The sequence below is a fragment of the Tenrec ecaudatus genome, chromosome 4 (assembly GCF_050624435.1).
Source record: "Tenrec ecaudatus isolate mTenEca1 chromosome 4, mTenEca1.hap1, whole genome shotgun sequence".
Lineage (NCBI taxonomy): Eukaryota > Metazoa > Chordata > Mammalia > Afrosoricida > Tenrecidae > Tenrec > Tenrec ecaudatus.
In genome coordinates this window covers 173,533,765-173,822,122 of record NC_134533.1, presented here as the reverse complement: position 1 = coordinate 173,822,122, position 288,358 = coordinate 173,533,765, and the positions used below count along the sequence as shown (strand labels likewise).

Sequence of the window (288,358 nt, the reverse complement as noted above, 5' to 3'; positions counted from 1 at the left end):
CTTCTTTCAAATATATTTTGCTTCTTAAACACTGTAGACATACCTAGTAAAAATGCATGAAGGCATCCCAGAAATTAGTTCCAGCTTATCCTGATGACTGAATTCAGAGTAAAGTGTGAAATTTTCAATCTTAATCAGAGCTAAGTTTAGAAATTCAGGAAAGATAGGTTTTACTCGTATAGGTATATATGGCTTCATAAGAAAAGTTAAAATACAGTGCATATTGAAATTGATTTATACATATTCCCAACCTTTAGGATCACAAGCTACTCATCCCTATCAGAGGCCCAACCCATCAAAGTACAAGTGTTTCAAGAAAGATTCAACTCATTACTCTTATTATGTACAGAAGGAGGTTTTGTTTGGCAGCTTGATTGTGGTGAAATCACTGAAGATTTTGCAAGAACTAACGATAGAAAGAAATACTTTTAAATGTAGCCTGTTAGAGATGAAAGCTCGCTCTAACAATGAAACACAATGATTTGTTGTAGTCTGTTTTCTGATTATTAAGTTTTCTTTTATGCCATGATTTTTTATTTGTTAATTTATAATTACAGCATTGATCACACAAAAAATCACCAAAATTGAAGTAAGAGTCATCAAAACCAAGGAAAATCAAATGTTCATTGTGCGAGGCTAACAATATTTTATCATAATGAAACAACTAAGCTCACAAACTCATTTCCTCTTTCCTGAACTGTGTGGAATACTGTTGTAAGAAATGTGATATAGGATAAAAATATTAGTATCACACATCCACTAAAGACTTTCTAATCAGTCCATTTTATTCTGTTCAAATGGCATACACCATTTGTACATTCAGTCCCTAATGTAGTTGTGTTTTTTAAAATTACTTCATAGTTATCTGAAACACTCATATATTTCTAACACTACATATATAGCGCTATATATATAAGTGAACCCTGATGGCATAGTGAAGCAATTCCACTTTTCCCCACCTAGTTGCTATGAATCAAAATCTACTTGGTTGCAGTAGGTTTGTGTGTGTGTGTGTGTGTATATATATATATATATATATATATATATATATATATATATATATATATATATATATATATATATATATATATATTCACATATCCTGTCTGCATGTATGTCTAACAGAGGAAGGAACAGAACAGACTATCAGCGTTTAGGGTCTTCTGTTCGAGTTATATATTTTATATCAGGATTACCCTAGGTGGATAGCTTTAACATAGAAATTCACTCTCTCACAGTGAAGGAGGATGGAAGTTCAAATTCAGAACACTAGTTCTAAGGGAAGACTTTCTGTCTCTGTCAGCAATAGGGGAAGCCCTTAAAATCTTTTCAACACTTTTGAGCCAGGTGTTGGTTGAAGAGGTTTAAGTTGTCCTGGAATCAATATTCCCCTGGCTCTAGGAGTTTCTCAGCACAGTGACCCATGTCCAAAGGATTTGCCCTGTTCCCAGCTCTCCTTTCTTAGTGGCATTCATATCCCTTCTTCTTTCTCCTTTGTTAATCTTTTTATATCTCAGAAAAGATCGACTTGGATGAAGCCTACTCCTGGAGACGGTATCCTGCCTCATTAATACAGCTGCTTTTAATCCGGCCCCATTAACATCATCGAAGTTAGACTTTACAATGCATAGGATAATTACCTCCGGCAAAACCCACAAGGAGGCTAATTATATAATACTGAGAATCCCAGCCTAGCCTATTGACACATTTGTTGGGCAGGTGGTGGTTCACAATTCAGTTCTGGACAGTGGTCATCTGTCTCAATCCTTAATCTTATCTCTGTCTCAGGCTGACCTCATATGTGTCAGTGTAGATCAGTGCTCCATATGGTTGTCAAACCTCCATGCTGATCTTTTGGTCCGTAGATCACCAGACCTTTCTTTTGAGGCTCCTCTGAGTTGCCCTCCACCTTTTGGTTTAGCAGGTAAGTGTGTTAGTCATTGGGAGGACAGAATGCACTGAGAAGACTAAGGAAGAGAAGCATGTGGAAGCTGTTGCTATAAAGGTACGCTCTCCACCTCTGCATTCTTTGTCTTGTTCCTTCTTAGGTCTGAGGAAGGGCCTCCTGCGTGGGGTATTTCATCTGCAAAAGTTCTTTGCTCAAAATTCTCACAAACCCCGAGGTAGCAAAGAGGATGACTTAGGAAAGGAAGAAGGAGGAATCGACTGGGTTTCATTTTCACAAACACACTCAACTCAAGGTTAAGTAAAGATGTGTGAAGGCTGGTGTAAAAAAGGCTGTGGTCACCCAGGAGGAAACTCCACGGGTAAATGTTTACAGACATCTCTATTGCCAGTCCTATTACTCTCCTGCTTAACAGTCTTCCAATGTTTCCCTATTCCTTCAGGATAAGGACCCAGATTCTTAGTATTACCAAAAAATCCTATAGAATCTGGCCTCAGCATTGTGCGCCAAGTGCCTTTAAAATCACCATTTAATCAGTTATGTTGAGTTCCCTTTAGTTTGTTAAATGCTCTTTAGACATCTTTAACTCATATTTCAGGTTCAACTCAAACGCCACTCCATCAGGCCTACCCTGACCTTCCTAAATTAAGCAGTTCCTGTATTTGTTAGATGACTGTTGGAACAAATAGACTTCAAAACATCACACACACACACGATCCAATTGAAAGAGACATCACACACACGCGATCCAATTGAAAGAGAAAGGTGTCTCATTACTGTACCAATTTACAGCAGGATAATTCAAAGCTGATGTGGTCTCAAATTTCAATAAGTGACTTTCAAGATCACCATGATTATCTCCATCAATGGACAAGAAGGAGCTCAGGTAGGAGATTCTATGGACCAAACCTTGAACTGGCACACATCACATTTTTTCCACCCCATTGGTTCACACATCGTCATATAGCCATGCCTATATGTAAGAGAGGCTGGGCAATGTACTCTAGCGTATTCCAAGAAGAAAGAAAAATTAATTTTAATGGACAGTAGATTCTACCACAAGACTTCCTTCTTGTCCTTCTACTGTACATTCCCCTAGTATGTGGCATTTCTCTGTAAAAAGCTCAATACACATGTTGTATAGGAGATGTGTGAACTCTGTGAAGACAGGGATGGTCTTACTCCTGATCATATCCCTTGACATATGCGAGGCTCTCACCAACATTACGTTGAACTGTCGCTAACTGCTATTCAGTGGGCCATAAAACGCCTGATATCAGCAATTTCTATAAACAATCTTTAAGATACACTTCTGGTTAATGGTGTGTTCAGTAGAGCATCTCCCTTAGGTAGTGAAAAGCTATTATACAGAACTCAGACATGTTCTAACTTGTTTCTTTCCAGTGATTTAAACCTTGTTAGATCATTTAACTCTGTTCCAGAGAAACATTTGTAAAGGAAAATTGTTCACGGTCTAACTGCAAGGTCAGGTAGCCAGTGCAAATGAGAGGTGAGGAGGGTGGGGAGCAACACACATGCAAACTAAGACTCAGAGAAAGCTCTCTCCGGCCTGTTAATGAAGGACAGGCCTTCCATTCTATTCCAATGAAAGAAACTTTGGTTCAGCATCTACGGTGGGCCAAGTACTGGGTCCAGAGCCAAGGACACGGAGATGACTGCTTCCTTTGAAAAGTTTCTGGACTTGTAGGGGATCCATGGTCTGTTTGTTTTGGAAGAACCTCTTCAGCAGTTTTCGGAAGAATGGGCAGGACAGCAGAAGAGAGATTATCGGGCAGCTGACTTTAATTCCAAACAAGAGATGAAGTCTTCGTGCAGCACTTTATTTCTTCTTTTCGTTTTCTCACTCTCAGGAGTGAGAGTGGTGACAGGAAGGGTGAGAGAGCTGGAGAAGCATAACCATTCAAAGAAGAAAGTAATTGGCTTCATCAGCGAGGGAAAAGGGGTTAATCGTCTTGAAAGGGGGCAGTGGCTGTGCAGATAAAGCTGGGTGGTGCTCAGCATGGGCTTCAACACTCCTTAAATTACTGACACCTGCCACTGAAATTAGGATCACCAGCATGCTAGACTGAAGCTGTACAACCTTTCCTTATGTCAACCTTAATCCTTACCAGCGTGGTACTGGAGAAAGAACAGGGAAGCCCACTCCAGGGTCTGTGCCTTCCATCACCTGTCAAACCCGAGCAGCCTTTCTGCTGGTCTTTGTTGCCCTGGGGCTCCAAGCTAAAATTAGATTTGCCAAAGAAGGCTCACTTTAGGTGGTCCTACGGAGGCAATTCCCATGATCAGCTCTAGCTTCAAGACAAATTTGGAACATTCCTACATTTGATGGACTCCATCTTTTCTCTCTCTCTTTCTTTCTTTCTTTCTTTCTTTTCAGAGATCACTGCTATTTAATCATAGACCCCATGGAAGTGCTCACAACAAAAAAATTCAGATCCTGTGCCAGGAATTAGGGCAGACAGTGGGGGTGAGGCCATCAGAGTTCAGATGCTTTATCAACTTCCATTAGATTTTCTGCACAAAGCTATCAAAACCTTCTGCCCATCCCCACCATCATGTTACCATTAAAAATATCTCCCTGCATAACACCGATGAAGAATAGAGCTTTCCTCCAGTTCCTAAATGCTTCCTTCCCCCCACTACCACGATATGAATTCTACCTTGCAAGTCTGGATAGAGCAGAGGTTGTACACTGGTGCAGATAGGAGCTGGAGGCACAGGGAATCCAGGGTGTATGATACCTTCAGGACCAGGGGTGTGAGGGGTGATACTGGGAGGGTAGAGGGTGAGTGGCTTGGAAAGGGGGAACCGATTACAAGGATCTACATGAGACCTCCTCCCTGGGGCATGGACAACAGAAAAGGGGGTGAAGGGAGACGCCGGATAGGGCAAGATATGACAAAATAATAATTTATAAATTATCAAGGGCTCAAGATGGAGGGGGAGCGGGGAGGGAGGGTAAAAAAGAGGACCTGATGCAAAGGGCTTAAGTGGAGAGCAAATGCTTTGAAAATAATTAGGGCAAAGAACTACAGATGTGCTTTATACAATTGATGCATGTATATGCATGGATTGTGATAAGATTGGTATGAGTCCCTAATAAAATGTTAAAAAATAAAATAAAAAAATATATATCTCCCTGGATAACTATAGTGCTCTAATAATTTTCTAAAGAGTCCTAGGGCTGCAGGGTCTAAGTGCTTATCTGCAAACCAAAGGGTCAAGTGCTCAACCCAGGAACTGTTCCATGGAGATAAAGCCCTAGTGGACTTTCCCCTTCAAGGTCAAAACTAGAAAGCCCCAGAGGATATTGCTACTCCATCAGGTAGGATCGCTGCATCCAAATTGATTTGTTGGCGTACAGAAAGAGCGCCAGTAACCATGTAGTGTGCAGGGGAGGTGCACGCAGTTGAGAGCTCCACTAACTAAAAGGTTGGAGGTTCAAAATCTATGGAGTGGAAGTCTCCACTGCCCCTCAATCATCACAACAGCAGTTAGTTTGTGTTTTAGGTGATATTCATTTAATATCATTGCGGTTCCAATTCCCTTTTATTGTGCACTGGATGACAAGTCATCTTCAACAATGATCTGTCACTGTCACTGTTGGGGCTGAAAAACACTATCATAGCACAAAGAGCAGATCTCAAATTGGGTGACATGTCACATCCAGGACCCACTGGTCAGCATTGCAGTTTGAGCTGATAACCTGGCTTCTCAATTGGTTACTTAGTTAGAGAGACTCAGACCAGGTACGTAAATGCCTGGGGCCCTCTGATTTAAAAAATAATAATAGGTTGTCGGGGTTAGCCTTTGCACGAGGGTCTCCTTCAGGAGCACTGGGGGCATAACAAGCTATGCATTGGACTGCTAACCACAGGTTGGCAGTTAGAAGCCATCAGCTGTTTGCTGTGAGAAAGGTGACGCTTTCTACTCCCATGGAAAACCCACAGGGGTGTTCTACCCTACCCTCTAGGGTCACTGTGAGGCAGTCTTGACTCGACAGCAGTGAGTTGGTTGGGTTGGCGTATCCTCCATCAGGACCAACAACCTGCAGACCAACCTCACGTTCATTATCAAAGGACATAACCTGTCACATTTTACAAATAGCTTTCATAGACAATATAATTATTCAAGCTGTCACAAAACCTCATGGGATGAATTAAATTTTGAAGATGAAATGGAAGCTTAGGGAAAGTAATTGACTTATCTGAATGAGTTCAGACTTGCCCAAATTTCCAACAGAAGAGTACTAGAAATAAAATTAATAATTATGTCAGTGGTGTTCAACAGTTAAGCTGCCATTCAGAAACAAGACACCTGTGTTGGTTAGGTGATTGTCTGTCAACCTGAAGATATATGAAAGGGTAGAATCCAACCTGTCAGCCAGGTTGCATGGTGCTTCCTTAGGGGTGTGGTGTTCTCGTAAAGAAGAGGTGGAAACCTCTTTCTTTCTCTCCTCCTTTCACCTTCCTGCTTGTTGCAGCTCTCTTCCACTGAGCCTGAAAGCTGTGGAACCCTGCCAAGTTTCCTCCGACCTTGATCTACAGGACTGTGCATCCACCGGCCTGAGCTCTTTCTGCATTGCTCATGGCTGTGTGACTCTGACGAGGGACTTATGGACTGGTATTGGACTTGTGGACTTGATTTGGGCTAGGCTGGGATATTTACTTAATATATAATTACTTCTTGATATATAGCTCTTATACATATATGTGTCACTGAATTTATTTCTCTAGTTGTCTGGCGCCAACACAAAAATCCTCAACATTTATTAAAACCTATAACATTTGCAGAGTAGGCACCTAGTGTGCATCAGGCATTCATAAATGTGTTTCCAAAAGTTCATGGAAATCTTCCATTACCTTTCCAAAAATTCGTTTTATTGAGATATCATTAACATATCATACAACTCAATAGTTTAATCCAATTAAAGAGGTTAGAGCATTCAGCATCACAATCAACTTTGGAGCATTTTCTTCTTCCTTGTACCTATTGCTGTTGACTCCCCATTCCTACCCCTACTTCCCCTTCTGTGCCCCCAGGGAATTATAGATCCTGTTGTAGTTTTCATAGATCTGCGCAACTTGACTTCCCTACACAGGAAAACATATGAAACAAAGACAAAAAAAAGCAACTATGGCCAGAGAAAACAGAGAAAAAACCTCAATTTAAAAGAAAGCAAAAGAAAAAATAAATAAAACAGCAGAATAAATTCAGGATGGGTCCAAAGGGAGACTGTAAAACAAATCCATGGACACCCATGTGTGTATAAGAGAGAGCTTTATGTCCAAGAGCAGCTGAACACTGAGAAAACATCCCAGCCCAGATAAAGTCCATAAGTCCAATATTAACCCATATGTCCAATACCAATCTATAAAGTCCTCTTCAGACTCAAGACATGCATGCAATGATGCCAAATGCGGGAAGATCACAGGCCAGAGGGTGGGAAGTCTTGTGGATCCAGTGGCATTGTAACCATCTTAACCCTGGCAAGGATCTCCACATGGCTCCAAGAGGACGGGCTCCATCAGCCTCTCTGCAGATTCTTCTCCACAGGATGTCTTGCAGAAAGTGAGCAGAGAGTCTCTCCGGGAGTAAGCCTAGAGACAAAGTGTCTCCTGCCTCCAAGGAGGAAATGGAGGAGTTCCCAGAATCCTCAGGAGAAGGCCATGCCCACACAGAGGCCATATTGGCTCTATCCTGATTGACAGGCTAGACTCCGCGCCTGTACCCTTATTCCTAAAATTGACACGAGATTATGTAACTGCGACAAATGACAAGGTGTTACATTCTAGTGCAGCTCGGCTGCTAACATCCACTTTACAATGCTTGTTGTCTGATATTAAAGCTACTCACATCCCAGTCGATGGTCAACGGGGATTCACTGGAGACTCAACCCTGAAGTGACCCGGCAGGTGGCTCTGGGCCTTCCACTGTCATCGGTAACATTGAAAATTCAGTATTTAGAATTTAGTTCCACTCCTCCTGGTTTGGGTTTTATTCTTTACACTCTTTGGATCACACTGGCTGGTGTGCTCCTTCTATGTGGACTTAACTGACTCCTCACTCACATGGCTGCTTGTTTGTGACAAGATTTCACTGTTTTCTTCATGAAATCCCCAATAATCAATAGCTGTCAATGAAGAGAAAAACAGTGATAAGGTTTTCTTTTAAATTAGATATTATAAATATAAGTATTTGTTATTTATATTTTATTATAATTTACATATATATTACAAGACCAAAAAAAAAAGAAAGACAGTGAGATAAAGAAGGCTGGAAGGAAAAAAGAGAGGGAAAGAAGGAGAGAAGAAAAACCATTTAAAAACACAACAATCCAATGAAAATATGACCAGGTAACTAAGCAAATTGTAATTTTCTGAACACTCATAAGTACTGGATAACTGAATTACTCTTTGGTAACAATTCAGAGAACAACACTGCTGTCACTGAGCTCAATTTCCTAAACAGTAAAATGGGATTGATAGCACCTGGATTACATAGTCGTTTGTGACTTAGAGGCGAAGACTGTAAAGACATGAACGTGTTGAAGCACAAAATAATTTCATATTGACAACATTGAGAGGGTTCTTTCCTAACCAAGTGTTGTATCACATTCCATTACTTGAACATATTTATGTCACATTTATCTTTTATATAGTTAATAAGCTTAGTCTGATGAATTTAATAGTGCAGTTTAATAATTTTTGATTCCATAATTCTGGCAAATCAAAGACATATACTCTAATATCACCTGTCTCCAAGGACCATAAAGTAGGAATGACAAGATCAAATACTTTTCAGCAGTTAGGCTTCAGTTTTAGAAGTTATGCCTACTTTTAAAACTTATGCTATTTTACATATTCTCTTCTGGGCATTAGTCATTGTGTCTATAATTATAGCAATGCTAATACTTAATTTATGTGTTCAATGAATGAATAATATAGTTCAGGCACCCACACAGAAAAAGTTTCAAGAACTGCATTAGCACTTTAATGTAGTTATATTAATAAGAAAATGGGCACAAGGGATGCTCACCTAGGGATTTCTTTGTGATGATACTGATGGGATTTTTGAAAACTTAAACTGAATAATTAACCACGTAGGTAGCTACGGGTAGATGACTACATCAGGACCAGGAATAGCATCTTCTGTGGAGGGGACGCAGGGAGGATAGTAAAGGTCATCTCTTTGAACTCCTTGTCTTGAGGAACTAGAGAGCTAAGACCATGAACAAAGCTCCATGCTGTGTTTGCCTTGTCCTAGAAGTTATCTCCGGTTTCACATTCGTAGCTCTCACAATTCTAAGACCCGGTCGAGAACCTCTTCAAAGAGAGTAACAACGGCTCTGATTGGTGGAGTTCTAACAATGCCAGAAGAAACAACTGCCTATGACAGAGGAGTGCTGGGCCCGGTGAGACTTGGACTGTGTTCATTCTCGAGGATAAAAGAAAATATGCGTGTGAAAAAAGAGGGATCATCTGTAAAGGGAAGGGAAAGAGTCATCTTTGATTTCCTGCCTGTTTTTCCTACTCTCGGTTTAACCACTAGAGTCAAGCTTGTATGGAAGGCTGAGGACAATAAACGCTTACAGTTGGTTTCACCTGCTGAGATAAGATGCTTTATCCAAGATCAGCCAAAGCAAGCTTTTAAAAGATCCAAGCGATGGGAACTGAAATGGAAAGTTACGTGATAGTGCAAGCGAGGCCATCCCAACAGAAAGACAGACCACAAAGGAACTGGAGCCCTAAAACTGTGGTTTTCTAGAGTGGCATGAAGAAGTGGAGAGAAAATTGGGCCATGCTATAGTTTATTGTGCCAGCCTGGCCGATATACACAAGTAGGATTAACTGAAGGGCAGAGGGATAAATGGCTCGGTGAGCCTCACCTTGGTTGTTCTGTGCCTCAGTTTAAAGGGGTACACTACCTGTGGGATGCCTAGCCTGTGGACTATGTCGCTGTAAGGAGAGGTCCCTTTAAGCCCACACGATTGGAATGTTCATCTCTGGAGCTGGGGACTGACAGTTGATGACAGTTGGGGACCTGCCTTGCTGTTTGCTGCCTGGGTATATATAGCCCAGCTCTCTCTACAGAAGGGGACTGGCAACTGGCAGCTCTCAAAACTTGAAGGACTGCTAGTGTCTCACTGCTTTATAATTTAACTGTTAATTTCTTGTATTATCTATCTGTATATTATTTAACGGTTTATTTCTTGAATTATATATCTATCTTTATAAATATATTTATATATAATTACTAGCAATCTGGTTTGTCATTCTAGAGAACCCTGTCCAATACATTTTGGTGCCAGGAAAATCTGGATTTTTGACTATTTAAATTCTTCACTGGATTTGTGATTTGGGGTAAATTTCTTGGTCTTTCTGCATGTCTAATATGAATAATAATGGTTAACATTGGCTTGGTACAGAGTACATATTTAAAAGTGTTATTTAATGTGATTAATATGTTCTTGTAAGGTAGTTGAGAGGTTCCAGAGACCAAATCAGTCGAATTAGAGCAAACAGGCTTTATTGGGGAGAAAAGCCAAGCCTGGGCGAAGTCCCATGGTCCACAGTGTCCGGCCAAGGGAGTCACACCCCAGGCTACAGGGGTGGTGCTTATATGGCAGGGAAGATGTGACGGCTTCCTTGAGTTCATATAAGGTAAAGTGGTCAGGGATTGGGAGACACAGGTATGTCTGGCTTTCTGGAATGTAAGGTATCTTCCTGGTTCCAGGTGTATTCATGCTGGGTGCAGAGCGGCTGCTGAGAACAAAGCGGGCACTGAGCCAAACGGGCCATGAGCAAAACAGGCTGTGAGTAAAAGAAAGAAAAAAAAAACTTGCAAAGCTGTTTTACATTAGCCAGCTCTGGTCAGATCCACAGGTGTGTGTGGGGGGGGGAGGGGGGGATTCAAGGTCACTCTCTGCCAGTTGTTTCAGTGAGCTCTGGTCAGCTCTGCATATGGGTGAGGGGAGATTCAAGGTCACGTGCTGCTAGGAGCCAGTCTGATATTGATCCGGCCAGATATTGATCTGGCCAGACATTTATTATTGACATCCCAAGATTACTGAGTTAAATAAAACTGCACATAGAAGAGTTCTTTATAAGCTGGAACCCACCAAAACCAAGCCTGCCATCGAATTGATTCTGACCCATAGCAACCTTATATGACAGAGATCTCTGAGTTTCTGAGACTGTAAATCGCTAGTGAAACAGACTACCTCATCTTTCCAGACTGGAAGTGCTCCTCGTTAGTGTAGTAGTAAGCATACCCACCTGTCGAGAATGGGTGGAATGTTTGACCCCTCCCTATTTAACCTACTCTACTCTACCACCAGGTCTCCCGCACAAGCTACAGCGTATGGTGCAAACATAAAGAATGAATAACTTATTGTGGGTGACAGGACAGGTGCCTTACCTAATTTTACTTGAGCTACCCAAATCTTTAGGTGACTCAAATATGTTTTAGGTTTTTAAGTGAAATAGCAAATACAAAAAAAAAAAAATAAGAAAAACTCACATGAAAAATTTTACCTTCATAATGATTTTAACCAGGAAAAAAGGGCCAATCTGAATAGGTAAGTATGCAATGAGATACATGAAATGTAGATTTTCTTAGCAGAAGAGTTTAGGGATATTTTTCTTGATCTCGATGTATTTAAATTGATCATTTAAGTACATTAAAATATCTTTAATTCAAAAGTCATTAAATACAGAAGGTCAAGCTAAGAGTTGAAGGAATCCCTAAGTAGGCACAAAGAGTTAAGGGCTCAACTGCTAACCAAAAGGTTGATGGTAGACATGTACTGAGAGCCCTGAGGAGACAAGCCTGGCAATCTGCTTTCAAAAGGCCACAGCCTTGAGACTCCTATGGCTCAGTCCTCGGCTCACACTCAGTTCGCATGAATTGGAATCGACTCCATGGCAACTAATATCAACAAGCTAGAACTTGAGTTTCCTCGCAGGCAATAATGCTGTTGCTTGATGCTCAGGTGCTTGTTGGACAATACTAATAATAACAATAATAATAGTTTTCTTTTTATTGAGTGTGCCCCATGAGCCAGGAGCAGCAGTGTTGAGTGCTTTACATATATTGATGGATCCTCTAATCCACACAACAATAAAAGAAGACAGTTTAAGTAACTTGCCCAGAGTTTCCCTGCTGGCAAGTATAGAGTGTGGTGTATGGTTATCCATTGGGCTGTTCCTGGCAAGATCAGCAGCCTGAAACCACCATCCACTCTGTGGGAGAAAGATGAGGCTTTCTAATTCGGAAAGAGTAACAATCTCGGCAGCCCGTAGGGGCAGTTCTGCCCTGCCAGGGAGGCTTTCCGTAAGTCAGAAATGATTCAGTGGCAATGAGTTTGGTTTGGTTTCTATTCCTCAGGTTGAAACAACAGATGTGTATCCATAACCTATTATACACAAAGCACCTATCCACTCATGCTGTTAAATAGGTGCTATTAAGATACCAACAAAATATTAATTATTTTTTTAATTAAAGAAAAGTTTGTCATTGATCTGTACGTATTCTTCATTTGTATCTCACTGGCTCCTTTACCAAATGTGAGTTGCACTAACTTCTCATTTCTTCGTGAGTGACAATATCCTCTTCCTACTCCTTGCGTACCCTGAATGCACTGCGACCCACACACGAGGAGTCAGGTCCAGAGAGGCAGAGGAGAGTTCACCGTGATTGGGGCAGCAAAGAACCAGAAGGCGTCTGGGAGCCTGCATCATTTGCTGAGAAGGAAGCCGCAATGGTTCTAAATTTACCCACGGCGTCCACAGACGATAATTCAGCACGGCTAGCTTTCCAAGAAAGAGGAGAGGCTCCTGCATCTGAGAATCTGTGCTTCTTGGGGTGAAGAAAGTGCCCTTCTGAGAAAGCGCAGACGGGCTGGCTTGGAGACCCTTAGCTCTGCCCATTCCCAACGCTACTAGGCCGGCCTGAAATCTGTACTTCTTTGTGCATCTAAATGTCTTCCTTTCTTTATTTCTATTTGTGGGATATTCAGCCAAAGATGAGAGTAGTTTGCACTGCTAACGCTTCGATTATCTTACTGATTAAAAGATTGAACCAGCTGATTTCAAGATAAATTATCAGACTGTTACTCAAAAGACAATTTTAGACATATCCATGGGACAGGCACTAGAACAATCATTAAGGTTACAGATGACAATTATGCATAATCGGCTTCCTAGTCTAGAGAATGAGCGTTGCAGTCTGATGACTGTTTCTTTACAATGTGACAAATGCTTCAATGGATGAGTGCACAGGAAAGAGAGCATAAAGGGACCCGGCGTTTTTGCAGGTTTGGAAAAGACTTTACCAATGTGAACAAGTCATAGGGATTACTGTAACACAAAGAGAAAGCAAGGGGCCCTCTGAGGGATGGAATGGCCACCTTGAAATTTATAGCCTCTCCCAGTGGCTCGGAAGTGGTCTCTGACTCACGCTGACGCCGTGTGTGTCGGTGTAGAATTGTGCTTCGAGACTGGTTTTTATCAAGTCAACCTCCAGCCCCTTTTCTTTGTCTGAGGAGTCTCAGGATGGACCAGAACTACTAACCTTTTGGTCCTCCAAGACAGATTTCCTGGTTGTTCAGAAGAGCAGTTTCTTCACTGCCCAGAGGCACGGGCTCTCAGATATTTTTACCCATTTTGGCAACTCTGAACGTTTAAAAGGAATTTGTTTTCAAGAGGCCCTGCAAGTTCAATATTAGGAATATGGACTTTGTCATCAGTTTTCAGAGCTTACAGCTATCATTTACTGAGTATAGCACATGGCAATAGCAGCCACAATCTCTCCCCTATGCCTCACAGTTCTGATGAAAAAAAAAAAGTAGTCTTTCTTCACTCTCCTCAGCTGATATTTTCTATGTCCCTGGCTTTGTCTCGTCACTCCGAGAACACCATGTGAACAAGTCTAAGCAACTCTGCTGGAAGATGAGCTATTATGAGAGACTGCGAGGCCACACAGACTACCTCAAAGGTGTTCACAGAGCAATCAGGAGTAGACGTGTCCAGCTACGTCCAACACAAATTTCTAACCCAAAGATGAACTCACAGGAGCAGTTCTGCCCTGTCCTATAGAGTCACCATGGGTCAAAATGGACTTGATGACAGTGAGTTGGATTTGGGTTTGGGTTTGGATTGTTTGTTTGTTTTTTAATCTAAGTACTAAATGGGGAGATGGTTTGTTGTAAAATAAAAACTGATTGGCACCCTCAGTGACTGGATAATTTGCTTGACTTAACTAACTATTGGTTGCATATCTATAAAGTGGAAATAATAGTAGCACCTGACTCCTATATCACTGAGAGTAGTAAGCAAGTAGTAATAGGAAGCAATCACTGAATAAAAAGAAAGCTAGAAGCACCAACACATTTCAATTGCGGTGTTGACCAAGAATATGAACTATATTGTAGATTGCCAGAAGAACTAATCGATTGATCTTAGAAAAAATATAGTCCGAATGATCTGAGGAGTAAAGATGATGAGACTTTGACTTGCTCACTTGAAATACTGTGTCAAGACCAGTCCCTGGAAGAGGACATCCTGTGGAAGCGAAGTGAAAAGGAGGCAAATCCTCAATGAGATGGACTGGCAGAATAATCACACAAGCAACACAACAAGTACACCAGCCTTCCTGAAGATGGTGCGGAATTAAACCATGTTTCATTCAGTTATGAAAGACTCCACAGCACCCAACACCAGTATAACTGGAGTCCGTGCGAGGTACAAATAGTTAATGTGCTCACGTACTCATTGGAAGGTTGGAAGTTTGCATCCACCAGGAGGCATGTCAGGAGAAATGGTGATCTACTGCTTTAAAAAAAAAAAGCCATTGAAAATCCTATGGATCACAATTCTATTCTAATTCACATGGCGATACCATGAGTCTGAATCATTATGATTATGGAATGATTATGGAAAAGTGGTAATTCTGTGGTAGAATTCTCACGTTCCATGCAGGAGACCTGGATTCAATGCCTAGCCAAGTGATTTCTGCATAGCCAAATCCACTGTGTCAGTCTGGGTAGACTAGAAAACAAAATTCATAGACACTCATGTGTGTATAAGAAAGAGCTTTATAGACAAGAGCAATTGAATATTGAGAAAACATCCCAACCCAGTCCAGATCAAGTCCATAAGCCTGATATTAGCTCATATGTCTGATATCAATCTATAAATTCCTCTTCAGACTCACACAGCCATGCAATGACACCAAATGCAGGAAGATCACAGGCCAGTTGGTGGAAAGTCTTCTGGATCCGGTGGCAGTGGAAGCATCTTAGCACTGGCAGGGGTCTCCATGTGGCTCCATCAGCTCCAAGGCTCTAGTGTAGCCCCATGTATCTTGTCAGCTGCAATGTCTACCAGGAAGTGAGCCTGTGCCCCACCTCCAGCAAGCTTTTTAATCTCCTTAGTACCTCCAAATGAGGTGATCCAGCTGCGACCTGATTGACAGGCTAAACCCCACGCCTTCAATCCTAAATCTCAAATTGATAACAGATTATATAACTACCACATCCACTTACTTCTCTGTGGCATTTTGTGGATTTGGTATTAATGCTGAACAGATTTCAGTAAATTTTCCAGACTCACATGGACTAGAAAAAAAAAAAGCCCGATGATCTTCTGAAACTCAGCCAATAAAAAAGCTATAGAACACAGTGGTCTTGCACCTGGTCATGGAGGTGCCCCAAGAGTGAGCCGGCAGCAATGTTTTCTTCTGGTACATTCTGCACCGTAGGGTCATCATGAGCTAATCACTGGCTCCCTTAACAGCAATAGTACCAGTATGTGCTCGTTTCAGGGTTTAATTCAGCAAGAAATCAGCAGTTGGCTTTATGGAATGTTGTATGATTTGAGTCTAATGGATTTCAGAGATAGATTTTAAATGTGACATTGGGAATATTCTGTTTGTTTGATTTGTTATGCTTATATGAGTGCTTCATACATCAGTTGATAGGTTTTGTTAAAAGGAAAAAAAAGTGCTATTTGGTAAAGTGTTCTGTTTTGGTTGGTTTCTTTTTCCTAAATTTCATTTTTTAATCCCTGTTTTTAACCATTGCCTCTGAACAAAAAAAGTATAAGTAGCTGCATTCTTCTGTTTTCTGTGACATGGTGGCAGATACATCTTCCTGATTTATCTCCCATGAGGAAAACATGGGGAAAATAACATTTAACTAGATCACAGGAAGGAGATGTGGGTTTTCTAATGGCCTCCAGAAAAAATTAAGTGCTAAGTGGTTCGATTCTTTCACTTCTCTCTTTCGAACATCAAGTCTAACAGAATTAATTATCAAAGAAATTAAAATTGTGTACTAATGGAACATAAGAAGAAAAACCATATGGATGTAGCTTTTTCAATAGCCTAGATTTGGTTCCTTTTAAGAAACTAGACACAGTGTTGTATTGCAGCTGAAATCGGAAGCTGATAGAATAAATTATATGACCAGCAATCACTGGGAAATACTTAAATCCTGTGTTTTTCCTTTTTAAGATTAGTGCTGTGGTAATAGGGAGCCCCAGTAGTGCAGTGGTTGAACCTTCAGCTGCTCATGCAAAGGCGGGGGCTTTGATCCACTGGCCATTTTGTGGGAGACAGATCTGGAAGTTTGCTTCTGTAAAGATGTACAGCCTTGGAAGCCCGAAGGGGGCCATTCTCCCTGCCCTACAGGCTCCTTGTGAGTCAGAATCCACCCAGTAGCAATAGGTTTGGGTTTTGGAATGTGCTAATATTTCGCCAGTACCTTTGGACTAAGTGGCAGTGTTCCCTATTGTTCTTAGTGCCATCAGCCGATTCTGATTCATAAGGACCCTTTTTACAACCGAATAAAGCACAGTCTGGTCCTACACCATCCTCACAACTGTTGGTATTTCTGAGTCCATTGTTATAGCTACTGGTAATCTACGTTGTCCAGGGTCTTCCTCTCTGAAAGTGACCTTCTACTTTCCCACACATGGTGTCTTTTTCTCAGGACAGGCCCCACTGGAGGGTAGTACTCCTGAGATGTAAAGTCCTGCTCAGTTACCCTGCCTGCCCTGCCCTTTGTTATTGCTAGCCGCAGTGGGGTCCTCTCAGCATCATGGCAACCCCACGTATAACTGACCTCAGTACTCTCCCATCTTGAACTATTCCCATGATTGGTTGTGAATGCGACTATTGTAATCCATAAAGGCCTAAATTAACTAAATTTTGAGAGTGGCTGACCAAATTTCCACCCTATTTTATCAAGAAAGCTTTGCTGAAGCCTCCTTAGCATCACAGACACAAGTAAACCGCCATTGATCGATAGGTGTTGGCTATGCCTGAGATACTTTTACTGAGTCCTGGAGCCCAGCTCTCCTTTGTAACTGCACTGAGTCAAGTCTGACTGATGGTGCCCCTCTCTAGGGTTTCTGGGCTGTAAATCTTTATGGAGGCAGGTAGTTTCATCTTTCTCCTGATCGGTCATGGGTGCTTTTGATTCACTGGTGTGTGTGTGTGTGTGTGTGTGTGTGTGTGTGTGTGTGTGTTAGCAGTCCAACACTTAGCTGACAGTCCTACAACAGCTTCTTTGGCCTCCTTTATAGAAGACGAATGATACCACTGAATCATTATTGCCCTACTTCTTTCTGTACATTAGATAAAAATAATATTCAGGAATGCATTTACAAATGGTCATTTCTTGGTCGGTGACAATATTATTACCCTTTTAGTCTGAGTTCCATTTGAACCAAAAATATAGATATTTGTTAAGTACATGCATTAAAACTACAAAAATCTAATTGCTGGTCATAAAGACAATACAAGAGAAAACGCTCCCCTGGGAATCGTGTTTATGTTCATAACATTAGTTCCTCTGATTTGTTTTTTTAAAATGTATGTCACCAGCTTTATAATGAGTTCCTGTAAGTGAAAGATAAGGTGCGTAACTCCCAAGAATATGTAGGAATTTTCCAGTTGTATTTTGAACACCAGCATGTCACTCAATTGAAGGCCATATCGAATTCAAGAGCAAAATAGTTATAAGAAGTCTGTCATATAACAAATCTCAGGCAAGAGGTGTTCCTTTGCAATGCAAATGTCACAATATTGTTTCTTACACTTAAATGAGATATGCACAAAAAGGTTCTTCACACAGTAGCAGGCACTTAAAATACACTTACTGGGTGCTTGCCATTGTTGAAACGTATGGCTCAGATCACTGTTTATGGAAATGTCACAAGAATCACTATAGAAGGATTCTCATCTGAGACACAGGTTGGTAGTACTCCCATTACCTATGGATCGCATGTCAGGTCATCTGGTACCAAACGGTATTACATGATGCAAAAGTCTAAGGAAGGAGTGGGTGAGATGCACCCTGAGCTCTATTACCAGGGTCACGCGGTTAAGTTAGGTGGCTAAATAGACCCACAAAAGGCAGACAGCAAATGGAAGAAATGATGCAGCAAAAGAACTGAAAAGAAAACTGCAAGGGATGCTCACGAGGCTAAAGTAGAGTATTGTAATGAGATATGCAGAGAGCTGAAGTTAGAAAGGCAAAGAGGAAGACACACTCCGGATGCATCAAGCTGAAATAACTGGAGAAACAGTCAAACCTCTAGTTTCAATGTTGTAGGACTTGACGGCAAACACTGAACAATGCAGAGGGCATCCAAAGAAGACAGAGGGGATCCACAGCATGACTGTACCAAACGAAAGTGGTTGATGTTCAACCACGGTAAGACCGAATCTTAAGGAAGACGTCCAAGCTCCCTTGAAGGCATTGGTGATGAACAGCTGAACCCGTAGAAAGCATCACAATAAATGAAGAAACATTTGAAGTTGTCAAGGATTTGATTTTGCTTGACTCCACAATCAGGGCTCATGGAAGCAGCTGTCGACAAATTAAAGGACATAGAGCACCGGCAGATCTGCTGCACCAACTTTTTTGGGGGGCGGGGGGGCGCTGTTTTTTTTCTTTTTTTAATCATTTTTATTGGGGGCTTGTACAATTCATATCACAATCCATCCATCCATCCATTGTGTCAAGCACAGTTGTACATTTGTTGCCATCCTCATTCTCAAAACATTTATGAAAGAGTATCATTTTAAGAACTCATATGCACGTGAAAGCAGAAGGAATGTTGCATTTGAATTACGATGTTAGTAAAGGATATTGAAAGTGCCGTAGACTGCCAGAAGAACAAATAAATCTGTGTTAGATGAAGAAGTCCATACTGTTCCTCAGGAACAAGAATTGCGAGCTTTTGTGTTCATTTACTTGGGGCAGATTTTCAGGAGAAACCAGTCCCTGGAAAAGGATGTCATGCTTGGGAACGTAGTTGATCGACATAAAAGAGGAAGATAGATCCTCAAGGAATGGATGGACCCACTGGTTGTAAGAATAGGCTCAAATATAAGAGCAATTGTGAGGATGGTGTGGCACCGGGCAATGTTTCTTTCTATGGTACTCAAGGCTGTTCGGGGTCAGACTGACTCAATTGCTCCTAATAAAAGCAACAAGAGACAATCATCCACAGAATGACCACAAGCTTGGGCTCCTTGAGGTTTTGCATTGTTTTAGCTAGAAACCCTTTTCTACAGTGGTTAAGACTCCTCTTCCAAACAAAGTGTCTACAGTCAGAACCCCCCATCTGTTTTACAGGACAAAGCTGGGGCAATCTGCTTCCCTAAACATTACATCTGTGGAACCCCTATGGGTCACTTCCACGCTGGGTATCTAGGAGTCCAAAACAATTTGGCAGCAACTGGTTTGGTACAGGATCACTATGAGTCGGCATTGATTTGATGACACTGAGTGTGAGTTGATCTTTTTGTGTCTCCTGTTGTTAGAGGGTGAATGACCTTGGGGACAAGTTCGTCCCTCCATCAGCTTCCTCACAGAGAACTAAAGAGAATGCTCTAGTGCACGTTCCCAAGGCTGAGAAAATGCTGTGGAAACAAAGGGGAAGCAAGTGATAGGAGGCAAGAATAAATAAAGAGAAGACCGAGGAAGGATGGGAAGCAAAGAAATGGCGTTCCTGAACTAAGGATTGTTAGGGTAGATGTGTCTGAGGGAATTTTTCAGCGTTACAGGAAAACAAGCATAGTAGATATTGTGATTTAACTTGAGGATAGACTACTTAATCAGATTATCTGAAAAAGTAGATTTCTTAATTTTAGCCAGAGTGAAGTCATCTAGAGTAGGAAGACTAATTAGCATAGAAGTTCTTATAGAAAAACTGATAATTCAATGTGTAGATATAGAGATATTAAAAGTAAATAGAAATACATCTAAATAAAGAGAAGTAGTTACAACATTTATCATCTAAGGGCAGTGACTATAAATCTCGTATGGCTTGTATTGTCATCTCCCAAGTCTAATACTCTACATTTGTACTACTACCCCCCGCGGCTGTGACACAATAAATGTCTCTTCTTATAGGCAGCAGGTTGTAGAATTTTATTGTAGCGGCCTTTGATGTTAGGTACTGTGTTAGTCTGGGTACAATTGAGAAACAAATTCACAGAAACTCATATGTATAAGAGAGAGTTTTATATAAAGGTTAAGTGCACATCAAGAAAACATTCCCAACCCAGTGCTGCCCAAGCCCACAAGTCCAACATTAGCCCATATGTCTGACACCAATCCACAAAGTCCTTCTCCATCTCACAAAACACACGCAATGATGCTGACTGTAGGAGGAAAGCCAAGTCAGTGAATGTGTTAACATCTCAGCCCTGACAGGGGTCTCCACACGGCTGCTTCAGCACCCAGGGCTGCATCGGATTAGGTCCATGTGGCTTCTCCTCAGGGATGTCTCACAGGAAGTGAGCCTAGCAGGCAGCTGAAGCAGAGAACTGGCTAAGGCAGACGCACCCTGATCCGACCATCAGAAAGCAAGAGACCTGAGAACTAGAAAGGATAGGCTCACTGAGCCATTTGTCTCTCTGCCCTTCAGTTAACCCCATATGCGTTTATCGGCCAGGTTGGCACAATAAATTTGAACTATCTTAGGTACCATCCAGTCAGTTCTGACTCATTACAACCCAACATATGAAAGAGTTCCCAGTCCTACAGTTGTCATGTTTGAGCCCACTGTTACAGCCACCGTGTCGATCAAATTCTTTGAGGTCCTTCCTCCCTTTATCTGACCCTACATTTTACCAAGAATGATGTCCTTCAGAAACCCATCCTTCCTGATAATGTGTCCGAAATATGAGACAAAATCTCGCCAGACTTGCTTCCGGGAGCTTTCTGGCTGTACTTCTTCTAAAATAGGCTTGTTTGTTCCTCTATGACAGGGTCAGTACTTTTTGTCAACGTTGTAATTAAAGTGCATCAATTCTTCTCCAGTCTTCTCTATTCATTGGCGGGCCTTCCCATGCGTATGAGGTGATTGAAAATCCCTTGACTTAAGTCAGGTGCACTTCAGTCCCCAAAGTGATATTTTTGTTCTTTATCATTTTAAAGGTCTTTTTATAGCACATTTGCTCAATGCAATAGATCACATGATTTCTTGACTGCTGCTTCCAAGAGCACTAATTATGGATCCAAATAAAATGAAAGCATTGACGACTTCAACCTTTTCTCCTTAGGAAAACAGATTTCATGATACTTTTCACTTATTTGGGAGCCCTGATAGCATAGTGGGTTATGCATTGAGGCGCTAAACCACAGGGTCAGCAGTTCAAAACCAACACCCAGTCCTTGGGAGAAAGATGAGGCTATCTACTCCCATAAGGAATTACAGTCTCAGAAATCTACAGGAATAGCTCTACTATGTCCCACAGGACATGGTTTTGAGTGGGGATGGACTTGATGGCTTTGAGTTTTGAATTCATGTATCCATGGTCTCTAACTAACATTAATATTAGATGTTTGTAGAAAAAAAGAGAGATAAAGTGAAGTCACTGTCCAGCTTTTTGAATAAATGACCATTAGGAGTATCACAACCACTCCATGGGCTTCATACATGTGTTCTCTGTGTCTGTGTGTCTTTGTACTACTTCACAAACATCCATAACCTCCATCCTTACTCTCAGCCTACCTACAGCACCCGTAGGGATGCATTGAGATATTACTCCCCCATTTCCTGACCACCTACTAAGTTCCTGCTATACGGAATCATGTGTTATATATTTTCCCTAACACATCCTTTTTACATGTTATAGTGATTTTTCTCCCATGAGAACATTGACTTGCTTTCTTGCACAGGGGATTGTGACAGCTATGTACTAAAATCAAAATAAACAGTTCCCGAGTCTCCAAATCAGTGAGTAGAAAAATCTCCATTAGCTTACATCAAACTGTACATGAATATAAGAAATGTGATGCTTTTGTGTTAGGCCACCGTGATTTATGGTTCCATTTATTATTGTTTGGGGGCCTGGCCTGACACAGATAGAAAATTGTCTGACAAGGTGTAGGTGGTAGATACAATGGTATACATCATTGCTGAGAGAAGTAATTGACATGATGGTCATATAGATGGATCTAAAAATTGTAGGGTAACTTTCTTTGCTATCTCAATCCTAAAAGATGGATTCCCAAGCTGAAAGAACTGATAAGGACCCCTAAGCGAGACTTGGGGACAGGGTTTATGGGAAAGACTATGAAAACCGTTGAGTTTACATGTTCCACACAGTGGAATCTATGTTTTTGGCTGCATAACGAGTTATTGTACACTATATTATTCACACTGAACTACTGCTAGGACTTTCTGAGGCTGTAAATTTTCACAGAAGCAGAAAGCCACATCTGTCGCCCTCAGATGAGCTGACAGTAAACTGCTGATCTTGCAATTAGCAGCCCAATGTATAATCCACTAAGCCATCAGGGCCCTTTACCTGAGAATGGCAAAAGAGAGCTTATTAATAATTATCTCAGACAAGTATATAGTTTTTACTTTCCTATACACACACACACACACACACACACACACACACACACACGAATCATCTCAGTTCCGACCCTTCAATTCTGTTTTGTGACCTTGTGTGCCATGGAGTCAATTTAGCACATGGAACGAGGCACTGATTGGAGATCAGTATAAATCAACATCTTGGACAACTTCAGGATTTTCTGTTTTGATCATGATGTTACTTGTTTGTGCAAATTTGAGGATTTTTGTCTGTTTATGTTGAGATGAGCGGCTAAAGTCTTTGATCATCAAGAAAAGCCTAAAGCACTCTTCAAGATTGAATCATCTGCATATCAAACATTGGAAATTAGTCTCCCCCAATCACGATGCTGCATTCTTCTTCATTTCGTGAAGTTTCTTGGGTTTGCTCAGCATACAGATTGAATAACGATTATGAAAGGATACAACACTGACACACACCACAATTCAACACCACGGTATCCCATGGTTATGTTCCAGTGATTGCCTCTTGGTCTGTATACTAATCAACCCAAAAAACCCCAAACTCACTGCCCAAACCAAACTCAGTGTGGATGTTGAGACTGTAACTGTTTACAGGAATAGAAAGCCCAGGCCTCCCCCCTCACCCCAGCTGTTGTTGGTTTCAAACAGAAGACCATGCAAACTGCAGCTCAACATGTAACCACTACATCAGCAGAGCTCCATCTCTTTCCACAAATGTCGCCAATGTGATTGCTGTGCCCCCATCTGTTGAGGTCCACATGTATAGCTGTCATTTATTTTGCCGGGGGGCAGGGTGGGGTAAAGGGGGACATTTGCAATGAATAAGTGATTAACCTTGCAGAATTCTACCATATGATCGCCAGCATTATTTCTATTACCGAGGCCATAGTTTCAAGCTCCAACCTCTTTTATGTCAAACTTTTGGATTCCCATCTCCAGTAATTACAATGCATTTTGATTGCCTGTTTAACCAATTTCATACTCGAGAAGTTGGAAAATATCTTCAGTTTTGTCACCTTTGGCATTAATGATTAGTACAGACTTTTGAATAATAGTCTCATTAACTTGTTTTCTTTGTAAATATATGAATAGTGGTGTATCACAGATAGCCTTGAACTTTAGGATAATTCTGTAAATGAAATGATCGCAGGGGTGGTACATTTCATTAAGTTCCACATGGTGCCATGAGCCAGGGTGAACTGTTAGGTAGTGCATAGTAACAGCAATGGGTGTAAATTGGTATCTCATAATTTACAGCACCATGAGATAGAATATCTTCTCAAGTGCCATTTGTACATCTTTTAAGTATCTATATAAGTGCTTGCTAATTTTAATAAGCTTAATTAATTTACTATTGTTGATTTACATGCATAAATATTCTAATTCATATTTGGATGCAGGTATTCTATCAAAGGGCTGTTTTACGAAAAATATTTCCTGTGTGTGGATTGTGCATTATTCTACTAACAGCACACATCTCAGAACACAAGTGGTTAATTTTCATTAAAAGCAACCATTATTTTTATATCAATGAATGCTCTGTCAAAAAACTCATCGCCAAGCTCAAGCTCACCTATATTTTGTCCTTTACTATCATCTGGAAATTTTGTACTCTTGAGTTTTATAGCTCACTTAAAAATCAGCTTTGAGTTATTTTTTATGAGAATGTAAGGGTTCTGATTAGACTGGAGTTCAACATACGGATGCCCAATTGTTTCAGCACCATCTATCTTCATTGAAATGCCTTTGATCCTTTGTCAGAGATCGGGTGTGTGGAATATTAAAATTATGGATAATGTTGCAAAGGATGGGAATTCAAAAACCCATTATTGTGCTCATAAGGAATATCAACATAGATGAAGAGGCAGACATTTAAATAGAAAAGGGACATGTTTTGTATGGCGTAATATAAGGAAAAGTGTGTGTCAGTGTTGTATCCTTTAATTATATTTATTAAAATTGTATGCTGAACAAGTAATCCAAGAGGTTAGAATATATGGAGAATTTTGCTTCAGAAATGAAGGGAAACTCATTAACATTTTGTGACATGCAGAAGACACAAGGACTTGAAAATTCTTGTTGAAAATTGAAGATGTTAGCTTTTAGTAAGGATTACAACTCAAAAAAATCCTCAAAACTGGATCAATACGCAATATCATGATAAACAGAAAAGATACCAAAGTTGTCAAATGTGTGGTTTACAGCCTAAAATGTGTTTTATCTGTGCAACTACTGCATATGAACTTTCCAAGAATGTGTGATGTCCTGCGGGAGGATAAAGTATAAATGCAACTACATTACATTTATTGACAGAACTGCTCAGTTCAAGAATAGCTTAACTGATTTTCTGCCTGCTGCATTTATTGATTTCTCACAAAAAAAGAGACTGTTGGCATCTCTAATTATAGAGTAGTCTTGTTGATTTCTTCTTGCCACTCTATCAATGCGACATTGGGCATGTTGATGCTCTGTGATGTGATGATACCATTAGAATACTTGCTCCTAATGATTTTCATATTCTGAATTTGTCCCTGTGCCATAGTTTCTCCAGCTGTCTTTTGGTCACTGTTCACACAGCATAGCTCTTGTTATTCCTTTAGTTTTAATCCATCCACATCTTCACATAAGGATCCCTGGTGATGTAGTGATGTAGATGTTGGGCTGCAAACTGAAAGGTCAGCAGTTCCAATCTACCAAACCTAGTACCTCATTGGGCTATCATTCCCTATTGCATGCAAGCTTATTTATTTCTGATCATGGTTATTCTGGAATGGGGAGAATGTTCTATAATATGTCATTAAATACCAGTCTTTTAGGGGCTTTGTATCCCTGTGATGTGGCTTTCCCATGTTTTTCTCAACTACCCCTCCCTGGCCACCCAGCTGAGACAGGGTGATATCTCTTGCAGATATCATAATATTCCATAGTTCAATAACATCAAGTAGTATTGGACAATTGCTACCACAGTCAGTTTCAAAACGTTTTTCTTCTTGAACTCCTTGATAACAGCTCCCCTTGATCCCCTCCCCCTCCTACCCCAGGAGTCATTATTTATTCATTTATTTTTGCCATATCTTACACCATCCACTATCAGCGGTTCTCAAACTGTGGGTTGCGACCTCTTTGGGAGTGTCAAACGACCCTTTCACAGGGGTCGCCCGATTCATAACAGTAGCAACATGACAGACTTAGCTCAGTACTCACAGTCAAGAGCAGAGGCGCTCTGCTCTGGATCTCCAGCTAGCGGCCACAGTCTTGATCTTCTGACTTTAGTTCCACAGTCTGCCATCTTGCTTCTGTCAGCGCAAGTGCATCGATGCTCACCTTCATAATTTCATATTTTGATAGATACTGACAGTGCTTGCTACAGAGCGCCAGAGGAGAGATCGCCTAGGCAGAGAGGCCCCAGGAGCCATGGCAGGCAGCTACAGGAGGTTCTGTGGCTGCAGCGCCGCCAGGCTGCCCCTCCACCTGTTAGAGAGCATCACGTCCATTGTCATGAAATCAAGGCCGGGTCACAGTCACCCTACAGGACAGGGTAGAACTGTTTCGGGCATTATAAATCTTTACACGAATAAAAACCTCATCTTTCTCTCAAGGAGCTGGCTGATGGTTTTGAACTGCTGATCTGCAGTGAGCCATCCAATTCATAAGTACTACACATTGATAGTGTCATTATTTCGACAATGGTATCGAATTTAAAACACGCATGGGTCAGCGATGAACCCAATTGCATGAATTGTTGATGTGTGCAGATTAAACTCTTTAATGACCAGACACTAATTACTCGTTCAACCTCTTAAATTTTGTATTTACATAACCTACAGTAGTATAGTTATCCAGATGTTAGCGCTCAAGCCTATCATTTATTTATTTATTTTTGTCCCATCTGTTTTTCTTTCTTCTCTTTTCCTTTTCTTGCCTTCTTGAGGTTACTTTAATTTTTTTTAATTCCATTTGGATTTTTCATTTCTTTTGTGTGTCTCTCTACATTGTTTTTTATTTGTTGCTCTAGGCATTGCGTTATATGTATAATATATTATATTAACACAACTTCGTAATCTATTAATGGTATCAACATATCATCAACGTGAAGTATGGAAACCTTAACTCTTAATATGCCTTACTCTCCCTCACTCAAGTATTTAGAACCTCTACATGCACTTAGAATAACATCAGACGCCATTATTTTTGCCTTACTCCTGAAAACCTCACTGCTATTGAGTTGAAGCTGACTCACAGTGACCCTCTGGGGCAGAGTGGAACTACCCCTATGAGTTTCCAAGACTGCAGCTCTTTGTAGCAGTAGAAAACCCTGTCTTTCTCCCGAGGAATCGCTGGTGGCTTTGAACTGCTGATCTTGCAATTAACAGCCAGCGTGTAACCAGGGCTGTCAAACATAATTTATAAAATCCAAAATGAGAATTAAACTTTATTGTGATTACTCATAATTTTCCTTGCTATAATTTTCTTCCTCATCCACCAGGTTCTATCTTTTTTTTTATCACATTTCTATTTATCAAACTTTCCTTAATCGTTTTTATAGAATGGTCTGCTTATGACAATTTCTCTTAAGTTTTCCTTTAACTTTGAATGTCTTCATTCCTAAAGGATAATTTCACCGAGTACAGGATTCAAGGTTAATTATTTTTCCAGCATTTAAATGATGCAATAATTCCTTCTGCCTTCCATGGTTTTATACCCTGCCATTTGATTTGATTTTCCTTTGTATGTGTCATTTTTCCCTGGCTGCTTCCAATTTTCTTCAGTGCCTTTAGTTTTCAGAAGTTTAATTATGCCTTAAAGTAGATTCCCTTGCATTTATAATTTTGGAAATTAGCTTAGTTTCTTGAATCCGTAGTTTTATACTCTTGGAGTACTTTATTTTAATCTATGATTTTCTTTCATATATTTCAGTCACACCCTAAGGAGATCTGGCAGAGTGGTGCTTACAGTTGGATTGCTAGTTGCAAGGTCAGCAGTTCGAAACCTCCATCCACCCCACAGGCGAAACCTGAGGCTTTCCACTCCCATAAAGAGTTACAGTCCCTGAAACACAGAAAGGCAGCTCTACCCTGTGCTTTAGGGTCTCTCTGAATCAGAATGGACTTGATTGCAGTGAGTGTTTGTTTATTTGTTTGTTTGTTTTTAATATACTCCCCCCCCCCGTAACTCTGTTTATTTACTTGCATATTTACTCATTCCAATTAATTTTCTGTGTTTATCAGACTGGGCAATTTATTTTATTTTATTTTTTTGAAAAAATCTAACTTTTATTTAATACTTATAAATACTGTATTTTAAAGTGTTTTAAATCATTTTATTGGGGGCTCTTACAGTTCTTATCACAACCCATACAAACATCCATTATGTCAAGCATGTTTGTACATATGTTGCCATCATCATTTTCAAAACATTTTCTTTCTGCTTGAGCCCTTGCTCCTCATTTTTTCCTTCCTCCCCCACCCTCCTTCCCTCAGGAATCCTTGACAATTTATAAATTATTATTTTTTCATGTCTTACACCAACTGCTGTCTCCCTTGACCCACTTTTCTGTTGTTCATCACCCTGGGGTGGTTTATATGCCGATCATTGTGATTCATTCCTCCTATATTCCCCCCCCCCCCACCTTCCCCCTACCCTCCAGGTATTGATACTTTCATTATTAGTCCTGAGGGGTTTATCTGTCCTGGATTGCCTATGCTATTATCTGTACCAGTATACATGCTCTGGTCTAACAGGATTTGTAAGGTAGAATTGGAGTCATGGTAGTGGGGGGAAGGAAGCATTAAAGAACTAGAGAATAGTTGTATGTTTCCTCAGTGCTATACTGCACCCTGAATGGCTCATATCTTCCTTGTGACCCTTCTATGAGGGGATGTCCGACTGTCTACAAATGGGCTTTGGATCTCCACTCCAGCCTACCCCTCATTCACATCGATAGGATTTTTTTGTTCTTGGTTTTTGATGCCTGATATATGATCCCATCAACACCTCATGATCACACAGGCTGGTGTGCTTCTTCCATGTGGGGCTTGTTGCTTCTCAGCTAGATGGCCACTTGTTTACCTTCAAGCCTTTAAGACCCCAGATACTATATCTTTTGATAGCCAGCCACCATCACCTTTCTTTGCCACATTTGCTTATGCACCCATTGGTCTTCAGCGATCGAATCAGGGAGGTGAGCACACAATTATATGTTTTTTTGTTCTTTGATGTCTGATAAGTGATCTCTTGGGTACCTCGTTATCACACAGGCTGGTGTGCTTCTTCCATGTGGACTTTGTTGTTTCTTAGCTAGATGGCCCTTTGTTTACCGTTAATCCTTTAAGATCCCAGATGCTATATCTTTTGATAGCTGGACACCATCAGCTTTCTTCACTACGTTTGTTTATACACGCATTGTGTCTTCAGTGATCATGTTGGGAAGGTGAGCATCACACAATGCCAGGTTATTAGAACAAAGTGTTCTTGCATTGAGGGAGGACTTGAGTAAAGGCAGATTGAGCAATTTCTATGAACTCTCTTCCATTTCTTTCCTCTATGCCCTCTATTCTGATTCTGAATCCATCCATGGAACTTCTATATTTTGTGTTCTGTTTTTCAAAACTCTCAACCACTGTGAGAGGGCTCACAATAAAGGGTTCTGGGAAGAGTAGAAGAAAAATATAAAATAAACTTTAAAATTATAAAAAAAAAGACCAATCTTCCTGTTCTCATATAAACTGTAGAGATCCCGTCTACACTTTTCTGATGTGGAACCAACTCATCCCAATGACTCATCTTTCAGCCAAACACTAGACAGAGCTATGAAGTAAGCAATCACACCAGGAAGATACACAGTCCTCAGAACAATCAACCATACAAATCAGAAGGCAGCATCTGCCCTGGATAAAGCTCATGGCAGGAAGTGACAGGAAAGGACAAAGGGAGAAAGTGGAAAGAACACTGTCATATAATCAATGCATGAATCAAAATATGTATGAATTGTTGAATGGAGAACAAGTCTGATCAGTAAACTCTCACCTTATCACAATAAAAACCTTAAATACACCCCACACACACACACACACAAAGAGGGTAAGTCAAAATATATTTTACTACAATTCTAGCCCATGAGGCCCACATGGGCCCTTCTACTGTGTCCTATGAGATTGTTGTAAGTCAGAATTGATTCTATGCCACCCAGTTTATTTGTTTGTGTGTTTATTTTAGTTCCAAAAAGAATGCTTTCCAACGTCTCTGTGACCCGTGGATGGCTGTATCAAAAGCTATCCACGCAGTAAGACAATTTTCTTAGTCATTTCTTAGAATGTCTTGCAGAAAAAATAAAGTGGGGAAAAATGACTCTCAGCACAGGAATCCTAAATCCAAAGGATATATTTCCCTTAAGAATCTTCCTGATGGAGGTGAACTCCCCTTGAACCTCCATGCATTTGGCTTGTATCTAAACTTAGTCCAACAAATTGGACCATCAAGTCAATTCTGACGCACACCAACACAATGCGATAGAGTACAACTGCCCCTGTGGGTTTTCAAGGCTGTAAATCTTTCTGTGAGTAGAAAGCCTCATCTTCCTGATGGTTCTGAACCGCTGACCTTGTAGATAGCAGCCCAGTGTGTAACCCACTACACAATCAGGGCACCTCATGGTACCTAAATAACTGTACCAAATGGTAAGGATCCAGTTTTTCGTCTGCAAGGTGTCTTCTCAGCCATGCTGACAGATATATCTGCCTGTGGTTTTCATTCTTCCAGCCATGTGGTCCTCTGGACTCTGTCCGGTTCTGTAAGAAAGGACGCCCTCACTCTGCCTCACAATCTGAGCCCTGTGACTTCAGGTGCCTCTGACATTGGAGACAGGGATCTCACACACTCCACTGGCAGCTCTTCTCTCATGCCAGGACTCTCCCTCTGTTTAGCTCTTCTGAGACTGCTCTCTTACACCCTGAGGAATGGCGAAGCTGACCGATCCTTGAGCTACAATCTTCCACATATTCCCACAGAGCCATTAGGAGGGAGTTACAAGGACTGTGGACAGAAAAGCCGTACCAGGAAATTTTACTTCACCATTAGATCATCGATTGAATAAATCATGGCAGATCCATACAAATAATTCTACACAATCGAGAATGAGAATATTTATAAGATGAGTCATCATAAGTGATGATGGCATATTTAATTTTTAATTGCTATGAAACTGTGCTTCCTGAGGGAAAAAATAATGCAATTTAAAACACTTAAACACAAATTAACTACTTCATATTTTCCCATATGCACACATATTCTTGTATGCTTTTAAAATATTATAGAAGTTTCCCTGAGGGGAGAGAATTCAAGTGAAAAAAGGAAATACAAGTGGGTGTATTGGCCTCATTAGAGGAGAAATGGGGTCACAAGGACTTATGATAACGGTGTACCATGAATGCCTCAAGTCTGGGTCCCTACCCATCCCACGGATCAACTGGTGGGTTTGAATTGCAGACCAGGTGGATCACAGCCTGACACGTAACCTCCATACGACCAGGACTGAATCCATTCATGATTATTATTAGTCTAAATTCTGCCTTCTCGCTAATTTTTATTTGTTTGTTTTTTATTCAAGGAAGCTCATATACCTCTCTATATCTCTGGATCTAATAGAGTGTCTGGTATGTAGTGGTAAATAAGTAATTTTTAGTAAATAAATGTATTATTAAGGGCATCATTTAGTTAGATACCCCTACCTTATTTTTTTTAATCATTTCTTCTCATGTATCTTAAACTGAATATTAAATTCCTCACCACCACAGCCACACAATAGGCAGGAGTAGCAGGAGCTGGTGAATAAGGATTTTGATGAAGAGCATCTGGTAAAATAAGACAGACTCAAAACAAAACAAAAACCAGAGTGTTTATCGAATTTATACATAAGTAGTTCTAATGATATTCTAGAGAAGGCACTTTACTCATTTGGCCACTAAAATCCCTTGGGGCGATGTCCTACTGCATAGACATCTGTGAACCCAACTCACCTAAATCTTATTATATTAAAAAGTCAAGATACATGCAATGGTTTGTAATAACAAAAGGAACATCTAGTTTGCAATGCACATAAAATATTATATCTGATTCATTATATTAATGATGGTATAATATATCCACCTTATTAATGTTGCTATAATATATCCAGAAGTGTGTCTTTGACATTTTTTAAGAATAGAGTAATACACTATTTACTCTCTGCAAAAACAAACATTGGACTAGCTGCAATTAGATACAAACTGTATGTAAGTGTTCCAATTTATGTAAAAGTCTGATTTCAAGGCAAATTTAGGATTGGAAGTTGGTTGTAATCTGAGGATAATATATCACCTGTATGTAATAGAGTGTTCACACAATGCCTAGAACATATCATGGACAGTAAGTGACAAATGACTTGTATCCCAGCGTTGCTACTCAGGCAGTCTTCCTCAAAGAAGTTGGCTGGGGCATTGTGGCATCTGGTCAGGAGCCTCTCGGGGAGGATGGGCAGTCAGCAAGAACCTTGGGAGAAGTGTCTGAATTACAAAGTCAATTTATACTGTCTCTCATGGCATCCTGTACGTGCTAATAATGAACAGGCAAGGAAAAGACCCCCATTTTTTCCAGATAATTCTACAAGAATAAAAGCAGCTTGCCTTTAGGTGTATTTCTTAAATCTAGGTCTTCGGGGTGAGTTTGCATCAGCTGAGGAGAGAAGAAAACGGCGTTTGAGGCTTACGGACTGAGTCATCTTTTCCAGGCCAGTGGTCAAGTGCCTGATGGATGGCTTGTGGCTGCCAAGTGAGTAACCGAAGGCACACAGAAAGGAACAGGGGCAGAAGAACAACGCAGTCAGATAACTCCCTTTCTAGAAAACAGTCAAGATGTTTTGAGCTTCTTTGCCCACAGCATGACTCTATAAGCTTTGGGAATGTATTTCAAAGTAAGTGCAAAAGCTTTATGGACAATAAGCAGGACTATTATCCCGTTTATGCTAGAGTTTCTATTCTTATTTTGACAGTTAATCCTACTGCCCACATCTAGGGATACCACTTATGGTCAAGGGTGACTGATAGAGAATCAGATGACTATTAATAAACATGTGGGTATCTTTTGTTAGCCTGTGCCATCAAGCCAAAGCTGATGCACAGTGACCCTACAGGACAGAGTAGAACTGTGCTACAGGGTTTACAGTGCTGTAGTCTTCAGTGAAGAGCCCTGGAGGAATAGCAATCTATGAATTGGGATGCTGGCCACCAGGACTCCTTAAGAAACCTTTAAATCACTCACACTCACTCATTGCCATCAAGTCAATTCTTATTCCTGGTGACCCTGTTGGACAGAGTAGAACTGCCCTTATGGATTTCCAAGACTGTAAATCTTTACAAGAATAGAAAGTCCCATCTTTCTCCTGAGAGTCACGGGTGACTCTGGACTGACTTTGTGATTAGCCCAAAGTGTAACCCATTCTCCTATCAGTGCTCCTTTGTGGCTGATTGGGTCCAAGTTTCCATTTGAGCCACGTGTTAAAGTACTTAAAATTGCTTTTCGACAAGTTTCTCCAGCTCTGACTTCTCTGTGATTTTCAGCATGATTTATTCTAAAGTGATCAATAGATGTTACTCCCAAAAAAAAGAGACTGTGGTTTTCTAAGAAGCAAGCTGGAAATATTCTGACATAGATATTCTCCTTTATTTGTATTGATAGTGGGCACTCTGTTCAAGACTCCTTGCTTCCCCTTCTCTCTCAAGAAAAATGGGCCATTACCCTCCAAACTCCCCTGGGACTTTCCCTGGCATTTCTACCTGTGGGTGCACATTGTAGTTCCTTCGTATACAGCAGTAATCACCCTCAATATTTCCTTAGATGCTGTGGAGAACCTGAGGCTGGCAATACAAAAATGAGGGGAGGAATTCTCTCTCTGCACTTCTTGCAGTCCAATAGGAAAACCATAAAGTTGCTCAAACTTCTAAGCACACTGTCTACAAAATGGGTCTAATAGTAATTGCCTTGCCAGGTTGATATTTAGAAGTAAAAGAGATAATGAGTCTTTCATTTCCCTTCCACAGTTCCTGGTACAAAACATAAATAATCCTCCATAAATAATGTTGTACCCACATTATGAAGTATGCATACTTACATTTGTTGATAAGAAATGATCTACTTTGCATATTATTAAAGGCAAAGGAAATATTCTGACAATAGCTTAATGTCTTAAAATAATTTTTATTTTAGTTTACACAGTTAAAATACCCATATACACCTGTGCTTCTACAAGGTTTATTAATATACTAATAGTTATTACTTATTAGTAGTAAAAGTTTAAAAATTTTTCAAACTCTTTCAATCTCTTTCACTCTCTCTTGATTCATGACAAAACTGTTAGTCTATAACAGTGGTCCTCAACCTGTGGGTCGCAACCCCTTTGGCAATCAAATAACCCTTTCACACGGGTCACCTAAGACCATTGGGGAACATAACTGTAACAAAATTATAGTTATGATGTTGCAACAAAAATAATTTTATGGTTGGGGGTCACCACAACATGAGGAACTGTATTAAGGGGTCACGGCATTAGGAAAGTGGAGAACCACTGTTCTGTAACTATAAAAGAGTACTTTGAAATATGCTGCATAACATCATAATACATTGCACAACTTATACAGCTGGTATTTTGCCAAGTCTGAAATGAATAAAGTAATGACCCCTGGGAAGAGCGGACAAGTAAATAGACATTAGTTCATTATGTCACTGGTGAATTGAATGAACTTGAGTAAATGTTTAATCTCTTGGAATTTCAATGTTCCTCTCCTTGGTGAAGAAATTATCATACAATATCATTAATATCACACATAACTAATGTTTTCCTGAAAATTATCTAAAAAACAGTTGCAGTAAGACATCGACAGAAATTCAAGCTGATTCAAATGAGGGTGTGGAGTGGAACTAGAGCTGTCATTGCTCGTTATCAGCAGGGTCTTGACTAAAGCAGAAACATCTACCTGGGTTTTATTGACTATGGAAAGGCATTCAACTACCGTGTTTCCCCGAAAGTAAGATATCCCCCCAAAATAAGATCTACTTACAGTTTTGCCTCTCGCTGAAATATAAGGCATCCCCCCGAAAATAAGACCTCCCTAAAATAGGCCCCCCCCCCAAAGCTATCTGGACTCTGGACCTTAGCAGCAGGCACCATCCCACAGCTCACTGTTGGCGCAGCATAGCCAGAGCAGACAGGAAGTGTGAGTTCTCTTTTAATCAAACAATAAACAACAAATGTGTACTGTATTCTTCTTCATCGAAAAATAATCCCCTGAAAATAAGACCTAGTGCATCTTTGGGAGAAAAATTTAATATGACACTGTCTTATTGTAGGGGAAATGGAGTATGTAGATTGTCAACCTCTCTATCTGGCTACTGCTGCTGGACTCCCCCACAGAATACTAGAATTCATGTCATTGCCCACCCACCTACCACTGAGTTCATGGATGGACAGTGTTCCTTCGACCTACACATGGGCCCTGGGAGCATCTAATAAGCGGCACTCCTTCTGCAGTCCACCTTTCCACACTGGCAGTGCACAGACTGCTGGATCCAGTTTCTAAACCCAGACACCCACCCTCACCACAGGCTCATACATTAGGAACAGCTGCTGCTTCATCCCTACACCGACACTGGGGTCACAAGATTGGAAGCACCGATCCAATCCCAATACTCAGTCAGGTCCTGCAAGTTAGGAGTGCTTCTTGTTATCTCAAGGCACCGGTCCTGGGATCCCAAGGACTAGCAGTACAACCTCCCCTGCACTACACTCTGCTAGAAGGAACATGTCCTCCAAGAAGTCACCATTGACTAGTGATAGCGCACCTGCCTCCGTCGACCCACTTGCAACTAGAGGCTTTTACCCTGCCTGCCTGCCTGCCTATGGCTTCCAATGAGAGTTTTCACCTAGTGACTGATGACCTTGGAAATCTCACCCTAACCACCCTGCAACCAACAGTGTGCACACCAAGTGAACTGTGAGAGTGGTTCTTATACCCGCCTCTAAGTAATCAGGGGACAGACCCAGAACCTCGGCAGCGATGTCAGTTCCACACCCGTCCTCCCTGTGATACAACAGAGACCTCTGCCCTGCTCTCTCTGATAGAGGTGGTGAGAGACCCATTGTGGGTAGACCAGTGACCAGATTATCTCTACCCACATAGATGGGTTAAAACAAAACAAAAATAACAATGTTGCCTAATGATAGCATTTAAGGCCTTGGATACAGCAGACAATATCAAATTACATAATGAAACAAAATAGAACAAAACAAGAAGATAATTCCAGTCTGTAATCAAAGTAAATAACCAGAAAACTTACCAGAGGAAGAAATGGCAATGGAAATACCTGATAAGGAGTCAAAATGGGCTATAAAGGGATCAAGGATAACCCATAAACACAACACAATTGAAATCACAAAGTCATAGAATTGGGAATACAAATGCAAAAACAAAACAACAAAATACACCAACAATTAAAAATCACATGAAAACCATAATTAGAAATCCAAATGATGAAAAGTAAAATATCAGAAATAGATAACAAAAGGACAGAGAAGCAGAATAGGAATTGAGGAAAGATCAGGTTATCAAAACAGACATTGAGGTAGTTAGCTTATTATGCCAAACACATGTGGGGTCAATAGAAGGGCAGAGAGATAAATAGCACGGTGAGCCTCACCTTTCTAGTTCTCAGATCTCTTGCTTTCTGATGGTCGGACCAGGGTGCAGCTGCTTTAGCCAGTTCCCTGCTCTAGGTGACAAGGCTCACTTCCTGCAAGACATCCCTGAGGAGAAGGCACATGGACCTACCCAGATGCAGGCCTGGGTGCTGGAGCAGCCGTGTGGAGACCCCTGCCAGTGCTGAGATGCTTACACATTCACTGACTGGGCTTTCCTCCTGCAGTCGGCATCATTGTGTGTGTTTTGTGAGATGGAGGAGGACTTTGTGGATTGGTGTTGGACATACAGGTTAATGGGTTAATGTTGGTCTTGTGGGTTTGGGCAGCACTGGATTGGGATGTTTTCTTGAGGCGTGCTTAACCTTTATATAAAACTCTCTCTGACTTATGCATGAGTTTCTGTAGATTTGTCTCTCTAATGTACCCAGACAAACACAGACATCAAATAACTTGGCACCAATTTACATTGGGAATATTTTTTAAATTAAAAAAAGAAGAAAACCTAAGAATTATTTGGTACACTACCAAGAGGAAATTTTGCATGGTTGGAATTCCAGGACAGAAGACAAAGGAAAAAGAAAGAAAACCAACAAAACAAACAAGAAACAGAATTGTCATGTACTGGCAGAAAACTGCAATATCATGAAAGACGAGGAGGTATCTATCCAAGAAGCTAAATGAAACCGATATAGGACATTGGGATTAGCTGCTACTGAGTCAGTCCAACTGCCAGAGACCCTGTGTACAACAGAACAAAACATTCCTCGCTTCTCACCATGATTGCGAGGTTTGAGCCCATTGTTGCAGCCACTGTCAGTCCATCTCCTCTACTAAGCATGATGTCTTTTTCCCGGAACTGGTCTCTCCTGAAAATATGTCCTCCGTACATTAGCTGACGTCTCATTATCCTAATTTCTGAGGAGCATTCTGGTCGTATTCCTACAGGCTAAATTGCTCTGTTCTTTTGGCAGTGCATGGTATTTTTGATACTTCTTGCCAGCACCATAATTTGAATGTATTGATTCTTCTTCGATCGTCTTTATTCAATGCCCAAGTTCATGAGGTGGTTAAAAATACCATGACTTGGTTTGTGTGCATCTTAGTTCTCAAAACAACATCTTTGTTTCTCAATACTTTAAAGAGGTCTTGGGTACCAGATATGCTCAATGCAGTGCGTTATTTGATCTCGTTACTGGTGCTTCCACGAACACTGATTGTGGATCCAAGAAAGAAGAAATCCTTGAGCACTTCAATTTTTTTCTCCATGTATCATGGTCCAGTTGTGAGGATATTGTCCAATAATTTCCACATTCTCTTGTGCTGCCTTCCTTTAGAATGGGCAAAAACATGCATCTATTTTAGTTGGTTGGCCAGGCAGCTGTCTTTCAAATTTCTTGACATAGATGAGTAAGTGCTTCCAGTGCTTTCTTAACTTGTTGGGACATTTCCACTGGTATTCCACCAACTTCTGGGGCCTTGATTTTGCTAGTTCCATTCTTGCAGCTTGGGCATCTTCCTTCAATACCATTGGTTCTTGATCATATGAAACTTCTAGAAAGGATGGCATGTCAACCAATTATCTTTGGTACAGTTTGCTATGCCCCTCATCACTAAATAAAAGCGCTACACTATCTGTGCCAGTAAGGTCTACTCGACTTTTGGAAGACAGTTCTCCGACAGTCATATTTTGAGTTTCTTCCCATGTGAGGGGCTCATCTTCTGGCACTTTATTTTATGATGTTTCACTACTATTCATAAGGTTTTCTTAGGCTAATCCCTCAGAACTTGATAGTCTATTTCTTCTTGCAAAATCTCTTCTCTTACTCTGGAAGCTCTACTGAAAGCTAACAACCAAGGATGACCTTGCTAGTGGCTTAGCTTCCAGCACACAGAAAAACTGAAGCCACAATAGCAGGATGAGCTGACAGAAAACTGGTAGAAAAAGGCAGTAAGATGACAGATATAAAACCTTTTAAAAAGTAATTGCCAACCAAGAATTATAAATCCAGCAAGACTGTCCTTCACTTACATTGGGGGAATTGGAATATTTCAAGATAAATAAGCATTAGGAAAAGTTGTAAACATCAGGCCAACTTTGCAATAAATATTAAATGGAGCAATTTAGACAGACACATAACAACTTCAGACAAGAAACTGAGACTAGGACACAGAGACGCATCACCTAGGCACTAACTAGCTCAGATAAGGAATTCCCAAAATCCAAACAAAGACAAAAATCTGAAGAAAAAAAAAGGAAACCACATATAGTAGTCTGTAAATGAAAACAGTATTAAAAGGAAAAGAAGTAGTAAATGGTGTAGTTGTAGAGCTTTACCAAATAGATGGATAGAGAGGAAAAGAAGTAATATTGAGAAATAAGGTTGCTTTGAATTTAATAAGATAAAGGCAAAGTTCAAGTAACCACAAAGAACGTTAATAAACCCATTCATCAAAATAAAAAAGAAAAGTAAATGCTGTCAGCGAACCCAAAATCAACAACAGCAAAATAATGGAAATGAGAATCAACCAATAAAAAGAACTCCGCACAGAAAACTAAGTGGAAGAAAAAAATCAATACCCCCCCCAAACACATGCACAAATACTACAAAATAATAGAAGTAAACGCAAATCTATCAATAATCTCACTGAAAGCAAGCAGTTTAAATGCTCCAGTTAAGAGCCTGAAAGTGACAGAGTGGGGTGAAAAAAAATATGAGTTATCAATATGCAGTCGACAAGAGACACAAAGAGCTCCTTTGCAAAATAAATGGCAATGGGAGGTGCCCCCTGCCCACCTTCCTGTGGACTTTTTGGAGGTCATTTTCATTATTTATTGCTAAAATAACACAACAACACGGTTATGCTGTTTTCCATTCCTTGGGACTTTCCCTGGGTTTTCCATTACACATAGCTCTCAATTTGCAGCACGTCATTAGCACCTTTGACTTCTTTAGCAAAGCTTGGTTCTACCAATGGTTCTACCATTACCATTGCCAAGGTGGCAGCAAAAAATAGCAGTCAAAATTTGACCCTGAAGCCATTTATATGCGGGTTCAAGTCCCATTTCCATGCACACTGTGTGACCTGGATGTTTTTATTTATCTCTGATAGCGTTTAGGGCTTCAATGGAATGACACATATAAAATGTCTAGCATACAATACATGACCAGCACATGTTAGCTACTATTATTACCAACAATCTAATTTCCAAACTCACTGACCTTCCTGCATCTCAGCCATGATGAATCTGGTGCATCTGATATTGAGAACACTCCTTTTACAAAAAAAAAAAAAACTTCCTCTTTTAGCTCGGTCAGTGCTGAATTCTCTGTGCACTCTGATTAACATCTTACCTCTCTATTTTTTTGTTGTTGTACTTTTTTCACATTTATGGCTGTTTTATCAAATGGTTGTAGGACTGACCAACTTCTATAGAATGAAAACCAGGTCTATTCAAACTCAAGAGTAGAGCAGTGGGGGAAGGTGGAAAGCATTTTATACTTTCCCGTTCAGCAGTGTTTACCGCAAAAGATATGTGACCAGTTAGAAGGCTTTGTCCTTTTACAGTTTAATAAATGCGTAAGGGCAACTATGGGTGGGAGGGGGGAAGCCCTGCCCAAGCTTGTGGGAATTCATTTCTTCACATCTCACACTTCTGAGGACTCGATATTCACCCAGAAAACCAGAGTGAAATGGACCATGAAGGGAATCCTCAAAAATCGTGAGGTCCTGCTGAGGACGTGAAACTTCAAATAATTATTTTCAATCCACATTTCCTGAGGATTGTGCAGCCTGCCCCTTCATCCCCCACAGAAAAAGTTCATCTTGATAGCGACAGCTAAAATAAAATAGCAACGCAGCATTATCAATCATCTGTCACTTCTCACCACAATACTCCTGGGACCCCCAAGCAAGTATCTCACACAAAGCCGTAGCAATGTCATCCCTGTTTATGGATGTCTGTGCATTGCCACTCATCCTCTGGGAATCACTTTGCTTGTCCAGCGACACTCTCCTCAGCCCGCACCGATATACACAGACCATCTGTCCCCTCCACTGTCCTCTGGCGATCAATTCCATGTCAGGGCGGATCTTCATTCTAAGGGAGGACTTTCACCACTCCGTGATTTAAATCTGAATCCAATATGCTTCATAAATCCCCAAGCAGAAGCACCGAAAGCCCAAAGCTTCAGGAATCCTTTATAAATTCCCCCACTTCTCTAGCACCTTCCATTTCTGCCCACTACTCTCCACAGAGCTCAAAGAGCACAATTATCTGTCCCTGTATCTCTCGCCCCAGAGATGAACTATAACCATTATTCCTGTTCATAGACCCCTTTACCAAACCAACCAACCCACTGCCATTGAGTCTAGTGTGATTCATAGCAACTCTATATAGGGTTTCCTAGGCTAGTAATCTTTATGGAACTTGATAGCCCCATTTTTCTCCCTGGAAGAGGCTGGTGTGTTTGAACTCCATGGAGCTCCATGGAGGTCAATATCACAGCACTTCCTTTATAGTGCCATCCGGATTCCTACAGACTCCTTACCTGCATGCAAACTGATGAGCTCTACATTTATAGACAATCCTGATGTCATGACTCCCAGCGTACGATCCTCTTCTATTCCAATAAAGGCCAAATCCGCAATATCATGCAGTTTATTTGATTCTAAATCTCACTGTTATCTGCAAACATCTCAGTGCCTTTATCAAGTCAGTGCATGGAGGAAGCTTGCATGACTAATGCCTGTGCCTCTCAGATCCGAGGGGCTTACATGGGCAGAATCTTTCTGTCCTCATCTTATTAACCCTTTCAAAATGAAATTATTTTCTGCTTTGAAATCTTTTTGATAAATCTATGTGTTTTCAGTAACAGAAGGCATTTTGCATGACATTTTAACTTGAGATAAAATGGAATTTTTTATACCATTAGTGGGATACTTATGCTCTAAGGATGTGGTTTGTTTGTTTTTTTCAGATTCCCAGAATTATATAGGCACACACCAGATGACGAAAACTCAAAATCACATCCAGTACCATCAGATCAATTCTGAGCAACTAGATGGGAGAGAGTAGAACTTCCCGATAGTATTTCCAAGGCTGTAAAACTTTCTGGAAGCAGACTGCCATATCATTAGTTCAAACTGTTCACCTTTGGTTTACTATCTGGACACTTTAACCATTGTGTCGCTAAGGTTCCATCATGAGACACCAGCATGCTCTAAAAGCAAGATAGCAGCTTTCCAGTAAATCCCAGGGGTGAAAAGTGTAAGTGGACACGATAAGTCCCACCGATCACAAAATGCTCTACAAATATTGTGCCAGGAGTTGGAGAGAGCAAAATGAACATGGCATTCTCCCTAAGTTGACAGAGCTCAAGTGTATTAGAAGAGTTGATTTCCTCACGGATTCCTTAGGGAACATGGCATGGGATATAGGAATAGAAATCAGATCCTAAAGGCCAAAGAAGGCAATTCCAAGAGCAATCAACATCGAAAGACCTTTCTTGGAGAATAAGAAAAGATAGCTTAATGACAAAAGATAAATTGGAATTCAGTTTTATATAAAAGAAACATGTAAGCAAGGATTTGAAGTTTGGGAAACTTCTAGTGAGTTCACAATATCCTATGCAGAATGACTCAGTATCAACTAACAATAATCAGCTTAGCATTTATTATAATAAAATTGTTGAACCGGGGTTTGTAAAAAATGAATATATATATAATAAAATTGTTGTTGTTATTTTGTTAGATATTCTCAAGTCAGTTCCAACTCATAGTAGCCCTACACACAGCAGAATGAAACATTACCCAATACTGCAGCACCCTTACCATTGCTTTGTTTAAGCCCATTGTTGAAGCCACTCTATTCAGCTAGCTCATCAAAGGTCTTCGTGTTTTGTGCTGCCCCTGTACTTTACCAAGAGTGATGTCCTTTTCCAAGGACTGATTTCCCCTGATAACATGTCCAAAGTACATGAGATAAACTCTCACTATCTTTACTTCTAGGAAAGTGTCACTATCTTCTTACAAGAAGTACAGTCAAGATGTTCCCTAGAAAGATAGATTTGTTGACTTGGAAGACAGGTTTGTTCTTCTGGCATTCCATGGTAGTTCCAACATCCTTCCCCAGCACCATAATTCAAGTGTGTGTACTTTGGTTTTCCTTATGCATTGTCCAGCTTTCGTATGCTTTAGAAGGCAAATACCAGGGCTTGGGCCAAGTGCACCTTCATCCTGAAAGTGATGGCATCCTTGCCCTTCAACACTTTAAAGAGATTTTCTGCACAGATTTGCCCAATGATTGCTGTTTCCACATGCTCATCTCAACCCTAAAGGACAGTGTTGATCAGCCCCTTGTGGCTTTCCAAGGCTGTAAACAGGAACAGGAAACCTCATCTTTATCCATCAGTGGTTTCCAAATGCCAACCTTGAAGGAAACCACCCACCAAGATGCCCACTGTGCCACGGGGGCTCCTGTTAGTCTGAATTGACTGGATAATGTTTAGTTTCAGTTGTGGCTCCCATGAGTGTTGATCCTGGAACCAAGCAAGATGAAATCCTTGACAACATCAATCTTTTGTCTGTTTATCATGATCCAATTGCAAAGATTTCAGTTTTCGTTCCATTGAGTCGCAAGCCACACATCTTCAGTGAAGTCTGATTTTCATCAGCAAGTGTTTCAAGCCCTCCTTATTTTCGGCAAATAAGCTTGTGTTCTCTGCATATCACAAGTTTTTAATTAACCTTCCTCAAATCCTGATGCCACGTTCTTCTTCATATAGTCAGCCTTCTCAGATTATTTGCTCAGAACTCAGATTGAATAAGCATGGTGAAAGGATACAACTTGGACAACTTTGTGGATATTAAACCATACAATATTCCCTCAATCCTTACAAATGACTGCCTCCTAGCCCACCCACAGGTTCCACATGAGCAAAAGAATATGTTCTGGAGTTCCCACTCTTCTCAATTTTACCCATAATTTGTTATGATCCACAGACTATAATGCGGAGTGACATCTTATAATTGCTCTTCAATGTGTAAAAATATATGAAATAATATCCAAGGTAGAAAATTCCTTATTGGGTGCTCAAGATGCTTGCTTCCTAAGACTGCAAGTGGCCAGTAGACATGAGTATATCACATCCTTAGAAAATATTTTTCAACATAAAAATATTTATGCCCTTTTCTACTAGTTCAGACTTTATATTTGTACACATTCATTAGGGCCCTGCAACATTTCCTTAGCACGGTTTATTAAAAATGTGTGTGTGTGTGTGTGTGTGTGTGTGTGTGAGAGAGAGAGATAGAGAGAGAGAGAGAGAGAGAGAGAGAGAGAGAGAGAGAGAGAGAGAGAGAGAGAGAGAGAGAGAGAGAGAGACTGAGGATGAATTGCTATCACCCTCATTGTGCTCTAAGGTCTGAAACAGATTTTATCTGTTTTCTCTCAGCTATATCATTGGTTTCTAGCACAAGGTCCAGCACATAAGAGATGCCTGACATGATATGTTGATGCTGCCACTCCTGTCATTGTGTGCTTCTGTTGTGATTGTGATTGTGCCTATTAGAATTTTCCTCTAACCAGCATGTAGGAATTACCTTTTGGTTTTGGTGTTTTGGTGGCATGGGAGTGGTGGTGGTTTGGGGCTGGGGGGAGGTTGAAAGTTGTGACAGTTTGAGGTAGTCAATCTAGCCTGGTCAATTAAGTGGCCAGGCGTCACCGATGCATTTAGAATGCTGGGAGATGCTCTAAGAACCAAATGCCGAGTAATAGGCTGACACTCAGAATAGGTGCTTTCAACTGATGCTCAGGATGGAAAGAGAACTATGTTTTCTTGTCTGTGTCCCTGACTCTCCCCAGCCACCCAGCCCCAAAGACACTTGCTGGTGAAACACGGAGTTTCATAATTCATGGGATCCAATGCAAAATGAAAATTCAGATTCCCTTGTTCAAAAGTTATTAAGCATATCAATATGATGACAGCAGGTCATTACATTTAAGTGCAGGACCCCGTGTGCCCGTGAAGCTGACCTTGCAAATATATACAGTGAATCAAAATAATCTAAGCATAAGCTTACCATTTTCTGATAGAAAAAATAAGCGGTTTGTATTAATGGGGGAAGGGGAACCCAAACTTTAAATCATCTAGATGTATTCCTGTAATATCCTTACAGTTGCTGTTTAAACCCGTCGCTGTAGCCACTCTGTTCATCTATCTCATCCAAGGTCTTCCTCTTTTGGGCTGCCCCTCTGCTTTACCAAGCATGATTTCCTGGGAGGGAGGTCTAGTGGCATAGTGGGTTATGCTTCTGGACTGCTCACCACAAGGTCAGCAGTTTGAACCCACCAAGGGTTCCACAGGAGCACAGTGAGGCTTTTTACTCCTAGAACGATTGACCATCTCAGAAACCCCCAGGGACAAGTCTTCCGTTTATAGCATCAGGTGGCAGTGAGTTTTGAGCACGGAGGTAGCTTTTTCAAGAGAAACCGGGTCATCTGTTCCTTTACCCAAAAGGGCCTCAAAGCAAATGACTCAGTTCCGCTCCCCCAAAGCCCCAATTTCTTCATTTATAAAATGGTAGCTAGAACAACTGGCCCACCTTGGGGGATCCCTGAGCATTAAATGAAGGAGGGCAAAGGGCTGGGCAAAAATGCCCAACAAAAATGCGTTAGGTGTCCGCATATGCAGGGCATTGAACTCCACTTCAGGCCACAGCTGGAAAGGGGTGAGCCCTCCTGCCCTGCTGGCGCCCCCTGCTCTAGCTTTGCTCTGCTTCCCTGAACTCTTGCCTTGGCCTGGCGAAGTCCCGGGCCCTCTCAGAGGCAGGGTTTGCAGGGTTGGGGAACGAGGGAGTTGGAGCAGGTGGCCCCTCCTAGCCTGACCGATCACTGTTTTCCATGGTCATGCGTTTGGGGGCTGAAATGCCCTTCTTCTTCAGAAAGAACCAGCCTGGTCTGGCGCTGGAGCCGCCCAGCAGCCCGCCGGCTCGGCCCCTGCTGCCCTCTCTACTCCGGCGTGGGCCGCGCAGCCCCGCCCCGAGCCGCCTCGCCCCTCCCTCCCCCCTCCCGGCCTCAGGTGGGCGAGCCCAGCCCGCTCGCCCGCTGCCGGGTGGCAGTCACGACGGTGCCGTCGCCGGCGAGCTAGCCGCGGGCGGGGCGGGCGTGCCGGTGGGGTGGGCAGGGCCTGGCGGGGACTCGGCAGGAGTGGGCACGGGGGCGCCCAGGCGAGGATGGGAGTCCCTGGAACGCGGAGCTGAGCCGTTCCTCCGCGAGCCCAACGCCGTGCCGCGCGGCCACGATGATCCCGCCGAGCGGCGCCCGCGAGGACGGCGTGCACGGGCTGCCCGGGGACACCGCGAGCGCCCCGCAGCCGCCCTCTCCTGCATCCACCGGCAGCCAGGAATCCAAGGTACCGCGCACACTTCCCCAAGTGGACCCAAACTCACCCGTCCTGCTTCCCCCCACCCCTTCGCGCTGTCCACGGGGCCGCTGGCACCAGGGGCTGCAAAGGGTCCCCAGTCTGACCAGGGTTCGAGGACTGGCACTCCTTGGAGACCTGCTTGTCCCTCAGGATTCACTCCTAAGGGCGCTGGACCCGGTCCCTGGGCACCCAAGCCTGGGCGCTCACACAGATCGGAGCCCATGCCCTAGGAGGCTGCTAGCCCAGGATCACAGACCTTTCCAGTTGGTTGATCAGATGGCTGACTTGGGGGGTGTAGGCTTGGTCGTTCAGCGCTTTGCATCTGCTGGTGTCCCAGCCGCCTGTAGGTGTTAGACTGAGGGATGAGAACAGCCCTGGGAAGACCCTTCAGAAAGCTTAGCACAGCACCAGCCAAGGGTGTGTGCACCTCAAAGATCCCAGGGACCTTTTGCCGAAACAGGGAATCCCTAACTTCACAGACCACTCCTTGCGGAAAGACTAGTGCACCGGGGAAGCACCGCCGTCATGGGAAAGTTGATGTATCTCTGGTGGAAGTTAAGACTCTACTAGGGGACACTGGCTGTGTGAGGAGGTAGACAAACACACCCGCACTGCACTGTCACTCACTGTTGCTCTCCCGCGGGAACTCGCCTGGGCGCCAGGCACATGTTTGGAAATCTTGGAAGATGATCAAAGAAAACTCAGCTGCCAGTAGTGTGAAACTGAAAGGCAGCTCATCCAACAGTAGGAATCGTAGCACAGTATCCTAAGACGGGGTGTGTAGTTGTGTGGATGGTCTCACACGAAGGGTTGCTTGCTCTTTATACAGATGTCTTTGCGGGTACCCCAGGTCTCCTTGGAATGTGGGGGTCCCCTGTGAGTGAAGGGAAGAGGGGGACCAGAGGGAAGGTAGTTAAGATGAGACCCGAAGTCCAACCCCTGTCACCCTTCACATGTCCCTGGCAGGCAGCTGTTGACAAAGTCACCTGAATATAAAACCTCAGCCTACAGCCTCTCAGGATTTGGTGTCATCCTGGGGACTGTACGTACTTCCTAGGCACCGATAGGTGACCGTCACAGATGGCCATGGACAACAGAGTTCTGCATGGTTCTTATTCGATTTAAGCTTTTTTTTTTTTACAATAATACATTCTGGCAGTCTGGCCTGGGGCAAGTGAGTTTCTCCAACTCACTTTTCTCATCTGGAAATGGTGGCAAAAGCCCTGCCTTCCAGAGTCCTGGTGAGGAACACTTGAGATGGTATCATATGCACCGTGATACAATGTAAGACTTAGTCAATGCTTGCTCTTCCCCTTCCTGAAATAGGAAGATGACTCCACCTCATTACAGATGTTACGCTCCAGAGCAGACTCATAAGCCACTCAGGTGTGCCACCACTAGTCCAGCCGGAACTTTCTGGGTGGCTCTTTATAGTCCATTCTGGACCATCAGTCACTTAAGGGATCAGGATTAGTGGCCTTTTAAGAGGTGACTGACCTAGAACTCTGCAAATGAGTGTCACTAAACTGCAGGCACTGGCATTGGCTTTCAGATTAGGCACAAAGCGCTGAGGTAGGGTGTATCCTGGAAAGGACTTAGTCTTTGGGTAAACTGAGGCCTGTTTCAAGTAAATTATACTGGTTCGCTAATTATAAGTGTCTTAAATTCTTTGGCAAAGCAAAAACTGGCTTACAGCTTTGATTTTTAGTACATCAGTTTTTCGTCAAGTAGTCTACACACCTAATATGTGTTTATCCATTGCTAAATTTGTGCCTTTGGCTTAAGTATTATTCATCAGTGGAGATGGGCCATGGGAGTGGGCCCATGAATCTCAGGGGATTGAATGCAAACAGTAAGCCTGGATGTGCATCTTGGGAGAGAAGCATGCCATCCGTGATTATTTTTAAAAGGTCCACACACCTCCAAAAGGTGAATCCTCCAGTGAGAGGTACAAGCTGTGCAGGGACAAAATGGCATGCCACAGGAGCAGAGGGAGGCCCTACTCGGTCCACACCAGGAACGCCACACTGCCAAGCTCATTGGCATTTACAAGGATTCTTCACCCTGAAAATGAGAAGCTCAGCAGGAAAATGTGAACCAGACATGAGAGCTCATTCCATCTTCCAGTTCTCTGATGTGGTCTGTCTGTCACATACCACATGGGAGCCGACATGGTCAGGCCCCTCTGGGTATGAAGCTTGCTCAAGTACGAGTTTTAAATGATTTTTAAGTCTTAAGCCATTTTCCTTCAGATTATAAGAACGGCGTGTAGTCTTTTTAGAAATTGGGCAAGAAAGAAAAAAAAATCTTCCGTTGGCTCCCAATCTACAACTACTGTTACCATGTCAATCTAGTTTGTCTTTTCTCACCCATTTTCATCTTTCTATACCTGAGAGAACAATAATAAGCAGCTACTGAATACATAGTCCGTATCAGACACAACTTTAATCTTGACATTACACTCTAGATGAGATTTTGTAATGATTTCCATTTTATGGATAGGGAAGGTTGGAGGATTTACCCAAGATCACAGAGTTGGTTGAAGTAACACAACCATAATGAGGCCCCTCAGATTCCCCAACCCTCACACACACACACACACACACACACACACACACACACACACACACACACACACACTGCTCCCCACAACCACGTGTAAGTGCTTCTTTTCTCCTGCATGGATCTTTTTACTTCTTTCTGTCATCCTACTTGCCCCCCTAAGAGTCTAACGCAAGCATTTTAGAGACCACTAAAAGCTGTTTGCATGACTGTTTCGATCTTCTCATCTTAAGAAACATTTGAAAATAAATTAATTGATTGAGTTACATTACCATGGGACATGGCTCAAGAATAAACCTTGTCCGATTTCTTTGCTTATGGCTTTGTCACTTTGTCTGAAAGTGTGTTTATGGAACAAACGAAGTTACTTAGCACAGAATTGCCTGTAAAATGGGCTACAATAGACCTCCCAGTCCAGAAAGTCCAGAAGGAAAGAATGGGCAGCCAATGTCCACAGTGTCCAGGGCGAGCACATACATATTTCTGGAAGTCCATTTCTCTTAACAGGTCTTATCATCTCTTCCCTTTTGACTCGCAGCTGAATGTGTTACTCATCCATCACTCGGGGACTCCATCTCACAGATAGGTACTGACAAAAATCGGTCTGGGACCTCAGATACCACAGTGTGATTTCCTTAGAATAAACTTCTCTAAGTGCATGTTGGTATAATTGTCATGTGGCTTTTCTTTTTTTCCAAATTGGTGGAGTTGACCAAATTTGAAAACCACTGAGGTATCCTACCAATCTTCCTTTCCACTCACAATCCCAGATAGACAACCGCTTCCTTTCTTTCTAACTTTCTGACAGATGAATATAAAGGAAATATGCCTAAGCATTTCTTATTTAAGTGAATATCTTCACTCCTACTTACTGTGGACCACATAGAAAGCTTAGTAGGTGTAATGTGAAGGTTTGCCATAATGCCCTGTGCACCCCGTTTATGACCCAAGATCAGATGTGATGGTGTAGCGGGGTGATAGCTTATAAGATCAAAGAAAGCAGTGTTCAAACCCATTCATATTGAGTATCTGTGTTCTGTGTCGCATCTCTGTAACAGCAGCGAGCAAATTGCCTCAGCCGCATCATCTGTGAGGGGGATGCTTGCACACACTGGCATGTTTTTTATTTGTACTTCAAAAATATAAAGCACCTAATATATTGTAAGCATTCATTAAGCATAAGGTACTACTGAATTTCTCTCCACACTTCAAATGGAATGACTGCCACTAGCCAACCCCAATGTCAGTATCGGAATAATTTGAATAATCAAACTTCATATTCCAGTAATACTCACTGCCACAGAGTCTATTCCAACTCGTAGTGACGCTATAGGACAGGATAGAACTGCCTCTGTGTATTTTACATATTTTAACTCATTGGCAGGAGTAGAAAGCCCCTTCTTTCTCCCTTGTAGTGGTTGCTGGTTTCAAACTGCTGACCTTGTGGTTAGCAGTACAGCACAATGCTTATATAACTGGGTTTCCTCTCTTTGGGCTTTTAGCTATTCTGTTGACTACAGTGAAATTTCACCTGCACTGTATTTCACATCCCCCAGAAGAAAAGGTGGAGAGCCACCAGCACGAGAGTTGGATTTTGAAAGATTGTATAAACTACCCAATGACCTAAGGGAGCTATGAGCCAAGGCATCCCCTCTTTCCAGGATACTCTATTCCTGGACCACTATGTGAACTAGGAAGAAGAAATCCCTAGCCATGACTACTCATGTGCCTGCATGTCCTTTAAAAGGACATGTCCATCAACCGGTAACTACATATTGTGGACCTACTTTATGTCAAAGTACATCCTAAGCTTGATACAAGATATATACTGAGAGACAGAGACAGAAGCAGAGACAGAGGGAGAACAGCAGTAGCAACTATTAACAATGAATTTAATTCTACTTGGGTGAGATAGTTAAGGTTTATTGTGGCAACCTAGCCAATAAACACATGTGGGATTAATTGAGGGGTGGAGAGATAAATGACTTGGTGAGCCTCACCTTTTGAGTTCTCAGGTCTCTTGCTCTCTGATGGTCAGACCAGGGTGCAGCCACCTTAGCCTGTTCCCTGTTTCAGCTGGCAAGGCTCACTTCCTGTGAGACATCCCTAAGGAGAAGCCACATGGACTTACCCTGATGCAACCCTGGGTGCTGGAGAAGCCTCATGGAGACCCCTGCCAGTGCTGGGATGATTACACCGCCCCTAGATTCCAAGCCTTTCTACCCACTGGCCTGTGATCCTCCTGCATTCGGCATCATTGTGTGTGTTATGTGAGTTTTAGGAGGACTTTGTAGATCTGTGTCGGACATATGGGCTAAGTCAGACTTATGAGGTTGGGCAGCACTGGGTTGGGATGCTCTCTGGATGTACACTTACCCTATGTATAAAACTCCCTCTGAGACATAGATGAGTTTCTGTAGATTTGTTTCTCTAGTCTACCCAGACTAACACATTAGGGGAGAAGAAGGAGCCCTGGTGTAACAGTAGGTAAGTATTGCGCTGCTAACCACAAGGTCAGTGCTACAAACCCACCAACAGGAGGAAGCTGGGGATGGCTCCTACCATGAAGATACGTAGTCTTGGAAACCCTAGATAGAGTCACTGCAAGTCAAACCCAGTGGCCAGGGGTCTGATACAGGGGGAGAAAATGAAAGAAAATGGATCATTGATTTGCAATCAAATCACCTGGCAAGTCCACATTATAGGATAGACCAATAAAATTGAAATCTCAGTGACAGAATCTAAGACATCGGTATTTTAAAGCCTTCCTTGGTGATTTCATTGTACAGCCAAGTTTGGAAGCACTGGTCTGGACTACACAGTATTATAGAATGTCAAAGTAAGCAAGATTTATTGCCTTCCAGCCAAGCCACTTGAAGAAATCATTTGCATTTACTCTCTCTTCTTCTTCACTTACCATTCATCCATCAAGTCAAATAAATGGCTCTGACAAAGGTCACTCTTGATGACTAGGCAGCCAAATCATTTTAGGCATTACTCAGATGCAGCTAGATTTTCAAAGTTGGCCATGTCCTCATCTAAGTTATTCTCATGATTATGAAAGTAATAAACTACTCAATGTCAATTCTGATTCACAATGACGCTATAAGACAGAGTGGGACTGCCCCAGAGGGCTTTCCAGGCTCTAAATCTTTCTGAAAGCAGGCGTCCATATCTTTGTCCTGCAGAATGGCTGCTGGGTTCAAACTGCTGATCTGTCACCACCAGGACCTCTTGTGCCCAGTGTTAACCAGAAAATAAGCAACAAACACAAACCCACTGCCTTTGAGTCAATTCTGACTCATAGTGACCCTGCGTAGTTTCCAAGACTGCATATCTTTATTGGAACAGGTAACTCCCGCTTTCTCCTGTAGAGTGGGTGGTGGGTTTGAAATGCCAACCTGGTGGTTTAGCAGTCGTTGGTAAGTGAGAACTACTAAGCCTCCTAAACATTTAATCCTTTGCATTTTCTCAGTGGAGAAGAATTGTGAAAAAGTTTGCTGTACTTTTTCATTTTACCTTTTGTACATACCTCTGTCATTTAATGCTAGACACAGACTTTTCATACTCAAAGGTAAACAATAACATGAACATTAAAGATGGCATAATTCTCCATTTCATTTTTACACCATATTCTACATCCTTTCTAATTACATATTTAGATTCTTTCCCAACTTTCACCTATTGGGAACTACTGAATTGAATGTCTTGAATCAGAAATATTAGTATATTTTAATTAGTTTCATAGGAAGCACAATTACTCGGTCAGTGAGAATAAGGTCTTTCATTCTATGTGACAGGTTTCCCTAGAGAAGGGGTGTAGTGTACTCTTTTAAATGAGAAAACTTGAAGAACAAAGGAGTATTGACCTTTGAAAAAGTTTTCACTAACATTCATCCACTATCTTCATTGTTGTTGGGGGTGTCTAGCTGATCCTAACCAATGGTAACCCCGTGTGATAGAGAGTAAAACTGCCCCCATCAGATTGTCTAAGCCAGGGGCTACCCGTTTTTGAGGCAAAAGAACCAATCCTGTCCCTTATAGCAATTGAAAACTTATTTTAGAGTCATAAATATATGTTTCCAAACCAATGAAATCACCAGTAATTATCCCAAAGAGTCAAATATGGCTTGAGAGCCCCAATTTGCCGACCCCTGTTCTAAGCTATAATCTATACAGGATCAGAAAGGTAGTAGGTCTTTCTACCTCTGGAGAATTATTCGCATGGACAAATTGCCCTGTCAGTAAAATAAGGTTGTACTCACAACATCAACAAAACAGAGGCACCAGGGCCCAAAGGGAAGACCCACAGATGCCAAGACTGCAGGACCTAAGAAAAGACAATGCCACAGTGGAAGGAAACTGACAGGGCATTAGTGAAAATGGTACCAGATCCTGTGTGCTCATACAATGTCATAAGGGTGCCCACATTCAAGGTTAGTTAAGCGATAAGACCCCTACCATTTCAACACCTTCATTGATATCTGTCTCCTGTGGTCTCTTCTTAAACATACTTGAAACTCCGTATCTAATTGGATTTCTTGGGAGAATACAATTTATTTCTCATAACAAAGGTGGGGATGGGCTGTGGAATATGACTCTTGCTACATTCCCTCAAATGCAACATGAGTAGTTACCGGGCAAGGACAGAGTAAGAATTTGAATCATTGGACCACAGTAATTAATTCAACCAAGTTACCTTCTAACTGTATAGCATTGATGTACAGGGTTATGTCCTAGGTTTTGAAAGCAGTAACTTGTACAAAAAGTTATACATGTTTGACATTCACATGAGGCAATCTTTCACTCACTTAAAATAATACTAACATGGTTAATAATTTAATATAATACCAGAATAGCAAATGTATGAAGAATACTGCAAGTACTAATATTTATCTAACAAAAAAGTTTTAAGTAAGGTGTCAAAGAATTTTTCTTTGTGTCTGTTGGATGGGATTCAGTGCTTGATATTACTCTGATAGACACGGATAACTGAAGCATGAGGCACAGTAAGAGGACATAAAATTCAATATTTATTCATCATGCAGAATGTTTTTTATTTAGCCACAATAAGAGTGTTTCTAAATTCGTCTTCAAAGAAAGCAACAAAGGGTGTTTATCAAGAACATTCCATTTATATTTTATCAGCGTATTTACAAATCCCTGTGTAAAGAGATGAAACAATAACTCAAAGAAATAAACTAAATGAATATTTGGATAATAAAACATATAGGAATATATTTTAGTTTCCATTTCCCTTCAGGTTTAAGAAATTGATTGCTATTGTTTAAAAAGAAATTACGTCATGGGATAGCAAACACATGCACCCACACATACCCCAGATGAATGTGCAAGTTAACAGAGGAAGGTATACCACAGATTATCTAGTTTTCACTGATTGGAAGGGTTAGATTTCTTGTGTAATAGCTATCTAAGCCAGGTGTCTTTCAGCATGATCTGTTATATTCTAATCTATAACTTTATTTTTTAATGTATTGCTGTACTATTCATTAATATTATAATATTTCCATTATAGCCTTATAATGAACTTGAAGGAGCCTTACTGGGGTTGGAGGTTGAGGATCAGCCTACCTACCTCAGATATCATGTGGTTGGAATCTACCAGGAACTCCACAAGAGACAGAGGAGACTGTCAGCCATTGTAAAAAGTTACTGTCTCAGAAACCCAATGTTGATTCCCTACGAATTGGAATCCATTCAATGGCTATGAGAATAGACCTTGGAAATGGATCATTCCAATAAGACTTTGGAAGTTGATCATTCAAATCACCCGTTGGGAATTTCACTTACTTATTTAACTTCCCCCATGGTCTCCCCTGAAAGTATTTTAAAAATTCTATTTTGAAAGTGATTACCTAAATTTTTAAGATCATTTTTGTGAAATCTTTACAATACTGTGGTTTCTCATCTAAGAAGGTAGCATACATCTTTAGTTGAAATTTATTTTATGCCTCTCCTAAATGCGCAGGGATTTGGTAAAATATTTTCTGTTTAATTAATTGTTACCTCTTTTCCTTAGTGTTTTATACTATGAATTACTAGCAGGACCCAACTTTTCCATGCTTTCTATGGTGTTAATTGGCAATAGGACATTTTTATGTTAATTGTACAATCTAGGCCCTTTGGGGCTCCATTTCTTATTTGTGGAGCTAAAGGAACACTGTGATTTTCTTCTCGGTGATTTGGTGTGCAGGTTTGGCCATCAGGCAGTGATGTTCACACTCCACCTTGCCTCTTTGCCATTTTGATTCCATTCAACAAACTTCCTGTCCTTCACAGTCCTTTCTGCAAAGTGAGGACAATCAGGACTCCCTGCAGTATTGTCCTGAGGGTTAAATTAATTAGTATGTATTGAGTTCCTGGTGGGTCAATGGTGGAATTATTTCCTTCCATGCTGGAGACCTTGTTCGATGTTCCTGTATCCAACATGCATTCTAGAAACTACTGCCAGTAAACATAGCGACTGAGAAAAATGCCCTGCAAATTTTCACTAAAGACAAATCCGTTTCCAGCCAGTTCATTTCCTACATACTGCTTCTGCACCAGAGTGTTTTCAACTAAATCGTCCCTAAAAAACTCTCAACATAAGCCCAAGCTTTTCAGCTGGTTTGCAGTTGGTTTGAGACAGTCTTGTTATTAGCTTACTAAGGTTTTTCCATCAGCAATTTATGTGAATATTGTTTCAAATAACTTTTTGGCAAGTTTTAAGGTAATCATATGATTTGTGTGTGTGTGGTAGGGGGGTGGTTTCTTTGGCCTCTTTATGTGATGAATTATATTAAAAGCTAGCCCTTTATTAAACTCTTTGTACACTCCTGGAAAAAAGTCCTACTTGACCAAAGGGAGTTTCTTGGAATAAACTCTTTGGTTTCTATTCCCAGCACTTCTCTTTACTATTTATGAATTTGTATGCAGTCAGATTGTTCTATCGTTGTCACTTTTGTGTTTAGTCAGATTTTATGTTTAAGGATATGCCAGCTTTTTAAAAAAATTGTTTGGGAAGTTCAAGGATATTTATATATTTTTTATTTTTCTTCCGATTGTTGTGTATAAAACCCAGAACTAATTTCTTCTTGTAAAGTCTGAAAGACACTAATGATAATATCTAAGCCTAGCACCTACTTAAAAAATAAATTTTGAAAACATTTTCCATCTTTTCTCCTATTCTTTTTCATGGATGTAAATTGGCTTGAGTCAGGTTTGTGAACTTGTGTTCTACCAGGCAATTAGCCAATTCACGCGGATTTTCATGGCATCGCAGCGAGAGTTCTGGTAGGACAATCCTGGAACCTCCCATCTATCTCATCACATCTGCACTGTTTCTAGCAGGACTTTTATAAGCGAACCGTCTGTGAACACATCCTATTTGTAGTCTCTTTCTTGTACTCCATGGACCACTTCGATCTGCATTTGGACATGAAAGCATTACAACTCTGGTGCTCACTCTCTTTTCCACCTCACTCAAAAGTTTCCTCCATAAACCTTTCACTCCCTTTTCAATTTGTTTGTTTTCTCCTACTTTTGCAGTCCGTTGTCGTTGTTGTTCCTGCTTCCTCTTCCCCCTCCACACACCCTTCACATTTTGATCTTCCTCCGCATCCTGCTCTCAGCCCTCCCTCCTCCCCACAGTCCCCGTGAGTCTTCAGCGGGTCTTTATCTACTACTGCCGTCCAGTGCTTTCTGACCCAGAGATACCCCTGCAGAAGAGAAGTTTGAGTTTTCAAGACATTTCATCCGCCAGATTCCTCCCAGACAGCTCTCTGTTGCCCTCCATGACAGAATACCCACAGTTCTTTAAAGAATTTGTTTTGATTCCCTGGATGCATTTTAACCTCAATGCATTCTCAACTAACCTTCCCTCTCAACGCGAATGCCAGCCTCATGCAGTTCCCCTTGCATGTTCATCCGCAGCTGTCCATCCTTCATGGAGTCAAACAAGCCAGAAAACCAGGAGCCATACTACATGTCTCCGAGGGGTCTTGAAAACCAGGGAGGGGGAGAAACATGTAGTGGCACTTATACAGGAGATAAGATAGGTCTTAGGCCTTCAGAGGGTTTTTCTTGCAGTCCCTGGGTATTGCAAACATCATACTTTGCTGCTGACTGCAAGGTTTTAGGTTAGAATCCACCTATGCAGACAGTTAACTTCCAAAATGTCAGCCATTGAAAGCCCTAGGCAGTGTGGCTTCATTAGGACACACATGGGTTTCCAGCAGCTGTTTTTAATCTGTTGCTTGTTTCTGATGGTCTCCATAGCTGATAGTTCCTGGCTTGTTTGTTTGTTTGTTTGCTTTTTCATGTCTCAGAATTGCTCTGACTCTGTGATGCAAGACTGAGGTCAGACACCAGAGGAAGTATAGGGGAGGGACCCAGAACACCGTAGGTTCATAGGAATGCCTCTGTGCCCTTACCCTCTAAATTTTAGAGTCTAAAAGGACATCAGCAAGAGAGAAAAGAGGAGCTAGGGGCCTGTGTCCCTCTAACACAGTGGTTCTCAACCTTCCTAATGCTGCGACCCTTTAATGCAGTTCCTCATGTTGTGGTGACCCCCAAACATTATTTTCGTTGCTACTTCATAACTATAATTTTGCTATTGTTATGAATGGGCAGACCCCTGTGAAAGGGTCATTCGATCCCCAAAGGGGTTACAACCCACAGGTTGAGAATCACTGCCCTAACAAGGTTTTGTTATGTTCATTTTCAACTGCAACGTTTTATCAGAAGTAGGTAACATGGAGACTCTGGCAAAAGCATCTCATCACACACACATACATACATAGACATACACTGTGTATATATATGTTATCAGAAGAATCACAAAGCAGGGCCCCCTTTCTTTCTCCACACACATACCCTGTCGCCCACGCCCCTCAGTAGTCACTACCACCCCACTGCCCTGTGGAATTCCTTCCTCTGCTGCAGAGCCCTCTCTAGCCCCAATGTCTTTTACAGCGCGTCCTTCGCTTCTTCCTGTGACACACGGCGCTTCCCCTGTGGCTTGTCCTGTGATCTTGCCCTCTACGTTCGTCCCGCTCAAGCACGGGACTGATTTTGCATGTTCAAGGATCAAGCTAAATGCACAAGAGGCAAATATATATATATATCAAGGACTACAGAGCTAGACAAGGGCTAGGCCTGCATTGATCAAGGAGATGACCATCTGATACAGATGACTATTTTAAAATAATATTTAAATCAATTAGAATTTTAAAATTAAGTTCTAGTCATACTCGACATATTTTAAGCACGCAATAAACACATGTATCTAGTAGCACTTTTATTGAACACCACAGATAATGGAGAATTTCCATCACTGTGGAACAATCGAATGGACAGTATTGACTAGAGCCTGTGGTTCTTACTAATCATACTAATGAATATGATTTTCATTTGAAGTGTAAAAGCCAGGGAGTGGGAGGCTCTGGATCATATCCTTCATGATGTGATTTATACGTTACTGAGATTATTCTGGCTGCTGTTTACATTGGGCCGATGGCAGACCTAGCATGTCTGGAATGTAAGGAGGCCAATTAGAATTCCAAATGAAGTTTAAGTTAAGGAAATGATGGCTTGGACCAAACTTTTACTAGTGAAAACTATAGGAAATGGTAAGTTTTAGGATACCTTTTATTATTTTTCATTAATCATTTTGTTGGGAGCTTTTACAGATATAATTCAGAAGCCTCGATTCTTCTTTGGTCTTTCTTATTCAGTGTCCAACTTTCACATGCATTTGAGGCAGTTGAAAATGCATGGCTTGGATTAGGTACACTTATGTCCTCAAAGTAACCTCCTTGCTATCCAGCACTTTACGCAGGTCTTGTGCAGCAGATTTAGCCAATGCAATGCCTTGTTTGATCTCTGGACCGCTGCTTCATACGTATTGGTTGTGTATCCAAACAAACAAGACCCTTGACAACTTCATTTTCTCTGTATTTAGTATGCTGTTACCTATTGGTCTAGAAGGGAGGCTTTGGGATTGAGTAGGTTTAATGAGACTCTCTGACTATGTGACTTAGATATACAGACACAAATTTAACTTAAATTGGATATCTGTTCATTGTACTGTATTTTTCTATTGATTTTTCTTAAGAAATATGATAGGCAGTTACTTGGGAAAATAACATTGGAAAACAACAATAGAGCGCAGGTGATACGAATGCAGCTTATCCGGAATGGAAGTAAGGTTTCTGATTTTAAGATGCCAGAAACAATTTCCTGCTAAGACACGAGGATTACTAGGGAAAGGTCTACATTTTTCCATTAATGTTTTCTTGGAGTTCAACTTGAGCTGGAGGTTAAAGAAATGAGCTCTTTCCATTCGAGTACATGGAGATAGAATCGGGCCGGAACTCTCAGGGAAGGGAGTCATCCTGAAAAGCCAAGTCTTTATGGTCACGGGGGACTTGTTCTCTTGTTTTTCATGCATTTCTCTGTTGAGAATTTACTTCCCTATCTTTCTATGATCTTGTGCACACACCCCTGCTTTGATGAACAGGGTACAGTAAGTGGAATTTCATTCAAATCTAATAACAAGAGTGGCACAGCGTTCCTTTTGTAAAGTTTTCCTAATCATTCAAGAGCTATCATCATTTTCAACAACAAAAAAAGTCCACTTGTAAAACAGCCTTTCGCTTGCACTGAGTGACCTCATACTGCTGTGCTTCTCTGCTTCTTGTCTGCTTCTTACCTTTTCTGTTTCCTCCCACAAGACTCTCAATGTTGAGTCAATGTTGACGCTTTTGACTTGCTTCTCTAATTTGCTTTTGTATTGGAACATAAATCACCAAATTAGTTGCCATTCCATTTCCCAGAAAAGAAAATAGACTCTGGATCTAATGGACTGCCAGAGGATGCTGTAGCGAGTTTTAGGACGGTTGTTGTTTTGTTTTCTGTTTATTTCTTACTTAGTGCCTCCTACTCTGCTTGTTCATCTGCCTTTTCCTTACACTCTTGTTTTTTACTGTTTCATATAAATCCATTTTTCAGAAGTTGAGTTCCTAGTTGCTTTGATAATTTTTAATTCCACAAAACAAAGAACCCAGGAAATAAGTGAAAATAATGATGCTATATTTAGGGAATTGAAACTAATGACAAAATCTGTATGTTCTGTTGAATGGGAAACTAATTTGCTCCGTAAACTTTCTGTGATGGTTAAGTTTGTGTGTCAATGAGAATGAAGGCTATGATACTGTCTTTTTTAATTAAGACATTTTTAATAGCTACTTGGGATGTTAATCAGTTTGCTCAGGATCACCCCTAGTGGACCTAACCTTCCAATTAACCTTTTAAAATGTAAGTTCCCAAGTATAATGCCTTATTTAGTCAAGTTCTACTGGGTGGGTTATTTATTCACTGCTATAGAGGAGCTTGCTCTCTTCTACTCAAGGTGATACTTTATAAATGAAAAGTGGTTAAAATCAATAAACTGCACGAGAAAACAAAAAACAGAGAAAATGGGGAAGAATCAAGCTTGCAAAATTAAAACATGAAGATGATGGTACTCCTCTGCACTACAAGAGAGACCGCAATGACAAATTGGGCGATTTCTTATGAGATCACAGCTCAACCGATAGAAGCTTCTCAAATGTGAAGCTGTGTAATCATTCTGAATCACCTTCCTGCCAGAGAGAATAACACCCATCCAACTCTATCACACCAGTGCTCTAGAATGTCATGAACTTGTTTGAGAAAACAATATACCTGATTTCATATGCAATGTGTTCATGTATTCTCACATTTAAAATCGTTTCAGCAAGATTCCTTTGATGGCCTGCCTATAGGGTGACTTTTGCAGCTCATAGTCCAATTGGTAATAAACTATTGTCTTGATAATGGGACATGTTTGGCACTTGTCGATCTGGATCCTACAGCAAAATTCCAAGTCATCTAAGCCCCTGAGAGAAACCTTCTTGACTCATAGGTGGAGCGTCCCTTAAGCTCACAATTGGTGGGTCAGCTGTGCTAAGAGACCAGGTTCCCAGGAAGCTGGACTGTGAGGAAGAAGACCCACGTTAGAAGCCATGGGGCAGATATGTCGAGAACAGCATCTTTGATCTCCTCGCCCAGGGACCAGACTAAAATGTCAGCTGACAGTCTGTGACCTTTATTATTAAGACTATTCAAGTGTCATCTATGAGGGCATGAAGGATAAAAAGGCAGAAACAGAGTTACAGCCATCAAATTTTAGAGATGGGATTTTAAGGGAGTCCTAATTTCTTCATATACACTGATTTAGCTTCACTGGGTATTGAATATCAGTGTTTTGTGACTCCTCTAGTTCTCATCTTATGAGGTCTCTAGAAATACAGCCTGGGGCAAGGCCTGAGACAATGTATGGTTTGCCTGCCCCATGGTATTTTCATTTTACTAGGGGCTCATACAACTCTTATCACAATCCATACATACACACACATCAATTGTTTAAAGCACATCTGTACATTCTTTGCCCTAATCATTTTCTTTTTTTCTTTTTTTACATTTTATTAGGGGCTCATACAACTCTTATCACAATCCATACATATACATACATCAATTGTATAAAGCAGATCCGTACATTCTTTGCTGTAATCATTGCCATGGTATTTTCAATGGACTTGATGTTCATATGAAAGCTGGATCATGAATATGGAAACCTACAGAAAAGTTGATGCATTTGCATTATGGTGTTGGCGAAGAACATTGGAAGTACCATGAGCTGCCAGAAAAACAAACATGTTCCTGCCTTGAGGCAATAAGACAATGATTTTTTTCCCCCAGACAATGTCAATTCAGTGTCCTGAACAGACTCATGTAAGATGAAGCTTACCTGTACTCAAGTGCTTTAGAAATGGGGAAACCTCTTACCTTGGAGGGGATGAGACGATCTATGTAAAATGTTTAGTGATGGTTCTAGAACCTGAAGGTCTTCTAAAGGCAGTAACTATTACTTTGTTGTTTTACCTTCTTAGTCCTGCAAATTATCCCTCACGCCCCTCTGTTAAGTTCACTGATATTTTCCTTCCCATTATCCATGCTCCCTAACATATAATGTCCCTCCTCATCTTTTATGGTTTGCACTTTGAAGTCAATTTTATCTGAGATTAGGATTGCAACCCCTGCTTTTTTTGAATTGCTATTTGTTTCGTATATTTTTCTCAAGCCTTGATTCTCAGCCTATTTTTGTCTGTGATCTTGAGATGGATCTCCTGTAGGCAGCAGGTTAATGGGTGTGTTTTCTAAGCCAGTCTGCTAGCTTGAGCCTTTTAATGCCTGAGTTCAGTCGATTGATATTCAGGGTTATTACATCCATCTGTGGACTCTGTGATGTCATCTTATACCTTTTGTCTTGGGTATTTTCCTACCTCCATTTCTTATCAGTGTGTTTTGTGTGTGTATGTGTGTGTATGTGTTTCATTCTTGACTTCTTTCCACTCTTAAGCCAATGCTATCGTGGGGGCTGTTTTCTCTTTGTTGCCCTCTGGGTGGGGTTGTTCTATGTGGCGGTGTCTTATTTGTGCTCAGTGAGTGCTGTTCTTCTTCCCATACTGGGTTTTCAAGGATATTTTGAAGGGATGCGTTTGTTTTGTTTTGTTTCTTTTAACATATTCTTTGAGTTTTTCCTTGTCTGGGATGAATCTACCTTCTCCATCTATCTTGATAGATCATTTGGTTGGGTAGAATATTCTTGGGTTTGTGTTACTTTCCTTCAATTTTTGAAATATGTTACTCTACTCTCTACTCTTCTTCATAGTTTCTGCTGATAAGTCTGAACATATTCTTATGTGGGAAGCTTTATATGTGACTGCTTGTTTTTCCCTAGCTGCTCTCATGATTTCCTCCTTTTCCTCAAAGTTGGATAGTTTAACTATTATGTGCCTTGGTGACTTCCTGCAATTATGTCTAGATAGTGTTCTTTCAGCCTCCTGAATGGTTGCCTGGTTTTCATTCATTAAGCTGGGGAAGTTTTCCTCCAAGAATTCTCTCACTAGTTTTTCAGATGACTTCTTTGTTGTGTTTTCCTCTGGTAATCCAATTGTTCTGATGTTGTTCCTCATAGCATCATACATAGCTTTTAGGTTTTCTTCAGCTTCTCTGATGATCTATCTTATTAGACTTTTGTTCATATTTGTTAGAGGACTATGTGGCTGTCCTCTAGGTCACTGGTCCAGTTCTTTGCCTCCTTCTCTCTTATATACAAGAGCAATTGAACATTGAGAAAATATTGCAGCCCTGTTCAGATCAAGTCCATAAGTCTGATATTAGCCCATATTTCCGATATCAATCTATAAAGTCCTCTTCAGACTCAGGAAACACAGGCAATGATGCCAAATGCAGAAGATCACAGGCCCGTGGGTAGATCCGATATCAATCTATAAAGTCCTCTTCAGACTCAGGAAACACAGGCAATGATGCCAAATGCAGAAGATCACAGGCCCGTGGGTAGAAAGTCTTTGGATCCAGTTTCATTGGAAACAACTTAGCGCTGGCAGCGGCCTCTCTGTGAGTTCTCCGGCTTCCAAGGTCTGGTTGTGTCCATGTGGCTTGTCTTCTGCAATGTCTCCCAGGGAGTATGACTTGTGTTATCTTATAGTCGAAGAGGGACGCCATTCCTCACCTATTCTCAACCAAGCAGATTACATACGAACAGTTCCTTGGAGAGATTTGCCTTTGGCTTATTTGGTGTAACCAGTGCTAATACAAAAATGCTCTTACCTTGGAATCATGGACGCTGAAGTTTTTATTCCCCAAGCTGCCCTTTCTCTAAAATACCCTCTACTGATTCAATAGAGAAATAACTATTTTGTTTTCCATTTGGTAACTGTGGTGTCATCATGGGTTAGTGTAGAAGGAATGTTGGTCTTTTAAAAAACACATAGATGTTCAAAGATATGTGTCATTCCATCTGTCAAGTCTTAAATTGTCTAAGCACCTGTCTAGATTAAAATGCTAAGAATTACTTAAATACTAAAACCTTTCACTCATTTTGAGTTATTAAATAAAGCTTGTGTTAATCTGTACAGTTATGACAGTGTGGGGTGGGCAGGAGGCAGTTGTTGTGTGTGTGTGTGTGTGTGCCTTTGTGTATACACATATCAAAGAGCTTATTTCCTAGTTAAAACTTTTTTTCTCTCTCCATATTAATAGTTCCTCAATTCCCAAAGTTATTATCTTTACTATGAGCTGGATGTAGGTAGGTAGAATACCTCCCTCACCTCACCCTAAAACGAAGATAGTACAGGGTCTGACTGTTTCATTCTGCTGTACATAGGGTCTCTATGAGTCGGAACTGACTTGATGGTACCTAGTAAAAACATGGGTACCATGTTGATAGTAGTGGGTTTGGTTTGGTTGCATAATTTTTAAGCAATTCACTATTAACCAGTAGGTCAGAAGTTCTAATACACCAGAAATTTCCTGTGGTAATCTATTGCTGTAAAAATGTACAGTCTTGGAAAACCTAAGGGGTCACTGTAAGTCAGGATCTACTCAACAACCACGCATATATGTTTTGGGGGGGATTTTTTAGGCTTTTCTTGGGGGGGTCACTGTCAAATTTACATAATCTGGCTCCAAAACCTGTGCCACAGAGTCTAGCTTCAGACAGATTTGTAGATAAAGATAAAATAACAATAATTATAATAAAATATAGTAATCATTGCCCATATACTATTAAATGATTATTTGTTGATGTGTTAGGTAGCTATTTAGGGTGTCACAGGTCATGTTGAGTCTTAGTTCACAGAAAAGACAATGGAGGGAACCCAGGAAATTATCAGACAGACCCAAGATATTAGAGTTAAGGAAATAGGACCAGTGAAGTTTGAGTTATTCTATCAGCTGCACAGCATCTGTACCATCAAATGACTGAATGGACCAAGTAGGCATATACATTGAGTTTGGAGGTGACATTTTTCAGACTGCCATGCAGCGGTTGGTTGCAAATTTGAGCAACACTGGAACCACTCAGGTGGCCTGTTGAGCCACTCAGTGCTGGACCTCACAGCTAGTGCTGGACCTCACAACTCGTGTTTGATCTCATAGGTCTGGGGTGGAGCCTAAGATTTTTCAGTTCTCACAAGTGTCTGATGATGCTGACCTCATGGCGCAGACATCACACAGATGTAACACTTCCATTCAGGTATCTACCTCGTTTGTATGCATGTTTCACCTGTTTTATTAATTTATTGCTTTTGCCATAATTACATGCAGGTGTTCTCTTGATCCCGGAGGGTCGGGAGTCTTACACTTGATGCATAAGCACTCTGGATGTACCTTCTGTCACCACCCAGATGGCCAGATTTATAGCAACTGGGAAGGAGGAAGGTACTGAGACCACAATGGGTTGGTCCAGCTTCTCCCTCCCTCCCCCAGCCATGTCTAGTTCCCCAACTTGTGAACTTAAAGAAAGCTAAGGAGGTTAGCTTCAGATGGTTGAAACTCGTTTGCTCAAACATCCAAACAACTTTTTTTGTGTCCATTTTAAAAGAACCAGAGAGTTCTTTTCAATTGTTCGAAATAATGTTTCTTTCCCTAAATTTTGGAGTAAAATTGGCTTTTACCAACTAGTCTCCATCCCTTCTAAAGTAAAGGAACATATGAGAAAACAAAGCATTGTGAAGAAGGCAAGCAGAACCTGGAACAATACTTTTGCTTGGCAGGGATTTCACATAATCCATCCACACTATACGCCAGCATTTTCAGGCATGTTCCTAGAGCTAGGCTTATGCACAGAAAAAAAGTTCATTCCTTTAGAAATCATGAACAAAAAGGCAGTAAGCTGCATTACTTCCAACACCTTGCAAAACGCTGCCCTAAGGACCTGGATAGAACCTACAAGTGTGTCAGATTGGAGCTATAGTTAGAAATGCTGCAGGGAGCCCAACCAGCCCTGAACTGGTGGGTCTAGGAACCTGAGTCAAAATGACGCTGGGAGAGCAGCGCTCTGGAGAGTCGGGACTCCATCGATGCTGCCCTCAGACTCCTGCCAATTGTCTCCTCCCTTAACTTGGAAACCAGAACTGTGGATTGTGTCCCAGCAAGACAGAACGAGCTCTGTAATTTGTGGGATCCAGTGCAAAATTAAAAGGCGGGGACCCTTGTTCAAACAAGAATGTTAAGATGACAGCAGCGGCCATGCAAACGGAAGGCTATTCTAAGTGATTGCTCTGATACGGGAGACGGCATGAGTATTTCCTGATGTCGAGCTGTGTGCAAGTGATCTGTCGTTTTACTCATGAGTCAACTGGAGGCTGAGGCACAGGAGAATGGAACAGCTTGTCCATGGCCACAAGAGGAGAAGGTATCTGCACTGTATCCATTTCTGGCATGCTCAGCCTTGTTTTAAAGGGTTTTTTGGGCGGTTGGCTGGTTTTGCCTTTAACTTTACCCCAGTCTACACTTCCACACCTAACACTCCTGATGAGTAGTGACTTGTGGGAAAAGCACGTCCAACTGTTTTCGAATTGCTTTCCCTGCAAGACCAAGCAAATAGTAACAGTTCAATAGAAAGCTTTTAAAGAAATATGGAAGAATTCATCAATAATCTAGAGCTTGATTTAATAAAAATTCTCTTGTTGTTAGCTGCTTTCAAGTCAGCTCCTACATCCTGGTGCCTCCCAGCGCAAGGAAATGAAATACAGTGGGTCTGTCTCACTCCCATGATCTGCTGGGGATCAGACTGGTATAATCCATAGGATTGTCTTGGGCTGACATTTGGTAGTAGATCTCCATTTCTTTCTTCCCCGTCTGTTTCAGTCTGGATGTTCCACTGAAACCTATTCAGGTTCACAGCTAAACCCATGCCATCACTGACAGCTGTACATGAGGAGTATTGAACCCGAGGGTCTCACATGGAAAGGCAGGAATTCCACCACTGAAACACCATGGCACCTTCATAGAACACTGTGATGACTTAAAAAGGTGAAAACATAAGAGGAGGAGGGAGAAAGGGGAGAAGAAAGGAGAGAAAGAGAGCAAGAGGAAAGATAACATGTCTCGATCCATTACTATACTCTATATTTCACACCCTGGTGGCATAGTGGTTTTGCATTAGGCTGTTATCCTCAAGGTCAGCAGCTCAAAACCACCAGCTCTGTGGGAGATAGAAGGGGCTTTCTAATCTCAGAAAGAGTTACAGTTTCAGAAACTCACAGGGGGAAATTCGAACCTGTCCTATAGTGTGGCCAATAGTCAGCATCTGCTCGCTGGCAGTGAGTTTAGTTTTCAGTATCTCATTTAAGGACCCTGGTGGTGCCAACGGTAAACATTGGGTTGCTAACTACAAGGTGACTGGTTCAACCCTATCAGGTGGTCCTTGAGAGAAATTTGAGGCTATGTGCTCTCATGAAGGTTTGCAGCCTCAGAAACCTTGTAGTTAGTCACACTGAGTGGGAATCAAATTGATGGCAAAGGGTTACAATATTTAATCCTCACAATAACTTTCAAATAGATCTCATTTTATGCCCACTTTACAGGTAAGGAATTAAACATATATTGTAGTCCATTTATTTGCCCAATTTGCATATAGCCTAGTCTGGGTGCAGGTATATGTCCTCTGTCAGGGATGAGATTCAGTCCATCTTGCTGTGTGTACTGTCTCCCCCCAAGGAGACATTGTGAAACAAATTTAATGAAAATGATAATAGAAGGTACCATTTACTGAGTCCTTATCTATCAATTCAATCCAAAATAAACAAGTGAGTAAATGAGGCTTAGAGAAGGTATCTCTCCCAGACAAGATTCCAGCCCTGCTTTAAAGGTCATTAAAGATTCCACATCTAAAACTTGACCAAATGTAAGTATATCTTTGCCTTTTCTCACAAAATCCTATTCATGTGATTCCTATTCATAGTATATGAGATTAAATCAATAACAGAGTGGGGAAATATGAAAAGATGTCATCAGGAGGCCAGAGTTTGGGAGGAAACTGTGGAAGGCGTGAAGCAGAGGGCAGTGAGTTTATGGAGAAATCCGATAACAGAACACTGCAGTCCAAAGCACCTTCTGGAGTTGGCAGATGGGAAAGCAGGTGTTTCCCATGGAGCTCTCTGGCCCCTCCCTCTGAGTCAGTAACTGAAAACCACAAGGGTAGTCTTAGGGAAGTTACCTAGGTGAGGAATTAAGGGCTAACTAGAGTACAGTGCTTATAGTACAGGAGCCCTCATGGGACAGTGGGCTACACGTTGGGCTGCTAGCCGCAAGATCAGTAGTTCAAAACCACCAGCCACTCCATGGGAGAAAGAGAAGGCTCTTCTCAGAAACACCCAGTGGCAGTTCTACTGGGCCTATATGAGTCAGAATTAGTTTGATGGCATTCCAAAGGTTAATCAGTCCAGAGAAGGAGCCCCGGTATCACTGTGGGTTAGGTGTTTGACTGCCAGTCATAAGGTCAGGGGTCCAAACTCACCAGTCCTCAACGGGAAAAGATGCAGCTAGGTATAAAGAGTTACAGCTTCTGAAACCCCATAGAATCACTATGTGTCAGAGTCAATGGGTTTGGGCACCATGCAGTGGTTCTCCCTGTTCCCCAAGGCTTAGAAGCAGAGGCCCATGCCCTCATTTAAAGTCTTAGGGTTTCTGGACAAAAACCGAGAGTGTTAACCAGGAGGTCATCTATAATGGATTCAGAAGACAATGACAGGGCCAGTTTCCAAGATAATTAAAAAATTATAGGCACAAAAAATACGAATGAGAGACTATGAGCAAATGCAGCTCTACTCGTATGTGAAAGCATTAAACTTTCAGAATAAAGACTGCCATAGGGGGACCCCTGCCTGTCGACACGGTCCTTATGCACGCATCCTAACGCAGGGGCTGACTTGCCAGCCTGCCCAGTCCACACCAACTTAGGGGAGCAGCCTATTGGACAGATTTGGAGACATAGGAAACCTAACCCAGCTACCTATACTCATCAAAGTACTTCTCTAGCCACACAGATGAAAAGACAATCATGACATGACATGAAATAATGGATGACCCCCACCACCACCCCCAAAATGAGAGGACACACAAAGAATATGACCAACCTTTAAAACTTTCCAATTGATACCTTCAAAAAGATTTGAGATGCATTCTAAGTTAAAACTATAAGTTTTCGTATAGTTTTTAAAAGGCCACCAAGGCATAAAAGGTGCCAAAATGAAAAAGAGGATGATGACAAGGCCTGAACAATGGAATGGTCAAATCTTCAGAGGGACTCAGTGACATGGAAGAGCCAGTAAGGAAATCTCCCAACATATATGGCCAAAGGTATCGGCCATTGCAAAGAGAATGGCCAGGAGATTCTGAAAAGATAAGAGAGCAGCTATATAGGACACAATAAGATACTTCAGTTTTTTTTAAAGGAAGAAAACTAATGTTTCAAAATATAGATAACAGAAAATAGCATAAACTTGGACTGAAGGAGCTTAGTAAATGCCAACCAAGAAGAGTGAGGATGTAAAAATGCTACATGAAACATGAAATGGAAAGCACCATACATATAGATCAGCAGAATTGTGGTCATATTTCTAAACTACAAGGACAGAGAGGGGAAACAGCCTAAAGTTGCCAGAAATTGTTAAAATGTGGCCTTCTCATAATAAGATTTCAGAGGGGGCATTTGGCTGAAAGTGAAAGTCAGGGTGCTGTGGTTTCTAATGTGGAGGAAGAAGTCCGTAGATGGAACCTAGACTCCAAAGTTGAAGTGACTCCGACATGACAATGACTCTGAAGAAGAGTTTCCCTAAAAGCACAAATGGAATTAAGTTCTGGATAAAGCACCACCAAAGGAGAACCAGCAGTATTCAAAAAATATGTTGAATGTGGAATGAATTATTCACAAACAAAAATATGTACCCCACGAAAGCGAGTACAATACAAGGTAAATTAATGAGTATCATCCCCTACGGGGATACACAACAGTGGGAAACCCTATGATCTATCAATACAGTTTCCATGGGAATTCTTGATTTTCAAAAAGAATTCCTGTTACGTATTTGCTTGTTGAAGGGTATCCACCAGGCAAGTTCAGCAACCATCCCATACGTCAGAGAATCATGGGTTCCCTTAACGTACGGAACCAGGCAAAGAAGCACATTCTTGTCTTTCATACTCAGCACTGTTCTGAGAGCCCTGAGCCAGGAAAAGCCACACAAGTAAAGATATTGGAAATGAAGAGACAAAATTGCCAATATTAGCAGTTGATATCAATGTCTATTCACTTAAAATATCAAAATGTTTATGACTACTGGGGCAGTTGTGTTACAAGTTCAAACTACAGCACACGAAACCTATTCATTTTCTTTACCCTGGCAACAACAATTATAGAGTACCTAGTGGCACAGTGATTACACAAGCAGCTGTGATCTGAAAGGCCAGCAGCTGGAAGCCACCAGCCTCTCTGGGGAGAACAATGGGCCTTTCTAATTCCTTAAGGAGTTACAGGCTCTGAAACAGTTCTAGCCTGGCCTAGAGGGTCTGCATCTACTTCATGACAGTGAATTTGGTTTTAGTTTTTTTGGAAGATGCATGCATTACAAAAAATCAAATAAGGAGATATTAATACATTGAAAGGTATGACACATTCTTTAGATGAAAAGACTCAGTTTTGTAAAGATGTTAATGCACCTTAAATAAATATGTAAATTCAAAGGAAATCCAATTGTAGCACAGCAGGACTTTTTAAATGAAGATTAGCAAATCCATTCTTACAGGAGAATTCGTATTACATAAACTCTCTAAGCCATTGTAGTTTGGGCACCAGGTTACATTACAATAAAGCCTACATCCAAAGGTAATTGTGAAAATAAAATGGCATAACATAAATAAGGCATTTAGCATAATGGCCAACCATAGTAGCACCCATACATATTATTTTTTACTACATCACTCTTATTAAATGTACCTGTGCACACAATATCTGAATTATAATGTTCATTGAAGTCTTGCTTCTAATAGCAAAAATTAGAATGGCATCAAATTTCCATCTATTTTATTAAAAACAGTACATGCAGCAGGGAAAAATATTACTAAAAACGTATGCAAGTACCTATAATCTCACACCAGAAATGCAAGTCACAGAAAAAAATTGCATAGAATAATTCCACTTGTCATAAATGCATATAAATGATTAGATCGATTAAAACGTGTAACTATAACAGAAAAAGTAAGAAGTGGTTTCGGAATTATACTCAGCATATTGTTACCAATTTTTGTTTCTATGGATACCACTAAGATTGGTGGTGCTATCAAGTGATTTCCTTTATTACAAACACGTGTAGTGTTTGAAATTGTAAAAGCTATTGAATGAGAAGGCACAGAAAGTGGGTTAAGAGTCTGTGCGCTCGAGGTGACTGCTCCTCCTGCCGGCAGAGCAGCGGCACCGTGCCCTTCCCCCATGTAGCTTCTCCACTGCTCCAGCTCCCCACTGTCCCCCTCTGAGCAAGGAGCTCCACTAGCCCTATAGAAGCCTCTGTCCCACACCCCAGCCCACCTACTACAAAACTTGAAAGACCCTCCGTTCTGACTGAGGCTCCATCTGGGTTCTCACTGAAGAAACAGCCTCACACCAAGCTCATCATTCAGCCAGGGGTAAGCCTTTCAGCAGCCCCCTCCCCCTTTAGCTTTGTCTCCATTCTTATCTGACTTTGTCACCCCTGAATTCCTGCCTCCAAGTCCTCAACTTCCCCAATCTTCATTGTGTCCTTTAGAGCTATGAGGCATGACAACCATACTCCCTTAGATTCTGCGAATCTTCAGTTACTCTTTCTGGCTGGTCCCTGAAACCAAAGCTTCCCCAAGACACCCAGCCCCCTGCAGCCCTCTCCAGAGGTGGCTGCTCTAGACCCTGCCTTATACCTCAAAGTTCCCCACCCAGGGCCTGTCCGCTCTCATCCTCCAGCCTTGTCTCCAGGGAAGAAGGCTGACCTTGGGTGAGGGAGTGTCTACAGCATCAATCCTTCAGCTGTGGGCACAGAGGAGGCCTGGAGTAGGCAGGTTTTCCACACCACTGCTTGCAGGACCCTTGCTCTGCTCCTGTATGCCTTGTCTGCCTGCACTTCGAGCATGGAGTTTGTCAATCTTCTGTCTACACCAGAAGTTATCAAATGATGGCCTGTGAGCCAGATCCAGCCCACCACCTGTTTTTGTCAGAAAGAGGTTTATTGGCGGGAAAGCCACACAGATTCACTTCTAGATTGTCTATGACTTGCTCTCACATTGTAATGGCAAAGTTGACTAGATGGAATAAAGAGCATCGAATCCTCCAAGCCCAATATAGGTACTGCTTTGCTCTGTATTGGAAATGTTCCTTTGACCCTTGCTGTACAAGCATCCATCTTTGAATCTGAGAGCCCCTACCTTATAGTTCATTCTATAACTTGTGCCTGAAAATTGAATTTTGGATGAATAACAAATCATTTCGTATCTGGATGCATGAGTCACATGGATCTGAGTTTGATTTCTGACTGCCCTTCAGAAGCTGTGATCTCAAGCACCTGGTTTAACGCCCCCGAGTCTTGGATTCCTCGTTAAGGGGAAAAGATCGCTCTTACTTCCTTTTCAAGGTTGGGGCAAACCGGTCAAGAGAAAGCACATCTGGATTGCTAGCACAGTGTCCTGCCTGTTCTACGCGTTCCCTTACGTGAGGCTCATCGGGGCTAATGAAAAGCCTGGTCTGTGTTCTACTTCCCTGTGTGGGTAAGCTAAAGGTTAGCGGCGCCGATTTTATGAAAGGTTCTTAGGAAAGACAGCACTTTTCCTGCTGCATAAATGTGGCAGGCAGTCCTGATGGTTCTCAGAGGGATCACGCTAGATGTTATCTGGCCCAGATTCTAATTAATTGGAGCGAGTCAGATGCCGTAAATGAGAAGTGCTATAATTTAGAGGTGGGGGCGGCTGGGATGGGGAGTAGAGGACTGCTAATCAGTCATAGCTGTTCAGAATTGCTTTCATTAGCAGGTACAATCATGCTTGAAATTTGCCAGTGCGGAATTTGCAGGCCAGCCCCAGGAGACCTTCGTCCAGGAAGATTTCAAGAGGGGGAGCGTCCCGCACATTTGATGGGGCCTCTCCTCATACGCCGGGGTGATGCAGACAGCGGACTGCTCTACTAACTGAAACCTGGAGATACACATCCGCCCAAAGATGCCATCGATGGCAGATCTACTTTGCAAAGATTATAGCCATTGAAAACCCTCTAGAACAATGTTCTGTTCTGAAACACAAAGCGTTGCCCGTGAGATAGGATCCGCTTGAAGGCAACAGATCATTGGGTGGTTACTGCCTTTACATGAGCAACTGTACGGATGCAGTAGTAAGTGAGAGCGATGCCAGCTTCGGGGCTTAACGAAGCTCGTTTAGTGACTCAACACAAAGAAGTTTATTGCCCACTCACCTTCAGTCCAAGGTCGGTGAGTTTGTGTTCTAGTAGAATTAGTTCGCTGCATAACAAATGACTAAAAACTCAGCATTTGGAAGCAACGCAGGGTTATTATTTCACATTTCTGTGTGTCCGGAGTCTGGATACCTATTAACTGGATCCTCAGCTTATAATCTCACCAGGATAAAATGAAGGTGTTGACCAGGGATACCACCTCATCTATGGTGCAGCGTCTCTTCTAAGATAACTGGTTGGTGGTAGACAGCTCCCGTTCATAGAGACCCCCTGTACAACCAAACAAAACACTGCCAGGTCCTGTGCGATCCTCACAATTGTTACCTTTCAACCCTTGGCTGCAGCCACTGTATCAGTCTGTCTGACCAAAAAGCGTTCTCTTTTCCACTGACCTTCTACTTAACCAAGCATGGTGTCTCTTCCAGGGGTTGGTCTCTCCTGATAATTTGTCCAAAGTCCTTGAAATGAATGAAGTCTTATCTTCATTTTTTTTTTCAAGAGCATAGGGATTTTATTTTTTTATAATCGCTTTATTAAGACATAATCCATATACAGTAGTTTGATCCAATCAAGAAGAGTTGTACAATGATTATCACAATAAGTTTTAGGAAATCTTCTTCTTTGTATGCCATATTATCAGCTGCCCATTTTCTGCCAACCTCCCTGTCATATCCCTAAAACACCATTTATCCAGTTACCATCACCCATCCTGGGTTTCATATATGTAAACCTTCCAAAAGCAAATAGTCCAAGAAGCTCACAACAATAACAAAATAGAGGAAAAAAGTTGAAAGGAAAACAAAATATTAAAAACTAGATCAACTTTAAAATGGGTCAAAAGAGAGGTCACATGATACGGTGTTACAGTATATTTTAACCTAACTGCAGCTGCCACTTTGCAATGTACTTTGTAGGATAGTGTATTAGTCAGGGTACTTTAGAGAATCAAATCCCCAGAAACTCATGTATAAGAGAGTTTTATATCAGGGTTAAGTGAACATCAAGAATACATCCCAACCCAGTGCTGCCCAAACCCACAAGACCAACATTAACCCATTAACCAATATGACCCACAATAATCCACAAAGTCCTCCTCCATCTCACAAAACAGACGCAATGATTCTGACTACAGGAGGAAAGCCAAGTAAGTGAATGTGTAAGCATCTCAGCACTGGCAGGGGTCTCCACAGAGGTGCTCCAGCACCCAGGACTGCATCGCAGTAGGTGCATGTGGCTTCTCCTCAGGGATGTCTTGCAGGAAGTGAGCCTTGCCAACTAAAGCCGGGAACTGGCTAAGACAGCTGCACCCTGGTCCAACCATCAGAAAGCAAGAGACCCAGGAACTCTAAAGGCAAGACCCACCCTTCAATTAACCACCACATGTGATTATCGGCCAGGTTGGCACAATAAACTAACTCAGATAGCAAGCCTATTCACACCCCTGGTCGGTATTCAGTGGGCATTCACTGGAGGCTTGATCTATTGTTGTTTCCCATTCACTTAAAAAATACATATACATTTTAATCGGGTCAAAGGGGGTTCAAAATCAGATGTTACCTTTTAATCTGGCTATATATACTAAAATCAACTCTACAATACTGTCTGATAGCAAGGTTGTTCACATCCCTTGACTATGGTTAGGGGGAATTCACTGTTGACTTAAGCCATGTGTAACTCCTATAAATATATAGTGGAAGCAGTGTTTGGCTTCCACTGTCATCCAAGCCTTCTGCACACTAGGTTTTCACAATTTAAGCTCTGATGCCATTCCCTCCATCAGAGTTGGATTATATTATTTACAATCCTTGGATCACACAGGTTGGTGCTTCTTCCTGTGGACTTAGTTGACACTTCACCAAGATGGCTGCTGTTTGAAGACAAGCTAATAAGACCCAGGTGCTATTCTTTCTGATAGCCAGACACCACCTAGTTTCTCCTCCACCTTTTGCTGTAGCACCCATATCTTCAGTGATCTTTTCATGAGCATTTACTCACCATAATGTAATCATCTGAGTGACAGCCCATCAGTTTTTTCATATAGTGTAACCTAACCAAGAGAGTGACTCTAATGTGCACTTTGTATACTCTCGTGGTGGGGGTTCTGCAGGTTATTATGAGGGGGATTCAAAAGCTTCAGGGGAAAAAAATCCTATTATTTTTTAATTCCATTTTCCCACACACTCTTGAAACTCTGGCGGATTCCTAGTCCCCTATATATTTCTCATTTTCCTCTATCCTTCTCCTTTTCTTCCTCCCTCTCCTCTTCCCCATCATGATCCCAGGTACTCTCAACAGGGGCCTGTGCATCCAGACACTGTTGGTTGGTTGCCTATTCCATAGGTGTGTACTCGTCATTCTTTCCAAGACATGGTTATGATTATGTGGTCTGTATCCTTCTCTCAATAATTTTCTTTTTCAGAAAACACTGATCTGAATCCAAATACTAAAAGAAAAATGATAGGATTATGTACAAAATTCAATTTACCTGTTGCCTTAACTGTAAAACCAGCTCTTTAGTATCTTTTCCTGTCTCCATCACCTTTGGGGCCAACTTACCTTAACACACATGGCCTTCCCTTCTCTCCAAATTGACCTACAAATTCTTAAAGGCACTCAGAAATGAATCTCATTTATAATCTAAGTACTGCCGGGATAAACAGGCCGTTTTTGTGCTTGTTTTGTTTTGTTTTTTACCGTGAGAGAAAGAACTTGAATCCTCGATGATATCATTCCATTGCTGAATTACCCACGTCTGCATTCTCCTTACGGTCAGTCCTCTTGTTACAGTAGATCATATCCTTATTGTTTATGTCAGATTGAAGTTTAATTTCCTGAGATTTACAGATGTATCGTAAGTCCTTAAATTATTATATGTGTGTGTGAGTGTGTGAATCTTAAATCATGGCACAATCCCAGAACATAGTTAAATAGGATAAAATTGTGACTCCCTTACTTCACCTCTATAATTATAAATACTGATGATGATGATGACAATTGACAGGCTATAAAAGAAGCTGCCTTCAGCAGGAAAATGATGTCCAGATCACCAGATGAAATTCACAAAATACATTGCCTTTGATTTTACTGAAAAGCATCTAGAAGTACCTGAGAAGACTTCAAAAAGTTTGTGGAAAAATGAACATCTATTTTGACGTCCCAAATGATATTAATTTAGGTATAAATATTTTCCTGGTATATTCAAGATTCCATGCTCCCCAATTTGGAACTCCAGACTTATTATGCTGTTGATGGGGTGCTGGAGGGATGCCAACAGGTAAATGCTCTGCTACTGGCAGAAAAGTTAGGGGTTCGAATCCTCCCATTGACACCTCAGAAGACAGACTTGGTGATCGCCTCCTGGGTGGTGACGTCTCGAAAGCCTCCTGCAGCACTGGTGCTCTGCACAATCGGGTCACTATCTGTTGGTATCAACTTGATGGCAACTAATGACAGCATCCCAGTGAAAGACTTTGGAGAGAGCATTAATGAGTTTATCATGAAGATCTTCACTGAATGGTGCCCTTTTCCAATCCAAGTCAGATCAGGAGAGCTGATGAAATGAGAATTTGGTTGGCTATCCCTCTCAAGGTTCTTAGTAGGAGTAGGTAAATAGAATTCAAGCAGAGGCTCCATTAGCACCAAGTCAACAGTGTTCATGTTCCCAGCATAGAATGCATTCTAAGTGATTTTTGTTGTTTGGAGTATAAACATGCATTCTTGCATGTAAACTGAGTGAACTTTGGCCCAGAAATTCAAATGGACTCTTAGGGAATCTGGTCCATCAACAGTTTTGGCTGACTTATGCAGCTAAGAGCATTTCATCTGATTCTGCATAGTAACTCTGACTTCAGACATGCCATACATCCCGCTCAATACATTGGCATGCATGTGAAGCAAAATAAAATATGCTGGGTAAATGGTTCCATAGAGTAAAAGAGGTGAACATTCAACTGACAAGATGTGGGAAAATCTGTCAGTCTTACTATTCTTTGTTCTAGGATTAAAAATAACAATAAAAATAAAACAGATGAGGCAAAATTAGTGCATTTTGAAACACTTGAAATAAAATTTATTCATTTATGGTAAATCATATTACTTGTTGTAGATTATCAGTAAATCTCAAAAAAATGGCATTTTTCTTTTCTTTTTAAGATGTAAGGAAATGAGAACTGAAGCTGAAGGTCATCTGGGGTGGTCGATTTTTAGGGGATGTGTTTTGCTGGGGGCATTTGTCACTCATTCAAGAAGACAGCAGCTAGCCATGGAAGGCCATAGGCAATAACAGTAAGCATTTGGAAGCAAAAGAAAATGCATCCTCCCATAATTGATAGGCATTAGGAAGGAGTATTATCACATGCTGGGGTAGGCAAGGTAGACAGCGAGGGGATGTCAAAATCAATTTTGTCTGTCTGTCTGTACTGTCTACAAAGATTTGCTTATGGTTGTGTTTATACATACAGATAAGCTTAGCAGTCATGTTTGTGAAGATGCATGTTCAAAGAATTATATGTGTCTGTAATGTGTGCTTCTGTGACTATACATAACAATGGTGAAGATTTATTGGGTTAATTCAATGTCCTTTGACATAGTGTTAAGAGCTTTGTGGGAATTATCTCAGCTGCCTATGTATTCTGTTCAGAGAGATTATCAGAGGTAGTAGCAATCAAAGCAGGATTTAGAGCCAGGCAACTTGACCAGGTCCCCAGAGCCTCTGGCCACTAATCTCACTGCTTTACTGTATGAGGAAAACATTTATAGGTATTTTTGTGTACTTTCTGTTTGTCTCGGAGAAAATCTTAAAAGACAGCAGGTCTCCTTTTGGTCTGCATGAAAATAGACTCGGTATTTTTCTCAGATTAGGACAATTAACCAAACAAATAAGCATACCCATCTTCTTAGTAACATATCGATGGGGATATTTGTTGATAATTACTAACTGAGTTTTGTTGTCCTCTCTAAACATATTTCACAATCCATATAGGTCACCCTAGTGCCTTGCCATTTGGCCTCAGGCTCATAAAGTATATTTGGGAAGATGTATGGGAATATAAATAGGGGGCTTTAACTCTATTTACATAATATATAATAGTTTAATAGTCATCACAAAATTAACCTGTCAAAAACAATTACCCAATAGATAAGCAACTGCCTCATCCCCATCACTGTCTATCATCCTAGTCGATGGAGACTTCCCCTTAGGCAACGGCTACAGCCAAAACTCCTCCCCTCATCTTTCCCATTTCTTTTCCTCACAGCCCACATCCTGTCCAAGAAAATGCCCTGTTGTCTCTATTTCACAATATGTACAGAACACAACCATTCCGACGATTGCCACTGCAGGGCTCTCCCTCAGGCCAGTGACCGTCTACACAACTGCTTGTCTTTTCTCCACAAAAGTCCGAGTGATCCTTACAATATACACATCGCTCAAATCAAGTCTGCACTTTCCATCACACAAAGAATGAACCCCGAGTCGTTACCAAGGCCAACGCAGAGCTATAGGGTCCAGACTCTGCATATGTGACCTTGGCTTTTGCCTCGTCTTCGCCTTCTCTGAACTCCTGCAGCTCCTCAAGTTCACAGAACATATTTCCTCTTAGGTTGTGATAAGGATACCCAGAGAAATCTTTAAACCAGGAACTCAGACTACCCCTTGGAGTCATGCTCTTTTTCAAAGATATGTAGATGTGGTCAAATTGACCACAGGAACTTGAATTGAAGGTAGTGGTTTTGTATCAAAGAAATCATTTAGAAAAGGTTGTCAAGAAAATTGGCACAGCTTGAAGCATGTAACCAATGTCATTTAACTGTAGACATTGTTTAATTGGTATACGTTTTGTTGTATATGTTTAACAAAAAATGAAAACATAAGAGAGAAAGAGAAGAGAAAACGAGGAAAGACATGCTGGGAAGGACAGGCAATATTTTGCCAACAGAGTTGATGTCCATCATGAGAGATGATATCATGGTAGCAAAATACAGAGGAGAATATTCCCCCAAACCAAAATCTCTGAAGGGCAGTGAAGAAAATAGTAATTGAAGAATTAATATTTCAATTAAGCCAAAGGATGTGGGTTCTGGAGACAGCACCCACACCAGTGATAAGGCAGGAGGGGTGGCCATGAGCATAGATGTTGAACTGAGAGAGCTGAACTTGATTCATTACCCCTCTGTTTATTACCAGTAAGTTTGGGTTTGTCAAAAATCTGCACACACATCCATGGGATTAGAGTATGTGCTGTACCCATTAAAGACATCAGCTGTAAAGGGAAATACTATTTTGTTTGAAAGTAAGAGAAAACCTGGCTTACAATAGTTTAAGCAAATATAGGGTTGTTTGGCTCAGATGCAAGAAGTTGGGAAGTAGAAGTTTGCTGGCCTTGGTTCGGCTGCTCGGTAATTCCAACAGGATCCTTCCTTTACCTGGCTCTTTCGTCCTTGGTCTACTGACTTGTGTCCTTGCGCTTATCACTGGGAGCTACTGTCACTTCAGACATCATATCCACCTTCCAGACAAAACAGAACAAGAAATTCGCAGGATCAGCAATTTCCATTCTTTAATCAGGAAAGCAACACTTCCTAGATGTGCATTCGGTGTTCATTTCATGGCTGGAATTGTGTCATAGCAGGCATTTCCAGTTCTGAGGAAGGCTGAACACATGATTGCTCCCAGAAAAATTGAGTTTATATAAAAAGAATATAATAAAACAGTGAGAAAGAGACAGGGGTGAAAGCTGGAAGTTAGAAAAGCAATTAAGAGAATCCTCCGGGCCATGAAGCATATAACATATGTTTTTTCTCTTTTATAAATTTCTTTTTATTTTTTAAAAATCATTTTAATGGGGGCTCATACAACTCTTATCACAATCCATACATCCATCCATTGTCTCAAGCACATTAGTACATCTGTTGCCATCATTGTTTGTCCATTTGTCCTTTCCTCTCCATTACTGCCTTCTGAGATTTAATCCAGGGCACAGTTGCCCGTTTGCTCTTGTGCTAAGGAGGGTATATGCCTGTGGTATTATTGTTCAACTTATAAACTTGTTCCAAGCATGAAGAATAGCAAAGGGCCACAGTCTCAGGTGTTCTATTCCACCAATCCCTATCAGACCAGTGATTCTTACAATGTAGTCTTATACTTTTCTTCTATGCTAACTAAATGCAAAAAAATATTAAAAACCAAAAAATAATTTAAAAAACTAACAGCCTTCGAATCATTCTGACTCAATGAGCTCTTACAGGACAGGGTTGAACTGTTTCTGTGTGTTTCTGAGATTGCAACTCTTTGCAGGAGCAGAAAGTCTTATCTTTCCCTGAGAAGGGACTGTTAGTTTTGAACACTACACAACCAATGAGTGGGGGCAGACAAGAGAAAGGTGGGTAAAGGAAGACATTGGACAGTGTAAGACATGGAAAAATAATAATTATAAATTATCAAGGGTTCATGAGGGAGGGAAGGGGAAAATGAGGAGCTGATACCAAGGGCTCACATAGAATAAAAATGTTTTGAGAATGGTGAGGGCAACAAATGTACAAATGTGCTTGACACAACAGATGTATGTAAGGATTGTGATAAGAGTTGCATGTACCCCCAATAAAATGATTAAAAAATATGTTCCTGCTTGAATAAAGAATAAACAAACAATGCTGACTGCCCCGAATGTATCCCTGGATATACCACAGAAGCAGGAAGGCGTTTGAAGGCTCTCAGAAAAATAGAGAAAGCCAGTAGGTTTGTGCTCACCTCCACAATACAATCGCTGAAGACAAATGGGTGCATAAGCAAATGTGGTGAAGAAAGCTGATGGTGCCCGGCTATCAAAAGAGATAGCATCTGGGGTCTTAAAGGCTTGAAGGTGAACAAGCGGCCATCTAGCTCAGAAGCAACAAATCCCACATGGAAGAAGCACATCAGCTTGTGCGATCACAAGGTGTCGAAGGGATCAGGTATAAAAGGCATCATCAGAACAAAAAAATCTTACCATAGTGAATGGATGAGGGGTGGGGTGAAGAGTGGAGACCCAAAGCCCATTTGTAGGCTACTGGAGATCCCCTTGCAGAAGGGTCTCAGGGAGGAGACGAGCCAGACAAGGTGCAATGTAGCAACAATGAAAAATACAACTTTCCTCTAGTTCCTAAATGCTACCCACCACCCCTAACCCCATCATGATCCCAAATCTACCTTACAAGTCTGGTTAGAGCAGAGGATGTACACTGTCTGGTACATGTACTTGCAAGTCTGGTTAGAGCAGAGGATGTACAAACAGGAACCAGAAACACAGGGAATCCAGGGTGGATCCCTTCAGGACCAGTGGTGAGAGTGGCGATGCTGGGAGGGTGGAAGGAGGGTGAGGTGGAAAGGGGGAACCCATCTCACTGATCTACATATAACCTCCTCCCTGGAGAACAAACAACATAAGTGTGGGTGAAGGGAGATTCAGACAGTGTAAGATATGACAAAATAATAATTTATAAATTATGAAGGGTTCATGAGGGAGGCGGGAGAGGGGAGGGGAGGAGAAAAATGAGGAACTGATACCAGGGGTTTGGGTGGAGAGCAAATGTTTTGAGAATTATGAGGGCAATGAATGTACAAATGTGCCTTACACAATTGATGTATATGTATGGATTGTGATAAGATTTGTATGAGCCCCTAATAAAATGATTTAAAATGTATATATTTGATTAAGTAGAAAGTTATACCATGTCTTGGATAGTAAAACTTAGTAATCAAAAACCATATCTTAAAATTGTTGGATTTTAACAATATTAAATAAAATAAGAATTGTTGGCAAATGGTTGCCACTGATCTGGAAAATGAGTGAGAAATAAACATCTCTGATTAGAAACTATTTAAATCTGGAGGCGGGTGTGAGTTATAATTATTTAACAACAATATTATATAATCAGAAATACAACTAGTAAAGGAAATTAGGGTGACGGCAAGGGGTTGAAGAAGCACGAGTGCTGAATAGAGACCTAAGAACGTCTGGTGGTACCAGAGTTAAGGGCGTGGCTGCTAACTGAAAGATTCCTGACGTAAACACACCCAGCAGCGGGTCAGGGACAGGAAAGACCCGGGGATCTGCTTCTGAGAAGAGTATAGCCCAGACAGAGCAAGACACGACGAGGTGTATGAGTTACAGATGACAGTGATACATGCTGTAATATGCACAACCCTGCACCATCAGTAAGAGCAAACAACAGACTCTGAGTAGATCCACAGATAGACAGGCAAGATGTACAGGAATGGGTAGGCAAAGGGGGCTATCCCCACAATTGTACACAAGTTTAGCAGGGGATATTTCTATAAACATATTTCTATGCATATAATAGAGACATTAGGGGGAAAAGTTATGAAAACTTCTTATCCATAACCAAACGCCTTGAGAAAAGTGAGTCACTAGACCTGAGGGCTCAGGACCATAGCCTTGGGGAGCAGTAAGGTTATTAGGCATAACAATGCACAAAGACAATGAACTTCATCCTACTGTGTTGGGTTTTAAAGTTAGCAACCAAGGTATAACTATTGATCTCTCCTCATCTGAAGCAAAGAGTGAAGAACATAAAAGAAGCATGGAAACAATTAGTGGGAAAGACTAGCGAATCTCAAGAACTTGAGTCTTCTCATTCCTGAGATTAGACAGCCTAGTAGGTGCCCAGCTACCACTACCAACAGCTCTCAAAGCGATCCAAACAGGAAGTCCTAGAAGCTTGGAATGCTTAGTGAGGGTTACATGGAGATCATTGTGATCCGTTCCCCCTTTCTGCCCCACCTTCCCCTTCCCTCCTGCTATCTCTACTCTCATTATTGGTCCTGAAAGGACCATCTGTCCTGGATTCCCTGTGTTTCTGATTCCTATCTGTACCAGTGTGCATCCTCTGGTCTAGCCAGATTTGTAAGGTAGAATTGGAATCATGATAGTGGCGGGGAAGAGAAAGTATTAAAGAACTAGAGGAAAGTTGTGTGTTTCATCAGTGCTATACTGCACCGTGACTGGCTCATCTCTTCCTTGTGACCCTTCTGTAAGGGGATGTCCAATTATCTACACATAGGCTTTAGGTCTCTACTCTGCACTTCCCCTCATTCACGTTGATATGATTTTTTGTTCTTTGATGCCTGATCCTATCAACACCTTGTGATTGCACAGGCTGGTGTGATTTTTCCATGTGGGCTTTGTTGCTTCTCAGCTAGATGGCCGCTTGTTTACCTTCAAGCCTTTAAGACCCCAGATGCTATATCTTTTGATAGCCAGGCACCATCAACTTTCTTTACCACATTTGCTTATGCTTCCGCTTTGTCTTCAGCAATCATGTCAGGAAGGTGAGCTCATGGAATGCCGTTTAATACAACAAAGTGTTCTTGCATTGAGGAAATACTTGAGTAAAGGTGCAATGTCCATCTGCTACCTTAATACGAAACCTATAAATATATACACATGGATCTATTTCCCCATCATCATATATAAATATATTTACATATGTACATGCCTGTATTTAGACCTCTTTAAATGCCGTTTGCCTCCTGGTTCTTTCCTTTATTTCCTTTTATTTTCCTCTTGTCCCACACTCATGTTCAGCCTTCATTTGAGTTTCAGTAATTCCTCTCGGTTACATTGCCCTTGATCAAATCCTACCAGGACTCCTACACCCTCCTTGCCATCAGTTTTGGATCTCTTATTGTTCTACTGTCTTTGGGATTGTTAACACCCAGTTCCTTTTCCCTGCATTCCCCTCTCCCATGTCCTCCCAGAACCATCAGTCCCATTGTTTTCTCCTCCAGATTGTTTATCCCACCTATCTTATCTATATAGACCTGCTGAAATAATAATATGCACACACACAAAAACAAGACAGAGCAAAACAAAGCAACAAAAGAAAGCAAAACAACCATAACAACAAAACCCAATGACAAAAACAAGAAAAGCCTGTAAATAGTTCAAGGTCTGTTTTTTGACCTTTAGGAATGTTTTCTGATTGAGTCTGATGGGGTGCCAAGCCCTGGCCCCAAAGTCTATTTTTGGTATTCCCAGGGGATTTCATTGCTCTGCTCCTCGCTATTCTGTTGCATACACTTAGTGTTTAGCCTCAGTGTGGTGTGGTCAGATCGGGCACAATTCCCACCCTGTCTCTCCAGTGTTGTCCCCTGTAGGGTTATGGGTCAGTGAGAGACATGTCTCATAGTGTGGCCAGCCATATGGTTCTCCCTGTGCCTTCACTGTTCTGAGCAGCTTGGTGGGCCAGGATGTGCTCCACACTCTCTTCCTCCCCCTTCATTTGCTCCTGTGTGCTCTGATCAGACGTGTCCCTCTCCCTCAGGTGTCACTTCAGTGCTGTCCTCTTGAGTAAATTCTGTGAGGAGGGGGCCTGTCCATGTAGTTGGGACTGGGGCAGGCCCCTCAGATCTCTCTATTAGGGGAACTTATATGTTTAATTAGTTATACACATGCACAAACAGATGTACTGATGCATATATATTTAATCCATTTTTCTTCTTGTTTTTACTATTTGTAATCAGAATTTTCATGGACACAATAGTCTTTGGTCCTACAACAACCTCTATTTGATCACCAAATATAATTTTCTCAAGATATTGATTTATTGTATTTTATAGCATTTAAAAATTTTTCCTCTATATTCAAAAGTAAAAATGCTGTGTAGAATGTGGATGATTATACGTGTGAAGACATATGCTTTTTACCAGGCCCTGGCCTTGGCATTTACCACAGCTGGAAAAGTGATGAGCTGGAACAACCTAGATTGTATATAATTTACACAGTCTTCAAATCTCCAGAGGAGCTTCCCCCTAAAACAATTAAGCCTAACCACTTCTTTGTAGATAATTACTTAAAAATTGTTCTCCTTAGTTTCGATGGTAATTGAGCTAATTGGCTAATTTACCATCTTAAATTCATCTCAGCAATTTGTATTTTCTTAAAACTTACCTTTCTGAACCAAATGGTCAAATATATTATCTCAAATCACTTGCATTTGTGGCCATACCCCCTTTTTCATTCTACATTTAAAGAAGTTATATATAGAAGCTATTTTTCTTTTTCTCTTAATTTGACTCGGTAAGTTTTTCTCATTTCAGTATTTTTTCAATAAACTAACACTGGTACTTATCTATTTCATGACCTTTCTGACTTATAATCCATTTATCTCTCCTATAATCTATTAAATAGTATCTCCTCATGTCCCTGGATTCACTATACTGCCACTTTTCAGGATTATTGTGAGTTGTACTCTTAGTTTCCCAATTTTCATTCTCTCATTTATAACAACAAAATCTTTTGTGACTTTGAAATCACCTCTAAATACAACTGATTCGAGTCTTTGAATTTTTATAATTGTTATTCACATCATTATTTTTGGCATATTCTAAATTAGAAACAGATATGTGTGTATACATACGCACAACCTACTGAGGTTATGGTGTGAAATTCCAGTTGGTTAGATGTTTTAGTGCTATTGTTTACATTTGGGTTATTAAATTTTCCATCGTGGCTCTGAGCTTAAAGAATGTGACTTGCGTAATCATCTATTGGAAAGAAATCATGAAGAATTCCTTTGTGGTTGTTTATAAGGTAATTCAGTGGGTGTTCCATAGGCATTTAAAATGAAAATGCATGTATTAATATGTAAACAGATTAATAATATCTGTTAATCAACATTATCAATGTGACTTTTCATATTTTTACAGTATTTAACTTATCATGGAGTGAAATGGATCAGTTAAACTATTTCACGGCTGATTCTTTTCAGTTTCTTTTTACAATTTTAAGAGAATTTCGTCTTACAAATCATAATGTCTTACTATTTGGAACTTCACACTTTATAACTGTTTCAGCTTCATGCTTTATCATAATACTCACTACTGAATAGCTTCCCACTCTACCAGTTTTTTTTTATTTATATTCTGCTCTATCAACTAACAATCTCTTTGTAAGCAATTTTTATTTGTACCTTTGCTCATGTAAGCATTAGGAGTTACTTTGATTGTAGTGTCACTCTTTAAAACTACATATTTTTAAAATAAGTAATTTTATTGAGGGTTCTTACAGCTCTTACCACAATCCATACATCAATTGTATCAAGCACATTTGTACATAGGTTGCCATCATCATTTTCAAAGCATTTTCCTTATACTTAAGCTCTTTGTATCAGTTCCTTTTTCCCCCTCCCTTCCCCTCCCTCCCTCCCACCCTCGTAATGCCTTGATAAATTATAAATTATTATTATTTTCATATCTTACACTGTCCTCTGTCTCCCTTCACCCACATTTCTGCTATTTGTCCCCCTCAGGAGGGGTGAAAGATTATACTTCGATTATTGTGATCAGTTGGATCAGTTCCCTTTTTCTCCCTTTTCTCCCGTACCTACCCCCACCCTCATGACATCACTACTCCCATTGTTCCTGAGTGCTTCATCTGCTTGGATTCTGTGTGTCGAGGGCTTTTATCTGGACCAGTGTACATGCTCCGGTTTAGCCAGATTTGTCAAGTAGAACTGGAGTCATGATAGTGGGGCTGGGGGGATGGGCAGAACATTGAAGAACTAGAAGAATGTTGTGTGTTCCATTTGTTCTGTGCTGTACCCTGGCTCAATTATTCTTTCCTGTGATTCTTCTGTGAGAAAATGCCCAATTGTCTGCCAGTGGGCATCGGGTCTTCACTCCAATGCCCATCATTTGCATTGATATATTTGTTTGTTTGGGTCTTTTGATGCCAGACACCTGATCCTATGGAAACCTCATGATCACACAGGCTGGTGTGCTTCTTCCATGTGGGCTTGTTGCTTCTCTGCTAGATAGCCACTTGTTTATCTTCAAGCCTTTGAGACCCCAGACACTATATCTTTTAATAACTGGGCACCATCAGCTTTCGTCACCACATTTGCTTATGCACCCATTTTAACTTCAGCAATCATGTCGGGAAGGTGAGCATTAGAGAATGCCAGGTATTAGAACAAAGACACAAAGTTCCTCACTGACCCACAGCGCTGCAGAGGTGAAACATGAACAGAATGACAAGGGGAGCAAAGCAACAAAGTCCTCAACGAATCCCGAAAATAGACTTCAGACTCAGAGGGCAGGGCTTGGCACCTCATCACACTCGATCAGAAAACATTCATAAGGGTCAGCAAACAGACCTGAAACTATTTATAGCTGCTGCTGCTTCTGCTGCTGCTGCTGCTGCTGCTGCTTCTTCTTCTTCTTCTTCTTCTTCTTCTTCTTCTTCTTCTTCTTCTTCTTCTTCTCTTTTTGCATATCTCTCTTTATAAGATAGGCAAGATAGGGGAGAAGGGGAGCTGGAGGAAAGGGAGTGGGGAGCAAACACACCCAGGGACAAGGGAACAACAAGAGATCTAAAATTGATTGCGAAGAGGGTGTAGAATGCCTGCTGGGGTTTGATCAAGTGCAACATAGTTGAGAGATATTACTGAGACCCAAATGAAGGTCGAACATGATAGGGGACAGGCAGAATGTAAAAGGAAAAGAGGAAAGAACTAGGAGGCAAAAGACATTTATTTATAGAGGTATAAATATAAGCATGTATATATGTAAATATATTAATATGTAATGATAGGGATATAGGTCATGTACATATAGTTACATGTTAAGTATCAAGATAGCACACAAACATTGGGCCTCTACTTAAGTCCTCCCTCAACACAAGAACCCTTTGTTAAACAACATCTTAAATTACTTGTTGTTTTGTTATTGTAATTTCCCTCAACATAAAATAAGGAGATTAAACCAATTTGAGTTCCCCCTTTATCCCTTTAGTCTTGTGTTTTATAAGTATAATTAATGTATTCATATTAAAACATTCTAAAGTTATATGCGTTACCTGTTTCATTTAGGAGCAGATGAGGCTGTGTGCTACCATAAACATGTCAGAAATGACTTGATGGTGGTGGATTTGGGTTTGTTTCATTGCACCTTTATGCCAGCTATTTTAACCTCAAAAACTCCAAACTTATTGCCATCTAGTCAGTTCCAACTCATAGTGAACCTAATCATGTTTAAATAATACATGTTTTCTATAGAGTCTTTTTTTTTTTTGGCCCCGAACAGTAGTTGGTATGACTGCGTTGATAATTACCAACCAATCCTAATTTTGTCTAATATTGTTTCATGTTGTGGAAAAGGGATTTGAAGTGAGTCTTGGGTTTGTTCCCTGCTGATGACTGTTTACCTGCCTGTGTGCTTGGACGTCCTTTACTTTTGAGCCTGTCGTCTCCTGGCACGGGAAAGAAATGTCTCTTTTTACTCCTCTGATCTGACTCACCATTGACAGATATGGGTCTTCTTTCTTCACTGAGCCAGGGACCCCCTTTAATGTCTTTGAATAATAGGTCTGTTCTCCTTAGTTATTTCGCAGTCTGCTTTATGGTCCATTATTTCTTTACATTTATTATCTTCTCTGATCTTTTTTTAATCAATCAATTTCTCTTTATTGACTTCATGGGGCATCACAATTGTGATGAAATGTATTTGGAAAGTTTATTCTTGACTTTCTAGGCCTCTGTACCCGGGTAAATAACACCCATGTGTTTGTTTGTTTTTTTTTTTTGCTTTGAGATGAAGCACGGAAGAAGCTATAGAAGAATCACAGTCCCACAGATAAATTAAAAATCACTTAGGATGTGCCCCGAAATCCTTTCCAGTGACTATAAAACCTAGAATTTAATTTCTGCTAGTGTAAGTGCCTGGGTAGAAAATAACTAAATGCTAAGTTTTATTTATCTTTCAATGAGCAACCATGGAGACCTCTAATGCCCAGCTAATTTCTCTTTTTGGAAGCAAGATCAGTGGACACGAGAAAATACCAAAACCCATAGAAATGACCCATATTGGAGACATACTGGCTATATTTTCTCTGATCAATTTTCATTTATTGTGTCCTTATTTACCTTCTGTGGCAGCGCCCCAGACGCGCTTCAAGTTCCCTCCATTTCCCTTTCTGCAGTCAGTCTTTCTCTCTTCTACTCTTCCTTCTATTAAAAAATAAAACATCATTGTGTTGCTGGCTGCTCTCAACACTTCTTTTAACTCTTCTAGATCCCCTCCTTTTCTGACCCAATTTTATCACATCGCTTTCATATCTTATTTTGCAGAGGTTGGATTTCGTCACGTTTTATTGAGAGCACCAAGGACAGAGTACATAAAATTTATTTTTATTCCAGTAGTAAGCATCTTCATGATGTTCTTCCTTTACTGCCTGTGTTAAAATCTTTACCCACCGTGTGCCTTAGAATTTCTCGTGAGCTCCTTATGATTGTTTTCCTGTTTTATGTGCATTCATTTCCAAGTGAATAGAGTTTTTCATTATCTAGAATTGGTGCCCAAATGCAGTGAGACACATTTCCTGAGACCCTCTCTGGAATTCTTTAAACATTCTTGGATTATATCTGAAGGCATAAAAGAAGTCAGTGTAATCATATATTAACAACTGAGTAATACAATCATTTGGAGGATGCATCAAAGAAGCAAAAAGTGAGTCCTTAATAAATGCCAATTATAATAGGGACGCTGTGAGTTAGAATCAACTTGAAGGCAGAGATGTTGATGTTGTTGTTGTTGTTGTTTTAATTATCATCATCAGGGAGCCCTGGTGGCACTGTGTGTTAGACATTTGGCCACTAATCACAAGTTTGGTGGTTCAGACCCAGCAGCCACTCTGCTGAAGAAAGAGGAGACCAGAGGCTACAATAAGGATTTACAGTATCTGTGACTCTAGAGAGGGTTGCTATGAATCAGAATTGACTCCCAGGCAACAGGTTCTGGTTTGGTTTATTATCATCATCATTATTATTCATAATCATTTGATGCCATAAATATTTTGAATCCTTACTCCATAAATAGCTTCAGCAAATAAAGTTTAGTACAAATGACATATTGAGAAAATATTACTTGCACAGTGGGTACCCAGAGTGTTTTAAAATCTACATGTATGTGTAGATTTTATGTACATGTCAGCATAGAAATCAATAACCTACTAGGAAAGGGGGCAAGTTATAGGGAGTTAGTTTCTATTCATATAAACCATAATATTTAGCATCACCAATAATTAAGAAATGGAAAGTTTTACATGTCCATTTTAATCTCTGAAATTGGCACATAGTTTAGACATTAATTTTTAAATTATGAGGGTGTAGAGGTACCAGGTTAATTCATTGTTCCTCTTATACCAATGGTGGGCTGGTAATTTTTTTAATTAAAAGATCATTTTATTGGGGGATCTTACAACACATGTTAAGATTCATACATCAATTATATCAGACATACCTGTACATATATTGTCATCATTCTTTTCTAGACATTTACTTTCTATTGAGTCCTTTGGGTCAGCTCCTCTTTTCTTCCCTCCTCCCCCCCACCATGGCCCCTTGATAGATTGAAAATTGTTATTATTTTCATATCTGACATTGACCATTGTCGCCTTTCCCCACTGATTTCTGTTGTCCTTCCCCTTGGAGGGACATGTGTGTGGTTATGTGCCACTCACTGCAATCAATTCCCCCTTTCTCTCCTCAAACTACATTTTTGGCCTAGCAAATTTATTTCCATGGCTGTTAGACATCTTTGAATTTCTAAACAAATAGGTATCTACAAAATGCTCATTCCAGCATCATTTATTACAGAAAATATAGTGGTGAAAGTAAGGAAACGTTATTGTAACACACATCCAAAAAATATTCAATGCCTCAAGTCCCACTGTGCAGGTTTGCAGGACAGTGCAGCTTCTTGCCGTCATTAGAGGCCCCCTTTCGTCCCATGAGGAGCTGAGGTGATGTAGTGGTTATGCCTTGGACTGTGCAAGGTGAGCAGTTTGAACCTGCCAGCGACTCCTTAGGAAAAAGACGGGGCTTTCTACTCCCATAGAGTTACTGTCCCACAGGAGAGATTCTTCCCTTCCTTTAGAGTCGCTATGAGTTGGCATTGACTCGATGGCAGTGAGTTTCCATCCATGGGGACTCCGGTAGCAGTGTAGACACAATCTCAAGGCTTAATGTCAGAAGTGATGTGTATCATCTCTAGAGTCAATTAGCAATCTCAGAGAAATGCAGGCTAACTATATATTCAGAGGGAAATATAAGGCATTTTGGTGCACAGTTAGTCTGTCTCAGAAAAATGCTAGAAACAACTAAAAGGTTCATCACAAGAGGCACATTAACCTGCATTCTCTAGCCAAGAGGCTACTGATGTCATAAAAGGAAACATTGGAGCTCCCGTTTCGTTAGATACTTATATAGAGATACCGTTGGCATATGCCCCTATTCCCATTGACTCAATTCCAACTCATAGCAGCCCTGCACAGGGTCACTGGACTGCCTATCTTCATGTGAGAAGATCGCTTCATCGTTCTCCTGTGGAGACGTTTGTGAATTTGAACTAGCCACCCTGTGGTTAACAGCCCAACACCTAACCCATAGCACCGTGTGTGTGGGGGGGGGGGGGGGGGTTGCCCGTGTGTGTGTGAAAGCAAGAAAAGTAAGACACAGGAAGATGTGTATAATGCATTCACATCTGTGTGGAATTTGGGGTCAATGATATTATGTACACTTAAAGCAGATGAAAAAGGGATATTATAGAAACTGTACTTATAATCAAGACTTATAATGTACATTGAATATGTCTGAAGTAAGAAGTCCTAAGTTAAAGGTTAACTCTAAATTGAACTCGGAGTCTGATGTAAGAAGAGCACTTAATCTGTAAGTTCCATTTTTGAATATTGTGTTTGCCTTTAAATTGCAAATGTCAACTTCTTCCCTTGCATAATTATCTCTAACCCACCGCCAAGTCCATTCCAACTCAGAGTGACTCCATAGGACTGGAAGATCTGCCCTGGGAATTTCCAAGACTGCAAATCTTCACAGGAGTAATTAGCCTCATCTCTCTTCCGAGAAGCATCTGGGAGTTTCAAACCGCTAATCTTACAGTTATCAGCTTCCAGGAGCCCAAAGAACCCACTACAGCACAGGACGCCAGTGTTCGGTTTGACACGTTATCCACCTCCTTTACTTTGTGGACTCGGCCTACAATTTTGGGCATTGAAATTGATGTTGCTGCTGTTTTTAATTTTTCCTCCACCCCCTGTACTAAACCATCTTTGACTTTATTTATCCATTTGCATACATGCACAACACATGAGGATAAATCAAAAAAATATTACTACCAGTTCATACACACATGGATTTATTCCAAACAGAATGTGTTTAAACGTGTCTCTGATATCAATACATGGCTGCAGACAAGTCCAGTCTGTGATACGCTTGTCTTATTTTTGTTAGAATGCCTTAAAGCAACACGTCCAATCGAAAGAGTGGCTCCCGAGGGATCTGGGATCCTGGTGGCCACGTGGTTGCTGATTGGGCTGCAGTCTGGGAGGTCTGCAGTGCTAACCCAGGAACTACTTAGTGGGAGAAAGGCAAGGGACTATCAACAGTGACAGTCTCAGGACTTCATGGGACAGCTCTTCCCTCTCCTGGAGAGTCGCTGTGAGTTGGTATTAACTTGATGGCAGTGAGTTTTTTTTTTATTGCTCTTATTTTTGGTTCTGGTTCTGAGAGATCTGCTAGGGCCATTAAATTCAAGACAGAGAGGTCAATCCAGAAGGTTATGGTCACTGTTTTGTGGAATTAAAAAACAAAAAACAGATTTTCTCTAAGGATATAGGATGGTCAAAAGGGTTTATTGGAAGAATGTTTCTAAAAATTGAAAAGTGTGTTGTGATAAAACAGTCTAGAGAGTCGTGCCAAGGAATTCTTTTCTTTCCCATCATGAAGATGCCTCCGCTCTTTCTTCAAGCATTAGCCAGAGTAGTCCTGCAGAGAGACAAAAGCACCGCCTTCATAGGTGTATAGCAGTAGATGGAGGATATGTTGAGAGATAATAATTTTACATTTTGATATATTCACTAAATAAAGGTTTAGGTGATTTTGTAGCAGTACATTTTGCCGTGTGTCTATGTATATTGTATGACTCATGACACTATATACTCATGAGCGCAGTAGCTGTGACTTTCAATCCTCCAGTCTAAGCAGAATCCTTGACATATAGTACTCTTCAGTCTAGAAGCTGAGCTAGTGCATAGGCCACCTCTTTGGGTTTGTTTGTTTGTTTGTTTGTTTGTTTGTTTAAGTCCTTAAGGAGCCTTGATAGCACTGTGGGTTCAAAGGCACCAGGCACTCTGCTGGAGAAAGATGAGGCTGCCAGATCTGGTAAGGATTGATGGTCTCAGATACCCTGTGTAGGATCACTAGGAGTCGGAGTCAACGCAATGGCTGAGGTTGGTGCCATCAGTGAATGCAGTGACTCTATCGTGAGGACAGGAAGTATGCTGCTGCTTCCTCTGTCCCTGAGAGCCCAGGTCAAGACACCCCAGTAACACTGCCTCTAGTTCCCAGATCTTGGCTTTAACTCTTAGTTTCCACTGAGAAATGTCTGGTTCTAAGACTAGAATAAGAAAACTGCAAGGTAAATCTGGGAAATCTTATAGTGTCATGATATACGGAAGTTCTCAAAAAATGGACTCGTCTCTGCAGGACTATCCTGCTATGCTTGAAGAAAGAGCCAAGGCATCTTCATGATGGGAAATAAAATAATTCCTTGGAACAGCTTTCTGGACCATTTTATCACAATGCAATTCTCAATTTTAATAAGCATTCTTACCAATAAGCCCTTATGACCATCCTATGTCCTTAGAGAAAATCTGTTTTTTAATTCCAAAAATCATGGTAATGGTTGTACATGATGGATATAGCATTACTGAATTGTACATGTAAAAAACATTGCAATGACAAGTAAACAACATCCAACCAACCAATGCCATTGAGTCAATTCAGACTCATAATAACCTGATGTAGGGTTGTTGAAGCTGTAAACCTTTATGGGAGCACATAGCCTCCTTTTCCTTCTGCAGAATTGCTGGAAGGTTTGAACCAGTTACCTTGCAGTTGGCAGATACACACACACACACACACACACACACCACATAGAGAGTGTGTTAAAGAAGGGAAATGCTTCCAGTCTGTATGTCTAAAAAGAACACAGAAGCAAACTTGAAGGAGCTCCCAATGACCAAACCTAAGACAATTTGAACAGCAAAATAAATAATGATAGTAATCTATTATAACACATAGAATAAAATTAACATTTATCAGCTCATGCTTATAGAAATGAATAATAGAGTTACTGTTAATGACAACTCTTTATTTCAGTAGCATAATTCATAAGTTTGAAGTAAACCACCAATAGGCAAACACAAGGCAATCATTTTCACAGACAAGAATTATCAATGGATGTTAAACTTAAAGGATAAGTGAATGGTGAGAAATGGGATGTTTGTGCATTTGCATAGGCTCAAAGTATTTTCCCTATTCATTCATTACAAAGGAAAAAATAATAACTTTTGAGTGAAGCAACCTACCAAATACCATCTTAACCCATGACCCAGGTTATTAGTGAAAGGCTGTATGTCACATTATTAGTGATAGTGTGTATATCACATTATTAGTGATAGGGTGCATAGGCCTCATGGACTTCCTGGAATGTGATATTCAGAGGACAATATCTGTTGTAGTCTTCCCAAAGACATAGCACCTCAATTTAATCATGGAGTTCTACATGGTATAAATGATTAACACACTTGGCTGCTATCCAAAAATTTATTGGATTGTTGTAAGAAAATTCTGATGATATGCTTATGAAAAACTAGCAGGTCTACTATGTTACACATGGGTCACCGTAAACGGGAACTGAAAACAGAGCAATCAGTTTAATCTCATCATGAGAAAGTATCAGACAAAGCCAAATTAAAGATCATTCCACAAAATAAGTGGCCAGTAATATACCCAAAGGGTCAAGGTTAAGGGTGGCAAAGAAAGACTGAGGGCCTGATACAGAGAGGAGGAGACTAAGGAAACATGACCCCTCAGTGCGATGTGGACCCTGGAAACGGCATTAGAGGGACCGCTGGGAATAATTCTAATAAGGTCTATATATTAGCTAATCGTTTTTGAATCAGTGTTGATTTCCTGATTTTAAGTCATGTACTCTGGTTTTGGAAAGATGCTGGCACTGGAGGAAGTTCAATAAAAGCCATCTGAAGACTGTACTATTTTGCAACTTTGTATTGTGGCTAAAATTATTTTAAAATAAAAAGTTAGAAGGGGAATAAGGGAATGCAATGCATCACGGGACGGGTTTGCTTCTAGAGAATGGGACCCAGGCCCTGCTGACTGGAGGAGTTTGGACTAATTCTCCAGCACTTACTAGCTATTTCATATCAATAGTTCTTTCCCTTCACCTTCCTCATTTGTTGTATTCTAGCTCCAGAGTTTGTCTTAATAATCTAAGAAGAAGCAGGCTTTGTGGATCATGGAAAGGAAATTGCTTTAAACTTTAACTATATAAAGTCTCAAGGCCAGGGAGAGCACCAGATTAATCTCTATATAGAGTTTGGTTTCTACTTGCTGCTTTGAGTCTCCAAGCAGCCTCCAAGGTCACAAGCTGTCTAATAAAAAAAACTATGTGCTAAGTCCCTATAAATCTAACGTGTAGCTTTAGAGGTGTTCTGCAGTGGTTTGGAATGAAAACTCAAGGATAATACATCATGCATGAGATAAACAAAGTACTCAGCCTATAAATTCACTTAATGTACTAGTCACCCTTTTCATATTGTTTTTACTTGAGGTTGTACAATGCAGAAGAGCAGGAGCTGGCCACATAAAAGATCATTTTTAAGGCCTAATTATATAATGTGTACAGAATTGGGTTCTTCAAGGAGAGATCATTGTTATTGTTGTTGTAGTTAAATGCTATCAAGTTATCTTAAACTCATGATGACCCAAAGTATAAAAGAACTCAACATCACCTGTCGCCTGTACCCCTCACTGTCTCCATAAGTGTTTGGCATGAGTTCATTGCTGTGTATTGTTAAGAGCCTTCTACCATTCTGTCTGTTTGTATACTGTGGTGGCTTGTGTGTTGCTTGTTTCATGCTGGAAGCTATGCCACGGTATTTCCAATATCAGTAGGGCTATGCACAGTGGACAGAGTTCAGCAGAGCTTCTAGACTAAGATAGACTATAAAGAAGGACCTGGAGAGATGAAAATATGGGCCTGTGAAAATCTATGGTATAGTTGGGCTATTAACCACAAGGTCCACATTGGAAACTAGCAGTTGTGTTATGACAGAAGGACTGGGCTTTCTGCTCCCATAAACAGTTAGAGCCCAGGAAACACAGGGACAGCTCTACCCTGTCTGATAGGGCCACTATGAGTTGACATCAATTCGGTGGCAGAGTTTGGTTTAAGAGTTACCTCTTCAAAGTAAGGTTGATCTAAATAATGTGGCTGGAGTAAATCTTTTGGGACTTTCATGTGCCATGAATAAGAAGACACAGGTGGAAACATCCATCAGCAATCTGACCATGTAATACATGAAGCATGATTCAAGGAAAATTTGAATTTGCCCAAAGGGAACTAGAGGTAGCGTTACAACTTCTCCATCAGGTAACCTGAAAGGGACACTGGTATTTCTAATACTAGTACCATTGGTCTAGCCAATGGTATAGAATTTAAAACATTAGTGAGAAAAGGAATATATACAAAATATTATTAGATGAAAATACATGGAACATTCATTTACATCAATTAAAAATTAAGTGACTGAACATAGCGTGAGGAAACATACAAGGTTAGAAACCAGGCCAGAAGCCAGTCTCACCTGAAACATGGTATAAATTTTACATGACTCTTATCCTAAACCCCACCATCCACCTCTTCCTTGCCCCCATTCACAAGCACCCGGAATAACCTAACCCTTGGTTTGAGAGCATGCATTGTGAAAACGAACTGTGCTCTGTTATTTCCATTTGCCTCCACCTTCCTCCATTTTCCTCTACACCCTTCACAATTGTTTGCTCTCTCCTGAATTTGTAGGGAATTTTACAAGTGAATACTATAGGAGGTCTCAGTCATGCCTGCTCTGAAAAGTGCCATGAACCAAACAGGGTATGCCGTGTGTTTCTAGTGTGAGTGTGGGGGTACAGAGAAGTCCTAAAGCCTGTAAAATACCCCGGCTTTCTTTGGTGACGTGTCTGTTCATGATTTCTGCCCAATTTTTAATTGGACTATTTGCCTTTTTTCCCTACCGAGGTGTTGAAGTTTTGTATAGTGTTCAATATGTCATTGCCGAATGTTTTTCCTATCTGTGGGTTCTCTTTTTACTCTTCTTCAGCTTCATAACAAACTATGGATAATATTGCTAAGAATGGAACTTCTAGAACATTTCACTGTAGACCCAATGGTAGTCATTGGAGAACAGGGCATATTTTATCATTGAAAATCAAGAAAAGTGTTTGTCAGGATGTATTTTTTTCCACCATACCTATTCAATCTGTAACTGAGCAAATAATCCAAGTGAGCATACTTTGACAAACCATATATCCTCGTGTATAAGCCGAGTTTTTTCAGCGCATTTTTAATACAGTGTTTGTGGTAGCATTAGGTGTCTTGGCTGATATTCGGGTCGGCTTATACTCTAGTATATATGGGAATTTTCTGCACAGCCTTTTCAGGCTCTACTGAACCACAGGACCCGGTTCTGTACAGTCCTCAGCCATCTACTACTGTATGTTCCCTGGGGAAACCTTAGATGCCTGCTCTTAGAGCAATAAGGCGGCTTCTCCATACTTTGTCCTGTTTGCTCCAAGTGTCTCCAGGCTGCCTAGCCTTCTGTGACTACGCAAGTAGATATAGAATAACCACTAATTCTCTGAAAGTCTCTGGAGGATAAAAGATGCTATAATGAGCAATATGTTTGGTGGCCTTACACAAAGCTAGACTTTAGGATCAGCCAAACCTGAATTTATTCATTCGATCAACATTTATTGAGCACTTCCTGCATGCCATTCTTTGCTTGAGTGGTTGAGTTATAGAACTGAGTAAAACAGTGAAAAACTCTCTCCCTTGTGGTGCCTACCATCTAGTTGGTGAGGCAAGTAATCAACAAATAAATGAGTGTCCAATTAATAGAACGCTGGAAACCAAGACCATGTACTTCCTGATATGATGCACTGAGAAAGGTGAAGCGCCTCTCTTATATTTCTGTCAAGGATGTGTAACCTCCGGGAAAATTATGAGAAAATTTTCTGAACTATTCAAACTATTGAGTATGTTAGGAAATATAAAGAAAACTGAGGAACTATTCGGAATGGAAGAAATCTGAAAATATATGGAAACCCAGGTAGTGGAGTAGGTTGTTAACTGGGCTACTAATCTCAAGGTCAGCAGTTTGAAACTACCAACTGCTCTGCTCCATAAAAGAAATAAGGGGCTTAAACCTCTTATAAAGAGTTACAGTTTCAGAAACCCACAGGGGGAGTTCTACTTTATAGGGTAGTTATACATCAGAATCAACTTAATGGCAGTTAGTTTGATATTTTAAAAATCAATGTATCATTTTAGATTATACCCTGAAGCAATTTTTTAAATGCTGTGAATAATATTTTGATACAATTTGAGTATGAGTTCTACATGAGATAATCGTTTTAAGGCAATCTCATTTAATTGTTTGGTGTTCACATAAAAATATCTTTGTTCTTAGGGGATACACGATAAAAAACTGCAATACTACAACTTATCCCTAGTATTATCAGTAGTGATAGTGAAAATAACATCAACAATAATAATCAAAATCATATCAAAAGGTTAAATGTAGCAGTAAAAAGCAAATGCTGTAATTGGTAGATCTAGGTCAAGGTTCTTTGGGAATTCGTGAACTTATTATTGAAACTTCGCTATGCATTTAAAGTTTTCAAAATTAAAAAATAAGATCAGATAGTAATGAACCCTCTTAAGAAGCTCTGAGGATACAGCAGAGAGGTCAGGTAGAATCTCTTTGCCATTTCATTCAAATAGAGATCAGAAGAAAGGGGGTGGGGTGGAGGGAGTACAAAGAGAAGAGCATTCCAAGGAGCCAGAGCAGCAGGAACAAAAGACCTAACGTGCTGTGTTCCTGCTTGTTTGTGGAGCAGCAGGAGGACTGGAGCAGAGCGAGTGACAGGGGAGCTTAGTAAGAATGGTCAGAGGTCAAATCATACAAGGCCTCAAAAACCATTGAAAAGACATTAGATTTTATTATTATACGTGGGCACAGAAATCGCTGTAGGCTTCTGAACTGAGTGGAAAGATGATCTGACTTCCATCTTAAGTAATAACTCTCCACCTTTTGCTGAGATTAGAGGACAGTGAAGCAGGAAAATATAGCACGGTTGATAGAGTGGGGTAGGGAGACATGAGGAGGCAGTGGACCAAATAAGACAGGTTATCAGTTAGAACAGGATGATGAAAATACTGGATATGAAGTATGAGCAAGAACTGCAATCAAAACTCCTGGAAGGTACGCTTTCAAGAATAGTTTATAAAGGGAAGTTCCTAAAGGCCATAACAATGGTACAAAGGACCAGAGTGTGTATGATTTGGAGAACTGAAGAAATTACAGACCTTTTTAAGGGAATGGAGCTAGGTCTTGGTTACTAACAGGAAAGGGAGATTCAAGATTAAGAAGAAGCCTCAGAGTCAGAATATTAAAAAGATGGGTCTGTTTTCATTCTTCCCTACCAAATAGGAAGAATGCAATATGTAATGCACTCAATCCATGTAATGGGTCATTCAATCAACATGGAATGCTTGTCCCATGACAAACCACACATGTGTGCTGAAGATTCATCCTTAGCCTTAGTAGAGAAAACTAAAATAAACAGAATGTCGTCCTTAGATATTACTTCTACATTTCTATGGTAGAAAGGTGTCAAGAAGTCCAGGGAAGGTTGAGACGGGCCATGGGAGTGGGCAGCAATGTTGGAGCTGACACAGGTAGTGAGCGCCAGGGCTACCGGCACATCAGTGAAAAAGATGCTCTAGGTCGAAACAAGAGCAGAAACAAAGCAATTTACCCAGGTCTCCATTCTCATGACCTATGGGAACACTTTGGGTAGGCTCATCTGTCATGTACACATAACCCAGAGAAATGTCTTCAGTGCTGGCCTTGATGATTGGAGTCAATAGCAGTGTGGTGAGCACAATACGCCATTGCACTGAGTTGCATTGGGCTGCTCACGTCAAGGACAGTGGGTCAAACATCCCAGTCACTCTGAAGGAGAACAATGAAGCAACCACCTCCTGTAAAGATTTACAATCTCAAAAACCCCACCCAGGGTCACTGTGACTTGGAACGGACTCAATGGCAGTGGTTTGGGGGTTTCTGATAGAGCAAGAGTAGGGGACATAATAAAGTGTGGCATGTTATTTTAATTCTAGTTTTGTAAATACTTTTGTTTCTTCATCATCTACTTAAATGGTAGAACTATTGACTAGATGAAGCAGAATCCATAAGTGTCTACCCTTTAAACTCTTCATAAAATTCTTTCATCCGACAGTCATTATTTTTTTATCTTTCATTTGTCTTCCTAGGGCCCAGCCCTTGCTGTGCTCTTAGGAAGAAAAAAAACATAATAAAACGTGGATCCCCAGAGCTTTCTGCCTCTTCTCCTGCTGTCACACATCAACAGCCGCAGCAGCAAGCAGAGAAGGGACTGACCACTGCGGGACCCCGTGTAATTGAACCTCACAAAAAGGCATCGTGCCCGATGGTTGAAAACCAGTCATCTTAACCTCTGTACTTCCTGGTCAGAACTCTCTGAATGGATTCCAGGGCTTAAGAGCCTGCTCGAAACTTCCTACATAAGACAGCACAATTCAGAGGAAGACTGTCCCCAAGTCCACTTCTTCGTCCTTGAGAAAGAAGCTCTCACATGAAGCCCATTAGGAAGCAACCTAAAGACCCCCCAAAACCAGAAACTCACTGTCGCCAAGTCCATTATGGCCATATCGGCCCTAAAGAACAGGGTAGAAGTGCCCCTGTGAGCTTCTAAAACTAGAACTCTCTATGGGACTAGAAAGCCTTGTCTTTCACCTTCAGAGTAGCTAGCTAGTAGTTTTGAACGGCTGACCTTGCAGTTAGCAGCCCAATATTTAACCACTATGCCACTAGAGATCCCAGAAAGCAACACGGACTTTACTAATGACTTTGAGGAGAGAAAAGAGAGGTTTAAAGTGTGCACATCCCATAGATAAGAATATTTTTTAAATCCATGTTTATTAGGTCTCTTACTTCCTCCAGACTGCTCCTGAATTAGTTTTCTCCCTACCTGTTCCCACACAGCTACCAATCTCCTGACAGCCTGCCACCCCCCACCCACCAACCTTTGTTTTGCCTTGTAGTTTATTCTGCTCCGCCCCCAACACGTACTTTTATCGGTATTCAGCAGTACAAAATACTGTTTTGATGTTGCTGTTAGTTATTATTAGTATTATTGAGCTATTGAATTTGGTCCTTGAGGTACTATCATCTCTGGACAGGTGGCTTCTCAAAGAATTTATATTTTAAATTATTTATCTGAAAATAATATAGTTCTCTTTCTGGAGAGAAATCTTTGAGCCAACTCTGAATGGGAGGAAAATGCCTCTATGTTGTTACATTAACATCCACATGCAGGGGAATGATTAAAAGCAATGCGCCTCAATCGCATGCTAATCAGAAACTGCAGGGGTGTTGCGGAAAGGTCAGTAGTTATGGAGTGACTGCTGTGTGCCGAGCACAATGCCAGTCATTTAATCTTCACAGAAAACCTGCGAAGAATATGCTGTTATCCCCATCTAATAGATGGGGAAGTTGGCGTTCAGAGAAGCAAAAGGAGCTTTCCTATGCTACACCACTGGAGACCACGTCCTGGGATGGGTAGTGAAGGCCCCCAGGCTCCTTGAGAGCTGAAGTCTTAAGCTCTCTATGTGCCTCATCCTTGAATTCATTGATCCTCAGATTTGCAGAAATCTTCTCTCCTGGTGCATGACATGATCCTTTACTTTACTTTACACCCAGCTTTCCTTTCCCGATTCGGGATCCTCTGCCCGAGAACCTTGGGCAGACTACTGAACATCTTGTCCCTGTTCTTCTGATGCTATAAAGTGTGTGCACTCATAGAATTGTGGCATAGAAGGCATTTTGAATAAAAATTATGTGTGAGTTTGTGTATATTATTCTACCAAAACAGAGAGAGAGAGAGCGAGTCATTGTCCTCTTCACATTTGCCATTAAACAGGGTAAATGAGATTATAACCAATGTCATCAGCATGCCACACTTAAACAATGTAGGTAAGGATGGGTTTACAGAAACCCCACCACCACCACCAAAAAAAAAAAAAAACCCTCGCAAAATATGGGGCTTTCAGAACGAACCATGGTAGCTGAAGTCGTTGCTGGTCTTGCATTTTGATGAGGAATGGATGTGAAGTAATGTCTTATTGCTACAGCATTCCTGGTCCAGCCACTTTGAATTTTAGCAACATGGCTTCTTCTTCAGAGAAACTTATCAGAATGAAGCTCCGGTCATGAGAGGGAGCAGTGTGTCGATTTGTCCTTACCAGATGTCACACTCTGTTACTCTCATCCACCTGGAACGCACCCCACTTGCCCCCCCCCCCTTGGACTCTGCTTTCCTCGCTCAGCAAGTCTCACTTCTGCCTTAGAGAAAACCTGTGAGGGTCACTATGTTATTGAACTTGCTGTTTATGTTCTGTATGCCTGGATGACATACTTATCTTAGAAACCCACCTACCCAAACACACAGACTTCACCACTGCTATTTCCCATGCTTCCCAAACACACGGGGCACTGACCCGGTAAGGGTTTGCAAATAGTTCTTGTGCTAGGCTGCTAACCAACAAGTGAAGGTTCAAATGCATCTGGAGGAAAGGCCAACAGTCTAATTCCTAAAGACTGACTGTTGAAAATCCTATGGCCCACAGGTCTACTCTACACACTTGAAGTCACCATGAGTCAGGATCGCCTTGATGGCCACTGGTGGCTATTTTCGTAGTCCCTGTAAGCACGACATAAAGAGCATGCTGGCCCATGCTCTCCTTATTCCTGCTTCCAAAACCCAAATCAGAGATCTGACTTCTCTCTGCCTGATCATTCAGTTACACCATCAGTCTGGCACCAATCATTTTAAATGGGTGCATAGAAGTTCAGAGTTTTGACTATTCACGCATATTTTTTGATAACGTTAAGCCCAACTCTGCCATACTTATTGGTATATTTCAGCACATTGTTTATCATTTCTCTGTCTATCTGCTGATTCATAAACTAGAGATCATGGTGGTACCCACCTCACTGGGTTAGCAGAAGTATCAAACAGCAATCTTTTAAAACTCTTGGGCTGGAGTCTTTTGCATGTTGATGCTCACTAATCATCTACTGGCATGGTTAAAGGAGCCCCGGCGGTGCCATGGTTTAAGTACAGGGCTGTTAATCTGGAGGTCAACAATTCAAACCCACCAGCCATTCTGTAGGAGAATGGTGAGGCTGTCTGCGTTCATAAGGATTTGCAGCCTCAGAAACCTGATAGAGCAGTTCTCCTCGATGCCACAGGGTCCCTGTGAGTCAGATCAGATGTAAGTTAGTTAGCAGTAAGTTAGAACGATTAAGCTACATTTCCAGATACTGTGCTCCATGCAGGAGGTTTCTTCAGGGTCTTCAGGGAGCCCCAAAACATAATGTGGGAAGGATAATGACATACCTGTATGCTGTACACTGAGGGCTTTACTGGAGAGAAGAGCCAGATCTACCTACAGGGAGGGCCAGGTAAGACTGCAGAGAAAAGGTGAAGGACTCAAGGAAATTTGGGCATTTTCCATGCAACAGGTGGAATGAGAGCATAGGCCATCTAGGCAGAACAAATTAAGTGAGTAAAGGCTTATGCTTCTTGGCAAATCTGAAGGCTGTTCTTAGAGTGTCTTTTATGCCAAAGGTGGAGGAAGTGACCAGAGATAATGCTGGACAGGCAGATGGAACCCATCATGAAGAGTCTTGCATTCCACATTAAGGAGCTTGTATGTAATCTAGAAGTGGGAGGTGGCGGGGTCAAAGCACTTGAATAGTTGAAGTGTATGTTTTAAAGGCAATTCATCCTTCAGGGCTTGCAAGGATGGCTCTGACTAGTCCAGCCCCATTGATAGCTCCCCTTTCTTGGCATATTAAGAGTAGGCAGTGATCAAAACACTCCATTTATCACTTGATGATATAAATATAGAGTCTTGTGTCACCCTCAAGTAGTTTTAAGTGTTGCTCTCTTCTCTCCACAATTAGATCTTAGACTTCCTAAAATAGCACCCCCTCCCTGTGCTGAGTTGTCAGAGCTGGAAGGGATGTTAATAGCCACTGTGTCCATCCTCTCCATTTATAGCTGGTAGACCCCAAGCCAAAGAGCCTGAGGGACATCCCCAAGACTACAGTTCATTGGTGACGCAGCTTACTCCATACCTGTTGTTTGCCAACATGTTAAGTAACAACTACTTTTTGCTGTTGTGATGCAGCTGGGTAGATGTATGGGGGGTGGGGTGGACAGTATTTCAAACTTTGGATTCCCTACCCAAACTAAAGCACTATATCGTGCTTCCCTTAAAAGAATTAAGACCACAGGTGGGTGGATGTATTGATAAGGAAAGCATCCTTTTCACTTACTCATTGTCGTTATGATAACTGCAATCCATGGAGACCTCATTCATGGGAATCACCAGAGTTGTGTGCTCCAAAATATTTCAGTGGCTGCCTTTTCAGAAGCAGACTGCCAGGCCTTTCTTTAGAGGCATTTCAGGCTGAACACAAACCTCCAAACTTTGGGTTTGCAGTCAAATACATTAGCAATTTGTGCCATCCTAGACTCATCAAAGACGCTGCATTTCTCAAATCCCTAGTGCCTATTCCTGGCCCTAAATGCCACAGGTACAAGGTCAGGGAGGAGGGTGGGGAGAGGCCCAGGGGACCACAGCATCAGTGTAGCTTAGCATAGATGAGATGAGCCTGCATGGCTGTTGGGGTGTAAAAGGAGTTGGGTCTCAGAGGCAGTGCATGGGAGCTGTGACATCATAGCGTGACAAAGAACTTCTTTCCTCAATTCCTAGACATCATCAATTGGTTGAGTAATATCTTTTCAAGAGGAAAAAAGAATGAAATTATCAGGCGTGTCAGATGAAAAGTTAAAATTGTTCCTCATAAAATCAGAGACGTGACTCACCTGTGGGTGTCCATGATGAGCCACTTGCTTGTCTAGGGGTCTCTGATGACCTCATTTCAATTCTGACATTTACAAGAAAGCCAGTGCCTTATTGGAGGAGTCTACATAGCCCAAGAATGATCTACAGAGGCGACTGTATGGTTAAACGTCAGCAGGCAGCAAACAGCTGAGCAAGGACTCTGCCCCTGATTTACTGCCAGTGTGGGCAGAGACTCATTTGCATCAGAACCACCCTTTTCCCCCTGTGTGTGGGCTTTTAGATCCTGGATGGGGTGATCAAGCACATGCTGGTTAATTAACTTTATGTGCCACTGAAGAATCGACTGGCAAATCAATAGCACATGCCATCACAGTCACCTCCAGGCTCTGATTCTGTGTGTTCCTGCTCTAAAGACAGCTGATTTCTGCATTCCCCAATTAATTACCATAGGAGCGTTGTGCAACCTGTCAACCAAATGGATTATTGCTAAAATTCCAGCTGGCACCAGAGAAGGAAAGCACACGTGGCCGAGGCATTTCACTGGAGAGGTTTGAGGGTGGGCAGCCTTCTCATGAAATCCACCGGGCCTAAGAGGCTTTGCAATTGGATCTTCATTTTGTAACTTACTAGCCATGTAAGTTTGGGTACGTTTTGGTTCTCAGTTTTTCTCGCTTATAAAATGAGAGTCCACAAAGGAGTAGAATATTTACTTTCCACTCAGCAAACCTGGGCTCAATTTCCAGTGCATGCATCTACGTGCAGCAACCGCCCACCTATCATGTTGTTATCATGTTTCAGTAGTTTCAGACTAAGACAGTCTAGGAAGAAAAGACTGGCTAGCTACTTCCAAAAATCCACCTATTAAAATCTTGTGATTCGCCACAGCCTGATCCTGTTGGGCACGAGTCGCAATGAGTCCAGGCAGGCTTGGCAGCAGTTAAACACAGCACAGTCCTGAAGATGTGGATTGGTCTGGTCCGTTCACTCTCACATTCTCCCAACTATCTATTTCAGCCCTCTCTTCCAGCTTCCAGTATCTCCCTCCACTTCCCTTCTAACTCAGGATATACCTTGTTTTTTGAGAAAACAGGAGCAAGCAAAAGAGAATAGCTATATCCAGTCAGCACCAACACTGCCAACCTGCCTGCATCCCTTAGAAGCATTGTCTTGTTCTAACTAAAAGTCAACCCACCTGCTCATGCCTTATCTCCTACCTCCTCTCACCTACTCCATCACGTCATCCTAGCATTTCTTCTGTCTCTTCTGCGCCATCATAGTTTAAATGTGCTAAAAGAATCTTCCATCTCAAAACAAATTTAAAATTTCCTCCCTTAATGCTGCTTGCCCTCTTGTACTGACCCTTAGACAGCATAACCCCTGAAGCAGACAGTGCAGGTCTTCTGCTTGCACTCACTTCTGTTGTAGCCAGTCTCTCTTGAAACTTTATCAGTTTCCATGCCACAGCCACCATTTAACCGAATCTGCTTCTGTCAAGCGTCCCAATAGCATTTCCACTGTCATGGCCAACCCATCAATGTCACATTATTCAGTTAGCAAGCTTCATTCATTGCTATTGGTTATTCTTTCTTCCTTGCCGTATTGTCTTCCTTTAGCTTTCAAACACCTCCCTCTCCTTGGTTCATCTTCTTCCTCACCAGCCTCTTCCTTTTAGGTTCTGTTGTTTCTCTCTCCTAATCTTCTTGACCTAGGAGTATTAGAGAGCTCCAAGGCTCCATCCTCAGATCTCTTCAGTGTCTGTACGGGCTATCTCAAGAGCAATATCATCTAGACTTTTGGCTTTACATGTCATCTCTACTGTAGGTTTACTACTCTATTTTAGCTCTCTCCCTGGAGCTCTATAGAGAGATATATACGTGTGCCTAATGGCAATTCCAGCTCCCTGGTTGCATAGTGCTTACTCATTGGGCTGCTAACTACAAGGTTAGCTGTTGGAAACCATCAGCTGCTTCTCAGGAGGAAGATGAGACTTTCCACTCCCATAAAGATTTACAGCCTCGGAAACACTGAGAAGCAGTGATACCCCATGCGCTAGCATTGACTCCATGGTAGTGAGCTAGATTTTGAAAATGGAAATTCAACTTAAATTCAAATTAGTTTTAAAACATATCCCAACCACAACTATGATCCTCACCCTGTTACCCCACACCAGCTTGCTTCTTCTGTGCTCTTCTGTCTCAGTAAATCGCACTTCCACTCACCCCACTGCTAAGGCCGAAACATTTGAAATCATTCTTGACTCGTTTATACTTTTTACCCGTGACAAGTGCCGTTACGTCTACATTTACAAATGCAACCCACATTAAGCCATGTCTTCCCATAACTCTTCTAGAGCAAGCCAACATTGCTTCTCCACCAGGTTATCACAGGCCTCTGCCAACCAGACTCTCCACTTCCTTCTGGCCTTCCTTGTCTGTTTCCTCATGCCATCCAAAATGATCCTTTTAAAGTAAAAGCCAGACCTTGGCCCTCCCTTACATGAAACTATCACCCTAGGAAAGTTTAAAAGCTCTTACCACGGCCTGCGAGTGCGAGGGTGAAGCTGGCCCCGGGCCTTCCTCTGCTTCAAACGCAGGGACATCTGGCTGTTCCTCAAACACGCCAGCTACGTTCTCCTTGTACCTTGGTTTTCCCATTATCCACAGTGCTTTTCTCCAATTAGCATCCACTCTCACTTCCCTCATACTGCCTCTCAGATGTCATCTATGAGAGAGGGCTTCCGTGACACGTTCCACAGCTTGACTGGTTTTATTTTCCTCCATAGCCCTTATTCCAAATCAAATGTATATTTTATACATCTTGGGTTATTTTCTCTCTCTCTCCACACCTTAGACCTTAACACCTAAAGAGACATGAAGTTTCCCCCCATCATTTTTTACACTGCTGTATCCTTAAAGCTAACAACTATGCTTAGCTCATTTACAGTAGGATTCCTATAAATATTCAGTGAATTAATATTTTAATGAGTGAATAAATAAATAACTCCCTATTCATGGATTTGCTATAACGTTATGAAGTATAGTTTCTGGCACATGGTTTGAGTCTTCAGAATAGAATACCTGTCCTTTTTGGAATGACTCTAACTAAAATGGAGCTGAGCTCTGGCAGCAGTGTAGAGAAGTTAACCATTTCATGAGATCTCCTATTAACAGGGCCGACTCTGATACCTGTGTTTTATATATTCTCACATGGCCTCTGCTCTTTTAAGGATTATAGAAACCATGTTTCATGGAACGTACGGGATAAGTCGAATGTATTGCTACCAAGGTTGCAGTTCCTACCTGAACAGGTTTATTCTAATCAAAATGTATGCAAATGTGGTTAGTTGCATAGCTCGGTGATGCTTGTTTTGATCTCATTAGTATGCCTTCAAAAAAAAATAAAGGATATTTTTGTGCCATTGATCAAAAGAATTTCGAGGTCAGAGATAGTATTTGATTTTTAACAAAGCCCAAGTGTCTATCATCCCAAATCACAGAGGCTTTGAACAAGTTTGTAGGAATCCTGTTCTATATAAAATAGTAGTTTTTAGGAAGACCCAAAAATGAGCCAAGAGAGAGAAGTCTATCAGCCTGGAAGAGTGAAGAAACTATGGCTGATATTCAGAAGTTAGTAGAAGAAAATCCTAGAATTTCCATTGTTGAGTTAGCTACTAAAGCTGGAGTCTCACATGGTTGGACATTTTCAATTTTAAGAGGCCTCAGCAAGCTTTCGGCTTGATGCGTGACACCAGTGTGATGTGCAGATGGTCTTGCTCAAAGAGTTAATCTTCCCATCAATCTTTCAAACACAATCAAGGCTAATGAACACAATTTTATGGAATGAGTTCTGAATGAGGGATGAGTCTTAGCATTGGCAATACAATCCAGAGAGTAAGTCCCAAATAAAGGAGTATATGCTAAGGCAGTGGTTCTCAACCTTCTTAATTCTGCAACCCTGTAATATAGTTCCTCATGCTGTGGTGACACCCCCAACCATAAAATTATTTTGTTACTACTTAATCACTGTAATTTTGCTACTGTTATGAATTGGGCAACCCCTGTGGAAGGGTCGTTCAACCCCCAAGTGGGTCACGACCAACAGGTTGAGAATCACTGAAATCTAAGGAGATTGGCTAGACCCTTAAATTCCAGGCATAGAAGTCCGCTCAGGATGTTATGATGACCTTTTTGGGGGTCCCAAAGGGGCAATCTTGATAACTTTGCTCAAACGACCCAGGACAATCATGGGGGTAGAGGCGGTACTAGGGAGAAGTTTTAAGAAAATTACAAACTGTCTGTGTCAGAAAAGGCCAGGAAACTTCTGTCAAGGACTTTCTCCAACGAAGAGAAGCTAGCTGCTCATCTGGGGAAGGTAGCAAGGGCTTCCCTGGGAGAATCGCCCCACCAACCCCCACCCAGATCTAGCCTGTCACATATGAGCTCCTGGAGTCCGGTCACGTTGCTATTGTTATGTGATGTCAATGGAAGAGCACAAACTTCTTTGGGGAAGGGTCAGAGAGACGGAATCACTTCCGTACAAAGCTTATAGACCTAGATGGGCGCTCTCTCCAGAAACCATAGCTTCACATCTGGATATTGTTCTTTAACAAAGGCGTCTGCAATCTTGTAGCAAGGCCTTTTACTTACCTTCATATTTCTAATATTTTGTTTAACCTGTGGGCATTTTTTACATGCTGTTTACTTAGATAAAACAAATGTCATCATGTTCATTTTTATGGGAAGCAAGCAGTCGATCTGAAGGTCTCCTACAATTCTTCCCACCTCCCACAGGGCATGGAAAATGCTGCCTGTGTCCTAGCCGTGTACTAAACGTCTAGGGAGCATGGGACACTGAGTACGACGGAATAATTGGAAGAGAATTGTAAAACGTGTGGGTTCAGGAAGGAGAAAGGATTTGGCATGTGAAGGCATTGTCCCATCCTAATGTCATATAGTGACATCTGATGCTCTCTTTTGATCTACAGGGCATGCTCTTTTGTTACTTTTAAGAAACTTGAAATGTGAAAAATAAAGAAAACAATCCAAAACAAATCACCACCAACAAGTCCATTCTGGCTCATGGTGATCCCATAGGACATAGAAGAACTGCTCCTTAGAAGCGTTCCAAGACCAGTGGTCTGTGGGGGAAAGATGAGACTTTCTACTCCTAAAGAGTGACAGTCCCAGAAACCCCCAGGAGCAGTTCTACCCTGACCCATAGCATCGCTGTCAGCGGGCATCGACTCCACCCTAGTGAGTGTGGATTGGGGTTTGGTAAATCTATAGGGGAGAGAACAGCTGCATCTTTCTCTTGAGGAGTGGCGGTTTGGTTTGAACCCCAAACCTTGCGATTAGCAGACCAACACTTATCTTGTACTACTAGGGTTCCTTGGACAGGTTGTCCCCACTCACCTACCCACCCACCACCACACACCAAAAAATTTGCTTTCACCCCAGAAGTTCCATCTCCCTGGGGCGTAACCGCCTTTATACCTTCATCCAAGCCCTGAAGATTTACTGGCAATAAAAGGAGTTTTGACCTCTTAACTGACGTGAGCTGTGCGACCTTGGGCCAGTTCCTTGTACTATCTGAGCTTATATTTACCCAGGGATTAAAATAACAGCGCTTTCATTGGACTGCTGCCATGATTAGGAGGGATTACCTAGTGAATCTCTTAGTTCAGCACCAATCTCCAGCTCCCTTCTCCTCCAGTGCTCCTGCCACCCTCTCCCATTTTCCTTCTTCCATTTACATCATTGTAGAGATCTCTTAGAGAGCTCTCCCATCCGCCAGCATCCGTGTCCGCCTTTATACTGCTCAGGTATAGTCGTGGCAGAGATTAGTCTGGTTTTGAGACAAAGGTAGCCAACTTGTGGAACCATCGCAACTCAGTGGAGATTAAACAGATAATGATTTTTGTTGGGGTTATGATAATATTTCCTTTGATAAGACCCTCTCCTTCTGAACTGCACATTCTATGGCAAAAGCTTGGTAGATTCTTTAACTTCCTGGTTACTTAAATTTATTAAAAGTCTGTGTGAAATAAAACTCCAAAACTACCTCCTGGTGAAGTCCCCCTCCCTCCCACGCTAGTCCAGTTCAGCATGGAGGACTGGAGGTGAAGAGGGAGCTCTTCTGCTCTCACAGTGCATCCCAGTCCGCAGCTCCATGAGCCTCACTCTTACTAAGTCATTGGCTCATAGCTTCCTCTCCCTTAGCTTTGCTGGAGATAGAGTCCTTGACAAAAATCCATGCTGAGCTCAAAGGATTCATGACCCTCCCTGGATGCCTTGTCAGTTAGGACATGGTAAGTTATGGTCCAGTGACAAACAACTCCAAAGCCAACCTTGTCTCTTCCTCACTGGTGGCTCTGCCTCCTCTGGTGCCTTTGGGCTACAGGGAAGAGGGAAAGAGAGGAGTCTTAATTGGCCCACTGTTTCTGGCCTTCCCAAGTAGTGTGTTGCTGCTTCTCTGGCTAGCCCTTTCTGGTTAATGATACTCCATCTCTGGTAGTTGTGGGTCTTCTCCAGAAGGTCCTATAAGGTTTCCTCATTACAGCTCATTAAAGTAAAGAGCTGGCTTCACACCACTATAAAGCAAAGCCACGCTCACTGTCATCAAGTGATGCCAACTCACAGGGAAGCTATTGGATAGAACTGCCCCTGTGCGTTTCCAAGACTATAATTCTCTATAGGGGTAAAATGTCCCATCTTTCTCCTGTGGAGCAGCCAGTGATTTCGAACTACTGGCCTTGTTGTCACATCCCAACCACTGTAACCAGTGTAACCCCCACCAGGGATGCTTCATAGGACTATATAGCCAACTTCAACTAGACAAAAGTATAATCCTACCTTGTGCCAGGAAGAGTCCCTGAGTGGTGCAAACAATTAAGTGCTAATTGAGAAGTTGGAGGTTGGAGTCCACACAGAGGTGCCTAGAAAGGTCTGGCTATATACATATACTGTCAAAAAAAAAAAGCCATTGAAAACCAATCATCTTTTTAGTTGATGGTTCTAGGGTTGGAAATCTGAACTAAACTCAGCTGGATAGTTCAGGTGGAAGCTAGACTCCCTTATATGTACAGTCAGCAGGCAGGCCTGCTTCAGGGTCTGGATGGAGTGTTGGAGAAATGGCCGGGCCATGTGTCTCTCGTCATCCTCCAGGTTAACTTAGGTTTGTTCACATGGAAACTTGGCAGGTTTCTAAGAAAGAGGGCAGAAGCATGTGAGATCTCTTGACTCCCGGGCTGGAAATTAACTGGAGGTTGATTCTGACATCTTCTATTAGCAAAATTCTCAGAGCCAGCTCCGATCTAAGGAGTGGACCAATAGACTCTGCCTTAAATGGGAGGTTTAACAAATCACATCCAACTGGGAGGGTCGAGAGGATGATACGTGGCATACCTCTCCGGGTACTAACGACCACCAGACATGCCTGGTCTGCTGAGACAGGGAGCAGAGGTTGAAGCAGAGATGATGGAACGATAGCGACCAGGTCTGCTAGTCTAATCTGTCCTGTCACAGTTGCTGACCAATGGTGATGGAGGGCTTTATTTTAAAAAAGTCTTTCACATCTTTTCGTCTATAGCTTTGAGCCACAAACAAATGTCAGAGCAACAGGGAAAGTCCCCATGGATCTTATTACAAACAGGAACCACCTTCAAGGGCAGGTGACCTGCTGCAGGTCATGCATCTAGTTTTATTTTATTTACCTGGACCATGGTCAACTATACAAAACGATGACGGCGAAGGAGAGGCTTTGGAGAGGCATCTAGGGCTGGAAACGACAGGGGCACAGTGGGCTGGGGATGTCATCAGACACCAATTTCTACAGCTTACATCAAGGAACTTTATATTTAAGCCTACTTTTTTTAATGAAGGAAATTTCTTAAAGGATTTTAAATAAGTAGTTCACATGATTGGTTTTTGTTTTGTTTTGTTTTTTTCCTGAAAGATCTCTGGAGCTCCAATAGTAAGACTGGATCGCAGGGGGAACCCAGACTCACATTCAGACGTTTAGTGACCACGCTAAAAGTTAGCTCTTTCCCAAATGCAATTTACTTCCTTCTATAAGTCCCAGCTTTCCATGGCTGTAAACTAGGATAAGGGAAGGGCAGGAGACTATATATTTTCTAAATGTGTGTGCAAGCATTTAGAAACACACGCAGGTTATTCATTTGCATCCAATCCAAACAGGCTGGGGAGTTTCTGGTTTGTGGTCTCTGTAGAGAGACGTAGTTTAACCAGAGGGATGGAGTCCAGTGGTGGCCTTTCTGGTTGCTTAATGACCCTAGCGAGCCACGCCGGCTGAAGCCCTGGCATTCTAGACCCAGACTTTGAACCCATGAGTACATTGACTATTTCTGAAGATTCAAATTCAAAAGTCAATGAGTGCCGAAATATGCGAGATATTTTCTTAACACATCAGGGGGACCGTTGGAGGTGAGAGGAGAGGAGCTGAGACAAAGGCAAGAGGTGACCTCTTTCTGTGAGCCTAGCTTCCCACAGAAACCCCAAACACACTGCCATCGAGTTGATTCCACTCACACCGACCCTATAGGACCCACAAGGAAACGCTGTCGTTTCTCAGACTCTAATTCCAGGAGTTAAAAGCCTCCTCTTTCTCCCACCGAGTGGCCACGGGTTTTGAACTACTGGCCTTGCATTCAGCTGCCCAACCAAAAACTACTGGCAGGGCCCCTCTTAGAAGGTCCGTTCCCTCTGCTCTCGGCCCCCACAGGAACGTTGGGGGCATCGGTGGGAACTGTGCGGTGCATGCGAGCCTCACCCCAACAGCACCCGTCTGCACGACCCGTAGTAAAAGCGACTGTTCTGTCATTGCGTTGCAGCTCCAGAAACTAAAACGATCACTTTCTTTCAAGACCAAGAGTTTACGGAGCAAAAGTGCCGACAACTTCTTCCACACCAACAGCGACGCAAAGCTGCCAGCAGACGTGTTGGCCCCTGTCAGCCCCAGCTCCAGCCCGCTGCCCACGGCCGGAAGCCTGACGTCCACGCCCACCAGAGCGGGTCTGCACCCAGCCAGTGGCAAGGCCCATGCCTTTCAAGAGCACATCTTCAAGAAGCCCACGTTCTGTGATGTCTGCAACCACATGATTGTGGGTAAGGCCCGGCCCCTGTATCCAGGCTCCCATGCCCCTGGGAAACTGAGGGAGAGGGGAATATCCCAAACCTAGTGCCTCAGGACTCGGGCCTCAGAGATTTGCAAGAAGGAAGCCTAATGGAGCGTGCTTTGAAGACCAGTCTTTGTGAAAGCACGAGGGAAACAGGATTGGGCAGAAGGAGACATTAGGCGGTAATAATAGTTGTAAGAAAGATGTCAATCTCACTGAGCACTCTAAAGCCCCCCCGAGACTGGGTTTTTGTCAACTGCAAGCTGCCATTGCTTATGAGCAGCTCCAGGGAAGAAGGGGTAACAAGGAAGGTCCTCTTGTCCAAGGGCAACCTTCAAGGACAGACTCCAAAAGTGTCTGTCTGTCTGTCTGTCTGTCTGGAGCAGGCTTGAAAGGGATCCTCATTTGATACTTTACAGGTGATCAACCCAGCCAAGCAGGTATGGGAATGGATTATTCTGGAGCTAAGAGTCTTCACAGGAGAGATGACACTTTCTACTCCTTTAAAGACTGATAGTCTCAGAAACCCACTGGCGGTTCCTGCCTGTCTAATAGGGTCACCATGAGTCAGAATTGGCTCTCTAGCCGTGCGAGGAGTCTTCAGAGAGGCACTGAACTGGGGAGGAAATGAGATTCCGTCTCCCTGACAGCTTCGCTCAAGAAAATGACTCCGTCACAATAAGTCAGGGGAAAGGGGCTGGCTGGGGAGTCTGAGAGAGTCCCCAGTGGAGACAAGGATCTATAAAATATCCCCACTAGAAGGGAAATATGGGCCATTCAAAGCCATAGCCATGGAATTCTACAGTTCATTGTCATCTGCCTCTCCCGTGTCAAAAATCCAGTGACCAAACAGATGGCCGAAACCATAAAGGGGATTTAGTAAGACTCAGGATGATGCCTTTATGCCAGTTGGTGTGAATAATAATACATTTTGGTAAATTCACAAGACAACTATTACAGAACAAGCGAAAGAGGGGAAGGAGACAGACTGAGTTTGCTCTCTAAGGGGATGATGGGGCTGAACCCTGCTGTGAGCAATCAAAGGGCAGAAGCCCAGAATAAGGAAACACGATGAGGCTGAAAATCAAAAGTCCAGGCTTACTCCACCATGGGCTCTTCTTCCCTAAGGTGGCACTGATACGCCACATAAATAGTCTCTCAAACGCTGAGAAAAAGCAACACAGATACAGACCAGGGCCTGGGACAGAGGCCATCCCGACCTGGAGACTGGTGCGGGCCCAAGCTGTGGTTCCTGCTCCGGTTCCCCTTGGCAGCTCCAGTATTAGGCCGTTGCAGTGAACACTTCCGGGGGAAGAACACTGTTCGTGTCATTAGTCCTGGCATCGCAGCCTGGAAACCAGCACCTAGGGTGGCCCTACCTGGACCGAAAAAGAGATGATCTTTTAACCTCAGCTTTTTGCACCTCTCAGCGCATTTGTGATCTGATAGTTTCTGAGGTCAATGCCCAAAATGGGTTTCCCTGGGCTAAAGCAAGATGTCAGCAGCGCTGCTCCCCTGGAAGAGGAGGTCCTTCTTCCTCGCCCTCTCCCTGTCTCTATCCCTTCTTCCTTCCCTCCAGACCTCTTTTTCTTTCTTTCTTTCTTTTTTCTTTCTTTCTTTCTCTTTTTGGTGCCTGCTGGAGTTTTCCTGCATTTTTTGCTTATATCTTTTGTTCTAGAACAGTGGTTCTCAACCTTCCTAAAGCCACGACTCTTTAATAGAGTTCCTCATGTTGTGGTGACCCCCCGACCTTAAAATTTTTTTCATTGGTACTTCATAACTGTCATTTTGCTACTGCAATGAATCGGGCGGCCTGCTGTGAATCGAGCACAGGTTGAGAACCGCTGCTCTAGAGCCTCAAAACCAGCAGTGGCTGGTTGGTTCCTTCTTATTCTTCCATGTCTTCAGTTCTGGCTCTTCTACCTCTCTCTCTCACTTACAAAGACACTGGTGGTGCCTTGGTTAAAGCACCCAGGTTGGTGATTTGAGCTCCCCCCACCCCCCAGTGGCTTAGAGGAAGAGAGATGTATAATTCTGCTTCTGAGTAACTTACAACCTTGGAAAACCCTATGGGGTAGTTCTACTCTGTCCTAAAGAGTCCATATGAGTCAAACTTGACTCAATGGATCTGGGTTTGGTTAGTTATACTTGTTTTGGACCCACCCAGATCTTCCAGGATAACTTCTTCAGCTTAAGCAACCTTACTTCCATTGCAACCTTAATTCCCTTCTGCCATGTAACATGACAGGGTTCCAGGATGGGAATGTAGACTTGTTTGGGGCATCACTTTACTGCCCCTCATTCCCAATATATGGATCAAAGCAACTCATCAATGAAGTAGTGGGGGGGGGATCTTTGTCTGAAGATTACAGACTGGCCCTTGTTGACTCTGGTTCCCATCCTTGCTCTGGTATCAGTTATAATGACTTTGTAATGCCATGGGTCAAGAGCCATTTGATTTCATGGCTGACAAAGAATTGCCACCCTTTGCTGTGTACCCAATGGGGAGAAAACAGACCCGATTTGCTCCACTGTCCTAGTGACATAATTAGCCTTGTACCCTACAAGGCAAACTTTGATGAGAAGGAAAATTGCAGAAGAACCAGGAGCTGGGTGGGTCCAAAACAAGTATAACTAACCAAACCCAGATCCATTGAGTCAAGTTTGACTCATATGGACTCTTTAGGACAGAGTAGAACTACCCCATAGGGTTTTCCAAGGTTGTAAGTTACTCAGAAGCAGAATTACACATCTCTCTTCCTCTAAGCCACTGGGGGGTGGGGGGCTCAAATCACCAACCTGGGTGCTTTAACCAAGGCACCACCAGTGTCTTTGTAAGTGAGAGAGGGAGGTAGAAGAGCCAGAACTGAAGACATGGAAGAATAAGAAGGAACCAACCAGCCACTGCTGGTTTTGAGGCTCTAGAGCAGCGGTTCTCAACCTGTGCTCGATTCACAGCAGGCCGCCCGATTCATCTACTAGGGTCTTCAGGGAGTACGGGAAGACTTGTAACATTATCATTATTATTAATGGAGGGGGGAATAATCATCACTCTCCAGAGGCACTGAGAGGTATTCAGAAAACAAACCAAATTAATTTAGCAGAGGAAAAACACCTAATAGAAATAATTTGTGGGTGGAAATAATGTCCAGCTAATAGGGAGTAATTAGTCTCTCTTTACCACAGCAATGCTCCATTGACACCTTAGGGATTGTCCCTAATTCTGCAACTCATACGCTAAAAGGGGTATTGTCAATCAAGAGGGATTCTAGAAGAGGGTGGCACCTCAGAATGGTGAGTGACATATGAAAATAAACTTGTGAGGGAGCTCTCAGAGTGCGGTGTGTAAAAGACATAGCAGTTGTAGCTGGCTTCTTTTAATACCATGTTGGAAGAAATCAAAAGACTCATTGATGTGCCTTTCCAGGAAAGAGTTGGTGACGAGAGGTGAAAAGTAAGAGGCAGATTTCAACAAGAACCTAACTGTTTAATAGTTTGTACTTGAATGGTTCATCTTGTAGCTTGACTTCTGGTAGGCTTCAATATTTTCAAGCTCTAATGGCCTAATATTCGGTGAAATGAAACTTGACATATGTGTTGCTTCCCTAAAAGTGCACTATCAAGATGTGTCAACATTGAACTTGAACATATCAGTCAGTACGATGTGCCCAGGAAGTTACTCCAAAAATTATAAATTCAATGTCATCAAGTTGGTTCTGATTCAAGTGTGGCCATAATACTGTATAACAAACTACCCCAACACAAAAACTCCAGCATTGAAAACAGACGCTGTTTATGTTGAATGTTGACTCCGCCGGCCTCAGAGTAGCTGGACTCGTAATCTGTACTTCTCACGGCTCTACATTTCTCTTGCCTATTCTTGGACTAATGGGCTAGTGAGCACGTCATGGCCTGCTAGTGACCAGGACAAGTTGAAACAAGCAAAGTTCCAAAAGACTCGGAACTGGAAGTGGCACCCCATCATGCCTGCTCACATGCCGCTAAGTCATGGAGCCAAGGCCTAAGTCAGAGGAGTACAAGTGCTCTCCCCCTGACACAGGCAGGGGGAAGAATGGGGTCAATGGTCCACTCCAGCACCGGGCTTAGATAGGTATCTAGGTTACGGAACCTTGTTGGGTTAAGTAAATTCTGACAAGTCTTGGAGCTGCCATCTTTCAGCTTTACTTCCTCATCTGGAAGTGATTTCTGGCCTCCCATTCTCTGCACAGGTGGGGCTCATCCTGCCCTATGCCTAGCGCTTGGGTGACGTGGCCTCCAACTTCAGTTTTTGTGTCTGCTTCCTTCACTTCTGAAGCTAATGCGTCACTTTCCATTTCCTCTCAAACTTCCCCCAGGCCTTTTCAAGGCAGTGCTGTTCATAACCCTTAAATAGGTGATGATGAGTCTCTATTTTAAATCTCATGGTGATGAGAAAGGAGGAACAGAACAAATGTTTTATAAAAATGAGAAATGGAAATGAACATGCACACAAAGGCCCCGTGGAGAGGCTGAGGCATTCCACAGCCGGCACCCTAAAGAGGAGTCTAATAGACGTCGAATCTGGCAACTGTTTTGAAAAGGCATCACACACAAAGATGCCCTGTGCTACACAGAACTGCCCTGTGCTTTTCTCTTACCAGGATGAAAGGGAGGCTGTAGCTGCTCTCGTGCCTTGAGAAGAAAACAGAGCACATCGCACTGGTTTTTTCAAAGACATAAACAAAATTAACCCATTAATATGCTCTTCTACACATGAAAAAAAGTGAGGGGTTGGGGAAGGGTTAAGCAACATCGGACACAAATGGAAAGGGGGAGAGAGAAGAGGCCGAAGGAAGGGAAAGAGAAACGGGTGAGGTAGGGCTCATTGTGTGTTAACTTTCTGAAACCATGCAAACATAAAAAGGTGCCAAGTCGATTCTGACTGTGTGTCAGAGTCGAACTCCACTGCATAGGCTTTTCAATGAATGATTTTTCCAAAATAGGTGTCCAAGGCATTCTCTTGAGGTGAGTGGGCTAGGCTCAAATCGCTAGCATTTCACAGTGCAGAGAACTTTTAAAATCTGCGGTAATGCATGAGGATAATCTGCCATCTTTCTCTTTCTTCACCCTTCACATCCCGATCTTGGAGGAAACATGCTGTCTGATCTGAAGGTCGCAGAGAGCCTCGGGCCTCCACATCCATCACCTCCACAGCTGTTGCCTTCTGGCCACAGATGATCTGTGGGGTCCACATTCTTGCCTAAGCCCCCCTGTCGTTATCCCCTTAAAATGATACTTATAAAAAGTTATTAAAGCTATTTCTCTTCTCTTTTCAACTGAGAACGAAAGGCTAAATGAAAGCCAAGATAACCTACATCACCTTCACCTTAGACACTTTCCAGCTGATGGATTTTTTTTTTTTTTAGGTGGAATGACTATCTAGGATTTCTTAGCGGTCTAGAAGGCCTAACATCTGTGTCTTACCTGATAGCCTATGCAGCCCAATCCTGTTCCTTCCAGCTGGCAATATCATACATTATCCCACAAGACCATTGACCAATACTAATAGAGCTGAACCCCAGCCTTGTTCACTGCCCATCTGTATCTCATCTCCTTCATTCTTTATTCCTTCATTCCTCATTCTCTATCGCCAGTTTCCTCCTTGGACTTGATACCTAAAACTGTTCATTTCCCACTGACCTGGCTCCCAAAGCCATCAGGCTCATGACAGACCTTATGGGTGTAACCTCTGGCTAATTTCCTCTTGCCTTCTGGACTTAGATACCTTGTATGATCATCTCTTCAGGCTACCCCTGCCAGGCATATTTGGTCACCTATGCCAACAAAAGAGAATCAGCCCAACTCTTCATGGACATGTAAGAGAAATGGGCGGTCAGGTATGTCTTCCAGCCCCATGGCTAGAAGGTCCCAGCCTTTAAGCCAATGAAACCTTAGCCTGGGAGAGTTCTGAGAGTTCGTGTACTTTGTTACTTGAATATTCTTACTTCACCATGCAGATCAACTTTGCCAGCCTTGGCCATGACCTGGGCATTAGAGATTGAGGGGACATATCTTCTCTGTGCTTCAGCTAAATCCATCTCATCTATGACATTCCATCTTTTACCTTGAATTAACTGTCTACAGAGACTCTCGTCAGTATTGCGTTTCCTGAGGCATTCTGTATATCACTGAAAGGTCACAGACATTGAATAAGTCAACATGTACTTCTAGTAGAACTCGCTTATGACTTGGATCCACTGCATCAATTGAGCACCTGGGTAGTTTTCAGTATGGCTTGAAATGTCCAAGGGACAGTCACTGTGGGACATAAGGGTAGCTTTGTCCTTGGAAAGATTGCCTAGATGCAGAAGCTGACACATGGCTTCTTGTGAAAGTGATTTATTGAGGCAGTACCCCGAGGAAGTATGAGCCTGGGAAGAAACTCATAGTGATATGTTTCTAAAAGACCAGTCATTGAAGACCCGGGAATCACAGTTCTTCTCTGATATACACAGGTTCACCATTTTTATGTTTCAAATAGGCCTTCACTTCATGTATATGTTTTAAAAGCGATATCTAGAAACTTAAGGACCTGTCTAATAAACTTGTTAGTTTTTAATGACCACAACTTAACTACCACTTCACTATTAGAGCACAAAACTCAGTAGTGGACATGAGCCTCCAACTTTTCAGTTAACAGCCCAGAGCATTAATCATTTATACTCACTCCTCAGGGTACTGCCTCAATAAATCACTTTCACCAGCGGCAAATCATTCCTTTCTATTCTGTGCACATCAGGCCAATCTTGAGAGCCCCATGTTAATTTGGTGAACATAATTTTAAGTGGAAGTACGTCTACCTGGAGTGCAGTCAGAAGTTGCTGATCAAAAAAAAAAAAAAGAGGTTGCTGGTCTGAATGGGCAAGAATGTTTGAGGAGGTGGGAATGGTGGCCTAGAGAAGACTCAGGGTGACATGACTGTTGTCTTCACAAAACTGAGGATGCCTTGTTTGGAAGAGAGTGCTAAGTGGAAATGTTGGACGATACAATGAGACAGAGTTCAGGATGCTCAAAGATCCAGCTTCCTTTCAGGAGTGTTTTCCAGTCTAGTCTGTTGGGGCACCACGCCCTGACCCCAAGTCAACAGATGATCCTTGAACTAACTATAAGCTTTTGCTTCTTGTTGTGGTGTGTTTTTTTGTTGCCATTGGTTTGTTGTTGTTTTGTTGTATATTGTTGCTTGGTTTTGCTCTGTCTTGTTTTTGTGCATGTTATTATCTCCGCAGGTCTGTCTAAATAAAATAGGCTGGATGAACAATCTGGAGGAGAAAACAACGGGACTGACAGTTCCGGGGGGACATGGGAGAGGGGGAAGTCGGGGGGCAAGGTAGTGGTGTGAACAAACCCAGGGACAAGGGAACAAAAAGTGATCCAAATTGGTGGGGGGGGGGGGGTGGGGAAGGCCTGATAGGGCATGATCAAGGGTAATGTAACAAAGAGGAATTGCTGAAACCATGGTCGGAACTGAGCATGACAGTGGGACAGGAGGAAAGTCAAGGGAAATAGAAGAAAGATCTGGGAGGCAAAGGCCATTTATAGAGGTCTAGATAAAGACTGTATATACACAAATATATTTATATATGAGAATGGAGAAATAGATCTATGTGCATATATTTATAGGTTTAGTATTAAGGTAGCAGAAGAACATTGGGCCTCCACTCAAGTACTCCCTCAATGCAAGAATACTTTCTTCTGTTAAATTGGCATTCTATGATGCTCACCTTCCTAACACAATCGCTGAAGACAAAGCGGGTGAATAAGCAAATGTGGTGAAGAAAGTTGATGGTATCTGGCTATCAAAAGACATAGCATCTGGGGTCTTAAAGGCTTGAAGATAAACAAGTAGTCATCTTGCTCAGAAGCAACAAAGCACACATGGAAGAGGCACACCAGCCTGTGTGATCGCAAGGTAACAACAAATAATATCATTGTGTGCTCACCTCCATGATACGATCACTGAAGACAAATGGGAGCATACGCAAATGTGGTGAAGAAAGCTGATGGTGCCCAGCTATCAAAAGATATAGCATCTGGGGTCTTAAAGGCTTGAAGGTAAATAAGCAGCCATCTAGCTCAGAAGCAACAAAGCCCACATGTAAGAGGCACACCAGCCTGTGTGATCGCAAGGTTTTGAAGGGATCAGGTATCAGGCATCATCAGAACAAAAAATCTTACCATAGTGAATGAAGGGGGGAGTGCAGAGTGGAGACACAAAGCCCATTTGTAATCCACCGGAGATCCCCTTGCAGAGAGGTCTCAGGGAGGAGACAAGCCAGACAGGGTGTGGTGTAGCAACAATGAAAAATACAACTTTCCTCTAGTTCCTAAATGCTTCATCCCCATACACTATCATTATTCCAATTCTACATTGCAAGTTTGGCTAGACCAGAGGATGTGCACTGGTACAGATAGGACCCAGAAACACAGGGAATCTAGGGCGGATGATCCTTTCAGGACCAGTGGTGTGAGTGGCGATTCTAGGAGCGTAGAGGAAGAGAGGGTTGGAAAGGGGGAACCAATTACAAGGATCTACATGTGACCTCCTCCCTGGGGGATGGACAACAGAAAAGTGGGTGAAGGGAGACATCGGACAGTGCAAGATATGACAAAATAATAATTTATAAATTATCAAGGGTTAATGAGGGAATGGGGAGCAGGGAGGGATGGGGAAAAATGAAGACCTGATGCCAGGGGCTTAAGTGGAGAGTAAATGTTCTGAGACTGATGAGAACAATGAATGTGTAGATGTGCTTTACACAATTGATGTCTGTATGGACTGTGATAAGAGTTATATAAACCCCTAATAAAACAATCCAAAATAATTTAAGAACAGGCACCATAGATGTCAAAATGTTGGTGGTTCAAACCCACCAAGGACTCCTTGGAAGACAGATGATCTGTTTTCAAAAAGTCAGAGCGTTGAAATCCCTATGGAGCAAATCTACCCCACACACTTACAATGAGTTGACGTTAACTCAACAGCACCTAATAACATACTGCTTTTGGATATTCGTAACACACATTAACATTTTGAAGCCTTGATGAAAATGGCCCAGGCGCTCAGTGGAGAATGAAAGCCGTGAGTCCAGGATTATCACAAAATTCTCCCTCAACATCTACTTTTCCCTGTTTCTGCTTGAAGGCAATGAAATGCTATCTGACACCATCTCTTTGATGGACATGATTCATAAAGACTTCGCCGTGCCTGCAAAGGAAACTTCACTAAAGAATCATAAAGATTACAATACCAGCTCCGTTCTTCTCCTAGAGGATATAAAATATAAAAAAGCATACATTAGCACACAGTCCATACCCAGTGCCTTTCAACTACAGGAAAACAACTTAAGCTCAAATCTCCTAATGTTTCCTGGAAGTTTAGACTCGCTACCCAGAACTATATATTCTTGAGAAAGCTCTCATTGAAAATTCCTGAAATGAAAGAGTAAGCCACATTCCTTCTAGCAACGACTGAGTTGAAATCGATGCTAATGATCTCTAAGGAGAGTTATCCTGGAGTCTTTGCCAATATGCTACTCAGAGACCTCAAAGGGGCTCCTCATGCCATTATTTTTTAAATGGGAAGAAAAGACAGGATGAAAGGAAGTAGGGAGCCCCACACAGGTGGCCATATGGCTCACCCCTCTCCCTCTGGCAGCCTGTTCTCTGTGGAAAGTCCTAATATCGCTTTCCCAGCCCATGTTTAGTGCTGTAGCTCCTTGACTCGGTGTGGACTGGGCGATAGTCATTCTCTTCTGCATAGGGTTACTAGCACTTGGAACCGACTCCCTGTCCCCAAACAACAATAACCATCGTGTCTTAAGGAACTCTCATGAAGCAGGAAGTTACACATTGGGCTGCTAACTGCAAGGTCAGTAGTTTGAAACCACTAACTTCTTAAACAAGGAAAGATGAAGCTTTCCCCAATAAAATGATTAAAGAGAGAGACAGAAACCTTTGTTTCTGGAGGATATTAAAAATAAGAAAAGGAAAAATATGAAGCTTTCTGCTCCCATAAAGACATACAGCCATGGAAACCCACTGGGCAGTTCTACTCTGTCCTACAGATTCACTATGAGCAGGAATCAACACAGCAATGAGTTTGGTTTACTTTGTTGAGCTTGTTGCTGATTCTTTTTTTAAAATCATTTTATTGGGGTCTCGTAAAATTCTTATCACAATCCATACATACATCCATTGTGTCAAACACATACGTACATTTGTTGCCATCATCATTCTCAAAACAGTTGCCTTCTGCTTGAGCCCTTAATATTGGCTGCTCATTTTCCCCCTCCCTCCCCACTCTCCCTACCTCATGAACCCTTCATAATTCATAACTTATTATTATTTTGTCATATGTTATACTGTCTGACATTTTCCCCTCACCCTCTTCTCTGCTGTCCATCCCCCAGGGAGGAGGCTATACATAGATTCTTATAATTAGTTCCCCCGTTCTACCCCACATTCCCTCCACCCTCCAGGCATCGCCACTCTCACCACTGGTCCAGAAGGAGCCATCTGTCCTGGATTCTCTGTGTTTCCAGATGCTATCTGTAAAAATGTACATCCCCGAGTCTAGCCAGATTTGAAAGGTAGAATTGGGATCATGATAGTAGGGGTGGGGGAGCATTTAAGAACTAGAGGAAAGTTATGTGTTTCATCTTTGCTACCCTGCACCCTGACTGACTCATCTCCTCCCCATAACCCTTCAGTAAGGGGGTGTCCAGTTGCCTACTGATGGGCTTTGAGTCTCCACTCTGCACTCACCCACATTTACAATGATATGATTTTTTTTTTGATGCTTGATACCTGATCCCTTCAACACCTCATAGTCACACATACTGGTGTGCTTCTTCCATGTGGGCTTTGTTGCTTCTGAGCAAGATGGCCGCTTGTTTATCTTCAAGCCTTTAATACCCGCAACGCTATATCTTTTGATAGCTTGGCACCATCAGCTTTCTTCACCGCATTTGCTTATGCACATGTTTGTCTTCGGTGATCCTATCAGGAAGGTGGGCACCCACTGATATGATTTTTAGTTCTTTGATGTCTGATAACTGCCCCTTTCTACACCTCATGGTCAGACAGGCTGGTGTGCTTCTTGCATGTGGGTTTTGGTGCTTCTCAGCTAGATGGCCGCTTGTTTATCTTCAAGCCTTTAAGACTCCAGATGCTATATATTTTGATAGCCGGGCACCATCAGCTTTCTTCCCCACATTTGATTATGCACACATTTTTCTTCAGCAATCGTGTCAGGAAGGTGTGCATCCTGGAAAGCCAATTTAATAGAACAATGTGTTCTTGCATTGAGTAAGTGTTTGAGTGGAGACCCAGTGTCCATCTACTGCCTTAATACTACACCTATAAATATATGCACATAGTTCTGTTTCCCCACTCTCTTATAAAAATATATTTGCATATATACATTCAAGTCTTTAGACCTCTATAAATTCCGTTTGTCACCTAGTTCTTTCCTCTATTTCCTTTTACTTTCCTCTTGTCCCACTATCATGCTCAGCCTTCATTTGAGTTTCAGTAATTTCTCTTAGTTACGTTGCCCTTGCTGAATCCCTACTAGGCATCTCACACCCTCCTTGTCACTGCTTTTGAACACTTGTTCCTCTATCCCTGGGTTGGTCAGCACCACCTCCTTACCCCCGCCTCTCCCTTTCCCATGCCCCGCCCCCAGAACCATTGGTCCCATTGTTTTCTACTCCAGACTATTTACCCAGTCTGTGTAATCTAGATAGATCTTTAGAGATAATAATATGCACCAAAAACCAGGCCATAGCAAAATAGGTGATGAATGAGAGCACAGCTATGACAACAAAAAAGGAAACCAATTACCCATAGAAGAATAAATTAATTAAAAGAAAAAAATTTAAAAAGAAAAACCTGTAAATAGATCAAGGTCTGATTTTTTATCTCTAGGTGTGTCCTTCAGTCATGTCCGATGGGGTACCATGCTCTAGCCCCAGAGTCTGTGCATTGTACTCCCTCAGGGGCTCCCTGCTCTGCTCCCACGGTTTCTCTGCCGCACGCTTTCAGTGGTTTGCCTCAGTGTTACAGGGTCAGTCTGGGCCAGTCCCGACACTGAGTCTCCAGTGCTGTTCCCCTTAGGGCCCTGGGCCATCAAGGGATGGTGTGTCTCATAGTGGGATCAGCCATATTGTCCACCCTGTCCATTGGCTGTTCAGAGCGGGGATATCATCCGCCAGGCCTGGTGGGCCAGGATGTGCTCCACTCTCTCTTCCTCCCCCTTCATTTGCTCCCATTTGCTCTGATCAGACATGCCCCTCTCCCCTATTGCTTATTCTTATATTTGGAACACCCTTCTTTACAATTCCATTTGTCCATGTATTCCAATCATAGACCTAGCATGACCTGAGAGAAACATTTCTTCCTCTATCAGTTCTGTGGTGATTACTTATTTTCTCTGAACGTTCAGACCATTTCCCAAGCAGCCGAGACTTAGGTAAGTTCTTTGAAGATGTGATCAGGATAATTGGTTGACCTATTCCTGAGCAGCTAACACAGTAATATCTGACACAGACTAAATATTTTTAAAATAGCAATGAATGAACAGTGGAGCAAAACAGTCTGCCTTCAAAATGCCAGACCACAGAAATGAAAATGAATGAAAAGTAGGAGCAAAACACATAAAAATATCTCATCCCTTTTGAGACAGAAGTCATTTTTCCCCTCTGTCCCCCTTATTTTCATTTGCCTGTGTCTTGCATGTTGCTGCGCAGGACGACAAGGGGCATTGCAGGATGGTTTTCATTCCGAGTTACATCCGTATTTTGTCTTATGTCGTACTCCATCATGATTCCCACTAGTATACTATAAAATCTGAACAATCTACACACTGTGTAAGGCAGAACCTTGCCAGTGCAGGAATTCTCCTCTCTGCTGTCGTTAGGCATCACGGAGTCAGTTCCAGCTCATAGCAACCCTGTGTACAACAGAACGCGGCATTGCTGGTCCCACCCCACATTCACAGTCTTGGCTGTGTCTGCGCCCCGCTTTGCAGACACTGTGTCAACTCACCTCAGTGAGGGGCCTCCTCTTTTTCACTGGTTCTTTACCAAGGGTGATGTCTTTCTCCAGGGATTGGTCCTTCCTGAGTATATGCCCAAAGTACAGAAAGTCCTGCCACCTTCCCTGGCTGTTTTTTTCCAAGACATATTTCTTTGTTCTTCTGACAGTTCATGATATATATGATATCTTCAGTATTCTTTAAAAAGACTATCGTTCAAAGCCACCATAGAAAAGTAATAAGACTGCACTCCGTCAAAGGCAGAAAACTGGAGACTCACAGAAACAAAGAACTTGCATTGAGATCTTGCGCTTGTAGGTTTCACTGTAGTAACAGGTCCACCTTGAGGCGTTTAACTTTGTTTTTCCTGAAAGGCCCTTACATATCTCTAACCTAAATATGTTCATATTTTACTGAGCTATTATTTTAGCGCTACTTTTGAAAATAAAAATAATTTAATGTTATGCTATTTTTAGAAGTGTCTGGATTTGCACTTACTGTTATGACTAAAAATGTTTGGATTTCCTTCTGCATATTACTATCTGCGTCCTACTTTGTGCTTCCTATTTCCTTTCACTTCGTGTGTGTGTGTCAGTGTGTGCGTGTCAGTGTGCGTGTCAGTGTGTGCGTGTCAGTGTGTGTGTCAGTGTGTGTGTCGGTGTGTGTGTCAGGGTGTGTGTCAGTGTGTGTGTGTCAGTGTGTGTGTCGGTGTGTGTGTCAGGGTGTGTGTCAGTGTGTGTGTGTCTGTGTGTGTGTGTGTCAGTGTGTGTGTGTCAGTGTGTGCATGTGTGTGTGTGCGCGTGTCAGTGTGTTGCCTGCTCTTGCCACCACATATGCTTCCCGCCCAGAAAAGTGCCCCACCTGGCTTGTTCCCCTACCATTTCCCCTATGAAGCTGGAGACCTGGTGCATGTCACTTCCCTGCCACCCTATAAAATGATTCAAAAAAGAAGACAATCACCCCACTGTCAGTACCAGTGGGGAACTCACCCTCTTGTTACTGTAAAACCTGTCCCCCCCCCGATCCTGCTGGTTCACTGCCTTCCCCAGTGACTCTAACTGGCATGTCATACCCCCTCCCCGCAGACTGTGAGGCTGTGACCAGTGAACGGCTGTCAGCTTTATTTGTCCATCCGTGTTAGGTGCCATGTGTTCAACCAGCCTATCGGATTTAGAGCAGGGTCCTTCCTTCCCCAACAGCAGGATTCAAAGGAGGTCAGAACAAGGAGGTGGGTTATGTAATGCAGGACTATCACCACCCACCTACCGCCATCTAATCGGTGGGAACTCACAGTGATCCGATTGGACATTGTTGAACTGCTCCTTGGGTTCACAAGACTATAAACCTTTACAAAAGCAGACAGCTTCATCTTTCTCCCATGGGCCATTGGTGTGTGTGAACTGCCAGCCCTTTGGTCAGCCACCACTGCTTATCCCACAGAGCCCAAAATGCAAATGTGGAAACACATAGACCAGGAAAGCAGGGACTATGGGTGAGGCCTATTAACTGTACTGCCCTTAGCACTAAGCCTGGCCCCTGCCCTGACACACTTGTTTACTATTCATTTGTTGAGGAGGTAATGCACAAGCAGGGGGCTGCTTAGTCAATGAGACATTGTTCTTATCAAAACGTGCTTTCAGTTGTTATTATTGGAGGCAAAGCAAAACGTGCAGAATTCAGAAGGCACAACCGCAGAGCACCTGAAGAAGCCTGTGTGACTGGAACATTCACTGAGTACCTGGTACGAGTCAGGTTGGTGCTGGTCCTTAGGCCCATCGAGTCTCATACATTCAAGGCTGTTGACTGAGGGGTAGCAAAGGAAAGGTAGATAGACACGATCCAGAAACGGACTGATGTGGAAGGAGCTGCTGTTACGTTAATCTCAAGCCCCTTTGGCAGGCTACTCAGAATTCAGTGGAGGTTGTGAGCGTAACAAGCTTTGTGATGCTTTGAGGACCCTTCCCAGGCCCTCCACACCTACCACCTGCCCGGGTGATCAGCCCAGACTGTTCGGAAGCAAAGTCACCGATGGGAGAACATCCGACCCTCCTGGGCACCACTCTGGAGAAACGGAGAAGCCCAAGGACCTGTGAGTCTGTTTCAATGATGTCGTCACACGTCCACATATGTTCTTCGATCTGCCTTTTCTTAAAGCACAAATACACCGAAACTAGGATTATGGGAAACTACCTCCTCCTCCTCCTCTCTATCTTCTCAAATATCTCATATTTGCTATGGGTCAGAAAAACACCGAATTCCCAAGAGAAAGTCTTGTGTTTATAAAGAAAATAAAACTTTCCCAAGTTACTGGACCCTACTGCTCTCTTATCATTGTACAAAGGAAATTATGAGCTTTACTTCTTATAAAAAATTCATTTTACTCATAACTGACTGAAGCCATAGGTGGACAAATTTTGGGAGGACCTTATAAAAAACAATCTCAGCCACAGGAAAGAGACTGCCCAGTTTAGAGGGTACTGTAGAGCATGATTTTTGTAAGTACTCTGGTGATTTCTTGAACCACGGGGCAGTGGTGATCTTACAAGATAGTCATGCATGTCCTACCCACAGCAAAGGTCTACATTTGAGGCACCTTTCCAGAGGAGACCTCAGCAGATATATAAACAACAATCCAGAAAGAAAATTTTATTAAATAATGTAAGACAACCCTCTTTGTCGGGTGGGGCTGGGGAGTCACCAGCTTGTTGCTCTTTAGCAATAGTGTAGCAAGCATACGTTACAGATATGTTTCCACGAGGACCCTGGTAGCGTAGCAATTACGTCTTCAATCACTAACCAAACGATTAGTAGTGTGAACCCACCAAGCATCTGCATAGGAAATGACTTGGAAATCTCCTTCCTTAAAGACTACAAGCAAAGAAACCCTGTGGGGCAGTTCTTTCCTGCCACGTGGGGTCCATGTGAATCAGAGTTGACTGGACAGCATTTAACAACATATAGTTCTATAGAAGTTTTTCTGAGAACCACTGAGCTTCATTTACATTTTTTTCTGTGTCATGAGGGGCAGGGGCAGGTAGGTAGAGGGGAGGCTAAGGGGATCTCTGGGCATGGGACCAGAGGAAAACGCATAAGTAGTAGAGATAGGGAGGGGCGCAAAAGACACTGATGTGAATTCTGGAAACAATTTGAGAATTCTCTAGACATGAACCTGTAAAAAAAAAAAAAAAAAAGCTTTCCCTGACTGTCATGATCCCCTTCTTCCGGGAGCTAGATGTCCAGACCAAGCCCTGACAGACAAATATTGGGAGGCTTCGTGCCTTTTGACCCAAGATTAATTCTTTGTTTGGAGGCCAGGGTTCTCCAGGTATAGGCTGCCTCCACTTATAAACCCTGAGAGATAGAGACCTATTGGAAACCGTGTATCCTGTTCTTCCCTTCAGCAGCTGTAACAGAGAACGCTCCACTGACCTACTTTAGAATGATCCCTTTGGTGTGCATCCACAGAGGATAGCGCATTCTAAATGACAGAACTGGGCCAGTAGTAAGAAAAGAATTTTTTAAAAAGGACAGTTCTGTGTGTGTGTGTGTGTGTGTGTGTGTCTGTCCCCAAGCATCAGGCAGATGTGACTGTGTGAGAGAAAGAGAGAGAGAGAAAGAGAAGAGGATGGGAAAGAGAGATAGTCATCCTATGGAAGACATCTGTATTTTATGCCACAGCTATTACGGAAATAAAATATCAAGAAGAGGAATACACAGCTAAATTCTGTTCAAGTGTTTTCTTCATAGCTTATCAAACACTGCCTATTATCTATCCAGGGGGAAAAAGCATAAATCATTCTATCACATGTTAACCTTTCTTGGAAAGAAAGTCTAGAAGCGTATAGCCCCTCTGCACACCCACTCCAATAAACATGCACGTGGGTGCACACATCTCTGTGCACACTCACACACTCTGCCTCCAATAGAGAGAACTACATTTCTGTGACACAGCAAGGACATGGTTTAAAGAGCTCACAGCCCTAAGAAACTGTTCTAAAATGGATTGTGGTGATTGTTGTATAATTCTTCTTGATGTGATTGAACTAAGTTGTATGACATGTGAAGTATATGCTAACCAAACTGTTGAAAAATAACTAAAATAAAGAGCTCACATCCTGTTCAGCCCATATCTAAACGCTTGCAATCTCCGAGCCAGGCACCTCATTTATAACACCATCAAAAGAAGTAACACGCTGTATATGTCTTTAAAACTGAGGCAGGACGATCAACTAGCCTGACTCTGCTGGGACCTACCAGCACTATAAACGTTTGCCTGAAATCAGCCTAACGGCCCTGTTTGACAATACAATTTGGGAGAACATTTTCTGATTTCTCATTTAAAAACAAAAAAGGCATAAGACAGCTCGCTGAGGGAATTGCTGGAGAGATTAAGTGAACTCGTGTCCCAAAGCAGAAGTGCTCAACTCGCAGTGCAGCTTAAGTTTCTTTGCTTTCCCTCTCTCCTCCTGCCCTCAGTACTGTCGGGCAGGCACACGGTGGAACACACCTGCCCGCTCTCCCGAAGTGTCGTCCCTCATATCCAACTACCACAGCTTTGCCACACAGATGACTCAATGCCTAAATGCTTAAATATGCCCTCAGTGGAGTGAAGTCTTTCTGTCCCCATCAAGCCTGCCATGTCCCTGATACCCTGCATCCTGGCAGGGAAAATGGCAGCATGGTGCTGGCAGCTCCAACCCTTTGACTGCAATAAATGGAAGCCCATGTGTCAGAGTAGAACTGAGCTCTGTAGGGTAATTATTGGCAGGTGTTTTTTTTCACAGGTAGGTCACTAAATTTTCTTCCAAGGCACCTCTGAGAGATGCAAATGCACAACCGTCAGTTAACTGTCAAACGTATTCCCTGTGCACATCACCCAGGGACTCCTCTCAGCTTCTAGTCAGTATCTCAAGATCATCCCGAACTCTCGACAACCCTGCGGCTGGGACTTCTCTGTGGTCAGTCCCCACCTCTCTGGCCACAGCTGCTGTCTGCCCTGGTTCAGACGTTACCGCATCTCCCAGGAGCTAGTTGAGTAACTGGGCTGAATGCAGCTATTTCTCTCTATCTCTACCACCTCACCCACTTCACACATCGCTGCCAAAGCTCTCCTGGGAGCAAACTGACATGGCATTACTACTTTGCTCAAGAATGCTCAGCACTGCCTCAGTGCCTAAAAATTACACTCCAACTCCTCCTCAGCAAGACCTGCGTATCCTCAACCTTCAGTAAGTAACCAAGGCAAAGTGAGGGCTTTAGCCCGTAAACTTAGAGAAAGCAATACTTCATTCATTATGCCTGATAGCCATCATGGATGTCACGATGTTTACATGTTGCTGAGTGATTGGACAATACTCCATGACACATTATGAAACCCCTTAGGTCTTCATAGGTGCTCATCGTTCAAGGAGCACATTGCCAGGTTTTTTTCTCCTGTGAAAATGCTGTATGACCATGGATCATTGGCCACTCTATGAACATCTGACGGGATCATTGTGAACAAACTCAAAGTACAGACCTGCAGGAGAGCATCAGAAGAGAGGAATAATGGTAGACAGGGAGGTTGCGGAATTCATATTTGACATCTGGTGCTGCATTTAGTTAATCAAGTGGCCTTGGACAACTGGTGTCACTTCTCTCAACCCCTGAGGTGTGGCGATGGGGGGAGGGGGGAGATTGCTAATAGGTTTTTCATTGAGAGCTGATTTCAACTCATAGTGATCCCCCTTGTTACAAAGCCAAACTGGTCCCTCATGTTTTCTTGGTTAAAATTTTACAGAAATAGATTACCTGGACATTCTCCTGTGCTGCTGTTGGGGGGCGTTTAAATCACCAACTTTTAGGTTGAGTAGTCAACAGCAAACATTTGTGCCGCCCATGGACCAAATAACAATGCCATGGACTTACTGATACATCAATAAAGTGAGGCATGTAGAAAGTACTTGGTAAACTATTAAACTGGGAAAAGAAAGAAAGACAAAAGCTGACTGTATGGGTGAAAGATAGATTCATACCAATCATATGCCAAATTCCTAGGGGAAGCATTTGGGAGGTGGGAGCAAGGGGCTATAGTACAGGGCGACAACTCCATTCTCTGGAGCCTTAGGGGGAAATGCTCATATCTCCAGATATGAGCTACAAGAGCATTTCTGAAGAAAGTAAATGAGATTTTGAAGAACTGCAGACTTCAGAAAAGAGATGATTAATAATGATGTCCAGTCCAGAGGTTTCCCAGATGATTAAGAGAAAAATGATTATTGAGATGGACTCTCTTTTCCAAACGTCTTAAATGAAACATACATGGAACGGAAGAAAAGCTTGCTGGCCATGATATGTGTATCATCATGTGAACCGATGACCCACACAGCAAAGGCTGTGCCCTCCAAACACAAGGCCCTGAGCCAACTCAACTTTCACCGCTATTTATAAAGCCCGGTTCGGGTTTGGGTGGGGGGAATAGAGAGAGTTTTTCCATTAGCAGTCAGGACCCGAAATAGGAAAGATCAACAGAGGCATTTATAAACAATGAATGCCATTAATTTATTTTTAAGCTAAGAAGGAATTGGAAAAGATGTAGTATAATGATGAGTGGGAAATATACGGTAGCGAAAGATGATCCAGGAGTCTTCGATGTTTTAAATGGTGAATGACTGACTACCTTATTGAATTTTCCTGGAAAACTTGGAAGCCATCATGATCCAATTGAACGCAGGGCAAGGGAAAGATGAGATGGGTTATTTTTAAATCAAGGTCCCATGACTAGAGTTCAACTATGATGGAAAATATGTCCCCTTTCTTCCCCTTCAAGAGAAAGCGTTCTGTTAAGAGATAATGACTTAAGCTGCTATCTCATGCTTTTAACCCTAAAACACAAGCTCATTCGCTGTAAAGACAAAATCAAAACCAAACCCAGTGCCATCAAGTCAGCTCTGACTTATGGGTTTCGAGGGCTGTAAATATTTAGGAGAGCATATTGTTTCATCTTTGTCGTAGAGAGAGCAACTGGTGAGTTTAAACTACAGTTAGCAGCTACTAACAACCTATAGAGGCACCAGGGACCCTTCACTATAAGGACAGTGGCAGATAATCTGGGATTCACTTTGAGGTAGTGATGAAGAGAGGATCATTCTAAGCCCTAGTTTGAGATAAGTCTGTTTAACCACTCAGCACGGTGTGGTGAGAAAAACACCAAGCCAAGAGTCTTGACACTAGTATTTTAATACCAGCTGTACCATGAAGGAACAGAGTGTTGTTTATCATGCCACTTTGCTTCTTGGGCCCTCAGTTCCTTTATATGTAAATGAGAGTGTTGTCTGGCTATGGGAGAGCAAATCTAGAGAAGATTCTAAAACTGCATATTAACTCACCAGCAAAAATATTCTTAGTGATTAGTAATGTCTGCCACATACACAAAATGAAGGGGGTTCAACAGATAAGCTATGTTTTACTATTCTGATGTGCTATTGATCTCTAAGGCAGGGATTCTCAACAATCAAATGTGCATATAAGTCACGTAGGAATCAGGTCAATATGCAGATTTTGAGTTAGTGGGTCTTGCATGTGGCCTGATATTCTGCCTTCCTAAGAGGCTCTCAGGTGAACTGATGGTGTTGACCTATGCACCATGTTTTGAGTTCCAAGGCTTTCCGATAGTTTAATAATTTAAATGATCTGACACCATAACTCAGCATGTCCCTCGGAGTTGTGTGAAAGGATACTGCTGTGCAGGAAAGAGCGTTCACAAAGTTCCAGATTGGCAACTTTGAACACACTCAAGTGAATCAGATCCAAGTGATATTGCAGTTTTTGAACCTTTCTGGAATTAAAAAAAAGGTAATTTATCCTTGGTGGGGTGTGATAGTGATTACATCAACTAGACACTCCTGGGTAAGGTTAAGGGTTGAGCCCAACTTATCAGTCAGGGTGCAGCACAGTGATAGCTCCTTGGGGGTGTGTGACCTTTTCTATAACAAAGAGTCATAGCACAGTCCAATCTTCTTTGGCCCTTTGTCTTATCCTGGTGCTAGATCTTGCATCTGGTTCCCCAGTCTCCTACTTTGTTGCCTGCTGATCTCAGAAGACTTAAGTGGACAACCCATGGTGGATTCATTTGGTTAACTTTGGATTCATGTACCTCTGAATCTGCCAATTTGTGCCCTCAACAGCCTTGGCTTTTTTCATCCTCTTTCCATGAGTCAGGAGAAACCCAAGTTGAACCAGACTAGATTTACTGTGTTAGGCTGAGTTGACTGGAGAAACAAATCCAGAGACACTGAGATATGTAGACAAAAGAGTTTTATATGAAATAATAACTGTATATTGAGAAAACATGTCAGCCCAGTCCAGTCCATGTCCATAAGTCCTATATTAGCCCACATGTCCAATAGTAGTCCAGAAATTCCTCTTCAGACTGATGTAGGCAGCCCTGTGAAATGATGCCGAATGCAAGACAATCAAAGGCCAGTAGGTGCAAAGTCTTGTAGATCCATTGGTGGTGGACACATCTCCAGATCATCTCTGGCTACATTTAGCTTGGATTGAAGTGGCTTATCAACAGGAAGGTGAAGCCAGAGAGAAAAAGAGGAAGCTGCTGGAATCCTCATGAGAAGACAATGCCCACAAGGAGGCATCATCAGGCTGTGACTTGGTTGACAGACTGGATTCCAGCCCTTCATTCTTAATATCCTCTAGTTGACACAAAATTATGTAACTACCACACTTACCTACTCCTACAACTGTGTAAACCATCTCTTGATATAAATCTCTTTCTATCTACGAACACATATTCATCAACTTGAAGAACCCCCATATTGAAGCTATTAGAATTGCCTCTGCCTAGGGAAATAGTAAACCAAAAGCAATACCATATTCCTGGAGGGAATTTGAAGATAAGTGCCACCATCAAGGACATGAAGGATTCGGGCAAAGGGGTGGGAGGTTCTTCCCACCACATTGCCATTTAACTTGCTTGTTTGTCCTGAACAAAAATCAGATGGATCTTGGCAACTGACAGTGAATTATGGTAAATTTAATCAGGGTGACTCCAATTGCAGCAGCTGTTCCAGATGTGATTTCATTACTTGAGCAAATTAAGGCCATTCCTGGCACTTGGTATGCAGCTATTGATCTGGCCAATGCCTTTTTAGTTTCCAAGGAGCACAAGAAGAAGTTTGCCTTCAGTTGGCAAAGGCTAACAATACACTTTTACAACTCTCCCTCAGAGCTATGTCAACTGTCCATAACTGTGCCGTAATAAGTCCGTAGGAACGTTGATCACATTTCTCTTCCACAAAAGGTCACACTAGTACATTACATTGATAATATTATGCTGGTTGGACCAAAGAAGGGAGAAATATCAATGACTTTAGTCCTCCTGGTAAAATATCTGCTTGCTAGATGGTGGGAAATTAACCTGACAAAAATTCAGGCACCTTCCACCTTAGGGACATTTCTAGAGATCCAGTGGTGAGGAGCATGTCATGATCTCCCTACTAAAGTGAAAAATATATGATTGTATCTGGCTCCTCCTACAAGTAAAAAGGAGATGCAATGCCTGGTGGCCCTCTTTGGATTTTGGAGGCAGTATCCCCTTTATTGGGGTGTGCTACTCTAGCCTATTGATCAAGTGACTTGCAGAGTTACTTGTTGCTCCATACCAGTGGTTCCTAAGAGACAGAGATTTTGCTGTCCCAATAAGATTTTAAAACTTAGCACATAAAAATACAGGATTAGAAGCTACTCTCAAATTTCTGATAAATAACAAATAATTGGTTTTAGGTTTTTCTACTATATATATGTTAGTTTTCCCACCATGGGTCTGTCTGTTTCTCTTACGGTGGTAGCTTGTGTGTTACAATGATGCTGGAAAGTGTGTCACTGGTATTTCAAACTCCAGCAGAGATACTCAAAGTGATCAGGTTCCAGCAGAGCTTTCTAAGAACAGACTATAAAGAAGAGATAATAGGCTATTCAATTTAAAGGAATTAGCCACTGAAAACCTTATTTTTTTAACATTTTATTAGGGACCCATACAACTCATCACAATCCATGCATATACATACATCAATTGTATAAAGCAAATCTGTATATTCTTTATTGACAGCATTAAAACAATGTCAGATACTGAAGGCTTAATGAATAGAAGTAGAATATTGTCTGAGATCATGCCAAAAGATAAGCCCCTCAGGTTGGAATCACTAAAAATATAATTGAGGAAGAGCTGCCTTCTTAAAATAGAGTTGATCAAAATGACTTGGATGGAGTAAAGCTTTCAGGATCATCTGATTTTTGGATTCAAAATGGCCAATTCCAGGGTATTTCTGCTTATTAATGCCTAGGGTATTGAACTTTATGTGCTCTTTTCATTTTTGAAGATGTCCAATTTTCTAGATTCATTCTTTGTACATTTCAAGTTCTGATTATTAATAGATTTTTGCAGGTGTTTCTTCTCATTTTGAATCATGCCCCACCTGTAAGTTTATGTCCTAACGGCTTTCTTCCCACAAGCTTTAGTCAAAGTCTCCTTTTAAGAATTCGTAGCCTTGTATTTATATGTTCTTCAAGTAGTTTAATAGCTCCAACTTTTACTTAAAATTCTTAATTCATCCGATCTTTACTTCAGAATCTTAAGTATCTGACATTTCATCAGATACATAACCAACTGACCTGCCAGTAGTTCTTGGATATTTTCTCCTTTCACTGATAATTTTTAAAGTCATCTAACACTAAATCCTTAAAGATACTTTAATATATTTTCGATTTTCAATGCACTTATTGATACTTTGTATATATTTGTTCCAACATGAATAGCCCTGTGACTTAAATACTTTTGAGGCTCAATACCCCAAACAAACAGATCAACAGCCACCAAGTCAATTTCTACTCATAGCAACCCTGTACAGAGTATCTGAGGCTGTGAACCTTTAGCGCAAATAACTTTAATTTTCTTCCTTGGAGCAGCTAGTGGATTTGAACCATTATTGTAGGATTAGCAGTCTAATACATGCTGCGTTAGTTAGTTTATTGTGCCAACCTGGCCAATAAACATATGTGGGGTTAATTGAAAGGCGAGATTCGCCTTTCTAGTTCTTGGGTCTTTTGCTTTGTGATGGTCTTACCAACGTGCAGCTGCCTTAGCAAATTTCCTGATTTAGCCGGCAGGGCTCACTTCCTGCAATACGTCCCTGAGGAGAAGCCACATGGACCTACCCTGATGCAGCCCTGGGTGCTGGAGCAGCCTTGTGGAGACCCCTGCCAGTGCTGAGATGCTTATACATTCACTGGCTCAGCTTTCCTCCTGCAGTCACTATCATTGTGTGTGTTTTGTGAGATGGAGGAGGACTTTGTAGATTGGTGTTGGACATATGGGTTAGTGGGTTAATGTTGGACTTGTGGGCTTGGGCATCACTGGGTTGGGATGTTTTCTTGATGCGAATTTAAAACTCTATCTTTATATAAAACTTTATATAAGACTCTATCTTATACATGAGTTTCTGTGGATTTGTTTCTCTAAAGTACCCAGACTTACACACATGCCTTTTCAATACCACCAAGGTTCCATTCATAGTGAATGAGGAAAAAATCTTTTTCAGCATTGTGCGTGTGAGTGTGTACGCATGTGCGTGTGACTGTTCTCAAGCAAATATTCCTCAGGATTCGTGTTGGAATCATTTTGTGAAGTCCTCCAGCCAAATCTCACTGAGATTTCAGCTGGAATTCTGGTATATTTACAGAACTATTTATAAGAAAAACTGTCATTCTCTCAATAGCACTCTTTTCTTATTTAAAATAGTATGTTTCATATTCATAACATCAGGCATCTTTGTCTTCTTTCATAATTAAATTTGGAGTCATTCAATGAATATTTGCGGAGTATCACCTATGTGCCAGGTGTAGTTCTAGGCACTTGGGATACATCAGTGAACAGATCAAGCACGTAGATTTGCCCTTGCAGAGCTGACATGTTATGCTAGGAGCTAATAGATACATGATCGATGGATGGGTGGATGGGTGGGTGGGTGAGTGAATAGAGGGGTAGATAATGAATGGAAAGAAAGCTGAATGAATTTTCAAATTGATAATACAAGAAAAATCGTATAATAAAGTTCAGAAATACAGAGGAAAGGGGGAGCGGGGAGGGAGGGGGGAAATGAGGAGCTGATTCCAAGGGCTTACGTGGAGAGCAAATGTTTTGAGAATGATGAGGGTAACAAATGGACAAATGTGCTTTATACAATTGATGTACATATGAATTGTGATAAGAGTTATAATGACTTTAAAAATAAAGAGGCAGAAGTCACATTCCAGTAGATGGTTAAGGATGGTTGAGAAAATGGGACATGAACAAAACTTTCAGGAGATGGGGAAGCCCAGAGATCCCAGGTTCTGGTGTATGTGTTAGGGCAAAGTTCGGGTATGATGTCCTTCAAATGTTTATTAGACATACAAGCAGAAAATGCTAATTAGTCATGTACCTAAGTGTATCTGGATTTTGAGAGGCTTGTCTATATTGGAAATCTAAATATTTATGTCATCAACATATAAATAACATTAAAGGTATAGGATCTGATGATACGATCAAAGCAGTAAAAAGAGATGAGAAGAAAATGGGATCAATGACTGAGTCTCCAATTTAAGAGGTTGGGTACAAGAGGGACTAGCAAAGGAACTAAGAAGGAATAGCTGGTAAGTCAAGAATAGGTGCTATGTTAGAAGCCAAGAAGGAAAAATATACTAGAGGAGCAGGACTATCATCTTGTCCAATCCTATTGGTGGACCAAGTCTGTGAAGAATTGTATCCATTAGGTGATGAAAGCAGGTATTTTTCATGGTGCATTAGTAAGTGTCCTAGAGATTCATTTCTGATATGTGCTTTTTTATAATTGGGGAAGTACCTTGTTATTCCATACTTCCTAATAGAAGAATTGTTATTGCATGCTATTGAGCCAGTCCCAACACACAGCAACCCATGTCATAGATTAGAACTTCCCCACAGGGTTTCCTAGGTTCCAATCTTTACAGGGCCAGGTTGCTACCTCGCTTGCCGCAGAGAAGCTGGTGAGTTTGAGTACTTAGCAGCAGAGTGCTTTAACCATTGCATCAACAGGGTGGTTGAAATCAAAATTGAAAATCTGTTTATATGTCATTAGATTAATAGTCACTTCTATGATAAAGCATCTTTGCACTCTGGAAATAAGTCCACTAAGATCATGCCCTGTTATTTTATGACGTAAGAAGGGCTTTGCTTTGCTAACATTTCACTTGGGATTTGTGCTTTTATCTTCCTAAGTAAGGTGGGGCTCTAGTTTTCTGTTTCCACTAATTTTTCCTTCACTTATAGTGTAACATTTTATTGTGAAAATATAATAAAGCATATTCCATCTCAAGAATGCATATAGGAACAATCCAATTATATAGATGCTTCAAGTTACGCAACCATTCTCAGTATCCATTTCCGAATAATTCCACCACTGTTAGCATAAAGTCAAGCCCCCTAAACAAAAATTTCCCCCTTTGCCATTCTTTCTCCCTGGTAAACACATAATATTGGGGCTCTATGTATTTGCTTATTTCATGTAAGAGAGACCATACTGTGTTAGTCTGGGTACTTTAGAGAAACAAATCCACAGAGACTCATATGTATAAAAGATAGTTTTATAAACAGGGTAGGTGCACATCAAGAAAACATCCCAACCCAGTGCTGCCCAAGCCCACAAGTCCAACATTAACCCCTATGTCCGACACCAATCCACAAAGTCCTCCGCCATCTCTCAAAAGACAAGCAATGACGCCTACTGCAGGAGGAAAGCCAAATCAGTGAGCGTGTAAGCATCTCAGCACTGACAGGGGTCTCTACGCAGGTGCTCCAGCACCCAGGGCTGCATCAGGGTAAGTCCATATGGCTTCTTCTCAGTGATCTCTTGCAGGAAGTGAGCCTTGCCAACTGAAGCAGTTAACCGGTTAAGGCAGCTGCACCCTGGTCCGACCATCACAAAGCAAAAGACCTGAGAACTAGAAAGGCAAGGCTCACTGAGCCATTTATCTCTCCGCCCTTCAATTAACCCCACATGTGTTTATCGGCCAGGTTGGCACAATAAACTACCTCCATACAGTACTTGTCATTTTCTGACTGATGTATTTCAGTATGGTGCTCTCAAGGTCCATCCATACTGCTGTGTGCATCAAACTCCATTTCTCTGTATGTTGTTATTAGGTGCTATAGAACTGGTTCCAATTTGTTATGGTTCTATGTACAACAGAATGTAACAGGGCCCATCCAGCACCATCCTTACAATCATGTCTGAGCTCATTGTTGCAACCACTGTGTTAATCCATCTTGTTGAGGATCTTCCTCTTTTTCCATGACCCTCTACCAAGCACGATGTCCTTTTCCAGAGACTGGTCTCTTCAGATAACATGCTCGAAGTATGTGAGATGAAATCTCCCATCCTCATTCCTAAAGATTACAATGGCTTTCCTTCTTCAAGAGAGATTAACTGAAGATGGTGAAAAGATACAGTCCTGATGCACACCTATCCTGATTTTAAACCATGCAGTTTTCTCTTGTTCTGTTTGATTGACTGCCTCTTGGTCTATATACAGGTTCCAAATGAGCATAATTAGGTGTAGTGCAATTCTCACTCTTCTCAATATTATCTATGGCTTATCATTAACCACATAGTCAAGTGCCTTTGTATAGTCAACACGACACAAGTAAGCATCTTTCTGAAATACTCTGCTTTCAGTCAAGATGCAGCTGGCCTCAGCAATGACGTCCTTCATTCCATGTTCTCTTCTGACTCCAGCTGAAATTTCTAGCAACTCCCTGTAGATATACGCTGCATCCATTTTTCAATTATCTTCAGCAAAATTTTATTTGCATCTGCTATTCATAGTGTGGGACAATCTCTGTGTTCTATTGAGTCACCTTTTATTGGAATGAGTACAAATAGCGATTTCTTCCCATTGTTTGGTAGGGTTTTTATCATCCAATTTTTTTACATAGATGAGTGAGTGCTTCCAGTGTTACATCAGCTGGGTGAAAAATTGCAATTTGCTTTCCATTGATTCTTGTATCCTTGATTTTCCCTAGTAGTTTTCATGTAGATTGGACTTCTTTCAATACTATCAGTTCTTGAGCATATGCTATCTAGTAAAATGGTTGAAATGATTAATTCCTATAGCTTTAAAGTATGTTTTGCAACCAGGAAGGGTAAGCCCTCCTATTTACCCTTCTTCAAAATTTAGCATTTTAGGAACTTTATCTTTCCATATAAATTTGAGCATTGGCTTCTCTAGTGCTTCAAAGGTAGTGTTGGAATTTTGATCGGTGTCTTGGTTTCTTAGTGATGCTGCTGTAGAAATGCCACAAGTGGATGGCTTTAACAAACAGGCGTCTATTTTCTCATAGTTCGGGAGTCTAAAAATCTGAATTCAGGGTATTGGCTAGGAGAAGGCTTTCTCTAAGTCCACTTGTCATGTGGTAACATGTCATTGCTTTCAGTTCCTGTTCATTGGTTCCTTGGTCATCTTCTTATGGTATGGATCTTCCCCTAATTATCCTTCCTTGCTTCTGCACATAATCTCCTTATCTCAGAAGTGATTAACTTTAGACAAACTTTCTACCTATTAGGTCCTATTGGGGCCTCATTTACAATAACATAAAAAGAAAACCCTAAAAAAAAAAAAACCCTATTCCCAAATGGGATCACATCATAGGTACAGGGCTAGAATTCACCACACATATTTGTGGGACACAATTCAGTCTACGACACTGAGGACTGCATTGACTGTACAGATTTCTTTGGGTAGTATTGACATCTTAACTATGCAAGGATTTCCAATTTGTGGACATATAATGTCCTTCCATTTATTTAAACCTTCTTTTCTTTCTTTTAACAATATGACCATAATAGTTTTCTTGTTTTTATTAATCAGTCACCTGAAAATTCAGAAAGACCATTAAAAATAGTGTTCTGAAGACCAAATACCTAACAGCAATTCAAAGAATATCTGTTAATAAGGTGAATGTTTAAAAAAAAAAGAAAAGAAGGGGGAAAAAGCATTGCTTAGGGATATGATTTTTCAAATACTCAAGTCTCCACATTAAGAACAACATTAGGGGTTAAAAAAAAACATCAACAGCAAATGTCTTAAGAAACAAAATTAAAAAGCACCCAAAACCCTAATTTAAATGTTAACTATGCAAGCGTTCAGATTTCCTGCAGACATATTCAGCAAAAATAGACTAAAACATTTGGGGTTTAAATATTTTCATTCCTGTAATGTGCTTCCCAACTGTAATTCCTATTTCTTCTACTGTGAGTCTCTTAGATTTGCATAATGTGTGCTTTAAAAGTTAACTATATGTGAAAAAATCAAACAAAAAGCATACAATCAAAAGAGTTAAGGAACACAAGTTCAGAAGAACAATGACCACCTTTTCCTCATTCAGGTTAACTGGCCCTTTTGTGGGAAGGGTGGACCAGCACTCTTCCTGTCCTCTCATGTCCTCTGCCTTGCATACCAGAAAACCTCTCCTATGGGTGGTTTTTTATTAAGAGGAGGACTGGGGGGACATCAATGATCATGCAAACAGAAACTCAATCACCAAGACAACCAAGAAGCAGCCACACCCCCCACTCAGATAACATAAGACCTGCCACCCAAACCCTTCCCTGTGCCTCAAGTCAGGGTTAGGGTGACGGGAAGTAACACAGAAGCCTGCCAACTAGTCACTTTTGCTTTTCCTGAAGTGGAATTTGAACCCATGCCTCCAGGGGAGAAGACTGCAACCAGAAGGCAACCCCTCAGGCCTCCTGACCACCACTGGGCCAATGGTGATGCACTTAGTAGGTGCTTGGCCACTTACTCAAACAGCTGGTGGTTAGAACCTGCCCAGGGACTGAGGGAGAAAGGGCTGATGATCTGTTTGCGCTCCTTATAGCCTAGGGAACACTGTGGGGGCCTGCTCTAGTCCACAGGGCCACTAGGATCAGACTGCACTCGATACAACCAATAACCATCACGGTTTCACGAATCTCAACATTTAAACCAAAAGAAACCGAGATTCTGAGGAAGGAACATGTGTGTGGAAAATTATTGCCAAGGAAAAGTGCAAATAAATTGAGGTTGTTTCAAACCTTCACAAGATTGACCTGTCCAGTGGGGTTTGACCTGTCCAGTGGGCTCCAACCAGGCACAGCACAGGGGACAAGTGTGGGCTCTGCTGGGACAGGAGAGGTGAGAGCCCTCGCCCCTCATGGAGCCTTTTATTTCTTTGTAGTAATGTTTTATACTTTTGTGTTTACTATGCTTCAGCTTTTTGTTTAGATGTATGCCTGGAAACTATTCTCTTAGATGTTCTTGAAAATGGTAATGTTTCCTTAATTTCCCTAGTCACTTGCCTATTGCTGATATATAGAAACTCTACTGATTCTTATGTGTTGATCTTAATCCCTGCCATTTTGATGAACTCATTTATTTGTTCTAATAGCTTGCCTTTAGAGACTCTGGAGTATTAGGGGGCGTGTCATGTGTGAAAGGGGACAGTTTGACTTTTCCTTCGTGATTTGCATACCTTTTCCTTTTGTTGCTTGTCCTATTAATGTGACTCAGATTCCCACAGTGATGTTCGACAGCAGCAGTGAGAGCGAGCTTCGTGTTTCTGGTACTGATGAGAAAGTTTCAGCCTTGTCTTTATTTAGTGTGATGGTCACTGTGTCTCATCCATGTCCTTTATTGTATTTAAGTTTGCCTTTTATAGTCCTATATTTTGGGATGTTTTATCATGAAATGATGTTGCATTTTGTAACATGACCTTTCTGCACTTGCTAAGACCATCTGTCATTTTTTTCCCTTTGCTCTGTTAGCGTGGGGTTGCACATTGATTGATAGTCTAACATTGAACCCCCTTGTATTCCTGGGATAAATCCCACTTGATCACATAATCCTGTTAAGGTGATTCTGGATTTAGTTTCCTAGTAATTTGTTAAATATTTCTGTGTCTATATTCACTAGGAAGATTGGTCTGTAGTTTTCTGGCTTGCTGTGTCTGTTCCTGCTTTTGGTATGACAGAAATGCTCACCACAGAAGGTGTTAGGTAATGTTCCCTCTTTTATTTCTTGGAAAAGTTCAAGCAGACTTGGAATCACTTCTTCTATAAATATTTGGTAGTATTTCTCAGTAAAGCCATCTGGTCCAAGACTGTTGTTTGTTGGTATAACTTAGCTTTATATAATTTAAGAAGCTTTTTTGTTTTCTTGGATAGATTAATACCAAGGGGATTTTTCTTTATGATTTCATACAATCATTAAAATCATAAAATGGTGAAGCTACAGTATACTTTAGGGAGGAGTATGAATTGATTTTTCCCCCAAATCTATACTCCATTATTAGACTCTGAAAGTCTTCTTTCTCTTCTTCTTACACCGTTGAGGAGGAATAATGGCATTAATTGGCTTTGAATGCAGGGATATGTGCTTCAAAAGATCATGCTTATTTGAATTATAAAAACATAGGTCTAAATCTTTGTCAAAATCTCTCAAAATTTTAAATGTGATTTAAAAATACCTACTGAAAATGACCTCGCCCCAGAGTTTGATCTTGCCACACTTTGATGGCTAGCATCTTTGATTCAACTGGGGGTGGGGCTTGGAGGGGATCAACACACATTATTCAGTTTGTTTTCTTATTAACATTAACCTTTGACTTACCAAATATTTAAAAGTCAAGTTATTCGGAGGAATCACTGGGTAGTTTCTAGCTTCCAGCCTTTCAATCAGTAGTCAAATGCTTAACCAAATGTGCCACCCTGGGACTCCTGGGACATCCGAAGATCTCCAAAACAATAAGACAAGCTGGCAGATGAACTTCTCCGTGCGATTGAATTCACTTTGCATCTCCTTTGGAAAAAGCAAGGTGAGGAGGTGCAACACTTTACAGATTTTTATCCTCTCAAGAAGCCAAACTCATCATCATTTTCTCTGAGTGTGCATGTCAGCTTTCATGGTACCAACAATGTAACATCTGTGGTGCAATGAATACATGGCTTCTTGGTCAAGAAATGAGAAATGAAGATGGTTTAGGTTGTAAATGCCCAAAGTTTTGGTCTAATTCAGGGGCCAGAAATTCTCACCCATGAGACAAACTAGACAATTGCCTGTTTCTTAACAGCTGTCCTAGTCAGGATTGTCAAGGTAAATAGAACCAGTGAGCTAGGTTGTTGTTGTTGCCAGGTTATTTCAAGCCAAGTCTGACTCAAGGTCACCCTGTGCACAACAGAATAATGCCCGGCCTTGCGCCAGCCTCACAAGTGTTGTAGCCTTTGAGCCCATAGTTGGATGCACTGTAATTGGCGGCTCCTCTTATCAAAGCGTCTGCTTTACTACACAAGATGGGCTTCTGATACCTGGTCTAAAGTACGCCATTCTCCCTCCTAAGTGAGAAATGGATATATTCACATGTGAACATGTACAAAGGAGTTTCCAAAAATTTGTGGAAAAATGAAATGAGAAGATAATGGAAATTTCCACTAGCAATTTGAACCCATCATAAATAGATATACATGATATAGGTATAGACAGGGACATAGAGGTAGATATGGGTCAAAGGTCCTGCTGGCGTGCAATCCCAAAATCTGTAAGATAGGCAACATGAAGTATTAAGGGTAATCACGGTTTGGTAAAATGTCTAGGCGATGTCTGTAGGCAAAACATAACCTGGGAAAACTCTCTTTTTGTTCTTAAAGCTTTCATCTGATTAATTTGAGGCCTGCTTACATTACAGAAGGTAATCTGCTTTACTTGGGGCCATCTGATTTAATCCCATTTTATTATTTTATGGTCTTCGCTAGGTGGTACAAACAGTTAAGTACTCACTTACTGGCAATTCAAATCCCTTAGAGCAGAGGTTCTCAACCTGTGGGTTGTAAGCCCTTTGGGGATCGAATGACCCTTTCACAGGGATCAGCTAAAACCATCGGAAAACCCTATCGTATATACTCAAATATAAGCCGACCCGAGTATAAGCCGAGGTACCTAATTATTACCTGGGAAACCAGAAAAATTGATTGACTCGAGTATAAGCCTAGGATGGAAAATGCAGAAGCTATTGGTGAGTTTCAATAATCAAAACAAATGAAAATAAAATTACTAAAAATCGAGACATCAGTGGGGTAATGTATTTAAATATTTATTTTAATAAAAAACATAAATAAAAGGACAACAAGTCATTTAACATTAGTAAACCAGCACAGTAAGTAGAAAATAAGTTCAACAAAAAATAAGGTATCAACAATGATGCCTTAAGAGTTAAGTGGAGAGCAAATGCCTTGAGAATGATTGGGGCAGGGAATGTATGGATGTGCTTTATACAATTGATGTATGTATATGTATGGATTGTGGTAAGAGTTGTTTGAGTCCCTAATAAAATGTAAAAGAAGAAAAGAGAAAAAAATGATTAGGGCAAAGACTGTACAGATGTGCTTTATACAATTGATGTATGTATATGTATGAACTGTGAAAAGAATTGTATCAGCCCCAATAAATTGTTAAAATAATTTTAAAAAACTATTAAGTATGAAAGGTCAAAAAAAAGAGTACTCTTCCCTGAACTCAATCAGCAACCAAGCTAAAATGTAAAAAGTTAAAATCCTTCAAAACTGGATTCCTCATCATCATCTGTATCCCAATGCAGAGCTTCAGCTGGTGTGAGGTCATCATAGACGCTGTCCTCACTGAGATCGCTGTCATCACCATCACTGCTGTCATTTTCATACAAAGCACAGTCTTCACTGCCATCCATAGCATTGCTAATACTACATTTCTGGAAGACATGTCGCACCATGTCTTCTGGAATATCTTCCCATGAATCTTGAACCCACTTTGCTATTAACTCTATGTCAGGCTTCATGAGATTTCCTCCTTTTGTTAGTCGGGCTTGACCAGATGACATTGATTCATGCCACATCCTTCGCACACGGTCTTTGAAAGGCTTATTCAAAGATACATTCAGAGGCTGCGGTACAGATGTAAGCCCACCTGGAATAACGGCTAAAGTAACTTTACTAGATTTTGCCAATTTTTTTATGTCATCGATAGGTGGGCTCCGAACATATCCCAAACAAGTAATGATAGCTTTTGTTTTTAAGGCTGCTCCTGGTCATCGGTTCCAAATTTCTTCCAGCCATTATTTTGTTCCGTCTTCATCCAGCCAGCCTTTAACATGTGCACGCACAGTAATTCTTGGTGGGAAATTTATGTTTTTAGGCAAGGTCTTTCTTTTAAAAATAATGACAGGATGCAGCTTACTTCCATTAGCCAAACATGATAGAACAACTGTAAAGTGGTTTTTTTTCATTTCCTGTGGTTTTGAGAAAAATGTTTTTTTCTCCTAAACTTGACACAGTTCTTTCGCTTGGAAAATCAAAAGTCATGGCAGTTTCATCCATAGTCCCAATATCTGCCAGGTCATTATTATAAATCCTTCTTTGTTTTATAATAAATGATTGAAATGACATAATTTTTTCTTCGAGGTCTTGTGGCAATTTCTGGGAAATCCTTGTTCTTTGTCTCAAACATACCAGTAGGCCAAACCTATTTATGAAGCGGGTACACCATCCTGCTGACGCAACAAATTTTTCAATGCCTGGTGCTTTATATTTGTCATCCTTAGCCATTTCTAGAGCATGTATGCAGATTCCCATGCGTGTTACACAGTAACCATTTTGACAACACCCCATAACCCATTTATGCAATTCACTCTCTAGACCACCATAAAAAGACGTTAAACCATGACAAGCTTTTTTTAGCTATTGGAATTTGTTCCAAGTCAGCCTTCATTTTCCGCCACTCCCTCACTTGCTTTTTGTCAACACAGAATTCCCTACTTGCAATACTGTTATTGCTCTCTTCTGCTCTTGACACAACCTTCATTTTGAAACCAGCCTCATATGACTGGCGTTTTTGTTTTGGTTCAAGAGTATCCATTTCTAATAGGATAAAAAAACAAGACTTTGAAAAAGAACGTTCATGGTAATACCCCCCCCACCCCACGACGTGTTAGCTGGGAGGAGTGGGGGAGTCCGTGCAGGTGGGGGATGCAGGATGTGAATTAACACAAAGACCAAAGGGGAGAGACCGAGCGCAGCCACAGACACATCCTTACCAGTTAAGCTGCTGGAGTAAGTGAATCACTGCGGGTGCTTCTGCGAATTGTAGCCTTCCATATCATAGGACGGCTCTGATTGGTTAGATGTGAGTAAACAAACATTCAAAACCCTGCAGTGTCAGCAGGGCTTTGAATGAACAGTGGGGAAACAGCAATCACCCGCGAGATAACAGGTACTGCCTGGGGGTTGGGGGTCAGCGAGATATTACACCTCACTGGTGTACCACTGACCCATATATAAGCCGAACCCCAGTTTTTCTGCACATTTTTTTCTGTATATACACAAGTATATACAGTATATCTGATGCTCTTAGGAACCGAGACACCACTCCTCTATCTATCTCCAGGCAGGTCCACCCACATGCAGATATGCCCACATACAAGTACCCGGCATTAAGACTGTTACCCATGCTACACCATGCTTCAAGACAAAATTTCATTTATTTGTCATTAGAAATAAATATTTCACAATAGATAATAACATTTGTTCTTGTGATGAATCACTATGCCTTAATTACGTTCAATTTGTAACAGTGAAAATACATCCTACATATCAGCTATTTACATGATGACTTATAACAGTAGCAAAATGACAGTTATGAAGTAGCAATGAAAATTATGTTATGGTTGGTAGTCACTACAACATGAGGAACTGTATTAAGAGGTCATAGCATTAGGAAGGTTGAGAACCACTGCCTTAGCCTCACCTTGGAAGATAGCCCTGGGAATCTGTTTCCAAAATGTCACAGCCTTAAAAACCCCATGAATATAGATCAATGCTACTCCAGATGGGGTACCTGTGAGCCAGAGCCACTCCACAGCAACTGATGGTTGCTTTGCGTTGCCTTTCAATGAATCTGCAGCAGCCTCTCAATGAATTTTTTCTAACCAAACACCTGAGCACTATTTCCTAGCCAATGTGACACACAGAATTACCCATAGTCATAATAATGACCCACAGAGCTTTTATAGTTTTACATTACTGGGGGGGGGGGGGAAGAAAAAGAAGATTATATTATGAAAGTCAAATTTCAGGGTCTATAAATAAAATTTTATTATGACAGAAAAATCACCTATTTTTAAAATTTCTGGTTGTGTTCAAAATTCTACCACTTGTGTTCCACATTCCACCATTTCAGGAGTTCACATGTGAGCAAGAAGTTCAAGTTGCACTGAAAGCATTAGCTAAAACCAAGGCTACAGGAATTGATGGCATAACAAGTAAAATTTTTCAACAAACTAATGAAGCACATACTCATCTATGCCAGGAAATTTGAAAGACTACTATTGGCCAACTGACTGGAAGATATCCATATTTGTAACCCTTCCAAAGAAAGATAACCCAACAGAATGCTCAAACAAACAATATTATTGATATTACAAGCAATTACATTTTTTTCTGAAGATCAACAATGGCTATAGCCATAAACAGAAAGGGAGATGCCAGAAGTTCAGGCAAGATTTAGAAAAGGGCATGTAACAAGGAGTATCATTGCTGATGTTAGATGAATTTTGACTGAATACAGAGAATATTAGAAAGATGTTTACTTGCGCTTCATTGACTATGCTAGGGCATTCGACTGTGGATCATGACAAACTATGGACAGCCTTGAGAAAAAGGAATTCTGGAACCCTTCGTTGTGCTCATGGGAAATTACTCAGACATGGATCAAGAGGCAATTGTGTTAACAGAACAAGGGAATACTGCATCATCTAAAATCAGGAAAGATATGCATCAGGGTTGTATTCCATGGTGGGAATCAGCCAGCTGGCAAATTAGTTGAATCCCCTCATTGGCTGTATCCTCTCACTATATTTACTCAATCTGTAAGCAGAGCAAATAATAAGAGAAGCTACACTATATGAAGAAGAATTCAACATTAAGTTTGGCTTTATAACAAGCTGGTGTATACAGATGACCCAACCTTGCTTGCTGGAAGTGATGAGGACTTGGAGCACTTGATAATGAAGATGAAGGACTGCAGCTTTCCGTATGAATTATGACTCAATGGAAAGAACACCAAAATTCCCACAACTGGATCAATAGGCAACATCATGATGAATGGGGAAAAGATTGAAGTTGCCAAGAATTTTGTCTTGCTTGGATCCACCATCAATGTTCATTGAAGCAGCAGACAAAAGATCAAATGACACACTGTATCGGGTAAATCTGCTGCACAAGACAGTAAGGATGTTACTTTGCAGACGAAACCAAGACATGGTATTTTCGATTGTCGCATACATATGCTGTGAATGCTGGGTATTGAACAAGGAAGACTGAAGAAGAATAGATGCCTTTTCATGGTGGTGCTGGAGAGCAATACGGACAGTACCATGGACTGCTAAAAGGACAAACCAATGTCTTGGGAAAAGTTCTGCCAGAGTGCTCCCTATGGGCAAGGATGGTGAAACTTTGTCTTATATGCTCTGGACATGGAGAGCAGTCCCTAGAGGAGGACATCATGCTTGGTAAAGAAGAGGGCAGCAACAGAGGGGAAATCCCTGCAGGAGATGGATTGACATTGTGGCTGAAACAATGGATTCAAGAATAGGAAAAATTGGGTGGATGACACAGAGCCAGGCAGTGTTTCATTCAGTTGTGCACAAGGTCACTAGCACCTAACAACATAGCAACAACAACATACTGGAGTTCAGAGATAAAGTACCTTGCCCAAGGACTCAGAGAGAAAACTAGCAATATCTAAACATTTTGATTCCTTAAGCCCAACTTTTTCTACTCTGCCAAACTATTTTCATGTTTCATGGATGTCTGAGTACAAGTACATATTCACATATAAACAACAAATATAATGCAATTTAAGCTTAATAAACTGTAAATAACTGTCCTACTTTTGTTCTTTTATAATCTTAATCATATAGCTGTGCTTCTTCAGCCTGACTCCACTCATAATGATGTTTTTTATTAAAGGGCTATAAATCAATGGTATTTTAAAAGAAAAATGTGTCCCTGAGTAGGTACATATCAAAACTAGAAACAGCGGTGTACGCTTATGTCGGCTAATGCATTTCTCGGCACTGAGTCTTAATGTATTATTGATCCTGTAAGTAAGTCACCAACATAGAGGGCTTAAAGTGCACAGTGGAAGCACTCTTTATTTCCCTTGCTTACATTCTGCATGTTTTCAAGAGTCTGCTCTGACCTTTGGACCAGTAGATCCTAGCATCTCTTAGATGCATCTGTCACATGGAACCCCATCTCTACAATGGCCAGTTAGCTCATCCTGAAAGTTCCTGTCCACTTTTGTCAACTATTTAAAACCCACTCCAAATATGACCAGAGTGTCTCTTGCAAGGAAGGTGTTGAGCGGGGTGGAGTTGCAGCCCCAAATCTTCTCTGGACTAATTTCAGCACCCAGAAATTCTATGCTGCTCCTCTTTCAACCCCAACCTCGTTGATCAGGGCTGCTCTTGTGTTGGTAGCTGTCAGTTGCTCCTCTGGGTAACCTAAACAAGATAGCGAACCAGAAGAGATGTGCTGAAGGTTGAGGTCAGAATGGTAACAAGAGGAAAATATGAAGAGGTCAGGTGTTTCTCTGCGTGATAAGTAAAGCATGTGAAAAATATGCAGGGACAGTGAATTATTTAATGTGGCTCTTCTGGTCAGTCTCTAACTCCCACCAAATGATCTTTAACTGCATACGTCTGGATGACAACAGCGTGTAACGGCTGAGGGACAGGGAAGGGTCTTGATAGGATGGATGCACCTATGAATACTTGTGAATGGGATTCATTGGAATGCCATCCTTGTGGGTATAAAATGAGCCCTCTGAGAAGGAGGGGGTGATCTCATACAGCAAGAGTCAGGAGTAAAGTAATTCTCCAGACCCCAAGATCCCAGCAGAGTAAACCTCTGGGATTTGTAATATAACTGTGATATTAAAGAGCAGCAGAACCAGGAGGCAGAGCATGAAACAGGGTGATAGGCTTACCAACCCACAGAGCAAGCAAAGCTGAGTGCCTTGGGGCAAGAGGCTAGCTTGTAATGGGGTGCCTCTAGACAATTAATTCAGGAAACTGGGTTGACTGATCCATGGAGCTTGAGCATAATGTCTTCAGGTTGAGGCTTAAAGTGGAGTGGCATGCCCTTTGGTCATTTATTAGCAGCCCAGAAAGAACTTGGTCATATGGCCTCATGAACAACTGTATCCTGAGCATTTCTCACTGCATTGCAACCTGTTGGTTTCCTTAATAAACCCTTTAATTTTGGATATTGTCCGTGGGTTTTATGTAGCCACTGCAATTTATTATAGAACCTATAATAACATAAGAGCCCTGGTGGTGTAGTGGTTACATATTGGCCTGCAAACCTCAAGGTCAGCAGTTCAATACCACCAGATGCTCTGCGCAAAAAAAAAAAAAGATGGGGCTTTCTACTTCCATAAAGAGTTATGATCTCTGAAACTCGAAGAGGCAGTTCTCCCTTGCCCTATAAGGTTGCTATGAGTAATCATTGACTCAGTGGCAGTGAGTTTAGTTTTGGTGTAGAGCGACTTATCACCACCTAATATTAGCAAGTAGGTGACATGATTTGACTTACATTTGTAAAAGTTCACTTGATTACTGTGATATAGTGAGAGAGAGAGAGAGAGAGAGAGAGAGAGAGAGAGAGAGGAAGTGGGATGGCTAAAAACCTAGAGATTAAAATAGATGGTAAAAATCGGTTTTAGAATACAAAGTTACTACACTGTTAGGTCTACTTATTACAGCAGCTAACTTTTCCCTAAAGCTAATTGTTATTTGCAGTAGAATCAATTATGACTCAAGACATCCCCCTTGTGTGCAGCGTAGAACTGTTTCAGGGAGATTTTAAGACTATGACCTTTAGAAGTTGATCAGTAGGCCTGCTGTCCAAGGGGTGACCTTGCTGGAATGTATAACGACCAGCTGTTCCCAGAGAGACAGAAGAAGCCCTCCGCTTTGGAAAGCTTACATCTCCGAAACCATAAGGAGCAGTTCTGCTCTGGCCCAGAGGGTCGTGTTGAGTCAGAATCGACTCAGTAGCAGTTGGATGGGTAGGTCTCCCACGGTATCGCTGAAGGGGTTGGATGACTGGCAGTTAAGCACTTAACCATTTGCACTACCCAGGGTCCCCCTTAATCATGGCTACACACTTCCATCAAGTTGAGTCTTACTCGTAATGACTCATAATGCTTCTTACTCATAAGATTTCTAAAACAGTACATCTTTATGGGGGCAGAGAGCCTCATCATTCTCCCACAGAGAAGTGTGGAGTTTGGAACTGCTGACCTTGGAATTAGCAAACCAACACCTAGCCCACAGTGACATCGGGGCTCCTTTTGATCATACATAGTTACAACCATGTATTTTTATTTGATCATTATAGTATATTGTCAGAACTGAGTGAAGCATAAAAGCTCTTATAATTTCACCCTTCCAGTGCCAAAGTAAGAAATCTAGCCCAGAAAGTATACCTGCCAGCATAAACATGCTAGCAGAAGAGGGGCAGAGAAGGGGAAGAGAGGTGGACTGTACAATAGTATAGTCCTGGCCCTGAGTCGTGTATCTGTCCTTACTAGTTGTGTATCAGTATCTCTAAAAAGTATAGAAATCAAAGAGAGAGAGAGAGAGTGCTGGATCTAGGGACTCGGGAACATAGTCTTGGTCAATTGTTACAGCATCGGCCATAAAGACAGTGTTCTACAGCCTCCTTTGGTGGGTAGCAACTGGGTCTTAAATGCCATCTAAGGTGCAACTGGGTCTCTCCCAGTCCAGAGGAAAGAAGGATTTTGAAAATCAAAGACACATAGAAACAATCCAGTTGAGTAATGGACTACATGAACATCAGTCTTCATGATCCTGAGACCAGAAGAACTAGATGGTAGACAGCTACCACTGCCAACTGCTCAGGGAGATAAATATGTAACAAACTCAAAATCATGAAAGATAATCAGGCTGACCAGTCTAATAGAGACTGGTTAAACCCCCAAAACCCTTAGTCACCCTTCAGGTGTGCGACTAAATACACCCATGTGACAATTTTCATCCAAACAATAAACAAGATTCTAAGGGCAACAATAATGCCAGTGAGGTTCGTGCATCTTAGAATAATCAATCATTTGAGATCAAAGTTCCAAAAGGTTAGGAAAGAGAAGTCATGGAAACAGGAAACAGAGGGAAAAAATGGGTTAAGTGATGTTACATGGAGAGATGGAACGAAATGTGTATAATTGTTTAAATAAAATTGATGGCCTGCCCAGTACCAGACTCACTGTCAACAAAGGGATTACAACTCCTAGTAACCCTATAGGACAGAGTAGAACTGCCCCTAGCAGTTTCTGAGACTGTAACTTTACTGGAGTAGAGAGCCCCGCTTTTTCCCTGTTACATGTTGGGCTTTGATCCACAGGTTCAACAGTTTGAAACCACCAGTAGCTTCTCAAGAGAAAGACTGGGCTTTCTACACCAGTAAATAGTCACAGTCTCAAACCCCACAGCCAGTCACTATGAGTCAGCTTTAACTCAATGGTAGTGACTTGGAGTTTTCTCCCTCAGAGCAGCTGGTGGGTTCGAACTGCCGACCTTGAAGAACACAGTCTAACACATAACCATTATATCACCAAGCCTCCTCTACTCTGTACACCTCAGTCCAACTCACAATAAAAAGTTGAACAGAAAAGCCCCACCTCACAAGCCTGTTGGGATCTTAAACAGGAAAGTTCCAATATTGAGCTCCACAGCTGCTGAACCAGTGGAACTTGCCATTTCTTCATTCTTTTCCAAGGAAGGTACCAGATGCTCCTATCTCCCTTGGTTAAAATAACATTTTGTATATAATAGCTAATCATCATTTCTTAATCAAATGAAAACGCATCCAGGAAACTGCCTTCCACAGTGCATTCAAAGTCAGTGTTTCAGTCATTTTGTCTTCTCTCTTTCCTACAGAATCAAGATGAGAATCTATTTCTGACTTCTACTGTGTTCCTTATTTTCAAATGTTTGTGTGTGTGTGTGTGTGTGTGCGTGCGCGCGCTTACAGATGAGCTACTTATACCTCTTGCCTCTATTCCTCTGTTTGTTTTCTCAAATTACCCTTTGTTCACACAGAAGGGGTGGAATCCTTCCCAGTGGCTATTTGGTTTAGCTTGTTTTGTGTACCTTCAGAATCTTAGAAACTGTCTCCACATCATGACTTGACACCAAGAAAAGTAAATTGTAAGAGTAATGATAATATATCTCATATTCTGCATGATTTTTTAATTCCACGATAAAGTACGCATTGACATTTCCAAATCATTTCGTGATTATTTATATTTTGAAACCAGTAGTTTGGATAAAATCACTAAAGATTTTCACATTAAAAGAAATACTCTTTGATGATTATCAAGGGAGATGGGGGTGGGAGCAAATGGATAGTGAAGTAGAGGGTAGAAACATTAACTCACGCAAAGCGGCAGGTGGAAATAAAAATCTATTTTAAAATAATTTTTAAATGAGGGGAAATGTTTTCAAAAGCCACTACAGATAATGAATTTGCACATTTCTTTCCCAGAAATCAGAATTCCATACAAAGGGAATGTGGGCATACAAATCATCATTCCCATGTGTTATACCAGTGGTCTCTGTACTGCATCAGCACAAGAAACTGCAGCCCGTTCTAGCTAAAACTCCGTGAGCAACATCACAACAGTCAAAGGACATGGCTAACTTGATTCTGGTCCAACTAGTTGTCAAAATCTGCTTCCAAGAGAATATAAAGAAAGCCCAGGAGCAGAGACAGAGAGAGCAGGGACCCTCAGAGTCACTTACAGCCTCTTAGACCAGGCAGGCAGCTGAGCCAATTTTATCTGTCCTGGATTGAAGACTCCTGCAGGCATTTGAAGAGTTTGGGATCTGACAGAACATTGAGATGAAAAGCCAGGCCAAGCCAGGCAGAAGACCTGGGTAAAGGTCTACCGGCAGCCTAGAACCCAGTGCTCAACATGCCCCCAGGAGTTAAGGCACCACAAGAAGTTAAAATCTACATCTTTTCACTTAAGCTCCATATTTATCATTCTGTCAGCCGGAACACTTCTCTGGACTAGGCTAGGCAGGCTGACAGTTCTGATGGACAGTAACTGGCCATGAGATATCTAGAGGTGGAAAAATTACCCTTTTTTGTCAAAGTCCAACTTTGCAGAGGAAAATACAGCCTGTTGTAATGGGTCTTCTGGGACTTGTGAGGGAGCAGAAGGGTGTGCTTTGTTCGATAGTTGTGGGGAAAGGGGAGGTGGGTATGTCTGCTTAAAGAGAGATTGTAGAAGCTAAGAAGCTGTTTATCAGAAAGGCAGTGTGAGCAACCATCAGGAATCAGGATCCAGTCACCCCCTGCACAAAAGCACCAATGGTGAGGGGGAAAAAATAGGAATTAAGTTGGAGAGGACTGGGGAGTGCTAATTCTGCTATACACGTGGTAGCTGTAAGTCCGAATCAAAGATGGAGAATGTTGAAAATTAAGTGAGGACAGTCCCATCATGCAGATTCTATTAGCTGATTCCTGCATAATTCTGTGTCTCTTGTTTTTGTTAGTTACATTCAAAGTTAAACTGCTCATGAATAATTCTAGCTGCATGAGTGTGCCTGCTTTTATTATACGGTAGCAGTTTTGCTTAACTTTCAGTTCAAAAATACTGACTCTGTCATCTTAACTACTGTTTGCATACTTCCTAGCCCTTCCAAGTGCCTCTTGTCTGGCCTGCACCGTTCACCCATGCTTTTGCTCTCATCGCTCTCGCTTTGAGATTCTGACTCAGCATGGGCATTTGCTTTCTCTTTAAACTCTTGATGTAGGTAATGGATGGCTTGATGTAGGTAATGGTTGGCGTCGCCGTTCCATGCCATCGCACTGCACTGGTAGTTCAAGGGAGGCCCATAGCTAAATGGGAAAGAACAGGAGCCTAAGCCTTTGAATGGTTTGATTGTACTGAAACACTTATAGATATTGAATACATTCTAAGAAATATTTATGGATATATTTATAGATTTCCATATTTTATACATAATTATAGATTCCCTACTATTTTCCCAAATTATATTAAACAGTTGTATTATCTAATTTTGATTAATTTGAATTAAATAAACTGATGGAATAAGTCTATATATTCATAATCTTGAACCAAACTAGTTGCTATTAGCAATTACAACCATTGTTCACTGTTGGTGCAAGTCCTGTACTATGATTACATTTCTTTTCTTCTTCTTCTTTTGGTTTTATTCATTCTCACAATTACTTCTGTGACTAAGGGATCTAAGTTGTAAATAATTTGTATCCCATTTTATCTTCAACTTTGATATTATGTGATATTTAAGCAATGCCTCAGTGGAAGAATCTTATTAAAATGTATCTGACCAATTGTTTTATTGAGATATACAATCAATTTCTTATAGGAAGAAAGAGGAACTTGTCTGCAATGTAGTAAGTATAGCCACCAACATGGTGAAGAGCTCTCCAATATTTTCTTCTAACTTCTATCTAAAGATATCTCCATTCACGGGAGCTTTATTAATTGGTTTTCTATGCATTGCTCCCTTGTACATAATGATACATGACAGTATACTCATAAAACAACAGATACTTAGTATTATATCAGTATGCATTGATCCATTCTAAATGTCATTAAATATCAGAACTAACATTCTTAATATTTTTTAACCATAACTTACAAGATATCCTAGACTTGGTCCAGAACTTCAAATCTCCAAGGAAGACTCAGCTTCCTCACTGTGACCACTACTTCTTATTGCTGAGCGGACACCATACTTCCCCTGCTTCTCTAAACACCAAGGGCTACATCCTTCCAAGAGGCTAATTTGATCCAGTTTCTGGAGACTTTTTTTTATTATTTGTTTTTTGTCAAAGTGATGCATGAAAATAAAGACAGATGGTACTGAAAGTTCCGCAGTAGAAATTAGTACCCACTAATCCAATCTCACTTCTGAAAGATAATCATTTTAATCATCTTTAATAATATTTTTCTTTTTGTTTCAATGTTTCTAAATCTTGTGATTTTACTGCTACATCTTAATTAAACAAGCATTTGTTGGCTTGCTGCTCGATGAAAGAGGATTCAGCACTCCCCCCTTTTCCTGTCTTCCCTGCTGTCATCTGCCCAAAAGAATTATAGTGCATTCTTTGTGTCCCTTGCACTCAACCTCCCAAGACTTTTGTCACAATTTTGTATTAAATAGATCATTAATGTATATGTTAATTTTGACTATTATTCACTGCTTTTTCAAGGATTTTCTAAGAATACTTGTTTGCCCTCGCACAAGTTTTATTTTTCTCTAAGTTAGTAGTTGAGTTTGCTTTTGTTGTTTTCACTTCCTTAACTGCCATGAAATTCTAACTTTTAAGAAATGTTCTCATACATCTAATGATGCCATATCATCTACAACATCCAAACCTTAAAAGCATCAATAAACTATTAAGGTCCATTTCTTTCTAAGCATACTGCCTTACTGCATCTTGAAGTTCCAGTATAGGACAATGGTAGTTATGGTAGGAACTACTACTTATCTCTCGTCTTTGTTAGCGCTTCTGTTGTATACTAGATCTGATAAAGTTCCTCTTTCTTAATTTATCCTCTCATTTATATGAGGCACATTCTTCAATAGTTTTCTAGGAGAGTCCATGGAAAGTGAATATATTTCATTATCAAACATCTGAAAATATCTGTATTCTACTTCCATATTTCTTGGCAATTTGGCTGGGTATAAAATTCTAGGTTGGAAATTATTTTCTTCGATTTTTGAAATCCACTGTCTTTGACGCTCCATGGTCTTTTAGCTTTCAAATAGCTACTGGGCAATCCAGTCTTTCTCTTTTCTGTTAAGTTACTTTCTATACAGTCATTTGCTTTCTGTCTTCTAAATAGATGTTACATTCTTTTCTATGTTTGAAATTTATCTGTACTATTGTGTGTGTGTGTGTGTGTGTGTGTGTAGTTTACTATCCTTGGTTGTAGCTTTACTGTTATTTCAGAGTGAATAATAGAAAACGTATATAACCAGGCAACCATAAGTTTACCAGTTTATCCAATCCAGTGACATCTCTAAGTCTCCAAGTATTTTAAGTCCGTGCAATCAAATTACATATATTATGACACTAATACTATTACAACAACAATACCGTTAGACACTTTGTGGGTGGATATTACTATTCACTTATGATGATGAGATTGTTGAGAATCTAGGATTATTAGCAGTTTTCTCATGTTTCAAAAATAAGCATGGGGCAGATGCAAATCTAAAACCATGTCTGTCCCACTCTAGGTAAACATAAAGGTTCTACACAGGGCTGCCTTTGTGATTGACGTCACTGGATGTTAAATAAGTCAGACTATTACTCTGAAGTCTACTGCATCATGCTGCAGGAAAATAAGAATACTACTGTGATGAGAACTATTCCTTTGAACTGTTCTCGGAGCCATAGACTGCACACTTTGTTCTGCTTTCCTCTGTCATCGCTCTTTCATTCCACAGTGGAAATGGGAACACCTAAGACCAAATAATTGCTAGATGGTCTGACTCAGACACAATGGTACAGTGTATTAGAACAGACAAGGAAAACCATAATTATGGTGCTTGGGGAACTGAAGGAAAATGTGCCTTAATATATAATGACACTATTTTAGAGTCCAGAACAAAAACAAAACAACAAAAAAAACTTTCCTCTTTGAAGCTTTTGTTTATATTCATTCCCACACGGGCTTAAATAGCAATCTCTGGGGTGTTTTTTTTTTTGGAGGGGGGGGGTGATTGCTTTTCAAAATTCAGTCTTTTGAAGGCATTATAGAACTTTACTGTTACGTGAGTACTCTCAAAAGGAAAGGTAGCTTCCTGACTAGTTTTTATAATCAAGCACATATACTCAATAATATATGTTTATGTGCCGCTTTGATGTACTTTCTGTGGTTCTAGCACTGTTAAATGATGGCTTCCTGGATAAAGTATACAGGCAATGTCTCATGAAGAGTTTCCAATTATTTGCCCTTTCAAGAGTTTGTCGGTTGCTTTTTCTAATAGAATGTCGGACCTTAGCACTCCCTTTTAGTTTACCATCTAATTAGCCCCAACTGCATCCAACCATGTAGATAAAACAACTCAAACAAAAAAGGCTACATATTTGCACCAATGAAAGAATGAGGTAGGCAGACCCTCCTCTGATCCGAGTCAAGTCATTCTACTATTTCCATGCCCAGATTTCTCTTCTATAAAACAAAATTACAAAATAAATGTATTTTCACTTTTTCCTCTTTAAATGACTATCTTTAGTTTTGCTCATTTTACAATATGGGTAAGTAAACGTTCCCTTTGAACGTCACTAACTCTGACCACCTTCAGGATGGTTACGAGGCCCAAAGGAATGGCTGGCCATGAAAAATGCTTGTACTCTATGATGAGGTGTTTATGAATATAAATATTCAATGCAGTGTAGAAGCATACTGTTCTCTCAAGAAGTAGTTGTTGAGTGAATGCCTGTGTGTGCACCATGTCCTAAGAGATAAATGGATATGTAGAGCTGGCCCCAACCCTGTCACCATGCAGCCCCTACTGCAGTGGTCCATATGGAACACGTTTTAAAATAACAGCTTCACTGACCTAGAACCCACATGTCATATTATCAGGCTGCTTAAAGGGTGTAATTCAACCCTCCTGATTCTGTACCCATCCAGTCTACCCACGGGACTGAGTGGATAGAAAAGGAGGCAAAGTAAAACTGAAACTGACTTCAGTGCTTGCATGACACGTGAGCTAGTTTCAGGCAAAAAATAAAATGTAACAATAATAAAATATAATTGATTAAGGAATCATGACGGTGGGAGGGTTGAGGAAGGCAGGCAAAAAGAGGAGCTGACACCAACGGCTCAAAAGGAAGAAAATGTTTGAGAAAAGTTGATGGCAACGTATGTACAAGTGTGCTTAATACAATTGAATGATGGATTGTTATAAGATTTGTAAGAGCCTTCACCCAAATAAAATGATTAATTAAAAAATAATAAAAAATAAAATGTTAAAAATTTATTGAAGCAGATGATCTTTCAAGCTCCTTTCCATTCTTAAATACTAGCTATTTCTACTCTATGATGAATCCATTTCAATGAACTGAAACAGCTACCACTATGAACTACACGTGTGTCTATGAAAGAATGTTTTCATTTAACATGGGTTTGTTTTGTTGTTGTTGTTGTTGTTGTTGTTGCTAAGTTCCTTCCAGTCAGTCCCTACTCATAGTAAGCCTACGTAGAACAGAAAAGACTGCCAGTCCTGCATCATCCTCACAACCACTGTGTTGTTTGGGCCGACTGCTGCGTCCACTGTGCCAATCTCTGTTCCACAGACGCTATACTTTACCACCCATGATACCCTTTTCCAATGAATATTCATGCACTTTGAATATGTTATAAAAAAGAGAATAGTCCTTGGATCTCTTCCAGTCAGTTAGCCAACGATTTGTCTTCCAGATTTCTTAACAGTGACTAACTAGTGAGAGCTTCTAGTACTGCATAGACTAATTGAAACATCTTGAACTTCTTTCAATAACATCAGTTCTTAATCATATGCTATCTCTTGAAGGGTTGATTATTGATCAGTTCTATTCAGTACAGAGACTGTGTGTATTTCTTCATTGTCATTAGGTGTTTCTTGCATATTTCAGCATTTTGCCTGTAGAATCCTTGAATATTGAACCCAGGGATTTAATGGAGCCATGGTGGTGTACTGGTTATGTGTTGAGCTGTGTGTGATCTTCAGGGTCAGTAGTTCAAAACCACCAGCAGCTCTCAGAGAGAAAGATTGGGCTTTCTACTCCTGTAAGCAGAGTCACTATGAGTCAGCACTGACTCAATGGCAGTGAGTTTGGTTTTCTTTGGCTTTTTCATTCTTTAGCTTGTGATATGTTGAATATATTAGTTTGTTTGTTTTTGCTTTTTGGCTTTCTAATTCTAAGTCTATGCAAATTTCATAATATTTTGTCTTCTCAAGCTGTCTTTTGAAATTTATTCAGTCCTCTTGTTTCATCATTTTTCCAATTGTTTTAGCTACTCTGTGTTCACAAGCAAGCTTCAGAGTCTCTTCTGACATCTACTTTGGTCTTTTCATCCTTTCTTTTCTTTTTAATGACATTTTGCTTTCTTCTTCTATATGTTTTATGCCATCCCACAGCTCACCAGATATTCTTTTGTTAGCAATCAGTACATCAAATATGTTCTGGAGATTTCTCTAAATTCAGGGGGTATAAACTCAAGGTCATGTTTTTACTCTCATGGACTTGTTTTCATTTTTTCAACTTCAGCCTGAACTTATAAATGAGCAATTGGTGATCTGTTCCACAATTGGCCCTTGGGCTTATTTCAGATGCTAATAGTAAGTTACTCTATTGTCTCTCCCTGCTGAAATCAACCAAGCTCACTACCAAGGAGTCAATTCTGACTCATAGCAACCATATCAGCCCTTGTGGGTTTCAGAGACTGTAAATCTTTTTTTTTTTTTTGGTATTTATTTATTTTTTTAACAATTTATTGGGGCTCATCCAATTCTTATCACAGTTCATACATATACAAACATCAATTGTATAAAGCACATCTGTACAGTCTTTGCCCTAATCATTTTTTTCTCCTCTTTTCTTTTTTTATATTTTTTATTAGGGACTCATACAACTCTTATCACCATCCATACATATACATACATCAATTGTATAAAGCACATCCATACATTCCCTGCCCCAATCATTCTCAAGGCATTTGCTCTCCACTTAAGCCCCTCACATCAGGTCTTCTTTTTTTTTTTTCCCCTCACTCCCCTAACTGTAAATCTTTACAAGAGTAGAAAACCTCTTTTTTTCTCCTGCAGAGTAGCTGGTGGTTTCCAACTAACTGCTGAACTTATGGTTAGCAGCCCAACTCATAACCACTACACCACTAGGGCTCCTCTTCTCCCAAATGTCATCAACTTGATCCCTGTGTATTCCATCCGGTGATGTCCATATGTAGAGTTGCCATCATGTTGTCGAGAAAAGGGTCTTTGAAATAAAGTCATTCACCTTGCACAAGTTTATATGAAATATATAATACATTTGATATATTTGATATATACTAGTGCATTCAGATCTCCTTTTAATGGCAGATAGACCAATACAGCCTTATCTTCATTGAGTTAAAAGTCCAGAGAGAAAGACCAACAAAAATTCAAATAAATAATAATTGTGAGCAGTGTTGTGAAAGATAGCAACAGACTGTGAAAATGAATAATAATCAAAAATGTCTGGAGATGTTCTCTAAACTCAGGGAGTATAGACTCAAGGTCGTGCTTTGATTCCTGTGGACTTGTTTTCATTTTCCTCAGCTTCAACCTGAACTTAGATACAAACAATTGATGGTCTGTTCCACAATCAGCCCCTGGCCTTGTTTTGGCTGCTGATAGTGAGTGAATTTACAGGCAAAGGAGAGTATGTTCAAAACAGTTCACTTTTTTTAAAATGACAAATTTTCAGGGTAAAGAGTAGCTAGTGAGGTGAAGAAAGATAAAAACCACATTATAGACATGCAAGAGGGTCTCAGAAGTTCATGGTAAATGTAACTGAATGTAATGTAAGTTTTCCAATGAAGTGGTTAAGGCCTAGCTCATCCATAAAGAAGAATTAAAGAAAGTGGTCATTCAAGAAGTCAAATAAGGTCATGTGACTAGAGCATCGCAGATGAAAGGGGCCACCCTGGAATAGTCATAGAAGGGCTCCCACCCAATCATGTAAAGTCTCATCATATTGGAGAGCCTTTTGTCTGATGTCAGAAAAATAGGGAAGACCTCTTGAAAGATTTTTGAGAAAAGGAGTTGACTCAGTTATGTTGTTGAGAGATTATTCTGGCCACTGGACCACCATTGAGTTGAAGGAAAGCAGCAACAGAGGAAAAGAGTTTAATTTAAGAATGAGTCTAGGCAAGGAATGGCACTGGCTCGGACAGAGAAGCAGTGGTGGAGTTGCGTGAGTTTTATGTACAGCCTTGGATTATCCTCATCATGTGTCTGTCATCAGCTGTGGTGTGCCGTGGGGATACCCATGGCCTTATATCACAAATACACAGGCAAATTAGATCCTGAATTTCTATAATTCAGCTTACTTTCTCAGGGTCTCAGGGTCTCTATAGGAGGAATTCTGGGTGGCATTACACATGAGCCACAGAAGTGCTTACACATCCTTTGCTCTAATGAAGGATTTTGGTTTCCCCCGCATGGCATTTTTCCCCAGCAGACTGACAGACTCATTGGTTATCCCTAACTTCCATCATTGCCTCTCTCAAGCATGAGTATGGCCACACTATGTGCCCCCACAGACTCCAGGGGACAGAAGGCAAATTTGCAAACCACAGACAGTCCCTAAGTTACAAATTGTGAATCACAGACAACTCCTACACACCCTTTAATGTTATGTAAATGTAATATCATAACAATTGTACCACCCCTTACTCACAGTAAATTCATCACGATAACTTGCTGCATAAGCAGAAATCATTGAAAACCCGTAGCGCCTTTTCTTGCCTTCACATAAGAGTAAGGAAGAAGACTACATGCCCCTTCTGACTCACCTACTAGAAGACTGAAAGACACCGGTAGGAACAGATCTCATCCATCACTTAGCGACTACCTGGAATCTCATTCTTCCTGGAGTCCTGCTCAGTAGGACTGAGCAGAGAAGGAAGCAACCCCATCCTCCATACTGTGGTCAAGCGGTGAAAGTGAAACGGAAAGATGCCAACAACTGAAAAAGAGATGCTTCCTTCTCTCCCCACCCTTCTAGTTCTGTATTCTACTTGGCGTGGCTGTTCAGTCCACAGCTCTGGAAGTCGTTTTGACACCCCATTTTGGAGCCCTACTTAAGACCCTACCGTGTCACGTTGGTACATCAGAGCAGGCGGCACCTCTTGTCCTGCATACTCTTGTCCTAGCTTACATGAGTGAAGAACACATTCCATGTGAGCATCCTTGTCTAGCCGCCATCAAGCTGCCTTCTAGAATTACAGGTATCCAATACCACGGCCATATTCACAAACAGCATTCTCTTCTATGTTGTCCCCAGTGTCTCTCGATCCTCTCTGACTTAGACCGTGGTGCACCCGTGCCATTTCCAGGGTGGCCCCCGCCTCTCTTCTGCCTTCTCTCGCCTCCCCTCATTGTAGGGCTCAGTCCTCGGAAGTTAACTGACCCCTCTTTGTGGCAGGGTTTCATCGCCAGTGGCCTGCTCCCCCTCTCTGCTCAGCAGGGGCTGGTGGCTGACTGAGCTCTTCCTTCCACTCCAAACACCCTCAGCCTTGCTCTCCTGCAGACCCTGCTCTCCCCGCTTCATCAGTCTCTTTCCTGAGAGTTTGCCCAGCAGCTCAGATTCTGATGGAAAGATAGGTAAATGTGTAGGGAACACTGGGACTTACACTACATACAGAAGATCCCAAATTAGCGACCTACAGGAGAGGCAAAGAAAGTAGAATTTTCGAGCACAGCTTGACAGAAAGAAGCAAGTGGGGGAAGTTGAAGTTCTGGAGTAACGAATAGAAAGGAATGGGGAGAATTCAGAGCTGATGGCTTTGCTAGAAAATGTAGGAGGAATTAGAAGAATCTACCATTTATTTTATCTATTTTTTAACTTCATGGAAAGCGCACACACAGGAAAGAATTTGGCTATGGGAACAACCTATGTTTCATGATTGAAGACTAGCTACCGGGAAAAGGCAGCCTGTATCTTGACCAAAGTTTCTGTGTGTCTGACAGGAACCAATGCTAAGCACGGACTGCGCTGCAAGGCTTGCAAGATGAGCATCCACCACAAGTGCACGGACGGCCTAGCCCCCCAGCGGTGCATGGGGAAGTTGGTAAGGGCTGACTCCTGGCATGAATGTTCTTCCAGGGAACTTGCTCCCTCTGATGAGATCACACTCTAGATACTCCTCTCCTGCAGCACCCTGAGAATGGAATGTCAGGAAGGCAGACCCGGAATCTCTAACGGGACAACTTGGCTTCCTATTTAAGTGACTGAGCAGACGGAGAGTTTTGTCAGTGTGATAAACAAGTGCCTCGCCTGTGAAAAGATTCAGGGCCCTTTCACATTGTTAGCCCTTAAAGTTCCCAGTATCCTGGGATTGTCTAGGTTTCCAAACTGAAAGTCGTACATCTTGGGAGTCTCCTCAGTCCCAAGCAAATTGACAACCAGTCATCCTAGTCCTTATTGCCCATTAACTAAATAGTTGTCAAGAGTGTGATAGACTAAGCACTGAAAATGGAGAGAGCAATAAAAACTCATGCCACTTGAAGAGAAGCATGATGGCTGAACCAATGGAGGTTGGCTGGCCGTGCTCCATTCTAGACCAACAATGTTTCTCAAGAGTACGGAAGTCGCTGCTTTAGTAATACACGTTGGTAAAAGGCAAGCCAAAGCACATTTGAAGGCATTTGAACCTAAGTTGGCCAAAGACTTATAGTACAGACAGAAATGTTTACCTTGGGTAATATTAGGACATAATAGTTCTCTTCAAAAAAATTCAAAACTGATCACAGAGAAAGGAAATTTTATTGTCCTTGGTGGCCCCAGTAAGAAGATGTAAATCTATAGATATAACAAATCAGATAATGTTCCCAAAGATCTGCCTACAGGGTTAGTGAGTACCCAGTCACAGAGAGTGTTCAAAGAAGGTCACCATTTTACAAAAAGGTTGGAGAAGATTCTGGAATTCCAGTAGGGTCTGGGCTGCAGACCACTAAGACCCTTCCTAACACTGAGACACAGTAAGTACAGGTTCTTAGAATCTGTCTCTTTACCCTCACTGACAATCTCATGTCTCAACCCCCTGCTTCACCTGCTTCCCACCTTTGGGTCTGGTTTCCCACGTCTAGGCCTCTAATGATTTTAATAAGCCACTGTAATAAAACGTGGTGAGGTAATGTTAGGGGATCCAGTTTTATCCTGGAAGATAATGAGGAAAACAGACACAAGCGAGGCTTCAGAGGGCAGCATAGGAGAAGCAGGTCAAGGAGCTTGCTTATGGATGAAGTTTACCCTGATTGTTGTCATCTATATCTTGCACGGGGCTGAGTTTTAAAGCAAGACAGCATCTTAAACGGAGACAGAGAGGTGTATCTGGGCAAAAATATAAAACTGGTTTATTTTATGGCTCTTATGTTGTGTCCTTCATCGGATGAGTAACACTAAACCTGTCTTGTTCTCTCTCCAGCCAAAGGGGTTTCGACGGTACTACAGCTCTCCCTTGCTCATTCATGAACAGTTTGGATGCATTAAAGAAGTTATGCCCATTGGTGAGTAGGGCCATGGATGGGTTAAGTTGGGTTCTTAGCAGCAACATCAGCATAAATCGGTGCTATTCTCTCCGTCTTGCAAAATCAGTGATGTGTTGATATGCTTATTTGGCAATGCTAAAATTTTTTAGGTATGCTCTGCCGGCACAGTGGTTATGCATTACACTGTGAACCACAAGGTCTGCAGTTTGAAACCACCAGCTGCTCTCTGGGAGAAAGACGAGGTTTTCTACTCCCATAATGAGACAGTCTCAGAAACTCACAGGGACAGATCTAACCAGTCCTATCAGCTCATTGTGAGTCAGAATCACCTGGATGCAGTGAGTGACTGTTACTTGGGAAATTCTTTAGATTTTAGGTTTGACAAATCTTTAGATTTGATTATTTGTTTGTTTTTCTAGAGGGTAAATATTACCATAGATCAAATTCTCCAGAAATGTTCATTATTTCTCCAATGAAGCTCTATAACTCCTCAAGCAAAGCTTCTCATATCCCATATCATCCAGCAATAGCTAGTAGACTTCAAAGATCGTGCATGGGATGTGTCACCCCAGAGTTGGGATGGAGCCCAGTCCTACCATTTGTCAGCTATTTGTCATTGAACAAGTTTCTCAACATATCAGACCCTATAAAAGGAGAAGGCAATAGCCATATTTCATAAATGTAATAAAAATAAATATATATATCAGACTAATGGAAATCAATTGCTTCTTAATGAGGACAAAGCATACTTCATGTTTATCAATATTTCTGACTCAGATTTCTTTTATTTTTTTCTGAAATTTCTACCTTGTTCCCTCTGAAGTTTCTACATCTATTTTTTGCCCCTTTGGGGGTAATTTTAAATTGGCAAGTTTTATACTAAGATTTTAATGAGCAGTTCATGAGACTTCACGATGTCCTAGTCTTTCAGAGACATGTACCTACTGGTGCAAACTTGGTCTTGAATTCTTGTACCTTGATGAGCAGAAACTTCCTCAGAGGAAATAAACAAATCTGGTTTCTGGAAAGAACCTTAATATTGAAACTCTAGGGATAGATAGTCACAAAAGAGAACCAGTCAGGAGATGGTTGGGAGCAGAGAAATCTGGGAAGTGTAGGGGGTACGGTAGGGGGTCTTGACAAATGGAGGGAGCATAGTCCCTATTTTCCCAGGACTGCTTGGGTTCTACACACAGAAATCATTTCTCAAGTGCTATTGACCCAGGAGATATAGTCATTGGTGGGCTGGGTTCCTGAGAGGGAGAAATGTGTCTCCAATGGCCGTTCTCTTCTGTTGCAGCGTGTGGCAATAAGGTGGACCCCGTCTATGAGACGCTCCGCTTCGGGACCTCTCTGGCCCAGAGGACGAAGAAAGGCAGCTCCGGCAGCGGCTCTGATTCACCTCCAAGAACCTCTGTAATTGTCCTTCCCTCCCTCAGTTCGGCCTGCAATGACCTTGAGCAGGGAAAGTGTCTTAGTTAGGTAGTACCGCCATCACAGAAATACCACAATTTGGTGACTCCTGGTGTTCATTTTCTCACAGTTCAAAAGGCTGCCTGTCTGAATTCGGGGCAATTTGTGTACTTTAGGGGAAGCTTATCACTGTTCTTTTACATCACTTTTATTTGTTGTCACCACCATGAGTCAGAATCAATAACTACATGTTGTCTTAGTTACACAATGCTGCTAATGTAGAAAGATACCCAAATCCAGGGTACAGGCCTTCAGAGGAAGGCCCTGCTTTGTCGGTTCCAGGGGACGGTCCTGGCTGCCTTTCAGCTGGTGTTCCTCAGTACTTTGGGGACCTGCATGCAACCTGGTAAGATGTAATCAGTGCCTATGGCCCTGCTACCCATAATTCCAGACTATGTCTGTGCCTTTTGATGGAGTTCTCTGTCACAGGATTAAGGTGGGATATATCCTTAGTAGCTGTAAACTTACTAGAAGCTATGGCTTAAGTCACGATCCTTTGTTTCCTTGGAGGCATGTTCTGCTGAAAGGAAAAAAAAACACATCTCCATCAAAGCCATTCCACTTTGTATAAGAGCAGTCTCTGCAGCAGGAACAGAGAGAGAGATTCTAGGACTATCCCGAGTGGAGCGTGTTCATGATCTGCGTCTGCAAGGCTGGAAGCTAAGACCAGAAGCACCAGAGGGAGGCTGAGGCCCAGAGCCCGTGGGACAGAGCAAAGAATCCAGGCAAGGCCAGAGGCTGAGGCAAGGAGAGACCATGAGACAGAAGAGAGGGACTGTGTGGGGACTCTGAGACTATAAGACAGAGCAGCAGACAGACTTTCTGGCCCACAGAGGCAGAAATCAAGGGACCATATGGCTAAGAGGCGAGGCCCACAGTGAGGCTTGGCTGCAGGCTGAGAAGAGGAGCTACTGTGGACCAATGACTGTATCCTTCCTGTTACTGATCCTGACTTATGGTAACCTGTCGACGCCCTAATAAACCCCTTAGTCTTGAGTGTTGTCTGTGAGCTCTGTATGGTCATTGCAGTGAATTATCAAACCCGACATAGATGCAGAATGCCGCAGGGAAAGGAATTGGTGCCAGACCAGGTAGCGACACGTGAGGAGGAAGGGGTGCCTGACTCTGCCTCGTGGCTATATGGAAGGCAGAGGAGATCAGACATGGCCCTCCGGCCATTTTCTCACCTGGCATCTGTATTCATCATTTGTACTTGCTTGCTTCTGTGCTATTTTTATATCTCAAAGGTGATTTGTCTAAGATATTCTATATTAATATGACCTACTGAACATATCAAAGAACACTCTAATCCCCAATAGGATTACATCCGCTGCTTTCAGAGCTATGATTTACAACAAATGATTTGGGTGGACATAATTTAGTCTATAACATGTGTCTTATTTTATTAAGAATAAATGTATAACATATTCATGTTAAAGATACTATAATAACGATGCTACATAAGTATTGAAAGCATTTGTAGTAAAATGGAAAATGTGAACTTTCAGTAGGCATTTGCCTCAAAAACGTGAAGGTGTAATATGTTAACATTTTTAAGGTACTAGAATGCTGATGTTCTCCCTAGGGAAGCTATAAATCAAATTGACAGTTCAAATAGTAATGTTAATTCATTTTCTAAAGGAAGAATAGAAATGGTGCTAAATGTGGTGAATAAATACAAAGTGCATATGAGTAAAATTGGTATTTATATTAATATGATATGGCTTTGTGGGTTGGATAATAATAATTATAATATATGTAAAGTTTCTAGCGCAGGGCCTGGCATAACTGACATCCAATAAATGGAAATTCTTGCTGCTCTATTTTCCTTAAGCTGGATTTTCTTTGCGCTTGCGTTCTTGTGGTGTTAGACAAGGTCACAACCTATTAGCAAGGCATGTGTGTTATCTCAAGAGCTTTTTTCTGAAGCTCTACAAGAATCCATTCTCAAGCTCTGTCAGTCACCCCTGACTTAACCAAAGAGTCTCCTTTGTTCTTTTCGTTTGTTTTTATTAAAAAATCATTTTATTGGGGACTCTTGTTACAGTCCATACATTGATTGTATCAGGTATGTTGGTACATATGTTGCCTTCAATCATTTCTAGACATTTACTTTCTATTGAGCCTTTGGTATCAGCTCCTCATCTCCCCCCCCCAGCCCCCTTGGTAAATTATAAATTATTATTTTCATATCGTACACCAACTGCTGTCTCCCTTCCCCGTTTTCTGTTGTTCCTCTCCCTGGAGAGGGGTGTATGGTTATGTGTTAATCGTTGTAATTGGTTCCCCCTTTCTCTCTTCCTCTCCCCCACCCCACCTTTATCCCTACCTTTCTGGTATCACCATTCCCACTCCTGTTCCTGGATTCCAGTGTCGTGAGCCCCATCTCTTTTTTGTACCTGTGTGCATGTTCCAGTCTAGTCTTCATTGAGAAGCAGCACTGGATTCATGACAGTGGGGGGTGAGGAAGCCTCAAGGAACCAGAGGAATATTGTATGCTTCATCAATGCTTTACCTGTACCCTGGCTGTTTCATCCCTTCTTTGGGCCCCTCTGTGGGGGGTTGTTCCATTGTCTACAGATGGGCTTTGGGTCTCTGCTCCACTCTTCCATGTGGGCTTGTTGCTTCTCTGCTGAATGGCTGCTTGTTTAAATTCAAGCTTTTAAGACCCCAGACCCTTTATCTTTTAATAGCTGGCACCATCCACATTCTTCACCACATTTGCTTACACACCTGTTTGGTCTTCAGCAATTTTGTCAGGAGGCTCAGCATCTCAGAATGTTGATTTGTTAGAACAAGGTGTTCGTGTATTGAGGGAGGTTATGATCAGAGGCCCAAAGTCCATCCACTATCACAGTGTATTGCCATATAAATATATGTACAGAGTCCAATACCTCTATTTTTGTGGATAAATATATTTACATATATACACACCTATGCTTATACCTCTATCCATTGCTTTGATTCCTAGGTCCTTCCTCTGTTTCCTTTTACCTTCCTCCTGCCCCACCCTCACTATCCCCATTTCTGCCTCTTAGAACATTCTCTTAGCTAGGTTGCTGTTGCTCTGACCCTCAGGATCTCTGTTTTTTGTTTGTTTGTTTTTTTGATTGGCCTGTTGCTTACCTTTCCTCCATCCACTCCTTAAACTGGGCTGTTGCCAGGGGTCTGCCTTTGCTGATTTTCTTCCTCAACAGGTTTTTCCTGGTTGGTTTTGCTTGGTGATCAGACCCCTCCAGCCCAACGGTCAACTGTAAGCTGAGGACCCCCTTAGCTATCTTCAGTCCTAACCAGAGCTTCCAATGGTTCACTTTGGCATGACCCCTGGCTGAGCCTTTGCATTTCCACCCCAGAGATACTGAATCAGAATCAACATTTTGAAAAGGTCCTCAAGTATATGTAAGAATCACCTAGGGGTCCATAAAAATAACCGGGTTTTGGATATACCAGTTCTCCACAGGGGGTCAAACCAGAAGGAACTGGTTGAAAACCCTGGTCTCCACCTCTTACTCAAGCTCTTGACCACTGTACAAACTCAACATGTCTACCTAAACTTAATGATGAGCTCCTGTGATTCAGAACTGAGAAATGTATGTCAAATGCACTCCTCTCTGTCAGCAGTACTGGAAGTGCTTATTATTATATTACCCCAGTGGCTCCCATACAGATTTTAATAAAGGAATCATTTTGCTGCCCTCGTCCTTTTTGATATGACCCTTAGGAATATCTCTAGATATATTCTCCTTGAAAGAAAGACCTTAGGTAACTTTTGCAATTAAATTGTTTTGTTGACTCATATATGCCTACTGAACAACACCCAAACTCTAGTCTGGCATAGGAGGCCTATCCAACCTGGCAAGTTACCATAATTTATCATAAACATCATTTACTCCCATTTATCATAAACATCAATTGACCCATGAAGTCACCAAGCTTTTGACTTCTTCACATCTTTGAACTTGTGTTTCTTCCACTTGGGATTCTTCAAGCCCAACTTGGTTTGTATATAAACCACAAGAACTCCCTTACTCTTAAGGTGCTCCCCTGCAAGCCGTCAAGTATTCCTCTTTTGAGGTATGTCTGAAGGGGCTCCACGCCGTTTGTAGGAAAAGTTCATCGTCTTTGGATTCCATTGTTTTCATGGGTGTTTTAAGCTTCCTTGTATGTTTTTGTTCTGTTGTTCACACGGTGAATGGGAGTTGGAACCAACCCAATGGCACTCAACACTAGAAACAGCCACATGGATCCCCCGCCTGTCTGTCAGCCCGATTGTGATCGCTTGCGTGATCCTGGAAGGTATGCCACCAGCCTTTCAATTCCTGCAGGATTGCCCATGGCTGAGTAGAGCTAACACAGACGGGAGAAAGCCCTGAGGGTCTGCCTCCCCAGACTAGCCAAGGAGAATGCTATGGATCAGAACAGAGCGTTTCCCAGCCTATTTGAATTGGACACATCACCAGGGGGAACAGTCACTGGAGGAGGACATCATTTTTGGTGAAGCAGAGAGCCAGCAAAGACAAGAGAGGCCCTTGTTGAGATGGATTGGGACAAAATTCCAACAATACACTTCAACTCTCCAGAGGCTGTGAGGATGACACAAGACCAGGAGGCATTTTATTATGTTGCATATGAGGTTGTCGTGATTGCATCCTAATGATCCTTTGAATCTCTTTCTTGACCTAGAGGTCGAGCAACAATAGATCAGGACCTTATTACTGCTCATAATAATATCACCGGGTCCCAGCATAGTACTTGCCACATGACAGACGGTAGAGAAATGCTTGAAGAAGGAAGGACAAGTAAGGTGTACTTGAGGAATGACCTTCAAACCCTGTGAGACCCACACAGCTCTTCATTTCTCACACTCTGGGCTCCAGCACAGGTGGCCATTTTCCATGGGCCCTGCCTTTCCCCTGCATTGCTGCCACCTGTTTGTAGGCATCATTTCTCTGAGCTTCCTGGTCCGGGTGGGGCATCCCCTTTATGGGCTTCATTAATTTGCATATTGCTAATGACTCTTTACTTTTTTATGTTCATTTTCATCCCTCTTCTCCAATCCTTCCTCCACCAGATAGAGAGATTACAAGCAAGGACTTTGAGTATATCTTCTTATTTCTGTTGCCTTAAACAAGTGATGCTTAAGCTTTGATAGGTATCAGAATCCACTGGAGAACTTGGAGAAATAGAAAGGCCTGGGCCCTATTTGACTTCAACAAGCCCCAGCCCCTTTTAGCGTTACCTCTGCAGGTGATTATGATACAGCCCAAAGGAGGCAGAACCCTGTGGCCATTAAACTGCTGGCTCACTGCAGATTCTCATTGGGGAAAAAAAAATGTGAATGAAGGATGAATGACTCTCCTCCTCAAATGCTCGAAACTTCTAAAACAGGCTGAGAGAAATCAATGGTTCCCAGTGTGTGGTCTCCTAATCAATCTCAACAGCTTCACCTGGGAACTTGTTAGAAATGCAAATTCAGGTTTCTCACTTCAGATTTATGAGACTGAAAAATCTGGCTCTGGGAAACAATAATCTATGGTTTAACGCTCCCCTTTGCCATCACCCACCGATAACCCTGGTAACCCAGTAACATAGTGATTTAGTCGCAGGCACGGTAATCTGAAAGATCATAAACTCTAAACCCCCAGACACTCTAAGGAGAAAGACGAGCTCTCTACTCCTGTAAAGAGTTACAGTCTCGGAAACTCACAGGGCCAGTTCTCCCCTGCACTGTAGGGTTGCTGAGTCAGTATCCACTCAAAGATGGTGAGTCTGGTTTCACTGGTTTCTGCTCACCACCCCAGGTGATACCAATGCTTACCAGAGTTTGAAAACCACTGAGTTAATTTAAGGATTTAAGTTTGTTGCCATAGCAATAGACCCCTGCCACTCCCTCCTCTCCCTCTCATGTTCTCCCTTACTTCTCCCTTGCTCCTTTGATCACCAATGTTCAATGGCCACAGGCTCCATCTGAAGTTTGGAACAGAGACTCAAGAATACTAAGCATGTCTCTCACCCCAGCATACCGTTAGGTCTCCTCAGGTGAGTAAGGCGAGCCCTTACTACCATTTTATTGCTCCCTCCGAAGCCACATGGAGCTGACCGTCTGCCTGTAACCAACCATCCTCCTCTGCAAGCCAAGAGAGTTGGTGAAAGCCACCTCCAGCTGGAAAGGAAGAGCACAAGGAGCTGGCCAGAGCAGAGAGAACCCCGAATGTGACTCTTTCACACCCTAGTGTGTCGTACTGTGGTGACTTGTGAGTTACTGTGATGCTGGAAGCTCCGTCACTGGTATTTCACATACCAGCAGTCACCCAAAGTGAACAGGTGTCAGTCGAGCTTACAGACTACAGAGAAAGAATCGGCTGTCCACTTCTGAAACTTCATGGGTAGCAGCCGAACACTGTCAAAGAGAGTGCCAGAAGATGAGCCCCGCAGGGGGAGGCACCCGAAATCTGACTGTGGAAGCATTGCCTTCTCAAAGCAGAGTTGCCCATAACGACATGCACGAGGTAGCCTGTAAGACATCACCTGCTGGTGGGGCATGACTCACATTGAGGAGAAAGGGCTACAAACATCTGTCAATAATTGGAACTTGGAATGCAAAAAGTATGAACTTAGAAAAATTGAAAATCATCAAAATTAAAATGGAATTCATAAACATCTATATCCTCAGTATTAGAGAGAAGAAATGAACTAGTATGGGAATCAAATAATCACATTGTTTACTTTGATCTACTTTGAAGTGCAATGCTGTCCATGAAAGGATCGTATCTATGCATGTCATTGGAAATCCAGTTAATATAACTTTATTCAAATTATGCACCCACCACTAAAGTTACTGATGAAGAAATTGAAGAATTCTCCCAACTTCTATAATCTGAAAATGCGCCAACATGCACTAAAGATGCAATAATAATCATTGGTGATTGGAATGTAAAAGTTGGAAACAAAGAGGAAGGGACAGTAGTTGGAAATATATGGCCTTAGTGATAGAAATCAAGCTGGAGGCCAAATGATAGAATTTTTCATGACTAATGACTTTTAGTCACAAATAGCTTTTTCAACAACTCAAATGAAGACTATACATGTAGACTTCTCCAGACAGACGATACAGAAATCAAATTGTTTATATATGTAGGAAGAGACAATGGAGAAACTAAATATCAGTAGTCAAAATGAGGCCAGGAGCTGACTGTAAAACAGAGCATTAATTGCTCATAAGTATGTTCAAGTTGGCAAGAGCCCCGATGGCTTAGTGGTTATATGTTGGGCTACAAGCCACAAGGTCAGCATTTCGAAACCACCATCTGCAAAATGGGAGAAAGACAAGGCTTTCTACTCCCATAGAGACTTACAGGACTTTGCAGCCACAATTATACTCTGTCCTGTGAGTCTATGAATGTGATTTTTTTTTTGGAAGTTCAATTTGAAGTTGAGGAAAACTAAAGCCATGAAAACCAAAATATGACGTGTGTGTGTATCCATGTGAATTTCCAGAACTTCTCAAAAATAGATTTCACTCATTGAACACTAATGACAGAGATCAGATGAGCTGCAGAATGACATCAAGACTATCGCACATGAAGAAAGCAATGGTTATTAAAGAGACATGAATGAAAGAAAAAAAATCAAAGGAGGTGTCAGAAGAGACAGAAAGTTCTCTGGATGTATAGAAGCTAAACGAAATGTAAAAAAATGAAGTAAAAGAGAAGAGAGTATTGCAATGAAATGTGCAAAGACCTGTAGTTGGAAAACCAAAAAGGAAAAATAAGCTCAATATATCTTAAGCTGAAAGAACTAAAGAATAACTCAATCCTTGAGTTTCAATATGGGCAAAATGCCTATCAATGCAGGAAGCATCCAATGAAGATGGAAGGAAACCACAGAGACACTGTATCAAAAGAATCAGTGGACACTGAGGATCACAGTATCAAAAGGTAACCTATGATCAAGAACCGATGGTGCTGGCGGAAGAAATCCAAGCTACACTGAAGACATTAATGCACACACACATACACACAAAAGACTCCAGGAATTGATGGAATTCCAATTGAAATAGTTGAACAGGCTGATGAAGTACAGAAGCACTCATTCATCTATGCCCAAAAATGTGAATGGCAACTACCTAGAAACCCATGAGAAAAGATCTGTATGTGTACCCGTCCCAGAGAAAGGTGACTCAAACTTATGCGCAAATTACAGAACAACGTCATTAAGAGTACATGCAACTAAATGTTTGCTGAAGATCACTCAATGGCCTTTGCAGTCCTGCACCATCAGAGAGCTGCCAGCAAGCTAAGCAGGGTTCAGAAAAGGATGGGGAACAAGAGATATCATTGCTGATTTCATATAAATCTTGGCTAAAAGCAGAGAACACCAGAAAAAGTGTTCATATGTGTTTTATTGACGATGAAGGCACTTAACTGTGTGATTCATAACAAATTATGTATAGCATTCAGAAGAATGGGAATTCCAAAACACTTCATTGTGATCGTGCAGAACCTGTACTTGCATAAAGAGGCAGCTGTGCAAACAGAATAAGGGAATACTGCATGGGTTACAGGTTAAAATCAGGAAAGGCGTACAGTAGTTGCATCCTCTCACCATATTTATTCAATCAGGACACTGGGCAAGGAATCTGAGAGGCTAGGACTACACAAAGACGAATGCAGCATCAGGAGGAGAGGAGGGCTTATTTCACCTGCGATATTCAGACAACTCATCCTTGCTTAAAGTCAGGAGAACGTTTAACACTAGCTGATAAAGATCTAGGCTGGCAAGCTTCAGTAAGGATTACAGTTTAATTTAAAGGAAACCCAAATCCCTACAACTGTACCAAAAAGGAACATTATGATAAATGGAGAGAAGATTGAAGTTGTGAAGGATTTTATGTTGCTGAATCCATAATCCATGTTCATGGAGGTAGCAGTCAAGAGAGCAAAAGACGTGCTGCATTGGGTCAATCTCCTGCACAAAGCCTATATAAAGGATTGAAGAGCAAGGCTGTTACCTTAACTAAAGTCCAGCTGACCCGAGCCATGATACTTTCAATTGCATGTGAAAGTGGGACCTTGAATAGGGAATAATGAAGAATCGATACATTTAAATCATGGTGCTGATGAAAATGTCAAAAGTATCATGAACTTTCAAAAGAACAAATAAATCTGTCTTAGAGGTATATTCCTTGAAAGCGAGGATGGCAAGACTTCCTCTCATGTACTTGGTATCTGGAGGAACTAGTCCCTGGAAAAGGACATCATGCCTGGTAAAATGGAAGAGCAGCAAAAAGGTGGAAGACTCTCAAGGATATGGATTGACAGAGCGGCTTCAGCAACGGTCTCAAACATAACAATTATGAATATGGTGCAGGGCTGGACAGTCTTTCATTCTGCTGTACAAAGGCAAATCAACATATGCTTAACTATGTCTGTCACTTCACTCTTTCCTCATGGCCCAGTGCTTCCCAAACTTCCTAAGGTCGCAACCCTTTCATACAGTTCCTCTGGTTGTGATGACCCCAACCATAAAATTATTTTTGTTGCTACTTCATAACTGTTATTTTGATACTGTTATGAATCATAATGTAAATATCTGATATGCAGGACATATTTTCATTATTATATATTGAACATAAAGCATAGTGATTCATCACAAAACAGTATGTCATTATATATTGTGAAATATTTATTTCTAATTACAAATAAATGAAATTTTGTCTGGGAGCATGGTGTAGCTTGGTTAACAGTCTTCACAAGGGGTACTCAATGTGGGTATATCTGCATGTGAGCAAACCCACCTGGAGACGGATAGAGGAGTTGTGTCTCGGTTACTAGGACCATTGGAAATAGTCTTTTCTAATGGTCTTTGGCGACCCCTGTGAAATTCGTTTGACCCTCAAAGGGGTCACGACCCACAGGTTGAGAACCGCTGCCTTAGTGGAAGAAAATAAACACAAGGAATTAGTGCTTTAAAATGATTTTCTTCCCTTCCTGCAGGATCAATTGGTAATAGACTTCAAGCATCCGGGCACTCTTCTAGACTGTTGTAGTCTGAAGACCCAAGCTTTGTCCCACAGGGTCTGGTCTTCCAGCACTATGAAGGCATTCCATCAGCATTGTTGGGAAGCCTCTCCCCAGCTGTTACTAAACTACTTGTCTGTAATGTGCTCTTCAAAAGTTTGGGAATATTTGATGTTCTGACTCTATGGCCCTGGGAAGGCCAGGGAAGTCAAATTCAAAACCTTTCAAAGTGTTGGTTGGTTGGTTGGTTAGTTTACAAGTAAACTTCAATTTCCTACCAATAATATAATGGAGTTCTCCAAAGTAACTTGTGCAGACAGAAAGAAACATCAAAGGAACAAGAAACGAGTGACTTCCAGGCCTTGTGATTATGTTCCCCTTCTTTCTGATGTGTCATGAAAGTAAGGAGGCTTGGAAGAAAAACAAAACTCAACCGATGATCACAGCATTCAATCTCTGAAGGCGGTGCTTATGTGCTCTAGAACTCAGTAACAGAGCTGGGAAGGCAAATTTGCTCTTGTCTGCTAAGATAAATAAATCGGTTTGGGGAGGTTGGGGGCAGGGTTATTTAATGTGACTCTCCTCTGAGACCTCAACTTCCCTTTTGAAAAGGTCAAAACAAACAAAGCAGGCAGAAATAATTGTTCTGGTACCTTGAAACAGGGAATCCATGGTGTGCTGGTAAAGGCTGAGCCGCTGCTGGGACCGGATCCTGATTTGAAGCATTCCCATGGTGTAAAGACTCTCCCTGTGGCCCACTCCAGATGCCCTAGGTGATAACATTGGAAACACTCATCAGCTGGTCCGAGCCACCCCTCACCACTGAATCAAGTACAGTACTTAAGTGCACAAGTGGAAAGACAACCCCTGTGACCCACAAGCCCCGGTCGACCACTTTTGCCTTGTGGGTCCTCAAGCAGAGCTAGTGAGTCTGCCCATGCTTTGGATTCAAAAATCGGTGCATCATACAACTAAGGAATAAATGAGATTAGACACACAACACGCTTTAAGATAGCACATAGTAAATAAGTAAAACTATATTGCTACTGGGTTTCCAGTTCATGCCTACAGATCTATTCCAAAGTAAACATGTCCTTGCAATGGATGGCTGGCTGCAGACAAGTTCTCTCAATAATTTACTTGCCCCCAATAAAATGTTTGTTACAAAAATAAAAAGGAAAATTATTTATACTGACATTTTTTAAAAAGAGAAAGTTAATGAAGATGATCTTTGAAGTGAATTATAAATGGAAATGAATCTTGGATTTAGCAATAAGATCCAGAGAGAAAAATCCAATCAAAGCAGCATACTCAATGGGGACCTGATGGGCAATTAAGTTCAAAACAGTGAAATCAGCTCAAAAAGTTATCTCTAAAGTGAACAAGAGACTTACATAAGCCATAATTACATGGATTTTGGGCTTGCACTTAATTGTAACCCTAACCTAAGACCATCTTATGAGGAGATCACTGAGCATATGGGTGCTATATTGAAGTTTGGTGAAGAAATCAGATGGTGCCTGGATATCAGAAACAATAGCATCTGGGGTCTTGTCAACTGATCTTCAAACAAACAGCTACCTAAGTGAGGCATCAACTAAGTCCACATGGAAGAAACACACCAGACTGTGTGATCCAAGCAATGTCCATAATACAATCCAAATTGGAAGAAAAGGTGTCAGAGCTTAGATTCTGAATACCCAGTTTGTAGAAGTCTATGGGTGTCGGTGGAAGCCTCCGGTGAATCCCCTCGGATCATACAAAGCTCAAGGATGTAAATAAGTTTGCTCTTGGATAAAGAACGTGCAAAGTTGATTGTGGCAGATGCAGTTAGGTTAAAATGTAACACCTTATTATTTAATCTCCCTTTAACCTCGTTTAAAGTTGTTTCCATTTTTAATATTCCATGCTTTCAAGTTGGAATTTTCTCTGTTTGGTGTTAACGTTGTTGTTGAGTTTTTTTGTTTGTTTGTTTCTTGTTTTGTATTATTTTCAGGATGGGTAAATCTATAAAGTAACTGGATTCATAATTATCTCAGTCACCTACAGAAAGAGCTATGAATTGATTGAGAATTTCCAGGGACAGGCCGTGGGCAGCAGTTCTCCCTACTGCCTAAGTGTGGCCTGTGCATCCAGGTATTTATTCAACACTGTGTCTGGCACATATGCCTGCAGGGAGGTTCAGTGCCCATGAGGGAACACATGGCCTCTCTACAATCAGCCAAGCAGAATAGACAGCAGTGATTAAATTCTCAAGACTGTATCATGCGAATTCTACCTTACCTCTCCTATTGACATCTAGAAATTTCCATTCACATAGCCCATTGATTGCACCACTCACTATATATTGTTTCCTCTCCCCCCCCCCCCCAGACTTCAGATCTCGTGGAGGTTCCTGAAGAAGCTGATGGGCCGGCAGGAGGGTACGACCTACGAAAACGCAGCAACAGTGGTGAGCGAGGGAGCATGAATCCCACTAATCATCAGGGTCATTGGCAAGCAAAGAGGCTTTCTTGCCGCACTCCGGAAATCGAGCTGGGGGAGTGGTCAGTATTTGGGAAGGGAACTAGTCACTTGATTGCACAGGCAGTCCCTGGGTAACGAACATCCAATTTATGCACTACTTTAGAGTTATGTAAATGTGCCTTCCCTTTGAAAGAATTGAAACCCTCCAAAGACCAGCCAATTCACAGTCAGTCTATGGAACAGAGTAGAGCCGCTTCTGTGGGTTTCTGAAGTGGAAAGTCTTCAGGGGAGCAGAAAATGTCGTCCTGCTCCTGTAGAGGCGGTGCTCATGGGTAGCATTTCTGCCAGCCAGGCAGAACTTGTCCTCGAAGAACTTTTCCCAAGCTTCCTCTTATCCCCAATCCCCCACTCCCTTGACAGTCCTGCAAACATGCTCAAATAGAGTACGGACTCTTTGGCATCCTGTAGGGAAAAGTGTGCTTCTAGATTGATGCAAATCTTCCTCGAGCACTTATAAAGCAGCGTGATGAGGGAGACAAGGGAAAGAGTGCTGACTGCCGGGAGGAACATCAAAGTAGGGCAGTAACATGGCAGGGCCATCGAAGCCCAAGTCTGCCCGCTGTTGCAGGGCCATCAACTGAATTTAGTCAGCAGTCCCAGAATCCATCAGGGTATGAGGCTCTAACTTATGAGAGAATAGTATGTAACACAGACATGCTGTTTTAATTCTTCAACTCTGGTCAGATCCTCACTACCTTGTGTCTGGCTCCTGTCTTCATCCTCCCCCTGAGGCCCTTCTTATCAACACCACTTCTTACTAATGGCATTGCATGGAGAAGGCCCTTGGTCCATGCTTGCTTTGCTAGCCAACTGCCAGATTACACCTAAGGATCCTGTGCCCTTGAGCAGTGGTCTAAGCTCTCTCCTCCTCAATCTCATCTCCAGCACAAAGGTGAGAGTACCACCAAGTACATAGGGTCACTGTGATCGTTCAATGAGATCCTAGATGCAAATATCACACATCGATGACTTCAGCTTCAACCCCAGCAGGGCCACAGGAGTCTCACAGAGAGGAAAGGAGACGTTTGAAGGTAACATCAACTAAAGACCAATTTAACCAGAGGGGGAAGATTACATCTTTCCATAGGAATTTACCCAACTTCCTGAAGGAGACAGGATCCAAAGTTGGCTATAACATATGAGGGAGGGGGAAGTGGAGGAGCTGAACATTCCAGCATCAGAAGCAGCATTAGGGAAAAGCAGGATCAGAAACATGCAAGGTATATATAAAACTAAAACAAGAAGAAAGAGAAGGAGTCCAAAAGGTGATGGGCTTGGAGCTGGTAAGTCTGTGAAGAAAGGGGTTAGAGAAGAGAGACCAGTGTACACTCTGATCGCATATTTTGGACTGCTGAAAAAGCTTCCACATTGAACCTAATACTGCCCTGACTGCCCATTGATTCCAGCTCTGTTGATCCTGTGGCTGACCCATTCTTTTAAGTCATTATGGCCTCTCTTTGACCCGAGAATTTCCTCTATCTAAACCGTGGGCTTAATAGAATTTTATGTTGTTCAGAGCTATATTCAGGAACAATCAATATGAAGCATGGCTGTATTAGTAAAGTCATCCCAAGGTCATAAAGAGAGAGTCAGGCTAGAGTGCCTCTGCCCTGAGAGTGAAGCAAGGACCAGAAGCCTGGGCACCACTATGTCACGGTATCACCTGGGATCCTGTTAAATGGAGAATGCCAGCCTGCCGCTGACCTGCAGAATCAGAATCCGCAGACACCATATTATTCTCTAATTCACAGGCTTGTTGGAGTTTGAAACATTGATTAGAGATCATGTGGCCCAACCCGCTTCCCTCCAAAACACACACTCACACATACACACATACCATACAGATAAACTGAGGCATGGGGAAATTTACTCAGAGATGCAGACTTGATTGTGCCTGGTGGCAGACTGGGTTTAGGAGGTTCTCAGGGCAGGCACCCTCCACTCCTGGCTCACCTTTCTGGATAGTAGAGAGGTGCCTGTCCTCTCTGCTCACTTCTCCTCCGTTTGATCGCTTCAAGGGGTGCTGGAGGCATTTTTGAGGGAGGCAAGTGGTAGTGTATTGGGCTTCTGTTCTCAAGGTCAGTACTTTGAAACCACCAGTCACCCTGTGGGAGAAGAATGAGACTTTCTACTCCCATAAAGATGTATCGTCTGAGAAACCAATGGGATCCTTTCTATGCCGTCCTCTGGGGTCTTGCTGTGAGTCTCAGTTAACTCAATGGCAGTGAGTTTCATTTTTCGTTGGTTTCTTTATATTAAACTGCAAGAAATGCAGACGCATTTTCCCAGCCTTAGTCAAAGAGATCTATCAAAAGAACATACCAAGAAATAAGTCTCTTAAAAGCTTTGGAGAACGTTTACTCCTTCCTTTGATCAGCCGCAGCAGTCTCTAGTATGCCCGTTTAACAGCTAAGGGCATTAATTATGCAGCGCTTAGCTTCAAAACGGTTTCCTTTGATTGGCTTTAATCCCCTGTCCGTGCAGTTTAGAAATAACATTGAGAAACACCCTTCCTCTGTGGCCCAAGGTCCCACTGCTCTTCTCCCGGTGGTGCTGTGCAGGGAGGGTGCTGCTTCTCTGAGGCTGGGCTCACAGCCGGTTCTGCATTATATGTTTATGCCCAAGAACATGCGCAGTACTCACAGATCACCTTCTGCAGGCCAGGCAGACGTCTTCCTGGAAGAAAGTCCAAAGTCATCTTGCTGATATTCACTGCTGGCGAGTCAGTTCTGACATGCGGTGACCTTATTTATATATAATACCACATAATATTGCCCCATCCTGGACCATGGCCACCGTCATTGGTGTGTTGTGCTTAGCGTCTATTACTCTATGGGACAGAATTCTTCTGTATCCTTAGGGCTTTCACTGGCTTGTCATCAGAAGGCAATGGCCACGCCTTTCTGTCATTGTAGTCGATGCCCTTGTGTAGGCTCTGGCTCATAGGGACCTTATGTATAGCAGAACAACACACTGATACACTGCGCAGTCCTGCACCACACCCACAATGGCTGCCACGTGGGAGCCTATTGTAGTCATTGCATAGAAGGATCGCATTAAGACCCTTCCTCTTTTGGGCTGACCTACTTTATCAAGCGTGATCTTCTTCTCCAGAAACAGGTCTCTCTTAATAACGTATCCAAAGCACATGAGACAAAAGTCTGGCTGTACTTCCCTCTAGATAGATTTATTTGTTCTTCTGGTCGTCCATGGTGCTGGAATATTCTTCATCAACACCTTAATCCAAATGCATCAGTTCTTCTCTGGTCTTTCTTATTCATTTGTCCCACCTTGAAAACACCAGGTCAGGTGCACCTTAGTCCTCCAAGTGACATCTTTACTCTTTAACATTTTAAAGATGTCTTTAAAAGATTTGATCAACACAATAAGGCATTATTTAATGTATTGACTACTGCTTCCATGGATGTTGGTTGTGAATTTAAATACAATGAAATCTTTGACCACTTCATTCTTTTTTACATTTCTTGTGACGTTGTCTATCAGTCTAGATCTGGGGATTTTGTCATCTTTATATTAAATCATAGTCCATACTGAAGACTGTGGTCTTTGATTCATCAGTAAATAGCCCAAGTTCTCTTGGCTTTCAACAAGCAGGGTTGTGTCCTCTGCATATTGCAGAGCCATAATGAGCCTTCCTCCCATCCTGATATCTCATCTCTCCTCATACAATCTAGCTGCTTGGCCTCTTCACTAAAAAAGTATGATCAAAATATATAAAACTCTGACACATACCCTTTCTGATTTTAAATCATGTAGTACCCTTATTTTGTTCTAACAACTGCTTCTTAGTCCATGTACAGGGTCTACAAGAGCACAATTAAAGTTTTCTGGAATTCCTATTCTCCCAAATGATACCCATAGTTTGCTGTGATCCACAGAGTGGGGTTCCTTTGGGTAGTCAATGAAACACAAGTAAGCACATTTCTGACATCCTCCATCTCTTGTTCCATGTCTTCTACTGAATCTGCCTTGAATATCTGGCTGCTCCTGGTAGAAGCACCGCTGCAATTCCTTTTTCAATTATCTTCAGCAACATTGTACTTGCCCGTGATATTAATGATACATACCATACATATCTACATTTTTAATTTAAGAGCTTTCTATTAGATGGGGACAAGAATTTGGATCATCAACCAACAGCTAATTTGCACCATTAAAATTTCTCCTTCTCCCCCTCTCCTTTTCCTCCTCCTTTTCTTCCTTCATCTCTTGAGGGGGTAGCAACTTAAAATGTGGATATATGGAACTTGTGCCTGTCAAACCAAAACAAATTTTAGAAAATTCAACCTTCTTCTTAGTGTGTCTTAAACTGGAAGCTCTCCTAAATCCTGTCGACTCTGACTGACTGCTGGTCTTTAAGGTACTGGGAGCCTGGCTCCCAGCTTCAGAGCAACACACAAGCTCCCACACTGGGACCAACTGACGGACAGTGAGTAGAACGCCACTGTACAAGAGGGTGACATGCTTCCTAGTTTCTTCACAGTGCAATTTCTGCTCATAGGAGATCTTGGGGAAGTCTGCTTCTGGTTGTTGCTCTCAATACTACTCTGGGAGAAATCATCAATAAGCCTGGGGAAAGTTGCTGTCTTAACCTTTGACTTGGAACTAGAGACTGCTCTTGTAATAAGGGAATAATCAAAGAAGTAAAATATGGGGGCTGCTTATTTCAACTAAAACTGTTCAAATGCTGATGTGCTTGGCTGCTTTTAATAATTGCATCTTCATCTACCTCAGTGGCTCTCAACCTTCCTCATGCCGTAACACTTTCATACAGTTCCTCATGTTGTGGTGATGCCCCCCAACCATAAAATTATTTTTGTTGCTACTTCATAACTATCATTTTCCTACTGTTATGAATCAGGTGACCCCTGTGAAAGGGTCGTTCAACCCCCAAAGGGGTTGCGACCCACAGCTTGAGAACCACTGACCAACTATGTGACCATAATTTTTCTGAAAGAGAAGCAAAGGGAGCAGAACAGAAGCAAAACAAATGCCTATAAATATTGTTCAAAAAGCCTGGGTTGTGCACATCTCCTAGAGGATATTACAAAATGCACTAGTTACACAGCCTTCCCTGAAGCAATTTTGCTCTGAAAGAAAAGTTCAGATCTGGAAAAATCAGCCTTAGCTTTGACATTCACAGGGAAGCCTGGTGGCATGGTGGGTTACATGGTGGACAGCTAACGATAAGGCAAAGATTTACAGTCTCAGAAATCCCAGTTAGCAGTTCTGCTCTGTCCCATAGGAATTTACTCGATGGCAGTGATCGTTTGGTTTAATTGTTGGTGTGCTGTCTGTAAGTTTTATTCTAAAAGTTTCAAGTTGTCACCAAAAAAAGTTGAAGATACTTTAATGGAAATTGGTTCTTGGGCCCCTTGTGGAAAATTAATAAATTGTATATATAAATATATATGATGTGTTCCTGCAACACAAACCCTTATAGTATCCGAACAAGACAGTGGTCTTTCAGAAACACAGCTTCCCTTTGCAGCAATGTGTAAGACTGGATATTTAGAGAAACATTTCCCAGTTCAATGTTCCTAAAGCTGCTGGAAGAAAGAATTAAAAGGCAATTTTTTGTTCATGTATGGCTGAAGTAGCAGCAATTTGAACACTCGGAGGCTAGCAATGACAATAAGACATGAATCCGGAGACCCAAACAGGTAAAGGCCACCTTCCTGGAGAGTTGAACTTAGGAAAGTATAGTGGACAAAGTCCACTGCCCTCAAGTCCAATTCCAATGCAGTATAACCCTACAGGACCAGGTAGAACTGTTCCTGTGGGGTTTCCAAGATTGCAAATCTTTACAGTAGCAGACAGCCACATCTTCTCACCCTGAGCTGCTGGCTGGTTCCAACTGCTGGTCTTTCAGTGAGGAGTCAAGCCAAGCACCTAAGCACTGTATCATCAGTACTCCTTTGTACATGGACAACAGAGGCTGAATGGGCAATAGGTTAAATTCAGGAGGCTAAATGGGCAATAGGTAAAATGAAATGCCATTTGGAAAATCCTTAATTCCCCAAAAGGCATCCTCAGTAGGAAATAGAAAAGAAATATTCTTCGAAGGAATTTAGCAAAGTGAAATGCCTGGAATAGCCTTGACTCAGTTAAAGAAGAGATAAAGACCTGGGAGGAAGGCTAGGGGGACAGGGAGATGGAAAAGAAAGGGAAGGGAAATCTTCTTACTTGACTTTAGGGCCCAAACTCATGCCACTTGTAGAAAAAAGTAAAAACCATCGGATATTTTAGTTTAGTTTAAACTCAACCACAGTTTGAAAAAATCAGATGGTACCCAGTTATCAGAAAGTATAGCTATAAGGTCTTAAAGTCTTATCTTAAAACAAACTGCCATCTAAGTGAGGTGTTAGTTAAATACACATGGAAGGAGAACACCAACCCATGTACTCCAAGGATTATAAGTAATAAAATATAAGATTAAAGGAGAGAACTGTATTAGAGGTTAAATTCTGAGCACCATTTACAGAAAGCTATGGATGACAGTGAAAGGCCAAAATACATTTGAAGAGTCTCCATGTGGGTTAAGCCTCCACTGGACTCCTTCAGACCATTGATCACAGATATTAATAGTCTTTCCCTCAGAGAGAATACACTGCAAAGTGGATTACTGCAGATAGAGTTACTGCATCTCATCATTTTTTTCCCCTTTTGACCCATTTTTAATTTGTTTTGCTTTTTAGTGTATTCTGCTTTCTCTTGGTTTGAAGTTTCTCTGTGTTTTGTTTTGTTGTCATGGTTGAGATATTTTGTATGATTTTCCTTTATATGAAATCCAAATGGGGGGGGGGAGTGCAGAGTGGAGACCCAAAGCCCATTTTTCGGCCACTGGAGATCCCCTTGCAGAGGGGTTTAGGGGAGGAGATGAGCCAGTCAAAGTGCAACTTTCCTCTAGTTCCTAAATGCTCCCCACCACCATCATGATCTGAATTCTACCTTGCAAGTCTGGCTAGACCAGAGGATGTACAGATGTACACTGGTACAGATAGGAAGTGGAAACACAGGGACTCCAAGGCGGATCATCCCTTCAGGACCAGTGGTGTGAGTGGTGATACTGGGAGGGGAGAGGGAGAGTGGATTGGAAAGAGGGAACCGATTACAAGGATCTACATGTGACCTCCTCCCTGGGGGACGGACAGCAGAAAGGTGGATGAAGGGAGACATAGGACAGGGAAAGATATGACAAAATAATAATTTATAAATTATCAAGGGTCAATGAGAGAGGGGGAGCGGGGAGGGAGGGGAAAAATGAGGACCTGATGCCGGGGGCTTAAGTGGAGAGCAAATGTTTTGAGAATGATGAGGGCAATGAATGTACAAATGTGCTTAAAACAATTGATGTATGTATGGATTGTGATAAGAGTTGTATGAGCCCCTAATAAAATGATTTTAAAAATCAAAAAAAAGAAAATTCAATAGGGACAGTAACTAGGCAAATAGTTCCTAAAGGTCACAGCAGGGGGTCCTGTGAGGTAAGGAAGACCTAATAATTATGTGTACAAGATTGAAGACAATGGCCTAACATTGACTGCAGTGATGATTCCACACTTCTTTTAATACATTTAAGCCTCTGAGTTGTGCAGTATGAGAATAATGTCAAGAAAACTATTAAAAATAAATAAAGTAAACCACAGTTGATAAAAACACCAGACAGAAGAGATGCAGCAAAGCTTCTCTGGGGAACAGAATTTAAACTCAACCCCCAAAAGTGGTCCACGAAGGCACTTTCCAACAGCATACGCTAACAATCAAAATTCACCGTACGAACCAGAACATGAGCCACCAGGAGTGAGTGTCAACAGTAATAACCAATTTTATGATCAGAATTTTGGAGTCTGTATATGCTGGAATTATCAAATCAAGAAATGTCTAGTTATACAAACTATATTTAAAAATATGTGGGGAAAATGAAATACAAATATAATGGAACTGTTCCATGAACTTTTGAAGCCCCTTCGGATAAGGAGGCCCAGTGGTCAAAGGGCTATGTTCCTGGCTGTAAATCAAAAGACTGGTGATTCACACTCTGAAGTGGCTCCCAGGACAAGGACCTGGTCACCTGCTCCCACAAACATGACAGTGCAGGAAACCCCTTGGGACAGGTCTACTCTGTCACATGATGTCTATGAGTCAAATCAACTCAACAGCACCCAATACCAATGGAGTGATAAATGCATAGAGATATTAAAGATAAACTTGAAAATATAGCAAAGTAATAAGAGAATTTCAAAGCAGGGACATTTGAAGGAAAACCCAATAAAAGTCCTAGAAATGTAAACATAATAAAAATTTGATTGATTGGTTGAGCTAGGTTAAACATAGCTGAAGATAATTTTAGTACCAGGAAATTTAGCCAAAGAGAAAGCAGTGGACTCTGTGGGAGTACTAGGAGAGACAAAGTAGACGAATGAGAAAACCCAGCATGCGTCTAATTCAGATTTTTAACCCTAAACCATAATTTTCTATGAAGGTTCACTTTGCATTCCATTCAAATATTCAATATTCTTTTACTAGTATCTAGTTTTATACTTGGGGAGTGTTTAAAGGATTTCTGATGATCACATAATGCCATGGAGAAGTGTTGCTTGCCTCTATTCCTGGTAAGCAGGTTGTGAGGACAAAGAGAGAGGCAGAAAAGGCTGGACCTGAATTCCCCACCCGCTCAAAATCAGAGCTCCTTCATTGGCTACAAATTGGCTCTTAAAGGCTATTGGAACTGCATCCATTGACTCTGCAACCGGAGTATAGATATTTAATAAACATGGGTACATTTAAAAGGACTTATAGAGTTAATGAAGCTACAGGTATTTTAAGGAAGGGGGAGGTTGTCAATATCTTAACTGAAATGGATGATTTCCACGCATGCTTCCCTTCTTCTACTCATATTTCCTTGATAATATGAAGGGAAACTAAGAGCAGAGCACAGTGGCAATATGTTATTTTCAAATATTAGCATGATACAGACACCGCAGCTCTGTTATAGAGAGAGACATTTTCTACATTTTTGTTTATGGGCAAAGAGAATACAGCTATTTCTTATAGTGGTAGATTTGGCTGGTCAAACTATACAAGGTGTCAAGGAACATTTTGAAGTTTAAAATGCAAAGTGATATAGATATCATCCAGGATAGATAAACCTCTCAGGGCCAACCATGGAATAGAGATACCAGGAGGAGGAAAAGGGGGTGGGGAGGGGGAATCAATCACAAGGATCAACATCTAACCCCCTCCCAGGGGGACAAACAACAGAAAAGTGGGTGACAGAAGATGATATAAGATATGAAAATAATAATCTATAAGTTACCAAGGGTTCATGAGAGAGGGAGGGTAGGAGAGGGAGGAGGGGAATGATCTGATACCAAGGGCTCAAGTAGAAAGAAAATGCTTTGAAAATGATGATGGTAACACATGAACAAATGTGCTCGACACAATGGATGAATGTATGGATTGTGATAAGAGGTGTAAGAACCCCCAAAGCATTTAATAAAAAAAGAAAGAAAAGAACTTAATCTGTTTGAATTTCACATGACTTGCTGTATATGAAGCCCTGGACAGGTAGCTCTATAGAGACAGTGCCTGGACTGATAATAGCCTAGGCCCATGGCAAGGGAGGTGAGGAATAGGGAGCTAACGACAGTGAGCACAAGTTCTGAAACTGCTTGTGGTGACAATTGCACAACCATTACTATAACTGAACAATTAAGTTGTATGATATATGAAGTCTATCCCAATAAAGGATAGAACAATATCTTTAAAAGAAACTAAAATTGAGGTATTGAATATCGATAAACTGACTGGATTACAAAGGGCGAGGAAGAGCAAGAGCCAAGGCACAGCAAAGTAAAAGCTCTTGTACATGAAATTTTAAAAAATAATGGCATTTTTCAAGCATGTTCCTCAAAAATGATGAGTGAACTCATGAAGCTTCCGATTTCTCTTGTCTCCTCCAGTGTTTACGTATCCAGAAAATGGCACTGATGATTTCAGAGAGCAAGCAAAGGACCTCAACCATCAGGTAATTATGGGTGTCTTAGAAGACAGACCCAAACCGGGTCCTTAGATCAAACTACAGGTCACAATTGCAGGTCATAAAATAAAATTATCTGATTCAGACAAGGCATTTTTTAAAAAACAGATGGGAAATTTGCATAATATACCATAGCATACATAGCATGGAATACAACACAAATAATATCACAGTGCACGGTGGGTCAAAATACAAGTATTGTTTTGGGTCAACTTAGGTTTCAGTTATATATGTCACATACAGGTTAATATATATGAAGTACTAATTGTCTAATATATAAAGGGGCTTCAAAAAATGTGTGTGCAAATTCTGTGAATTTCACATACATTTTTTTCCTGGGAGCTTTTTGAAGCCCGCTCATAATCTAACTGTACTTTGTAATATTTAAATGCATGTTTATTCTCTTTGGGTCCACTTGTTTATGTATCGATATTATGAGAGGATTCTATTGTTGTTGTTGCTGGGTGTCATGAACTCAGTTTTGACTCACAGCGATCTAGGTGTACCGGAAGGAAGCATTACCTGGTTCTACTCCATTCTCACCACTCAGGATAAGGGAGGGCGACTAATGTAATGTAGGATACCTTATCTTGGGCTAACATAACGCATAATGGAATAAATAAGAAAAGAGAAGAATCTAGCTCATTAGAAGGCATAGAGTTTATGCAACTATTTTATGGGTTACAAATATTATATTATATATTTTAACTGAAGTATGAAGTTCTTTGTTCCCATAAAGATTGACTTCTCTGAAATTCAAAGTGGCAGTTCTCCTCTGTTCTATGGCCACCCTGTGTTGAAAATGCCTCGATGGGAGTGGATTTATTAGATATTGTGAGAGTTATCTTGCATAGTATGTGACATATCTTTAATATTTACAGAATAGGTAAAGCATAAAATGTGGATATCGCTAACATTTATTTGGTGAATAGTAACAGCTAACATTTTTGTAGCTGTCAAATACATATACACATATATGTGTGTGTACATGCTTTATGGGAGCCAATATTAGAATGTAGGATCGTGTGGGCTTGGAGTAAGTTAACACATGATGCATGATACCTGGCACACTGTGTACAGTCAGCTACTAAAGTGGTCACTTGTGTTATTATTTCTGAGAGGTAATAGCCTATATAGTGTTGCCATGGTATAAGCTAAATAAGTCTGGTACCTCACTCTATAATTTTTCTACAACATTAATGAACTGATGTGAGATTGACACATCTGGTTGCTTTATATATGAAAACTTGGGATATCTGGTTAAAAAGTAAACTTTAGGAAGTAGGAGTTATTTACTACTATTGATGTGTACCTTTTTTGGGGGGGGTGGATGGCAGGGAAGGAGAACACGGGTGAGAGGGGGCAGGCAGCCGAGAATGATGTGTACCTTTTTATAGAGAAAATATTCCCATTTCTGGGGGCAAATCTATTTCATCTTCATGAACAACTATATATAAAAAGCCTTCTACTTGAAGAAAATATAGTCTTTCTGAGGAGGAGTTCTAAGTGATTGTTTTCAAATGGCTTGTAAGGGAATCAAATTCAACTCAGACAAGAAAGGTAAACCTAAATTTGAAAGAACAATTTTATTTTTCTCTTTCAGGAACTTCTTTCCAAAGATACATTACAGATGAACACCTATGTTGCCTTGTACAAATTTGTACCACAAGAGAATGAAGACTTGGAAATGAGGTAAATATGATTTTAAGAAAAGAAAAAAATATGAAAATGCCTAAAATGTGAGGAAAAGAAATGATTTCTGCCTGTGCCAACTCCTAACACGTTACAGGCGTGATTCTTAAACTTTAGCTACAATCCCATGACAGGAGGCCTTGTAAATACAGATTGCGGGGCCCTGACCTCACTGGGGTTCCGATGCAGTCTGCAGGTGGGGCTGATGCTGGTGGTCCCAGGGCCACACTTGGGTAACGCCTAGCTGCAGTACGCGATGAATCCACTTCTCACAGGAGTTTCCGGAAAGCTAACCTTCGCGAGGTGCGCTCCTCATCCTGTAGGGCAGCGGGTCTCAACCTGTGCATCTCAACCCGTTTGGGGGTCGAACGACCCTTTCACAGGAGTCGCCTGATTCATCACAGTAGCAAAATGACAATGATGAAGTAGCAACAAAAATCATTTCATGGTTTGGGGGTCACCACCACAGGAGGAACTGTACGAAAAGCTGCGGCACTTGGGAAGGTTGCGAACCACTGCTGTAGGTGCTGGCATGAACTAAAATTCAAACATAGTCTCCAAAGTTACACTGGATGAATAATCAACCTCCCACTCTCAGGGTCCACTCAGAGTCCTGGAATTTTACGGTCGCCAAACACTGCGGCAGAGGGGGCGAGCATGGTGACGCGGATGCCACCTGGACCTTTCTCTTGAGCCACGCTTGAGGGGCTGTGTTCTCGGGACAGTGTAATTGGAGTCAGTCTTGAGTTCGGGTCGTATTTGCTCTGTGACCTTAAGCAAATCATAACCACTTCATTCATTTAATTTTCTTACTTGTACGGAAACAATCCTGTAAAGAATAATTATGGCCCATTGCTTTTAAGGACCTGTGAGGGGGATATTGCTAAAGCGCACGGCACACTGCCTATCGTAGATAACTAGGTCTCCCTTCGTGGCATTTGGCCGATGCTACTCTGAGCAGGCACCTCTTCTTCAGTGTGTGTGTGTGTGTGTGTGTGTGTGTGTGTGTGTGTGAATATGTAAATATTTTATAAAGTATTGTATATTTGGAAGCAACTTTTTCCCCTGACTTTTATTGGGGGATCTTACATCGCTTATCACAATCCATACATTCCTCCAGTGTGCCAAGCACGTTTGCACCTATGCCGCCATCATCATTTTCAAAGCATTCTCTTCCCACTTGAGCCCCTGATATCAGCTCCCCATTCCTTCCCTCTCCCTCCCCCGCCCTTCCCCCCTCATGAACCCATGATAAGTTATAGATTATTTTTTCCATATTTTACATCATCCTCTGTTGTCCCTCACGCACTTTTCCATTATTCGTCCCCCTTGGGAGGGGGGTTCTAGATTGATCCTTGTGATCGATTCCCCCTTTCTCCCCGTACCCTTCCCTAATCCTCCTGGTATCTCTACTCTCATTGTTGGCCCTGAGGGGTTTATCTATCCTGGATTATTCCCTGTTTTGCAGGCTCTTATCTGTAGCAGTGTGCATGCTCTGGACTAATCCGATTTGTAAGGTAGAATTGAGGTCACGATAGTGGGAGGAAGGAAGCACCAAAGAACTAGAGGAGAGTTGTGTGTTTCATCGGTGCTATACTGCACTCTGACTGGCTCATCTCTTCCCTGTGACCCCTCTGTGAGGGGGTGTCCAATTGTATACAGATGGGTATCGGGTCTCCACTCCATGCCCACCCACCCCCATTCACATTGGGTATGATTTTGTTCTGGGTTTTAAATGCCTGATACTTGATCCCATCGACACCTCACAATCACACAGCCTGGTGTGCTTCTTCCATGGGGGCTTTGTTGCTTCTGAGCTAGATGGCTGCTTGTCTACCTTCAAGCCTTTAAGGCCTCCGATGCTGTGTCTTTTGATAGTTGGGCACCATCAGCTTTCTTCACCACATTAGTTTATGCACCCATTTTATCTTCAGCAATCGTGCCAGGAAAATGAGCATCACAGAATGCTGGATTGTTAGAACAAAGTGTTCTTGTGTTGAGGGAGAACTTGAGTCAAGGCCCAGTGTCCATCTGCAACTTTAATCCTCTTTTGAGTGCCTTCCGACCTGAGGGGCTCACCTTCTGGCACTGTTCTACTGACAATGTTCTACTACTATTCATTCAGCCTTCCGTAACTGACAATGTTTTGATGTTTTGCAGTGTTTCATTAAGATTTCCAGAGGGAAATTCCTCTGACCTGGACAGTCTATTCCTTCTTCATGGTCTGTTCTTAGTCTGAAGTTCCGCTGTAACCTGGTCACTTTGGGTGCCCCTGCTGGTATTTGAAATGCCAGTGACATTGCTTCCAGCATCACAGCAACACACAAACCACCACAGTAAGATAAACGGATGACAACTGGTGGCTTGTCTGCTCAGTAAATCATAGTCCTTAGGATTTTTATTAATGTCGTATTCATTGGCTTATTGCCAAGAAAACCCTTCACTTCTCTGCTCCATTCATGACTCCAAAACCAAAATCACCCCAAAAGAAAGCTTTGGTATTTTCCAGTCTTAAAGCCCAATGAAGAGGCTTCTTTTGTAGGTTGGTTCTGTTCCCTTTTGAAAAGAATGGGGACAAAATTATCATTGAGAACATACCAGTGCTCAGAGGAAATAACCTCCATTGGGGGGTGTACTCACCTTATTCGAAATAGCCTTCCAACCGCAAGCAGTTAAAAGCCTTGCATTTTACGTTTAACTTCACAAAGGAGAAGCAGGATCAGAACCAACAACCCAAAGCCAATTCCTATCAAGGGGAGCTCACCCATGCCTAATTTTCCAGGCTTTTTGCCAATTCTGACACTAACTGTTCCCACCACAGTGCTGTCTATTACTCTGCTAGGTTCAGTAATTGAGTCCAGTGGTCACAAGACCAAATGCAGGGTTATGGGGTTTATTAAAGAAGTGACGGGTTAGAATTCAGGATCAGGAACACTCGGGATACAGATCTTCAATCAGAACAACTTCTTAATCAGCAGTGCTCACAGGCATGCCCAGGTCCTATGGCCCTTTTCAGACAAGTATGACAAAGAGGCACTCTATTTCAGTTCTAGCCTTGTGGTCCACATACCTAACTCTCATCTCCATCTAAACTAAGTGCCCAAAGGCATGCCACTCCACCAATAAACCCCTGCCTACGCCCACGTGCTGTCTCCTGCTGGTCTCCTTTGCCACTGCTTCTCACTGTCTCTCACCATCTCTGCTGTCACAGCTCTCCATCTCCTGGATCCAGCAGGTTCCTGCAGGGAGGACAGGTCCAAAGAACACACTCTAGTGGTAGTTCTTCTTGGTGGTAGTGAGATTCTCTGGTCTATCTCTGGAAAGGCTTGTTTTAAGCCTAGTAGGAAGGCAAAACTGACCAATTACCACCTCCACCTCTTGTTAGGATTCCATGTACTTCATTTGCATGTGGCCCCACCCCACAAGGGTGTCAAATACCTTACCATATTAGCAAGCTATCTCATCCCCATGGTGGGCCATAAGCACTGCACACTTGCTTAGTTCTACGTGTGCGTTTGGTAGGAGTTGGAAAGACCTACCCGAAGGGCCGCATCAAGTAATTCACTACACCGAAGCTGATGAAAGAAAGGTCTCTGCTTCCAACCCACACATTCAAGGAAGAAAGACCTAGTGATCTCATCCCATCAAGATTCCAAACTGAACTCGCTGCCATTGGGTCAATGCTGACTCGGAGTGTGGGTTTCTGGACCGGTAACTGCTGATGGCTGTAGGACACCCAGTCTTTGTCCTGTAGGACTGCTGGTGGTTTCCAAGTGCCAACCATGTGACAGCAGCCCAATGCATAGCCACGACCCATGCAGATGACAGCTCAGAAAACCCTATAAGTCAGTTCTGCTCTGTCACATGGAGTGAGTAGGAGTTGAAATCAACTTGCAGGCACCTGACAATAACCGCTGTCTCTGACTGCCATGCAAGCTAAGCTGCCCATCGATAGCCACGTCCTGATTGTTCCCAAAAGGCCTTGCCTCAGTGCCCAGGAGTACTTGGGGTTTCCCTATATTTTAAGGCGTGTGCCTTTTCTAGGTTTGGTCTGCCTGACCCTTGCCTGGATGTGCTCTCCCTCACCCCCACTTTGCCCAAAGCCCCTAAAAAGGGAATCAGTCCCCCAGTCTACATTCGCCAGAGCCTATAATAAGGAGAGCAGCACTGAGAAGCTGTAGCCCATCGGTCTAGCCTCAGCAGCTCAGCCGCCCCTCCCAGGGAGGCCACAACCAAATGGACACAGAGGCCTTAAAACAGGTTTGTCATCCTGCTGGGATCTGGCAACACCCCCTGGCTCACACCCTGAAGCTAGTGTTGCTCCAGTTTAATTGAAACCTGCTTCCAAGTGATTCTTGGATATGCTCAAAGCTGAGTGCACAGCCCAAATCCTGGCTCCCTGGATTTGTTCAGACAGTTAAGCACTGGCACTTCTGTGTTTTCCCCATCCCCGAGTAAGAACGGCCACAGTAAACACACAAGCTGCGGTAGTCACCCCTTCCCTGGACGACTCAGGCAGCAGTGTGGGAGGAGAGGACCGCACTTACGAAGGAAAGCCCGAGTCCCTCAGAGGCAGGCCCACCTCCGTGGTGATCAGAGGGATGCTGCCTTGCCTCCACAGATCACCCACGAGCTGCTGCCGGAGACATAGCATCTAATTACCGTGCAATCCGTACAGGATGAGAATTACAGTAGGAAATGTGTATGAGTATTATCCCATCCTCTAGAGATTGCCATTGAGGTTTCTAGAATGCAATAGACTTCCTTTGGGCAAGGTGTCCCTGCATGGTATAAGCCATTAAATTGCTGGCTTACTAACCAGGGGTTTGGCAGTTCATACCCACCCAGCGATGCCTCAGAAGAAAGGCCTGGTGATCTTCTGAATGCTCGCAGCCTTGAAAGTCTCGTGTAGGGTGGTCCAACCCTGCTTCACAGTGGCTGGTTGGGTTTGTTTGGTTTGGTCTTATGCAGAGCAGTCAGACGCTCTTTAAGATAGTATTCTGAAGTCTTTCGATGGGAACAGAGAAAACCCATTGAGAAATGCAGACTGCCATTGGAGTACTGCTTAATGGCGGCTCCCTGCCCCATGGGGGCAGAAACTCGTGCTTATTTTAGTTGGTTGCAGGCCATTCAAAGTCAAGATGTCTGGTCACGAATCAAACATGTACAGTCTGCTTCGAGGCAAACAGGGCTACCCATCCCCAGGAGTGAAATGCCTGCATTACACAGACTGCAAGACTGGGGTGAGAAATCATACATAGGACTTCCCCTTTTTGTTTTGATTTTTTCCTTGCAAAGAGATTGTAACTTCCGATTTAAAAGCAAGCCACTTGATTTAAAATGGGTAAGACAATGCTCTGGGACTTTGCTACAATTCCTTGAGTGAACAGGTGCTTGGTGGATTCTTCTTCTCCTCAGGTCACTAGGGGTGGGGGTGGGGGGAACCTTTTCAGAACAGGCCGTTGTTAGTCCCGGGCATTCTGATCTCAGGCAGCACAGTGGAGAGGGTCCTCAGGAAGGGAACATAGGAGGCGGATGAGAGCACAGGGGACGCGAGGAGGGTGAACTCAAGGGCAGAAGGAACATGTCCCAGAGAAGCATACTCACCGCCTTCCCAAGTCCCTGTTCTCTATCTGCTCCATAAGAGTGGAAGTGTGAGCCACTGGTGGTTCTGTGACAGAAGTCTTTCCTTGGAGGCAGGAGATTGGAGGGTTCTCTTCCCAAGGCACCCCCATCAGTGGCGGCTCCTGTGTTGCTATGAGGCTGCACTGGCTTCAGTGGAGCTTCCAGACTACGATGGACTTGAGAGATCTACTTCTGAAATTCCCCATTTAAATTCTGTGGATCACAGTGGTTTGAAGTCTGATCACGGTGTGCACCCCGAGTCAGGAGCTGATTCGATGGAATTAGCAATAGCAATAAGAGAGGAAGCTTTGTCTGCCCCAGGCTGGCAATCCAGAATTCTCCGTGTGCTTCTGGAATCCCAGTCCTTCTTGCATGCCCTGCAAGTGGTGCCCAGTAGCCCTACCTGCCTTCCCACAAACCTGCTCCAGGGAGAAACTGTCACCATCAGCCTACACTTCTAGCCATGAGGGTTTCCCTTCCCTTCATGCCTCCAAGTAAATTGATGTTCACTTCCTGCTGGTTCCCTTTGCTCAAAACCAAGTGCATGTATTCCCAACTTCTTCTTTCAGCAGGCCTGTCCCGGGCTCAGATCTACTGTGGATTATACCAAGGCAAGAGTAGGGTGTAATGAGGATCGTGTACATGTGCCAATCACGTGCAATGCATTCAAATCTCAGCTCCTCTGCCTTCGAACACATTCCCTAAGACACTGAGATTCAGGTTTTCATCTTGAAAATAGAGATAACAAAGCCTGACTTTGGGGGATGGCTGTGATCAGATAATATTTGGAATATAACAGGAGCTTAATAAATACTCATTTCAAGCAGATAGATGCCACGCTCCAGAATTAGGTGCTTCCATTTCAGTATTAAGAAATGATAGGGGGGAAAAAAACAACCCTTACCATCATGGAGTCAATTCCAATTCACAGTAATTCTATAGGACAGACCACAACTGCCTCTGTGGATTTCGGAGACTGTAATTATTGACAAGAAAAGAAAGCCTCATCTGTCTTCTACAGAGCAGCTGGTAGTTTTGAACTACTAGCCTTGTAGTCAATAACCAGGCTTAACAATCCAATACATAACCCACTGTGTCACCAAGGCTCTCACTGAGCAAAAGCCAGAGTCAGAAGAAAGGGAAAGGGATGGAAGGAAAGAGAGGCAGAATGGACAGATATCAGCATGGATTCACTGAATGCTTAAGAATACAATGGTTGGAAAGCTGCGACAGGCATAATGATGTGGACATTGACGTCTGCAGAGCTGCACTGATGACTCAATTCCTGTATGAGCCCCCATGATGCTTGGAGGGTACCTGAGTCATCCATGCTTCTGCTTCCTTGCTTCCAAAAGGAGATGGTCGTTTTGCCTCCATTCGACCTGGTCACAACACACACATCTGTGGCTTAAAACTCTCTGCTCTCACATTGCTCTGAGCTACAGACCAGGAGCTTCAAGGTCCAGCTTAGTCTCATCTCTGGTGACCTTTCTGATTTTTCTTGTGTGCTGTTTCTCTCTCTCTCCTCTCTCTCTCTCTCTCTCTCTCTCTCTCTCTCTCTCTCTCTCTCTCTCTCTCTCTCTCTCTCTGTCTCTGTCTCTGTCTCTGTCTCTTTCTCATTTCTACACCGGCTTTTTCTTCTTCCTCCCAAGGACCACACTACCACCTGCCAAGAGATTTTGCACAAATTCCTCCTGCAGTCTGCTTCCATCAACCTTCTACCCATTCCCACCACTCATGCCCCTCCAGCACACACACGCATACTCTTTCAGTTAATTATTGCAGTCAATGGAGTGGGAGGCATAGCTGACCTCCTCTGGCTTCCCTGTTCATGCAGGGAGGGGTCAGACATAGGTCCATGCACCATCCGGCTGTGCCTGCTCTAACACCGCCCCCGCCCCCCACGACACTCAGCTTCTATGGCGGGTTCAGTAGTTCTGTGCAGCAGGCACCCAGGACTCACAGACAGGATTGACGATTGTGAGAGTTTACTAGGGAAGTTAATGGGATACCATAAGTCAGGATCATTCAACACTTCTTCTCAACCAGCAGCCAAATGTCTCTCCTGTCCTTAACCACTCAGCCACATGGTCCCTTGGGTTCAGCCTCTGTGGGCCAGGAAGCCAGCCCACCTATCACACTGTGCCACAGTCCCATCAAGAGAAGATACCCAGTGATCCTTGGCACTGCTGCTCAGTCTCTGTGCCACCATCTTCAGTGCCTCTGGCCTCAGCGTCTGCCACTTCAGACAGATATCTAAGACATGCTCTTCCCACGGTCCCCACGCAGTCTCTCTAAGCTCCGACTTCAAAGATAGCTCATCCTTAAAGCCACGGAACAGTAATTAAAACTGACCAATCCCCTCAAATCATGTTACACACGCCCTGTTTTCATTTGCATAGTCCCACCCCATCATGTGTTGGGAGTTACAGTGACATGGATAAGAAGCACCGTATTAAGAAATATCAGCACAATTATTTATTTAATAAGTCTCTGGCCAGAGTTCCTGAGTAGTTTAAACAATTGACATTCTCGGCTGCTACCTGAGATGTTAGCAGTTCAAGTCTACCCAGAGGCATCTCAGAAGGGAGGCCTACCTCTCTGAAAAGCAGCCAAGGAAGACAGGGCAAGTCTCAGCTCTCCTCTGACACACTCGGAATTACCTTGAATTGAGTCAGAGCCAATGTCAACGTCAACGGGACAACAGCTGGTTATTGGGTCTCAGAGCAGATGCCACATCCTCCATGAAGCGTTTTTCCTAATAAGCCCAATTTAGGTCAAATTCCTTTGCTTTGTGCTTTCATGACCACTTGCAATTCTTTCAAATTGCGTACTCTATTTATACATATCTAGGATTGTTGAGTTAACATCTACCTCCTCTGTAAACCATGGCCTTTACATCTCTGGAGCTTAGTACAATTCTTAGAACATACTCAACGGCCACTGAGTCCATTCAGACTCAGAGGGATCCTCTAGGACTGAGTTTCTGAGGATGCAAGTCTTAGGCCTCACCTTAGAACATAGTAGAAGCTTAATAAAGATTTGATGAAGCAATGAGTGAGTGTGGTGGGGATTAAATGAATAGATGCTATGCCCAGAGTATACAATGAGTAGGTAAGTGAATGCCATGATAAACTAGTATAAACTATAGATAAGGAAGTCACCCAACTCAGAGGTACTAACCAGGGCCTGTTTCCTAGAAGAAATGGGCCTTGAGTTCATGGCGATTAGTACTTGTCAAGAAGAACTTATAGTAAGAGAGAGCAAAGGTAACCCATGGACTTATTTGCATACATTATTGTTAGGTGCTGTCAAGTCTGTTGTGTTAGGCTGGGGAGACTAGAGAAACCGATTCATTGACACTCATCTAGGTGTAAGAGAGAACTTTATATCAAAGAGTCATTGCATATTAAGAAAACAGCCCAGCCCAGCCCAGATCAAGTCCGTTGTCTGATATTAGCCCATATGGCCAATGCTAGACCATAAATTCCTGTTTAGATTGACATAGTGCATGCAAAGATCCTACATGCAGGAAGATCACAGGCCAATGAGTAGAAAGTCCTGTGGATCCAATGGCAGTGGAAGCATCTCAATGCTGGCATGGGTCGCCACGTGTCTCCTCCACTCTCTGAGTATCTCAACAGCAGGAAAGGGAAGGCAGAGCGAGTGAGTCTGGCCTCCAATGGTTTATTTATCTCTATAGCGCCTCCAAAACTAGGTCATCAAGCTGTGACCTGATTGACAGGCTAGACTCCACCCCTTCGCCAAGTGGACAGGAGATTATGTAACTGCCACACCTATGTTTAACTCACAGCAGCCCTGTATGCCACAAAGCAGAGCACTCCCCAGGCGCTTTCTTGGCCAGTCTTTGGACGCAGATTGCCAGGCCTTTCCCCTATGGAGCCTCTGGGTGGATTTGCACTGCCAACCATTAGGTCAGCAGCGGAGTGCTTTGCACCTTCACATATGTATATGATGACTTCTCATTCACATATGTATATGACAGTTGTTTAAAGCAACTTGAGGGAAGCCCTACCAAGCCTTTTCTGGAGTGTTCACAGTGGACACTTGTGCTCCAGTTAAGTGAGCTTCCCTCCTCAACTCACCTGCTATTCCTCACCCAAGCCTCCTGCTCTGATGTTTACTCACTGTGACTGAGTTGATTCCAATTCATGGTGACCCTGTAAAACAGGGTAGAGCTGCCCCTGAGCATTTCCAAGACTGTAAGTCTTTACAGGAGTAGAGAGCCTCTTTCTCCCGAGGAGCAGCTAGTGCTTTCAAACAGCTGATCTTACAGCTAGCAGATGAATGGGATCTGATACAGACCATAATCACTTGCTGTGTATCCACCATCCTTGGCAGAAGGTGGAAGAGAGCAGAGTGTCAAGGCAGAGGGATGGGCCTGAGGATGGTTTTTAGGTCTTTCACATATGAGTGGCATCAGCTTGAACAACTCTGTTTTTTAAAGAATAAAAATATTTATTCTTATCTAAACCTCTTATCCAGTCCAATTATGTATTCAGATAGATAGATAGATAGATGGATGTGAGCTCTGCTTTTGTGGTTGTTGTTGATGTGACAAGAGAGAGGAGTGGGGTATTATCACTGATACCCAAGAAGTAAGACCGCCGGGCTTGGCGTGTCCAGATCATTACTGGTTATTGAGGTCAAAGAGCATCCAAGGGTACTTTTCTCAAGATTCTTTGGGCAATGTGTAATGAGCGAGTGCAGTAAATAAATTGCTGTGATTAAGAATTTCAGACAATTTCAATCAATAACCCCTTATTATCAAGTTTTGTTAAGAGCCTTGAAAACGCTTTATAGACTGACAGCTTGATTCATGAGAAAACCTCTTTTAAAATGCTACTTGGAATATTAAACACTGCATAGTACGTGTTAATATGCAGCACTGAATAATAGTTAATAGTATAGCCCCTGTATATATGCAATGCACCATTGTAACCAGCACTGTCAGCGTTATCATCATACACTGCCTTATGAACTCAAAGGCCTTGTTCAAGTCATCCTCCCAATTCAACGCACGTATGTGTTTGAGATGCTCACACATACATAGACCCTTACACACTTCTCCACAGAGACATACACAAACTCACTCATACACTCGCCTACATGCGCTTACTCAAATACACATTCATTCAGATTAGCATGAGTGTTCACACGCACACATATTAGCAAAAGGCAGACAATGCACATTTAGCTTTAGGATTAACTCAAACTCTACCTTCAAGTTTATAATATAATTGATCCCATTGTCCTCACTGCCTTTTGATTCAAAAACCAAAAAAATGTAAGCTTGGAGCCATCACTTAGCATTCACAACAAGGCACCTTTTGAAAATCAATAAAAGCACCTTTTCTAGCTTTGGGGACTCAACAGATGCCAATAACTAAGTAAACATAAACCCCTATAACATCTTCCAAAAAAAAAAAAAAAACCCTCACTGTCGTGGAGTCATTTCTGATACACAGTGACCTTAAAGAACAGGGTAGAACTGTTCCTGTGGGTTTCTGAGACTGTAAGTCATTACAGGAGTAGAAAACTCTGTCTTTCTCCTGAGAGTAGTTGGTAGTTTCAAACTGCTGACCTTGCGGTTAGCAGCCCAACTATGACCACTCTGCCACCAGGGCTCTCCCACAACATCTTCTAAACCAAATAAAACACACTGCCCTTGAGTCAAGGTTGACTCCCAGTGGCCCATTGTGGGTTCCGGAGACTCTAACTGTTTACAAAAGTAGAAAACCCAGTCTTCCTCCCTGCTGGTGGTTTCAAACTGACAAGCCTGCAATGGCAGCGCAATGTGTAACCACTAGAGATTATCTGATCATCCTACATTGTAGCGCTAAAGGTTCAAATGCACATTTTAATGACCTGATAATGTCCACACACACATTTTAGTTATTTTCATTTTTATTACCCCCAAAACAGATTTATATAATCATGGCAATTCTTCATAAAGAGGAAAGAGAAGGAAAAGAGGAAGGGAAAATTTAAAAAGAAAGAGTGAAAGCTTATAAGCCAGAAGAGGGAACAGGTTTTGTTCAATATTGTGCATTGAGGAAAAAAATTAATTGCCATCTCAGTGTGTCAAATACCTAAATTTTGAGAGGCTTCAAAGTAAAACACATCTTCTTTTGTAATTTCAAAGTAGGAAAAAGGTTTCATGAATTATGAGGCTTTGGGAAGCAATGAGTCACAGAGAATTACCACTGACAAGAGTGAATGAAAATTGGCAGTCAGTTGTCTCGCAAGCTAGTCTTCACAAGAAACTCTGGAGGTGGGATGGCCTTAATTCAACTCTTCTGGTGCTTTCAACGCATCAATTGAAATTGAGTTAAAGTGATGTACTGTTGACACAATTATTTAAATCTATTCACCACTCATCAGTGGTTATTATCATCTATGCCCTGCTGGGTGAACAATTTCCAGGCTCAGTTCTTAAACAGAAGTCCAAAAGAAGGTGGAAATAGAACACAGTCATTGTACCAAAAATAATTCATTGACATTCAGCCATTTCAAGAGAGACCATATGGAAGTATTGACAGCATTGAAGAAAAAAGTCCAAGCTTCCCTGAAAGCACTGACCAAACACTAGGGTCCAAGAGTTGACAGATACCATGTGAGATGTTTCAACACATGGATGCGGTGCTGGTCACACTCACTCGACTATGCCAAGAAATTTGGAAGAAAGTAACCTGACCAACAGACTGGGAGAGCTCCATTTACACACCCATTCTGAAGTAAGATGATCCAAAATAATGAGGATACTAGCAAATAAGATCATTAACATCAAACACAAGTGAAACTTTCATGAAGAAAATGCAAAAGTAACTGGAAGCAGTACACGGAGAGGAAACTGCCGAATCCAAACCCGATTGAGAAGAGGGCTTGCAAGGGAAAATTCCATTGCTGATCACACATGAATCTAGGCTGAAAGCACAGAATGCCAGAAAGATGTTTATTTTATTTTATGGACTACACAAAGCTATTTAAGGATCATAACAAAGCATAACACGCAAAAATCATAACACATCATGGATAACGTGAAAAATGGTGTTCCAGAGCAGTTCATGATGTTCATGCAGAACTCATACATTTAAACAGAGCATGGGGATGCTGTATGGCTTAAAATCAGAAAATACATGTGCCAGGGTTCGAGCCTTTCACCAGATCCTATCTGTATGCTTAGCAAATAATTCAAGAAGCGAGACTAGCTGCAGAAGAACATGACATCAGTAATTGAAGGAAAATTCATTAACAGCCTGTGATATGCAGATGAGACAATATTGCTTTCTGAAAGTGAAGAGGACTTGAAGCGCTTACTTATAAAGTCATGGACATATGGCTTACACCTCAACAAAGAAAACAAAATTCTCACAGTTGGATCCATGAGCAACATTATCATAAATGGAGAAGAGATCGAAGCTGTCAAGGACTTCGTTTTACTTTGCTCCCCAATCAACACTCACAGCAACAGCAGTCCCGACATCAAGTGCAGTGTTGCACTGACCAAATCTACCGCAAAGGACTGCCTTCTAAGTGGTCAAGAGCAAAGATGTCACTTTGAGTACTAAAGTAAGCCTGACCCAGCCCACAATATTTTAACTTGCTTTATATTCATATTCAAGCTGGACAATGACTAAGGAAGACAGAGGGAGAATTAGTGTCTTTGAACTTCAATGTCGGCACAAAATATTGTGTGTGCCACTGTCTGCCAGAAGGAAGAAGAAATCGATGGTGGAGGCAGTATAGCCAGAATGTACCTTGTAAGTGAGGGTGGCAAGACATCATCTCGCATACTTTGGACGCGTAATCAAGAGGGGCCTGTCTCTGGAGGAAGGCATTACACTTGGTGAAGCAGAGGGTCAGCAAAAGAGTAAGAACTTCAACAGATAGATTGACACCGGAGCTACAACAATGGGCTCGAATACAGAAATGCTTGTGAGAGCGGCATGACTGGGCAGTGTTCCATTCTGTTTTACATAGGGTTGCTACGAATTTGGAATTGACTCAATGGCACCTACAAAAACATTCTCTGCATGCCAAACAATTCACAGGACTGGACTTAAGCAGGAGTGCCGGAGTGAGACAGATCTTTAAAATGCTCAGTTGGGAGAGTTCACTCAGAGGCACCTCCGAAGAAGGGCCTGGCAATCTGTATCTGAGAAAATACCCATTGGAAACCTGAGAGACCACAATGCTACTCTGACACGCATGGGATCACCAGGAGTCAAAATCAACTCGATGGCCACTGGTTTGGTTTGGGATTTGGTTTTGAGTCTTAAAAACTCAAGAAGCTGTGTAGCTGGGCACAGCCAAAGAGTAGTTCTTGTGGTTGGAGGAGTCCAGAATGCAACAGTAGCCTGCCCCTCAAAGTGGCATCCAAAGCAACCTTGGAAGGTCAGAGAAATCTCTGCAAGAAGACAGCATCATAACCAAGCCACATCTCCCAGAAAGAGGCCACATGAATCCTGTGAAGCCAAGTCAGTGAGCAGTCATTCTCTCTTTCCAATGAGGAAACAAACGTATAAAGAAAGAATGGGTTTAAACTTGCAGAGCAAGAAAATCACTTTTAAGCGCTTCCCAACTGCAGGAAAATGCAAATATCATTACAAAGAGAAATGGTGGGAAATTCACCACAGGGGCAAGACCACATTGAGATAATTTCATTCAAACCCATCTTGACTCTAAATATTCTGTCTTAACTTGATAATGTTTAGTGAATAGACATGGGCTGTTTCATTCATTTTCTAATGAGGCAATTTACGGTGCTTTACATTTGGGAGATATTTGAACTACTTTGGAAATTCAACAAAAGATAACAGGCCAGGAGAAAATACACCACTATGTGCATAATTTGGGGATATTCCCAGACCTAAAGCTCCTCCAGGGAAGTCATATGGAAAAGTGCCCCAGAGTGGAAAATGTGGCCGTGAACCCTGGCAGAAGTTACACAATATGATGGATATGAAGATATCATATCATATTGATTGGTTTTATTGAAACATCCATGTGAACAATGTGGATTTGGCACTGTCCTGCTAGCTGTATTTTTACAGTTAAAAAATGAAAAGTGTACCACAAAAGTACATTCCTGTTGATGATCCTTTACTCAAAGTCAACTTCTGGGCCCTGTCATCCCAGGATTTTCTCGCACATGGTCAGGCTCCTGGAACAACTACATGGGTTGGGGTCTTGGTAGATGTCTTAAGGGACATTGTTCACTTTTGTCAGGCCGTTTACATTCCCTTTTCTTTGGGTGTTACTCACATGACTTTCTGTAAATCTATTAGGATTCTAGTGTCCAGTCCTTGAAACGTATAAGTTTGTAATCAGTGGTGTGTGTTCATGAAGAGTCACTCCAGTCAAAGGAGTCATCAGTTTCCATGGAGCCAATTATTCCTGATGGCGACCCCATGTGTTATGTAGGGAGTAGAACCATTCACCACAGGGTCTTCTTAGCTGTAATCTTATCAGAAATGGGTTTTAAGGCCATTATTTTCTTCAGTGCCCCTGAATGGATTCAAACCCTCCACCGTTAGGTTAGTAGAGAAGCACAAACCATTTTCATCACCTAGTATTTGTTATTGCTGATTGCATTCCATAAAATACAATTCACATGCATTTTTTGGACATGAATCATTTCAATTATTATCTTCTACAACTGGTTAGGATGTAAAATAGCTCAAAAATAATAAAAAGGAAAGGGAAATATAATTGAGGTGTGCACTAGACAGGACACAGGAATCAGTGATTTTTTTATTCATTTCAACATTGTGTTAGTCCGTGTAGAGTACAGAAACAAATTCATAGACACTCATAACGTGTGTATAAGAGCGAGTGCTATATAAAGGGTAATTGTACTTGAAGAAAGCATCTCAACCCAGTCCAGTCCAAGCCCATAAAGCCAATATTAGCCCCAATGTCCGATATCCACCTATAAAGTCCTCTTCAGACTCATGAAACACACGCAATGATGCCGAATACAGGATGTTTACAGACCAGTGAATAGAAAGTCTTTGGATCCAGTGGTGTTGTAAGCATCTCAGTGCTGGCAGGAGTCTCCACGTGGCTCCTTTAGTTCCCAAAGCACAGGGTCTATCAGCATAGTGCCATGTGTCAGTAGACCATCTCCAAGGGACTGAGCAGAGAGAGAGAATCTCCCACCTCCAAGTAGGAAAAAATAAAAAGACTTCCCAGAATCCTCAGAGGAAGGCCATGCTCACACAGAGGCCTCATTGGCTATGACCCGATTGACAGACTAGACTCCACCCCTCCATTCTTAATCCTCTCAAATCCAAAATTGATACCAGATTATGGAACTACCACAAACATTGATCATAACTTTTCCTAACATCTCCTTGGAATATGTTAGTAAATATCTGAGGCCAACCAGGAACGCAAAGTATAGAAAGTTCCTTGAGATACAAATATCTGATTTACTAATGGATGACTCCTACTTCCCCTTTAATATTATTTTAATATGGCCTCACTCTGACATGATTGAACCGACCCCTTCAACACAACAAATTCTTCACAGTGACCGCCACATGCTGCATGTGAAGCTTTTCCATCATTGAAAAGGCGCCAGGCCTTCCACACCTGGTCTGCCTCACAAATCCCATTTAAAGACATAAAGGCACAGTTTGGAACAAATCTTATTCATAATCAAGGAACTACCTATTATATTAATCAGGAGAAATATCAGGATTTCTTGTAAAGATATACAACCTCAAAGCCATAGGGAGCACTTTATTCTTAATGACAGGGGTGGGGGAGGTCTGTATGACAGAAGAGAGAAAACGATGGTTACAAGTCAGAAGAATCTCTTGGAGAATATTGTTGAAATGATCATTTCTGGGCTCCATCAAGACGTAGAAAGTCATGCTGGAATTGGAAATCTGCATTGTTAAGTGTTCCCTGAGTTCAGATCACCTGTCAGATTTGAGAATAATTCGGAACAATAGCAGGTTTCCAGATTCTCAGTCAGTATTCTGTACATTGCTCTACACTGGATATTTGCCTTCCCGTTTATGTTCTAATGTCTTTCCCTCCATGAGATTTGATAAACCCAGCATAAAATTAGAAGAGACAGCCCTTGAGACAGAGTAAGACAGAATAAGACTCCCTCGGAGCCTCGTTTCCATTCTCTAAGTACATTACTGCTTAGCAAATGCATCAACTTAATTAAAACTAAATGTAATTCTAATGCACCAATTTGATTTAAAAATAATCTTCACAGTCACCAGGACATCAAAATGCAATTAAGGCTATTTGAGGAACGTCTCTGACGCATCTTATGCTCTGCTGCTGCACGATGTCAAGAAACCCAGCTCTTCCCAAATGTCACTAATGTGTTTAGCAGCCTCCCTCTGGCTCAAATGCCTCTCACAATTAGGAGCTGGAGAGCGTGCTCCATGACAGTTCAGGAACATTTACCAAACCCTTCTACATGGCCCTCTCACGGAATGGTTTGTTCTCCTCCTGGCTGCTCTATGCATTCGGGGACACACGGGCAGTCTGAGGATGCCAGGCTTGAGATTAAATGGAACTGGATAATTCAGGGCTTCCTTTTTTATGCACCATTGTGCCTGGACTGCAACAGATTCTGGATGAGGGTAATGGAAACTGGGGAGATGGGTCTAGAAGAAAGCAAAAAGCAGTAGATCTAAAATTAATGGAGCCATTTGGCTGGCTCCTTTTAGGGTTCCCCGTAGCTTAATTTTCCAGGACATCTGTTTTGGCTGGGAGCCTTCGGTTGCCAGAAACTTGATATGGAGCTCTTGTGCCTCGTGAGTGGGAAAGGCTAAGGAATATTACAGCTAGCCGACATGGCCCTGGAATAAAATGCAGTTCTGGGAAGTTTTGACAAGGTGGTGACTTGATTTAGCAGAGTTGCTGTCCATGTTGGTGTAAAATGAAGCTGGTGATGTGGCATCACTGGAGGGTAACTCCTGTCCTCCTCTGTGTCGTTTTGCTATCCTCAGCCAGGCCAACTTTCCCCTTACCTCCTTCTCCACCTGGTCCTCGAATACGAGCTGCAACCCCCAGGGCCCGGCTTCCGTCTGGGGTCATTACCTGGAATGGGAGGATGAGATTGTGAGGGGGATATGAAGACCCGGAAATGTTTCCCCAGAGCCCTGAATCACAGCAAAGTGCAATGCCTGAAGTCACTCAAGACAAGAAGTGAAAGATGGTTTAACCAACCAATCACTCTTGCCGAAATCCTGAGGGAACCCGCACTTGAAATGCAATCTTCACTAGATCATCTCATCTTCAAAATGAAAATCACCTTTGGAGAAGGAAATTTGCGTTCAGTAAGCCCGTAGTGTGTCCCTCTCACAGTACTAAAGAATTTCACATAGTCTTTCTTATTTAATTCACACAACCGCTTAGCACAGTAAACATAGCTCACGGGTGACCTATTATAATGGAAGTGGCTGAAACGCAAAGGAAGATTTATTTTGGAATTTCTTTGGAATCAATCACGTCCTTGTGCACAACCCCTAGTGTATTTCTTCCCCAGTCAGCAATGAAATTTACTGCAAATTATCAATTTCTGTGTCTTTCCCTTTTGAGATTACAAAGAGCTTGAGGGTAGTAAGTATATCCTAACAGCAAAAATGGCATCCATTTATTATGGTAATGAGGATCCCTGGTAGCTCCTCATTGGTTCAGCGCTCAGCAGCTAACCAACAAGATCAGTGATTTGAACCTAGCAGCTGCTCCAAAGCAAAAAGATGGGGTGGTTGTGCTTCCATCAAGATTGATAGCCTGAGAGACCCTGGGGAACAGTTCTAATCTGCTCTACAGAATGATGTCATGGGTGAATTGTATCCCTAAATAATATTGATCAACATGACTGGACCATGATTTTCAGTGATGTGGGCAGTTGCATACTAATGTAATCCTCTCATGGTGTCATCTGACTTGATCAACCAAACAATTGTAAGTGGATTAGGTTGGGATACAGCACCTTTACTCAGACCAAAGTCTTGGGATGTAACCTCATGACCTTGTATCAAAAGGAGAGAGAAGAACCAGGAGAGGAACATGTCCTTTGGATCCAGGGTCCCTGTACAGAGAACCCCTTAGATTCAAGGGAAGATCATTACCAAGATACATGGAAATCTCCAAGGGATATCGAGCCCATCCAGATTGATAGGAAACAAGGACCTAGCCCTGAAAATAAAACCAACAGAGAGAGAACGCCTTCCCACAGATGGCTTCTTGAATTCAGACTTCAAGCCTCCTAAACTTTAAGGGAATAAATTTTGGTTAGTTAAAGCTATCCACTTATGCTACTTATTTTGTAGCAACACTAGATAACCAAGACAGGTCTCTATGAATCAGTATTAACTCAGTGGCAAGGGGTTTTGCTTTTATTGGGGGTTGTCATATAGTTTACAAATATTTCTTCATTTAATCTTCAAAAAATTGTGAGATATGCAGCCTACTATTAACGTCATCTTACAGATAATAAAACAGGGGCTTAGAAATATATTTTCATCTTTGCATCCCCAGGGCACACCAAGACTTTGCATGTCACAAATATTCAAGAAATATCTGAGTGTTATTTAATTTCCATATACTCGAAGTGAAAGAGAATAGTAGAATAAGGAAGACAAATGCCCTTTAGGTTTTAAAATATTCAGTATATTCAAAGCACTCAGAAAACAAACCGAGTCCTTGAACACCCTCTTCCTAAAGGAAAAGCAGGAGGAGGTCTTGGATAGTCTCGTAGTAGAGACGGTGCTTCGTGGAAGCAGTGGCCAGTTAGCAGTCTCTGCACCCCCCCCCCCCACCCAGGGAGCTGTGTTCCACATGGATAGGGACTAGGCAAGGGGACCTCAGACAACTCCAGGAGCCTCCTGGCTGGGAAGTCTTTACAGAAGGGTTTCTTTTTGTTGGTTAGACTCAGTTTGCATTGTTCCCATGTTGTGTTCACACTGTGTCTTCTCAGTCCCTGAAGCTGCTTTACCTAGCAGTATAAGAGAAGTTTGAATGTCCTAGCAGAGAATTAAGAAACAGGGGAGGCATTGAATCCTTGAGAAGGAACCCAGCTATCAGTTATCAACACTCACATGCAAGGATATGTACCCTCACAAATAAACTCTTGATCCTCTTCATCATTTCTGTGATCTCGTAGTGAAGGAGCCCTGGTGGTGTAGTGGTTCTGCATTAGACTGCTAACCATAAGGTCAGCAGTTCGAAACCACCAGCTGTTCTGTGGGAGAAAGATAGGACTTTCTACTAACATAAAAAGTTCCAGTTTTGAGCAGGCCCGATATCCAGAGCAGGCTAGAGATCCTGACAGAGCTCGTGTCTTTCCTTGGCAGTGGATACTGAGTGAAGTCAGTTTCCAAGGACATCCTCAGCCGATAGCAGCAAAGTGATCAAACTGCCTGCCCTCTCATCCCCTTCCAACCACAAACATCAGAAATACTGCCAGTGTGACCCCGAACAAACAAACAAAAATGAATTATATAAAAATAATTTATTATTTCTCTGTACTGATCCTTAAAACAACCAATGAAATATCAGTTACCAATTTAAAAAAAAAAAAACTCCCGTCTCAAACTCACAAGGGCAGGTCTACCCTGTCCTATAGGGTCTCTATGAGTCAGCATTGAGTTGATGGCACTACGTTTGCTTTTGGGTTTTTTGTTGCTGTTGTTGTTAGTTGTTTTTTGTTGTTTCATTCCTGTTTTCATTAGCCCACAGTGCCCTCACCACTTCATGCTTTCCATAAATCAGATGTATTCGTTTCCGAAGGCTGTTATGACAACAATAATAATACTAAAGTGGAGGGCTTCAAACAACAGATGGTTGTTTAACTGTCGCACACTTTGCGAGGCGAGAAGTCCAAATGAGGGCAGCTGTTTGGGGAGAGAGTGTTTCCTGCCTCTTCTAGCCTCTGGAGGCGCCAAGCCATCGTTGGTATCGTTGGTATCCCTTCGTCTAAACTACAGCTGCCTCTATTCACATATGCCTATCCTTTCTCTGTGCCCATGGTCCTTTCCCCTTCTCTGAGATACCACTCAGCTCCAGTATGACTCTTTGCCCAAAGACCCCATTCCCAAAAGGGCCGCATTCTTCGGTACAAGAGGGAGAGCTCCAACCTATATTTAGGAAGCCACAATTCAATCTACAACATCATTATAAAAAAGACCTCTGCATCTCACACTGGGCCAAAGTGAGCAAACAAAAGCAAAAAGGAGCTGGGGTGCTCTGTGCTACCTGCACCAAGTGGGAAATGTATCCTTTTGTTTTTCACAAATTGAATTATCCTTTTGTTTTATGTCATGCTCTATCTGTCTATATACCTATCTATATATCTATCTATTTACCTATCTATTTATCTATCTATTTACCTACCTGTCTATCCCTCTCTCTATTGACCTACCTACCTAGAGAGAAAGAGCATGAGATATCATGATATAAAACAAAAGTATAATTCAATTCTACCTATATAGATAAGTATATTGATTAACTTACACAAAGGAGACTTAAAGAGAGAGAGAGAATTTAGGACCTAGTAAATTGACCTCCAGGAATTTGAAAATAAGGGAAAAGTTAAATTGTAAGATCTGTACATAATAGATCGACAACATGCCATCACTTGAAAGAAAGAAGAGCCGTTCGGCCAGAGTAGATTGTCTCACACTTTCTGGAGTGGGTTCCTATGAATTAAGACATCATTGTCTCATGGAAAGGAGAATGAAATGACAGGAGGCAGAGACTCAAGCTTCAGGGTTGTCCATCCTGGTGCCTCGTTAGGAAAAGAATGGTAGCCACTAGGCCTCTAGTCCTTCAAGACAAACGGCAGCCTTGCCTTCTCTACATAGAAGAGGTAGCAGAGTGATTTTAACTTGTTTGCCAACTCAGACCCACCATCTGGAACACAGTGTTGAAAACATACTTCAGTGAGAAAGTTTCATGATGTCTGGCAAGGGTATAGTCTACAAATTTCATCAACTGTAGGTTTGGTGACTCAGGTATTACACAGCTTGCTGTCTGAAATCCAAGTACTGCTCTAGAGAAAGATTCTCCCTACAGCAAAAGGGTTGCCCCAGGTGTCCCATCTAGATGATTAGTGTATTTGGTCATCTAAATAGGACACACTTTTACTCTGTATCCTGTGTTCATATTAAAACACTCTGTAATTACTATAAATGATGCATATATTATGATGTGTAAATTATAAATATATTTTTATGTCTATTAAACATTTTATAACTTTTAATATTTAAAATGTAGAAATAACATATCAGGAGAAAGACGGGACTTTCTACTCCCAGAGAGAGGTACAGGTGTGGAGCCCCAAGAAGGCAGTTCTGCCCTGTCCTACAGGTTCCTTATGACTCAGAATTGACCTGATGACAGCTAGTATAGCCAATATTACAAATTTTATTCAATTTTTACTTGTTTTCTGTCTATCTCTCATGCCAGACTATTAGGCCTAGTGAAGACTTTATAATTTGGCAAAAGAATACTCAGTTCCTACTAAAGGGCCTCTCTCATAAGAGGTATCTATAAATAGGTGTTGGATGAGTGCAAAAACAAACGAATAAAGAGCAAGATGTATCCAGTAATCCTTCCCATTCATCAAACAATTCTCTGATCCTGAAGAAACTCTCTTATTAGGGAAAAAGAGCGTCCCCATCACACTGCCAGGAGTGTGCCTGGTATGTCTTATAAAATCATAGCTTGAATTCCAGTGACTATCTCATGCTCAAGCGTCATTTCATTAGCACGGCTCATGTGCTCCAGGACTGTCCACATCTGCACCTGGTAGAGAACGAGTCTCTAAACAATAAAAGTAGAGGATCAGATCCATAGAGCCTCGCCTTTTACCCTTAGGAAAAGGTCCCTTCTCCCACGAGCCTCATTCCACCTACTTACAGTTTCTGTCAACCCAGCAGCAAAACCACTGTGTTTGATAACAACAAATCGTTCCCTGGATTATTAGGTTAAATAAACTCAGCTGGAGCTAAAAATATTTATCTGCATTGACATTCGTCTTTGCTACTTAATTAAATCCGCCACCTCGGAAGGAATGGTTTTCAGCCATCTCACTCTCTGGGGCATCGGCACGACACTGTGAGTGTTGAAATACCGTAATGCCATTTGTATTTAATGCTTCAGGTGCATGGAATCCCCTGTGAAGGTAGATATTAACTTAGAATTGAAAATGACAGCAGAGGAAATTGTATCCGAAGAGCAAAATGGGCACCCAAATCTACATTCCCCGCTTGCTTCAGCTCCACGAACTGTGAGAAAATAGGGGTTACTTAAGGAACAAATGTATCCATGACCATAATCAAGATGCCAAGAGAAAGCCAGAATTTTGGGGGAATTTTATTAACAGATTGATGCAACTGGAATTGGGTTGGGGACAGTACAGTCAGGACGCTCAGAAACCAAAAACAAACAAGCAAACAAACAAAAGCCTTTCATTGTAAGAGTGCACATGAGGAGATACTGAGCTGCCAGCCAATTCACTCACGAGCTTAGGGGTGTCTGAAGTGAACTGATTACATTAATGGAAAAAATTCTCCAACCCTCTCCATATTCATGCAACATCGAGTCCCATTCATTAATATAGACGGCAAGCACATGACACAGTTGGAGAAATCCCCTGATTGAAGTGACTGACAAGTAGTAGAGGAAACAAATCATTCTGGAAAGATGAGAAATATTGTTTTAAAAATATAATAACATCCTCAGTAAGATCTTCCATAATATTGCATCCATAATAGAACGTGTTTCGGGTAGAAAGGACACATTCAGAAAGTGGTAAATACTCTTGGGGAAATAAAACTTTTTTCTGAATGCTAAGTGATAGAAGAGACCCAGTTGAACACAAAATATGTTTTTAGGAAGATAAAATTAAGAAAAATTTAAGAACATAGAGGAAAATAGATAGGAAATGTATAAAAAGATAAAGTTGTAGAAGATTTATTCAGAAGGTTCAACATGAGTTGACTAGACGTTTTCCATAGAAAAGGACCCCGGGGCCGGGGCGGGGGGGGGGGGAATGGAATGCAGAGAACACTGAAAGAAATAGTCAACAATGTTTTCCAAACTGAGAAATGAGTCTTCAGACTGTAAAAATAAAAATAATTTAAACCAAACCCACTACCATCAACTTGATTCCAATTCCCAGCAATCTACACTGGGTTTCTGAGGCTGTAACTCTTTCTGGGAGCAGACAGTTCGTTTCACCTTTCTCCTTAGCGGCGGCTGCTGTGGTGCTTAGATGCCCTTGAGTTGATTCCGGCTCAAGAGAACCCTGCACACAACAGAGTGGAGCGCTGTCCGTCCAGGCCGGCACCAACCTCGCCATTGTTACGCTTCAGCCCGTGTTGAAGCCATTGTCTGCGCCCATCTCAATGATAGTGTTCCTCTTCGGCTGACACTCCACTGTACCAAGCCTGGTGTCCTTTTCCAGGGACTGATAGCTCCGATAGCGTGTCCAAAATATGTGAGATAAAGCCTCCATGTTCACTTCTAAGGAGCCTGGCTGTTCTTCTTGCAAGGCAGATGTGTTTGTTCTCTGGCGTCCATGTACTTCAATATTCTTCACCAGCGCAGTCCTCCTTTGGTCTTCCTTATGCATTGTCCAGCTTTCATATGTGTATGAGGCAATTGGATATACCCTGGCGTGGGTCAGGTGCACCTGAGTCCTCAAAGTGGTAACCTTGATCTTCCACACTTTAAAAAGATCGTGTGCAGCAAATTTGGCCAGTGCAGTACATCATTTTATTTTTTGACTGCTACATCCATGAGCATTGATTGTGAAATCCTTGACAGCTTTGATCTTTTCTCTAGTTGTATGTAGGAGGAAGTGAAATACACATTCACACACATGCCTACACATATCTGAACACACACAAAATCAAACAAAAATGGCAAATACGACACTGGCAAATACAGCAGATATGACAAGAATAGCAACAAGAAACATAATATGTCTCAAATTGAGCACACATATTTCTTTATTAATGATATAAGCACACTTATGTGTGTACATAGCAATCTACCACGAAAATTCCAGATTAGGCTAGTGTGAAAGGTGATAGGCAAAAGAAAATAGGGATAACTAAAAAAAATGATACAAGTTTCTAGAAGGTTCTGAGCATGTAGACAATAATGAATTCTAAATACTAATAGTACAAAAAAGCCAAATATGAGTAAATATACATGTCTATCTATAAACCTAATTACCATATATACTCAAGAATAAGCCAACCTAAATATCAGCCAAGAAACATAATTTTACCACAAAAACTGCAAAAATATGTGCTGAAAAACTCAGTTTATACTCGACTATATATGGTACATAGAAAATGGCCTAGCATAATAAATAGAAATCCATTTGCCTGATCATTTCCAGAATATGGAGACATGAAACTCATCAATTTCCCAATTTTGATGGCTTATATAATGTGCACATGATTTTTAATTACATGTATAAAAACTAGCCTTAAAAAATAAAAGTAAAGTCAATGTATAAAAATAAAGCTAAAGGTTAGTTTTAAAAATGCAACCCCAAAACTATACTTGCTCTCACTGTATAGGAAGAACTGGTACAAACCATTTCTATTACATTTTAGACTTGTTTGGCTAAATGGAAAATGACTTATGGCTTCTAAGTATTATTTTTTTCTTTTTCCCCTCTTTACATCCCTACCCAACTCATCCATTCTCCACTGCAGACCAGGAGACATGATTACTCTCCTAGAGGATTCCAATGAAGACTGGTGGAAGGTAAGCATTTTTTTTTTTTTAAGTAACTCTGGGATCCCATGTTGGTTAGTGGTTAGCGTTGGGGAAAAGATGGGGCTTGCTACTTGTGGAAAGAGTTACAGTCTTGGAAACCCATGGGAGCACGTGACTCTGTCTGACAGGGTCACTCTGAAATGGCATCAACTCAATGGCAATGAGTTTTGGTTTTGGTTTGGGAACTCTAATGATAGTGAACACTACGACTGTTGGTGTGTGTTTCCTTTTCCTTCCAGGGGAAAATTCAAGACAGGGTTGGCTTCTTTCCAGCCAACTTTGTTCAGAGAGTGCAACAAGATGAGAAGATTTTTAGATGCGTTAGAGCGTTCACTGGATGCAAGGAACAGGGACAGATAACACTGAAAGAGAACCAGGTAAGTGAAGCACAGAAACTCGTTCAAAGTTTGAACAAATGTCACAGTCATTGAACATATGGGGATTCGCCTTGGGACAAGATATACTTAATCCAATGCCATTCGTGTACTAGAGTCAAAGGCTGCAAAACCAAAATTCTAGGAAGCTCAATTGGTGACATTTACTCACAAGAGGAAATGTCCGTAACACCATGGTGGTAGGATGAGGACATCTGGTCCCATGGTTTCATCTGGGTACTACTGGTCCCTGGCGTGGGTGGCTACTTTAGTCTGGGATTTGTACTAATGGCTACTACTCTGTGGTTCATTCCTCCTTACCTTTTGGGTACACTTTCATGTTTTTGTGTCAGCATCTCATGGTTCATAGCATTCGCTTCCAGTCACAAAGATCTCTTGCAAGTCATACTGTTCCGCTTATTCATTGAAACCCATGATACCTTCATGTGGCAACATAGAGACATAGAGGCAACATAGACGCAACACAGAGACTCAGGTCACCATCTCAGATCTATGCCCTAGATATTGTCCTACATTAGATCTGCTAAGTATGTGACACCATCTTGTTCCAGTGTCATGTTGAATGTTATTTCCCCTATATTGTTAACCCAGGGGGGAGTCAGCTCAGTGACACTGGCATTTTCCTAAATCCCCAGATAAATTGTTCCACTCATTTGAGATGGTGATATGGCGCCATGTAATAAGAGCCATCAAAGTGCTCTCCCCCATGAATGCAGGGGACAATTTTATATGCAAGAAGGCATCATCACAATGAGGTTCAAAATTCAAGTATAGGAATAACTACACAGCAACAGAGTTACTAAATCCACAAAATGTTTTCCTCACTGGAATGCATTAGGCGGAAAGGGCAAATTCAATGGTGTTCTGATGATAGACTGTTGCAATCCAGCCCCAGATCCCCGTCACCGTTCCCCGAGATGAACACAATGGACGAGATGCAAACGAAGTCTACAGACTTGATTTTATTACTGGACCCAGACAGAGCTTCTGACCTGACCCTGGGTCCTAAAAGTCCTCCTGACCTCCCCCTCCCCTTGCCAACCCTAACAGTCTTTCTGCTCCTACCACAGCAAGATGGTCCGTGGGGGACACTAGACAGAAACAGAGAAAGCTTTCATGCTATTGTTGTTTCTAGATGCTCACAAGCTGGTTGTGACCCCTGGTAATCTTATGTATAGCATGATGATGATTACTGGTCATTATTTTATAATGTAATACATGCATATTATTATATGTTTATACAGCTTATATACCACGGGACTTCAAAAGTTCATGAAAAAAAGTCCACTATCTTTCATTTCATTTTTCCATGAGCTTTTTGAAGGCTTTGTGCTTACAACATCGTATTTGAGATCTCATAGTTGCCCATAAATTCCTTACATTATTGATAATTGGTGTTGTATAAATAAGGAAATAAAATATTCATAGAGATTGTGCCTTGTTCAGAGGCAGAAATGTAGGAAGGAAGGAGGGAGTCTGAGGAGAACAGGGTAGAGGTCTTCAGATATGATGTTTCCATCTTCAATGAGAGTTTTATAAGCAACAAAAGGATAGATTAAAGATTGATGATTTAATGTAGTGAAACAATATAAGCAGGAGAAAGAAAGCAATAAGAAGGCTTCTTTAAGGGATTTCCTTTCTTCTCCATCTAAATGACTTCCATAATATTTTATAAAAATTTATTTAAGTAGGGGGGGGAATTAAAAAAATTTATTTAAGTACAGTTTAAAGTATTCAATCTTAGCTTTGGGATCCAAGACTATCAAGGTAATCAGGGTTGCGGGTTGTTTCCTGGTCTCTGCTTTGCATTTGCATGCATCCGCAAGTACATCTCACGATTACTATACGTAACTTCAGTATCTAATCACAGTAAGTGCTGCTTATGTAGATACAAGTGCCCTCAGAGGTGTTTGCCATCTAATGGGTTTTATTATTAAAACGTCTAATAGCCTGATGAAATTGGGTCACTGCACTCTATGACTTCACCCTAGATTTTACATGCTATTTGTTTAGCTTTGATTACTTGAAACTGGTATTTTTCCCTTTTATAAAGCTAGGAGTACTAGTGAATTAGTGGGTTGTGCGTGGGCCTGTCAACAGCAAGACTACCACTTGGACACCTCCAGCCGCTTCTCGGGGCCAAGATGAGTCCATCTACTTACGTAAAGCACAACATTCTGGGCAGCACACAGGGCAGGTCTCCCTTGCATATCGGGTCTAGGTCAGTAAGAATCAACTCAATGGCGAGCTTACAGGATACATTCTCTAAGGTACACTTATAACTTAAACAACCCCTTTCCTTGACTTCCTGCCTTACTGATCAGTAGCAATCAATGTGCCGGCTTGAAGTATGCCTGGCCTAAGGTGTCCGGATCCTTCCCATGCAAAGTTGCTCGTTCTCCCGGGAACTGGTGTTGCCCAGCTCATTGTTTATCAGCAGGCTCCCCAAAGAGGCAAAGCAAAGGCCAAGGTCACTTTATGAGAGTGAACCTCTTTTAATGGCAGTGCACTGGAGGAACCCCACTGTTCCCCCATTCCTGAAAACCTGCACACACCCCTCGGTCTCCCATAAACATACATGCTACTACTTTTTGGATTGTGATGATCTGTTTGGGAATCTGTTCCTTGGCAGACAGTTTTATCTGCAGCCCTTGGTTGGAGATAAAAAGGAAAGAATAAATTAAGTGCCATGGGCCTTGTTACAAGGGTAGTTATTATAAGTATGACTATCATTAGTCATTATTTTATAATGTCATACGTAAATATTATTTTACATTTCTAAAGCTTATATATTAGGGGACTTCGAATAAGAAAGTCCATTATGTTTTCATTTCATTTTTCTATGAGCTTTTTTGAAACCGTTGTACTTTCAACGTTGTATTTGAGGTCTCCTTGCTGCCCACGAAGAGAATTTTCAATCGCATGCATGCAGAAGGTGCACATTGCCTCCGAAAGGCTGAAGAAAAATCAGTGCATTTGAATCGTTGTGTTGGTGAAAGTACCTGGGCTGACACAAGAACAGACATATCTGTCTTGAAGGTAGTGTAGCCAGAATGCTCATCCGTGACAAGAATGGTGAGACTTTGTCTCACATACTTTAGACATGTTATAAAGAGAGACCTGTGCCAGGAGAAAAGCATGCTTGGCAAAGTGGAGGGGCGGTGAAAAAGAGTAAGTCCCTTGACAAGATAGGTTGGCACAGTAGCTGCAACTGAGGATGGTGCAGGGCAAGGTGGCATTTCATTCTCTTGTACACAGAGTCATGGAGAGTAGGAACTGACTCAATGGCACCTACCAACCACAGTACCCATGGGTTTGCTTCATTAGTGATGATTGTTATTTTATAAAGAAGGAAACACAGACCTATAGACATTGTGCCTTGTTCAAGGGGCAAAAATCTACAAAGTGGCCAAACTGAGAGTCAAACATAGGTCTTCAAACCCCAAGGCCATGCTTACCACTGAGTTACGGTCCCTGGATAAAATGGAATGGGATGGACTGAACAGGGACGGAACATTGACATAGCTTGACTTCCAAGTGTCACCAAAGACAAGGGTCATAAAAGGGTCTGTCCTGAGAGGAGAGGAACCATTTTTAACAAGTGTTGCTCATACAGTCTCTCTCTGAGTCATTCTTGACTCCAGGCAATTGCGTCCTCCCATTGGACGGACACCCTGTCTCTAACCCCACACGCACCGCACAGAACCAACGGGGGCTCATCCCAGCTGGATTTCATGCCAACACTGTGAACTTTCCTAAGTTTATCCAACTGCATCATTCCCATGACAAAACTATGGAAAGTCTGAGTGAAATAAACTTGGAAGGGGTGATCATCTTTCTTGGCAAAATGTGATTAAACAATCCTGCTAGTGTATTTGATGTATCTTTTTTCTCAGAATAATATTGTGCTTCCCCACTTGAGATTAAGAATTCTTCTTAGACAATTAAAATACAAATCAGTGGAAGCAGAAAGCAAATTAAAATTTGCTCAAGTTGATCAATTTCCAGAAAGAGCAGCTGCTCAAGGACTTCTACCAACTCTGTGGCCTTGTTTCACAAGGAAATCTTTCCTGAAAAAAAGGCTTACTCTCCAACTTCTCCATCTTCAGGGTGGACTTGATGATCGGTGAGGGTGCGGGTGAGAGTGGGGGATGAGGCAAGCAACCCAGCCCCTCCAACTAGACAAGTTCAAGACACAACAGGCCAGAACCCAGAACCAGCAGTGCCTGCCCATACTGTTCAGGAGACCTCCATAACGCTCCATCCTGGTTTAGCCTAGTGCTTCTTGAAGTGAAGCCTTGGACCACCTGAATTAGAGTCCCAGATACTTTGTTCAAAATGTAGATGTCTGGATGCCTCTCTTCTCCCTCAAACCTGCCTCTCAGGACTCTCCCCCACCCCCCAACACACACACACACATAAATCCCTTCCATGGAGTCACTGCCGACTCATAGTGACCCTATAGGACAGGCTAGACCTGCCCTGTGTGTTTCTAAGACTAACTTTGACAGGAGGAGAAAGCTCCAAGGAATGGCTGGTGGTTTCAGACTGCTGTCCTTGCAGTTGCCACTGAGCCACCAGAGTTCCTGCCTTTCCAGGAAGAGCCTGGGAATTCAGTATATTTTACTCACTGCCCAGGTGTTCTGATGAAAGTGGAAGTTTGAGAATGACCCTCATTTTCATTCTCACGTTGAGTCCTCGCGTCATCCGGTGACAACTGAAGGTGTTTTGCTGCATTCCAATCAGACTTGAAGCAGCAAAAGATGTTGCCTTCACTAAGCCAGCACACATTTTCCATGTTCAATCTTTGTCATCAACAACCCAAGCAAACTTGTTGAGATGTTGGTCACTTGAAAGAATTAACATGTAAAAGATCGCCCATTAAGATCACATTTCAAAATGAGTCTCCCTCTTCGTGTTCTAAGTTACTGTAGGCATAAAATTTCACAAACCAGTAAGTACAGGAGGAGGCTGAGGCATAATCTAATGAGAGTCCCTTCACAGGGTAACATATTCGACTGCAACCCCGGAGAGTGGAGAGTGAGCCCCCCCAGAGGTGCCCTGGAACAATGGAAGAAATGCCTCGTGAGCTGCTTCCAAAAAAGTCACTGCAAAGCCTGGGGCCCCAGTTCTGCTCCAATGTGCAGGGTGCACACTCAGTGACACCTGCTTTCTAACTTGTGAAAAGAGCATGGAGGGCGGTGTTACTAGGAAAGCGATCCAAATTCTAGGTCATTTGGGCAAAGTCACCTCTGACGATCAAGTTTCCCCCACACACGCTTGAATTGAACATGTGCCTGGCACCCCACAGGTGCTGAGCAAAAGTCATTTCCCCCTTTGCCCTCACCATCGGAGCAAAGCCTCAAGATGGGGGGATTTGTCTGAAATGACCCATGAAACCTCAAACGACCCGGTAAGCCCAGAAAATAGCCAGTATGAAATATATAACTCTAACAATGCACTAAGACAAATGATCACTTAGTAGGGAAATGGAAGAAAGTTGATTCGGAAAATAAATGCAATGCCTCTCTGTACGATTAAATCACATTTCTGCCTAGGGTTAATTTGTCTCACAATTATTATATTGTCACAGAGTGTTTTTTTTCAAGTAGAATTAAGTTACTCATTTGTTTTATGAGAATGTATTCTTCATTTTAATAATATTTTAAATCCCTTATTTAAACACCATGTTTTAAAAAATCCTCCATCGTTCTATTGTCCTATAAAATCATTTATTTCTGTGTTATACAGGAACTAATGAGCACAGATACATTATTTTTAAGTTATAAACCTAAATGACACTTATTACGGAAAATATTTGGGAAAAATATAGGTAAGAAAATACAGATCTCAGATTATTAACTAATAAGCTGTAATCAACTTAAACATTTTGATGGAAATTCTATCAGATTTATTTTCATTTGTACATTATTTTCTAAGTTTTCCATACTTCCTTTAAAGTCAGTCATGAAATAATTGTTCATTGATGCACAATTTTTTATTTTTAATATTTCCTTGTGTTTTAGGTGATAGTTTAAACCGCAAATTGGGTTTTCATTTAATAATTTTTATACAAATTATTCAAGAATGGTTACAATTTTCACAATGTGTCAGTATTCTCATTATTTCCATTCTGATTGTTCTAGCTCCATTTATCTGGGTTCCACTCCCCTCCTTGCCTCTTTGCTTTGCTTTGGGGTAAATGCTGAGCATTCAGTCTCATATAGGAGGCTTCAGCAAGTTTGGAGAAAATTTGAATTAAAATATAAAGGAATTTTCCCGTGAACTTTTTGAAATCCCTTGTATAGTTGCTTGTTAAAGGGAATACATAACTCACAAGTGATAATGTTTATTTTATACGTCAACCTGTTATTTGGCTGAAGGTGACCTCCAAGAATGACTTCAGTTTCAAATTCAAAGGCAGTCTTAGACTGTGACTTGATTCCTCTAGTCTCTATCTGATCAATAAGCCTGACCTTTTTAGGAATTTGCATTTTGTTGTACATTTTCCTCCCATTCTATCTGGGACCTTCTATTGCATCTCTCGTCAGAATGGTTGGTAGGAGTAGCCAGGTACCACCTAGCTCTTCTGGTCTCAGACTAGAAGAAGCCGTGAATCATGGGCATGCTCTGTCCTGTAGACTCGTTTCTTCTCTGAGTCTTTGATTTGCTTCCTTCTCTTTAACTCCAGACAAGTAGAAACCAATCTTAGAAGGCTACTGACATGCTTTCAAGACTACAGAGGCTACTCACCAAAGTAGTACATAGAGCATTGCTATTGGAATAACAGTGTTATTCTGCTGACTGGACTGTCCCACTAGACAATGGTCCTATGCATTTTAGACCCAGTAAACAGCCCACGGGGTATTTGGACATATCTCAGAATCATGTAAAGATTTACAGAGCAATGGGGTTGGCATAAGTCGGTTTCAACTCGATGGCAGTGAGCTACAGTAGTAGGAAGTTTCCATAATGATGCCCCCGAGTGCTTTGTATATGAATATTTTCACAGCACATTCAAATGCAAATATGCACATGCTTACAGACACATTTATACATGTGTGCGCGTGTACTCATACATGCCTTCCTATACAGCATGGAGATCAGGAGTCCCAGTGGCATAGTGGGTTGAATGTGGGACTGCTAACTTCAAGGTCAGTAGTTGAAACTACTAGCTACTCCAAGGGAAATAGATGACATTTTCTACTCTCTTTTATTTAATTAGATTGCTTGTCTTTTTCTTTCTTTCTTTTTTTGAGTTGTTGAAATTTCCTACATATTTTCAGGATAAGACCTTGACCAGGTATATTTTTGACAATTTTTTCCCTCCATCTGTGGGCCCTCCTTTTGCTCTTTTGGTAAACTCTTTAGGGTAAACAAAAGTATTTAATTTTTAGGAAGCCCTGAGTACCTAATTCATCATCTGTTCATGAATTTTTAATTGTGTTTGATTAAGTATTTATGCCAAAAGTAGGTCACCTAGTTTAATCACGATTTTTAAGAGTTGCAAAACATTTCAGAATATAGATCGGGGATCAGGAAAATATCTAATGGACCAGATCCAGTATGTTTGTTCTTGTAAACCAAGTTTTACTATAACTCAGCTACACTTGTTTATACTAGTATATGAGTTGTCTATGCTGCCTATTACTATATTACAAGAACAGAGTTCAGTTATTACAACAGAGCCTTTCTGGCCAGCAAGCCTAAAGTATTTATAATTAGGCCCATAACAGAAAAGTTTACCAGCCTTGAGCTAGATGTATGAGACTGTATTAATTATTCCCTTAGCATTGATTACTCAGGGTTTATTAAACTATGACTGAGAACAACAATGAACATCTTTAAACCTAAGTCTTTATCCATACTTCTGATTATTTCTTTGGGACATACTGTGGAATTTTTAAGTAAACAGCTAAAAGATTTTGCTCTTTGATGTATATTGCCCAATTGCCCCTGGAATGGTACCAAGCTATGTCATCTATTCAATAATAGTCTTTATTCTTTCCTCTGTTATAAAGCAGCATAATCACTTCCCAAAGATGCCCATATCCTATTATGGCAACCTGTGACTATATTACATTACATGGTGTGGTGCACAGAATAAAGCATCCCCCAGTCCCTGCAAATCCTAATCCCTGGAATCTGTGAATAAATTCATTCAAAGGGGACTTTACAGAAGGGGTCAAATTGAGCATCTTGAGTTGAAAGATCATTTTGGATTATCTGTGTAGACCCTTGTAGGATACACAAATCACACTGTCCTTCTAAGAGGAAGACAGGAGGGGCAGATCCAGAGAAGGTTGCATGATGACAGAGAGAAGTCGATGAGAGAGAGGAAGGAAGATTTGAAGATGATAAACTGTTGGCCTTAAAGAGGATGGAAGGGGCCACAAGCCCAGGAACACAGGTGGCCTCTTTGGGTTCAAAAAGATAAGGAAGCAAACTCTTCTGCAGAACCTCCTGAAGGAATGCAGCCCTGCCAAGACCTAGATTTTAGGACTTGTGATTACCACAAATGTAACATAATAAATTAGTGTTTGTTTTATGTGACTACATTTACAGTCATTGGGTACAGTGGCATAGGAAAGTACTATAGATTTCATTCGAGAAGGATTTTGTAGATACAATTCAGATAACAGACCCTGAATTGGGGAGATGATCCTAGATTACCTGGGCGACCACACCCTGGTGAATCCTAAGTACAAAGCCGTTTCTCCTGCTGGAATCAGATTGGTGCGGCAGAAACATGCCCAGCAGAGCTGAGGCAGAAGGCAAGTAAGATAAAGATGAGGTGTGAAAGGACTTTGAAGATGGCAGGAGGGAGGCATGAAACAGGGGATTCCGGCAACAGGTAGGGACTGAGAATGGCCCTGATGGACAGCTAGGAAGGAAGCAGTGTCTTAAGTACAACAAGCACAAGGCACTGCATAAAGCAAGAATCGGAGTTAGTCTGGAAATGGATTCTCCACTGGAGCCTCCAGAAAGAGAGACAATCCTACTGGCACCTTGACTTTGACCTTGGAAACCCAGAGCAGAGAAAATCTGCCAAGCCCGCTGGGCTTCTGACCCACCCAACCGGGAGACAACAAATTATGTTGTTTAAAGCCCCTTTTGTTGTTGTTAACTTCTGCAGTGTCAATTCTAACTCAGGGTTACCACATGTGTGCAGAACCGAAATAAATGCCCCCTAGGGTTTTCAAGACTGCTGGTTTGGGAGCAGATTGCCTGGCCTATCTGCCGAGGTGCCTCAAGGTGGTTTCTAACAGCCACTAACCTTCCAGCTGGGGTAAAGCACATAACCCTGCTAAAGCAGCGCTAGTCAACTAATCCACAGCTCAAGTTACAGGAAAGAAAACTCACAGGGGCTCAGCCTCAAAGGGAATATTTTAGCTCACATAAGAAGAATTCTGGACCCAGGACAGTTTTCTGGTTAGCGATTTAGTGGTGTGATTGTGGTGAAGTATCCAGATTCCCTCCACTCTTCTTGAATATCCTTGAAATACAAGGACAAGTCAAAATGAGGTGCTGTTGGGATTCTGGTTCGCGCTTACACAGATAATTTCAAACAAAAAGGGAGTGGTAAACAAATATTTGCCTTCGGTAGATGGCTGCAGACAATTCTCTCAGAACTCCATGTGTGTTCATCTCATTGGGCTGCCTTCACAAAAGAGGTCCAATCCAAGCGGTGGCTCTCCAGGGGATCTGCTGAACCAATTCAATTCGAGACAGATAATGTTCTCTCCAAAGGTGATGGTAACTGTCTTCTGGTATCTCACAGTCTTCATAGATTTTCTCAAAGGATACTGAACGATCATGAGGACTAATGAGAAAGCATTTTAAGAAAAACTGAAACTCCTTGATCAGAAAAGGGTCAGGAAAGCTGCAGGCGGGAAGGTTTTCTTTCCATCATGACAATGAACCTGTTGATTTTGTGAGAGTAGCCGGAGCTGTCCGAGGAGACGTTCACCGGGAAAACTCACCCCATCTGCCCTACGGGGCTGATCTTGTGCCTTCAGATTCCTTAGAGTTCTGTGAACTCAAGGACATTTAAGAGGAACATGACTTGTGTTCCTCAATGATGGGCAAACTACCATTTGACGCGGTATAAAGAGAAGAGTGTGAGTCTCTTAGGATTAGAGAGACACAAATGCCACTGCCGAGTCGCATAGACCTAGAGGGTGCATGTGACAAGAAACCCTAGCTTCACATGTCTATATTTTTTGTTTAATAACTGTTTCTGTGATTGTGCAGATGGCTCCAGCCATTCCAGGAATCACTTCGAGTACATCTATTTTAAGAGGTGTAGGGGTGTGTGGATCCTCTCTCAATACTCATTTAATAGATAACCCATCCTGTTTTATGGGATGAGACCAGGTCCCATAAAAACCACTAAGAGAACCACTGGCAAGGAAAATGGACCCGCCATAAAAGACTTCACCCGTTTGGAATGACCTGAGTCACGTAGGAGAGAGATGTTCAACAACCCTGCCACCTGGGAAAGAGTGAAAATGGCTGTGGGGATCAGCCAGCAGTATCTGCTACAAGTGATCCATGAGGAGATTTGAGGCTCCCCAAGGGAAAGGTGGAGTGAATTAGTCTCAGCTGAGAGTCTACTCAGTGTTTCAGATGTACTCAGTTGGAAGACTGGGTGATGACTACACATGGCTTTTAAACTAGTTTATGGTATCCATGGGTGCTGTGGGTTGAGTTGTGTCCTCTAAAAAGATATGCTGAAGCCCTAACTTCTGATACTTGTGAATGGGAATTTGTTTGGAAATAGGCCCTTGGCAGATATAATCAAGATAAGAACTTACTGGGTTAGAGTGTGCCCTGATGCCAATGAGTGGTGTCCTTAGAAGGAGAGGGAGAATAGAACAGAGATGAGAGATGGCTGTGAAGATGGAGACAGGAATTGAACGGCCAGCTATATGCCAAGAAACGCCAAGGATTGTTGGCTTCTTCCCTACAGTCTTCAAAAGGAGCGTGGCACTGTTGGCCAACTGATTTTAGACTTCTATCATCCACAATTCTGAAGGAATAAAACTGTTGTTTTAACTCATTTCATTTTGTGAGTAACCTCGGAATCTAATACAGTAAATTTATAAAAATCACCACTGCCCTTTTTCTCCACATTCTAAAAAACTACTCCATCCCATATGCAAGATCTCATGTTCCTTCTGTTTCCATTTCCACCTATATTTTATTTCCCAGAAACTTGCCTCCCAGGAGACACATGCACCATCTCAACTCTTCCCCTCCTTCTTGCCATGTCATCTTCTTAAAGGACTGCAACCACTCCACAAAGAAGAAAGGTATTGATTGGCTGTAGGATAGGAAAGGTACATTTTGACAACCTGAGAAAGTCTGGCTTTGGCAATAGAGAAATTGCCGACCAATTGTCAGCTCAGTGTGGATGCTGAAGTTAAGACAGAACATAGAGGAAGGGTCAGCCATCTTTCTGGCTGGTAGACTTACCCTTTTTCTAGCAGCGCAGATTACTTCCGTCATCAATCAAATGCAGCTCAGCAGGTCTTATGGAAATTCTGATTAGCTTCTGGGAGGTCTGTCAGTCTTTGCATTCAGTGTTGTCTTTGTCCTTGTCATCTCCGATATTTTGAGGGAAAAGCTGGGGCCATGAGTGCTAGACCAGGAGTCATAAGCAAGATGACTGCTCGCCCATTCTCAGTGGTGGCATATTTGAATTTAAGGAGTTTAGGGCACTTTAGGGAGTGTCTAGACAGGAGAACTTTGGTCCACTAGAAACAAATTGGGACTGAAGAAAGTTAGCAACATGTAGCAAAATTGGGGGTGAGATTGAAGAAGCAGCAGAGGTGCTAGGAGTGGGTCAGTCATCAGACATCAAGTTTGGAAAATTCAATCCATTTCCACAGTTGTGGAGTCCCGGGGGTATAAAGCAATTGTCTTCCTTACTGTGAACTGAAATGGTACTGGTTCAAGTCCACTTCCGAACAAAGACGTGGAAACCACTTCTCAAAACCTAAAGAAAACAGTTCTGCTCTAAGACACGTGGGGTTTCCATGAGTCAATGACAACTGGTTGGGTTGTGGGTTTTTTTGGTTTTGGTTTTTTTTTTCATTAAGAATGACAGAGAGTAAAGGCAAGGGAATGGAAAAGTTATAATTTCAGGAACCAGAGCAGAGGCAGGCATGTAAAATAATGTCAGACACTTTCAGACACTTTCATGTAAAAAATACCTGTGTGTTCGTATATAAATAAATTCCACAGGGTTTTCCATGGCTGATTTTTTTTTGGGGGGGGGCAGTAGGTTACCAGGCCATTCTTTTTAACTACCTCCTGGTAGACTCGAACCTCCAACCTTTCAGGTAGCAGTTTGGCACAGTTAACCATTTGCACCATTCCTCTTCAAAAGTTGCTCCACTTACTGCCTGAGATACTTTACAGTCAAATTTTTCACATAGCTTTCTCAAATAATGAACTAGAACTGAGTGTGGTGATGTTTGTGCAAGTCTTCTTATTACAAATGAACTGTGGAAGTGGATGATGTGGATTATACTTCAGTAAAACTATTGTTTAAAAAAGAGGAGCCACTGCGGTGGTCATTCTCGGTGTCCTGCCCACCCTGGTGTCCGTGCTCATCTTCCAGTGTATTGTCAGCGTCTAACAAGCCATAGCTATCCCTCTTCTCCAGTGGATTCTCAAATTTCCTGCCATTGAGTCCATTCTATAAGCCAAGGTAGACCTTTGGGTTTCCCAGACTGAAAGTCGTTACAGAAGTAGCAAGTCTCATCTTTCTCCCATGGAGCAATTAGTGGGCTTGAACTGCTGACCTTGTGGTTACCACTGCATTACCTGGGCTACTAAGAGCAACTGAGAGGTTATACGCACCCTCTCCCCCACATCAGCCAACAAGCACAATAACTGATTGCTGAAGTGTACAAAAGACCAGATTCATTGCTTCAAGGTAGAGAAACAATACTCCAGAAGTTTCCATAAGACCAGGCTAAGGCTAGTCTCCACCTGAGATCAAATCCTTGCTGGACAGTGTCCTACTCTACTTTGCTTCCTTCGCGTCCCGCATCGCCAATAAATCACCTGCCAATCACGGGCCCTGTGTCTAAGAAATTCAGCTTAGAGCGTCATCTCCCTCCCATGAGATAGGCTGAGTGCTAGAAGCTCACACTAAACTAAAAGCTCTCTCCACAAAAGCCGTTTCGAATTTATCTTGAAGGAGCCAGGATGGTGCCGTAGGTTAGACACTGAGCCACTAACCACAGGATCATGGTTCAAACCCAGCAGCCGCTCCACAGCAGAAAGATGAGGTTGTTTGCTCTTGTAAAGATTAGAATCTGAGAAACACAACATGGAGTCACTAGGAATGAACTTAATGACAGTGGGTTTGGTTTAGGTTGTTCATTGACCCAGGTTCCACCCACCCATGTATACTCTCATGAGGGGCAAGAAGACACACGTGGGTATTTGCCACCTCCTGTGAAAGTCTACTTGATGGCAGTGAGTTTGGAGAGTTTGGGGTGTTAGCCTTAGGTGCCCTGGTGGCACAGTATGTTAAGCATTGGGCTGCTAACCAACAAAGTCAATGGCTTGAACCCATCGACTCTTTAGCAGGAGAACAATCAGTCTGCCTCCATAAAGACTCAGAGCCTCAGACACCTCATAGAGCACCTCTGCTCTGTCCTACAATGTCGCTAGGAGTTGGAATCGACCTGGCCACAGCGATTGCTGGTAAGTGATGTAGGTGTAGCATTGGTTATCTTCCTTCGGAGTGTGAGAGATGTTCGCCTCCGATTACTTGGAGCCAGAGCTGAAACAGTCCTCTCTGATGTTCCGATCTTATAGGGGGTTCAGATAAAAGCCCAAGTCCATGGTAGGAACCTGTGCAATGGTCTCTCTCCTTTGGTTCTTTAAAATAATGTATTAAGCACTCACTCCATGCCACACGCTAGGTTCTCTGGTAAGCGTTCTCTCCTTCTGCCTTCACGGTGACCCTTCAGGGGACACAAGTGCTCTTAGTCTTGTTTATAACCCTCATTCATAAAGCTAAGTCTGAGAAACCACTCAATGCCTGGGCCTCATTCCAAATCCAGATCTGCCTAATGCTTTATGGAGCCGCTGTCTCACAGCAGTGCGCTCCACCACGCTGAAATTGCTCTCTGGTCTCCTGCTCGGGGCTCTGGTGACATCAGTCAGCAGTAATTCAAGCTCACTCTTGTTGACACTAAAGTCTCTTTCTTACCCCCCTTCATTCTCTTCGTCGGCATGCAGATCTGTGTGGCTTCTGAAGGAGAACACGAGGGTTTCGTCAGAGTCCTCAGTGGAAAGAAGAGAGGCCTCGTCCCCCTCGACGTGCTAGAGAACGTCTGATGGCCAGCCCTTCTCCTTGTGCAGTGGACAAGCCCTCCCGGCGATGCTGTCTGCGTCATCTCACACTGTGTCAGCCCCGAGGGGTTGTCGCACTGAGCCGGTCACCCGGGAAACAGTGAGACAAGCCTGGAGGGACGGAGACTGTGGAGTAACAGCAACGAAACACTGGGTCCTTCAGACTGCGCCTCCAGGGTGGGGAGGAGGCTGACTGGAGTCACGGTCCACACTGGCAGTGCAACAGCAGCAGGGGTACAACCCACCACCACTCTCCCTGCCTCGTGGAGTCATTTAAGCCCCTAGAATGTGCCCTGTATACAATGTGGCCCCAACTGGAGGTTCAGATTCCTGCGACCGAGTGTGATTGGTTCTAAACCTTCATCCCCAGTGCCAGCCAATCACTGTCATTCCATTTCAGACCCTAAGCCGTCTCTATGCGGGGCATTCCGAAGGCCTGCTTTCAAGCCCCCAAAATTCCAAGGCTCCCCAGAACCCACCCACTTTGTGACTGTGCCGTTCAGAATGGCTTAAGCCCTCTCTTTCCTGGAAGTCCTGTTGGGATGCCTTACAGGAGAGGACTGAGTAGACCTGGCTCCATGTGGGAAGACCCAGTCTGCCCCATGATTGCTGACAGCAGTCCTGCCTGGCTCTTATTGCCCGAGGCGGCAGAGTGGGAAACAGGGAAGTGTGTGTACCCCGTTCCTCATGGCTGGGGCAAGTGGGGAAAGGGGAGCAAAGAGCCTGTATCGACTACATTGTACAAGCGCCTTTCTTTACGTCAGGGTCAACCCACACCGGCCATGGAGCCCCTTCCCAAAAGGAAGAGAGCCGAGGGAGAGAATGTGGTAGAAGTCTCACTGACGAGCTCAATCTTCATTCCGAAACCTCTGTGTCTGGGGCAGCATTTTCCCCTCCGGCCACCCTGTAGGAGTCCCTGCCAGAGCTCTGCCCACATTGCAAGCCATCAGGAAGGACCAGCAGCAGCATCATAGATGACATGTAGCCAAATTGGACCCCATTCTTCTTTAGGGCACTGTAGTATACCCGAGCAGATAGAAAGTGGAAAAAGGAAATCTTTAATGCTTTCAGCAGAGGGACCTAGGGCCTATTTCGCATCAATTAGGGGAACCCCTACTACTCTGTCCTTGTGCTAATGTTTACAAGAAAACAATATACTGTGATGCCTTCCTCCTTGAGCCTCTCGCTAGCATTCTAGCTTGCATCTTATTAGTCACTATTAGGGGTCAAGTTCAAATCTGCAATGACCTTGGAATCAACGTCACTTTGGTTTGTTTTGTTACAGAGCAATAGTCATGAGTGCGATTGGGTTTGTTTGTTTTTTTAAGACCGAAATGGATGCATTCGGTGTATGCCGGCATTCATTTCCTAACCGAAGCATCATGAGTCCCCGTGCTCTTCTTTTGTTAATGCTCAGCCTGAAGAGAGGAACTGAGCCAGGGTGGCTGCCGGTTTCACAGTTGCTTGGATGCCTTACTCTCATTTCTCAGCCAGCAAACGGAATGGTCTCCCACTCTGGTGTGAAATGCAAAGCTGAGTGTGCAGAGTCAACATGGATCTGAGATTCGGGATGGGTGATTTGACTGCCTTTCTGTCCTTGAAAGCCAGAGTTCAAGCCCCCTACATTTCCATTTAACAAAGACAGAACATGTGTCCTGATCTCTTATCTTGGGCGGGATATGGTATCATATCAGTTATACATTTAATTTGCACAAATTCAATACTACATGTGCAGCAAACCAACTTCATCCTTTATTTACTCCCCACTGGGGAAATATAATTAAAAACAAACCCTCCCGTCAACATAGGAAACCTCTCCACAAAAATCTAAGACAACGAAAAGTTTCATTATCGAATAGGTATTAAATTCAAATGTAATGTTTATCACAAGCAATCTGCTAAAAGGATTGGGAAGTCACGGGGGTGTGGAGGGTGGGGAGGGAATCTTACCCTTTATATAGCATTCATGTCCCCAAGGTAAAATTGCTATTTTTCTAGTGCCTTGATGGTAGAATACCTTGCATTGTACTGATCTCCTTCCAGGAAACTAGGAGGCAGAGAAGGATTACCTGGAGCTATGTTTTAAAGAAATGGCTCCCATGACCTTGAGTTACATCTTATGTTTACTCAACTTTTCCAGAGATACAAAGTTTATCATTACACATTATCTAAAGTGAATTCAGAAAGGACACTGTGAGAAGGCATATTCTCTTATTTTCAATGGAAAGAATTAAACATACAAGTATTATTTTCTATTTGAATTTGTCCTTATATCCCCTCCATCCTTTCCAATGAGATAGTAACCTCCAAAGGAAGTGAGAACCACAGCCGAGAGGCATAGCAACAGAATGCATTAGCTATTGGCTTTTGAACTTCCAAGGGTCCAAGTCATACAACATTTCTCAAAGAATTTTGTATATAAATTATCTTTGCAGCATATGCTCTTTAGATCTTAAACCACAGTAAGATAGAAGCCCATTGTACTGCTAGTGCCCTGCTCTCTTCGTCCATACATCCCTCCCCACCAAGGGTCTCAGCAATGGTTAAGACAGCTTTCACTGAACCACCACAAGAAAGCCACAAAGTGAGTCAACATTTCTGAAAACTGGTTGTATAGAAGAAAAGCGAGATCAAGGGAAAAGGACACAATTGCAAAGGGACATGTGACAGAAAGTCTTTTCTAGGAACTTCCAAACATACTAGCCAGGACCACCTCAGCGCCCTCTGTCAGCTAGTTGGGTGCCTACACAAACAGGACAACTTTCCCAGCCATGTGATGGAGAGATCAAGATCATGAGCGTCTGTTACTCCCTCAGCGCACTTCATGAAAAATGGAATCTGCTGCAAAGTTCTGGAGTCTGAAGGATAGGGATCTATCAGGTGCTGGGCTATGAGGACTTGGGGCCAGCTGACAGATCTGAGGGCCCGTCTGGGGAGAAAGGTAAGAGGGGCTGACCTCATGACCACAAAGGCCCTTTCAGTTCTGAGACTGTACCCTTCTAAGAGGCAGGTTTTCACCACCTGAGTCTCCATCACCACAGATCTCCAAAATGGGAATGTTTATACGATCATAGAGATGGCTGGAAATAATTTGGGGGGATAGAACATGCAAGGTTTTGAGGAAGGTTTTTTCTCTGTTTTAAGGCACCCAATATTTTTCCCATGCGTAAAATCTTATATATGTGCTTACACACACACAAACACATGTAAGTACATATAGAAGCCAGGGAGAAGCAAGGAGCCGCTCAATGTATTTGTTAAATATTGATTGAGCACCATTGGGTGCCGTTCATTGCATTAGGAGTTGGAGATATAGTATGCTTGGATTTGAAAATAAATAATACAGGGATACCTCAGAGAGAGTTCCGGTTTCATTTCAGACAGTATATTTCAATACAGTGAGTCACATGAAATTTTTGGTTTCCCAGTACATTTGTTGATTATATACTTTGGCCTACTAAGTGAGCAATAGCCCAAATTAAAAATTTTGAAATATTATGAGAAAATGTGACACAGAGACATAAAGTGGGTACATACTGTTGGGAAAATGGTGTCGACAGACTTCCCTGATGTAAGGGAGTCACAAACCTTCAATTTGTAAAAAATGAATGATCTCCGAATGATCCATGAAGTGCAATAAAATGAGGTATGCCTGTTTTGGGTCTTTGTCTTTAAGATGTTGTAATATAATGGAATAATGATAAACATTGATGTATAGAACAGATTGACTCAAAATAATGGGAAAGAAATGGGGGAATAAAGACTTTTAAATAAGAAATAGTGTTCTATAAAATCTATGCTATGAAATACTAAAGTGATGACCGGAAAGAATAAACACAGATGCATATATGGACCCCCCAAACCAAACTCACTGCCATCGACTCAATGGCGACTCGTAGCGCGCCTACAGGACAGGGTAGAACTGCCCCTGTGAGTTTTGAGACTGTAACTCTACTGAAGTAAAAAGACTCATATTTCCCTTGAAGAGGGATTGGTAATTTCAAACTTCCGACCTTGCAGGTCACAGCCTAATTTATAACCTCTTTAACAGAATTCTTAAGCCATTTAATGAAATAAGTTCCTCCTAAATAATAACAATAACAAAGCCAACATCAAATTGTGAACAATTCATGAATTATGATTCGTCTGGGTAAAAATGAACTCTTATGTACTCATACCATATACATATACATGCGTGCTTACATATATAACATATGAAAATATGTATTTGTTTATCTATTTATTTATAGATTTATTAAAATATATTTACTTATATATACATTTTTGCAGATATGTGTGTAAGGAAATATCCACAGATATCTGTAAGTACATATGTAAGAATTAATGGATGGAATAAAAATATTAGGTAGCTTACAGCAGAGAAAACAACTTCCCCCAAACCTTACATGTTCTATTCCCCAAAACTGGGAATTGAGTACCTTCAGAGGTTCCCTTAATGGACTCTAAGCTATAAGACAGCCTCCACTGGCTGCAGCTGGAAACTCATCTCCTAGTGCATTTCATGATGTGCAATGCTCCCTTAAGAAAACAGCGTAGGCCAAGTCCACAAGATCTGCCCCATGGTGCTGGCCACTCTGAGGAGGGACCCAGGGAATCTTTCCTCCTCAGAAGATGGACACATCTCTGAGGGGTATCCACCCCCACACCGCCCCTTGAGTGAAGTTCCAGGGTCACTGGAGGCAAAGCCATTCATTTGCAGTGTTAAAAGAACGAGCCTCGGCGAGTGTGTGTGGATGAAAACGGTAAGTCATAGCGAGCTCCGTTTCCCTGGCAAAGCTGCGGTCTCCTTTCGGCCTTCCATGAACTGCTTGGGCAGTTTTTTTCAGTTTCCCTGTTGGCACTCTCTACGCTTGCCACTCGTCTGCTGGTTTGTTATCCTACAGTGCTTGTGAACTGCTCTGAGGCTGGAAGCTTACTGCCAGCCTTCAAACACCAGCAGCTTCTCCCATGGTTGGCCAGCTTCAGGTGACAACCGATTTGAAAGAAGGGCCTCACGCATGATCGCCTCCTAAAACTCAGCCAATGAAAACCTTCTGGATCACAGTCATAGGATATCGTTCTGCGTCATGCTAGAAGTTAACTTCCATAGGTTGAAAGTCGCTGAAAATGCACAGAGGTCGAAACAAGAGACCAGAGCATCCCAACATCCATGCAGAAGACCTGGGGTCCAGCAACACGGAGCCACCGTGAGCAAAATCGACTTGGTGGCAAATTACCCCAATAGATGTGCTGTGAGCAAATGGCAGAGAAGGAAGTACCCGTGTGCTCTGTCCAAGATGGGCAGCTTGTAAGGAACAAGTAGAAGTTGCTGTAGTAACAGGGAATGCTATGAATTTTTTTTTAAGGAGATCTAGAAAAGTGCTTCAACCAGTCTTCACCAGAAGAGTGGTTTCAAAGCACTTCCTGACCCAGGAACTCACATATTTGAAAGACTGGGTCCCACTGATACCCGCCAGGCTGAAGTCAATGGATTTCATTGTTTCCAGTTCCCAAGCTTCCCACCCTCTAAACTCTCCTGAAGTTTAACTCCAGCAGAGTGATTTCTAATTATATTAAACTTGCCTATCACATCTTTTCCACTAAAGCAGGAGCTTGCTTAGGAAAAGGCCGGTGTCTGAATTATCTTTCTAGATCAAGAGCAAGAATTGGCATGAAACATGTATGCATTAAAAAGGTCTTGAATTTCTATGAGCAGATGATGTCAAAGAAAAATTGTACAAAAAGTAAACAGACTTTTATGTGATTTTTCTTCATTCGTTGCTGAAAAAGAATTTCATTAAGTGATCATCCCATCTTTTCCATTATTATATTTCTTTTAAAAATGTGCTCTTGCACTGAATAATTTTATATATCCAAAACCACACACCGCGGTGATGATAACAGTGGGCCTGGGTTTGAATTCAAAGTCTACCACTTGCCATCTCGATGGTGCTAAGAGATCATTTGGCTCCAATGAATCTCATTTTTCTCGTCTGTACTTTAAAAATAATAATAGTCTACACCTACTGGGTGGTTTAAAGAAAAAATAATATATTCTATATGTGGTCAAGGACACTGCCCTATGTCCATTGCATTTTTTAAAATTCAGTGGTTTAATCACATTTAAAATAGTTTTGCAATCATGCCCACAATAAATTTTAAACATTTTCTTCTCCTTGTACTCATTACTATTAGCCCCCATTTCCCCACCACCACCCCCGCCGCAACCCTGAGAAGCTATTACTCCAGTTACCATCCCTAGATTTACCTCTCCTGTACTTCATGTTAGGAAAGACACGCAAAGCAAAACACAAACACTCAACAACAATAACAAAATAAAACAGACATTTTTCAATGAAAAGGAAAACAGAAAATATTAAAAATTAGAACAAATTTTAAATGAATCAAAAACAAATGAGAAAGTGTCGAATTTTAACCTAATTACATCTACATCATTCCACTTTCGAACGCACTGTCTGGTAACAAAGCTATTCGCACCCGTAGTCAATGGTCGGAGGGGATTCCCCAGAGATGTGATCCATGTGAGGACCCTGAACATGAATGGTTTTTCATGTGACCCTGAAATGGCTTTCACTGTCCTCCGTAGCAGTCCACAAATGGATGCTCCGAATTTAAACCCTGATACCATTCCCTTCTCCAGTCTTGGATTTTATTATTTACAATCATTTGATCACACAGGCTGGTATGCTTTACCCCTGTGAACATAGCTGATATCTCACTTAGATGCCTGTTTGCTTAAGATAAGTCTTTAAGACCCCAGATGCTATTCTTTCTGATATTTGGGCACCATCTGATTTCTTCACCAGACTTCATTTGTTTGTTTGTTTGTTTGTTTGTTTGTTTGGTTGGTTGGTTGGTTGGTTGGTTGGTTGGTTGTTTTCTTTCTTAAGTGAGTTTGACTTTTGAAGTTAAGTAGAAGGGGCTATGGTAGTCAGCCTCTAAATTGGTAACCAATGACTAGTGCCTTGAAATGTTCTTGTCCTTATGTAGTCATTACCACATTGATGCCATTTGGCCAATAAAACCCAGTGGAAGTTATGCTACATGACAACTCACGGAAAATTTTAAAAGTACATATAGCTCTTCCTTCATCCATTGGAACACTAATCCTTAGATCCTGGAACCACCATGTAAGACGTCCATGTACCCTGAGGCTAGAGTTCTGGAGGGACACAGTGTGGAGACCACAATTTAAGCAGATGAAGTCACCGATGTTATGGAATAGCAGTGAGGTGTCCTCACTGAGCCCTGCCAAGCTGTAAATTTATGCACTAGATAAATGTCTCTTAACTCATAAAGTTATGGAGTGATTTGTTATACAGCAATAGATAAGTGGAACAGGGGCTTTGTAATTTGAGCCAATGTTAGAAAGAAGAAAAATATCTTTCTACACACTGAGGCCCCAACGCTTTGGAAGTCTTGGGTATTGGCAGGTTAGTAGAACCCCATGCACAAGATATGTAGTGTCCCTAAAAATCTGGAGTCATCCAGACATAGGAGAAAAGCAAGCTGCTCCTCATACCACATCTTCCCAAGGATTCTTCACTACACACACAAACTTTAGGAGTGAAAGACGAATGAGAAAATGAAGACCTCAAGGCACAAATTCAGATGAAAGGTCACAGGTTAAAGGGCAAGTGTTAATGTGGAGGGAAGAGAAGATGAAACTGGAAATAGTCCTCTCAAAATATAATGGGACAAAAATGTGCCTTCTAATTCTTGCCACTGTCCCCAGTTTAGGCGTGGTGAAAATCTAACTAGAACAAGCAAGCACAGGTGAGCTGGCCCCTCCTTTTCACTCCCAAGGCTCTCAACTTGAATCCTCAATCATCATGAGTTCAAAGTGAAGCACTGAACCATTGGTCTCTCCAATCCAGAGGAAAGAAGAGTGGTGAAAACTGAAAGACAATGGAAACAATGTGTCCAAAGGACCACACATACCAATGTCTACAACTCTGAGACCAGAAAAACTAGATGGTGCTCATGAACCACTACTAACTACTCTGAAAAGGATAATGTTAGAAAGCCCTGGATAGAATGGAAGAAGAATGCGGAACAAAATTGATAATCAAAAGAGTCCAGGATTATATGCTGGATGAGAAAGAGAGGACATGGGAGATGGTCCTTGGTCACTGTGTTAATCTGCGTAAACTAGGGAAACAAATACACAGAAACTCATATGTATAAGACACAGTTTTCTATAAAGGGCAAGTGTACATTAAGAAAGCATCCCAAGCCAGTGCTGCCCGAGCCCCATAAGTCCAACATTAGTCCATATGTCTGACACCGATCCACAAAGTCCTCCTCCATCTCACAAAACGCACACTATGACACCAACTGCAGAAGGAAAGCTGAATCAGTGAGCATGTAAGCATCTCAGCACTGGCAGGGGTCTCCACATGGCTGCTCCAGCACCCAGGGCTGCATCAGGATAGGTCCATGCAGCTTCTCCTCAGGGATGTCTCACAGGAAGTAAGCCTTGCCAGCTAAAGCAAGGAATGTCTAAGGCAGCTGCACCCTGGTCCAACCATCAGAGAAAGAGACCCAAGAACCAGAAAGGCAAGGCTCATGGAGCCATTTACCTCTCCGCCCTTCAATTAACCCCACATGTGATTATCAGTCAGGTTGGCACAACAAACCTTAACTGTCTCAATCACCCTTCCGGTCTTGAACAGAACTCAATCCTATGGTACAATAACCAATGATTTAAGATCAAAATTATCCCAATGTCAATGTTCAGAGGGTTAGAGAAAAGGAGGAAGGGAAACACAAAGAGAAAATGGAATCCGTGGTGATGGAACATGGAGGAAATGGCAATGGATGAGTTGAAATAAAATGTGTAGGAATTGTTGAGTATAAGACTCGTGATCTGGCAACATCCTAATTCACAATAAAAAGTTGGGGGGGGAGAGGAAATGAAGCAGTGATTGGACTTCCTTGGTGCTTCAGAGAAGAAGGAGAACTCCTTTCACCCCCATTACTCCTCTCATCACTAGCAGACATCTGAGACAACACTAACATGTGCAAGACAGTCCATGCAAAGGTGTCCAACTGGCTACTGGCAGGGCTGATTGTACTGACCACTCTTCTTCCCTGCCATGGATGGAATGGTGCCCCCACCCACTCCAAATCTATGTCAACTTGACTACAGCAAGAACATCAGTGGTTTGCCAGTTACATAATGATTTAATGTGGCAGCTAGGTAATTACATCATCACTCTCCATAATGCAATTTCCCTGGATCAACCAATGAATTGTAAGGTGAGTAGGGTGGAATACAACACACTTCATCAAGTTACAGCCCTTATCTGGTGTATAGGGAATTTTCCTGAGACGTGGCCTGCATTCAGAAATAGAGGAAGAAGTGCACAGAGATCGGAGAGACCTCTTATCATCAAGAAAGAAGAATTGAGAGGCAAATACAACCTTAGATCAAGGGGTGCTATACTGAAAGGCTCCTAGACCCAAGGGAGGATTGATGTCCTGATGCCCGGAGGTATCCAGATACAAAAAAGACCTTCCTCCTAACTTGTAAACCAACAGAGATAGAAAGTCTTCCCCTAGAACTGACACCCAAAATTCACTTTTAGCCTCAGAAACTGTGCGAAAACGCATTTCTGTTTGTTAAAAGCATCTGCTTGCAGGTTTTCTGCTACAGCAGCATTAAGTAACTTAATACTCCCCAACTCCACACCAAATTCTTTCTCTCTCTCTCTCCCTCCCCCTTCCCTCTCTCCATGTTCTCCCTCCTCTTCCTGCCTCCCGCCAACATCTGGTTGCATATGTAAAACAACAGCTGGGATAATGGAAGCCCTGCTGGCGCTGGGAGTTAGGTACTGGCTGCTAACCACAAGGTCAGAAGTTCAAACCCACCAGCCATTCCACCAGATAGAGATGAGGCTGCCTGCTCCTGAAAAGATTTATAGTCTCAGAAATCCAATGGAGCTATTCTTCCCTATTTTATAAGGTCCGATGAGTCGGGCTCAACTCTATGGCAAATGGGGCTACTTTTAGGGGGTTGAGTGGGGTGGCATAAGGTAGGAATTTACCAGACGTATTCTTCTTTGGCACTAAAGGAGGAAAAATAAAATCAGTGCGAAGATCGCAACATGTATAAATGACTTGGTGGCAGGTACAGCTGAAAGGTGAACCCTACAACTGAATCCAAAAGCTGAGCTTTTCCCTGATTCCTCCAAAGAGAAGAGAAGCAGGAAGGAGACATGTGAACAATCTCAGTGACGAGCCAGGCCCAGGCAGAGTGCCTGTGCTCACATGGAAGCACAGAGTCGCATAATCTAGTGGAACTGAACAGAATAACTGAAGCGGTATACACGAAACCGGCTTCTTCACCAAGGACTTGCCAGAGTCTCTGGTTTGCTAACGCTCATGTGATCTCCAAGGCAAGGACTCGGCTATGTGGCGTGCCCATTACCATCCCTAGACGGTTAAAGACTTTTAACAAACAGTTATAGACTTTTCTACTAGCCAAAAGGTTGTCCATGTGAACCAATGAAGAGCATCTTCTAAAGACTGGTCTGGCGATCTACACAAGAACGGTCACAGCCTTGACGATATTATGAAGCCGTTCCAATTGCACACCATGGCTCACCTTCTACCAAGAGCAACCAAACGATACAGCGAGGAGCATAGTTGGGAAAATTCTATGGTAGAGAATTCTCATAGAATGCAGAGTCCACCACGCAGCCCCAATGGAATATTTTCTTATAACTCACTAAGATGCTGAAGAAGGATTGAAAAAGATAAAAAGCACACCGTCATTATAAAAGTTATGGTCGAAAGACAGTCTACTCTTGAATCCGAGTCTGCTGGAGGATAGGAGAAACTGCAAGCCTGTGGGCTGAAAGGTGTATGTGTGTGTGTGTGGGGGGGGGGGGCGTCAGAAGAAAGCTCAGGTTGATGCTACCATAGCTGTAGCAAAACACTGACCTGCAGGGAGGGGGGTGCTATAAATCTGCGAATAAAGGAAAAATTTAGCATTACCCAAAATAATATCCCCAGGAAAAGGAGTGAGCAGGTGTGCCCCACAGATTTACCACAGAACAAAAACTTCTGAAAATAACTTGTACAGAAAATTGAAAGGAGTTTAATGGCATCTTGTCTTTGAGATCTTGCTTAGCTGTCATTCTGTTGTGTGTTTTTTACACCTGGTGTTTGGGGTCTCAGAACTTGTTTTTACTTAAGCCGTCTTCAAGAAGTTTCAAGTGGTCCTCAATCTTCCTTTTGAGTAGTCAAAATTTTAACTGTACCTTGAAATTTTAAGAACCCAATAGCAATTTTTATTGAGTCCCTTTTAAGACTGAAAAGGGTAACTTTGTTTTACTTACCACCATATCTAAACAGCATTAGGACTTAACTAAATTCCTGAAAACAGACCCTAGAAAAGCTCAAAATTTATTTCCAAGAGAAAGGAAAGATACATTTGATTTCTTCGCTGGCCTCATTCACACGGTGCTCCTATTGAAGGATGTGGAGTCTGATGCCATCCTTCTCTGAGCAGGGCAATATAGTTCTTTGTCTGCATTTTCCTTTTCTGAATTTCTTCAAATTATGTTCTTCGCTCATTTATTTTGATTCTCTATTAATATAAAATCATCCAAGGGGGTGACTTTTTCTCTGAGCTCAACTTTGACCATATTAAAGTAGCTTGCAGCATCTCCACATATTTCTAATTATTTTTAATAACAAATTTTATTTTTATGATTTTTTTAATTTTCTATCTTTCTGGTTTGTGAGTTGAGTGGTAGTCAGAGGATATGATTCATAGAGTTGCTGGTTCAAGGGATTCATTGGTATTTTCCTTGGGTCTCTAGTGAATGATGACTCTTTATAAATACTCAATGCATGCTGGCAAAGAAAGGAAAAGCCAAAACTATCTTTAGTATATAAATATCTAACACATAACATTTACATTTAGTATATAAATAGCTATTCAATAACAGTAAACCTTTAAAAGATACCGAAAATGTATACTCCCATTATCTTTAATCATGTTCCCTATCTTGATAAGCCAGTCAAGGGTAAGCACTAATGGTGTTGAACTGAGTGAGCCTCTGATCCCTTCCTGAGGACCAGCTCTTACACAAGAGAAATGCAAGCCAGTCCCCTACAGTCTCCCCTTCACATTTTCAGAGGAACCCCTTTGGAAAGTTCCTTAGTAAATATTATCTGTAACCCACCCCCCCACCCCATCCAATTATAAAGAAAAGAGTGAAGAGGTTTGTTTTAATGATGTTAGAAAACTTCAATACTAAATGCAGAGAATCTGGGTCACAGAGTTTACAGAGGTAGGGGGGAAACAAACAAGCAAACATGAAGTTAGCAGGCATTTTCAGAAGGCCGTTAAGGGTTCTGAGACTCTCGGGACTTTTTAAAGCCCTGGGGGCACATAGAAAACATTCAATTAATAACTAAACAGTTGGCAGTTTGAACTCACTCAGTGACTCTGTAGCAGAAAGACCTAAAGACCAGTTCCTTTCAGTATTACGGGGTAGAAAACCATAGGGGTGAATGGTACTTTGTTACATGTGGTCACTATGAGTTGAAAACTGACCTGACAGCACTTGGAACAAAAACAAGTAAAAGATTGGAGGATAATTTTAAGTTCTTAATGATTCAATTCTACCTGGTTCAATAATCGGTGTCTGTGGAGGTTGTAGATAAGAAATCAAATGATATATTGTGTTTGGCAAATATGCTGCAAAAAACTTGCTTGAAGTCTTTTAAAAAAGCGAAGGTTTGTGATGTATTTGGATGTGTTTGATGACCTAGGCTTGGTACTCTCAATCACTGCATACATGTGTCAACACTGGAGAAAGGGGAAGACAGGAGGATTGATGCATTCAAACTGGGAGGCAGCGAGGACTATAACATACCAAGGTCTCCCTGGGGAATAAACAAATACATCTTGGAAGAAATAGAAACAAAATGTTCCCATGAAGCAAACATAATAAGACCTTGGTTCACATACTGTGGACTCGCCATCAAGAACGTATAGTCACTAGGAAAGGACAGTTAGTAAAGCAGAGGGTTAGCTTTATCAAATTCTCAATGAAAGAAATTCTCATTGAGAGAAATCCTCAATGAAAAAAAGTGATACAACCACATGGCCAGCCCCACTATGAGACACAGCATCCCTCACTGATCCATAGCCCTACAGGGGACAACACCAGAGACACAGTGTGGGAATTGCACCCGATCTGATCCCGCCACACCAAGGCAAAACACTGTGGGCGTGCAACAGAACAGCAAGGGAATGGAGCAGCGAGGTCCCCAGAGAATGCCGAAGGTGGACTTTGGGGGCAGAGCTTGGTGCCCCAACAGAATGGCCTGGAAAACACTCCTAAAGGCCAACCAACAGTCCTTGAACTAACTACAAGCTTTTTTTTCTTGTGTTTTGCTTTGTTTTTTGTCATTGATTTGTTGTTGTTGTTGTGTTGTATATTGCTGCTTGGTTTTGCTCTGTCTTGTTTTGTGCATGCTATTATCTCTGCAGGCCTGTCTAAATAAGATAGGCTGGATGAACAATCTTTAGGAGAAAACAAAGGGAAAAAAAAACAGTTCAAAGGGGACATGGGAGGTTGGGAGGGGAAGGTAGTGGTGTTAACAAACCCAGGGACAAGGGAACAAGTGACCCAAATCAGTGGTGAGGAGGGTATAGGAGGCCTGGTAGGGCATCACCAAGGGTAATGTAACCAAGAAGAATTACTGAAAACCAAATGAAGACTGAGTATGATAGTGGGACAAGAGGAAAGTCAAAGGAAATAGAGGAAAGAGCTAGGAGGCAAAGGGCATTTATAGAGGTCTACAAAAAGGCATGTACATATATAAATATTTTTATATATGAGGATGGGGAAATAGATCTATTTCCATATACTTATAGGTTTAGTATTAAGATAGCAGAAGGACATTGGGCCTCCACTCAAGTACTCCCTCAATGCAAGAATACTTTGTTCTATTTAACTGGCATTCTATGTTGCTCACCTTTCCTGACACAATTGCTAAAGACAAAGCAGATGAATAAGCAAATGTGGTGAAGAAAGCTGATGGTGCCAGGCTATCAAAAGATATAGCATCTGGGATCTTAAAGGCTTGAAGGTAAACAAGTGGCCATCTTGCTCAGAAGCACCAAAGCCCACATGGAAGAAGCACACCAGCCTGTGTGATCACAAGGTGTCGAAGGGATCAGGTATCAGGCATCATCAGAACAAAAAATCCTATCATTGTGAATGAATGGAGGAGTGCAGAGTGGAGACCCAAAGCCCATTTGTCGGCCACTGGACATCCCCTGACAGAAGGGTTTCAGGGAGGAGCCAAGCCAGTCAGGATGTACTGTAGCAATAATGAAACATACAACTTTCCTCTAGTTCCTAAATGCTCTCCCCACTCCCATTATGATCCCAATTCTACCTTACAAATCTGGCTAGACCAGAGGACATACACTGGTACAGATAGGAACTGGAAAAACAGGGAATCCAGGGCGGATCATCCCTTCAGAACCAGTGGTGTGAGTGGCGATACTGGGAGGGTAGAGGAAGGGTGAGTTGGAAAGGGGGAACCGATTACAAGGATCTACATATAACCTCCTCTCTGGGGGACGGACAACAGAAAAGTGGGTGAAGGGAAATGTAGGACAGTGCAAGATATGACAAAATAATAATTTGTAAATTATCAAGGGTTCATGAGGGAAGGGGGAGTGGGAGGGGGGGGGAATGAGGACCTGATGCCAGGGGCTTGAGTGGATATCAAATGTTTTGAGAATGATGAGGGCAATGAATGTACAAATGTGTTTGACACAATGGATGGATGGATGGATTGTGATGAGTTGTATGAGCCCCTAATAAAATGATTAGAAATGAAAAGAGTGATACAATCGCTGCACCAATGGACTCAAATGTATCAACGGACATGGTTTGTTGTTGGTGTTACTTATAGGGATGCCACATATTACAGGCAGCTCAGCAAAAATAATAAGATATTGTGGTTCTCTTCTTTTATTCATATTAAATGGCTAACAAATGAAATGTTGAAATATGCCTTCCTAGAACTAGGACTTCCTTCTGGTCCTAGAAGTACACCTAAAGAGCACATTTCAAAAGATATATATGTGTATATATAATGGGAAATGATAGGAGTTACTTATTACATGGTAGGAATTCATTTATTCTTATCAATGATATTGAAAGTTGGATCTTATTATACTCATTTTACAAATGGAGACATAGGGACCCATTAAAATTTAATCACTTGTCCCTAAATGATGAAAGGTACACCATCTTTTCCAGGGTCTCTAAATTGAACTAGGTGGGCAGACACTAGGAGAATTTTAATTTAAAGATACATATTTGAATTGTGGAATTAAGAGCAGGCAATACTTGCTATACAAAAGGCGTGCTTTGCTATATAGACCATTGTAATTATCAGGGTTTCAAATCAGTTTAAATTAGTTCAATCATAGCCAACATAGTAAAATCAGAATGAGCTCTGATTTTAGAAATTTAGATGAAGTGGAAGTATAGTTGGAACAGAAAATGTATGAGTTCAAGTGCTGGAATGAGAAACTCAAAAGAGCCAGAATCGAGTCTTTCAAGAGGCTGTTGCAGGAGAGTGGGTTGTAGCCAGCACGATGGAGGGGGAACATTCAGTAGCTGCCATCTTTGAGCAGGGCACTGCTGTTTCCACTTTACCAATCAAGAAATCCTTCGATGTGCAATGGATACGTTCACTTTGCTTTCTAAGAGGAAGATTAAGTTTCTCTCAGCCTGCCAGTGCATAATTCTTTTCCCATTCTGGTTACTGTTCCAGGGTGCCCACATTTTACAAATCCAAGTGCGTTCTGTTTTCACTTCCTTGGCCATGACCAAACCAGGGAGAATCAGTTCAAAGTCCTGGCAATTATATTCATGATGGCAGTACTAGTTTTCAAGTTAATGGACATATAGCTGATTTTTGTAAAAAGCCTGCCACCGTGCAGAGCAGTGGCCTGATGAACAGCATCTGTGTTGCACTTATCAATTTCCCAGCACCCAAGGAAAGGGCCTTGCCCTTTCAGACTCAGCAATCTATCAAATGTATTAGTGCACTGAGGAAAATGCCCTCACTCAGAGTAGGACTTCATTGACCAGCCTCACCAACCTTCTATAAACCCAAATGATAGCATGTGATTGACATTTTTAAATATATAGTTTCCCTGTGAATGGAAAAACTTACACCGCATGACCTACTGACTCCCTGAGGCATGTGGAATCCTATTGTAATTGGAATATTGCGCGGTGACTATGAGAGTCACAGGGATCAAGTGCTGACTGACATCCAGCTGTCAGAGTCTGAGAGCGCCACAGGCACAATGGGAAAACCCTGAAGCCCACCATCTCTTATAACTCTCAAACAAGACGCCCATTCCTCCATCCAATGCTTTGATCGTCAGGGCCACCTTAGTTCTTGTAACCCCACGAGACCTGTTTTGGTTACTGACTATCCATCTTCTCAAAAGCGTATTTCTTGTTGTTAAATAAGACTTGGAAATGTCTCTATTCTACGTGATTGTCATGATCTCTTATTTGATCTTTCCTGGGATGGTTTCCAGGTTTCTTTTTTTTTTTTACATTTTATTAGGGGCTCATACAACTCTTATCACAATCCATACATATACATACATCAACTGTATAAAGCACATCCATACATTCTTTGCCCTAATCATTTTCAAAGCATTTGCTCTCCACTTAAGCCCTTTGCATCAGGTCCTCTTTTTTTCCCCTCCCTCCCCACTCCCCACTCCCTCATGAGCCCTTGATAATTTATAGATTGTTATTTTGTCATATCTTGCCAGGTTTCTAATGGTCTTCCCTCAACTCCTCACCCAATGGTTGCCTGTTGGAGTAGCCCCAGTAGCATCACAGGAAAAAAAAAAAACATGTCTGTTGGTCTGCTTCCATAAAAGATGAGAGCCAAAGACACCCTAAGGTCACCAGGAGGCAGAACCAACCTGAGGGTAGCTGGTGCCAATTTTACCATTTAACATTTGGAAGACAGTTATGTAGTCATTGCAAATTCACAAATATTGGGAACGATGTGTGTTAACACAACCCAGCTCTGTTTTGTGTTACCATCAAGATAAATGGTGACATTTATGATCAAATAATGAGCTGATGAAACGTATTCATTCCTAAAACCCACAACCATAAAGCTGATGCTGACTCATGATGACCTTACACGACCGAATAGAAGCGCCCCAGAGGGTTTCTCAGACTGAATATTTACAGGAGTAGACAGGTTCAGGTTTCTGTCTCAGATCAGCTAGTGGGTTAGAACTGACAACCTTGCTGTTAGCAACCCAAAGCTTAACCCACTGCTCCCTCGGGTCTAAAGATATCCAAATCTGGAGCTGATGAATAACAAGCTGCTCATTTCAAGACATGGATTTCCCTCTGGTTATTATGATTGCTATTTTTGCTGGAACTCAACACCATTTGTTGGAGTCTACAGGAAAGACAAACATGGAGGAATGAAAATATGTGATTATATTTAATTTTTAATAGAGGGAGTATAGAGAACCACAAGAACATATATCGATGGGTACTCAACTGAGTAATGGGTCTGAAAAACCCATAAAGGGATGATTTTTAAGTTGAAACCTGAAATCTGAGGGGTGAGTAGGAGCAGAGATGAGGGAAGGGTGTTTGCTCAGCAAAGCTTCGAGAATCCTCCGAAATCATTATGCCACATCCATCGGGAGCAAGGTTTATAGAAGCTCAAAGCTCTCATGCCAAAAATATTCTCACTTTCCATGAAGTAAATTTCAGATTGAAGGTGGTAAGATAGGTTTTCCATTTTCCTTTTTTTAATTGTCCAAACTTACAACACTTCCATTTCACTAGAATATACCGATGATGAGAGAGTATTTTGCAGAAATGGGAACTTTTTAATATTACTATTATTTAGTATAAATGTTTCCAACAGTGTGCATTTTCATGTTGGAGAGGTGAGGACCATTTGTTCAATACTGGCAGTGTTGCTGGGAAATTAATCATGTGGGTGTTGGAAGGAGGAAATGAGGGTGGATGTGCTGTGGAGGGAAAACATGACTTACTTATTTAGGCCACCTCTCATTCCAAAGAGGATCAGGATTCCTGCCTCCTCACTAGAGAACCAATCTGAAGAGAAAAGTTCCTCTAAGTGAAGATAAGGTGCTGTCCGTCTCCCATCATTCCGGATGTTCAAACCCCAAACCAGTTGCTGTCAAGTCAACTCCATGTATGAATCCATGTGTGTCAAAGCACAGGTTTGCTCCACTGGATTCCCAGTGGTTGGTTTGGGGGAAATAGATCATCAGACTTTTCTTCTGAGGCACCTCTAGGTAGACTTGAACTTCTAACATGGTAGTTAGAGTCAAGCTCGTTGACTGTTTGCAAAGCCCAGGGACTCATCCTGGTCTTGAGGTCACACACACACACACACACACACACACACACACACACACACAAAATCAATGCTGGTTGAAAAGTCATCAAAATGGAAAGGAACATACAGGGTTCTTCCAACAGAGGACTCCAGGTTAACATGAATCACTACAGCCTGCTGATGAGCCAAATAGAGTCTGGAGCAAACCAATCCCAACCGTATTCATGATGGATCTCAGAAGACGCATCCTGCTGCAGAGAGATCAGAAACATAAAACTGTTCTCCATCATGCGGCAAAACCACCCTCTTCCACTTCATTCACAGGCGGGGGAAAAACTTAAAACCTTAATATGAGGAAATGCATCCCATAGAATCCATGACTCTTGCAAATTTTATATTAAAACCATAAATTCAACACAATCAAGCAACGTGAAGCAAATCTCCTTGAGTCAGTGCTGGAAATAAATCTGTGGGCTCTCACATTCAAGAAACAGTTACGTGTGATCACAGAAGAATCAACTATCTTGTACTAGGTGGAGAGAGTTTGGGGACATGGAAAGTCTAAAATCTGAGTTCAACTGGATGAAGTTCAAAGCAGAGTCCTTCCTGAGGGGACAAGGTGGAGCAGCCCCAGCACTGGAACATGAGTGGCTGAGAAGGAGGAGGAAGCATGATGTACTTGTCAGAATTCTCAGAGAGCTCTGAATATGCAGAAAGATGAACTACATTCAGAGCCTCATTTGTCATAACAACATATTGGCCCTAATTGCTTTCTAGGAAGACCAAGTCCTCTTAACTGTGGACCTGAAAATTTTCCCTATTTTTAAAAATTCATATAACATGACCATTAACCGTGGTCAAATGTACAGTACGGGGACATTTATTAGAACCATAATGTTGTGCAACCATCACCTGTATTTCATTCCAATGGACTCTGTTACACACTGGACTGCGGACCACAAAGAGAGCAGTTTGAAACCACTGGCTGCTCCATAGGGGAAAGAAGAGACGTTCTACTCCTGTAGAGTGTTGCGGAGGCAGAAACCCACGATGGCTTTCCTACTCTGTCCTACAAAGTCACTGTGAGTCAGAATCAACTCAATGGGCAATAATCCTCACAGCTGAGTCTCGTCGAAGAGACTTTAGCAAAGTGAAATTCAGGTACTCTCCATGGGACAGACAAGACTGAACCTTTTATTTTTTTCAAAACTATGAATCTTAACCAAAGCAGGCTCCCTCTTCTTTCTTCCACAGAGTGGCTGTTAGATCAGTTAGCTGCTCCACCCATTGTGCCACCAGCGCTTCTTTGTGATCGAGTAGCTCTGATCTTTTCCTGCTAAATGAGCATGTGTCTCTTTACTTGCCATGGTCCCTTATATGACCAGGCTGTTGTTCATTTTGATAACACTAATGGTTTACCACGGAAATTACTTTTCCTTAATCTCCAGATTTCTCCCATGACTATAGAAAGTGAAGAAGAGAAAAGAGTTCCCTGAATAAAAGAAAAAATGCTAACTGAAAATTTTTTTTAAATAATAACATTAAGCAGGCCAAAGCAATGACCTGGAGAACCATGAGCAAGTGAAACCCTTATTGTCTTGAGCTACAGAGCTGGGGGATCATTTGTTGTCCAGCAGCAGTCAGATGCACCACCGAAGAGAAAGGGCCACTTCCTCAGAAGAGTGAGCTAATCAAGAGAGAATTGTGGGAAACATACAGAATGTAGCATCCTTGGAATGGTTTAGGTAGTTTAAGAAACACAAGAAGAGTTTTATGAGATATCATGACATATGGATGCAATCAATCATTGTAGAGAGTCCAACTGAGATTAGGGAGGGGCAGAGTTTTGACCGGCATGCCTTGGCTTATGGTCCCTCACTGTATTGTGCCTCCCAGATCCTGGGGTTTCTTTGTGATTTTTTTTTTAGCTACTGGAAGTTTTGTGGTGATGCTGCATCTGCGTCAAGCAGGTCTATTGGCACCATGTCCCCAACAGCATGTGCTGTGACACCTTTTGAAAAGTCACACAATATTTCCAACACTTTCATAAGGCTACTGCACACTTGATAGGCTCTGATAGTATGTAACAGAACGTTTACATGCATTGGGAAATTTACAAAGAAATGCATGTGACTAGTGTGCTTGCAACATTTGCTTTGTTGCGGGGGTCTGGAGTCGAACCTACACTATCTGTCAGGTATGCCTGCGTAAGCAGAGCTCAACAACGGGAAGACACTCCTGCAAGCAGGAGAGGGAGCAAGCTAGAAATGAAGGAGACAGAGCCTGGAGCCATATAGGGCCGCAACACAGGCCTCATGGGCAAGTCCATGAGAGCTAAGCCACACAAGGGCAGCCAGGCTGTTGGCAGCAACATCCTGGCACCATGCGCTCACAGTTTCCTACACCAATACAAAGCCTTTTTTGGTGGTGTTTGTCCTCAGAGCCAAGCCAATGCCAGAATAATCTTCCTAAGGACAGACTTTGATCCTGTTCCTTCCTGCTCAGAAATCTTCAGTGACTCCCTTAGGGCTACAGGTGCAAATCCAGCCCCTGTAGACCAAGCTCGGCTCCATGAAACTGCAGAGAACTGACCAGGACCACTCCCTTGGCATCTAGTAATTCAGGCTTGACTGTTGGTACTTCTAACAATATACAGTTCACTGAGTAGACTCTCGTCTCGAGGACAGAATGTGTGCCTGGATTGCCTGGCAGTATGAAAGGTAAAGGAAATGTCTTTGTTACAAATGCAAAGAGCACTCTGAAATACAGGCATGATCAGAAAAGTCCCCAGCCCCATCAGTCATTACTAGTTCAGTCTGATATCCCTTAGCCTGTTCAAGTCCTGGTAATAAAGCACATGACCTCTGCAGATAACCAGGCAGATCTTTCAGCAAAGTGCACCACGATAGAGATCAAGTCTGGGACTAGAGACCTGGCTTTGTCCTGTTCCTTGGCAGGGAATGGCAGCTCCAGCCCCAGTCACCAGGTGTGGGTCTCAGGTTGCCGATCCATCACCACTTCTGCAAGATCAATGCAAAGAGCACTTGATGACAAGGTTGCTTCCACGACACCCTGTGTTCATCTACCCCTCACGATCTGTGCACCTTTTAGAGAAAGTTCAGGTGGGGAGGGCGGGCAGGGACAGGAATAATAGGGATTGTTTGATAGATTGCTTTCCTATGAACAAAGTAAACTGGGTGTTTTAAAACAACAGAAGTATATTCTTTCTCAGTTAAGAAACCAAAAGTCTGTAACCATGAATAACTATGACTGACTCCTTCTGGAGGCTCTGAGGGACACCTAGTCCAACTGGTCCTTGCCTCTCTCCTTGTTTCTGAGGGTTTCTGGCAATTAAAGGCATTTCGTGACTTATATGCAAGTCACTCAACCTTTGCTTCTGTCTTCACACTGTGTGTCTGTCTACAGATATCGCTCTCATCTCTAAGAACACCAGTCATTGGATTTGGATCCACCCTAATCAGAATGATTCATCTTTGCTTGATCAAAACTGCAAAGATCCTTCATTAGACCAGCTTGTTTAGAGAAACAAATCCAGTGACACTCAACTATGTATCAGAAAGAGCTTTATATCAAGAAATATTTATATATCAAGAAGGCACCCTAGCCCAGTGCAACTCAAGTCCATAAGTCTGATGCTAGTCCATACAACCCTCTTCTGACACACATAGCCACATGCTGGTGATGCAGAAAGGTGAGCAGGAAGACCACAGGCCATGGCTGCAGTCACATGGATCCAATGTCAGTGGAAACATAGGTGCCAGCAGTTCTTAGGGTCTGGTGACTCACAAAAGGCTTATGATATCAAACAGGTGTCATAGACTGCAAATGGATTGACAACTTTAACTTCACTCCAACCAGGAGTGTTTAGCTGACATAACTCATAACTCCCACGGACAAGACCCTGTTTCCAAATATGGTCACCTTCACAGGTTGGGGGCGTGGGGAGGTGTCAGGACTTCAACAAATATTTATATATTTTAACATTGTACTATTTGTTGGCTGAGAGCAAATCCATTGTCCACTCAAAAATTCATACATATTTTGTTTCATGTCATTGATTATAGTTCCCACAAATGTAATACTACTGACCTTACTTCCTCCCTGTGGTTTCTATTTCCATTCCACCTTCTTTCCCAACCCTTCTGAACTTTGTCCTTGAGGAAATGCTGCCCTTTTGATTGCAAAGGCTTGATTGCTCTAAGGTGAGGATACCTCTGTAGTGTTCAGCACATCTTTCTGGGGAGTACAGTTCCACTGGCAAAATTTGCATCTTATAAATTTTGTGCTTTAAATTATTATTAATTTATTGTGTTAGTCTGAGTAGGCTAGAAAAACAAATTCATGGAGACTCATATGTGAATAAGAAAGAGGTTTGTATACAAGAGTAGTTGAATATTGAGAAAACATTCCAGCCCAGTCCAGATCAAGTCCATGAGTCCAATATTAACCCATATGTCCAATACCAATCCATAAAGTCCTCTTCAGAATCACGAAACACATGCAATGAAGACAAATGCAGGAAGATCACAGGCCGTGGAAGGGAAGTCTCATGGGTCCAGTGCATTGTAGCCATCTTGGCGCTGGCAGGCTTCTCCACAAAGGCTTCATTGGCTATGAACTGACTGAAAGACTACACTCCACCTCTTCACTCTTAATCCTCTCAAGTCCCAAATTGACACCATATGATGTAACTGCCACATTTATGATTGAAAGAAACATACATTAAATAAGTCTGTGGCTTATCTTGAATGTAAGACATTAGCTGCCAGAGGCACTGCAAACTTTTAACCTAGATGTGCCCACAGATTGCCTTAGGCCATATGCACTTTAGTTATCAAGGACTGGTGTCAGCTCTAGAACCCATCCCTAGTGGTGTAAACAGTCAGTAGGCTCTGTTGCTGAGAGGTTGGAAGTTCACATCTCAGAAGTACCTTGAAAGAAGTCTGGTTACGTACTTGTGAAAAGTCAGCATGAAAGCCCTTTGGAGCACAGTTCCACCCTAACAAACTCAGCATCCAGATGACCAGGAGAGGGCCAACTTGGCATCAATCACTGGTGTTTTGTTTTTAATTAGTAAATTCTCAACTTGGGTTTGGGTCCCGGTCCAAGCTCAGTACTTATCAGCAAGGTGAGATTACCTCCTCTGTAAAATTAAACAACACCAAAAACCCTCTCTGCTTTCAAGTCAATTCTGACTCATGGTGATGTTCTAAGGCAGAGTAGTGGGTTTCTGCAACTGTAACCATTTACAGGAGTAGAAAGCCCTGCCTTTGTCCAGAGGAGCTAGCTGGTGGTTTTGAAATGCTGACCTTAAAGATCAAAGCCTAACACATAATCGCTAAGCCACCAGGGCTCCTTTCCTGCAAAATAGGTTGTTTAGAGAGTTAACTATAAAGATCTTCTATAGCTTTGCTACACAATATGTGCTCAATAAAACAGGTCTATAAAAGTATAGCAGGTATATAAGGAGAATGATATCTCTAAATCTTTATCATCACTTGCTCTCTTTGTCTTACCCAAACCTCCTACTTCATTCTCTTCCAAGGAAGAGACTGGACCTTTTTCATAGGCTCAGCAGTGTCTGCCATACAGGGCATACTTCACACACGTTTGTGGAACATGTCACTGATCTCTATTGCCTTTGCATTCAGCACAGGCCTCTGACACAGTGACTGCTTGCTAACAGTTAACGGTATTAAATTTCACTTGCCTCCAAAACAGAGGCCCCACCTTAGATCTTTGAACGCTTGAAATCAAGAGAGAATTAGTTGGAGTATCACATTGTGACCTGGAAAAGCCTAAAGCCTCCATCACAATCTTTTCTCCTGCCCTTTCTTTACCTTCCTATTTCTGTCAGTTCCAGCAGTTTGTAACCGCACTGCCTCAAGCTGGATGTAAAATGCACTCTCCTCCTCAATGTTGACAATAAATCCACTCGCAACAGTCCGGCACTTCCTATAGGAGACTTGACCTGACGATGCTGTCAGCAAAGAGGTCCAAATGAGTCATAGCACGCGGTTTTCTGCCACATTACCAGCCCCCGGGCATCTCCAAATTTAGGCCATTTAAAGCAGAGTATTTCTTTACGGCTCCTTGAAACATAAAACCCAAACCTTGGACTCAGCTGTGACTTGTAAGCACCCTATAGGACAGAGTAGAATTGCTCCACAGTGTTCCCAGGGCTGATGTCTTCAGAGAATCACACTGCCTCATCCTTCTCCTACTGATGGGCTGGTGGCTTTAAACATTTGCCTGTTGGTTAGCATTCAAGAGCTTTAGCCATTGTGCCGCCAGGACTTCTGTCACTTTTGACATTTTGAAAGTACATGCCCATTTGATTAAAATATTTTGAATACCTTTATTGGGGACTCCTACATCTCTTATCATAATCCATACATTCATCCAGTGTGTCAAGCACATTTTCACACATGCTGCCATCATCATTTTCAAAGCATTCTCTTCCCACTTGAACCCCTGATATCAGCTCCCCGTTTCTTCCCCCCACCTCCACACTCCCCAGCCTCCCTCATGAACCCTTTATAAATTATAGATTATTGTTTTCATACATTGTCCTCCATCATCCCTCCCCCACTTTTCCATTGTTTGTCTCCCTTTCTCCCCCCACCTTCCTCTAATCCTCCTGGTATCTCTATTCTCTTTGTTGGCCCAGAGGGGTTCATCTATCCTGGAGTCCCTGTGTTGTGGGCTCTTATCTGTAGCAGTGTGCATGCTCTGGTCTAATCTGATTTGTAAGGTAGGATTGAGGTCATGATAGTGGGAGGAAGGAAGCACCAAAGAACTAGAGGAAAGTTGTGTTTCATCGGTGCTATACTGCACCCTATTTTTATTCATTGAAAATCCCAAAAGCTCCACAACAGGAGGACTGATAGTGATAGTGGAATATGGAAGAATGGCTGGATACAAGATCAACAAAAGTAAGTCTATTGGTTTGCTATATACACCGGACAGGACCGTGGAAGGGGAGATCAAGAAAGCAGTGCCATTCACAATAGCCAAGAACAAATAATATTATCTAGGGATATATGCAACTAAAAGAATGAAAAACTTATACAAGGCAAACTACAGTAACGACCTCCACAAATGGAAGAATATCCCATGCTTCTGGTTAGTAAAGATATCGATCTTACCCAAGGCACTATATAAGTTTGACTCTATCATGAATCAAATACCAACAACCTTTTTCAAAGAATTTGAAAAATTGACCACCAATTTCATACAGAGAGGGAAGAAGCCCAGAATTAGAGAACTCCTCATGATGAAGGACAAAGTCGGGGGCTCACCTTACCTGACTTTAACACCTTCTACACAGCCACAGTGGTCAAAACACTGGAATAATGACAGGTTCTCAGACCAATGGAAAAGAACAGAAACCCAGAGATAAAACCATCAGCATGCAGAAAATTGATCTTTGAAAAGGGACCAAAAAGCTTCGAGAGGTGGGTGCCCTCTTTAACAAGTGATGCTGGAAACAATGGATATCCACCTGTAGAAAAATGAAACAAGATCCTCAAGCACCACCCCCAGCATGCCCCACCATCCTCGCCCAGGACCCCAAGCCACCCTCAGCTGTGAGAGGTGGGTAGACCAGCACTGAGTGGGGACTTAGTCACTTTCCTCACTGCCACTTGGAAGGTCAACCAGAGGTCCCATACCTCACCTCATGTGCAAGAACAAACTCAAAGTGGATCACAGACCTGGAAGTAAAACCCCAAACTATCAGGAACATCAATGAAGGAATAGTGAAAAACCCAAGACTCTTGACTCAGAGAATTTATAGGCTAACTGCAACAGGGGAGGGTACACACAGGTGAACCTGAAATCAACAAGGGGAGTATACTAAGGATAAAAGATCTGTGTGCTTCAACGACTTCACCAAGAGAGTAACAAGAGAGCCCAGAGACTGGGAAAGGATTTTTAGCAATGACTCACAGACAAAGGGCTTATTACTAAAATCTACAATAGCCTCCTACTCTGGATAAAGAAGAAAACAGTTAACCCCCTGAGGAAGTGGGCAAAGGACCTGAAAAGAAGTTTCACTAGGGAGGAGACACAAATGGCCAATAAACATATGAGAAAATGCTCCTGTTCATTAGCTATTAGAGAAATGCAAATTAAAGCAAGAATGAGATACCATCTAATGCCCTTGAGGATAGCTCAAATCAAAATCAGAGTGCAACAAATGTTGGAGGGGATGTGGTAAGATAGGAACTCTCCTTCACTGCTGGTGGTCATGTAGATACATACAGCTTCTTTGGAAAGCTATCTGGTGATATTTAAAGCAAATGGAAATGAGCAATCTAGCTGAGAGTAATTACTAAGAGGCATAAGAAGGGCAAACATGATGGTGGGGCAGGGGGAAGGTAAAAGAAAACAGAGGGAAAATCTAGGAAACAAAGCTAGAGATAGAGGTATAAGCATAGGTGAGTACATATGTAAATACATTAATTCATAAAAATAGAGGTATTGGCATATGTACATATATTTATATGGCAATACATTGAGGTAGTGGATAGACTTTAGGCCTCTGCTAAAGCCCTGCCTCAACGCAAGACGACATTATTCCAACAATCTGGCAGTCTGTGATGCTCACCCCCTAGGCACAATCATGGAAGACAAAATGGGTACATAAGTAAATGTGGTGAAGAAAGCTGATGGTGCCCAGCTATCAAAAGATATAGCATTTGACATCTTAAAAGCTTGAAGCCATCTAGCTGAGAAGCAACAAATCCCACATGGAAGAAGCACACCAGCCTGTGTGATCACGAGGTGTCCACGGGATTGGGTAAGAGGCATCAGGAGACTCAAAACAAACAAACAAAAAATTATATTGTGAGAAAAAGGGAGGTCGGAGCAGAGACCCAAAACCCACCTGTAGACAATGGGACATCCCCTTATAGAAGGGTCACAAGGAAGGGATGAGTCAATCAGGGTGCAGTATAGCACTGATGAAACACATTATTCCTCTGGTTCCTTGAGACTTCCTCACCCCCCACTATCATGACCCCAGTTCTTCCGTTCACTGTAAGCTAGGCCAGAGCATGTACACAGGTATAGATAAGACCTCATGACACATGGAATCCAGGTCAGATAAACCCTTCAGAAACAGAAATGGGAGTAGCAATAGCAGGAGGGTAGGAGAAAGGTGGGAGAAGAGGGAAGGAAAGGGGAACCAACCACAATGATCGACACATAACCAAACACGCATATAAACCCCAGGGGATGAACAACAGAAACTGAAGGGAGAGGGAAACAGCAGTCAGTGTAAGATATGAAAATTAAAGTAATTTATAATTTATCAAGAGGTCACGAGGGTAGAAGGCAGGGAGGGAGGGAAAAAAAGAGGAACTAATACCAAGGGCTCAAACAGAAAGTTAAATGTTTAGAAAAAATGATGGCAACATATGTACAAATATGCTTGATATAATTGATGCATGGATTGTTATAAGAGCTGTAAGAGCCCTCAATAAAATGAACTTAAATTTTTTTTAAAGTGGACAAAGGATGGGAACAAACTCTTCATCCAAGAGGACATTGAAGTGACTCATAGATCCATGAAGAGATGTTCATAGTCATTGTCCATTAGAGAGAAACAAGTCAGACTACAATGGCATTCCATTTCACTCCTGCAAATACAGCACTTATCAGCAAAAACAACAAACTAAGTGCCAGCGAGGTAATGGGGGGACCGGAACTCCTTCACTATTAATAGTCCTACAAAGTGGAAGAACTATGATAGAAAACAGTATGATGCTTCCACAAAATGCCAGAAACAGCAGTTCCATTCTGGGCATGTATCCAAGAGATGTAAGAGAAGTGACATGAATAGACATATGCACACTCGTGTTCATTACACCATTATTCAGGAGAACAAAAAGATGGCAGTAACCTAAGTGTCCAACAGATAAGCGACATGTGGTATATACATACACTGGAATACTGAGGTAGTTAAAGATTAGTGTGCCAACCTGGCTGATAAACACATGTGGGGTTAATTGAAGTGCAGACAGATAAATGGCCCAGTGAGCCTCACCTTTCGAGTTCTCAGGTCTCTTGCTTTCTGATGGTCATATCAGGGTGCAGCTACCTTGGCCAGTTCCCTGCTTCAGTTGGCAAGGCTCACTTCCTACAAGACATCCCTGAGGAGAAGCTGCATGGACCTACCCCGATGCAGCCATGGGTCCTGGAGCAACCGTGTGGAGACACCTGCCAGCACTTAAATGCTTACACGTTCACTGGTTCTGCTTTCCTCCTAAAGTCACATCACTGCATGTGTTTTGTGGGATGGAGGAGGACTTTGTGGATTGGTGTTGTACATATGGGCTAATGTCGGACTTATGGGCTTGGGCAGCACTGGATTGGGATGTTTTCTTGATGTGCACTTCCCCTTTATATAAAACTCTCTCTTATACATATTGGTTTCTGTGAATTTGTTTCTCTAATGTACCTAGACGAACACAAATTTTAAATAAATATAAAGAATAACAATGAGTTTGGGAAACATAACCTGTATGAATCTGGAGGACATTAGCCTGAGTGAGATACCTCAATCATAAAAGATACCTCAATCATAAAATGATAAAAACTCAAGAATAAGTTTCCACACAAAAGGCAACTTTCTTTGATGGTTATCACAGATAGAAGGGAGACATGTACTAGTGCTGGTGAAGAAAATTCACCATATGCAAGGTAAACAAAGCTACTGAGAGGTATGTAACAAGAAAGAACTACAGTAAACACTATAATACATATAATTCTGCAACATCAATAACAACCAAAACCATGTGAATGATAACAAAGGTGGATGTGTGTGCTCTATAGGTGTGGGAGGGCATATGGGGAATACATGCAAGTGCATATATGGATATAGTTATGGGTATTTGTATAAACATATTTGTATGTGAGATTATGAGGGTGTACCCCTCCCCACCCCAAGAAAATAAGCTCTGCTGGGTGGAGCTTTTGTAACATACATTTTTCCCACTAGGGGATTATCAAGCAACTCACTCTGAGTTAGGACACCTCTGACAGTTCTCTCTGGTCACAGTGAATTTTTTCATAAAAGTCATTTCGCTCGAACCTCATTTTTTGTGATGGCCAATTTAAGAGAACAGTGTGCAGCTGTAAATTTTTGTTTCCTGCTCAGGAAAAGTGCTGCAGAAACTGTTGTGATGTTGAACTCAGCTTACGAGGACAGTGCTATGGGGAAAAGTCAAGTTTATGCATGGTTTTATCATTTCAAAGAAGGTGCAATGTCGATTGATGACCAACCTTGTTCTGGATGTCTGTCAGTTTCCCAAACGGACAAAAATGTCAACTGGTAGTAAATTTGGGGTTCATTCTACCAGGTTAGACTGTTAATCAAACTCTCTATTTAGAGGTTCAGGAAAGATTGCATGACAGTGTGTGACAAAAAAGGCCTGAGTTGTGGCAGATGGGGGACTGGTTTTGCCACCTCGACAATGTACCTGCTCACACCGTCATCACAGTGTGCTAGTTTTGTGCAAAAAACAGCATGCCTCTCTTGCCCCATGCACCTGACTCACCTGAGCTCACTCCATGCTGCTTCTTTTTGTTTCCTCGAATGAAGAGGTGCACGAAAGGACAGTGACTGGACGATGTAGAAGTGAAGATAAAAAGAGGGAGGTGCTGTCAGCCATCCAAATAGAAAAGTTTGAAAATGTTTCCACAATGGAATTGCAGACTTGATAAATGTTTTTAGTGTGTTGGAGAGTACTTTGAAGATGATGTTTGTTTTGTTTTAAAAAATTAATTAAATACATAACTTTGAAAATAAAATTCCTGGTGTTTGGGGCTAAAAATAATATATATTATATATAAATATAGACATCAGACAGGGCAAGATATGACAAAATAATAATTTATAAATTATCAAGGGCTCATGAGGGAGGGGGGAGCAGGGAGGGAGGGGAAAAGAGGGCCTGATGCAAAGGGCTTAAGTGGAGAGAAAATGCTTTGAAAATGATGAGGGCAAAGAATGTACAGATGTGCTTCACACAATTGATGTATGTATGGATTGTGATAAGAGTTGTATGAGTCCCTAATAAAATGTTTAAAATTTTTTTAATTAAAAAATATATGTTTTTATTTACTTATTTGGTTTCTGCCTTGGGATTTGAATCGTTACATCAAACAGATCATTTTAAAGACACCTTCCCAACATTTGACACACTTGGAAACAATCAGGCATCCTGGGCAATGATTCACTCTGAGAGGAATAGCAATAATATCCCTGACAAACAGCAGAAATGACCTAAAATGCTGAGGTGCGGTTGAGCACAGGTGTCTTTTTATGATGACTCCTTAGCAATGCCTCTATGATCGCTCAGAGCCCTGGGGGTACAGTGGTTAAGTGATTGGCTACTACCAAAGGTTGGTGGTTCAGACAGTGGCTATCTGGGAGGATGTCCCAGAGGGCTGCTCCCGTGTAGGTGACAACCTAGGACACTCTATGGGGCAGTTCTACTCTGACACAAGGGGGCTGCTATCTTTTTTTTAATCACTTTAATGGGGTTTGTGCAGCTCTTATCATAATCCATGCATCCATCCGTGGTGTCAAACACCTTTGTACATATGTTGCCATCATCATGTTCTTTTTTTAACACATAAAAATCTAAACTTTATTTCTAAACAATAGCTCTGTCACATTCAAGATATTTTCTGTAAGTGATGATACCAATAAAGAACTGAGGGTCCTGGTAAGTTTAACCATGACAAGTTTGTCTCTTTTTTTTATCATTTTATTGGGAGTTCTTACAGCTCTTATCACAATCCATACATAAATCCATTATGTCAAGCACATTTGTACATATGTTGCCATCATTTTCAAAAAGTTTTCTTTCTGATTTAACCCTTGGTATTAACTCATTTCCTCATGAACCTTTGATAATGTATAAATTATTATTTTTTCATGTCTGACACTGACTGCTTTCTCCCTTCACCCACTTTTCTCTTGTCCGTCCCCCTGGGAGGAGGTGTATGTCGATCATTGTGATCAGTTCCCGCTTTCTCCCCCAAACTGGGAGCCACGATACCATCAGTTTTCCTCTTTCACGTTTCCAGAGTTCCTGCCTTCCAGCACCACATTGGGCCTTCTCTTCACTGCATCTCAGTTGCTATTTGCTTTCCCACTTACACAGCCTTACTTCAAGGAATATCATTGTAATCAGTTTTACAAATGCACAAGAATGACATTACTTGCTCTTACAGAATTGTAGCTGTATTACCGATTTAACTGTCTACTCCAAATTAGAACAGCTATATCTTTACTTATACTGCCACTTCACCACAAGAAGAACATTAGAGTGGGTGAAAATAATATGGCAGTTGAACTATAAGGCAACTATGAGTGTCTAATGATATCGTGAGAAGAGAATGGTTTTTCAAAAAATACAAGCAGCTCGGGTCCTGATCTTGATGTCCTGCCTTATACCTTGAGGCTTTGGGCAAATTATTTAACCTTTCTGAGCCTCGGAGATAACACCTCCCTGGAAGGATTATTGAGATAATCAAATGGAATATTTATGTGAACGTGAATATTGTAACAATTAATACATCAGCTCAATGCCATTGAGCCGATGCCAACCCATCGTCACCCTATAGGACAGGGTGGAACTGCCCCCGTGAGTATTCAAGGTTGTGACTATTACTAGGAGTAGAAAACCCCATCTTTCTCCCAAGGATCAGCTGGTGGTTTCGATCTGCTGACCTTTCAGATCACAGCCCGACATATAATGTTTACGGTTTTCCGCCAAGAGTTGTATTATCCTATCGAGACACTACTGCCTGATTAGATCTTGTAAATCTTCGGCATTCTGTCCTCTCACATGGTAGATAATGTCAGAATCCCTTTGTTCAAGATGTGAATGGTTCATAATTAACAAACTAGTGGTGGGTTTTGCCACTTCCTTCTGATTCCATACTTTTGAGTTGACAGGACACCACCATAAAACAGACTGTACCAAGGACTGGCCCAAGCCCCTGTTGACTGCTCCCCGTCTTCCACCTTCAAAGGTTATTGGCAAAATTCTTTACGCTTATATGGTCCCTGTTTCTGAAACACTCAAATCATTTTTTCCAGAGATTAAATCAGGACTTTCATGTGACCCTGGTTAATAAACGTCAACGCTTCCATGTGAAATCGCAGACTATCCTTTTGAGGAAGGTGGCTGACAGCCTTATCTTCCATACAAATAAGCTGAGGCATGGGAGGGATAAATCAGAGGGCTTGTTATGGATTCTTTCCTGTTTCTGTGTACACTTTTGGTTAATGCACGAAGACCAGTGCGTCATGGGAGTGCACGGAGGGTCCCTGAGAGAACTCGGTTGTGGTTCCCTGGAGAATGGCAGCCTACCCCCCTAACATGGCGGGGGAGGGGGGGTTCTGTGGGACCAAAGAGGTGGGTGGTGCTGCAGCAAGGGCTGCCCTAACTGGGTAAAGAGTATGAGTGGGTGATGTCAGCACACGGAAATACACCAGAAGGTCAAAGTCAGGCTGTGGTGGCGCTTGTCTGGGAAAACAAAGTTCCCACTTGGGCTACGTTTCCGTGGCTGGAGTAAGCCTCTTCTTAGAAGGAACAAATAGTTGAGGAGGAAGCTTAGAAGGGCCCACATTGGATAGGGAGGGATATAGGTAGCTATAAGAGGACAGAAGTCCAACCTGCCCCCCTAGATGTTGTCTGCCACCATGGAAGGAAGAAACAGGAAGATTTCATCCCTGCAGAGAAACCATCTCTGTTTCAAACAAGTACCTCAAAGGACCCTTGAATAGGAGAAGAGGACCCAGAAACACTGACCATTTACTGGTTTTCCTGAACCACAAACCCTGTGCTGCTTTAGTCTCATAATCCAGCGATCCCAATACCGTTGTTGTCGGCCGTCAAGTTGGTTCTAACTTGCAGGGAGCCTATTGGACAGGGCAGAATTGCTTCGTAGGGTTTTCTAGAAAGAAGCAGACTGCCGAATCTTTTCTTCTCCAAAGCAGTGGATGAGTTTAAACTGCCAGCCTTTCAGCTAGCAGCTGAGCATTTAACCATTGCACTGCCAGGATTCTTCACAATACCAATACTTTTTTAATAAAAAACGCATGCTATCAGATTGACTCTGACACACCGTCACCACAGATAGGGCTTTCCAAGGCTGTGCATCTTTACAGAAATAGACAGCCTCATCTTCCTCCCTTGGAGCCTCTGGTGGGTTTGAGCTGCCGGCTTGTGGTGAGCAGTGTAACTCTTACTCAGTAGAAGTAGTTAGTATTTATTCTTAGCTGCCCCCATGTTTAACAACTTGTGATTCTGCTGTGCCATGACAACTTAACTACATTCCAAGAATCCCCTTCTCTGAATGCTTCCAGGTCAGTGTTGATCACAAAGAAATGTTGAGTAAGGTTGGATCAGTGGAAACAGCATGTGTCATATGGTGTATGACGTCAGATGGAGGCATGAGGATCCTGGCAATTTGCTCACACTGTCAGCGGCGGCTACTCCATCTCCTGCTGTGTCTCTTCCTTCAGCTTTCTACAGCTTCTCCCTGAAAGTCAGCCACAACACTGAAGTTGGAGATGGGGAGAGTCAAGGTGGGTTCTGGCTTGTCCCCACAGTCTCCTGTTTGTCTTTGCTATTGACCAACCAAGCTTTCCTGTCTAACTGCTAGTCTGGCTTGTGTAGTACAACTTTAGACACAACAGCAGTCTTTTACACCTTCCACAATTGCAAAAGCTAAGCTTTATAACACAGTTAGTTTTTTGCTTTGATTTCAAGGTGTCCTGGTAGCACAGTGTTTAAATGCTCTGACTGCTAATCGAAAAATTGGTCAATGAAAGCCACCAGTCAGTTCATGGGCAAAAGATGCGACAGTCTGCTTTCACAAAGATTACAGCATTAGAAAGCCTACGGAACACACTCTGTACGACAGTGTTGCTCCACGCGGGACTCAACTTGATGGCAATGGTTTGGATTTTTGGCTGGTAAGGCTATGCCCTGAGCTACTAACCACAAGGTCTGCAGTTCAAAACCACCAGCTACTCTGTAGGAGAAAAAGGAGGCTGTCTACTCTCATACAGATTGAACATTTTAGAAGCCCTAAGGGACAATTCTAGGGTTCCTGTGATGAGGAACAGACACGACCACAGTGAGGTTAGTTTGGGGTATTTTTTATGGCAGCTTTTCCAGGTGAATGCTGAGTTGTAAATATAGTTCACTTAATCCTCGAAATAGTGTTAAAAGGTCAACACTATGAGTATCCCTATGTCACAAGTGAAAAACACGAGGAACAAGGAGCTTAGCCTATATCATTTAGGCCGTATGTCAACTTGAGCCATTGAACCCCAGCAGCCGGATTTCAATTTTCTCCCTTAGTCTGATGTAAGCTGGGTTCTGTAGGTTCTGATCCTCAAAACGCATCCTCTATCCTTTTTCCCAGACCTCTCTAAAGTCCCTGATATCGAACTTGACTCCTTCCCTTTGCTATCCAAAGGTCCCTTTTCTGTTTCCTGCTATAGCTGCCCTGCTTTGTACCGCACACACTCACAACTACACACATACACACACACACACACATTCACCCACATACAGGTTTGCCTATGATGCTGGAGGCTGAGCATTACTCTCGGGCTCCAAAACACACACTCTCCTCTTTAGACCATGCAGTCTGCACCACAATGACCCAAATGGCCCATAAGCCAGAATCTGCCATTGGCCACTAGCTTTCCACTGCCTTATCCCTTGCTACCTACCAATAAGAGAACAGAAAAGACCCAGCGCCAGACGCAGGGGGGGGACACAGACACAGAGGGAAGAGGGACCCTGAGAGCGCCAGCAGAGCAACCAAACGCACTGAGGGGAAAACTTCTGAGACAGAAATGTACTCCCACAGGAAACAAAAAGTCCACGACTTTTACAAGAGAGAAAGGCTAGGTCATAAACCAAGAAGATACGAGAGAAAAATAATAACTTTCCAAGGGAGAGAAGCCTGAAAGATCAGGGTAGGACTGTGCTTGGAGCCGACTGAGCGGAAGAACCGCTTCAGTGAGAAGTGGGTGGATCCAGAGAGAGCTCTGAGAGGAGAAAAGCCATAGGCGATCCCAATGGGGCCCTGGAGCTGGAGAGACCCCACAGCCCAAGGGACAGCTCCAGGGCCCTGCAGTGAATTTAAGGAAGTGCTTGCCTTGGGAGGAATAGCTGTTTTGGGAAATACTGCTGTGCCAAAAAGCATACCCTACATGGGTGAATCCGGCCAAGCACTCGCTGTGGAAAGCCAAGTCACAGAGGCCTGGAACCCAGACTCAGCCCTGGGTCACAGCTTCCCTCCCCGGCCACGTGGTCCCCGAGGAGTGGGAAACTACAGCGTCCCAGAATAAAGCAGGGTCTTGTGGTTATTTTTGCACAGACATGCTGGGAGGAGCCGCAAACACTAAAACGTAAAGCAATGCAACCCAAACTAGATTCAGAAATGGAACTGCGCCTTGTGCACTCTGCGAATCTGCTCAACGTTTGCAGAGAACAACACCATGACAAGAAACTTATGCAAGAGGGAACAGAAATGAAATTTCCTGACCTTGAACCCTGGGGCCTTGGCCCCAGAAATTCTGGTCCTGAATCTCAGAAGTGGAAAAAATGCTAACCAGAAAAACAGCTTCATGTCCAAAATTGCTAGGGTGTTCCATATAATAGTGTCCCTTTGGGATCCATAGAAATATGAGGTGAAGAGGGATGCTGCTGTCGTAAGAAAGGCAAACAGCACCACATATCCAGATAATGCAATATGATGCTGCTGACCCTTTCTTAAAAAGGGGTGTGTGTGTGTGTGTGTGTGTGTGTGTGTGTGTGTCTGTGCGCACGCGCACGCGCGTGTCAGGAAAGAGAGAACAATAGAAAAATATATTGATCATAAAATGAGCAGTACTTCCTACCACGTGTACTCATTCTGGTTGCTTGGAAGTCTGGTCATAAATACTACACACCATTAACAGCTGTGACCTGCACTTTCTTTCTTCTTTTTCAGACTACCAAATTGTTTAAATTCTCCAGTTTCAGGCATAATTGTTTGCTTGTCCTCAAAAATCTGTTCTTTGCCCACTGTGGTAGCTCAGAGACTGCTTTCTTAACACAGACTCTATTTCGAAGTCCGTCTAGGAGTTGCATGTGACCTCTATGCTATTTCACCACTGAAGCTAGGCATAAATATGAAACACTTCCGGATCAAGGCTTTGCATGGGACTCCTTGCTCTTTCTCCTTCCACTAGCTTTATTTTGAATACAAGGACCCAGCCACAACCACTTATAAACCAGGCCTTCACGGACAGAGAAGTCACATGCCACTGAATTGTCATGAGGAGAAAAGCTACCTGCCTCATTCATTGAACACTCACCTTGAACTATTACAGGAAGGAGAAATTGCCTTGTTTTGTTTTTTGTAGGTTGGGGGGGGGTGGACATTCAATTAGAGTGTGTTTCCTTTTTATGTAGCTAAGCCTAAATAAAATTTATAATATTCCTTTTGGGAATTTGTAAAATTAAACCTTTCACTTTGAGATAATTATAGATTCACATACAATTGTAAAAAAAATGACGGCAATGCAGAGAGAGTCCATGTACCCTTGACTCGGTTTCTATTTGTGCAAAACTATAGCCCAATATCACAACCGGGACATTGACACTGACACACTCATGATCCAGAACAATTCCTTACAACAAAAATTTCTCATGCTATCCTTTTAGGGCCAGTCTAGTCAGTGAGAACCCTATCTCCATTTCTGTAATTGTGTCATTTAAGAAAATTATATAAATGGAAGTGTAGCGTATATAATTGAATCTAATTGACATTTTTCCACTCAGAATTATTAGCTGGAGATGCATCCAGATTATTGCAATAGTTGGTTCCTTTTTATTGTGGATACACAATTGGCTGCTAACCTTGAGGTAGACAGTTTGAACCCACCAGTTGCTCTGAGGGAGAAAGATGAGGCTTTCTATTCTTATAAAGAGTTAAAGTCTTAGAGACCCACGGGGATAGTTCTCCTGCATTCTATAGGGTCGCTATGAGTCAGACTCAACTTGATGACAGTGAGAAGTAATATTTCATGGTATAGATGTTTAACCACAATCTGTTTAGCCGCTCACTCATTGTAGAGGGTCTGGGCTGTGACCAGTTTGTACTATAGTGAATAAAACTACTATAGACATTTAAATATCGGTTTTAGTGTGAAACATATTTTTTTCCTTTCTCTGCTTGAATGCTCAGGAGTTCAAATGTTGGGTCATAGATAGTTCATTTGGCCTTTATTTAGAAAGCTACCAAAATGCTTTCCAAGTAGCTATACCAATCTGCATCCCACCAGCATGAAAGATGTCTGATTGGTTCCTTAGCATTCGTTCCAGCATTTGATGTGTTCACAATTTCTTCTTGTATTCATTCACAGTGGCTTGCAAGTTATATTTCACTATGTTTTAATAATCATTTCCCAAATAGCTACTAATCTTGAACATCATTCATGTGCTTGTGTTCTGCGTATTGTCATCAGTGTAATGTCCCTGCATATTTCCTAGCCATATTCTAATCAATTTTTTGCTAAGATTTTTTTAGGGTTTTTTTTTCCAATATATTATAAATACTAGTTATTTGCTGGATATGTGATTTTCAAGTATTTTCTCCCATCTGCAACTCATCTCTTCATTCTCTTAACAGGGAATCTCATAGAACAAAGTTTTTGTTCTTTTTTTATGACGTCTAATGTATGGGTTTTCCTTTTACAGATTGTGCTTTTCCTATTAAGTCTAAGAACTCTGCCTACACGTAGATTCTGAAGATGTTCTCTTCTTGTTTTCCTAAAAGCTTTATAATTTTACATTTAAGTCCATGATACATTGCCACTTTGTTTTTGTGTAACGGGTAAGACAGTGCAAAGCTCCTCCTTTCTCTCTCTCGTCTCCAGGTACAATCCTCTACCACCATTAGTTTAAAATGCTGTCCTTCCTCCCTTGAATTACTTTTACATCTTTGGGAAAAGTTCAGGGAGGCGTATTGGAGGAGGTGTATTTCTGGTTTTTGACTCTGTCCCAGTGATCTAATTGTCTACCCCTTCGTCAATGCTACATAGTCTTTGAATATTATAAATATAGCCTGGGTTTTGAAATAAGGTAGGTGGATCCTTTCCTCTTTCTTCTTGGTTTTCAAAATTACTGTAGCTATCCTACCTCCTCTCCACTCCAGTATAAATTTTAGAATAATTTTGTCTATATCCACAAAAAATAAATCTTCTTGTTATTTAGATAAGAATTGTAATTTGGGGGAAATTGACATCTTTATTATATTGAGTCTTCCATTACATGGAAGTGCTCTTTATATTTTACTTGATAGCTAGTCCCGCAAAAGACCCACAGAAAACATACTGAGCAGTCAAAACAGAATGTTTCTCCCCTGCTGAGTGGAAACAAGGAGGGCTATCACTCCTCCCCACTCTCACCCAACATAGCGTTGAGAATTCTTGCCAATGCAGAGTGACTTCAGAGGAAATAAAAGGCACAGTAATGGGAAAGGAAGAGACACAACATATTTGCACGGGACAAAATTGTCTACATAATAAATCCCAAGGAATTCACAAAACAACCTCTTTGAGGTACTAATTGACTTCAACAGGATCAAGCGATACAAGATAAACATGCTGCATAATGTCACTCTCCTTCGTTTTTCCCTGGAGTGAAGAAGTCGTTTCTTATTTCTCTGGCTCCTTTCAAGATACTTTTCTTTGTCATTCATTTTAAGAAGTTTAATTACGATGTATGATTTCTTTGAATATGTCTTGTCTGAAGTTCAGCTTCTTGAATATGTAAATATATTTCTCTTGCCAAATTTGAAAAACGTTCACCCATTATTTCCATGAATACCTTTTTAGCCCAACCCTCTTCTTCTTCCCCTCAGGGAGGCTGATACAACAGAATCATCAGTTATAGCCTTACCACTCCCTAAGACTGTGTGTAAATACGCATATGCATGCAGGGTGTGTGTGTGTGTGTGTGTGTGTGTGTGTGTGTGTGTGTGTGTGTGTGTGTGTGTATTTTGTTTGGGGTCTTTTTTTCACAGTTGAGGGGATTTATTAGGGAAGTTAATAGGTGCCACAAGTCATTTTCAGCAAACAGTAAGGAGCCGGTCAATAGCCACGGCAACTTCACTCCTAAGCCAGTAGCCAAGGTTCTCTCCTGTCCCCGGCTGTCAGCCACAAGGTCCCTCGGTCTTTGGCTCCATATGTCAGAACTCCAGGGCACTGTCATTCTGTCGCACCATTCCATAGTCCGGGGCCAGTTGAGAAGTGGCTACCCCTGAGTCTCCAAGCTGCTCCTCTGGATCTCCGTGCCACCATCTCTGTGCCTCTGGTCTCTGCGCTTCCGCCACCTCAGGGATCTTAGATATGCTCGTCCACATGATGCTGCTGTTTGGAGTCTATTTTGTCTGTGTTGTTCAGAGTGTGTAATCTCCATTGACCCATATTCCAGTTCACTAATTGTTGCTTCTGCTCCTCCCTTCTGCTATAGAGACAATTACAACTAAACCAGGCCCTTTTCTTCCATGAAGCACTTTTAATATCAAGGTATGTGTGCTGCAGTTAGAGAGAATGGGCGGAGGTGAGATTTCCTAGGGAAACCCACAGATGAAACAGCAGGGGCTGAGCAGGATCATGATGTGGATCTAGAACCTGAGCTTCCTGGTGCCAGAACCCATTGCTTTCTTCTGGGGTGATGCACAAGAATCGTCCCTGAGTGCCTGAGGAAGGGGCTTGCTCTTAAAGGATGTGAAGTCCATTCTGATGCTGAGCAAAGCTGTTCGGAAGGCCTTTCCAAGGATGTGCTATCTTCGAGGCACCTCTGGGTGCGTTAGCACACTCACTTTTGCAGCTAAAAAGCAAATGCTGAACCTTTGGGCTCTGCAAGGCCTCCTGAGAAAGAGCCTAGGATCATTCATTACCCTGCAAGGAAGAAAACCGGAGCTCTAAAATGGTCAGCGTTCAGATTTCAACGAGAAACAGACCTGATTTCCACGGACAGCTCTGCTCTTGACCATGGGGTGAGACTGGGAAGGGAATTCACCCTTCTGAACCTTCACGCCTGCCCTCATCTCTGAAATGGACACCGTGAAGTTCTCATTATGTTGGCGTGGAACAAATGAAGATAACAGTTATCAAATGCTTGACATAATACTGGTGTAATAGAAGGTACTCAGTAAGTGGTAACTAAAAATTTTACTATTCATCTTTCCAGACACAGTCATGTCAATATCTAAATTACCTCAGTAGGGACGTGTGGGGCATAGCACAGCAGCAGAAAGACTCATTTTGGTCAGATCTTAATGCCAGATATTTACACCCCCCTGAGGAGCACAGCGGGTGAGCTTGCTAGAACACCTGTGCTTCTGGCCAAAGTCCCTCCTTTTCAGACCTCCTGAAGGTGTTCTCCTCCTCCCTTGTGGTGTCTGTTGAAAGGATAATGCTGATGGGCCAGGGCGCTTGTAGACTGTTCTAGAGAGAGGTCATATCAGCCATGTCCTATGGCTTTTACAGCTATTCCTCAAAGGGTCACCTTGTTCTGCAAGTGTTGACCCATCACAGGTAAGAGGAGATCTCTGTTCACTGCCCACATTCTCTAAACTGCTATATGAGTGGCTGCCTTAGGCTGGGTTTTCCAAAGAAGTAAACTCACTGAAGTTTATATGTGTGTGTGTGTGTGTGTGTGTGTGTGTGTGTGTGTGTGTGTGTGTGTGTGAAAGCCTAGTCTTTCTCCCCAGGAGTGGCCATATATACATGTTATATATATTTATATTATAAAGCTAGATAATATAAGCTATTTATATTAAGAAAATAGTACACACATTTGTAGAAGGAAGTTCTGGCATGTTCTGTCTGTGGGTCAGATGTTAGGCTGAGAGATTCTCCTGACTTGAGTAGCTATGGGAGCTAACAAACCCAAGATCAGAAGTAAGATGATAGGCTGTGGCTACAGAGCCAAATGTAAATGAAGCCAAGGTCAGCAGGTCCAATGGTAGATTGTTGACCTCTCTGAGGAGCAGTTGGGAATATGGCTGATTGGTGACTTAGACGGACTTAGATTAAGGGTCTTGACTCAACAAAAAGCAAGCAAGTTTCCCACAGTACCCACTTATTTTGGAAGTATGCCACACCCCAAGGCTGTAAGCTGAGTAAGGGTGTTGGCATTGCACCCTAATCTTCTGAGATTCTGAAAGTTTACAGCTGATAGGTTGTGAGGGCATTGTATTAGGTCAGGTCACGGGGTCTACTAAGTGTTAACGCCTAAGCCACTACGAATCCTGGCCCGATCAATTTGGCATTGTTCCTTAACTATCACCCTCCCCCATTCATTTTTTAATCTTGATTCTCGACTGCTTCAAGATGCATGATTACAATCTAGTCAACAGGATGGTCACAGAGCTTCCTTCCTTACTTTCAGTCATCTGTTCTTCCATCCTAGTTCAACACATTTTTGTCATCACCAAAATCTGTGTCAGCCTTACCATTCTCTGTGCATAATCTCACTTATTCTTACTGAGAATGACCAACTAAGTACATTGGTCTAACAGGACAGCTTGCAGGAATGCAGTGGAGGAAAATGGTTGGGTTAGAATACTGAAAAGTGAAGAAGAAATGAAGAAAGCAATAAGAACTGGAAGTGACTTCGATATGCAAAGAAAACCATTAGAGGGTGAGAATTAAAAATTATATGGTAGATGCTAGCAGAATAATGAAATATTTCCCTCTGCTGTCCTGTTTCAGGTCAATAAGTTTATACGTCTGAGCTTTGATCAAGAACTGGATAGGTAATCTCATCTAGCCAGAGTAAGAATCACAATGATAGGTCATCTAAGAACAGCTATTGAAGGTTCTTGTCCTAGTTCTGAGTTCTGGAGATTAAAGGTGTTCCTGTAGATTCCAGATGACAGGGTGTCATGAGAAAAGGAGATCAAACACAGGAGTGCAGACTTTCCAGGGAAATATCATAAATGCCAGCCAAAGATGAGTTGAGTATTCGAGAGTACTAGCCCCAATCCTGTTCTGGGAGTCACACCGGTGCCTATTGATCTGCCAACAACCATGTTTATGTGACAGTTTTCTTTTCCCTTGGAAACTATTATGACATCATGTGTATGCTCTCTCTCGTCCAGTTGATAAGCCTCTGTAGTTGTCCTAGCCTGGTCCCACTTGAGACTTCATATGTATTCTCTTTCCAGAAAAATGTATTTTTTAAAGGAAAAAGCAACTGTACTTTTTTTTAAGAAGACGCAACTGATGATAGCCCTTAGTCACTCTTCAAATATGGAATTGAACTCACTCCTGGGTTAGAACAATCAAGCATTCAAAATTGAAAGGGCAGCATTGGCCCAAGGGCAAATTTGGGAGAGTTAGAGAAGGCGGAGGGCTAGAAACAGGACACACAAGGAGGAAGGGGGACGAGTGGTGATACAGGCGGGGTTGCAATGTACAAGTTAAGCTAAAACATATATGAACTCTTGAATGTAAAATGGACACTCTTCTCTGTTCACACCTAATCCACAAGCAAACATTTTAAAATAAGAATAAATTCCTAATATGTAGGCTATATTGCAGATGTTCTCCATAAATCTCTTTATTCTTGTTACAAGCTTGCTTTTCTGGTGCTGTTCTGTGGTTATCTCGGGAAAGCATATGAAAATGCATAGACAAGGCACTAGAGAGATGAGCCATCTGCATGAAAAGGCTGTCGAATCCATGACTCTTGAATGTAGAACTCAGCAAAAGGTTGCTACCACCATCCGCATTATAGAGACAGTTAGTATTATTTTATTAGATTACACACCCAGCACTCAACTCTAGATTTCACTCCCCAAAGTCTACAAACCCCAACTATTTTAAGTTTTGCTTATCTTTTAAGCCATCCTTTATCAAGATGAGTATCAATTCTTGCATCAAGTTGAGTGTCAATTCCTGTAGCCCTGTATCTCCCACCCAACTCTATTCAAGCTGCTTCTCTTTTTCTCCTAATTGTCTTTAAATCTACTTCATCTCACCTCATTCACACAACACTTGAAGTCAGCGCCATTATACATGACGGAGCTGGGGCTCTGAAAGGGTTAGAAACCTCCCCACTATTATATAATTAGCAATTACGGTGCCAAATACACATCCATAATTATGTGCATGTGAGAATCATAGTCTCTAATTATTTTGCATCTCATTTATCTTTGTAAAGCATGAGGAGTCTGACACAAAGCCCGACATCTATTAAATACTTACTATACATACTTTTGGAGCATATTACCCTCCAGTGTTAGTTCACTCACTGGACGGTTCCATTCTAATAACTTATCTTTACAACCTGAGCTGGTGGATGCATTTGGAAACTGTCCTCAGATAGTTTCTGTGTTTTCCGCTCAGTGATGACATTCTTATGGCTGCTGCATAGAGTCTGACCTTCCAATGACAGATTTCCAGCTGAAGTTTCTGATTTTCTGTTCATTATAAAATAAACCAGACCTTGATGTTTCAGCATTGATAATAACGACCTATTCTAATTTTTCATTCCTGAAGAAACAACCATTCATATGTTGTATTATAAACTACAGAAATGAAAAAAATATTTAAATGGTAAAGTTGTTCAATCATGTATTGATCTTTGGCCTAGGTTATTGAATGACTGAATTTAAATGTATTCTCTTTGTCTTTCTTCTGCAACATCATGAAAGCTCTTGTAGGAGTTACATTTAATGGGGAAACATGTTCCTTTGCCTACTAACTTTTACATGTTTAGGAATGTGTATTTAATACAAATGTTATTCGTAATTGATTTTCCATGAAATGATCCAATTTGGGGTTTAAATATACTTCAATTAGAGGCAAGGTATTCTTTTGCAAATCATTTGGTTTTTAAATCATTGTTTACAATGGAAAATGGGCAGCAGGGGAATTTTCCACTGACATGTATGTTTAAAGTTTTTAGGTCAACTGGAACCTCATCTTCTTTCTTTCAATTTAATTGGGAAATTATGGTTTTCTTTGAATTGTGCCTTTCTGCCTGGTGTGGATTAAGCACTCGAGAAATCTTCCAAGACTACTTCTTGCCTAAATGGAGGAAAGTAAAGCCTTTAGATCCAATAGATACTTTTTGTTTGGGTAAGCCATCAATGGTTTCTCATGATAAATACCTTCTATGTGCCAGAACCTAAGCGGTATGGCAACAGAAGTGTAGTACTGTATATTTTCGAGTATAAGCCAACCAAACCATCAGCCGAGGCACCTAATTTTACCACAAAAACTGTAGTAAAAATATGCTGAAAACCTCAGCTTCTACATGCGTGCATTCGGCACATGGTCCGCTGTCTCAGTGTATGTGGAATCTAGCAGGGAGATAAGTAATATTGCTAAGAAGATAACTCAAAAAGAGGGAGGAGAGTATAGACCTGCCATCTGAATGCTGCAGAGCAAGGATGGCCAGCATCGGATCCCTCCCGCTTCTAACAACCACGGTAGACTTCGCTAACCAACCGTATCTTCTTTTCTCCGTGAGCCAGATAGAACACCCTTTGAGCAGCCTCACAATCCATTACAACTGCCAATCACTGCCAATCACCCACAGTACAAGAATGTACAGACAACTATTGGCATCCCTTTTACAGCTACTCCTCGTTTATTGACTAACTTGCTATCTGGTACTTCATATTTATGCCAATAGTAAATTTTTTTTGCATCTACTTTTATACTCTTGTGCATCCTAATGGCATACAGCAATGAAGACCAAGGCTACTCACAGTAGCCTAACTAGCGGCCTGTGGGTACAGATAGAAGCGAAGCTCTTATTGCACAGTATTTTATTTCCACAGAGGGGGGAGGGTACATGTGCTCCCCAGGCTGCCAGGGTGCCAGCAGGCACAGAACTCTGCCCAGATGGGCCCGAGTGCCCACAGGGGCTGAGGCTAGGGCAGCAGTAGCTAATGTCCTGAAAATAGGCTGCCCTTGAGACCAAAGATGAAGCAGGATTCCTAGGTTTGGCTTCAGCTCCTGGCCCAGAGGGGCAGCAAGGACAGGACAGGCCATCACAAGATGGGCCTGAAGATATTCTGTGCCAACCTGTCCTTCCCTTCCCCCCTCCTTGCATCAGCTGACTGGCACCTGTGCAACCTCATATTCTACCTCTACACCCCCTCCTGAGTGGGCACAGGTGAGGGTGAGACAGGCTACCCGGATAGGGTGCGTGGCTAGCAACAGCTACAGTTTAAGGTCAAGGGAAATGGGCTTGGCCTGTCACTCACTGTCTTGGAGTAAGCTCTAGATTGTTGATTCCTGTGGAGATATTGGGGGAACAGGTGTGCAAGACCGTCCAAAAAGAACCAGAGGATGCTTGAGCAGCAGTCACCAGAGGGGGCACCATGCACCACAACCCCCAGCACCTGGGCACTCATGTCCACATTGTCACCCCTTAACCATCATGAAGGGCATTTAGTGGTCATTAAGGGGATGAATCAAGGTCATCCATCCTGAAAAGACAGTGAGCGCAGGAGAGGCAGGGGAACTTGGGGATGGGAAGGCAGGAACTTGGGGACGGGAGGTGCTGGAAGCTGAGTTCTCTCAAGATGGCATGTGGAAGTGGCAGATGGAAGTGGCAGATGACCTCAGGACGGAGGTCCAGAAGGACAATCACATTACAAGTGCAGGAGTGAGGTACACGTAATCCAAATTTTTGCCTATTCACCTAGCCTTTGGAACCTAATCCCGTCAATAAGTGAGTGAATGGACAGGATAATGTTCTAAGAGCAAATTAGACCAGGCTTTTTGAAGATAGTGTGATATAAGTTTGAAACATGGACAATTCCCAGCTTCATGGAAAGGAGACATGAAAGCATTCAAGCAGAGGGCATGGGGTGACCAAAGGCTTTTCCATCAGAATTGTCTTAGTGAGCCTGGGGTGGCAGCGCTACCTGGGAAATAAGAAAGAAAGCCTACTGGAACATTGCCTCCTTCAATGACCGCTCTTTGAGATCAGAAAGACACACTACACATGAACTTCCCTATCTTCCTCTCCTCCCATCCTTCAAGGATTTTAAGACCCAGTTTGTGATCATGAAAATGATACTTTCTGGATGGAAAGGTGACTTAACAACCTAGAAATGGAGACATGGCCTGGCCTTGCATGGCCATCACTGGAGAGCTTTGAGCGAGCTCAGATGGTGCTTAGTGGTCATGTTTCTGATGGCCTTCTGATGCGGGTCACAAATTGCCAGCTACCACCCTGTTCCTCCTTGTCATCTAGTGTGGACTAAGTTTGTCTGACCCTGGAGATTCTCCTGCCCTCACCTTACAGACTCCATGTCGGCCACCGCACTCTGGTCCTGTTCCCTCCTATCCCCACAAAATGGAGAGTGAAATAGGTCCCCTAGAGTCATAAACAGAAAGTATGAAATATGTGTATACATCATCCACATCGTCTTCCATCTTGCCTGTGTTTGTCCCTTTTGAACATGAAACATACCCAACAATCCTTCAAGAAGCAAAGATACTGTTTAGATCTGCACACATCAACCAACCCCAGGAAACTTAGCCAAGGCGCCAATTCTACTCTGCCCGCAGAGTTGTTTGGGAAAGCAACTGGGATATAACAAATTACAGTTGGATTTCTGTTATTTGCTCAGAATTGGGCATCCTCCTCCATTTCTCCTCCCTCTCCTTTCTCCCCAGTTCCAATTATAAAATTCCTTTATCCAAAATTTCACTCTGTAGGAACCTATATCAAATTTAGGAAGCCAATGATGTATAAAGACCCCTCATTTTAAGAGGGTAGGACAGAGCGTGCCATATAATCAAAGTCAATTAAAAGCACTCAGGCAATTGTGAATATGCATCTTTTGCATACACAATTATGGGGGATTGTTCAGGAGGCTTATATGCTATAGAGCTGGATGGTTTCCAAAAGGCACTTAAAACATAAGAAGCACTTATTTGGGGCTTGCAAACATGAGTTTTGTTTGTGTTCTTATACACATTTGTCAAACAATGCAGGCTCTGCTTTTGGAACATTTGGACTTAAATAAAAAAGGAAAATGTCAGCGAATCTACCCAGCAGTACAGTAAACCTAACCCTTGATGGGATAACTTTCCCTGTTGAACCCAGAGGGAGGCTGGGGTAGAGTCTGTTTGTTTCCCAGCTAAAGGCAACATCTGGATGCGATTTCCAAGAGTTCAGGCCACTTTGTTCACGTCCAGAAGTGGAAAACATGACCAGAAACCCAGAATTTTCATCAAAAATCTGTCCAAAGCCTGGTAGTACAGTTCAAAAAAGACAGTGCCATTATCAAGTCAATACTGGCTCGCTGTGATCCTCCTGGACAGGGGAGAACAGCCCCTAGGCTTTCTGAGACAACAGATCTTTACAGAAACAGATGGCCACATCTTGACCAGCCAACCTTTTGCTTAGCAGTCCAGTGCTTTCGCAACCACATGAGCTTGTAGGAGAGCAGCTAGGAAAGGGAGCTTCCCCTGTAAACAGACTGATCACACACTGGGCTTCCCACTGACCTCAAACACTGATAATTTGCTCGAGATTATGCCAAGTATCACCTGCATGCTCACGGGATTTCTTCGGCAAGAGGAAGGACAAGTTAAGAAAGTATACTTGAAAGAATTCCGATCAAAATGCTCCTGGAAAGGGAGGCTAGTGAGATTTCATCTTGTGTACTTTAGACATGTGATCAGGAAGAACAAATTCCTGAAGATGGACACCATGATTGGTAGTGTTGCGGGTCAACAAAGGGGAAGCCCCGCAGCTCCCACAATGGATTCAAACATGACAACTGCGAGGCTGGTGCAGAAGAGAGCAGTGTCTCATGCTCCTGGACAAAGCGTCGGTGTAGTCAGAACAAACTCGATGGCAGTGGTTTTCATTTGGGCTGTTGTCCTCATTGGTAAAATAAAAATAATTATGCCCGCCTTGTGGAGCTATTGAAGATCGAAAAGATCACCAGTACAAAGTAAGCCGCAGTATAATTGTTCAATGAATGGAAGTTAAAGTGACTAAATAGCTTTATTAATATTCTCCTTTGTGGCTCCTCTCTGATCTCTATGAAGATAAATCCCCTGTGTTGAAAGAAAATAATAAAAATAAGGACAAAAACATCAATGAAATAAAAGACAAATGCATAGAAAATAACTCTATAAAGTCAAAAATTATGCCTTTGCATAGACTCTTCCAGTTGATAGATTGTTCTCCTTTTGAAAAATTACCTATATGAGACAAAATGGTAAATGATTATCTAACCAAAGATGAAAATGGAAGGGAGCAAATAAACTAGAAACAGAACCAGAAGGGAAATAATGAGCATGCCCATCCTTTGTGACAAATGTGCCCAATAATACTAGACAACTTGTGTAGAAATTGCTGACTGGAAACCTACACTTCTGTGTAAACCTTCACCAAAAGTACAATAAACTATTATTTTAAAACAAACGCACCCACAAAAATCTCAATTTACTATCCTCACACCTGACCATGCCTTCATTTTCTTAAATGCCGGTTCCTGAAAAGAGGGGTCTCCCCTTAGGTTCTCCCTCACTCCCTTCCTGGAAGCATCCTGCTCCCTTTGCTAAGAGAAGAGGACTCATCAAGACATCGTCACGTGGCATTGAGTGCTTCCTCGTGGGCAGAATGCACTTCTCTACCTCACATTGGCCAGTCCCTAGAGCCAGTAGAGGATGGCCAAAACCATGCTTCTGAGAAGAATTAACTCAACTGTACGGGCCACATAGCAGGCGCTCCACGTCGGTTCTGGTTCTGCCGTGTAGCTGTGAGACCCTACAAGGACAGCTGCCTGCTGGAGGCAGGAAACAAGACAAATAGCTCAGATGACTGCTTCGAAAGAAGATGACCTGGTAGTACAAAACTTAAGAGCTCAGCTGCTAACCCAAAGGTTGATGTTTCAGACCCACCAGTGGCACCGTGGGAGCAAAGGGCTGGTGACCAGCTCCCGTATCTGTTACAGATAGGAAAGCCGATAGGGCAGCTTTGCTCTACAACATGGGGTCGCTCTGAGTCCAAATCCACTTGCCAGCACAGAAAAATGCCAGCAGCATTAGAATTTTAAAAATGCTAATTTAAGGGGTTTAGTTTCTTTCCCATAGTTGAGCTGCTAAGAGAAAGCATTTCAAAATAATGTCACTAGATTATACATGTAGAACATGCTGAATTAGCATAAGTTTTGCTGTGTATATGCTCAACAAGAATAAATAATATTCTAAATAACATATTAAGCATAGAAATCTTTTTTGGGAAAATCGACCATTTGTCATGATGAGAAGTAGGGACATCCCAAAACAAAGTCTTCTGGTCCAAACGATCTCAGTCCCTCGCAAAACCTACAGAATATCCGAATACGTCTGCTTCAGTGCTGACAGGAGGAGTTTGCGACTTACTTTGTTCAGATATATGTTTTTCATCTATTTATTAGTTTGGGGGGCAATATAATCAAGATGTTTTGGGTAACCATTCGCTTATTCTATTCAAGCCCAATGCAGGTTGTCGTTGTTGTTGTTGCTGCTGTTTTATAGTGTCTACTTTTTATCTTTATTTGGTATGGGAATAAGATCCCTGGGATCTTTTCCACTCTTTAGAGGTAGAAATTGATGCCCTTGGTCCCATTTGAAGTTCATTTGAGTCTGACCTGAATTTCTTTTGGAGGCTGCTGGGACAAATTTATCTTGGTTCCAGAAATGGGAGAGAAAGGAACTGTTTTTATTTATTTTTAATTTCACCTTTCTTGGGCCATTTTTCACAAACAAAGGGAGTCTATAATTAACTTTAGTCCTTGTCCCAGGTTGGGTTCACTAGAGAAGCAGAAGCTGCTATCCTTATGTTGGTATGTTGAGGTGCCGTGGAGCTATATACAATGCTGCCCAAACCTGCGACATCCTCACCATTGTCCCTATGTTGGGGCCCTTTGTTGCAGCCACTTTGTCAATCCATCTTGTACAATAGTCTGTTTACATTCATTAAGCTGTCAGTATCTGGCAATGTTTTCATGCTATTCATAAAGTTTCCAGTAGCAAATCCCTCTGAAGTAGATACCAGATTCCTTCTTCATATTCTATTCACTTTGGGCAGCCCTGTTGGTATCTGAAACACCAATGGCATAGCATCTACCATCCCAGCAACATGCAAGCCATCACGGTACAACAAACTGACAGTGATGCTTCTAGAAATAGTATATGTAAAACAAATGGCTCACATGTAAGGTCTCCATGAATCAAAATAGACTTGACAAAAATGGGCTCTGTGGTGGCTTCAGATCTCTTCTGTTTCTGGGACAATGTATTGCTCACTCACTATCGCTACTTTAAGGCAAGTAAAGAAAGAAGGAGGGAGGAAGGGAAGGAAGAAAGAGAGAAATATAGTATTGACTGCTCAGATAATCCAGCTTAAAAGCTATGCAGTTAGGAATAGAACCAAAATGACATTCGCTGGGATTCCTCACAAGTCCAGTCTCATAATGTTGGACACTTGCCTCAGAGCTCTCCTAGAGGACAGGGAACTGGATACACTGTTGCTCAGCCCTCCGCTATTCCGAATCTGGAAAGCTGGGCATTTCCACTTCAATCTCCTCCTCCTTCAATAACAAAATGGATTCATGTTGCATCTTTCCTTGTCTCACTTCCTTGTCCTGCAATCTTGTGGGTATGCAGCCTTGTACCTGAGTTGCAAAACAAGTTCCCTGGTTTCCTTCTTGCATCATGCATTTTGCCATGTGGAAAAGGAGCAAAGGCTAGGAAGTGTGTTAAAAAGATGATGAATAGGCACAAATGTGACAAATATAGAAATCGGCGTATTCCCCAATAAGGACCAATAAGCCATAGTTGTGGTCAAAGTAAACACTGTGAATGAAAAACTGTCCTAATCCTGTTCTATCAGCATTCCACGCAGTAGCATCTGGAAATTAATTATTGCTATCTTACAACAACAATGAAATGAAAGGAGGGAGGGAGGAAAGGAAGGGCTCTTGGAAGTTTGACTTTTAAAGAACATGACATGAACGAATAAACAAAATTGGTTCTTGTCTCTTACAACTTAGCTTAGGTGCCTATTTTTTTCCTTAGTGTGTCCAAATGTCATTGTCTGGAACAGACTCGGGGATGGTGGTATGAATGCAGGAGGTTTCTTGGGGAGCGCTCTTGAGAACAACATACTTTAAAAGGGAGGCCATCAGTGGGAAGAGTTGGATGTATTTGTAGCATGGATCTGAGGCTCCTGTGAAGAGCTCCACAGCTGGGACAGCTGTTCCAAATGAGACTGGGGTTCCAGACCTTGAACCCCTCCACCGAGCAATCAATGTAGGAGAGCCGTCCCTAGGGAGGAGGCACAACCTTGGGAGAAGTCAGTCCTTTTATCAAAACCACCATCATCAAATCTAGTCCAACTCATAGATGCACTGTGAGCAGAACTGCTGCAGTGTTTCTGAGACTATGAATATTTATAGGAGCTTCATGTTTGCCCTGCAGGGTAGCTAGTGGGTTGGAACTGCTCACCTTTGGGTTAATAACTCCGTATGTAGCTTTGTAACCCACTATACCAGCAGGGCTCCATTTACATATGAGTAGGGTGATTCCTTCTGAGGGAAATAGCTGAGCTTCAGTGCCAACTTTACCTCCATCCTAATGTGTACCATAAAATCCTGAGCAATTCTCCTACAATAAATCTGATACGGGTGCCACCACTTATCTTTCTGTTGATTGTGCTGTGGTGGCTTGTGTGCCGTTATGATGCTGGGAAATGATACCAAATACTAGTAGGGTCACCCACTGGGGGACAGGTTTCAGTGGGGCTTTCGGACTAAGGTTGTCTAGCAAGAAAGGCCAGTGATCTACTCCCAGAATCTGCCAGTGACAACCCCATGGATTACAACAGTCTATTGACCAATACAGTGTCCCTTGGATAAGGTCCCTAGCTGGAAAACACTCATAGTGAACAGTGGCCACAGAATGAACTTAACCATACTCATGACTGTGGAAATGTAAAGGACTGAGCAACGCTTTGTTCGGTTGTACATCAAATTGCCATCCATTGGTGACTTAATGCTAGCTCACAACGAATAATGCAGACAATATAGAAAATGGCACAGTACACAGTTGAAGTTTGTCAAGACCTGGAACGAATGTCAAATTTCTTGTTTCATCAGCGCTATCTGTAATGGCACAGTCAGAAAGATTACGTTTCTTTCTTTCTTGCTAACACACTCATAGATTTCAGCTTCAACCAGCAACTTGATGAGCTACCTGATTATTTCTCATTGTTCTATGTTCAGTATGAGTTCTTAATACCCCAGGCTGATGAATGTACTGCATGATTTGTGGAGAGACATAGGGGCCCCCCCTCCTTTGGACTGCCCTATTTTACTGTAGACTTGAAGCCATGTGTTCTGTGATCTCTAATTAATAAGGCCATCATTCGCTCAACATCATTCCTGGTTGTTATGAGAATATAAGATGTAAGTTTCTAGTCTTCAGGTTGAGGAGCTCAGTTCTCCAATTCCTGAACACTGGACAGTGGTCCAGATAATTTGAAGACCATGCTGCAGACCCCACTAATCTCCCCTCACTTATAAGGGCTTGCCTGGAATGTTTGGGAAGGGACACAAGAGCAAGTGTCTACTGGGAGCAGGAAACAGGATCAGGAATGGGATAGGGTTTTAGTTATATAATGACATAGCACTGCTACAACAGAAATACTAAGTGAACAACTTTAGCAAATAGAAACTCATTTTCTCACAGTTTTGGAGGCTGGAAGCCCAGATTCAGTGTGCTGGCTCAAAGGGAAAACCCTTTTCTCCTTTCAATATCATACCACAAAATAGGGTCCCTTAGAGATCGCCACTCTTCCCCTGGGTCTAGGAGTTTCTCAGTAAAGGGACATGCCACTCCTGGCTCTTCTTTCTTGGTAGTCATGAGGTCTCTGTCCTCTTTGATAACTTCTTCCTCATTATGTCTCTTCAAGGAGCCCTGGAGGTGTAGTAGTTATGCATTGGACTGCTTAATCTCAAGATCACTAGTTCAAAACCACCAATCCATTCTCAGGAGAAAGATGAGGTTTACTACTCCCATGAAAAGTCACGGTCTCAGAAACTAACAGGGGAAGTTCTACCTTGGCCTATAGAGTCACTATGAGTTGGAATCGACTCAAT

The 288,358-nt window shown here is 41.9% G+C and overlaps 1 protein-coding gene across 2 annotated transcripts; it reads left to right on the top strand.

Annotated features, from left to right (window-relative positions):
• The first annotated feature begins 45,825 nt into the window (after positions 1-45,825).
• On the top strand, positions 45,826-234,652 carry STAC (SH3 and cysteine rich domain). Of its 2 annotated transcripts, XM_075548915.1 has the most exons (11): positions 45,826-45,936; positions 113,869-114,142; positions 167,172-167,272; positions 168,629-168,710; positions 169,993-170,108; positions 182,558-182,636; positions 192,697-192,761; positions 194,377-194,465; positions 219,830-219,881; positions 220,133-220,270; positions 234,554-234,652. In XM_075548915.1, the coding sequence occupies exons 1-11, from the start codon at positions 45,826-45,828 to the stop codon at positions 234,650-234,652; spliced, it is 1,206 nt and encodes a 401-aa protein (XP_075405030.1). The 2 variants fall into 2 exon arrangements, with proteins under 2 accessions (XP_075405030.1, XP_075405031.1); XM_075548916.1 differs by lacking the exons at positions 167,172-167,272; positions 168,629-168,710.
• The last annotated feature ends 53,706 nt before the right edge of the window (positions 234,653-288,358 follow it).

Coding starts and splice junctions, on each gene's coding strand:
- STAC (XM_075548915.1), top strand. CDS start 45,826: ATGATCCCGCCGAGCGGCGCCCGCGAGGACGGCGTGCACGGGCTGCCC. Junction 114,143..167,171: donor CTGCAACCACATGATTGTGG/GTAAGGCCCGGC, acceptor TGTGTCTGACAG/GAACCAATGCTAAGCACGGA. Junction 194,466..219,829: donor AATGAAGACTTGGAAATGAG/GTAAATATGATT, acceptor TCTCCACTGCAG/ACCAGGAGACATGATTACTC.